Below are 238,924 nucleotides of genomic sequence, written 5' to 3'. Positions count from 1 at the left end.
CCTCACATGAGGGTCAAAATACCAGTATTAAGTGCTATATTTAATGTTTAACATTACATGAATCGCGCTGTATTATCAACTAGTTACAGGATCTAATTTACTTTGCACATCCGGACAGTAACCGGGACTATAATCGTGTGAGTTTGTTGTGTGTCTCGAATAGTGTCTTCTGTACACATGTTGTAGGTTGTTGTTGTTGTTGTTGTTTAATTAGCACGTTTAATTTTTACACAATCATTTTTTACTTTTCACTTTATGCTTAGCGGGATTTGGGACACTTTTGGATATTCCTCTGGCTGTTGAACGATTTATGTATGCATGTGTGTAGATCATAGGTATATGTACGGATTTATTATTCGATGAAAACGTAAAGTTGATAAAATTAAAATGAGAAGAAGCGCGGAAGAATGAGTGCAGCAAGTAAATGATATATTCCTTCCTATTACGATTACGATCCTAGCGAATGAATGGTGGTTGCATCGGTGTACGCACTTTGCGATCCAGCGCACAAAGCAGCGAAGCCTCCACAACGTCGTCAGCTTATAACTTAGGGTTCTGAGGGGGACAATGGTTGTTTGGGATGTTTTGCTTGGTAAATGGTCTCGGGGGGGCCGTGGGTGGGGGTTCGAAATCGTATCTAACTCTAAAACTGAATCTTGATGCGAGCAGAGCGCCACGTCAGTTGGGAGAGGGATGCGTTGCGGCTGCCTGTTTGTCCGCCGGCGACTGGGTAGGATTGGCCGTCTTTCTCGCCGGTCCGAGTGCGGCAGCCAGACGCTGGCTTCCGCTATTGCTGCAGCTGCGTCCCCTGTAGCCGCCCGGTATCATGAGGCCTCCTATGCTGCCGCCGCTTCCGCTTCCACTCCCACTCCCGCTCCCAGTTCCAGGCCCACTGCCGCCGCTCCCCCCACCGCTGGCGACCGGTGTCCGAGCGGACGCCGGCGCCGTCGTCGTCGTCGTCGTCATCAGGGTGGTGGTGCTGGTGGTACTGTTGCTGGTAGTGGGTCTGCCGCGCCGATTCTATTGCTACCGGCGATTGATCAGCCCGTTGGGGGGCGCCTGCTGGCTGGCCGTATGCATCAGCTCCAGCTCGACGAGGAGTGGGAAGTGATCAGAGGGTATGTGCGGATGGGGGCAGCCCACCACCTTGTTTTCGCGCAGCCAGTCGTTGGAGACGGGTCCAAGCAGGCCCAGCGGCACCATGCCCGTCTTCGTATAGAAGATGTAGTCGATGATGCCCTTAAAGTCGAACGTGTAGTTGGTGTGCGGCATGATGTCCTCGCTGTAGGCGGAGGCCAGCTTGAACGAGTGCGTGAACTCGTTGGTGTCGTTCGAGAGCAACCGCTGCAGGCAGGACTTGTAGCCCATGTCCTTAAAGTCCAAGTGGTCCATGGAAACGCGGCCCTTGCCGAGGAACTCAACCACGCCCGAGTCAGGCAGCGAGTTGAAGTCGCCGCACAACAGCAGCTGGACGGCATTCGAGTCGTTCTTGTGCCCGGGCCGGAAGCTGTGGCTCGCCTCGTCGATGATCGTCTTCAGCTCATTGCTCAGCATCATCGTCTGGATGAGCTTGACGTCACAGAACTCGGGGTCCCAGTGAATATGCGCCGTGCATACGAGCAGCGGCTGCGAGATCTGCGTCACCTCGGACATCGGTTCCCAGGCGTTCTCCTTCACCTTCAGCAAGGCAGCCAGGCCTATGTTGTCCTTGGGCATCACGCGGTTCAGCATGTTGTCGGAGCCCTCGGCATTGGCCATCGCCAGCTGGTTAAACTCGATCAGGTGCTCTTTGATCAGCGTGAACCTGCATAGGAAGAAAACATCTGGTGTTAGTTCCACTTCTAATTTTCTAATTTATGTGTTCACTTACTTTGACGCCCTGAAGAATATCGCACAGCCGTCGACATACTTCCGCTCCACCTCAGACATGGTCTTGGCTCGCGACTTGGGCGAGAAAATGCCCTCATATCCATCGTTCTTGAGCTCCGGCAGGAAAAAGTGATAGAACTGTTCCGTCTCGATCTCCTGCAGACTAATGATGTCCGCCGCGTAGTGGCGAATCTCGTCGATGATGGACTTTTTCCGATACTCCCAGCACAGCGCCCACGATGGACAGTATCCGTACATCTGTCGCGTCGCGTACTTGTCGCAGAGTACATTATAGCACATAACCGTAAAAATGCCTGAAGAGGAACAAAAATGAGTTTAATATCTGTCGTTTTTCATTGGGAAAACGATATATTTTTAAGGGCTACTGTCGATAATATTCGATTTTCCATAGCTCCTTCATTTTTTATATTTTTTCTTATTTGCATACTTTGGTTTTCATTACTCAAAGTATTAAAAAAAAAATAAAAGAATATGATTATTAATTATATAGATCTTTTAAATTAACATATTTCCAATTACACGGATCAATTGTTTCGGTTACTGAATGTTTAATTAAACAACAAAGAAAAACTAACTTCGGGCAGCCGAATTTTGTATAACCTTCTAGTTTGCCATAGAATCATGACATCGAATCATATCTAAGTCAGAAATGTATTAATTTAAATTAGGAAAACTTTTATATATAAGTTTTTAATAGGCCAATAAATCAGCATACTGATGCTGATCAAAAACATACATGATTTATGGGGTCGAAAAATCTAAAGAAATAAAATCTTTTTATACAATTTTTTTCGAATTTTATTTTATCAAATGTTAAAGAGATAAAATATCCAGAAAGACTCGCCCGTTTATGCTGATCAAAAAAAAAAATATATATTGCCCTGCATGGGTATACAGAATAATTAAATCATTAAAATTTATATTAAAAAATAACTAAAACTCCCTGCAATCGATTATTAAGAACGATTATTTCGATTTTGTAAATAATGATAGAAAACATTATTACTGAAAAAGGTCTTTAATATTAATATTCACAAACTAAAGCTCTCGCATATGTAAATACATATGTCTGCCAATCACTTATCGATGGAAGTAAAATGGGATTAGCTTGTCAAGCCAACTGGGGCACAAGTACAAATGGCTAATAGAAAATTCTTGTTGCTGACCGCTCGGTGGAGCCATTAAGAGTCTTAATTACAACTTACAGGCTGGTCGCGTTTTGTTGGGCTTGGCCAGTGGCAGCCAGGGCCTCTGGGGCGGTGGATTGACGGTAACTGCAAAGAGAAAAGAAGTCACGGTTAGCATTAGTCGAGTGGAGGCGAGAGATTATGAAATTATCACTTGGAACACACAAAGTCACATACACACGCACACACATACACATACTGAGAGTCGGGTATAATCTCCTATAGCCCAGTGACACACTGCGATGGCTCCATCCATCCATCCACGTTCTCCCACAACCACTTTTACCCCCGATTCACCCGTACTACTCCCCTCAAAGTTTGCAAGCGGTGAAAGTGACATGCACAAGCAATCAAATCGCTTCCGCCTTTGGCTTGCCCCACCGCGATAGCACCACCAGGCGGTCAGGTGCTGCTCCGGCTTTTGCATTTGCCAAAGACCAGTGCAGTCCAGCAGCGATTGCGGTTATGTGGGTACAAGCACAGATAGCATTTAAATGTAAGTTAAATTGGGCATTACAAAAAAATGTAAGCCAGAATCTTCTGCTATGGAAGCGCTTACTCGCATATGTACCTTTCATGCACCCCAGTACCTGTAAGAGTACCTTACCATCACTTGTGGCGAGATAACCACTTACGGGCACACGGACTCCTCCAATTGGCAACGGGCCCGGGTGCGCAGACAGAGCTGCGGTTGACTTGAGACGTCTGGGAGTAGAACGTGCGACACTGCTGCTGGCCCGAAAGCGACGAATTGGGCAGGAACTGCGGGTGCAAGTGCATGTACGGACTTGGGAGCAGGGACGGCAGCAAGTTCGAGCGATAATGCTGGTACGGATGGGGGTGTGGGTGCTGGTGCTGGTGGAAGATCTTCCGAGCCACCCCCCCGCCGTTCATCGGATTGGCAGCCGTTGTGTTGGTAGCTTTCCAGCCTGCTTACAACAACATATTTCCGCAGAGAGGCGACTTGGCGCCACAGCGTGAATTTGAATTTTCCACTCTTTCCGCTCTTTTTGGCGACTTCTACGGGACGAGACGAAGCTCTCTCCCAGCTGTGCTTGCTCTCTTGTCACTCTCTCTTCTAGCCCTCACCCTCTCTTCTGGCTCTCTCCGCTCACAACGCAGCGCTCTCCGCGGGTCTTCTGCTGATTTGTTTTGTTTTGCCTCGCAGACTTGTTGATTGTTTTTGCATTTCTTTTTCCCTCTGGTAATTTTGTGCAAACGGACGGATGGGCACCGTCGTCGGCTAAAAACTTTCACTTTTTAATAAATTTTGTGATTTTTGTTCATAATTTTGTTGTTGCTGTCGTTGATGTTGCTGCTTTTGCTGTCTGCGCCTTGTTTTGTTTTCGGTTGTTGCTGTTTTGTTTCGTTTTTATTTGGATTTTTTTTTTTTGCTGACAGCCTTTTTAATGACTACATTAACACAGCTTTGATTGCATTTTAATTGTACAATTCGTTTTTAGGACCCACTCCGACTATTACCACTCTCTCGTTGCTCTTTAATTATGCAAAATGGTTATTTAATTGGCACGAGTGCAACAAAAATCGCATAGACGCAACAGAAACTGAGTCACCGCAACATGCAAAGCAACAGTAAAAGGATGGAAAGAAGATCAACGTAACGTGTATGTGTGTGTGGGTGAGTGTAGGTAATAACTAAAGTGCGAGAATTACAAAACAGACAAAAAGACTTCGACAACGAACTCAATGCCAACTATTGTGGGCAAATAGCACCCTACCCCCACCTCATTTATAAGTCGCGGGGGTTGGCGATGGAGGAGATATGTCAGTGCTACACTAACAAACAAAAAATAGCAAATTAAACAATCATAGAATCGTTTTAATTTTAATGGTATATGTACATCTCTTCTGCAATATCGCTGTGAAACCAGAAAAATAATCGATTTTAATCAAATTTTGCCTACAAAAATATCGACAAAAACGTGTATATTCTGCCAGTTAAAATTCCTATTTAAGTTTTAACATTTTAGAATATTACTAGTTTTATTTTATTTAAAATTGTATTTATTTATTTTAATAATAAATAAAATTGGCAAGCTTTCTGTGGGTTTAGTTGCCCACTGTTAAAGTGTAGGTTAAAGGTGTTCGGGGCGCAGTTAAAAGAGGTAATGGTGAATTATGAAACTTTTACCCAATTGAGTACGCCCACGCATCCACTCCAAACTCCCATCCGTTGAGTGGGCTGCCGCCTGGTAAATAATTTCACCGAATTTGTGAGTGATTACCCCATTGGACAGGTGTGTAACAAAAGACGACACACACATCAAACACTTTGGGAAAACAAAGCGATCAACGAAATTTTAAAACAAATTTGTTCAGCCAGCGAAGCGTGCCACACTTTCGAGTGTACCGAAGGAGGTGGCAAGAAGATATGGATTGTGGAGTTTGTGGTTAGTTCACAGGGAAGTTGAATGGAAAGTTGACTACTAAAAAATAGCCAAATTTAAGTTAAATTATAAGAATAATAGAAGAAAGGATAGAAAACCTATTTTAAAAATATATACCAGAATCAGCAAACTTATTTCTTATGGCATTAATAGGGTTTCTTTGAGTATAGTATTTGATTGTATAATTTTGACACCTAAATAAATAGAAATAGAATAGAAAGAAAAGGGCTTCTTGTAATAACTCAAGGTCTAGCCGGCTGCAGGTCTACTTTTAGCTAGGCTAAATATTTTGTTTAATTTGTCTTAAAGCATCTAAAGATTTCTCTAAATATGTATATTTTTTTAATCTCCCGATCCTTGCCTCAATTCTACTCTACTCTCAACATCAATCATCTGTAAATATCCACCAGCACACAATCAAGATTATTTATGGCCTAATGGATGCATATTAATTATGTTTACTCTCTCTTGACACGGTTAAGTCAAAGTTGTACCATTGTGGATGATGGTTCAATATTCCCGATGTCACGCCATGTCGTGCCTATGTGCCTCCCACTACCCAGATGATGGCCAGATTATAGCCCCTTCCCCTTTCTCTTGAATTTCGGTTCACGTCCCTCCTCGGGGGCACCACTAGAAACCCCTTTCTATCCAAAAGATTTCATGGTCGCTGCTTGCTAGATGTTGCATTTGAAAACAAAAAGAAACGAAATGAAATACAATAGCGATAGCAAAAAGAAGAAACAAAAAATATATATAAAAAAAAAAGAAAAAAACAACTCGCAGAGACACAAGACAACAAACAAAAGTTCGAAAGGCAAAAACCCAAGTGAGCGTATCGAAAAAGAAAGTGAAATTCAAATTGAAATTTGGTGCGATTAAAAACGCCAAGAGGCCAGGCCAATGCAGAGGGGGCCTGTTTGGTGTGAGCGTGTGTGTCGGTGTTGGTGTTGGCCAACAATTTCGTATGCACAACACGCCTGAAGATCGAGGAGTGCAGAGTGGAGTGGAGGCTTGCTCCGAATAGAAAACAAAAGTCAACTCGCCACTTGCCACACTTCTTCGAGCACAGCAATTAGATAACTTGTTTCATTTGCACCAGTTTTTTCCTACCAACAGCAACAACAACAACGATTGATTGCCAATGTTCAATGGCGTTCAGCTGCAATCGCAAGTTGCAAGTTGCAGGTTGCTGTTTTCTGTTTTCTGGCCGCGTTGACTGGTATTGCCTGTCAGTCCACTTTGGTCGCCATTGCCATCGTCGTCACCGTCGATGCGATGCCTCCACTTAAGACAATCTGGCATTAAAATCATAATAATGAAAGACAATTTAAGGTGCACTTCAGGCGCTACACACACACACATCCCAAATAAAACCAATCCGAGACAGATGCGGCCAAAGTATTAGAACAAAAAAATTATATGAAACAACTAAAAATTATACTAATTTAAAAATTTAGTTATTTCTAATAATAAAATCCAACGAAATTCGTCTGGCAACATTTTTCTTGTAAATTTTGCCACGTTAGATTTCAGTTTTCATATTATGTAAGGAACAATGGGTAACCAAAGGTTTTTGTACTTGGGAGAGCCTATGCAACATCTATTTGTTGCCAGTACCAATAAGTGTTGCTCAACATTTTTCCAGGAACATTAATCTAGAAACAGCCATAGTAGAATTATACAAGGTAGTCCAGTCTGGTCCCAAATGTTTGAATTTTAGGGCTTATTTTGACAGCTCATGTTTATTCATTGAGATAAACTCAATGGGTTGAGTAGATTGTGTGCAAAATTTTATTCCTGTCAATCTGAGCTAATAAAAAAATAAAATAAAATGTCTTACTGCAATTTTTGTGGCACAAACGTTAAAGCCAAATTGATAAGAACACCTAAATGTGAATTTCGGCGAAAAACGTGTACAATCTTATAAACATAGTGTGTTTAACACACATACTATTGACATTTCACTCATACTTTGAGACTATACCCGTCTCACGCACACTTTGATGAGTCGAACTAGGGCTTATTTTTTCCGACTGGACTACCTTGTATAATTCTACTATGGAAACAGCATGTTTCCAGCAACATTTATGCACTACGCCAAGTTTTAATACAATAATTAGGCATAGTGCGGTTTTTTTGTTAAAAAGAAATAATAATAATAATAATTACATTTAAGAATTATTCAATTAAAATAACGTTTTAGTTGCAACTTTTTTAAGAAATCTTTTCTTTCAATTAATTTTAATTAATATCCTTATTCTAACAATTAATTTCAGTTTTGCTTTCTTTTCACTTTTACTATGTTGTTTTTATCTTTTCGGTACTTTCTTGGCAAAGGGAAATCACCTTAAAATCTCTAGAGTTTTACCCGAAACTGTGGGATCCATGTATATGCATATGGATATATGGATGTGTCTGCGTATGGGAAACCAGTTGGACAGCATTTGCCGATGCATTTCTTGCAGTGGCTCCACACACCGATATCGCTGCTGATCGTGAGCGCCATATATATTCAAAAGACTCCAATTGTGCTGCGTCACATGGAAAATCAATTGAAAATGTGCGCGCACAGTGATTATGCACAGGCGAGCGAATGACGAGTGGCAACAGCCGAGGCAGCTCCGGCATCGATGGAGCACCAAACATCCCAGCGCCACCGGTACATACCATCGACAGTCGAAGTTGGAGTTGGAGTTGCAGACAGTGGCGTGGGCTTTTCTTTCCACGGAGTTATATACATACATATGTATGTAGTATTAACACGCAGAAAAAACTTAACTAATTCTTAAAACTATAGACCAGAAATCCAGTGATATTTATTTAATCCTTTGGTTTTTAAGAAAATTTGTTGAATTAGTTAAAGACGTCACTAAATTATCGTTAATTTTTTGGCAGCGAAAGATTAATAGTATCTGGGAGCATTATATTCATCTGTCGTTGCCTTAATTCTTCTATTAAATCTCCTGATTTTTTTTTTCTTAAACACAGTTTGATTGGCAATAGAATTTTGTTAAAATCAAGATACAAGATACTGCTCACTTTATTTTTTCCGGGTGCAGGCTACCAGTCAGGCAGGCAGGCATTGGCAGCATCTTCGTTGGAGGCGGCAGGGGCAAGCTCACGCGATCGGCCAACAATGCCGCACGCTGCTTGGTTACGTTTATTTTTCTTTCGCTGATCCACTTTTAAATCTTTGCGCGCACTCGCGTCCGTCGCAGTGGGTACTTTCTCTCTCCCGCAGATGGAAAGCGGCGACGAGACAACTGCCTACTGCCTTCTGCCTGCCGCCTGCTGACATTGACGCAGCCTGTAATGGGCCATCCATCCAAGTAACCAACCAAGGGGCGACCAGCCAAGCCCCAGCCCGAAAGAAATTATCCCTCCAGGTAGGCCAAGCTCCATACTCGCACAAAGGGAATCAAAAAGCGATGGCATGAATGAGTAATTTTACTCTCTAAACTTTAGAGTCTAAAGTTAGTTCTTAAGATTAAAATAAATAAATAAAGTCAAACTAAGTTTGAACGCATTAAAACACTTCTTAATGTCTTCTAAATCAGCATAACTAACATTATGAAATTGAAAAAATTATTTGACAAATTAAATAGCTAAAAGTGAAATTTTGTAAATATTTATATGTTTAATCATAATATTCCCTAAATTTTAAGCAGCTAAAAAAAGGCCCAAAAATGTTTTCTCTTGAGTTTCGTTTTTATCAATTGGACATATTCGGTTATAACTGTGCGCTGTTTTTTTCTTTTAACGATCACTTTTGGCGAATTTGGAATTATTCAAGTTTCACTTTTTGAGGAACTAATAAATTATACATTTTAAACTTTTTACCTATGTAGCGCATTCATTTTTTGAGCTGCATTTTTTGAATAGTTTTCAACCTTTTTTAAATTAAGAACTTGGAAGCAGGAAATACTTTTTTCCCCAGTGCAGTTCCCTGGCCATAAAACTTTCTAACCATTTGCACTTCCTTTTACGCAACAACAACCTTGATAAGCTCCAGTCAGCCCCAAAAATACAGAAAGAGAAAAAAAAAAAACGAAAAATGAATCAAAAACGAAAACGAAAAGAAAACAGGCTGTAAGTGCACTTCCGCATTTAAAACAATAATAAAGGCGAGACGAGACGAAAACATTTCCGATTTCTGTTGCATATTTATAAGAAATATGGGCCAATTATGCGAATTACTCCACAAAAGGCACACACAAAAAAAACCAACGAATCAGCCAAGCAACAAGCAACGAAAATAAAAACGGAAAAAGCTGTGCCATGACAAAGCACAAAATAATACGAGTATAAAGCCAAAAAAAAAAAAGTTCACATTTCGTAACCGAAATAACAGTTAACATTCACAAAGGCGGACAAACGAGGTGGAGCTCCAAATCGTCAGCTGTTTTTGTTGCTGTTGCCCTCACTATTATCATTTTTGGCACTAATATCATCATCATCATCGCGTCGGCCGCTTCTTCACTCCCAATTGCAGTTATAAATACCGGTTTTGCTATATAAATAAACCATTTCAGTTTTTTTTTTTTTTTTTAATATTTTTTGGCCGTTTGTGGCCGTTTTGTCATCCTCAGCGATACTTAAATGGAGGCGAAAGTCGGGTATATTGGGCCAAAAGGGATCTACTTTGAAAATGAATCCCCAAACCAGTAGACTTTATTACAGTTAAAATTGCACGAGTGTACACAGTAATAATTTATTGTTTTTGTCAAGTTTTTAATTGATCTCAATATCCAAAAAAAACGAATATAAATTTAATAATCTATCAGTTCTTTATATATTAATAAACAAGACAAATTGCAGATATGTTATATAGTCTATAATATATTGTCATTAATAAAAGGACAATGATAGAGAGAAAAAAGTCTTAAGAACAAAAGTGGCTTTGGTTTGGAGCTGTATTGCAATAGAATTCCAAATGAGTTCTAGCTGAAAATAGGTTGAATCTAGAGTGAGGCTAGCAATAGAATAATGACATAGATCGTGTAAGGAACAGTATATCAATATTATTGATCTTCTTTGACAAGATCGTAGAAAGATATAACAAAATTTCGGATGACTAATATTTAATTTCAATTTAAACGGGACATCCTTTTGGTTCAAGTTCTCTTCTGTACATATTATTTACAAGGCGTCTATAAAGGTTTTACAACTTTTACAGGGTATCAGTATAGTCGTGAACTTTGAACCTTTTCACCGCACTTCCTCTTTCCACTCTTGAATTCGGCATGCTCCACTAAATCGGCAAACGTTGTGGGAATCAATGCGCCGCGATGCGTTCAAAATGCATTACAAAGCACAAAGTGTTGTCATAAAAATTAAATTAAGTAAAAGCCGAAAAATGAGAAGAGGGGCGACCAGAGGCGGGAAAGAGATCAACTGACTTAAGCCAATTAAACGATTAGGTAACAGCAGCAGCAGCATCGTCGTATGCAGCACACACACACAACAACAAAAAAACGTCGTCATCAGGCAGAAAAGCGGCAATAACAATAAAGCCCAGACGAGTCGAGTTATAAACCTACATAGAGCCACAAAATTTGTACAGACAACGGTGGGCACTCTGTGTGCTACGGAGTGGCCAACAGAAAAAAGCCAGAAACAGACAAAAAAAATTAATTCATGTTGTGCTCATTTCGTGAGCGGACAAAAAAAGGCAGAAGAATAAGCTACAACACTATGGTAAGGTCCAGTATATAACCTTAGAATTTAAATGCCCTTAAAAATGTATCGAATTTAATATTGTTTTTATATGATTTATTGGTCCGATGTGGGTTATTTCATTCAGATTTCAAACGGTCTAGGTCGATTTGGCTGTTGATGCTCATTAAAAATATACTTTAAAGGTTCGGAAATGACTCTTTTACTGCGTTGCAAACGTCTGAATAAGACCATAGAAGTGTATAATACAACAATTTCTAAGAGTTCTTATGAACAAAAAAATATATTGTGTGGAAAGTAGCCAATTTTCCTGTTACTGCACAGTGACTCTCACCATTAAATGCCCATCTACATCTTTTACAGATTCCTCATCATGAACAAGATATACTCCACTCTGATAGGGTATAATAGGTTACAACGACAGCACAAGCCGCTCACAAATGCCATAAGCGTTAACACGGCCAGCCACAGCCCTTTGGCTGCACTCCGTCCACTTGATTTATGGGTCCGAGTGATCAGCGATGGTGCAGCTTCTTTCTTTCCGAAGAAGTTTACGTCACAAGCGACATTAGGACCCCGCCTCCCGTCCAGCAAAAGATTTCGTCATTTGAGGCTGCAGCCACGCAATGCGAGATCTTGTGGATAGGTAAGATGGGACCAGCTCGAAGTTCTAATAACCGACTGACCACTCTCGTAACATGTGACCTAATCAAGTTTGATAATCTTCTAAAGGCATCGTAAAAAGCTAAATTGCGTTGCATATGTATATGCAGTTCTGTAGGCCTGACCTAACTAAGTTTTTGCATCAACTGAGCGTTAAATAACCAAAGCAAGTTATGACTGGCTTTCTAGAACTTGGCCAGTAAATCGTCAAGGTGTTTACTTAATAGAAACATCAAAATCATTGTTGTATTAAATAAATAATTTTGGGAAGGAATTAGACCGAAATCTCCAGCAAAAGAGAGGAAGAGAGGGGAACAAAAACTTTAATGAATTCTCCTTCTGTATCTTCTATCTTCACAGACAATCAAATTTACACATTGCTCAACATGAACTCCCATTTTCTGCCACTGAAGCTATTCAAAAAGCTGAGACGGAGGCCCTTCATCTCATGAATAGTGTGATACACTACAGCTAATGGCCCAGACAAGTAGCAACCCGGCGATTGTCTGTGAAAATCTAAATTCGAGTCAGCACGAGAATGGCTGAAAAGAAAATCAACAACACGAAAAATAAAGAGAAAAAAAAACCAAGTAAGACGACCCAGCGAACGAGTAGACGGCATTAAAAGTGGAAAATAAATGTAATAATGACATTTGTGGCCGTTAGGAAGTTGGATTCTTAACTGTTTGACATTTTGCGTAACCTTTTTCGTAGACATTTGGCCTTTATTCGGATTAACCGCTTTTTTTTGGGTCTGTGTACAGAGGAAGTTGAGATAGGAACTTGGGCAACGCAGACGGACGACGACGACGATGATGATGAACTACTGCCGGTGCTGGTGATGGCGCTGGTGTGTGTGGCCCACTGAACTGGCCAAGTTAATTGGAAAATGAAACTTTCAATTTCATGGCGAAATGCTAATTTCTAGCCAAAGAAAAGTCTACTGGAAAAGTAGCATGACCAATTCGTTAGGGACAAAAAAGGGGACACTAACCCAGCAAAGTTTTCTTACAATTTGTTGACACGTGAATACCCTTATATATATATATTCATACATATATATATATAAGGGTATTCACGTGTCAACAAATTGTAAGAAAACAACAACAAATTGTATTAAAAACGTATATAGTTTAGACATACTTGATACCAAATTAATTCTTAAGTGTTTCTTTTTAATAAGTCTTACGCAGATCGATTTGAAAACAAGAAGGAAAGCTTCAATCGACCGACTGTGAAATAGCCGGTACCTAAACTTTACGGGCTAGTGGTCTAAATAAGCTAAAATTTATGAAATACCTAAATTAAACACTGCTGAAGGCAGATGAAGGAACAAGGTTGCAAGGAACATGTTGCACAACAACCAAATAAAGACAATGTTGCCAGGATCTTGATGATTACAAAAGTTCAACATATACTGCAATTTTATACACAAAATAAATAAAATTATACAACAAATAATACAAATCTTAAGTAAACTTCAACTTGAACATTAATTTCCGCCGCAAAAACGCCACAAATAGAACGACAAATTTGGAATACCCGCAGCAGCGAGGGAAGGTGAGGAAAAACAATTAAATTTCAGACGCTAGAAGGAAAAGAGAGAAAAAAAAGGCTGGCATGTTGGAAGACGACGCTAAGAAAGATGGCCCGCTTCGTTGGCCAGCGGCAATATCTATGGTCTATGGCTGCAGCAACAACGAGGCAGCGAGAACAACAACGCGACGCATTTATTGACGTAGCCAAAACACATTAGCCACCGTTGTTGTTGCTCCCCGGTGGTGCTAGCTGTGATGGCTGATGGCGCAAACAGTGTTGCAAATGACCCAATTGTCCACTGACCCACTCAACGTCGAACGCTCCTCTCGTCCGCTGTCCGGGTCCGGAGTGGTCCGAGTTCGGACCTCCAGAGCTTTGCTGTTGTTGAGAAAGAAGAGCAGAGCAGAGCTGAAATCGAGCCGGAAAACTGGCGTCTTTAGAGAAGGCAACTTAACAAGCAGTTAGACCTCGCTCAGAACCCCAGCTCCGACTTGAACATCAAAATGAGGCCCTAAAATGGAGACATTAATTAGCCTAATGACGGGCACAAAATGCCCAGAAATTAATTTGCCGGTTACGGTTATGACAGCGGTTAATCTTTTTGCGAAAGCCGGCAAACCAGAAGCAACCACCAGAAGATTCATCCAGGTGAAAGGTGGTCAGCCAGCAGAGGTTCCCACTTGGCTTTTGCTATTTGAAATCTCGGTGCAGCAGCGATTTAAGAGCCCCGGCTAATGTTTGGAAAGTTCATTTTCGAGTAGTGCATTCAAAGGGATCGGAGGTATCCGGGGTATCCGAGGGGTTCAGTTCGGTTAGGTTCCGAGTGCTTTTGGGCCTACGTTCTGTTTGCTTTTCCGGCTCAAAGTCGGCTCAAACGTGCCTCATTAGAAGATGCGAGTTGTGGGCCTTTTCAACAATATACATATGTATACCCAGTGTGTGTATGGTTTTCATTTTGGGGCTATCAAAACAGCAATCAAGTTCTTTTTGTTTGACATTTTTGTTTACACTTTTTATTGAGTTCTCGTTCGGGCTTAATCAAAATAAATAAGTTGGCCATATTGTGTTTGGTGTGCATGTGTGTATGGTGTGTGTGGGTTACAAACGATGGGGGGAGCTTTATAGACTATATTTATTGTTATTTGTGCAAAAACGATATGCTTACACTATACGAGAGAGCACACAACAATACGATCTAGTGAAAATATATATTAATTAAATAAATTAACTTTGAGTGGTAATTTCTATCTGGGGAATAGTAACACAAACTGCCAGCCTGCCTGACTGCCGGAACCTGCTGCCAATAGAAAATCTGTGACATTTTCCACAGCAGCAATGGCAGAAAATGTTGATGCCAAGATGCTGAGACCAAGACTCTGAGCCACCACACGATACCAGCCAAGCCAAGCCAAGCCAGGCTGAGCCAGAGTCGAGCAGAGCGGAAAACTTCAAGCAATTTCTGTGCGCGCGTTGTTCGTGAGTTTCTTTTAATTAAAAAGAAAAGAGAAAAAAGGCGAAAACTTTTACTCGCCAACTCTCCAACACAACAGCTAAGCAGGTAACTAGGGCTGCTCTCGATTTTCAGATTTAGATTTTATGCTTGGCGATCATCTCAGTTGGAATTAATTGTGCACCAGATTTTGCTTCCCTCCTTTGGCTGTTTTAGGCGCAATGAGTATCATAATTCGAAAACATAACACGATAGATATAACCCCATGTATCAGAGTGAGAATGAATGCCTAACTCTTACTATTAACTGACGAATATTCTAGGGGAAAGATAGGAGTTTTTAGTTCTCTGCTGCAATGCGTTTCAGAATGACTTTATCTATATCCGATTATTCACTTTACTTCTGCCTCAACAAAGATTTAAAGGCTCGACTTGAGTTCAGTTCTGAAACGCATTGCACATAATAATTTCAATTTTGTAACAGACAATTTAAGACTCTAATAAAACCACCAGAGATCCTTTCTATGTGTTCCTAAGGTTATCTTAGACCCTAGCCAAACTTATCAGCTATAAAAGTTCACGTTGTAGCGCTTCGATTACGGACTAAGTAAAAAACCACACCGACTAAACCAGATAACGTTAAGGAGAACCCAAAAACTATATAAAAATACACACAACTAACATGTAGGAACGTTGCTTAAACTCGAAAGATACAAGCTAACACATGGACAAGCCAAGTCCCAAGACCCTTAGGTAGGTTTCTGTTTCTCCTGGCCCTATGGGAGGGATTACGTTAATGCACAAATAACAACGGCAATTAAATGTATGTGTAGGGTAGATAGAGATACATAGATATAGGCATAGGTATAGTTATAGGTTCGCATGGTTCGCATGTGATCTCCACACGATTTCTACAGTTTCTTCTTCTTTTTGCGCCACAAAATCTGCATAAGAGTCGCACCCTTCCCCGTAACCCCTATCTCCACTTATTCCTCCTCCGCATCCGTTGTGGTCTTTGGCAAAAAGAAAAAGAAAAGAAAAATGTGCCTTAAAAATACAGAAATACAAAACGCCGCCGGTGACGCGCGCAGTGAAAGTGAAAGTTGAAGTGGAAGTGGGATTCGTAGACGGAATCGGAGTCGGAGTGTGTATGTGGTATGTACAAGGTTTCCAGTCCTCAGTCCCCAGTCCCGGCCTGTCTTCATAAGTTTCCCATTTAGTTGGGATCGCTTCCATCCATCCGCCTGCTTGCCTGCCTGGGCCCATTTGGTCAACTCGTTGGCCTTTTGTTTTTCGCTTCGATGATCGTTGATCGCAGTTCGCTGTTCGGTGATCGTAGCGGCGACTGAGTTGATGATGATGATGTGATGATCTTCTCACATGTGCTTTGTACCCATTTAATGGGTTTTCTTCTTTCTTCATTCGCTTCGCTGGGATTATGCAACTTGGGCTCAGGTTTGGTTATTGCTTTTGGTAGAAACTCCCAAGTGCTTTCGGTAGACTCAAATTTTCCAATCAAAATCCGCCCACGCGCAGGGACTCGGCTCTTTTTCATTCTTCTTCGATTTTGATTTGATTTTCCATTGTCGTCGTCGTCACGAGATGGTGGAAAACGCTGGCTTCAGCTTACCCACCGTGCCCAGTATCAGCCTGGCGGGTGTGGCCCGGCTGTCTGGGCCCAGTTTGGCAGCTGCCACTTGGCTGTCATCGTGGCTGCCACCTCCGCTAGCATTTGGTTGCCTTCCTCCACGCCACACCAAGCCCAGGCAGTTGTTGCTGCCGGAGCTGCAGTTCTTGGTGCTGCTGGTATTGTTGTTGTTGTTGTTGAAATCCACCAGAAAATCCAAGGCTGTGGGCGTCACATCCGTCAGATTCAAACGCTCAAAGTTAAAGACGAGACCCGAATCGCAGTTGTGGCTGCCAGCGCTATCCAACCCGCTGTCGCTCGCTGCTCCCGATCCCGATCCAGATCCCAGCACCGCCTGATCGGCCGCATTGCAAGTCTCGATCAGCTTGCGTGATATCTCATTGAGACTCTCGTCCAGCAGGGTCTCCGCCTGGGCGGATATCGAGGAGGAGGAGGCGTTGCCCAGCTTCCCGCCTCTGAAGCAATTGCCAAACAGATCGTTGGCTATGTTGATCCCACTCAGGATGTCGCCGTACCCGGAGTCATCGCTCAGGCACTGCGAGGGCGTGGTTACCGCACTTGGGTGGCTCCGCTGGGATCCGATCACGCCCACTATATCCGCCCGACTGCTGTCCCCGGTGATGGGTGCAAACTCCTCCGTGGTCTCCTCCTGCAAGGCCAAAGACGTCGAGCTGGGCAAGCTCTGGCTGCAGATTGAGCTGTCGCTGTCCGAGCTATGCGTCGACGAGGTGGAGGAAGTGGAGGTGGAGGACTCCTTGCTGCTGCTGCCTCCCTGTTCGCTGGACGAGGCATCCGAAAGGGATCGCCGGAGCGGGTAGTCCCACAGAGAGCGAAGCGGATCGCAATCGCGACAGAAACAAACGCCATGCGTGTGATCGTGCTGCAGTATCCCGGACTGCAAGTGATAGGATCCTACTGCTCCTCCTCCCAACAAATAGGCCTCGCTCTGGTTGGTAATCTTGGGCTGCATATCCGACTCCATCTTGAGTAGCAATCCATTGCCCGGCTTGCGATCCTTCTTGCGTCGCTTTCGCGGCTTGATAATCCTCGGCAAACAGGTCTCCGATGGGTTGGTCTGATCCTGGCAGCTGGCAACACTATTTTGTGGCTTCTCTTGGCTACTGCTGCTGCTACTAAGCACCGGCGGTGCAGAGTTTTGGTAGCGCAGAACTCGGGATTTGTCCGCAAGCTTAAAGCTGGGACTGGCCATAGCCTGATAGGCACTCCAGTTGGGCGGCCCGGGATGCGGATGCGGGTGGTGCTGATGGTGGTGATGCTGCTGTTGCTGCTGCTGATGATGTTGCTTTCCATTCTGCTGAAGCAGGGGCATTCCCTGGGCGTGCACCGCCAGCTGGGACATGGAGGCTCCGCCCGGGGGCCACGCTTGCGGCGATTTGGGGGCAGATTTTCTCAACAGCCGCTGGCGCTGGGCAGGCGACAAGTGAGTGGAGGCATTCGAGATGAGCGGTATGCCGGCGCATTCGTTAATCCGCTGCTGGTTGACCACGCCGCCGTAGCCAACTGGTTGGGCTGCAGTGGCTGCCACAGGTGCTGCCGACCAGCTGGGTGGCGGATGACCATGGTGTAGTCTGTAGGCCGGAGGTTGCGAAAGAGTCGGCGTTGGTGCTGCTGGCTGGACTCCAGGCCAATGGCTCAGCGGATGATGCGGCTGCGGCGGTGGCGGCTGATGGTGGTGATGGTATCGGAGCGGAGCGTAGTTAGATGCTGGTTGTGGTGGAGGTGCAGTGTCTGGTGCCCTGTAAACGGACACATGCGATCTCATGCTCCGGCCGGTGGCTGCTGTTGTCTTAATCCCAAACTGAATCCTGTCGGCGGATCGAGTCGATTGCACATCACTTGGCCGCTTAAATCGGTTGGCTTTGTGGGCTTTGCAGGGCTCTGGGCTTTGGCTACTTGACTCAATGATGCATTTCGGTTGGCCAACAAGCGAGCGGCGGCGACTCCAGCGCAACGAAATGAAAAGCGAACGCCGAAGCGAAACTGGGACACGAGTTACGAAACAACACACTCTGCGGCACTCCGAGTACTCAGAGGTGGCGGCGCATGCGCGAACGGAATACGAGTTCGAGTCCGAATCCGAATCGAGGCGGAATCGAGAGCGACGGTCGCGAACGGGTTTCGTGACTTGGAAAGCGGCTGGAGAGCAGAACCGGAGCTAGTGCGTCCGCCTTGTAGCCAAGCGAGCGGCAGACTGAAGTCAGCTGCTGCTGCGATCGACAGCTTGGCCCGGCTAACAGTAAAAGCCGTTATGCTCTCTCACGAAAGCTAAGCCGGCTCTCTCTCACACTCAGTCTTTCGATCGTTCGCTCTCCGCGATGAGAAGCTTTGCATGTCGAGGTCGAGCCGTTCTTTCGACCGCCGCTGCCAATTGTTGTAATTGTAATTGTTGCATTCAATTAAATATTTTTAATTGTTGCCTCTGCACATTATGTTTTTTTGGCATTAATCGGCAGCCGTGAGTTTGAACTTTAATTATGTCTCTGCAGCGACTGGTTTTCAGACTGGATAAGCCTGGGAAACACCATTAACTTTTAATAATAGCCTAAAGACTGAATAACTACTAAGGCTGAAATCTGCATTAACGGGTTTTCTTAGGGTTTTGAAAACAAATCGAAGATATGTTCTAACAACATTTTTTAGAGTTGATAAGCAATTTAATACTTAAACATATACAAATCTTTTATGTTAATGTATAGTCGGCCACAACAAAATTAAACCTATACAAAATATCCTAATTGTAAGGTCTTGACCTTGTTTTGAAACCTATGTCTTAGCAGTTTTATTTATTTTTATCTCTTTAAGTTTTAAATTTAAATTTAATGATTTCTGTAGATTGATCATTTAAAATCGAACAAATGTACATCACGTAAAAAATTCAAGAAAACCGTGAAAATTCTTTATATTTTTATATATTTTATATTTTTTAAATGGCTATAAATTGTTTAACTATATCCTATACCCATCAGAACTTAGAATACAAATTGAATGAAATTCATAATATCTTGAGAAACTTAATTTCCCATTCCCATTTTTGTAAAAAAATGAAAAGCCTAATTTTAAACCTCAAAAAAAAACTAAATTTATCAGTTTCACCCCACGTATTTTGTGATTTTTCGGCCTACTGTGTTAGGATACGTCAAAGAAAATTTGTGCAATCCCGATAAAGTCCCAGTAAATCGAGGGACCCCAACCCGGAGCCCAATACCCATATCACAGTTAACGTTCCCGAGCGCAACCAACGTTAACTTTCTCTTTTCGGAAGCCTTTTTCGCGTGCTTTCCTTTTTACTCCACACTGGCGCACACACATACACACAGGAGATGCTTACGCACAAGCACAAACACACAGGAGGCAATATATATTGGCGGGGGGTGGTACTCACATGACAAGTTGTCCAGCATGTAAGTGAGCAGTTTTTGCGTGCCATTCGGCTCGTTGTAGATGTTCATGAACTCCTTTTGCAGCGGATTGCCCATGAGTCCCAGTATGACGAGGTGGAACAGCTTGCCGATCTCGTAAGGCAGCACGCGCAGAAAGTTGTTGTTCAGCAGCAGTTCCCTAAAAAGAAGACATCGATGGAGTGGGGGCGAGTGTGAAAAGCTTGAATATAATCGCAGTGGTCATTAGCGGGGTTACGTCTAGACAATTGGTAATTGAATATAAGGCGATGTTATGAAGTTCTAAAACGCATTAAACACGTATTTTATATGCTTTTAAACAAATCTCGACCAGACGTAACTACGTTACCGGCAATAGGCACCGAAAACTCACCGAAGCTGGATGAGTTCGCCAAGCTCGGCGGGAAGGCTCCTCAGCTTATTGCCGGACAGATCCAAGGTCCTTAGGCTGATGAGCATACCCACATCGGCGGGCAATCGTAACAGCTGGTTGTCGTTTAGATAAAGCGCGGTCAGGTGCTCGAACTCCCACAACGACGGACTAATGTTCCGTACGCAGCCTGCACAAAAGAAAAGGGGCATAAATTAATCAAGGATCTTGGCAATCGGTTTATGGTTAGAAGAAACTCACCAGTAATCTCCAGACCGCTCCAATTCGTCTTCTTTCCAGCGGCTATGTCCTCCTGCGACAGAAAGATCTGCTGTCTCCGATTGGCGCTGTCGTATTTGTCTTTGTTACGAGACATCTTATAGTGATTGCCTGTTCAGGATATAAAACAGTTATTATTAGTACAACTGTACATAGTGAGAGGGAGATAGATGATCGGACTAAAAGCTTGATTGTTTTAAGGAAGTTAGGGCTCATGTTAGGAGACGAAACCTCGCTTAGTCTTTAGCTTATATATGTAAGTATATAGTTAGGAGAATTGGAATCAAATCATAACCTTTCATAATAACCGCCTGATGATAAGCGTCTCTGCAAAATATTAATAAAGTGGTTTCAATTATTATTATTCATATTAGTAAACAAACGTGGATGGTTGGTTGGAGGTTTTTGGGGTTTTTTGGGTCAAAGGTCGTAAAACAAATCATAACTAACCCTTCAAATGGAATAAAGTGAACAGTTTGTTTTATGTGAAAATTCAAAACATACCAAAATTAAATCGCAAAATATTGTATTTATATTAAACGGAACATGTTTTATTACAAAATTAAGCTAGTAATTTTGAGAAATCCGTTAAAGGATCTTCCGGTTTTTAAAAATTTCTGCTTATAAGCCAAACTAAAAACTAGGAAAAGACATCTCAGGGCTCAGTTCTCTGATTCATATTTCAAAAATTAAACAACATAAAACAAACGAAATATAAATTTTGCCATTGAAGGGTTAGATGCAACCGAAAAGGACTTTTTGCAAGCGCGCGCAAAGTGCAAGCACACAACATACAAACACACACGCGAAAAAAGAAAACAGACGAAGCACACACACGCAGAGTCCGATACAGTTAGAAAAGGAGAGCGATTTGGCGAATGGCGTGGGCGGGCTAAAGAAGAAGAGCAGCAAATGCGTTGGCGGATATCGCATATTGGACAATATAGGGCATTCGGCCGGTCGCTGGGCAACACCTGGTATTACCTGGCTGAGCTTAACCCTGGGAGTCAGTTCCGATCAGCTCAGTTCACTTTTGGCAGGAAGTCACCGCACTCAGATTCAAATTAACTTGCCGCCTCTCCTCCTTCACGCGCTCTGTCTCTCTCTCTGCTATCTGCACGTAAATTACTCAATAATTTCGAGAAAATAAAGGTAATCCGCAATCGTTATTGACCAATGCGTTTTGTTGTAGTGAAGCCGACTGTCCGACACACTGCAAATTTTTGGGATTTTCTAACGCCGTTTTGTTTTCGGGGCCTTTTTGTTTTCTGTGTCTGTTTGTCGAAACAGAACGATTCTCCTGCTATTCCCCTACTCGTTTTGGGGCGCTCTTTCTTCTGCTGCGCCTCTCCGCTCCGCTTTCCATTTATTTATCGCGCGACTCGTTTTCATCGTTGTTTCTTGTTTTTGTATACATGGTGGGCCGCGGAGTTGCCACTCGGTTTATCAGTGGATGCGTATCACGGGTGCTGAGTAATTTACAGCCGAATTCGGTGCTATTTGGGAATCTCTGCTGTGGCTTGATTTTGAAATAAATTGCCAGGTATATCCGAATTCGACTGAATGTGCTTTTAGTCAAAACAAAACAAGCGCCCACCCACACACGTACGCCAATCGCACTCACACACATACACACACAAGCACGCACAGACGGTCACAGAGGAGCGGGGTTAAAATAAAAACACGTAGATTTCGTACTGTTTGCTTTGCTAGCCACTTTTTTTCGTCAACGCTCTTTCTGATGTTAACTATGCTTCAATCGCGATCTATTTGCTAAATTGTTTGATGGTTTTGCGAATTTGTGCTCCGCTGCTGCAGCTATGTGTAAACTCTCGTTCTCCGCTTTCCTTCGTTTTCCATTTCTCTTTTGTGCTTGTTCTGCTTACGCGAAATGCCAACTCGCTGACTATCGGCTATTAATCGCGAAATTTCGCTTTCAGGGCTGGCAAAATCGGCTGAAAAAATAGCAAAATAGCTGAAAAGCCGATAAATGCCACTTGTGCGACCTATCGATAATCACAGTTATCGGCAATTGGCTTGGCCGCGAAAAGGAAGAATATAACAATTAATATTATTTATTCTTATTAATTAGTGCCAGTGCTTTATGGAAATGGCCAGAACTGCTTTGTCGTTTCATCTTGTGAAGTACCTTAAAGAAGAGGAGCAGATGGTTTTGGCTAATACCGACGACTCGAATAGGGACGCTGTGATGACCATGTACAACAAAGCAGTAAGCGCCCTTTTTGGTTTTATTTTTTTTTTTGGAATTACTGATTTACTGATTTACTTACACACAGAAAATCACAGTGAACGACATGCAGCGCGAGTTCACTCCGGAGGAAAAGCGGATGCTGTGCGAGACCACCAAAGTACGGGTGAATATGCACAAAATGAACTTTGTGTGGGACGTCAAGCAGCGGTTCGACAAGAAGAAGCGCCTGGAGAACAAGTCCGAGAGCTTTGTGAACCGAATGTTCGTAAAGGCATATAAAAGAAGGATGTTCCCACTGTATACGGATCAGGAAATTGAGAGATACAAGGCAATCGCCGCCGCTCAAACCAAAAAAGACAATATTGTGCGGGTAAAGATCTGGCGCCGATCAAACGGCCTAGACGAGAGCAGTGAATCGTCTATAAACATCTCGAGTAGTAGCAGCTCGGATTCGGAATCCGAGAATATGCCTCTTCTTTTCATCGAGTCTGATCGAGCTACGTTGGAATCCCAATTACAGTCCCAGTCGGATGAGAGTATCATGGCCCAATTTCTCCCGCCAGGCGTCCAACCGCCTGCCAGCCTGCCTCCCATTTGCACCGAGTCTGGTCTAGTCTTTTTGGAATCCCAATCGCAGTCCCAGTCGGATGAGAGTACTATCGCCCAATTAATCCCGCCAGTCATCCAATCGCCAGACCGGAAACCCTTGTCAGACTTCGAAAGGGAGCAGTGTATGGGCATTGGCGACCAGGATGAAGTGGATAATTCAGATGTCAGAGCCGAGCCACCCACTGCCGTGGCAGAGAGGAATGTACATTCCCTCGATTGGATGGAATTGGCAAACGATATCAACTCTGAGAGCCTTTCAATGCGGACTATTCTGCCTTCACAAAACACGGAGCCAGAGCCCTTGACGGACTACGAATGCTTTGGTACCCAGGTGGTGGCCGCGTCTACCCAGGATTCGGAGTCATTCCTTTGAAGAATTAACTATTAAGTTACTATATTAAGTTTTCCTATATGTTGTGTAATAACTCATTATCCATTCATTTGAAGAAAATACTAAGAAGTTGTTATATTAAGATTGCCTATGTTAGAAGTAATAACTTTTTTATTATTTGTAAACTTGAAGTTGAAGCTGTTTGTTTATTGATCGTGCTTTCGTTATGTGCAGAAATGCTTTGGCACCCAGGTGGTGGCCGCTCTACCCAGGATTCGGTGGAGAGCCAGGCACTCCTTTGAAGAATTAACTATTAAGTTTTCGTCTATGGTATGTAATAACTCTTTATCTATTCGTTTAAAGAAAATACTAAGAAGTTACTATATTAAGTTTTCCTATGCTTTAAGTAAAAATGTATTTGTGAAATGAAAGTTTAAGTTTTTTGTTTATTGATCGTGCTTTCGTTATGTGAAGAAATATATAAAAAATTTAGTTAAAAACATGTCTTAAGGTAGAGAAAATGATAAAATTAATAATAATAAAACCTTAGGCTACAATACGTGGCTCAATTTTAGACTATGTACATCTACTAAAATCTAGGACGACACGACGATACGCAACCGGAACTGTACACGGAGTCAGAGTTACATTTAAAATGCTCGTTTTTACATAATACGCTATGTACATCTATACAGTTAGAAACTAGCTCTAAACATGGTCCCACGGGGCGACAACGTGGCCGGGCAGTGGCAGGATCGGTAGGGGTAGCGCTAGCGGTGGGTGCTATGGGAAGTGATCAAACAGGAACTGTTCCATGAACAGCGACTCCGAATGCTAGTTGGACGAGTTTTCGCCCGGCTCGCTAACAGCAATGGTCATCTTGGTCTCATCGCTGCTGTCAGCCTCGGGCTCCTCCCCGTCGTCCATCTCATCCTCGAGATCCTCGAGGTCTTCGTCCTCGTCCAGCTCTTCGTCTAGCTCCTCGTCGTCGTCCTCTTCGGTCATCTCATCATCCTCCTCATCTTCATCCTCATTGAAACTGTCGCCACCGCCGCCGCCACCGATGGTGCTGCCCTCCACAGCTGGCAGTTGAACGATTGTGGCACCGCCAGGCGTCACAGTTGAGCCCGCAACCGTGGCCGCCACGCTGGACGCTCCACTGCCCGTGGCGCCCGCTCCACCGCTGCCCGGAATCTCAATCGTCACAATGCCGCTCATCGTGCTGATGCTCTTCGCCGCATTGGAACTCTTTCCCTCCTGCTTGATGCTCAGCTCAATTAGCTCGACGCCGGTCCGGCTCTTAAAGTGCGTCTTGATGTGCTTAGACAGGTGGTCACTGCGCATGAACTTTTTGTTGCATTCGCGACACTGGAACCGCTTCTCGCCCGTGTGCGTCCGCCGATGGCGCTGCAGCTCATCGGAGCGGGTGAAGCGCTTGCCGCAGAACACCCAGGAGCAGACGAACGGCCGCTCCCCGGTGTGCCAACGAAGGTGGGCACGTAAGTGGGAGGTCTTGCCGTACACTTTCTGGCAGCCAGGGATGTGGCAAATGTGCTGGCGTTTCTTGTCCGAATGCTTCTCGCCGTCGGTGCAGTTGGGACAGGTGCAGGCCACTCGCTTCAGCCGGGGCTTTGGCTCGCCAGGGACCGCTGCTCCTCCGCTGCCAGCTGTGCCGCCACCACCACCACCACCTCCACCTCCAGTTGCCGCACTGATGTTTGGACCATTCAGATTCTGGACAGGCGTTGTTATTGTTGTGGTTGCACCACTGCTAGTGCTCCGTATGCTGGCTGCCCCGCCTCTGGCTGGCGTGGCAACAGTTACTACTTGTCCACCGGTCACCGGGGCAATCGAAATCTGTGAGCTGGGAGCGCTCACCAGGTTGGGTTTACTTCGCGTGGGCAACGCCACAGGAACGGGCGTCGGCGGGGCAGGTGCCGGCTGAGGCAGGGCTGTGATCTGAATGGAGGCTGGTATGCTCAAATTGGACAGGGTGTTGCCCTCCGCGTGAAGGAACTTGATCTGTTGCGGGGAGGAGGTGTTGTTGTTTGGCGTTGAGGCAGCCGACGGGCGATTGACACCGGCCGTGATGTTAGTGGTGGGTCCAAAGGTGTCCGGTGGCTCCTGCTTTATGCTGGTTATCATCTGCGTGGGACTCTGCGGCTCCTGCTTGGGCATCACCTGCCCCTGACTCTGTCCCTGGGCGTTCTGCACATGGCCTTGCACCTGCGCCTGAGCCTGGGCCATGGGTAGTTGAGTGAGCACCTGCTGGAAATTGGCCGGCAGATTAGGCGGCAGTTGATTGGCCTGAATAATCTGCACCTGACCTAATCCGGGGATATTCTGGATGGGCAGGGCCTGCAGATTGGGTAGCTGCATCTGCGCGGGTACGGTGGGTACGGGTGTCGGTGTCGTCGCCGGCTGTGCCGCCTGCCGGAGCTGGGCAGGAATCACAGTCAGTTGCTGGCCTTGGGCATTGGTGATGGTGATGGGCTGATTGGCAGGCAGCTGTCCCCCCGCTGACGCTTCATTGATAGCCTGCAGGAGTTGCTGGTGTTGCGCCTGGACTTGTTGTTGCTGTTGAGCCTGTTGCTGTTGCTGGGCCTGCTGCTGTTGCTGCTGCTGCTGTTGGACTTGTTGTTGTTGCTGCTGGTGGGGATTCTGGATATGTATGATATTGGCATTTGGCGGCAGCTGAGGATATGGCATGGCCAACTGCACTTGCTGGATTTGCCCGTTGGGAGTCACTATTTGGGCGATTTGGGCAAACTGCGGTATGATCTGCATCTGGGAGGCGGCGGGCATCTGCAGGGATTGTGCCTGCAGCAAGTTTTGCAGTCCTCCGCCCGCGGTCGCTGTGGCAGCAGCCTGAACGGGAACGTGAACCGTCTGGTAGATGGTCTGTCCGCCGGCGGCCTGGACGGGTATTTGCACCGCCACTGTTTGCTGCTGCTGGGGCACGGCCTGCGCTGGGAACTGCACGAGTTGCGGACGCAGCTGCAGCTGGCCATTCTCCAGCTTAATCGATTGCCCGCCACCGCCCAGCAGGTTGGAGATGTTTCCCAATAAACCGTTGGCCGCTGCCACCGACGTTGGGATTTGCAGATTGGTGCCCGGAATGGTAATGCTTCCAGGCAGCTGGCCAGCTGTCGCGCCATTAGCCCCCCCAGCTCCTGCTGCTCCTGCTCCAGAGGCTGTCGCTGCCGCCGCCGCTGCCTGGGTCTGCTGCTGCACTACCTGCTGTTGCTGCTGCTGGATGAGATTGGTGACGGGTATCTGAATATTCGTGCCCGGTATGCTGATCAGCTGCGTCTGCTCCTGCCCCAGGCCGTTTAGTTGCTGCAGCTGGATGCAGTTGGATGCAGCCGGATTGGCGGCTGCCATCTGGGGCGCGCGCAGGATCTGGCCGCTGGGTGTGATAAAGGCCTGCTGACCGTTGATATTCACCGCCTGCGCCGTGGCCAGCTGTGCGTTCAGGTTGGGTATGAAGATGGCCTCCTGGCCATCGATGTTCACCGTTTGCATGGGCATCGGCTGGACGATCTGGAACATATTCTGAGGCATTCCGGCCGCCTGAGTGCCACCGCCGGTGAACTGGTGCGGCATCTGATGGATGTTGATGATCTGCTGCATGGTGGGCGCTCCTCCTGGAACACCCGTCTGGGCTTGGGTGGCGACATTGGACACTGCACTCGAAGACGCCGCCGCTTTGCCGGTAATGTTCGTCGCCGCGGGCGTGGCTTGGGGGGCACTGGTTGTGGCCGCTCCGGAGGCACTCTTGTACTGCAGCATGGCAGCGCTTTTAATAGAGATTTCGGCAGTCACCAGTGCCTCGGGCAAAACATGTTCACTTTTTATATTTGGACCTCAGAGGCACAACGCTCCGCGGCGATTGGGCGGCATTCAAGGGGAAACCTTACTAGTTGGGACATATACACAGGAGCCCGGGAGGCGACGATAGCAGACAAACACAGAAGAATCACGAATTATTTAAACAATTCGCGCAGCGGCCGATTTAGGCGAGATTTTATTTAATTTTGTTTTGACAAACACAAACGCAGAAGAAGAAGTGAGAGCCAGGCAGGGTTGCAATGCGCAATTTATCGATAACATTGGACTATCGAGTCGCAGCGATAGCAATAACAAACAGAAGAAGAAGAAGAAAGAGTAGGAAGGGGAAGCAGTAAAACATACGCCAGAGAAGGATTCCATTTTCCTGGCAACAAGTTCTTCGGTTTTAAGAATCGCCGTCGCATCATGGAGGTCGACCAGATGCCCCTGGCCGACGTGGTCTTCGTTATCGAAGGCAGCGCGATCAACGGCGCCTACATCAACGAGCTGAAGACCAACTACATCCTGCCCACCTTGGAGCACTTCACCACTGGCTCCATTGACGAGCGCGAGTATTTGATTGCGGAGCGCTTTGCCACGCTATACGGAATCGTTGTGTACCGGACCGCCGCTAATTTGCTTGAGCCCGTCTGCTCCACCTACGGCCCCTTCCTGCAGCCCCAAAAGGTGATGGAGACGATCGACCGGCTGCCGCTGGTGGGCGGCGGCATGGAGTCGTGTGCCCACATGGCCGAGGGCTTTGCGGCCGCCCATGGCTGCTTCGATGACATCGGCGAGCGTCGCCAGATGCTGGACCAGACCAGCGTCCAGCGGCACTGCATCCTCATATGCAACAGTCCACCGTACCAAATGCCCACCACTGAGTCCTGGAAATATCCCGGCAAGTCCTGCGAGCAGCTAGCGGTGCTCTTTAACGAGCGCAAGATCAATCTATCCATCATTGCGCCGCGAAAGATGCCGGTGCTGTTCAAGCTCTTCATGAAGGCGGACGGCGATCAGCCGATAACCAGCAAGAACTACGCCAAGAATATCCGCCATTTGGTGCTGCTCAAAGGTTACAGCCTCAAGGAGCGAGCTCCCAGTCCCAATAGCATGGCGGCCCAAATGGCAGCCCCCAATGCTGCCCAGGCTGCCGTGCAGCAGCAACAACAACAGAATTCAGCGGGTCAGCAGCAGGCAGGTCCGGGCATTCCCATGGACACTGCGCCTGTCCAGCAACAACAGCAGCAGCAGCAGCAGGGCAATCCCCAGCAAGTGATGAACATGAACCCAATGCAACAGCAGTCGGGTCCCAATCCCCAGGCGGGATTGCTCAATCCCCAGCAGCAGCAACAGCTCATGCAGCAGCAGCAGCAGCAGCAACAACAGCAAAATCAGTTTGTACCCAATCAGATGCAGAACCCCAACTTCCAGCCGAACGTGGGACCAGGACAAAATCGATGGATGTATCCCAACCAGCCGGGACAGGCCCGACCGCCCTTTATGCAGGGCGCTGGCAATGTCGGCGGCGTCCAGGGTCAGAGCGGTGGCATGCAGCTTCAACAGCAACAGAATCCCAACTCGGCGCTAATCTCGCGTATAACTGCGCCGCCGCCCAACCAGACGGTCAGCTCACTGCAACAGCAACAACAAGCTCAGGCGCAGCAGCAGCAGCAGCAAAGGATGCAGATGCTGAACCAGCAGCAAATGCTCAATCATCAGCAGCTGCAGCAGCAACAACAACTGGCCCAGCAGCAACAGCAGCAAGGCAACCCCAATGCCGGCAACAACATGATGCCGGTGTCCAACGCGGTATCCAACATGCCCAATCCCCAACAGCAACAGCAGCAGCAGCAAGTGGGACAGCAGGCGAATGCCCAACAACAAGGCAATCCCCAGCAGCAACAGCAGGCGAATCCGCAGCAGGAGCAGGCCTCCCTGAGGGAAAAGATCTGGACGGGAGTGCTAGAATGGTCGGAGAAACCGAAAAGCGACCAGCAGAAGATACCTCACACCCTCCAGTGCACCGTGTGCACCAACATAAAGGACGGAGTGCCCGAGATCAAGGCGGAGAACTGGCCGCCCAAGCTGCTGATGCAGCTGATGCCCAAACACTTGGTGGGCAACATTGGAGGCCAGTTTCTAAAGGACTCCAAAATGGTAGTTTTCCGACCCACGCCTGGCGAAGCTCTAGACTCTCTGGCCAAGATGATGACCTCTGGGTACGCCGGCTGCGTCCACTTCTCCTCTATACCCAACTCGCCCGCTTGCGAGATCAAGGTGCTCATTCTTTTGTACACGCCCGATCGCCACGCATTCCTCGGCTTCATTCCCAACAATCAGGCGATGTTCGTGGAGCGTCTGCGCAAGGTTATTCAGCAGAAGCAGCACGGCAGCGTGCAGCAGCAGCAGCAACAGCAGCAGCAAATGCTCCAGCAGCCGGGCAAGTCCCCCATGGAGCTGCAGCAACAACAACAACAGCAGCAGCAACAACAGATGCAGCAGGACAATTCCCAGCAGCAGCAGCAGCAGCAGCACTACAACCAGTACCAGCTTAATATGCAGATGGGCGGAGGCCCCGGCGGTGGACCTGGTCCCGGTCCCGGCGGTATGCCCATGCAGCAGAATCAAATGCAAATGAACATGATGCAGCAGCAGCAGCAACGTATGCCCCTCGGCGTTGGCGTGGGCGTCGGGCCTGGCGGTGTCCCCAATCCGAATCTTCAGCAACAGCTGCAGCAGGTGGCTCCCAATGTGGCCGCCATGCAGCAGCAGCAGGCACAACAGCAGCAGCGAATGGTCCGACCCATGATGAGTAATAATAATCCGGGTCTGCGCCAGCTGCTGCAGCACCAAACCACGCCTGGCAACCAGTTTCGACCACAGATGGGCGGCCAGAATCCAAACCAAATGGGAGCGGGTGGTCCAATGGTCGGCAATCGCAACTTTGACGACGGCAGCTACGAGTTCATGTAGGCTCCCTGGATACTAGGATTACTCTACTCAAATATTTTGTACTGTATGAATCATGCAATTAAGGTTATTTCAGAAATATACATAAATCAGCTAATTTTAAGAACTAGAAAAGTTATATAATCCTTTCTATGCCAGGCATACATATATATTCCATTAGCAGATCTGGGAATCCATTAGCCAGCGGAAGACTTGAGAGCACCGGCACTCAGTTTGCGGTTTTTAATTTGGTAACGCGCCTTGTACCCCTCCTTGTCGGCGGTGTACATGGTAACGGTGTCCGTGTCGGTCTTCTCATCGTGGACCGAGTAGGAGCCCATCACCACAAGCTCCTGCTTATCAGTGCCTGGGTTCATGATCACCCCAATTTCCTCTCGCTTGCTTCCATTGGGCTCCTCGGAGCTAAAAATGGCTGCGAGCTTAACAAGGCAAATTCTAAATGAAACTAAATAAAACCTACCTGAAGCGGTAGCCCTCCTCGGTGGGGGCCTGATTATAGAACTCCGTTACGATTTTTGGATACAAGTCATCTAGGAGACCAGCCGAACAGTTGGCGGTAATAATGGCAACCAGGCCGATGAAAAACCACTGGAATGTGCGAAAACCTTATTTTAATTTATTAGAACTGTAAAATTGCGGTTCCATGCACTCACAAACTTAGCAGAAGCCATGTTGATGCACTACTGGAGAGCCTAAAATGAACTCCTTTATATAAAAAACAAACCGCCAAGATTTTTTGCACTATAGCATTGAAAACACGCCCAGTGGATGGGAGCTATTATCAACTTATTGGCCACAACCGGTCGGATGGCCCAAAAGTCGTTGTTTGCTTAATTCGGGAGCTCACTTCGATTGGGAGTCTCTAATTTGTTAGATAAAAGGCAGGAAGAAACCAGCAGGCATAGCTCACTTAAGGTATTTATCACTTCTACATATGTGAATCCATTAGGTCTTTATTCATATCTGGCTTGCAGGTAATTATAGGAGTTAGCCTTGACATTAGTTTTGGCACATCCAAAATACCCTAATGCAACGTTGGAGTTGAAAGTCGGTCTTAGTAGGTATACCCTTGCAGTCGGAATGCCTAACTAAATCCTTCCTATGACGCCTATTAGATATAGTCGACAAATTTTGATTTAATAATCTAATAAAAGTAATATTACGGTATAAAATCAAGATATATGTATGTAATGCCTTCAGCAAGGATATACAATTACATGAATTTAAATTCTGGCAATGTTAGAATATTAATACAAGTAATATTAACATCCTTTAGAAGCCAAAATTCTTCAGGATCCAAAAAATTATTATTTTTTTAATGTAATAATAAAATCATACTGTTAGTTCATTGATGCAATAAGTTTATATTTTATTTTATTACATTTTAAATAAAATGACAGCGCATAACATCTATATAAGACCATTTGAAGGACATTTTCTGTCCAAAATTTTTTGAAATTAAACTCCCTACCAGAAATTGGAATAACGCTATCAAAACTTTGGAGAAGTTTCTCCCCAACTTTCAATCCAGCAATAATTTAATTAAAATTTAATAAGGGAACCATATTCGTTTACCTCCAATGGAGGCATGTATTCTGCAAGCCCACTTATTTGGAATCCGATTACCGAAAACTTTTAGTTTATTTTTAGTAATAATGAAATCCAACTTATTAGGAACTGAAGAGTTTATTAGCTTTAGAAATTTCTCCCCAACTCTCAATCCAGCAATAATTTAATTAAAATTTAATAAGGGAACCATATTCGTTTACCTCCAATGGAGGCATGTATTCTGCAAGCCCACTTATTTGGAATCCGATTACTAAAAACGTTTAGTTTATTTTGAGTAATAATGAAATCCAACTTGTTAGGAACTGAAGAGTTTATTGATTCGATTAATAAATTAATTAAAAATTTCAATATTATAACAAAACAACATATAATTTTAAAAATACTCCTTGCCTACATTTAACTCCCATTAAACGATACCAGAAACTGCAACAACACATTCAAAACTTCGGAGAAGCTTCTCCCCAATTCTCCGGATTCAGTCCGAAATCATTACAGAGAAGAGATTTTATTTGATACAAACTATACAAGTTTCGAACTAGTACTAATCCTAAATGGACGATGTGGCGTAGTCGGCGGGGAATTTGAAGAGGTGCTTGCCGGTGGCCTGAACTGAGGGCAGCAGACCGGCATTGGGAATGATGTTCCAGGAGAGATAGAGCGACACGTTCCGGTTGTCCTTCAGGCCGTTGCCGTCGTCCCAGAAGTAGTACTTGGTGTTCAGGTTCTTAAAGTCCAGCACCGCGTTCTCGCCGCGCAGTATGATCTTGTCCCAGAGCACCACTTGGTTGAGCTGGTTGGCCGGCGTCTGGTACTCGGCGGTCAAATAGAGGAACAGCTGCTTAACGTTCCAGTTGAAGATGCCGGTGAGGTTCGTCTGCAGGTCGAAGGTGATGTAGCCGAGGTCGTGCTTCTCGCGGGAGGCTCCGTAGTCGGGGACATTCTTCACCAGCACCCGCACAGTGTTGATGTTGGCGTCGGTGCGGTAGTCCAGAAACACGGTGGACAGGAAGCAGCTGAAGGTGAGGCAGGCCAGGACACTGAGCGTGTACGCCACGGTGGCGTTTCCGCGGGTCAGAACCGTATGCATCGCTGGAATTTCTCGTTCTTGGTCGGCAAAGTTGACCACGTAGTAAATTTGTTAGTGGAAGAAAATCCTACGCCGGGTTGCCAGATGCAAATTTGGCTTTCCCCCTAAAATATCCCAAAAAGTTGAAGCCCTGATCGGCCCATACCGTTATCGATAGTTAGATTTAAAAAAATAACTCAATGTAATCGAATCTAGACAAGACTTGAACCATTTTATATTTTGAACAAATTAAATTTGAAATCTTTAATTCTAGTTGTAAGCAAAATATTAAAAAGTTAAATTATTTCGAAAAAGTCCCTAAACTAAACATTAATTCTGCGTACGAAATTAAAGACACAATGATGAATTTTAATGCGGTGTTCTAGGGCCTCTCTAAAGCAGAAAAATGGTTTGTGGACTTAATTTTAAAAAGAACCTAAAATGTGGTTAAAATATATATTGTAGCAGAGGTGGATCTATTTAAGGTTTATTTAAGGTTTTTGCAGCTATCGATAAGAGATGGAATTTTCACGCCAGATGGCAGCCGCCGAAGGAACCAGATCACTCTTTTGGCGTTGCTGGTTCAATTCAATATTCAGTCCATCTCATTACAGTTGATTTTTTAAAATTAAATTAAATAGTAGCCCAATTTTTGTCTAGTAACTCTGATTTTGTATACACCGATGTCTTTCTGGCTCATTTTAGTTCTGCCAGTTTAATCGGCCCCATTGCTACATTTGATTTTTAACCGCTAACGCAAATTTTCATCTGGGAACAATTTGGCTGTAATCGATAGTATCGTTTGGATTTTACATACCGATTCGGAATTCGACCCAATTGCTACATTTGACACGGTCTAGCCAACTTTCATCTGGTAACACTACAATTGGAATTTTAAGGTTTGGTAACACTCCAACATCCGGGAATAATATGGCGATCCGAAACTCTGACGATAACGATAGACAGAGAATTTAACTGCTGAAAAATTGATTAATTTGCTATAAATTCAACACGGTAATACGCGAAAGTATAGCCAAACTGTTGGCGAGCGTGTGCGGCACGCAGTGCAGTAGTTTTCAGGCCTGTGACGGCGGTCAATCGGTGGAAATCCGCTTCGAAATAGTGGCAAAAAATTTTCCCTCAGTCGCTCTGCTATTTTCCACCTTCGCTTGCGGGCGAGAATGAGACGGCAACAGCGGACCGACTGGCCGCGTCGGGGCATCGCGTGTGCGCAAGCGAGATGAGGCTATCGACCAAGCGACGGCATACGCCAAAGTCGAAAAGTGATTTTTTCTTCGTTCGTTCGGGCGAAGTCGAAACTGCTCGAATGGTTTTATAAATAAAGTACGGCAATTGCATATGTGCGAAAGTTATTAATCGAGCCGAGTGCAGCCATCGATCGGGCGTTTGGTGGTGTCGCCGCCTGCGATTATATAAATAGTGAAGCACGTTGCCTTGCCCCGTCTCCGAAGTCCTAATTGCGCATCGATTGCCTTGTCTCCGCAAATAAAAGACGAGGGGCGAAATAAAAGCGAAAATAAAAGTGATTTTCCTCCCGCTATCATTGAGCGTGTGTGCATCTTCAGTTGTTTTGTTTCGCACCTGAACAATTTTCTGTGTAAAAATGTGAATCAGTCGGTAGTGGGCATGCTGGGCAAGGGAATGGGAAGGGAGAATTAAATGCGAACGAACGAGTGTGCAATGGTAAAGTGAAAGAATGCTCGGCGTTGCCACTCCGCTGTTTCAGTTCGTGCATGTGTGTGTATGTGAGAGTGTGAGGTGCCTTTACTTACGTGTGTTTGTGCGTCTCCGACCATCGCCTATATACGCGTATATATATCTTGCATATATATAATCCAAGTCCTAACAATATCAAAAATCAATACAAACTTAGCTAGACCAAGTACCGTTACTTTTCCGCTTATTTGTTGACGTGTTTTTTTTTTATGTTTAGAAATTAAGGAAAATCACTTTAATAAAACAAGTTTTCATTGAAGTGATTATCCTTTAACGTATATCTTTTACTCATAAAATGCTGTTTTTCACACGCTTTCCGAAACTTAATCAATAAAAGGACGCGCAAATTCAGAGTAAAATATACGAGAAACACAATCTCCGACGAGAGAGAGTAAAATGAATAATGATGCGAAATCCCATAATTGCGATGACTTGAATAATCAGGGTTCCACGGCTTATATTAACAAAGCAACATCTAAATCAACAACCAACAACAATACAACAAAAGCAGCAACAACAAGCACTGGCAAGAACAATACCAATAGCACCAATAACAACAACAATCAAAAAACCAACAACAGACAGTTTAATCACAACTTACCTCGAATTGCCGCCGCCGCCAGGCATCCGTTAGCCGCCGCTATCCTTAAGGCCACCAGTGGCCAACGGAAGTTCGTGCCAGCGGCCAAGAATGAGCCACTGAAGCAGGGAGCAGCAGCAGCCACTACAACCAGCAGCAGCAGCTCTAGCTCCAGCTCGAACGCGAGCTTGGCAGCTCCTCTCAGCGGCAGATTGAAAGTTAACAGTAACAGCCACCACCCAGCCACTGCCAAGATGTCCGGTACCAGCAGCCAGGCGGCGGCCACGCCCACGCCGCCAACGGCCACCTCAACCACCACAACCACAACGAACGCCAGCGGCGTCTGCAGCGGCACGCCCACAAGCAGCAGCAGCAGCCCCAGCGGCGCAAGCGGGAGTGGGACCATCAGCGGAACCACGGTCATTGCCAATCCTGCATCGGTGTCCACCACTGCCGCCGGCAGCGCTGCCAAGTTCCGGGCTGCCGTCGCCTCGGCGCCCAGCTCAGGAACGCCCGCGCCTCCACCCGCTACCGCACCTGCTCCTGCACCGGCGCCGAGCTCTAGCAACGCCATTGCTGCCGCAACCACTGTCGCCTCCGTCTCGTCCTCCTCGAAGAAGACACGGGCAGCTGTGGCCGCCCTTAAGCGGCAGGTGGCCATGCAGCAGCAGCAACCCGCTGCGTCTGGAGCCGGCAATACACCCAACTTGACCAGCAAGGATTCGGCGCATTTAAAATTCGCCGCAACCACTTTGCTGATGGGCGCCGCCGCCGCTGCCGTCGATAGCAACGCTGGCGCTGCTACTGGTGGAGCGGGAGCTGTCGGTGGAGCCCGCGGCATGTCCCTCAATCCCGCCGTGGATGTGGCCAATGCGGCGGCTGTGCTCAAGCAAAAGCTTAAGGACGCCGCCGCAGCCGCATCGGCGTCCGCCTCCAATCGATCCGCCTCGTCGTCCATGTCGTCCAACGCCTCCTCGCTGTCGTCATCAGTGGGCATCGTGAATGCCATTTCGTCGGCGCTGCAGAACATCATCACGCCGGACACGGACACCGATACGGAGTTCTATCCCCAGCCTGTCACCACCGACTTGTCAGAGTCGGAGGAGGAGTCTGTCTCAGAGGTGAGTGTTCTGCACCCAGGCTCCAATATCCAAGCACTCCCCATTCTTATACGTAGACTTGACGAATATCTTTTTGGTCCTCGTATAGATTTCAGCAGGTTGCATCTTCATTAGAGTCGAACAAGTTGTCTCAAAATGTGTTTATTTTGTTAAATAACTGCCCCAGCTTCTCGTCTAAAAAGAAAACTTCTTTTTCTACGCCTTTTGGTCTTCGGTTGAGTTAGCTATGCTTCTTCGATGTATGAATATTGATCGTGATGAATCTGATTTTTGTATATACTCTTTGTACTTTTTTTTTTGAAATATGTATCTAGCTATTCCAATTAAACAAGTTGGAATATATGTACATATATTTTAAATGTATTGTTTTCTATTTAAGTATCTACATTCAGTATTTTATTGTTTTTCAAAACCATAACTAATTAAAAAGGTTTGAAGCTTATTTAAACTGATTGTATAGGTTAGTTACTCGAAATCTAGAAAGAACTAGAAAAATGTGTCCACTAGGAAAAAGTTTCTGGTACAAACAGATCAATCCCTTTCCGACTGTCTTCTAGGTCAAAAGTCAGGTTTAATAGAAATGTCCCCCAATTAAGTAAAATTATCATTAAAAGAAAAGGTAACTGAATCACACAGCCCACAATAAAACGCATGATAAGGTTTCATCAAAATATACGCGTTTTGTTATCAGCTGCCGCCGCAATACACTGTATTCTAGCTAAATCCACGCCTGCCGATGCACAGATTCAGGTTCCAGGTTCCCATTATATCAGGTGTGCTGGCATTTTTAAGGCAGGGAAATACCTCGGAACCGAATTGATCGTTAAACATATTGTGTGTTATTGCAGCGAGATACTTTCATCTCTATGTTGCTCTCTCCGGTTCGCTCTTGTGCTGTCTTTTGCGCGTGTTTTTAGAAGTGTATGTGAGTGAGGCCCTTTGCTCCTTCGGTGTATTGGTGAATGATTTATCAGCTGTTTGCTTGTTGGGTGCTGTGACTATGTGTGAGAGTACTTTTTTCTTTGTCTAGCACACGCCTACATGCGCAAAACAGAAATGAGAAATGCGAATAATAAAAAGCTTTTATGCTAGTCAATGTCCAATTAAAAGCAAAGGTCATTGCTTCGTCACAGGCTTACCATTATAGACGAAATTATTGTAATTGACCCAACCTCAACCCTGCTACTCTTTTGTTTAGTTGGAATTACCTGCAATATGTACATATGTACATACATATATGTGCTTGTACATATGTATGTAATCCGTTTCGGGTGCGTTCGCGAATTCTCTTTTGGGCAGCGTGACAAAGATGTCCGTTCGCTGTCTGGCAACTCTGGTCGCAGCCGCTATTGCTGCTTCTTTCTAGCTGCTATCTTTTGTTGTTGCTGCAGCAGCAGTAAAACTACGTATGCGAAGCGAATAAAGAGAACCAGCAGAAATAACAATAATATAAATAAGCGTCGAAATAAAGCAAGTTGAGTGTAACGAACTTTTGCCAATTTTCGACAGGAGACACAATTTGCAGATTATTTTGCAGTGGCGTGCAAACATTTTACGGTTGATTTTCTTTCTTTTTTTTTTTTACAAATTTACCCACACACACATACTTGCACAGCAATGCCAACGAGAACAAACGAACGGGCTGCTGTTGTTGAACTCGTTCATGATGAATTTTTGTTGTATTTTCTCCTCTGTTTCTGTTCTTTGATTTTTCTTTTTTTCGGTTCCGTTGCTGCTCACTGCTTATCTGCTTGGTTATGTTCTTTTATGTTATGTTCATTCATCAAAGGTTAAGCGACAGCACTTGGCCTCGTGGTGGAAATGTATTTCGGCAATTTTTCTTTTTGCATCTTTATTTTTGGTTCAATAATTTAAGGCGTGGGCGTAAGCACACGCATACGCACAGATGCACACATGCAGACCTGGCCGCTCTCCCCCTTTTGGGCAGTTTGTGTGTGGTGCCGTATTTAAATCGATGTACGAGCTGCACTGACGTTCTGACTCATAAGTCTTTTAAATAAATATGTATTAAAAAAAAAAAACAAAAAGTCAAAATTGTTGCAAAGAAAATTCTGGGTAAGGGAAAACATTTACATAGATGCTCATTCGACACAGACGAAGAAAAACCATCCCAGAAAACCAGTAGGTCGATCGCTCAGTGAAAATTCCCCATGTAATTATTTGTTTGCTAGTTTTCGGTCTCCTCCACGTCCACTCTTCACCTGTTATCGATAACTATAATTTTTGGCCTGTCTTCGCTTGTGGATTATCTGGCAACTCTGCCGCATTGCCATTTTAATTTCAATTTGTCATTTTTACCGTATAATTTATTTTTATTTTTTGTGGCCGCCGGTCGTGCTCGTCGGCCATTTGTTGTCACATTTGTTACTGTTGTTTTATTTACCCAAAATACGATATCATTTTAAAATTTTGGTTTTTGAAAACGTGCAAAGAGTCACTTAAACCAGGCAATGATAACCATCACCTGGCAATTAGTCCGTACACTTTTACTGAGATTGACCAAAGCACTGACCAGGAGTTCCCGTTGCCGCATGGACCTTTTGCAGCTGTTCTTCGTCGATGTAAATCCTTGCATAGTCCCGGAACAGCTTTCTCTTAACTTTGAAATCTTCTCAATTTTGTCTGCTCTTGCGTTAATTTTTATGATTTATGTATGTTTCTTTCGTTTCTCTTTATTTGTAGATCCTATTGGCATTCTTGTGTTTAAGGCCAGATCTCCTGGTAAGTTTCAGTTTCGCGTTATAACCCCCGCTCCCCATACCCCACATCGCCAGAAAAACGAGCCCACATTTACCGAAGCCAATAATCAAAAGACCCTAAAGCTTCTGTCCAAACTAATAACTCGCAACAATGATTGATCGGTTTTTAACCCAACTACTACTCCGCTTCCTCCTCGCCCACTTACATCCCAAGAGACACACATAATCACACCACTTTGTTGCTGGCCTTAGACAACAAGAATGTGCTCTACTGATCAACTATATAGCTTTTCTAATTTGTAACTTCCAGCTTTTATTTGTAGAACAACAAATGTTAATACTCACACCCCCGTTCGTCCGTAGAAATACATAATTTTAGCCAAGATAAGTCTAACAAACAAAAATGTACACCTCTTTCTTGCAGGATGATATTCCCGAGTCAGATCCCGATAGCTGCCCGCACGAGGGCGAGGTGCGCGAGGATGAGGATGAGACGGAGGAGGAGTCTGAGGACTCGGACGAGTCTGATGGCGATGACGAAGAGGACGAGGAGGAGATAGGTGAGTTGCTTGTGTTTGTGCTGTTATTTAACTCTTATTTAACCCCTTTTCTGTTTGTCTTTCTCCAGATGTGCTGCAGGACAACGATGCGGACGATGAGGAGATTGACGACGAGGACGAGGAGGAAGATGCGCCCTTTTTGTTAGACGCCAACAACAAGCGATCGAGTAATCTCACCGCCCTGCTGGAGGCCGCGGCCAATGAGAAGGCACCCGTCCTGCGTCACGCCACCCATGCCATTGATGAGACCAAGCAGGCGCTGACCAAGATGCGTTGTGCCAGCAGCCCGCGCGACAAGAAGTGAGTCTTTCACTCGAGCTTCTAAATTCCAGTTTTTCCAGAGCTTACCCATCGTCTATTATTTTTAGCAGCAGTGGCTTCTCCCGATCCCTGGTGGCCGCCTGCACGGATAACGACGTCAATACGGTGAAGCGGCTGCTCTGCAAGGGCAATGTTAACCTTAATGATGCCGCTGCTTCCACGGACGATGGCGAATCTCTGCTCTCGATGGCCTGCTCGGCGGGCTACTACGAGCTGGCTCAGGTATGTTTCATTCAACCGGAAATCCACATTCTGTAAGGTTTATCTGGGAGGAAAAGCTTTCAGCTTTATATTCAATTTCTTTATTCATATTTTGTGCCAAATTAAAAAATTTCTCATTACTTCAAATAGAATACGTTATACTAAAGGAAAAAAAACTTGCATCTTCAAGTTGAAGCTTTTTTTTTAGTGTAAAAATAAACACGAATTTTTAAGATTCTTGGCACGTGAAATTTTTGTATGAACAGCTGAGCGCAATGGTTGCCAGCCTTTGCGGACGCCTCTCCATCGTATCGAAAGGTGCGTTTTTTCGCCGGTGTGGCAACGCCACCACCTCCGCACTCCCTTCTGGCGTCGGCTTATCGATAAATACCACCGTGGTAGCAGCCGCAGAGAGAAAGATCAAGAAAACTAGACAACAATTTAGATAAATTTCTCATTTGCAACTCCCCCACACACACAGATAGGAGTTACTTAAACACGAATCACTCGTTATTCACCCACACAGGTTCTGCTGGCCATGTCTGCCGCCCAGGTGGAGGACAAGGGGCAAAAGGACTCTACGCCGCTTATGGAGGCAGCCTCCGCGGGGCATTTGGACATTGTGAAGCTGTTGCTGAGCCACCATGCCGATGTAAATGCTCATTGCGCCACCGGTAATACCCCGCTCATGTTCGCCTGTGCCGGCGGTCAGGTAGATGTGGTCAAGGTTTTACTCAAGCACGGCGCCAACGTTGAGGAGCAGAACGAAAACGGACACACGCCCCTGATGGAGGCCGCCTCCGCCGGCCATGTTGAAGTGGCAAAGGTAAGTAAATTTGTATTATTGAGGGAACCGATAAAGATTAAAAAAAAAAAAATGATTATAATCCGAGATTTGAGAATGCTGCTGGCTCTAACCCGCGACCTGAATCGAGTTACGGATTGGTCTGGACAAGATGCCAGCGCTCTGTGATTTAGTTTGATCTTATCTGATTCCGTGCATCGCATTTCCAAGTTTACCATGTCATTTCTGTACTAATTTGGTAATTACATTCTTTGCTTTTTTTTTATTAGGTGCTGCTGGAACATGGAGCCGGCATCAACACCCACTCGAACGAGTTTAAGGAGAGCGCCCTTACTCTGGCCTGCTACAAGGGTCACCTGGACATGGTCCGATTCCTGCTACAGGCTGGTGCCGATCAGGAGCACAAGACCGACGAAATGCATACCGCCCTAATGGAAGCCTCAATGGATGGTCACGTTGAGGTGGCGCGGCTGCTGCTGGACTCGGGTGCCCAGGTGAATATGCCGACGGACTCGTTCGAGTCACCGCTAACGCTAGCCGCCTGCGGTGGGCACGTCGAATTGGCCACCCTGCTGATTGAACGCGGCGCCAATATTGAGGAGGTGAACGATGAAGGCTACACTCCGCTAATGGAGGCTGCGCGCGAGGGCCACGAGGAGATGGTGGCGCTGCTGCTTAGGAAGGGGGCGAACATCAATGCTACCACGGAGGAAACGCAGGAGACGGCCCTCACGTTGGCCTGCTGCGGCGGGTTTAGTGAAGTGGCTGCCTTTCTAATCAAGGAAGGCGCCAATCTGGAACTGGGCGCCTCCACGCCTCTCATGGAGGCCTCACAGGAGGGACACACTGACCTGGTACGCTTCCTGCTCAAGAACAAGGCCAATGTTCATGCCGAGACGCAGACAGGAGATACGGCCCTGACGCATGCCTGCGAAAACGGCCATACGGATGCGGCTGGCGTTCTCCTATCCTATGCAGCCGAGCTGGAGCATGAATCCGAAGGCGGACGAACGCCACTGATGAAGGCCTGTCGCGCCGGACACCTGTGCACCGTCAAGTTCCTCATTCAGAAGGGCGCCAACGTCAATAAGCAGACGACCAGTAATGACCACACTGCCCTGTCGCTAGCCTGCGCCGGTGGTCATCAGTCTGTGGTAGAACTGCTACTGAAGAACAACGCCGATCCGTTCCACAAGTTGAAGGACAACAGCACCATGCTAATCGAGGCCTCCAAAGGTGGGCATACGAGAGTCGTTGAGCTCCTATTCAGCTATCCCAACATTTCGCAAACGGCTGATATGGCAGCGGCTGCGAATGCCAACCAACAAGCGGCCGCTGCCGCCGCAGCTGCAGCCGCCGCCGCTGCCGCAGCTGGGTCCAATCAGATGCGCCTGCAGCAACAGAAGATCCTCCAGCAGCAGCTGCAACATCAGTTGCAGCAGCTCAACGCTCCCCCTGGATTGCATGAGCTATCTGAGGCGGCGCGAGCCTCTAACCAGCAACTGTTCCACCAGCAGCAGTTCAGCAGTACCGGCAATGTATCCACGAACATCGTGGCCCTGGGCACTGGGGACTTTTTGGACGCCGGCGAGCTGCAGTTGACGGCAACATCGTCGGGTATGGGCGGTGCCGGAGCAGGTGCCAGCACCACCGGGAGTGAAGCTGGCATGGAGGAGTACGGAGAAGTGGGAGGCATTGATCTGACCACCCTGGGCGCCCAGCAGCAGGAGGGTCTTATTGCCAAGTCGCGACTATTCCACCTGCAGCCGGGCTTTGAGCAGCAACAGCAGCAGCAGCAGCCACCGCTGGTGCCGTGCAAGCACTTTGACCTGGACATGGAGCACATCAACTCTTTGCAGCCGCCGCAGAAGGCACCGCCAGCTCCGCCAGTGCTCTTCCACACAGTTTGCCAACAGCCTGTAATGCAACAGCAGCAGCAGCCACTGCCTCAAGGTCAGGCCAAGCTGAAGGGCATCCTGCCGAATAGGAATCGTGTGTTGAAGTCTGGCGACGTGGTGGAGTTCATCGACTGCCCGCTCGATCAGCAACAGCACACTGAGCAGGTGCGTTCACAGCCACTGGGTGAGGATGGAAAATCTCCCCAGTTCGCCTGCGCTGGAGAGGATCCACGGCTGCAGCGACGTCGCGGCTTTATGCCTGAGGTAAAGAAGGGCGAACTGCCGCCGGATGCCACCACGAGCAGCAGTGGCATAGACCCCAACGAGCCAGCCTTGAAAGGTAAGCCCAAATCCCCTGTTTTGGGTATCAGTTTAGTTTATGTCCGATTATTATATTCCAGTAGAAGCCGAAGCCACAGCGCTGGACAATAGCCAGGTAAGTTAGCCTTGCATTTTCAACCAGAAGATACATTTTCATGACCCACTTTACATGTTTGCAGCGAACCTGTGGCGGAGCCGTCATTACACACTCCTCGGAAGTTCTTCAGAGCACAGCCATTAGCGACAGGCCCAAGGTCAAGGCCACCAACAAGAGCAATCGCAAGCAGGCAGCCGCAGCAGCAGCAGCGGCGGCAGCGGCAGCAGCAGCTGCAGCCCAGCATGCCCATCAGGTGTTACCGAATCTGCAGCAGAACCAGATGGTCTCCATTTACAACAACTTCGTGAGTAGATTCCAACTACCAAGTGACACACGCGACATATCTTCTCCTTATTTCACACAGCAAATGCAGCAGACACATTTGCAATTGCAACAACATCTGCAATTGCATCATCAACGTGTGGCTTTGGACAATGCAGCAGCCGCCGCGGCGGCAGCAGCAGCAGCATCAGCGACTTCTTCGTCTAATGTCGTGGCCTACTCCAATTCACCGGCCTCGCCCCTCGCTTCTCCCACAGGCAGCGGCAATTTCGCTGACCAACAGCAGCAGGAATCCTTGGATGTGGCCCTGCAGCGCAAGACGGCCATGGAGGATTTCCGCGGCATGCTAGAGACTGCGGTTAATGGGTCGCGAGGAGGCAGGAAGGACCCAACCATGAAGCCAAAGTTGAACTTTTTCGATGACGGTTGGCATATGGTTGGAGTGCATAATTTCTTTGGCGATCAGCCCAAGTCGCCCACAGAGACGCCGCCGGAAATGGAGGAGACCACCATGTCGCCAACTGAAAGCGATGATCATCGCCTAGGCACGGAGCCACGGGCCGAGATGAAAAATCTAGCTACGCTCTGTTCCGCGGCAGCAGCGGCCGCTGCTGTGGCAGCAGCCAATAAGGATGCGGATGAGATAAGCACAGATATTGAGAGCGATGAGGACATTGAAGGGGCTGGTGCCGATGGGGCAGAGGGTGATGAGAATACTTTGCCGCCCGAACCCATTGCTTTGGCTGCGGCTCTCCGTGAGGATGGCATCATTCTGGAAGAGGAAGAAGACGACGACGATGACGAAGAAGACGAGGAGGAGGAGGATGACGAGCAGGATACCAACAGCGGAGATAACATCGATAAGCTTACCTATGACGAAGATGATGCTGATGTGGACAATGAGGGAGAGGTGGATTACATTGATGAAGATGAAGGCGCTGCCGAGGGAGAGGAGGATGAGGACGATGATGAGGATGATGAGTTCTTTTTGGATGTGCCCGTCAATGATCAGGGTGCCGCCAATAATAACAACAACAATAATAACAACTCAAAGAACAGCTCTAGCAGCAGTTCACTGCCTACCAAGCAGCGCAAGATGGCCACACGATTGGAGAACTTGATCCTTACCTCGCAGACCTTGTGCGACTTCCCGCCCGACCTCACCAACTCGGAGCTGGTCCACGTTTTGCCCCAGATAAGCAATCTCAAGGCGGCGGCCACAAGCAATGCGGCTTTGAACAGCGTTCTCCAGCAACAGCTGGCAGCTGCCACAGCAGCAGCAGCGCATGCCAAGGCAGCTGCGGTTGTTCACCAGAAGCAGCAGCTCCAGCATCAAGTGGACGGTAGTGATCAGCAGCAGCAATGCGGTAGGTTTTGCAGAGAGATTACTAAGCTTTTCATACCAAATACTCTACTCTTTTATTGCAGTTGAGGATGATGGCAGCGCTGGACCCAGCGAGCTATATCCCGGCTTGGAGCACTTTGCCAACGATGGCGAAATGGAGGACATATTCCAGGTGCTTATAATATTTATATACATTTTTTTTTTTAAATAAATTGTAACTTCAAAAATGCTTTTCAAAAGGAGCTGGCAAGCAGCCTTAACTACCCCGAGCTGGCCGAGTTTAGCCTTAACCAGATGTGCAAGGGTAGGTTTGCCGGCAGCTGGGCAGCGGCGGCGCAATCATCATCGGCCAAGTGGCCCGGCCAGGAGCAGTTGGTAGGTGTGGTCAGATCGCCAGGAGAAGTGCCGCCAGATGCACAGCAGCAACAGGCGAATCTCGTCCTGCTGGACTATCCCATGCGGCAAAACATCCCACTTGACCAGCGACTCCTCGAGGCGGATGAAATGCACCTGCAGGTGGGTTCTGTCATTACCAATATATTGAATTATTCTATACTTACGTCTTGGCATATTTTAGCAACATCAACAGGCTCCGCTTTCGTTACTGCCCTTCACCACCACCACGGACGATCAGCAGCAGCAGCAGCTGCAGCTGCATCATCCAGCGGCCGATTTCCACCAGCAACAGCTCGCCTTGGAGAACGATCCAGAGCTGAAGCAGCAGATGCAACAGTACTCCAATGCGCGAATCATTAAGGCTGTGGCTGCACACCAACACCAGCAGCAGCAGCCGCCTGCCACCAACTTTGTGTACAACGTGGAAAGCGGCGACAAGAATGCGCCGCCAGTCCAGTTGCTTTTCCAGCTGCCGCCCAACATGTCCCAGCAACAACAGGCCTTGGGAGAGCCTCTCACTGAGCAACAGCAGCAGCAGCAAATTTTGCACGCCGAGCAGGCCCACCTTTTCCAGCATCATCGAACCGCCGGTGGCCAGCGTGCGCCCACCCAGAACGAGTTGGAGCAGGTGGCCCAGGAGCTGCTGCTTCAGCGTAGTAGCGGACAGGCTTCGGCCGGAGCGCAATTGCCTCTTAAGCAAAAGCACTTTAACCTGCAGGAACAGCTGCTGCTACATCCGCCGCCGCTCATGCAGGCGCCCACCTGTGTCCAGCATCAGGTAAGATTTTTGAAGCTGCCTGCCTTTACCCTGTTTATGTCATGTGCAATCTTTGTTCTTATTCCACCAGGTGGCCACACAGACGCATCCTGCCTCCGTGGTTGTGCCGCAGCCCGCAGCAGTGGGACAGTATACCCAGTTCGCCCTGCAGCCTCCACAGCAGCAGCAACAGCAGCTGCAGCAGCAGCCGCAGGGACAGCAGCAGAACGAGCTCTCGATTTGGCCAATGGGCACGCCCACACCCACGCCCAGCAGTGGAGTGAGTGCCACCACCAAATCAATGCCTGGCGGCATTGCCAAAAAGGCAATTGACAAGCAGTCGCGCAAGGATCGCCGATGCTCTGGATTCCGGCAAACACCAGCCGGCAGTCAAGGTAAGGATAAGGACCCTGATGAAGAGGCACCTTTAAAATATATATATATATACTCTGCCCCTCACAGTGAATACGAATCAGCATCAACAGCCCCAGGTGGCAGCAACGGCCCAGCAGCAGGCGCAACTGCAGAACCAGCTGACCGTGGCCACCCCCGCCTGCGTGGACAAGACGATTGAGATCGATTCCGAGACCGAGTCGAACCACGACACAGCCTTAACACTGGCCTGTGCCGGCGGGCACGAGGAGCTCGTTGAGCTGCTCATCAGTCGGGGAGCGAATATCGAGCACCGGGACAAGAAGGGATTCACACCGCTGATACTGGCGGCCACAGCTGGACATGACAAGGTCGTGGACATTCTGCTCAAGCACAGTGCCGAGCTGGAGGCCCAATCCGAGCGCACCAAGGACACGCCACTGTCGTTGGCCTGCTCAGGCGGCCGCTACGAGGTGGTCGAGCTCCTGCTCAGCGTCGGTGCCAACAAGGAGCACCGCAATGTGTCAGACTATACACCATTGAGTTTGGCGGCCAGTGGCGGCTATGTGAACATCATCAAGCTGCTGTTAAGCCATGGAGCTGAGATCAATTCCCGAACGGGCAGCAAGCTGGGCATCTCTCCCCTCATGCTAGCCGCCATGAATGGCCATACGCCGGCGGTGAAGTTGCTTCTGGATCAGGGGTCCGACATCAACGCTCAAATCGAGACGAATCGCAACACTGCGCTCACTTTGGCCTGCTTCCAGGGCAGGCATGAGGTCGTTAGTCTGCTCCTCGACCGGCGGGCCAATGTCGAGCACCGAGCAAAGACTGGCCTCACACCGCTAATGGAGGCCGCCTCCGGCGGATACATCGAGGTGGGTCGCGTCCTGCTGGACAAGGGGGCGGATGTGAATGCCGCTCCAGTGCCCACATCCAGGGACACGGCGCTGACCATTGCCGCCGACAAGGGCCACCAGAAGTTTGTGGAGCTCCTGCTGTCGCGGGGGGCCAGTGTAGAGGTAAAAAATAAGAAGGGTAACTCGCCGCTCTGGCTGGCCGCCCACGGGGGCCACCTGAGTGTCGTAGAACTCTTGTACGACCACAATGCTGACATTGACTCGCAGGACAATCGGCGCGTCTCCTGCCTGATGGCCGCCTTCCGCAAGGGTCACACCAAGATTGTCAAGTGGATGGTTCAGTATGTGTCCCAGTTCCCCTCCGACCAGGAGATGATCCGCTTCATTGGCACCATCAGTGACAAGGAGTTAATTGACAAGTGCTACGATTGCATGAAGATTCTGCGCAGCGCCAAGGAGGCACAGGCCGTCAAGGCCAACAAGAATGCATCCATTCTGCTTGAAGAGCTGGATCTGGAGCGGACACGCGAGGAGAGCCGCAAGGCGGCCGCTGCCAGACGTCGTGAGCGGAAGAAGAAGAAGAAGATGGAAAAGAAAGAGGAGAAGCGACGCCAGCAGCAGGGCAGCGGTCACAGTGGAGCCGATGGAGATGACCAGCAGGGCGATGATGACGATGCCAGTGACAAGGACGATGATTCCGATAAGGACGACGAGGACGAGGAGGTTGGTCCGCCGGCGGAGGGTGACTCTGGCATCGATCAGGGATCTTGCTCCAGCGGAGACACTAAGGGAGCTGCCCGCTTGAGTGCTGCTCAAACTCTGGAATCCTCCGCCAACTCTGGCCAGGGAAAGAAGAGCAAGAAGCAGCAGCAGAAGAATAAGGCGGTGGCAGCTGTGGAACCAGCCTCTATACCCACTCCTCCGGTCGTCTCACCCGCTTCAACCACCACCACCAACGTCACCAAGGGCATCTCTGTGAAGAAGCAACCAACCGCGGCTGTCGAAAGTGTCGTCAAGGCGTCGTCGCCTCCCACACAAACGGTGGCGCTGGCCTCGGGTCCCTTAAAGCGCCAACTGGAGGTCAAGAAGGAAGAGACGTCCTCAGTGAAAAAGAAGGAGGAGAAGACCACCAGTTCGACCAGCAGCAACAAGCGCGAGAAGGAGAACCAAGCGCCCAAAGAGGTGGCCTTGCCGGCAGCCAAACCGACTCAACCCAGTAACTCCAGCAAACTGCAGAGTAGCGATTCTGCCAGTAACATAGGCAGTGCCACCGCCACAACTATCACCACCCGCAAGGAAGTGGCCAAACCAGCAGTGGCGCAATCCATCAGCAGCAGCAACAACGTCAGCCTGAATCCGGCTAAACGCAGCGAAGTTGATGGATGGAAGGAGGTGGTGCGTAAGAGCAGCACCCAGCAGACCACTGCGGCGGTGGGAGGTGGATCCAGTGGTGCTCCAGTGCCTGCCACAGCCAGTGTCAGTTCGGCAACCAGCCTGCAGCAGCACCATCATCCGCATCACCACCATCACCTGGCCAACAACAACAGCGCCGGCAACAGCTCCAACTCGAGCGGAGGCACTGGTGCTTCGTCAGCGTCTTCCTCGGCACCCGAGATGACGTGCAAGAAGGTTCAGGTGCCGGTGAACGCCATCTCCCGTGTGATTGGACGCGGTGGAAGCAACATTAACGCCATTCGAGCCACCACCGGTGCCCACATTGAGGTGGAGAAGCAGGGCAAGAACCAGTCTGAGCGATGCATCACGATCAAGGGTTTGACCGATGCCACCAAGCAGGCTCATATGCTCATACTGGCGCTCATCAAGGATCCGGATGTGGACATACTGCAGATGCTGCCCAGGATTAACAGCAGCATCAAGCAGACCGCCAATGCCAGCAACGCAGCAAGTGCCCCCATGGCCGTTGGCACCTGGGATAATCGTACCGCTGCTGGCGTAAACGTAAACAACTTCTCATCGGCGGCATCCACCACCTCCACATCGTCCAGTTCGTCGGCCAGTTCCACGACAGCGGCAGCAGCCTACAGCAATGCGCACAAACAGCAGCAGCAGCAGCAGCCCCTGCACGCACAGCCTGCGAAGGGTTCCAGTGGACGTAGCTCGGGTTCTGGCAAGTCCAATGGCAGCAGCTCCAAGTCGTCGGGTTCGGCGTCGTCGGCGAGTGCCTCATCAGGTTCCTCCCGCGGACAGAATGGCCGTGGCGGTTATCTCAGCCAGCAGCAGCAGCAGTCTGGACGAAATGCTGGTGGCCCCACCTCCTCGAATGGCGTGTCCAAGGGAAGCAGCAAGGGCTCTGAGGGCTCGTCCAAATCCGGAACGACAGCCCAGAAGATTACCAACTCGGCTCAAGTAAAGTCCTCGACAGGGACTACCGGAGGAGTACAGAACTTTGCCAAGGCTGCAGCGGTCACGGCCACATCTTCGCCCAAAAAGGCTGAGGGTGCTGGAGGAGCTGCCGCTGCTATAATTACCTCGGCTGGCGGACGGAGCAGCGGCGTGGTGGCTCCCTTCGGCAGAGGCAAACCAGTCTCTGCTGGGCCTGGCCAAGGAGGCGCCTCAACAGCGGTAGCTGGTCACGTTGCCCAACTGGGCAGCGGTGGCAATAACATATTGGCTGGACCAATTGGCACCTTCAATGCGGCGGATGTGGCCGCCGTGAATGCAGCCGCTGCCGCGGCATCAGTGACAACTAATAGCAACGTGAAGCCTATTGCTCCGCCCAGCAAGCGAGTGGGATCACCCACCCAAGCACAGCAGCAGCAGCAGCAACAGGCACAACAGCAGCAGCAGACTCAACAGCAGCTGCAACAGCAACAGTTACAGCACCAACAACAGCAGTCGCAGCAGCAGCCAATACAGCAGCAGCAACAGGCACACCAACAACAGCAGCAAGCACAGACTCAGCAGAATCTGGTGATCAACACGAATATTCTCAACGACTTGATGGCGGCCAGTGCAGCCAACACTGCCAGCGATAGCTTCAGTGCCCAGTTGGCGGCCAAGCTGTCGAGCGCCTATTCCCTGTTCAGTGACTACCAGCAATCGCAGTGGGGCAAGCTCGGAGATCCAGGCGTTGGAGGCGGAGGTGCTGGACCTGTTGGCGATATTCTGCCGCAGGCGGATGCCTCTAAGGCACCAGGATACAATCGCAACATCCTTAGTTCGCCCGTGGGCAGTTCCAAGGCTTCGTCGAATCACTCCACCTCGCCACCCGTGGGCAATGTGATCCAGCAACAGCAACAACAGCAGCAGCAGCAGCAACTGCAGCAGCAACCGCCATCCAGCCAACAGAGTGTCCAGCAGGCCCTGAATATTATAACCAGTAGTGGCGGTGGAGCGCCTGCACCGCCGGCCAGATCACCATTGGTGGCAAACAACGAGGTGAATGCCTCAGGAGTTGCCCCCCAGGCCTCTATCAACGGTACCCAGAGTGGTCTGGGAGAGACTGCCCCCGCCCACTCACCGGGTGTTATTAAGCCGCCAACGGCCACGGCACCCATTCAGAGGCATGTTCCAATGCCGATGTCCGCCTCGGAGGCAGGAGGACCACCAACATACGGAGCGATCGGTTCCAATCCGGCCAGCGGAGGTAATGTGGCTGCCGCCGCAGCAGCAGCAGCCGCCGCCGCCATGATCGATCGCCAGCAGCAGAATCTACAGCGTCTGATCTATGACAAGGTAGGCGCCTCCCAGCAGCAGCAACAGCAGCAACAGCCGCAACCGCAGCTCAACTATCCCATGGATCCGTCGTCCTCGCCGTACATTGTCGATGGCAACAACATGCTTCGCTTGAATCCGCGCGCCTCGGTCTTTGCCCAGGGCAACAAGCAGCCGCCACCACCGCAGGGTGGAGCGCCGCCATCGAATATGTTTGGAGGCGGCGGCGGCAACCAGGGGCGACAGCCACCGGGTGCTGGTGCTAGGCAGCCAGGAGGTGCAGGCAGCGGGCAGCGCTGGTATGGAGGTGCATTGGAATATCCCTCGTACTCGGGCAGGGATATGCTGCATCTGGAGAACGGAGCTGGCGGAATGGCGGGCCTGGGCTCACCATCTGCCATGTCGCCCAACCATGACGACATCCGCAAGATGCCGCGCCCCATTGGCACGGAACGTGCTGCCTCCTGGAAGTTCAACAACTTCAACGTGGCCGCCTCGGCCCTGAGCATGGACGACGCACTGTCGACCGTCCTGCCACCATGGGCTCACGAGCCGAAGGCCCAGCCGCCAGGTTTGCAACAGCAGCCACCGCCTCCACCGCAGTCGCAGCAGCAGCCGCTCAACTGGCTGAAACAGCAGCAGCAGCAGTACAGGCCCTACAACAACGGGCCATATCCGCAGCAGCAGCAGCATGAGCAAATGAATGTGAGTTCCCAATATCTTTCAACTCTCTAGGAGATGGCTTCTTATTGTGTCCTTACCTTACAGATGCCCATGGACTACCACAACATGCAGGCGCCGCCAAATATGAGCCAACAGCAGCAGCAGCAGCACGTTAACCTGATGCCCTCGTACGGCTTTCAGCATTTCGTGGGAGCCCCTGGCGCAGCTGATATCTCTGCACACATGCCGGACAAGATGGAGGTGTGGGATCACCACGACAAACACGTAAGGCTAACGGGATTGTTTCCTTAAATCACGAGAAATAATAATAATATATTCCCTAGATGCCTTGGACCAACTACACCACCAATTGGTCCAACTGATGTCCGCCCAGCGACATTCTAAGCGAAGACCTCTTCTAGGCCTGCCATTCGAACAACAACTGAATCGAGCAGACCAGAGGGGTCTTCCGAGTTACCAGCCACAGTACCCAGCAACAGTAACAGCAGCAGCAGCAGCAGCAGCAGCAGCAGCAGCAGCAGTAGTACTAACTTGGTTTGAACCATGTAAAAAGGGAAAGATTGTTGAATTCTTTCGTTTTCAATTCGAACTCTCACTCTCGGCTTCTTCCTCACTTCCCACTTGCCACTCTTCCAAATTAAACCTGCCAATGCCATTGAGTCCTAACGAGGATAATCCATTCATCTTCGTTTGGTGCTTGGGTTGGATCCACAGGTGCCTGCCCCCCATCCCCCCAATACCAGAACAGAACAGAGAAAAGCAAACGGAAAATGCGAAAAGCGCAACTAAAAAAAATGTTCGCAATATATATTATTTATTTTTAAAATGTATTGAATAATTTTTGAAGCAAGAGCGTAAAGTGAAGTTATTGTTTAAAGTTTCTGTTTGGTGTGTGTGTGTGATGCACGATCCACACACACGCACACTTCTACACTCCCACAAAACACACAAATACATTTACTTTTAAGTTTAAAGTCAGTCTTATGAATGAAACATTAAAGTGAAATGTTTAGCGCCAGCTAAGAAGGTACACACAGAGAAACATTTAATTCAAAAACAATTATCCATAATTACATCTATATGCATATATATTTAATAACATTAATAAAATGGCAAGCAAATGAATGTCCAAATTGTACATCTTAGGCGCACACTTTTCTATCCCCTTATCACTTCACGAAAAGCAGGAAGCCGGAGACTAGAAAATATGACCAGAAATTACTTAATTATCATTACTTCGAGTGCGAATGCGAATGATACAAACCAGACAAGAACGAAACGAAGGAAAGCCCGGAAAGGATCGACATGGGAGGAGGAGGAGCCGCCGAGCCAAAGGCGGTCATCCTCATCCTCCTCTTGCCCCAAGTCCCAAAAACGTAGCTAGTAGAAATTGAAATTGCTTAAATATCGAAATCAACTGATATACCAACCAAAAACAACAACAGATTAGACATTTTAATATTCCATTTACGAGAACTAAACGAGATATGAAGATGACGACGGCGGCAGGCGGCGCTTGTTGGCCGTCTCTTTGACGCTTTTCCGACACTGCTCATAGACGTACATACATAAATATATATATATATACCTACATATATACCTAGCGAATAGCATATAAAAAAACATACACAAATTTTTATTTCGTCGAAGCTAAACTAAACGAAACAAAACTTAACGAAGATATGTAAAGACACACTCTATGCACACTGCTGCTTGCCTCCGATCGACCTATTATCGATTAGTCAGGGCTAAGGCAATTGCTTTGTAAAATTCTAGAGAAAAAACAAATCCGATGATGCTTGAGAATATGCATAATGCTTGGAGGAAAGTTATAGACACACACACAAGCCACGCAAGATCCCTATCTACACACCCACAAGATATCCTTGAACGATAATGATAACGATAAAAGTGGAAATACGAAATAATATAAAATTAAGTGAGCATGAAACTACGTTTTTTTTTTCTATTTTTCAATGTTTTAGCTGCAAGCAAATAATATAATGAGAATGGAGTTGTTTCGTTTAAGTTATGTATGTCATGCAAGCAAATTACGGAAAGATATAAACCACAAAAAAAAAAAACAAGGAAACACACACAAGCCCCCCCTACAGGATCTTTATTATTCTCGAAAATACAAAACACAACACAACACAACCGTTTTTGTTGACAAACGAAAAGATGAAATAGCTGAAAAGGAGCTGAGGCGAGGACACAACACAGCCGTTATATAAGATGATGCATCCATCATCCTTGATTGAGACATGAAAGCAAAGGCAGAAGCAACAGCAAACGCAAACGCAGAAGCAGAAGCATACTGAATAAATGTAGAATTTTTTTCAAGCGAAAGAAATTGAGAATTCACACACATAGATTTATTAATTTAAATATTTAATATAAAATATATACTTCAAATATGAAAAGTATGAAAACACAACAGCAAAAAAAAGAAAAAGAATGCAAAGAAAAATAAAAAACTACATATATTAAATACACACACATACTATATGAGTATACTACGGATTATTATTACTCTTATAATTATTATTATTGTATTGAAGGAAAAATATAAAAGAGAACATTAAACAGCATAAAATAAAAAATAAAAAAACATCCTTTTTGTGTTTATGGAGGGTTCAAACTAGTTTTTATTTACTATAAGTAATAATAACAAGAAAGGATACTAACTTCGGGAAGCCGAAATTTGTATACCCTTTCATTTTGCCATAGGATCAAATTTGAAAAAAATAAATATATATTTATTTCTTTTGTCTAGAAATACTCGCCTGTTGATGCTGATCGAGAATAACTATCGGCAAGGTCTGCTCCACTGACTAAAATCATAATACCCTTTAAGAAGAGGGTCTATTCGAATTCTTTAAATGGATATTTATCCCTTATATTTCTATAATTTTGGGAGATTACGCTTAAATATTTCTCTTACACATCGGCTATATCTTATCATTTTGGGTGACTTTATTCAATTTTTTTATGCAAATGGTTTTTAGCTTTTTTAAAGTTTTTTAACTTTTGTTCACATAGAAGAAAAATGACAGAAGTTTAGACTTTGTAAGCTCTGTTTTTCTTAATTTTTTTTTAATTAAAAAATTTGTTTAGAAAAATCATTCCTAGCTCTATAAAACATGTTTAGGGATACTAAATAATAAATTACACAATTCTACAATTAAAATATTTAAAATTTTAAATTGGACAAAATGTAACCTATTTAGCTGTATAGATATTTTCCCAGATTTTTATACCCTTGCAGGGTATTATAATTTCAGTCAGAAGTTTGCAACGCAGTGAAGGAGACCTTTCCGACCCTATAAAGTACATATATTCTTGATCAGCATCAACAGCCGAGTCGATCTAGCCATGTCCGTCTGTCCATCTGTCCGTTTCTACGCAAACTGAATGAAACTTTGCATATAGTCTTCTATATACTCTTACTGCTATATATGTCGGAACGGGCCGGATCGGACGACTATATCATATAGCTGCCATACAAATGTTCGATAAATTTTTAGAAAAAAAATTATATCTTGGCTGTTTTTCAATGTTTTTACATCATTTTTTAGATATAGCCATTTTATATTATTCCAGAATTTTGGTAAAAATTTTATGAAAATCGGACGACTATATCATATAGCTGTCATAGGAACGATCGGGAAATCAGATTTTATAATACAAAATAATATTTTTCTAAGTCAAGGAATCATTTCCGACCCCATAAACCATATATATTCTTGATCAGCATTAACATGCGAATCTTTCTAGACATGTCCGGAAGAAATCGATTTTTTGCCATTTTTGCGAAATTTTATAAGGGGTTACATCATTAAAATTTGCAAAAATGGCCAAAAATGTTGATTTCTTAAAATTTTAAATTTGGTATGCAGTTTTTTTAAATTAATAAAAACTAACACAAAACTGCTTTCCGAATCGAAATTAATGCATTTTTGGCTTAGTTATGATATATTTTAATTGTTACCTGCAAGGGTATACAAACTTTGGCTGGCCAAAGTTAGCTTTCTTTCTTGTTTTTTTTTTAATTTTTTTTTAGTTTCCAGTTTATATTAGCCTAAAACAAATTGTCTTTATAGTTTACATAGATTTGTGATAATTTATTTGTGAACTCTTGAAAAATGTTGAACATTTCTTTGATCGATTTTTTATCTCAGACAAAGGGCTCGATTGTGAACTCCACCACCGAACAGGGCGTGGTCAGCTCAAAGGCCTGCAGCACGGTGGGATGCAGGACGCCAATCTTGCCGATGGCCACGTTGTCGTACATCACATTGGCGCAGCGACCGGGGAAATAGCTGGGATCTGCAAGGATAATAGAATAACCAAATGCACGTGCTACCGATAAACCCCTCGTTTTTGAACTCACCCTCAGCTGCCTGGAGGTAATAGCCCTTGGTCACGCTGCCCGTTTTCCAGGGCACCGATAGCAACTGCATCACGCGATCTAGGAGTCCATGGACCACCTCGAAGCCAGCCGTCTTGTTGCAGTTCACCGCACATACTCGTCGCTCATTGCGGGCCCCAACTTCTGTGCTCTCATCCGCTATTACCACATCGCTGATCTCGAAGAGCTTCAGCGGCAGCGGCATCTTGCGATTGGCCACTATGGTCTTGAGAAGGCCAGGCAACAGGGTTGTGCGCACCACCTGGAACTCCAGCGTCTTGGGATTGCCAATGTGCACGGCCGGAATGGCCTCGATGGGCTTGTTTAGCTTGCGAGCAATGTCATCGCGGGAGCAGAGCGTGAAGGTGAGGGCCTCCGTGAATCCAGCCTGGGCCACCTGTTCACGCAACTGTTCCGTGAGCTTGTTAAGGGGGAACTGCTTGGCTATCTGCATGAAGGCCGGCAAGGACTTCTTTATGTTATTGTAGCCGTAGGCAATGGCCACATCCTCGTAGATGTCACAGGCGTGGATGACATCGTGCCGCGTGGGCGGAATTTTAACCACTAGCGAGTCGCCGCCATCAACCCTGGCCTCCAAGTACATGCGGGTCAACATATCGGCCAGCTTGGCCGCTGGCTCCTCGATACCGATGTAGGCATTGGCACGCTTCACCGAGATCCGTTCCTCACGCACCGCCAACTCGGGATAGGAAACAACGCTACCATCCGGCTGCACCACATCGCACGGCTCCACGGTGAACTTCTGGGCGCAGTGCTCGGAGAACAGGCACACAATGGTGTCCAGCACCACCTTGGCCTTGGTCAGATCCGTGGCCGTGCACTCGATGAACACATTCTTGGTCTGCAGCGAGATCTTGGAGTGGTCGCCGTTGATGATCGGCGGCAGAGAGAGCACCACTCGGTTGGCATCGTAGATCACCGGATACACCGGCGAGTCTCGAATGATGGGCAAGTATTGCTTCAGCTGGGCGTGAGTGGAATAGAAGTCCATCAGCTGGCTGCCGTTCATCTCCTGCTTCTGGTTGAGCGGCACGAACTTGATCTGCTCCGGCGCCAAAGCCTCGTAGCTGAAGGGACCCTGGATGGTGTCGAGATCGTGGGTGCCAATGGCCACCAGCGTGCGCTTGCGGGCAATGTTCTGGTGCAGCTTGTCCTGCAGATCGATGAAGCTGTTGTACGAAGCCTTAGTGAAGGTGACATTCCGAAGCACGGCGGCCACCGCGTGCGGCCGGATCTTTGCCGTCGAAGGGTCAATCTTCAGCACCTGACGCTTAGCTGGCTCCACGAACTCAAACTTGGGTGGCTTGAGCCTGAAATTGTTGAAAACTTTATGTCATGTCCACAAGTGAGAATACCATTGGTCACTCACTTGCCCTGGAACACCAGCAGACCCGTGACCAGGCCCTCCAGACACAGCAGATCGTATCTGTTGGCCGGGATGTCTATTCGGTAGATGATCTCCTCGCTGGCATCCGCTGTCGCCGCCACATCACCCTGCTCCTTGGTCAGCATCTGCTTCTCCGTGGTCTGCAAGGACAAATCAAAAGGCATCAGAGCACGGTCTTGGTCAGATCAATGGCGTATCCTACCACTTCATCCAGCTCCAGGCCAAAGGCAAAGCACAGATCCTGGAACTCGTCATCGGCTGATGCAAAGGGGTAAACATTAGTCTCATCCGCTCGGCGACAACGTGATTACACGTGGACTCCTCAAACTCACTGTAGCTCTTTCCCAGGGCCTCGAAGAGCAGGTCACGTTTTACCCCAATGGTAGGCATGCTGGCACGGTAACTGATAAGTCCCAAGAATTGTAGAAACACGGATTTATTTATTTATTTAATTCTTGGGCTTTGGGTTGCCGCAAAGTTTTTGCTCGGAAAGTAAAGTGTGGCCGGCTTACTGCCCTATTGGCAGCTGGTCACACTTAATGGTTTAAAAATAGCCACAAAACTACCGCATATCGAAGAAAACTGTTCTAGCAGTGCGAAAAAGAAAAAGAAAAGTCCAAAAACACCCTTTTCTAGCTTTGTCCGGTGTTTTCCAGAATGAAAAGTTGAAAAGTACAAAATTTCATGGCGTTGCCATATTACTGAAAATAAACACTTTTGGTATTTTGTCAGTAGGTATATGTTATCGATAACTTATCGGTCACACTACCCGGCAAAAAAATAGCGCGAACATTTTGTACGTCGGAGAAAACTGAAGTGAAATTAATGAAAATATGAGCGCGCGTAAGCACAGAGGTTCTGAAAATATGGAAAACCTGTGTCCCGTGACCCGGTAAGTGCACTCCCCACTGGTATGGCCTCCGTTTATCCTCGAAATGCACGAATTGCAATTGCGCCCGTGACGTCCCACATATGTATGTATGTGTACTTGGAGTGAAGTAAACGAGGTCAAGAAAGTGACTACTAATTAAAATTGCTGGCCCGGGTGCTTGACCCCAGGGCTAGACATGCACTTTTTAATCAATCCCCCCTCCCTTCCGCCCCGTCGCCGTGTCACAGAAAACGCTCAACAAGTAAAAACGGCACTGCTGCTGCTTCGGGCGCTCTGGTTTCCGCCACGAAATCGTCCAACTACGAGCACCCATCATCGCCATCGGCACTCACCTATGAGGCCCTCGAGGAGATGGGCATCGGCATGCTGGACTCTGAGGAGAGCAGCTCGTCCGCCCTTTCGGCCATTGCGCTGGCCATTAGCGCCAGTGCCACCAGCGATGACAACTCCTCCGAGATGACCCCGATGAGCACAAATGTGCCGCCCATGGCACACCAGATGCAGCAACAGCAACGCCGGAGTCTCAACTCAACGGCCGACACCACGCTGGACAGCAGCGTGAGCGGCAACACTACCGTCGTCGAGGACGCCCAGCAGCGGCTGCTGCGCCAGTCGGCCGAGAAGCTGCAGGCGTTGGCGCAGGCCAAGCGCACGGCACTGGGCTCGGAAGGCGGCAGCAGCAACTCGAACTCGCCCGCCAAACGCTTCCGAAACCCCCTTAGCGCCGTGACATGCAATAACCAGAGTGAGTCGCAGTCTCCGCTCAATTTCCAGCCCTCCACCAGCAGGCTGGCTCAGGTGCGGCAGGCAAACAAAGCAGCTGCGGCATCATCGCCACTGCCGCCAACCCGCCGACTTGGGTCCGCGGCAGAAAGCTTCTTTGTGTTTCGCACGCCGTCTATGAGTGCCCACATCAACAGCGGAATCAACTATTTTGACCGGCTGTCGGATGAGATTCTTTTGGGTATATTCAAGTGGCTACCAAAGAAGACCCTGCTGCGGATGGCCACTGTAAGCAAGCGCTTCAACCGCTGCTCCCGTGACGAAACCTTGTGGACACGACTGGATCTTGGCCTGCGCACGTTTCGGCCGGGGGCTCTCGAGCAAATAATGCGTCGGGGTGTTCAGGTGTTGCGTCTGGCCCAGACAACGGTAAGTAGATAAGCCAGCTATAAGTATTTTTTTTTAATGTTTCTTCTCATTCAGGTGCAGGAGCCCGCATTCACACCATCGGCAGCTGCCTTCAAGTCTCGCTTGCAATATCTTGACCTGAGCATGGCTGCCATAAGCAAAAGTTCACTGCGCACGCTATTCTCCCAGTGCCGCCAGCTGAAGAAGGTAAGCCTCGAGAGCACAGAGCTTGATGACGACATCTGTGCAGAGATGGCCAAGAATAAATCCCTGGAGGCGGTCAATATGACCATGGCCAGCGGCCTCACTGCCAACAGTGTGCGGCTGATGATGGAGTCTCTAACGAATCTGAGCAGCTTGAACATATCGTGGACGGACCTCAGTGCCGATGCTGTGACTGCATTGGTCACGAACATATCCCCCAATGTCATTCGCCTGAACATTGCCGGTTGCCGGCGGGTCCTCTTTGACTCTCGTGAGTGTTGCTGGTCCCAAGCTCTTGTGATGAGGCTTATATCTCCTTCTATTTATCTTTCCCAGATGTGGCTACCTTACAGAGACGATGCCCCCAGCTGCTGGAGCTTGATTTATCGGACTGCAATAGCCTCACCCCAGAGGTCATTCCGGCCATAATGAAGTTCAAAATGCTCGAGTATTTGTCCGTTTCTCGTTGTTATCTTATTCCCGCTACTAGATTTATGTGAGTCGACTAACCACCAGCCTGGGAAAGATTTCTAACTTGATAATTTACTTGCAGCGAGCTGAAGGGAATGCCCTCGCTCACCTATTTGGACATATTCGGAATGCTGTCGGATGCTGCCATGGAGGTCCTTGAAAAGCAAATGCCCAAAATGGGGATCAACAAGTTCATACACAGTTCGGTTTCCCGGCCGACTGTGGGGACGCGTCGCACCTCCATCTGGGGCCTGCGCACGCGTGACTAAATCGTAATCCTTCCAATCCACCCCGCTGCCTACCGACACGCAATTGGTTTCGCTGCGCATGCCGCCAACACCGCCTAACACAGCTTTTTATTCTCAAATATCAACAACAACACAAATTGTCACATTTTGCTGTTCTGTTTCATGTTGGGTCACTCATCTGGCTCGCTGAGCGGGGCCACCGGGGTCTCCCACTCCCATTCCTCCCAGGCAACGCAGTTCTTGAGACTCTCCATGAATCCCGTATCGCTGGGGCACCTCACTTCGACGCCAGCCTTGTTGAGTGCCTCGCACTTCCAGTACGCAGTGGGGTCCCAGTCGTTGCGGAAAACTCCAATTTCAAGTTCCGCCTCGGTCTTGCAGCCCGGCCGACCGTTGCCGCTGTAGGCTTGGGCCAGTCCGCAGGAAACCACGAGAAGTGCGCAAAGGGCGAGCTGTAGTTTCATTTTGTTATTTTTTTAATGATGGCCACTGGGGACCTTGCATGTCTTTTATAGGCGCTGCAACGGCACGCTAAAGTGCATTCATTACCAGAAAATGCTTTTATAAGTTGGGCATCAAAGCAAACACACTCGAAACAGCTTGGAATAGATAAGGTTTTTTCCCTTTAAAAAAAAAAATTGTATCTATGAGTCAGTTTTCCATTTATCAAAATCTTTATGCTTAACTTTTTATTCTTAAAAAAATAAAATATATATATATACACAAAATGAACAAGTGTTTTTAATGTTCTGAACACTTACAATGTTTTCTTGTTTATGATTTTAACCCCATTCTTCCACATCTAAAAGAAAGGGTAAGAACATACCGACTTTACTTAATTTTTCAATTCAATTTTCATAAAATTAAAACCAAAATTCTTAAATAAATAAAAATGGCCAAATCTCAAAGAAGATGAATGTAAATTGATAATCTATGAAGTTATAATTTTTTTTCTAAACATTTTGCCAACGTTTCTATGACAGCTATATGATATAGCCTGGCTATATCGACTTGGCTGTTGATGCTGATCAAGAATATATATACTTTATAGCGTCAAAAATGACTTCTTCATTGCCATGCAAGCTTCTGAATAAAATTATTACGCCCTGCAAGGGTATAACAAAATATAACCTGCTGTGGATAAAATGCATACTTAAATTAAATAAATAAATAAAATGTTAAATAATAAATTATTAAAAAACATCGAAACCCCGAAAACATCGATACTTTACAACTATCGATATATTTTAGAAATATGACCAGCTCTAATGAAAAGGCGTTTGGGATTTTAGGCAACATCCGAAGGCGTTTTTGTTATTTCACGTTATCCACACGTAATTTCGGAATTTTGCTGCAGAAAAAACCAAATTGATAATTGATTTCTCGCTTAAAGCGCTCGTCGAAGCTAGTGGAAAACATCCACAGCTTTAACATGGACGAAGACACGGTCCCCAAGCAGCCAACGGACAGGCGTGTAGCCGACCTGGCTGCGGGTCCACCCGGCGTCGATGAGAAAAACGGAAACGAAAAGAGCGAGGACAAGGGTGCTGCGGCGGGTAAGCGCGGCAAATCGAGCTCCCGACGACGGTCCACATCGCGTCGCCGCTCAACATCCCGCGGTCGACCTGATTCCCGCAATGCCGCATCGCCGCCAGCCACGCGGCGGAGGCGCTCCGTATCGCGCTCACCATCTCCACCGCGCCGCGGCCGCTACGACTCGCCGGACTATGGCCGGTATCCACCGCGCCGCCGCTTCGACCGCGATCGACGTCGATCCCCTGACCGCCGGCGTTCTCCGCCACGTCGCGGCAGACGCTACGGACGCTCCCGCTCTCGCAGTATATCCCCGCTCCGGCGAGGTGGACGCGGGATAAGTCCCGCTGGTCGTTGGTCGCCCAAAAAGAAACCAGCTTCGCCACCCTTGCCCCCGCAACAGGGTGGACTGCCCCAGCAAATGGCTCCTGGCTACGGCGTTATGGCTCCACAAATGTACGCCACCGGACCCTACGGAGCTCCGCCCGATGTCTACGGGCACCAGTATGGAATGCCGCCGAACGCGTTTCCGGGCCAAGGATACGGCATGCCAGGACCGCCACCTGGACAGAATAATTTCAGCACTGGATACGGACCTCCTCCCACCGGAGCATGGGGCGTGAATGGTAAGTGGGGAGTGTGGAACTCCAGAGAAAAGTATCTAAGGAGTCTGCTTACATTTCAGAGTACGGCCAACAGGTGTGGTTGCCACAGACTCTGGCCGGAGTGCAGCCCTCGATCTCGGTCCCGGTGCCCGAGGCTCTAGCCCCACAGCAGCACCAGCCGCTCGATACGGCGCCTCCGGCAAAGCAGCTTGAGGAGGAGCAGAAGTCCTCAGCGCTGGATGGCGCAGGTTTGCCGGGACAGGACGGTAAGTGTGGAAATGAAATACAATGCGGTCATTACGAAAATTCACATGCAAACCTCTCACATTATGTTTTATTACTGTTGTCATGATTACACACACTTGTCCTTGTAACTTAAAAGCGCGCAGAAAAGAAATACTGAGAGCTCCCGATTGTAAAGTATATCTAAGAATATATATGTATATAGCCAAGAACTCATGCCGGCTGTCCCGAGCGAGGGTTTAAAAAAAACGAAAAAACGAAAAAAATGTCATTCCGTTCAGATTAGAAAGCGCATTTTAGCCGTTCTTGTGTAGCTGTAGTCGAACGTGGACGCCCCCAACAAGCACTCTTCAGCCCCCAACGAGGACAGGCCGAGCAAGCAAACAAGCAAGGCGGTCAGATCCGAACCCATCCGGCGACTGCATCCATGTGTGTGACTACTACTAGCCGGTGAAATGCACTCGAAAGCGCATTTGTAAATGAAATTTGAACTTGTATTTCTTAATGAGAATGCCTACTGATCGGAGTCCTTTTTTCTATCCCCCCCCATCTATATGACAACCGAACGGCAGCCGTGGCCCAGGAAGCGGAGAAGCAGAAGGATGAGCTGAAGAAGCAGCGCACCAACTATGTGAAGAAGGTGACGATACTCAAGAAGGAGATGCAGGTGCTTAAGGATCAGCGCGAGGACTTGGCTTCCGGCGAGGCCCCACCGTCGCCAACAACTAAGAATTTCATCGAGGAAAACGATCGTCTGCAGGTAAGAGATGAGTACTCTATTCTCAAAATCGGGATTATTAATTATCTCATTTTTTCTTCAGGTGCAAATTAAGAGGAAGCTGGACACCATCGAGAATGTCATAGACATGCTTAACGGCCTCATTGGCTACGAGGATAATGACGATGATCCGCCCAAGCCCAAGCCCAATCTGAAGGCTGCACAAGATCCGCAGAGTAGCCGTTCCCACACCACCACTGACAGTTCCGCGGACAGCTCAGAATCCAGCTCACCGTCTGGCAGTTCGTCGGAATCGTCCTCGGAAGACGAGGATGACGATGAGGAGGAGAACGGTGACAAAGACGGCACACCCACAAATCGGCTGAAGAACCGGGCCATCAAGTCGATGAAGTCAAAGCAGCGACACGGCGAAACGAAGTCGTCATCATCAACAGGTTTGACGCAAAACTACAATTTTCAGTTTTTCGATCCTGAACACCATTGGTGCGAGAGCTGCAGCGTTTTCCCGAAATCTGCGCGCGACTATTTGAAGCACTTGCACAGCGAGGAGCATATGAACCGTGAGACAATCGAGACACCCTGGCATGTGGGCATCGACCACGATCCCTTTCCCGTATACGAGAATGCACCGCTTAAGCGGGTCCCCGTGCGAGGCATGCATTTCCTGGTGCCGGCCAATGCCTGGTACTGCAAGCTCTGCAGCGTCTGGATTGGCGACCTGCACTGTGCCTCGGCCCATCTCAAGTCCAGGCTGCACTCAAATAAATACGAGGTAAGATAAGTGATTTTTTAAGTTTTTTAATGGAGTTTGTAGATTTTTTTAATATATATAAAAATATTTTTTTGCCTTAACCTTACAATAGATAATTTGCTTTTTAATTCCCAACTGGTATGTTGCATTGATCAAATACAGATATTACGAGAACAAGAAACTTGCCCAAGATATCTAAACAAAAATAATTAAAGTCTTTTCTCCTGTCTTTTTTTTATGAAATTTGTTGACATACATTTTGATGTTTTTTTGATATTAAAACACAGGCTTTGCATTTCATGTAGCCCTGAAATTAATGCCTTAATCGATTGACATTCAGAGTGAAAAAATATACTTAAACTTTAAATTCTGGCTGTCTTTCAAGAATGGGCACTCAAGGAACACTTGAACGCAAGGTCTGTATGGTGAATAAAGGCGTGTTTCAAGCGAATTTTTTGCGATTCCTTTTTCTCTTATTTAAAGAAATTGAAATAAATGAAAACAAATTTAAAGTAAATTAAAGAACAAATTGAAATTGGCACTAGGACTTCTGCGGCAAGCAACAGAACTCGACCAAATATATACCTAGAGCGACAAAAATTCATGTAATCCTAGTGATTTAAAAATATTAATTACAAGGAACGTTATGGGATTAGCTTGCTGCAAAAGCACTCCCTTCAAATTGCTATAAATTCGAAAATAGTCTGATTTTGCATATGTTTAACCGCTTAAAACATTGACTAAAGATAAATTACTAGTTACCTTATTAAACTAAATAGCATATAATAACACAAAATTGTTTAAATTTTGTGTTATACTTTGTACTGAAAAATATTTAGAGGTATAGAAGAATCTCCCGAGTGGCTTCTAAATTTTTAAAAATTTGTATTCTAAAATATTTATCAAAATTTAAATTAAAAGCTCCAAATTTTGACAAAAAAAGGTATGTTAAATAAAAATATAATAAAATTAAAAAAAAAGGGTTTTAACTGAGCTGTATCTTTTGAGATAAATATGATTGCAACTCCCAGCTTTTTAAGCTGCTTACTTTTCTTTTTGAATGATCGTCGAAAAGGGGCTTACCAAAACGAAGTAACGGCCAATGAGTGTGTTCTTTTGGAAGAAAAACACGGTCTCGTAGGTTACAAAAACAAAATGTACAAATCGTGGCATACCAAAACATACTGTACACTGTGCGAAGAGCTTTTGCGTTTTGTCTTACTTAGATTTACCTAACTTAAACTATTATATTCTTAGTTTGGAAATACTAAAAAATTATATTTTTTTCCTACAGCTATTCATTAATCAGAATCCCAACTACGAGGCCGAACGGCAGGCAAATCGTGAGCGGGCCATGATACAGCAAAGGGGGAACGATGACGCCAAGAATAAGAAGAGCAGGAAGGACGACGAGAAGGGTTCCAAGAAACGCAAGAAGAAAAGGTAACTATTTTTACTATAACTTAACTTCGATGTTTCGATTCGGTTTTGAAACAATCAGTGTAAATAATCTATTTTTTTCCTGTAAAAACCAGTCGATCATGGAACTTTGATTTTTTTTCGTTTTTTTTTTTATTATGAAAATATGTTTTTGTTGTTCTTTTTTTATGTTATTTAACCTTTATTTTTATTTATTTAATTCATATACATTTTTTTTGTTTCTTCTTATTAATCTTATGAAATTTAAAAATAAATAATTGTAAATCGATAAAAGATCGAAAAAAAATCGATGCATTGAGAATCGATTTTTCCCCATTTCTAGTGTCCCTTTATATTTTCCATTCCTTATTTTTCCTTCTTCTCCCACAGTGGTGATAAGAAGAAAAAGAAGCGCAAGCACGGGAAAAAGAGCAAGCGAAGCACCAACGATGCCAACAGTTCATCATCGAACTCCGACAGCTCGTCGTCGGAGGAGGAGAAGACGCAGCAACCAAAGAAAGGTCGCACCGAGGAAACGTCGAGTGGCCCAGCCGAGAAGCAGGCACCCAGCGCCCCCTCCATACGTGTGAGCATGCGAAAGCAGGAAGGCCCATTGACAACATCCTTAAAGCAGGATGTGCCCTTGCAGTCGCTAGCACCGCCGCCGCCTCCGATCATCAAGGATTCCATAAATGCTGCAGGCCGTGGTAAATGGTCATCGGCCTCCGGCGAGGAACAAAGGGAGGACCAAAAGAAACGGGACGAGGCCATGATACAGCAGTGGAACACTGTCCAGCCGGTAATAAGCGATAGCGAGAAGAAACTGCTGGAGCAGCTCAAGGGCCGGCTGAAGAGCAAAGGTCCGCGCGATGCCGAGGACAATAAATTGGCGATGCCGCATTCAGCCTTTGCGGCTGATGAAAAGTCAAAACGCGGAGGCAGTCGTCGTTCCCGCAGTCCCAAGCGGCGTAGCCGCTCGCGTAGCAATAGTCGCGGTCGCTTTGACCGAGATCGGCGGGATCGGGATCGAGATCGGGACAACAGAGATCGCGGTCGGGATCGGGAGCGAGATCGCGACCGGGACAGGCGTCGCTCTCGCAGTCGTTCCCGCAGCCGCGGTCGCAGGCGCTTCTCTCGTTCACCCCTAAGGAGCAGCCGGCGAAGTCGTTCCCGTGAAAGCCGCCGTCGAAGAAGCCGCAGCCACTCTGAGGATCGCGTGGAGCGTCCAGTGATTAAGCATTCCGAGTTCCGGCCACGTACAGTGCCCGAACGCAAGCCGGAAGTGAAGCGGGACAAGAAGGATGCCGAAAGCAAACAGAAGGCGGCGGCGAAGGCGAGTGCGAGCACCAATGCCGCCGCTGGAGGCAAGAAGCTCCCTTTCATTGGAAAGATGCCAGTATTCAAGAAGCAGCCGGTGACGGCTTCTAGCTACGATGCTGCTACTGCTGCTGCGTACACCAACGGCGCTTTGGGTGTTCCTCCGCCGCCACCACCACCTTTGGGTGATCAGCTAGCTGTTAGGCAACCGGCACCAACTGCAGCCCAGATCCAGATGGCTATGATGGAAGATGCCTTCGGCAATGCTCCTCCCTTCCATCCCGATGCTGGCATGATGGTGGACTATGATGAGCTAATGCCGGATCCTGTCCAATTCGCCCACTTGATGACTACCTGCCCGCCTCCACCACCGCCGGGAGAAGGATCCGAGGGCGAAGGCCGTGACCCGGAAGATGGCGAAGAACGCGAGGACAACGAGGGTGATGAGAAGGACGTTCTGCCTCCGGGCATAGACGAAGCTGAATCTGATCTGGTGCCGCAGCCTCTGGATGCTGCGGAACAACCGCGGGACGGGGAACTGCCCAAGGACTTGGCCGCAGCCCTTGACATCATATTCCCCAGCGAGGGAGCGGCGCAGGAGGAAGCGGAAGAGCCGCAAAGTGTGCCTCAGACAATCACCACCATCGTCGAGGACGAGCCAGTGCTCAGTGAACACAATCTTCAAGACTTGGCCAAGCAGGGTATTCACCTGGTCACCATAGACGAGGCAGCAGAAGCCTCAAAAACAATATCCACTGAGAACACAGAGGAGACACAGAAATTGAACGGAGCCAAGTCGTCCGTAGCAGCTACGAACCTCAAGCAGATGGTAGAAGCGGAGGACATACCGATGCCATGCTCGCCCGTACCGGCGGTGGTCGTCGAGGAGGCAACCAGCAAGCCCATTGCTCTTAAGGAAGCGGATGTCTCAGATATACCAGAGCCACCGGCATCACCTTCCGGCAGCGAGAAGCTGCGTCGCCAGGCGGAGCTGGACGAGTTGGCCATGCTGGGCATTGACAGCAATGACATGGCGGCACAATGTATGTAGTCTCCCTAATCTTCAAATATTACATTTATATTTCATTTTATTGTATTCCCCAGTTGTAGATGCGTTGTAAGATTTGGATTGACGGGACGCTGTTGAATTGATCCCATCATCGATTGACACATCGGGTTGGCCAATAAGGAACGAAACAGTTTTAGTTTTTAATTTCGACACCTACGTATGAGTGTTTATGTGACGGAATGTTTTAAATAAATGCGCATATATGTATGTAATATATGTATGAAGGATACTAGAAAATTGATCTTTAAATTAAAATATTGGTTGCTAACTTTTAGAAAAAGGGTCATTATAGAAGCTTTATGCATTTTTGGCTTAGTATGAATGATTTTTGATTCGATAACTCATTTAAATTTCGGCTTTTCAAAGTTAGTTTCCTTTCTGGTTACTATAAATTTCTGTCCTGAACTTTAAGAATGATGTTCCAAGAAATATAATCTTGTCTGTACAGTAAAGTCCAATGTACCTAACATTGGGAGCATATGAAAAGGATTTTAGAAACAAGAGTATTACGTAAGTTGAAGAATACTGAAACGACAGGGATTTGAGCTATGTTACCCACCTACAAGAGCTCTAGAACATGTAAATAATGCAGCTTACTAGAAAAGAAAAACTTTGAATGAATGCAAAATTAAATAGTTACAAATGTATTTTACTTGTTTAATCAAATGGCACTTAACAAATATATATGGTTTACAAACTATACAATCTAAGACAATTCATTTTCATTTAATATCGTCTCTTTATATGCTAACTTTTGATTTTTGTTCATTTCAATAGGTACACGTTAGTTTAAATACTCTCAGAAGTCATCTCTTTGCCAATCGTTCTACTCTTGTACTCTTGTTGATATATCATTAATTCGTTATTATTATTATTATTTTTTAGATATTTAGTAACAACAAAAGTGTAGGCAATATAAATAGAGTAATAAAGTATTCGGTTTTGTGCGAGTCAGTGATGAACACACCCACACACACGAAAAAAGAATGAACCCGCAGTTTTGGATGTAAAAATTTAGAGTTTTGGCTTGGTAGAAGCATGTTCTAGCTAATTAAGTTATTGAACTTATGCGCAGGTTAATGAGTTATAAATAATTTTGAAACAAAAGGTGTAAAAGTGTCGTCGCTCCGGCTGCTGCTATAACTGAGTGACGCGCACCGTCGGCCGTCGCTTCTTCGAATTGGTGGCTGATAGCTAAAACTATAAGTCTGTAAACGGTCCTCCATCTGCCACGGTGAATTTCGTTGCCAGGACTGACGAGGCAGTTGGAGCTGGAGCTGTACTAGACACGTTAGGTTTCAAGCCGGACGATTGGCTGGCCACCACCTGGGCGCTTAGGTCTTTAACCAATTTTTCAAGGCTACAGTATGGTCAGTGCGGAGGAGAAACCGTCGAAAGAGAAGAACAAAAATGCAGAGAATACGTAAGTGATTTGAGATTAGTCACCGGATTATAATTAATGAATGTGTTAGCTTGAGTGAGATTGCCAGGCATGCGATGAGCGTAAGTGGTGCTTGGTTAGTTTGAGAATTTATAGAACAGAGCATAGACTACACCCACGCAATTATACGCTGATTTGCCTCCTTACGTGCGGCGGCCGCTTCGCTGAGCTCCCGCTTGAGCTGAGCGTGCTCCTTCTTGCGCGGCAACAGTGGCGGCGGCAGCCCCGGGTTAACCTGCTCCGAAATCAGCGCAAAAGTGGGCGGACTTCGGACCGATTGCTGTGGTTGTTGCGGGGGCGTTGATGCGGGCAAGTGCAGGCCATTGCTGCGGGACTCATTGCTTGAGCTGGACAACCGCTTGCTGGCCACCGTTGGCACTTCACTGTCCAGCTCTGCGTGTTCCAGTTGCTCCTCCTCCTCCGCCTCCACCTCGTCATCCTCCTCCAGCGAGTGTGTGGCTTGAGTCGGCGTCTGATGCATAGTTCCGTAGTGCAGGTTAAAGGACTGCGCCCGCCGTGGCCCCTGCACTCCCCCGCCATTCGGGAAGGGCTTGCGCGAACCGCGCGCCCTATCGTTTTCATAGATAATGTCGCGATACGATGAGGCTTGCCGCTGGTTATAGCAACCGGCCAGGGCCTGGCGCAGGTACTTGTTCTCAGCCTCCAGATGTGACAGCCGCTTGTTGGTCTCCTTCCTCTCCAGCCGCAGCTGCATCACGTGGGACTAGCGGGCGAGAACAATGTATTAATTGGTAAACATGACCAGTCTCACTCACCTTCAGATCATCAATATCTCTTAGGATGCGGACATTGCCCTCGTTTAAGGTCCACTGCCGCTCATCAACCATTGACTTGACGCTGGGCGTAGAAAGGATATTAGTATTTCAAGGGCTACTTGCAGAGTCCCACTCCTTACCGACTTAGCATGGCATCTTCGCGTACGCGCGCCGCCTCCTTGACCTCCCGCACCACGTCGGTCATCATGCCGGGTGTGTAGGCACCTGCAAGAAATTGGATTGATTGGAAGTGGAACGCCAAGCTGAAGTAGATTGGAGGTGGAGGTGCCGTGTTCAAGTTTTGTACCTGAATGGAAGGTGGGCGCCGGGCTGTGCGTCCCGCCCAATCCGCCGCCAAACACCATGGGCTGACTTTGTGTGCTTAATCCGCTCAAGCTATCTCTACGGTGCCGCATGCCGCCCAGGCCAGGCCCCGTCCAAACCTGGCTGCTGGCAGCTGCTGCTGCTGCTGGGTGCTTTAAAGCTTCGATATCGACTGTGATTGTAGTGTTTACGAGTGTGCAATATAGAATACATAGAAAGAAGGCCAAGAGTGGACAACAAAGAGACTAAATTAATTGGTAATAGCAATAAACACAAATAAATACGGGAGGAATAGAGAAAGCCATTCATAGCTAAGATACATCTAAGGGAGAGAAGTATTTACAGCAGGGACCGTAATCATCACAAGTTATATTATAGAAATCAAAGGGTAATGTTTATGTCTAGATTTTGTTATATTATTTTTAAAGATGATCATTAGATAAGGGCACAAACAAATATTTAATTTACTAACTATTTTTGATAAAAAAAATGTAAATTTTTCCAAATAATATTTCATATTCTTGTATTATAAAATTTTTGTAAACAAAAATAATTTTCATATTAATTATTTTATTTCTTTTACTCAAATCTAATGATTACCTTTGATGATAATAGAAAAAAAATCATAAATTTAAACGATTTTTATATTTTAAAAATAAAAATAATCATTATTTACGATCCCTGATTTACAGATTGAAGACAAACCTTTTGTTTCATGCAAATTCCTACAGATCTTTGAATTTGTGTCGTGCAATATGTTTATTTGCTCCATTAATGCCGCAAAGAACTTGTTCTGCTGTGACAGATCGCAGCCACTGCCGCCGCTGGCATTGCCATTCCGGCAGTCCGGCGTGTTCTGTCCACTCAACTTGGAATCGTTGGAGTCCGAGGGGTTCAGCAGGCAGGGATCGCTGAACCGAAAACTGCAATTACAGAACGGTAAAGGCGACTATTACAGGCTTACATCCTCTGGCTTACCCTCGGCTAAAATTAGGATTGCTTCCGCTGCCATCTAAAACGTCCGTGGAATTGGGCTCATGCTCGGACCCAGTACCTCCGGCCCCGGCTCCCATCATGTTGACCAAGGGTGGCAGGCTGGCGAACTCCTGGCCACCGTCGCCGCCGCCATAGCCCATGCCCATGCCGTAGCCGTTGAGGCCTTGGGGTGGAAAGAGCATCGGATATCGGTGGCTCAGCGAGCGCGAGTGCTGTTCGAAGAGGAGGTGGGAGGTCAGATTGCTGGGCAAGGCTCACGAAATACGCTTGCCCTAATGGCTCCTACTCACGCGCTGTATCCCCAGGCTGAAGGGCGTGCCCGTGCCCATTCCATATGACTGTGAACGATTGGGAACTTGCTGCTGTTGCTGCTGCAGCTGCTGCTGTTGCTGCTGTAGTTGTTGCTGCTGCATTTGCTGCTGCTGACTCACAAACATTTGCTTGTGAGCGCTGGCTGTGGGCGGTATAAAGTCCAAGAACTCCGAGGATGACGACAATTGGGCATTGGTGGCGTCGCGTAAACAGTTCTCCAGCCAGGCATCCAAATGATCCTTGGAGTAGCTCAAGCCGGATCGGTTAATTTTGTTCACAGCTGCTGGGGTTTCCGCTGTGGCTGTTCCGCTGCGTGACTTGAGTTTCTTGCGTTTGGTGGCATCCAAAGCTGAAAGAAAAGGGAAATGAGAATGTTAGGATTTCGCGATTATGAAAGCCCGTAAATAGCTGATAGCTCAATCCAATAATCAATTGGACTTACACCTCTCCATTTCTAGCTTGATCGAACTGGAGCCTGGCATTGCAAAAACGCAAGTGACTCACGTTGAGCCATCGGAACGTATTGAATTCAAGCCGAGTCAAGTCGACTCGAGACTTTGCCAAGTTATTTCAGCCCACAAATATGTCGCGGGAGCCGCGGTCTCAAAACGAGTTTCTGCGGCTCGGCTGGCTCGTTCGCATTGGTTACTCAGTTGTCGGATTTGTTTTGGTTTCTGCTAAGTAAATATTTGGCTTTGGGCGAAAAACGGCTGTGTCTATGCGACGATTTCCATTTCCCGACAAATAAGTTTACCCAAAACTATTTGAAGTTTGTAAGGGAAATCGGAGAAAGAGTTTGTTTCAAGTGGAAGCCTCCGCTCTCTCTCTATACACTATTTACACTGAGGACTCTGAAGCGGACTCTTTAGGCCTCGGTGGCATTTCATGTTTCCCCCAGGGACGCTTGGTTAAAATTAGCACAGATCGAAGGAAGGACGGCGGTGGTGGTTGCTCTTGGAGGAGTGGCCTGGCTTCGCTTCGATTCATATTATCAGCAGGGATGCCAGGGGCTGGCTATAAATAGCACAACTTCGAATTATAAACGGAAGTCGATCATGGTGGTTGATGTGCTGTGGTCAAGGGCTCTTCGAATGCCCTGGATATCTTATTGGGGTTTTCCCTTTCAGCAGTTTTTTCTTATTTTTTACTGAACTTAAACTGGTATGGTGTATGGGTAATTCTCTGCTGTCGAACGCGAAAAGTATACTCATTCAAATTGAAAAACAAAACATGTGGCATGACTTTATTTTAATTTAAAAAATGTTTAACTTTTAGCTCTTAGACTCTAATCGATTTCGGGCAATTGTTCGTTTTCAAGATAATTACAAAAATGTATGGCATTTGCACGCCACCGTACAGAAATAACGTTTTCAAAAAACAAGTTAAGGCATAGAAATATTTTAAAGCAATCAATTTTAATGTATATTGCATAGATTGATCTTAGTAATGTATCTGGATTAAAAACATTAAGCCGTTTTTTTTTTTGTTAATTATATTTTAATCCTTGCCGCACGCGTGGTTCCTATTTCACCAGATCCCATATACATATTTAAATAAAATAAATAAACATTCTAATCATTCTTCATAAAAATAGAAAATGATTCATATGAGGGTTTAGCTATAGTTTGTAAAGTAAGTACAATATATCTGGGTTCAAGGTTGTATCTTGGTTTCAAGGTTTTAAGTCGGACATTTAAGTAAATGATCATTGTGTTAATTGACAATTGACGTTATTTTACGAAAATTAACATTAACAATAGCGGAATACTAACAAGGAAGTCGAATAATACCGATATACTAACTATATTTACGCCACTCTTACGTCTATAAGCCATTGAGTACATTGTTCCAAATTTAAATTACGTTCACATCACCTAAGTATCGAATTTCAATGCCAGATCGCGTGTATAGATTTCATAACAACCGAAAAAGCGCAATTACATCAATCACTGACCGTGAACACAGGCCTATTTAGAAAAAAGAGTCTCCCGTTTAGTCAAAAAAAGTGATTGGAAAACCTAAATTCCATCATAGAACTAAAACGTTTTGCCAATTTTCAAAAAGGGTTGGGTTTTTAATAGAATTGAATTATGTAAACAAAGAAAAATCCCCTGAAAACATATCTATGCGAATCCTCAAGGTACATATGTACATATATGTATGTTAGGGAAGTCTATCTCTTCAGATATAAATAGTCACCATTTCAATGTGAAAGCGGAAGCAAAAGTGGCATTAATATAAGATAATCAGAGATGATTTACTGTGCGGTCAACTCTATTTATAAACCGTTCCATGCTCAACGTAGAGCTTAGCCATTCATCAAAGAAATGGATCATATCCGCCTCGCCCCGGACCATCAATCAAGAGATCAATCTGTTAAGAGGAGTCCCACATAAACAAGGTGTTTGCTTGGGCGTCACATCGCGTGTCGAACAGTGGCACGTGTGGCAGTGTCGGCGGTGTCGAATTAGCATCGTTTAAGCTCTTTCCACTCCACTTCCTGGCTACGCCAAGGATTCTTACCTCTTTGTGTGCTGGTCGCGCCCACGACGCTGGCGACATTCTTTTGGACGACGACGTTGCCTGGCATCAAGTTTGTGCTGTTGTTAGCAACTGCCATCTCTTCGCCAGTGGATTCCAAGCCTTCGCCGGTACTTCCCCCATTTGGATTCATCTCCATTTGACTTGTGGTCGTCATTTCTTCACGCAAAACGCTCACGTCGCTTCTGTAATGGCAACAAGACAAAGAACTTATTATTTAACGTCGTTTTTCCGTTCCTACGATCCAACCGGCAGTCTACCGTGAAGCACACAAAAAGCACACACAAATGCCAGGGAAGCCGGGGAAGATGTTTGAACTGCACCTTCTTGTGCAGTCAGGGGAGTGAACGAAGAAAGACTGGGCGCTGGGCAGGGAATTGGCTCTGCTGGGAGCAGGCAGCAGAAACATCGAGTTACATGTGCAAAGCCGGAAAACACCTGTCCGTTTTCTCTCCTCTGCAAGCCCTGCCCCTGCTGCGGTGGTGGCAGACCCGCCGCCACTCTCCCGTAGCCGTGGCACTGCACAGCCATTCTTTTCATTTTATTGACGAAAAGTAAACAATCGGTTTATAGACAAATGCCTTTACCCAAGCAAACATTATGTTTTGCATGGGTAAATATATATATGTTATTTTACATATGTTTAGTTTAGTCTGTGCCTGGTCAAGGAGTGCAAGGGGTTCCATAGGGAATCAAAAGTGTGAGCGGTAACTAGGGGCTGCCTGACTGTGCAAAGGAATTGCCAGGACTGACGTGGACTAAAAGTCAGAAGAGTTGAGCTCCTTAAGTGGGAGATTTTTCAAGTTTTGTGTTCAAAAACTTGTTATAAGTGAGCAATTATTAATGAAGTGAGCAATTATTAAGTGAGCAATTATTAATTATTGTCCCAGAATAGCTAGCTTTAATTTTGAGCAGTGTGAAGGTCGTTACGTACAGTTGTTGCCCCGTAAATACATTTTCCCTCTAGGTTTCTCATTCATTAATTCTTTGGGAAAGTTTGAAACATTTGCATGTAATCAAGAGAGTCGTAAGAAAAGTTGAATGCCTGTTTTGTTTTTAATGTTTTGGACCCCATTTACGACAGTGTAATTGCCACTCATATACACTCACACATATGTATATCAATCTCTGGGTTTTATGATACGAAAACACCACGAGCGTGCGTCTTTCAAGAAAATTAACAGAGCGCTGCTACAGTTTAACGCTTCGCTTGCAGCAATTATGCAGGAACAAAGTGCTGGCCACAGTGGCAAGTACATATGCATCGCATTATCTCGTTGTTCTCGGCATAGTTTTTGCTTTTCCCAGTCGGTCCGATCGAATTCACCCAACAGAGAAATAATAAGAAAAAAAGAAGCAGTTCCCAAGGAAAGCTAAGCGCCGCTTGGTCTTTGCTACGCTTGTTACTTGCAGACCTAGAGATACGAGATTCGAGATGATTGTGGGCCGATTACCAAGCCCACTCGAATCAAAAGATACTCTTTTCAATTAATTTAAGCTTTTGTTTGTATTTTTAATTACTCGAAGCAGTTCCAGCTGTTTCATTATATCTTTAAACGCACTTGGCAGACGAAGAGAGCTACCAGTGAGCGGGGAAATGCAAATCAGCAACAGCTTGTTTGGCAATTAACTTCAACTAGTTTCGCATAGATATAAAACAACAAACATCCGTACATAAGATAACCCTACAACCATGGTCATAGCTGTAGGAAATTTGCTCTTCATTTTGTTAATTTTAAACTTTACTTATGTCATTTTGTATATAAATTTAAATGTTTCAGTTTTTCAAAAAGAAAAACTTCATGAGAGTTCATTTTCCTGATGGATGCAAGCTCTACACTTTGCTTGGATATATTTAAATTCGTCCCTAAATTTGTACTTAAGAATTTTAGGTGCAATATATGTTATTATAAAAGAAAGTATACAAAAAAGTGAGGGTTTTTAATATTAAAATAAAAATTAACATTTCACATCAAAAAATTTTCGAATAGAACAAGTATTGTGTATCAAATTATAATCTTTTAAAATATAAAGTTCATATTATTTTAACTTTTCCTGAAAGAAAGTCCAGTCATTGTGGTGTTCTTATACTCTTGACCACATCTGTCTCATGGCAGGCGTATATTTATAGCGGCAAACACCAACGAGCGCCACAGTTACAGGTGCCATAGCCGGGCCTTGGCACTTCGTCGAGTTGAAAGTGAATTGAATTTCTGCCTTTGCCCGGCGCTTGACGAGGCGAAAGGCAAAACATCATTAACGTGAAATGGAAATGTATGCCGACAACAACAACAGCAGAAGCGATGCCAGTATCTGGCGTTTAATTCAATTTCTGATAGAGGGAAAAATGCCTGATATCATTCCCACGATAAGCACGAATGCCGGTGGGAGTATATAGCTTGAGAAATCTACAAGTGGAATTTTATAAATATTTCATTATAAATGAAACAATTTAAACAATTTTCTCCCTGTTTATTTCCAGAACTTGGTGCAAACTTGACCCCTTTCAAGAATGACACAAGCCCAAAAACAAGTCAAAAAGTCAAGGCTGTCGCTGGCAACCAAAGGAGCCTAAGGAAATGAATGACATAAAAAATGTGTTCAGAGTAAACATGAATGCATCTGTGTATAAATAAACTCACTGTAAGCAGTAAAGCTATTCAACAATCTAATCTCGCCCACGCAACTAGAGCCCGCGTAAAATTACTACCTCAAGATACGCTTTACCGTCCGCGTCCGTGACTCCGCTCCCAGTTGAGAGCAGAATGAGAACGACCGCGGCATTGACATCAGTGCAGAGTTTCACTGCCGACTGCTGCTTAGTGCCCCTGAAATCTTGCCAGCAAGGTGAGACCGCCGAGCCCGTCAAAAAAAAAAAAGAAAACAAACTGAGACGCTCACTGCTGGCAATCCATTTTTGGCCCAAGTTCTTGGCTCTTGATGCGCATGCCGCACAGATGAGGGGCATTCACAGAATGGGTTACTTGCTAGGTGGGAAAATTGATGAACACTAAGAGAAATTAGATCTTTTTTGAGAGGATATCAGACATAAAAACGTGCTCTTAATAACATTATACTATGTACGATAAGCGAAATATGAGATATGTTTCTTATATAGAAAATCTATAAGATCTTTTTCTGTGGAAATCTAACAAATATTTTTAAATCTCTTATATAACCACGATATAAATTTGTATTTGATATTTGAAACTCCAAATAAAAAGATACAATATACATTATTATATACTCAAAAAAGTTTAATAAAAACAATTTAAAATTAAAATTAACTATATAAAGTTTTCGAAACTCGGACTACATTATTGAGCAATACATTTTGCAGAGAAATTTGAGAAATTTTCAAGGTATTCTTTAGTTATAATGGTTCCTGACAATTTATGTATAAATTTTCCAGATAAAGATCATTCAGGAGGATTTTGATCACGTTTAGATATTATATAATTCTTCGAAACTAAACAAGAATGTGGCTATTAAATAACCATTGGTAGTTTGATACAATATTCATTGGATCCATCAGGATCAATGGATTTCCAAGATAATAAAAGGAAGGAAACTAGGTATTTATTTAAGATTCTTTCTTTGAAATGAAATGCTGGTCAAGGGATATACTTTTTTAACAACATTTTGATCATTCAAAAGATATAACTTTTTGATAATATAATTCCATAGGAACAGTCCAAAATAAAGTGTTTTTTTTTTAGTAAAACAAGAACCAATAAAATAGATATTAGATATTTCTTTCGGTGCGACAGCTAATGAAGTTTGAGCGTGCAAACTGCCTGTGGTTGGGAGGGAGGGTCGCGCGGTAGGAGCCTAGGCAGTCGCAGTCGGTTCACCCAAAATGTAGCATCCGCTAACCGGTTTTACTTCACTCTCGAAACCCCAGAGACGGCCTGTGTATTGACCTTTTCCATTCAACAAATTCAAATGACACCAATAAAAACAAAGCAGCAAAGACGGAGACGAAGACGAAGACGAGGATGGCAATGGCGATGGAGACGCCATGCCCGGCGGAGTCACCGGACGCGATCAATGACTAAGTGCACGCGCGGAGGAGCGAGTCGATTGGCTTGGTTTGTTGACCCGGGCCGGAGAGCACTCCATGTACCAGCTGTGCGAGATGGGTGCGGAGACTACACCCTCTCTCCCCCGCCGCCTGGCCGGTCACATGCTCCGTTTGGTCAGGCAATGGCAACGGCAACGGCACGGGTGTGGGAAACACGCCTATCGAGTTTCCCAAACCCAGTGCTGTGTCTGGGGAGCGAAAATGAAAAGCGAAATGGTTGCAGATGACGTCGTCGAATCGGCTTTGCCGTCTTGCAGCGGCTTCCCAAGGTTTCCCCCGAGTCACACTGAGCTGAGTTTCCACCGTTAATTACCGGAGTTGCTGTTGCTGCAGCCCGAATTCCGTAGCCGCTTGGAGCGGCCCACTAAGCACTGTTTACGCGGGTTCGATGCTAATTAGCTGCTGCTCGTAACTGCCCGTAGCTCCAAAAGCATCTCAAATCCGCGCACACACACACTCACACACACTCGCGCACAGATAGGCACTCACACCAGCGCACTGGCAGTGGCATTGGCGATTTCAAATTCTTTTGCGTCACGCTCGGCTATTGAATTGTATCGAGTTTTTGGGGGGTGAAGGTGGGGGCGGGGCGGGGCGTTGGCGGTTTGTTGTTGTTGTTGTTGCGGTTTCGCATTCGCGTCAAATGGCCCGCGTTTTAGCAATTGCTAACTTTGCAGTTTGAACAGTAACCGACAGAAACCGCGAGCGTATTTTCACACACAACCTTTCACTTTGACGAACGAACATCAGCTGTTTCTAAATGCGAAATGCCACTATCGATACAATATATCGATAATTATAGAAAATGCGATATATCGCGGTACATTTTGCACCGTTATTTTGCATTCGATATATTGTACTTGTATCGTACCGGATATCAACATTTTTCAACACTAGGGAAAAATAGGCCTTTTTTGAATGAAAAATTTGGCAAAATATTTTATATGAACATTTATTTAAATAAAGGAATATTAAAAAAATATATGTATATATTTATATTAATTTATCGACGAGTAGAATATACTTTATGAAGTATAATAAATAATAAATATATATAAAAATTAATTTGTTTAACCTATACATATAATTATATTAAAAGAAACTTTTATTTTCTAAAAAGCTTTAAGACGAATACAATATTAATATAATTTATTATTTATCGTATTATTTTAATAATACTCGTTTTTTTTTTGGCCATCCTAATATGCACTCTAAATACCAAATACTTTCTCCATGTACTATTAAAATGAGTTTAATATTTCCATCAATTTTGGCTGGACAAAATAATAGGTGTATAGATACCACTGGGCCCGGGGTGGAGGAGGATCCTTCTTGAGATACACCACCGGCCGAAAAAATAAGTTTGTGCGTATGATGTTTGTTTCAAGTCCTATAAAATTTGTTCAAAAAACTTAATGAAAAAACCCACTTAATTTTTAGTTTTCGTACTTATTCCAGATAATAAGAATAACTTTCAAAAGAATTTTACATTCATATTTATCCAAAAAGCATGATTATTTGTGCCTATTTATTCTAGCATTATTTGCCGCATTTATTCTACCAAGAAGCCTGTGGCAAGATAGTACTAGACACTGAGACCAAGTTTTTTCAGCAAACCTTCCAAATTTTTAAATATATTGGTTTCAATTCGACGTTTTAAGTTTCCCCATATTCATAATTTTCTCTTGTTTTTAGTAATACTTCTATTCTATATCGTATGTATATATGTATTTGTGCGCGTCACGTCTTTATAAGATTAATATTATTTTGAAAATAATATTGCTTTTCCAGTGTGTCCTTAAAAATATTTACAACTTGCTTTTGAGTAACTTAATGTTTAACTTCAAGAAGTAATAGAATATTATACTCAATAAATATGGAATAACAAAATTAAAGTAGTTTTCTTTTTGAGCAACTTTTAAGTTATTTTCTGAAAGGAAAATAAATATTATAAGCTTTTCGGGTAAGATTTAAGTAGTATTCTGAAAATAAAATAAATATTATAAGCAACAGTTGTTACTGCAATGCATCTGTCAGAGCGGAGCTTTCCCGAGCGCTTTATGTACACACCATATTGGGGGGTTGGAGGGATTAAGCTCGCCAGTGCTCGGGAGTCGAGGCAGTTTTCCCCATCGACTGTACGGGCAGCTGCTCTGATCGCAGTGGAAATCTATAAATCCCGTGTCCAATCCTAGTTTTTATTTATTAGCAGCCCGCTGTCCGCTCCAGACGGGAGTTACCACACGCAGTTAACCGAACACAACGCCGCGAAACCGCAGGAGTGACTTTAAAAGGCTTAATTATTTTATTTATGATTTTGTTGCGGAACTTTTTCGGTGATAATCTTAATCTTAATCAAGACTTAGAAAGTCTTTGAAAATCAAATTCGGATTCTGGAGAGGACCAGGCAGCGTTATAAATTAAAAGGCAGTTACTCATTGGCTGCGACTCGGAGCCATTCATTGTCCTGCGAAAAATCGATTTCGGTTATCCTGCGCCATTGTGCTGTCATATCCCGAGCTTTTGCTTTCGCTTTCGTTTTGGCTGTCGCTTTTGCTTTCACACTGAAGTGAAAACAAAAACGATTGGCGCCTGCTCCTGGCGCAATGAGGTCCTTGTAGAAGAGCGCTGGACAAGCCACGATTTCTCGCATGAGCCAAGATGATTGTTACGTCCACGTCTGGCCTGGATAGCACTCCCACATTGGGTACGCCTCCCCCTTACCTCACCCCCTATCTGTATTTCACTTTTTTTTACCTGTTCCTGTTCCTTTGGTAGGCACCGTTGAGGTGACCACACTTTTGGGCGCCTTCTTCGGCGTTCTGGTGCTGCTGCTCCTGCTGTTCCTGTACATCAGTCGCAAGTGCTGTTTCCACTACCGCCATGCCATCAACTGTTGCGACGAGCGTCACTTGGCTGCCAAGTGCGTGCAAAAGATCAGTGAGTATATATCCCATTTCTGACCGGGACCTGGACTAACCTTAGATGCAACTTTGCAGCGCGCAAGCGGCGCTACGAGAACACCAGCTCTGATTCCGAGGAGGACATCCTCCGCCGGCTGCGCTGGCACCAGCAGCATCAGCTGGGCGGCGGGGAGAAATCCGGCGGGAGCTATGGCATGGGGCTCAGCCAGGCGAATCCGCTGACGGGTCACAGTTTCAATTACCATCAGGCCGGCGCTGACCTGCAGCGTGTGACCGTGACCCGTGACCCGCTGGCCATCGCCGAGAGGGGCAAGGTCGGCATCCCCTCGTCGCACAGCGAGTGCAGCTCGAATGACTCCATGGAGGCATCGGTTGACAGTCACACGGGCATCTTGACAACGGGCGACAGCAAGGGTGAGCATGACCAGCGTCGCGGTAGATGGGGTAACCAAATTAATGGCGACATCTTGACAGCTTCTTACCCGTTGGCCACTTCGTTCCGGAATCCGTATGCGGAGCATCGGGCCAAGACCCAGGCACTCAGGTATCAGCACAGGGTCGAGGTGGTGCGGCCACCCAAGTTTGACAAGGAGCGGGATAATGTGGTGGTGGTGCCGCCTTTGGCTGGCAGTAACATCAATAATAACAACAACAACTCGAATGCCACCAACAACAATAATACCAACAACAGCACCAACAGCAACAACAACAGCAATAACAACAACAACAACAACGATGACGTAAGTTCTAAACAAACTGGGAATCCCCCATTAGGGATTATTAGTCAATTAGAATCAGAGGGGTGGAGTCATTATATCCTTTGGAGGAACAAAGGAGATCAATTCTACACTATAGCTAGTAAATTAATCACTCACTAACCTCATTATAGTTACTAAATTTGTAAATGATTATTATTAAATCGGTTTTGATTGCTTAATATTTGTACGTACCATATGGGTTCTGAATAATTAATAGCTGTTTCAGAATGCAGGAAACATTTTTGAGTCCCCCACTCGCTCATTATTTAAGTGTTAAGGGGGTCTTCTCATTGGGCAACTTTTTTTTCGATTTTTTTTTTTTTGCATTTAATTATAGCTTGGGATGGTGTGTATATGTCCCCAAAAGGATTTTTAGAAATTCGAAATACTTTAGAAGATACAGCCTTTTTTGTGAAGCAAGATCTATGCAAAATGAGCTTTTTTCAAACTTCAAACGCGTTTATCTCGAAACCACGTTTTTCGAACTGGCGGCCATGATATCTCCAGTTCAACTGAACCGATTTTCATGAAACAAAGTGGAATCGCCGCAGAATTGTCACCATTTTCGGCTGACGGAACAGATTTTTTTTTAAATTTTTTTTTCTATTTTTTTTTTACACTAAACTAAAAAAAAAACGACCGAAATCAAATTTTTTTTTTTTGAATGGCCGCCATTTTGTTTTAAAAATTTAAAAAAAAAATCTGTTCCGTCAGCCGAAAATGACATCTATTCTGATTATAACCCCGTTTTTATTTTTCATTTCGGACGCTCTGGAGACCCTGAATCGTGGCCGCCAGGACGACACCTTTTTTTTCGACCACCAAGTTTGAAGTCTCATTACTCTTTGAACAACCCTCGTATCGAGGCAAGAACAACTTTTTTAGTTACTTTGAACATTTTTGAATACAATAAATAAAAAAAGTTTTCAATTATTCTTTGCGTTTTCAAATAAGAATTTTTTTAAAAAGGGTCCAAAAAACGGCTTTTGAATGAGAAGACCCCCTTAAATATAAAATAATAAGGGGATGTCCATTTGTTTACCTTTTTGTGGTATTATTAAGATGTATGGTTTATTTAAAAATTTTAATTGACTAGAAAATAATACATTTGGGCTACAGATTTCTCTTTCCATTGGAAATATATATATTTTTTTTTTTACTTATAATATATTTTAAAATATAATTTAAAATTGATATTAAATTTACACTAGGATCTGTGAACAGCTTAAGGAAGACCTTAGATCTTAATAAATAAAATCCTTGCAGTATCACATAACTTACCATCAATGAAAGGGTATTCTACCGGCTTATCCAATAAAATCGTCTTTAGGTTACCTGTAAAATTAGTAAAGAATATATTATATATTTTTTTTAATTTTTTTTTAAATTCTTTCGAACTTATATTAGAAAAACTTACATATACTAGAACTTATTAGAGACGTAAAAAGATTGACATTATAAGGAAATGCTTACATTTTAATATAGTTTTCTTTTTAAGTACGCCCAAGGTCTTGGGCATCTATTTTAATATTTTTTTAAATTAGTTAATATCGAATCCAAAAATAGTTCTCTATTAAGCTTTACCTCTGAGACCTAACCCATATATTTTCACTTCTCCCAGGAACCCCTTTTCGACACCAGTGACCTGCGATCCATCCGATCGGACGACATTCTAGTGGTCGGCGGCGATTCGAAGGCGGCGTCTGCCCCGCGTGGCCCCATCGAGCTGGAGCTATCGTTGCTGTACGATGCACCAATGCGGAAGATGACGGTGCACGTGATGCAGGCGAGGAGTCTGCCGCCGCTGGCCAGCGGACAGCCGACGCACACACAGGTGCGCATGCTGATGCTGCCGAACAAGAAGCAGAAGCACAAGACCAAGATCCGCAGCGGCGAGAACCCGCAGTACATGGAGAGTTTCCTGCTGCATCGCGTCAACCCGGAGGATGTGAACAACATGGGCCTGCGCGTCCGCCTGTACGGATGCGAGCGTCTGCGCAAGGAGCGGCTGATTGGCGAGGCCTATGTGAGCTTCGCCACCGTGGACCTGGAGCTGGAGACGAACCTGTGGCTGCCGCTGGAGCCGCGCAACAACTCCTCTGTGCTGGGCTCAACCAGTGACCTGTTGAGCCTTGCCCGATCAGAGAGCGCCGGCTCCACATCGTCCATGCAGCACGGCGGCGTCTCGGAGCTGCTGCTCGGCCTTAGCTACAACGGCGTGACCGGGCGTCTAAGTGTGGAGATCATCAAGGGCAGCCAGTTCCGCAGCTTGTCGCTGAACAAGGCGCCGGACACGTATGTGAAGATGGTGATGGTCAGCAGCATCGGGCAGGAGATCTCCCGGGCCAAGACCTCCGTGCGACGAGGCCAGCCCAATCCTCTGTTTAAGGAGACGTTCGCCTTTCAGGTGGCGCTTTTCCAACTCAACGACGTCACGCTGATGATATCTGTGTACGCCAAGCGGCACATGAAGAAGAACGAGATGGTCGGTTGGTTCAGCCTCGGGTTGAACTCATCCGGATCCGCGGAGGTTGCCCACTGGGCGGACGTGTGCGAGATGCCCAAGGGCGAGATGCTCGCCCGCTGGCACGTGCTGGTGGACTCCTGATTCGAGCAGCTGGGCCAGTCCTCGGGACGCAGCAGCAAGGCCCTCCGCAAGCTGGGCCTAGCTGCGTTCAAGGACCGGTCCGGCGAGAAAACGGCATCAAAGGAGTCGCATCCGGACGACGACGAAGGCGGCGATCAATTCCCTGCAGACAATGCGGTTGCAGTCGATATTGAGCCGGGCCTGGAGCTCGACTTTGTCTAGATCAGCATGTCTGGACTCTGTCTGGAGCGATCAGTGTTTGTGATTTGTTTTTACGAGGGGCGACGTACGCGACGCACCCGAACCAGGGTGAGACCGACCGGCTCAGCTCGGTCGGATCATCCGCTCGATCTGGGCCAAACTGGGCCACAAAAAATATTTGTAATTTGGAAACCATTTGGCACACGTCTCCTCAAGAGAGAGACGTGGAAAAAAAAGAAGAAAAACTCAAAAACAGAACCTAGAATATCGAAATTTTATACGCAATGGCACTTTGAGGTGCATCCAAGTACTTAACTTATTACTCGAAATTTGAAATTTATGATTGTTTGTGATAAAAGGAATATACTATATATGAATAACCGGCGGACGGTGAGTGGAATTTTTGTAATTAAAAACCTTTCTGCATTCTTATCTTCAAATATTAAGCCCAAAAAATGTCTTTTAAGACTAGCACTTTTTTAATACCAACAAAATATGAAAAGCAAAGAGAATATTGAAGATAAATAGGAACAATTGTAGTTGATACAAACATATAGACATCTCATACCTGCAAACTAACATAACTAACTACCTTGTGATTTGTGAGCAAGAGCCATCGCATCATGACCCTACATGAGCATGTTCCAGAGCAGGGGGAGAAGATACAAACATAAATATCGGTACCTTAGAATTCAAACGCACAAAGATCTATTGTACAAGCGAAGGGCAGTTGAGGAGCAGCTACAGAAGATGCTACAGTTGATGAAGAAACAATTGGATTCCCTCAGAGAGTAGGGAGGCAGAGATTTTACTAGAGCCCAGTTGGGCCGGCAGGTTTTGGAGTTGGCTTGGAGAGACGCTAGAGAGTCGCCAGGAACGGTGTTTATGCATACATAAGTATAACTTATACACGAGAAATGAAAAGCTTTAATAAATATCGGAACTAATTTATTTTTTAATTCAAGTTAAATCAAAGAACCCAAAAACTACGCATATTAAGCCACACTGCAGTGCTCATCGTCGTGCAGCAAGGAACTTAGTATTCATTTTTACGTACAACATATGGATGTGTACTATTTTGTATTGCATAGTATTTATATCTTTTAACAAATCTGTATGTTTTGAGTGTCGAATATTGTGTGTGTTTGTTCGTTCGTTGTTACAACAAATGCGATGATGATATATAAGCCTAAATCTACTTACAAACCCACTTTGGATGGAGCGACTGCTGGGTGACTAATCCACTAATCGAGGGCACTAAACGAGACAGTATTACACAGTTCCAGAACTTAAGCGGGAGTCCCAAAGTGCGGACTAAATGTCAAGTATTTCAGACTCTCTCCTCCTCCCTCCATACAAATTGAAAGCGAACAAAGTGATTATTTTTTGTGAAACAGATTACATATTTCTACTCTTCAATTTAAAAAACAATTCAATTGTCATTGTTGATTATCAAAATATTAATTTTAATATTACATAATAATTGCCACTTAAAGAATAAACCAATATTATATAAAACAAACGACCTTTACAGCCTATCACTACGTCCTTAATCTTAGCAGTGGGAGACTCTACTCTGCTCTATTTTCTACGTTTCCGCCTCACCTTCCTGGCGTTCCCTGAGTAGTTGTCCTCGTCGTCACTGTCCGTGGCTGGCTCCTGGGCGTCCTTGGAGCTGGTACTTGGACCGGATTGAGCATCCCACTCTTTACGCAGCTCACTCAGCATGCCTGGGGTGAGGAGACCCTGGGCGAGCAGCCGCTCGGTGAGCCGACCCCGCGATGAGCTGGGCAGGCGTGGCTCCTTGACATGGGTGATGGTGCGGCGCATTGGGTAGCTCGGCACATCCCCGCCCTCCTGGCTGGCCTCGGTGTTCTTGAGCAGGCGAGTTATTTGGAAGACGCCCTGCTGTATGATCTCGTCCAGTTCCTTCTGAGCCTCGCGCACATGCGCCGCCTCGGGAAAGAGATCCATAAACCGGTAGCTGCAAGGAAGTAATATTTTTACATTTTGATATAACAAAGTTAACAAAACTTTAGATATATTATACCTCAACCATAGATACAGATCCATCACATCAAATACGGCCTCCAGGTGCACCAAATCTAAAATGGTCTTGGGCAGCTTGAACGGCCAGCCACAGTTCCTCTTGACAAAGTCAAAAGTGATGGGTTCGTTACGGCTGTACTGCCGGGCTATTTTCAGAAACATGGAGCACACGAAAGGCATCTTGCGGTTAATGGGGGCGCAGCAGAAGACGTAGCGTGCGCGCAGTGGCAGCGGCACATGCTGTATCATCTCGGCCAGGAACTTGAAGTCCTCGATGTTGCACATAAAGTACAGCGAGTCGTCCACCGTGCAGAGGTTCACGAATATGTCCATCAGGTTGCTCAGCGACGAGTTGGGCAGGTGATAAGCGTACAGCTCTATCTGATCGGCTGTGGGATGCAGGCCGGCCTGCTTCAGCGGCTCTGGGGTCTGGGCCAGAATACGCTGCAGAGTTTGCAAGTCCTCGGACTTGAAGGTGGTCACATAACCGTGCTCCCACTGGGTGCGGAAGCGGCCTGCTCTGCCTGCTATCTGAAGGGCCGACGACACGGAAATGGTGTCGATTTCACGCTCTCCCCGCTCATTCATCGTGGGCTTGACCAGGGAATAGAATATGATACGCCGAATGCTCCTGCAAAAGAAATTGGAGTTGAAGCAGACTGAGCTATGGATTAATTATTGTTTCTCTTACAGATTTAGGCCCATGCCAATGGCGTCTGTGGCTACCATCACCTTGCAGCTATTGGCGGGATCATTGAACTTGGCAGCCTGGGCGAGCTTGGTGCCAGGAGGCAGGCCTCCGTATATAACGGCTACCTCCTTGCCCCTGAAAGAATCGATCGTGAAATGGCTTTCGAATGACTTGGTTTCCTCGACTCACCTGGCCTCGATTTCCCTGGAGACCGTGTATATATCATGCTTGCTAAAGCACACAATGCAGTCGCCGGGTACCACGTTGTCCAACGACCCCAGAGCCGAGCTTTCCACCGTTAGCTCGGTTAGACGATCGTAGCGCCGCACTTCTACTGTCTCTCCGGTAGTTTCGCATATCTTCTCCAGCAGCTCCAGGGAGCCGGCCTCTCCGCAAACATGCACTTCCTCTGCGATAAGACCTAGGAATGCCCGAGTCCAGGCCCAGCCCCGCTGCGGGTCACGGATCTGCTGTATCTCATCAATAACAGCCACCTCATCTGTAAGAAGGAATAATGTTGAACATCTCCTAAGACAGACAGGATGCCAGGACTTACAAGGCGTGTTGACCGATGTCATTTCCACGGTGCATGCCACATGGTTGGCGGGCGAGCCTTCGCCGATGCCGAACTTGCGCTCCTCGCCAGTGACCAAGTCGCAGGGAGTGCCCCGTTCGTTGGCCTTGTTGTACACCTCGGTGGCCAGCAGCTTGAGGGGCCCGCAGTAGACACCAGAACTAGCCGTCAGGTATCGCTCCATGGCGTGATAGGTCTTGCCGGAATTGGTGGGTCCCGCATGGAAGACGATCTTGCGGGTGATGGCCCGGGCGTTGGTATACCAGTTGGCGGGTTGGCGCAGATCCGAGATCTTCTTCAGATCATCCATGCAGTCCAGGTGGGGAAACACGGTCTTTGCGTGGCGCAGGAAGTAGGGGAAAATGTCATCAATGTGCCCCGCTCCCTGGGTAATATCGCTAAAGACTATGTGCAGGTCCACGGGTAGGTTGTCCGCCTCGATGCAGTAGCGTCGAAACGAGCCAAAGGCCTGCTGCTGGAGATAGGCTTTGAGAAGAGATAACAGAGTCCAGGTGAGAGACAAAGTGGAGGGCAAAACAAGGAAATCACTTACCGTCAAGTCCGTTTTCGCTGCACAGCGACTTGATTTCTCGGCGCTGCGTGAACTTGTTAAGGATCTTCAGCAGCTCAGACTTCTCCAGCTTGCCTACCAGCTCGGAGCCCACGTCCTCGGCGTCGGCATTGGCCTGCACCTGTACCGGCTTGAACAGAGCGGACACGTTCACGTTCGCCTCCTGCTTTTTCCGGGAGAGCAGCATTGCCGCCCGGTGGAGCTGTCGCACGTCTGTCACGGTCCCCAGGCACGGCCGCCGGCCCAGTAGGCTGATGCAGCGCCTACAGTTCTGCATGGCTCCTCGAGCTACGGAGAAACCAACGCGGTTTTAATTCACCAAATATGCGAAAATAAACTATTTGAATCCCACGTTTTCGCTCTGATATAACACATTGCACAGCTGAGGCATTTCACTGAGCGGCGTTGCCAGATAACGCAATTTCGGAGGGTTACAGTAACGTCCTAAATATAGAGCCCACTGTATATATTTTGAATTTTTTCTTTTCTTTAAAAAATATATATTTTTTTTATACTTTATTTTCATTAAAAAATATATATTTTCTTAAATTATTATTTTTTTGTAATTCCCAATATCGTTCTAAATATAGAACCAACTGTATTTTTTTTTTATTTTTTCTTTTCTTAAAAAAATACAAACTCTTCAGAACCCTTAATAAAAACCACAATTTTATGCTATAATACTCCTTTTTATTGAGATTTTTAAAATCGTTTTTGATATTTTTTTTTTGTTTGTTTTTATCTTTATATCACACGTAACGTAAGTAATGTAGTAGATCTTTTAATGCTGTCTTAAGTTACTAAATCTAAGCTGATTGCAAAAAATATTATTAATCTTTGTCTACATGTGCCGAATTTTGGAATTTTAAACGTTAACAAAATCGGGTTAATGGAGGCCTTTGTGCATTCCAAACGAATAAGTTTATTTTCGCTTAAAATTAGAGACTAACAAGTTATTGCAGAATTGGTGTTTCCTTTCGTTAAGTTTGTAATTAATACTAAATGTACATCTTTTTGCATGCTCTTTGTTTTGTATAGGGAGACGTTGAACATTAGTATCTCAATTCGGTTTGGTAGTCTAAATTATAATTGTAAATTACGAGTATTGCGAGAGTCAGAAGGGGGTATGGTGTTAGTCAACTAGCGCTTCTTGTTACTTAGGCGTAGAACGTACAACGAGTTAACAATGGTGCAAAATTATTTAAAATACAAAAAAAGGAAAAGGAAAAGCACTATTCCAAGGAAGGTCAACTTAAAACGAGTGTAGACAGTGGGGCGGGACGACGCTAAATTAAATACGATTTAAATTACAATTAAAGTCTTTGAATACAATTTCAATTTAACATTCTGTTCGTTTCTCGCTTTTCTAACACAATCTCGAGTCTTGTTTGTTGCTTTAGCTGGAAAATTGGCTTAGTTTAGTTGCAGTTATAGTTTATAGTTCGATAGAAATCGCATGTAAAAAGTCATTTGTTTTCGTTTTGTACGTTAATACCAAAGTATTCTTTCACTAGCTTCAGCAAGCGCCTGCGTCTGCATTTGTTTCGGTAACATTTTGCGTTTGGTTTTGGAATTTCAGGGGCTCCGGCTCCGCGTTCCTCGGCATACAATTGGTGTTTTAACTCTAATTACGATGTACTGGTTGATGTACGTGGCATAGTTGTTAATTGTTATTTGTCTGTTCTTAGTTTGTATTATTTTTTTTTTGTTGGTTTCCCTCGTTTAAACTTTTTGTTTTTTTTTTTTTTGTATATATTTCCGTTTGATATTTTGTCGTTTTTATAATGGTTTTTTGTAAAATACGATTCGTTTGCATTTCGGCCAGCACTTGAGTTGAGTTTTTATCCAGCTTTTTCTTTTCGTATCTAGAAATTAGATAACCGTGTATTGTGTCTCAACTTGGTCAGGATATTTCAATCTCAATCTCATTAGTGGAACTTGATTTCTTCAGTTTTTCTTAGGATTTTCGCGTATGAGGTCCACGTGTTATGGGGCGGGATGGTTTGTGATTCTGTGGCAGGCGGGCAGGGGATGAGAATGAGCTGGCTTTATGAGGCAGGGAACTCCATAATATGACTTCGTGGAATAAACTCATCGGCCATGGGGTTCAGAACAGACTTTTCCACATTACACTGACTTTTGGGCAGTGCGGAAAGAGCTGTGTTCTGTTCTTCCGTTCTGTGGGAGAAGCGGTACGCGATTAGTAATGTTTTTGAATTATAAGTAACGGCCAGGTGGTGGCCCAAAACTCACTTGGCCTTCTCCCATTCGTTGATCTGTTCTTCCAGCTCATCCTCGATCATGGCCTCGAAACACTCCTGCATGATCTCCTCCTCTTCCAGCCGCTGCAGCTCCTAAAAACATACGAATTTATTTAATCGAGCGCATTTACTTGGAAAAAGAGTTTATACAAAATTCTTACATTCTTGTCAAACTCCTCCTCGTTCTCCATCCACATGTATTCCGAGAAATCTGGCTCATCGTCGAAATCTGACAGCGACTCGTCGTCGTCCACCACGTAGATGATTTGATCCGTCCAGTCCACAGATGGCACTTTTAACAACATTTCTGCAAGGAGTATATCCTTATTTAAGTTATTTTTTTCAATATATTACAAAATCACAATCAAGTTTAATTTATCCAAGTCAAACTGTATCTGAGTTTTATGATTATGTATATATTCTACCGGCGACCAGTTGCGTTGTTTTTCTAAAGAACCGGTTTGCCGACAATTGCCTGAGATAAACAAAACAGAAATCGCACCACTACAGGTGAGTGTTTTTTACACTAATACCTATTTGTTTTTATAAATACGCGAACATTTTCTCTTTTCTTTTTGCGCAACACATTTTTTTTTGTGTTTGTTTATACGAACGATGTCTATTTTTTGCGTTGTGGCCGCGGAACACAAAAATTTAAAAACAAAATGACTCAGCTCGAAATTGCAAAAGAGCGAAAAGAGACCCGAATAATTGGTACCGCCGGGGCATCTATACATATGGATTTCGACTCAGGTCAGTGCGAACTTGTGCCGATTGGCGGCTAAGTATATACAGTATCAGTTCATTACTCGTATCAAAAAAGCACTCGTTAAACAATTAACGGCGTCTAGAGGTGCTGTTATCAACCGAAACAAGCAGAACGGGCAAACGTGTGAAATAACACAAAACTCGAAAGAGGGAATTTATGCAAAACGCAATAAGCCAGCTAGCGGTGGCGATGATCGTCATCGGTCAACAGAAAGAGTGGGTTCACGGGCGTAACTATTAACTTGGCCGGATCTGTGTTGGCGTCTACTTGGCGCATAGTAGATTTTATATTTTTACAAATTTATATATCTTTTATCTATTCTATAGATTATTTATTTTGTTACTTTTTTGTCAGACTAATTTTAGAACTTAAAAGGGCCAATTAAATGCGACTAATATTCTGGCGGTCACTGTGTCGGCGCTTGTTTACTGTTTTATTTAGCGTTTGTGCGTGGGTGTGTGTGTTTGGGTGCATTTGGCTTTGTTGCTCAATACTTTGTTTTCTCCAACTATATGCAGTTATCAATTATTGGAATTGTTGTTCCCCTCGCCTTGTTTATCAAATTATTTATAGAAATCAGCTGGCTTTAACGAACGACAACAAAACACTGACAAACAGAACTTCAGCTGGCAACCCTGGCAGCCCTTCGCTGGTGTACGTGCCAGCACTCACACACACACACACACAGGCCTGAGCTGCCATATTTTAATCGAAATTGCGAAAATTAAAATGTATTTACACGGCCCGACCAAATTCATGCAAGCATTAACTAAATATGCATAAAACACAAAGGAGGTAAACACAAACGCAGGCAGCACACGCACACACACACAGAAATTGTTTATGCAAGTGCGCTGGTGTTGGTGCGGTTGATTGAATGAACCTCCCTCAACCCAAAAACAAGAAAAAAAAAAGCGACGGCAATGATAATAAACACAACACGTATTGCTCAAGGTAACAAGTGTTTAAAGTTTAAACATTAATATTCTCGCGGTTCAAGTACCTAAAGCCTGGCCTACACACACACACACTAAATACATACGCAATGGGATGCTATAGCTTCATGGAAGATATGTATGTTTCCGACACTTATCGATTTGTCAAGAAGCAATTTTAATTAGACGGCAGCACTAAAGAGTTGTTGTGCTCGTGCTTTTGCGGAAGCGCCAAAAGGCAAACGAATAACCAGGAAGCTGCTTCTGATTTCCGCCTTTCCTTCCTCTTCCTCTGCCCCCGGGTTCCTTCGCCGATCGAACGTCTATATCTCCTGCGATCGAATTTTACTCACTGCCAATATCGTCGAGAGAAGTTTGTCCGATTTCCAGTTAGTATTTTGAAGCGACTTGTTGTTGATGCCTATTTGCTTATTGGTGGTGATGATTTTCTGTGTTGCTTTTCGTTGCTAATGGTAGTTTTTGTCTTGCACTGAGAATTTTAACGTCATAAAAATGTGAAAACACAGGCCAATTTAGTGCATTCGGGGAGAAACCACACGGAGAATTTGGATTTATCTATTGCGAAAGTTATTCGAGAGTCCTATGTGCTAAGCGGATACTGTGAACGTCAAGCAAACGAATTGAAATGATTTATAAAGCAAGTGGAGGTGCCTAAAAAATCTCAAAAAGCTTAAATTTCTTCCTAAAATATCCATGGGCACCCGCTAAATTAAAAAAAATCAAACACCTGGGCACACTAAAACGCTGAAAACTTGGCTAATATGTGTTTCATAGTCTATTTAAGCTTAATAAATTTGAGAATAAAAATAAAAAAATAAAAATAAACGCAATAGAAAAGAAATTTGAAATTATTGAATGCCATCGAAGCAACATTCGTCGGTCATAAGCTTAGAGTATGGCATTGCTGGTAATCGGTAAAACATACTTTAGCGAAGACTGCAACCATTTTTATTTTTAAACAAATTAAATTAAAACTTTTTTTTAGTTCTTGGCTTAATATTATAATAATATATGCTTTGTAAAGGCTCCAAAACACTCGGACTAAACAATTTTTTCCTCTTAAATTCCCTCTAGTACCCTTAAGAAACCTCTAAGACCCTTGTTATTATCCTTTCTTGTGTGGACAATTTTTTATTAATAAAAGATTTTATTTTAATACCCGAAATTGACACAAACTAGCTTAAAGTAAAAAAAAGTTGTTATATGTATGAAGAAATTTATAATTTTATTTAATTTTTTTTTAACTTAAACAGTGGACATTTTATAAAGACAGTACTATTTATTTTTTAAAACATTTGCTGTTGGCTGTTATCAATTCTTCTGAAGAATATAATTATTTTTTAGCATTTAAATATTTAAATTACAATAACCGTGACACGATATATCTAATTTCACATGCACATCTCTAGTCGATAGGTATCGATTAGAACACGCATTTCGGCGGGCTTTTTAAACTCACACACGATAAAACAATTTATAAATATGCGGCAAAGGGCTAACTGATATTTTCTTTGGCAGACGCAGATCTCTCATGCGTATCGCCGTTGCGTGGATCCCAGGGCTGCAGTCTGGTACTGCTACATAGTCCAAACACAAGCATAGCCAGCGTGTTGAATGCTATGAGAGTCATCAGCACCACATTCCACTCCTCCTTGCTGCCCTAAAGTTTTTTAAAAAACAGTGAAATTGTATAACAAAATAGTTAATTATTTAGTCTTACGGTGTGCACCAGGGCGGCGACGAGATATGGAGCCAGAAATCCGGTCAGATGAGCCAGAGCATTGGCCAATCCGGAAAGTAAACCCGCGAAGGAGGGGGCAAAGTAGAGCAGTGTGGGCCAATAGCCACTGAATCCCATGTCCGTGGACGCCATCAGGAGTATAAACATGAGCAGGACCAGCGTCTTGTTTCCGCAATCAGCCAGGATAATAATACCCAGAAATAAAGTCGTTAGGATGCTGCCTGGTTAGAAATAAAAAATAAGAAATATATTATAAATTTACTCTAGTTGGAAATGCATTTCGACGCGCTCTATAATAACTAAACTTATTCATTAAGGTCAGACAAGTTTTACTCATTAGTCACGATTGAAAAAAAGAAACAAATCTGTCAAGTACATTATTCAAAGCTTGGGTATCTTACAGATTCCGTATAGTGTCCGTCGCATGCAGCTCTGATCCGGGCCGAAGCGTCGCTCCAAGTAGCTGCCTCCCAGAATGCACACCACCTTCGAGCACAGCCCGCCCAGATATGGGGCCGCGGATAGGAAGCCCACCTCTTTCAGGTCGTACTCCATGGCTTCGCTCATGAATCGGGGCATTAGCAGCGAGAGCACCAGAAAGGTGTAGCAGTGGAACACGTGGGTCAAAACGAAAGCGTATGCCGGCAGAGCGCTCAGCAGGCTCTTCCAGGGAACACTCACCACCTGACATAAGAACATTAATTTGTAATTAAAAGACAGCCAAATTATTCAACTTACCTGCGGTGCATGAGGCTCTGGAGGACTCTTTCCCTGTCTGAGGTAGGCCACCTCCTCATTCGAAATGCGGGGATGCTGATCCAAGGTATCATAGATGAGCCAGTTGCAGGCAATGCCGAAGAGAAGAGCCACTGAACCCACCACAAAGAAGGACAGTTCCCATCCAAAGTTGCTGAGATAGCCGGCCACCGGGAATACTACCATGGCTCCCACCAACATGCCGCTGTAGGCGAACGACAGCAGCGCCGTCCGCTCCGTGGGATGGGCCCAGGTGACGAACAGCTTGTATAGCGACGGATTGCCGCAGCCCTGCCATTACTTGAATGAGGAGAAATGTATACGAATTCGCTGGAAACTAGAACATACCGCCAGCAGGCCGCACACCACCAGATCGATCACAGCCGCCTCGAAGCTGTAATGGGCCATTACGGGAAGGAGGATGTAAGCTACCGCCTGGCAGATTAGGGATACCATCAATAGCGTCTTGCTGCTGCATCGGTCTGCCAGGTAACCGGATAGCAGAATGGAAACCACATAGCCATAGTAGTATACTCCGGGAAATGCCAGCTCCTGGTTGCGAGACCATGGTAAGTCGCCAGTCTGTAAGAGATCCTCTACATGGATCGCGCTGTTAAACCCAATCCGAGAGCCACTGCACCGGCTGGAAGTTGTGACATTGCTCGCCGCCTGCAGAGCCTGTTGCAGAGCATCCTCCGGCCGGGACTTGACCATCCTCAAGATGATCAGGCCGAGCATGTTGCGTATGGCGGCGTGCAGGCTGGTGGCTATGAAAGCACACACGGCATAGGTGAGCCGGACGGATCCCAGGAGGCTATAAGTGGTGGACACACTCGACTGCGAGAGGCGGGGCAAGGTCCACGACCTGCTGCGGGTCATGTTGCACAGGTTTTACTAATATTTACAAACATGCAAATACACTGAGCACAGGTGATGGGACAGAAAACTGGAGGTAAGCCCAAAGCGACTGATTGGTAATACGACGTCTGGGCAACTGCCAGTCTGGCCGATCGCTTTGGAGATGTAAAAAAAAACACAAGCGCGAAATTATGTGCAATTTGTCACGATTTGTCGACTAGATTAATGTGGCGCGGTTTCGCCGAAATATGGAACATGGAATTTATCTGCCAACTGTAAACGAGACACATGTAATTGGCAAAGGCGGCGATAAGAGATCGAAGCTCGGAAAGCTTAATCACCACCAGCATCGTTAGTTTTCGTTTTTCTTTGTTATTCCCCGCCAGTTACCAGAGAGCTTTAAAGTAGTTGATTAGTTTTAATGGAGAGATGGGTCATTAATAGAAATATTTAAATTAGGATAGAAAAGGGGTGCCCCAAGGTGGCTTAAAAAATAATTGAAATAAAGCTTTATTATAAAAAAAAAACTGTGAATAATTATACGTGATTTTAAATCTATTTCTGAAATACAAATATGTGTCATTCGCATAATATGTTGTAATTACCTTAGTTAATATTTATAAATGTCATGTTTTAAGGTTCTCCTGGAACAGTGAGTCACCTAAAATTCTTAATCCTATGGTCCATCTAAGGGAAACCCCCACAGATTGCACACCTTGACTGGCAAACACACGTAAAAAAGGGAAATTGAAGAAAATAAAGGGGAAAAAGGCAAACAGAGTGAAAGCAATCCATGGAAAAAACGTTGTAAACAATGAATGGTATGTCGTACATACAAACAAGCATATATGTATGTACATACAAGGCACGTCGGAAAGCGTTTTTCACGTTCTGATTTGTGCAATCAGACGGGTGGAGAATAGGAGGGGGTGATGAGAGGAGTCCGGTCAAAGTGCACGCTTTGGCCAAGTCCACTCCTGACAGCCAATTGGCTTTCGCATGGCCCGTGTCAGTGGCAGTTGTGCCTCACATATGGACATGGATTGGCAACACGCCGCACATGACCAAATGGATGCACTGAAAATATAATAATTCTTCAATTATTACGGCAATATTTTATATACTTTGGGGTAAATTTATATACCAAAGGGAATAATAAATATGATTCTATGGCAAGTGGTGTTCATAAAGTAAGGCAAGTGGTGTTCATAAAGTAAGAAAGGAATTACAAACAGCAAAAAATTATTAAATTAAATTATTATTAAATGTTTAAATTGAAATAAAATAAATATATGTATTATATTATATTTTAAACCCCCAGGTTTGGGTTTTAGACATAGGGCCTTCATCAGTGCCACTTTTGCTGACCAACCTTAACATTCAGCGTGGTTACCAAAAGTTTTTAAGTAGACCGCTGCTTAGGGGCTCCTTGTGGGCTTTGAACGTGTCTATAATTTGTTTTCCAAAGTGTTTTTTGGCTTTGTGAATATTAAAAACTTGTCATGTTACAAACTACAATTGTATAATATTTTGAACGTTTTATAATAAAAATTTCTTATATCGCATGCAGTAATTCTATTTATTTTTCTGGAATTTCTAAAAGTGATTACGTTAGACCCATTAAAAGGTATGGCTTAATTACCAACATATTTGAGATGTTCACACGAACCTCTTAACTGAATCAAATAAGTGGCAGTGTAAAGCACTTAACCTTAAGGAAAATAATAAGTACTATTTAGACCATCTTTACAATGTGTAGTTTCATGAAAATAAATAATTATGTAATAATTAGATTCAGAAGTTAAAAAAATAAACCCACTAAAAGACTTCCCCAACTGATACATTTTTTAAGGCGTTTATTTAAGGATTAGCAAATATTACCCCCCATATCCTCTGATATATTCGATATAATTTTTTTCTCCGTATTCCCAAATGCATTTGCAGACAAATGCACTTTGCTTATCTGGCTGAACGCATCGCTTATACTACTCATGGCACCGTGTGTTCTATTTTTCGCTTCGCCTGCACTATGTTTCGATTAAAATTGTGAATTTTTTATGAGCCGCGCATGTTAGTTTTAGTTGTTTTTGTGATGTTCAGTTGTTAGCTCATTTGGCATGCATATGGGGGAGGCATTTTGGGGTAGCAGGGTATACGCCAGGCACTGGGACGCCGACTTTTTGATTGATTTTTTATTTATAAGCCGCATATGTCGTCCCATTCGAGCGACTAAACTTCCCGTGCTCGTGCCCCACTTCCCATTTCTTTGGGATTTTCCTTCTTAGGTTTGTTGTGCTCCCTAACCCCACCCCCTATTTGCTGTGAGCGCATATGTCGTCCATCGACTCTCGAGGGCAATGCATTGTTTGCATTTGCATAGCCAACATGTTACCTTTTACTGTACCGCTGAACGTTGTCCTGGTCGCGTGTCCTGCTGGCCAGCAAAACACTTTGTTTTCGGTCTAAAAATAGCCATGTCGGCCGCCAGGGAGCGGAGGTTTTTCTGGGGCAAATCCAGCAAATTTCCACACTCGCCTGGCCGTAAAAACGACTGTTGTGTACAACGTCCATGACTGCATGCTTCGCCTAAAACTGAAAATGACTAAATTTAACACCAAACAAGGAGTAAACGCTTTTCATGTCTGCAACTACAGCCAGGATTGGCTATAGAGAAAGCAAGAACTTCTTGTCTTGAACGTTGAGCTTCCTAAAAATTGATTTCTTTTATAAATATATTTGTTTGTTTCAGTAACTACGAAAATCTTTTGCTTTAATTGACTTTCTTGACTCTGCTGTCTCGCTTAATAGGTTAGAAGACTTTCGCAAGCACGGAGTGCTGATATAGGCAACTGAATAAAGTCAATTAGAGGACTCTTAATAATAGATGATTGGCACAATAGTCTCTGAGTGGCGATTTGTGGTTTTCCGTATGCCGTTCTACGGCCAAGACTCTGCTCTCGGAGGGAGGTCCTTTGATGGCCCCATTTGCCATCTGTCGCTGTAACTGGCCACAAACTGGCCACGAACGTCAGCACGTGAATACCATAAGAGATGGGCGCCATATGACCATAACTGCTTGACTTAATATTCCACATTTGTTTCCAGCTGTGCCATTGCCGCACACTCAAGTGGTACTTGTTCTAGGGAAAACAATAACTTTTAATTTATAGTCACTTAAGGCCTATTTTGATTTCTATTTATAATCGGGATCACATAAAATAGCAACAAAGTAAATAATAGTTTAGCATAATAGTGTAAATCATTTTATTTTCTGCCTCAAGTTTAAATTCCTCAGTAGTTTGCTCAGACAAGCCCTTTACCTTTTGATAATCTTAAAACTTCAACACATGCAATATACCAAGGAAAACTTGAGGTAATAAAAACGTACTATTCACCGGATATGCCCCTGATATTATGCTATATATCCATCCAACAGGAAGTAACACACACACACTCTATCAAACACACCTGACTTTTTCCTCTCTCTCGCGCTTTTTCTAGGCTTTCTCTCTCTGCAGTTTATTTTTCGGTTACTGTATTTTTTTGTGGTTAACCATTTCCTACGAATCCTTTATATTCCCACCTGGTCGCCGCAGAGCGAGAGAGATAGAGAGCAAACAAAGTGGTGTCCGAAACTGGAGGTGGGTTCAATTCCAATGCGGCCACTTGACCCAAATTTTCTCATTCCTGCCTCGCTTTCTGGCAGGGATTTATTACGGCTTATGTAAAGTTGTAGTCTGCTCTTTGGTGGGAAACCCAAGTTTTTTCTTTTTGTAATAAAGACGTGGCAAAGGGCTTAAAAGTAATTTTCCATAATTTATTTTCGCCCGTGGTTTTTTTGTGTTTCTGACTAACTTTTAAGTATGTGTGTTTTTTATATTATTAATTTTTTTTGGCTGGGAGAATTTTATGAGCCATCTAATAGTGCATAGTTTCATGACACACTCACCTGCCCCCGCACACACACGCACACCATCGAAAGCTCGCGACAGTTGAAGGGCGGAAAATTGTTGCTCCGCCAGCAGGTGAGAATACAGTTACAGTTACACTTACAATTAGGAGCCCGAAGACGTGAATCGAGCACGAAACGCTCTCTCTGAACTTGGTTCTGCACGTAAAAAAATTAAAAAGACTTTTAAGCTTGATTTAAAGTTGCGAAAGTTACTTTTCTCAAGTTCCTTTTGAATTTATATAATTAGTTAGATAACTTTCTTTACCTGTGCAGTTGAAAAAATTCATTGTTAAAGATTTTCTCATTACGTTTAAAATATTCATTAATGTATAATTCTTTTTTTTTATTATTTATACCATAGATCTTGTTTTTTCCATTCCTTTTGTGGCTTCTTATGTGTCCACGTTATAATTCCCAAGTTGCTTTTCGTAGCCGGCAACTCAGAATGCTAAAAAATTTCAAGGTTCAACAATTTATACATATATACATATGTATGAACTTATAAATTTTAAAAGGCTTTTTAAGAATATATATTTTGTTCATTTAAAAGGATCTCAGGACCTGAATTGTTCAAGATTTTCTTTTTACGCTTAATTTGTTAATTAATTGGTAATCCTTTTTTAATAATTTATACCATAGATCCGGTCTTGTCCATTCCTTTTATGGATTCTTACGTGGCCACATTATAACTCCCAAGATGCATTTAGAAAATTCCTTTTCCTGTTACATTTTGTTCGGTGTACTGGCCGTCTTGGTCCTGCTCTCCTGCCGCTCTCCTAGTCGCATTCGCTCTCTCGCTTTGCGGGTTAGTTAGCTCTCGCCGAGAGCCGTAAACATGCGAAGCTAACGGCGAAGCCATTAGTAGCGGCTTGAAGCTTGCTACGAAAGGATCAACTGGATAATCGTGGGTGGCAATGTTGCCATCGGGCCAGAGTCCCGTTTTAGCAAAGTGCGCGTAAAAGGATACGTTTTAGTGAGCGCTCGAGTTATTAACAAATCGTGCGAGCTATTAACAAACCGCAAAACGAGTGCAGTGTGCTAATTGCTGTTAACTGGCTTGAAATCCCTGAAAAAAATCCAAGACAAACGTAAAGGATATTAAGCGTGAAGTTAACCACTTTGTTTATTACATAATTATGCATATTGTGGTGTTTTTTCTTGCTGTTGTTGTTGAAAACTTTAATGAGTATCGATTGTGTCAGATGTAAAGAATAAAAACGTGTTTCCCATAGACGACATCGACGGGTCACGGAGGTCATAACGTTCGACGGGCCGCCAAAGCTTAACGTATTTCAATCCATTATATGCATAACCACACCAAAATCACCAGCACACTTACACGGGCACACGGGCATTAATAGGGCGTCATTTATTACATATCGAATGTGGAACTCATTCCCATTTCCCATTTCGATTCGTATTCCCATTCCGAGTTTCGAGTTCCGAGCCCATTCCCCACTCCCTAAACCGCCACCGAATCCATTCCCAGCTAACTAACGAGCCCCAATCGCATGTGTTCTTGAAATCCACTAATTTATTTTATTATTAGTATTATTTGTGGACTCTATTGTTGCATGCATTAGCTGATTAAAGATGGATTCAAGATGTTAACCGATGAAAATTTCAAATTATTCAAACGCCCTCGTTACCAGTGATCCAATTGATTAATGAGTGATAAACAAAACACCAAACATAGTGCAGAAGATAGTGAGTGTGTGCTACTTGCAAAGTTCCTGAATATTTGATACCTGGGACACAGAAACATCGCCTCTCTCTCTCTCTATTTCTTGGATGTTATAGAATAACGGAAGCCTTAAAGCTAAATGTGAGTAGACAAAAAAACAAAAAAAAGGAAATCCCGCGACACTGTGCGTCCTTGCACTTGTACTACTAACGAAATAACTTTAAGGCGACACACAAATCCATATCAAAGTATATATATAAAGTTGTATTATATACAATATAGATGGGGTGGACGGGCTATAATTTCTCTTGCACCTGTCGCTGCTCTTTTCACTTCATCGCGTGCGTGGCAAAGCATTTTTATAGCCACAAAATGTCCTTTTACGTTATGTCTCCGAAAAAAATGTGAAGGGAAAACCACAACATCGGCGGGAAAATTAAAACGAATGCGGCCAACAAGCCAACTAAAAGCCAACTCGAAGTCCCATTCATTAGGATATGGATTTCTTAATCAACTTTAAATCTTTCTCTGAAGATCCTGTGTTCTATAACTTGTATATCGCCCTTTGCTTTCAAGGAGACGATACATGCTTAGTTTTTCCCTAGATGTCACTTACTTGAGGTCTCCAATTAACCCCTTTTACTTCGATTGCTTTTCACTTATAAATAATTTCAAGGTCGCCTATTGCGACACTTGAACACTCGACGTTGTTGTTACTCTATTTTTAACACATAATTCATATTGAATTATAAATACAACACGTTAGTAATTTACAAACCCACGTTAGCAATGAGAGCAGGAGGAAAGGAAGCGCACGACGACGAGTCCTTCGAAAAATTGGAGACACGAGTTGTGAACTACGAACGCCCACGGAAAAGTTAGCAATCTCTGGCATTGACACATTGCATCTAACGATGAGTTCATTAAGAAATAACTTTTGACTTATGAATATATTGGTTGAGTAATCTTATCTATGGATGGTGTTATCACGGAGTAATCAAATCAAATTGTTGTGGGTTTTTCTATTTCTATATATATAGTGTTTACAATAATATTTATAGTTAAGAAATTGGATTAAATGGTTAATATTAAAGGCATCCTTGGCATTTTCATTCAGAAAAAAATGTTTTTGTTTAAACTTCTGCAACAAATACATTTGTGTTGAAAGCATGAAATGTACCATGTTTCTGGCAACATTTGTCTTAATTTATCAACATTTTCTTCTGCTTTCCGGCATGTTTAATATAAATTTTCATAAGTAATTAAAATTTTCATAAATTCGAGCATGACTCAACAAAGTGGATTACCCATATCTATCGTTTTATTATTGTAATCCACAATGTTTCTACTTTCCCTTGCAGTTTTAATCACATAGAGTCGATTGATCCATTCCATCCATCTATTGAATCGCAGATCTCAAAAACTACAAGATCCAGAGCTATCAAATATTGAGAAAATATTCTTATCTGTTGCATGCAGATCAGGTTTGTTTCAAAGTTTGGCAACGCGCCCATTAATCAATGAAAACTATAGCATATACTATGTATTATTTTCTTTAAAAAAGTAAACTTACTTAATGTATTAAGTGAGTTGAAGTACTCTGAAATATGGATTCACCCACGAGATCCGTTAGTTATAATACTTAAATATTAACTTATATGTGTTTATATCCGTCCCACGTCGCTGGCACTCCTTCAAAGGTCTGCCACTGTGACCAGCGTAACTTCAGATCATGTATCATGGTCCTGCATTCCGTGAGGTTAAGCCTGAGTAATAAGGACATTCGTTTGGTGTCCATATCCATCATAAGTCGACAGTTCCTTTGATTTCCTACCTCTTAAATTTAAAGCAAAACTTCTCTTGATATCTAATATACTCTAATGGACCTGATTGTCATTAGTGAAGGTTTAACCCATTACAAGCTTTAATTGCCCTTAATTTTGACGCTGGGTAAATACTGAATTGATTAAGTGATTCATTGATTAATTATTTTATTTTGTGACAATGTAGGTGGAGGTAGCCTAATCGTTGAAATAAAAATGCTGCCTCAGTGTTATCAGCTAAACTCTTTTAAAAGGGACTTGAAGGGGTTAACATTTTACTACACCAGCCATTATTAGATCGCCGAACAGGTGTGCCCGGCCAGGTGTCGGCTGCTGATAAGCTGGCACTTAGTATTCGCAGCTGATATTGTGTTGGGTGATCGGCGGCGAAGGCGATAGGCCAACCAAACGGATAATCACTGTAGCCCTGGCAACCGATTGCGATTCGCGATTCCGGTGACAAAGTGAAACTCCGCATCGCGATAACCGAAATGGGGATTATCTGGAAAAACCACCGTCCGGCACTCCACTTGCCACCGGTTAATCATAGGTGTACGGGTGTATTTTTACGGCCGACCGACCCGCAGATAAGATTAACCGGAATCGAACACTCCAAATAGTCCGGTCTCCGCTCAGCATGGTCAGTTAGTTGCCTTTGCCAGTTGTTCGGGAAACCTTCTCTGTTCGCGACAATGTCCAACTTCCAGTGGCTTTTCGTCCTCGGCGTCCTGTGCTGCGCGGTTCTCAGTCCTCAAGGTAAAGACAGGGACAGGGAATAGAAAGAGCGAAAAAGCGAATAAACCGAAAAAAAACGCCAGAGTTGCGGCTGAATGGCATTCCGAAATGTTGCAGGCAATTTCCGGTAATTGAATTAAAGCCGCGATTAATTTGGTGTGAGGCCTTCGAAAGGGCAGGCCAAATTGGTTGACAAATATCGTGGGCGGACGGCAGTCATAACATTAAAGAACAGCCGTAGTAATTAATGCAAACGCAATCAAGGTCAAGTACTTTGCCCTATTGACCCCTCCACCACCACCACCACCCAGCACACACCATGGCCCACCTTTCATTGTCCACCGTCCAGTTCCCAAGGTCCTTTGCGGTTTGAGAAATTGTTTTGCCGGCCACGGAAAATGGAAATTAAAGTGGCAAAGCGTCGAGCGAATTCCAGTTCTCCTTCTTTTCTGCGCTATAGTTATAGTTTTTCGCCCTTTTGTTGTTGTTTTTCTGTTTTTTATTTTGTTTTCTTGCTTGCGGATGCGTTGATACTCTTTTGCATGGAAATTTTTTCAGTTTTTACGTTTGCCGCAACCTCATCCGGAAGTCGTTGGCGTATACGTAATAAATTGCGGCCCCGACACGTTGCGTGTCAGGAGAAGCTTTGCCGACGAGACGCAGGGAATTCGGTTACAGCTCTCGGGGTTGTTTCTATAAATTTAATAATCAGCTGGACAGGTGTATAAGTGGGCGTGGCCCCGCCAAGATTGACGAGGCTGCTCAATCAATTGTGAGTTGATTGGGCTTGTGATTGAACGAGTATCGCAAATAGGCTGCACAAGAGAAAACGGATATTATTTCTATTAAAAATATAAATTTTTTCATCTACAAATGTAATGTTAGGCATAGACTCTAGCTATGGGTAATAGGGTCGTACCAATTGTTACCTAAAATTCCTCTAAAAAAGAGGGTTTTTTGGCCGTATATCTAGAAATTTGCTTTAAAAATGAGTTATAGGCAAGTCGTCCCAGACTTTTTCAAATCAAGGGCGCTTTTCCTTGAACGTAAAAATATTTTCCCTATTTTAAAGCTAAATTTTTCTTACATATACATACAAAGATTTTCTTAGTTTTAGGGATATTTGACCCTTAGAAATAGACAATTTCTTTTCTAATTTCAAGGTAAATTTTTCTAAATTTAATACAAAAATTTAGTTAATTTGAACTCAAGTAACCATTTATTAGCACATATTTAATAGAGCATATTTTATAAAAACACAAATTAAGGTAACCGTCTTATTATGTCAGAGATGTTAGAACCAGTTGGGAATTATTCGTGCAACCATGTAAAATTTGTAGGACAAATTAGCAATTGTTTTTATGATAAAATTACCTGCAAAACGAAAGCAATTAAGAGATAAAGTAAACGAAGCCAATCTGAATAAAACATCCTAAATTTGAGAAAAATAGAAAAATTAACCAAACAAATTTTGTATTTATGGTGGCTTGCTTTCATTTTGTGGGGTCTTGCCTTAAATTCATTAAAACTTTTTCTTAATTGTAAAAAAATGCTCTTAGTTTTAGGCCAATATTTTTAGGACGACTTTTCTTTAATTTATAATAATATATTTAAAACATTTTTTTATATACAAAACAGAAAGATATATTTTTGGCAAAAAAAAGTATAAATATTTCCATCTTCTCTAAGACACGTACATTTTTAATGATTTTAGAATTACGTGAATATTCGTCTATAATGATCTCATTAAGGTTGCAATAATTTTGGGTTGGAACTCAGGTTCAAAAACTCTGTTTAAAAATTAACAACACAATTTGAAAATAAAATTGCTCAAACCTACTAAAACGATGTTATTATAAACAGAAATAATTTTTAAATATAGGTTTTTATAAAGTAAATGTAAACCCAAATATACATAAAGAAATTCGCGGGTTCAAGCTTCATTTTGATACTGAAAATGCAATATACTGTAAAGTGGTTTTGTAAAAATAACCGGTTGTAGGTTGCAGCCAAAACCCATTATAGGTGACTAAAATTGTGCAAGGCAGAAAAGTTGAGAACGCCATTTGCCGAGGATGAGAACTGGATACGGCCCTGAATAATTGAGTGGACCGGAATGGGTCTGAGAGCGGGCCCGAAACTGGGTCGTCTGGACACAGGCATGAGGCGTTCATATTTAAATGGGCAACTTCGGGTCTTACTTAGCACTAGCTAACACTAGTTTCCGCCGTTTTTTGACCCGACAACCCCACTATTGAACATTGCAGGAGACGGCGGCGTGTCGGCTGTATTTTGGCCATGTGAAAGCGAGGAGGACTGCACAGCTGACGGCTCGAGCTGCGACTTGGCCAGCGGGCAGTGCGAGTGCTCCACATTCGACGCGGTGCTCGCGGAGAACTTCACGCAATGCCTGGCGACGGCGCTCGTTGGTGACCGGTGCGACGATAGCGTCCAGTGCAATCTTATGCCAACGGGGGCCAGTTGTAAAGCCGGGGTCTGCGATTGCGCCGATGGCCAAACCTATCTGCGTGGCAAGTGCCGCCCTCTAAACGGACTCGGCGAGTCCTGCGACACGGTGAGTCCTGCTGAACCCCACACTCTTCCACCCAACTATTGCTAATCCTGCTGCCCTGCAGGACTTGGACTGCTACTTTGCCTACGATCGTTCGTCTGTGAGCTGTCAGCAAAACGTGTGCCGCTGTGCAAATGGCTATTATAATAGATATGGAAACATATGTCGTCGCAAATCAATGGGTGAGTACGGTCCAGGAGTATTGATTGACCACGAATTTATTTATTTTATTTGCAGAAGAAAACGATGCCTGCGTCGTCAATGAGGACTGTGATGCACTGGGCGCCGGTGCCGAGTGCGTTGGCTTAGTATGCACCTATGTGGACGAGATTACGACTACTCCCGGCACCGGGCCCGGCGGCGAGGACACCACCGAGGAACCGGGCGAAGACGGGGACTCGACCACAGCGGAGGCTATCACCGAGACACCGGAACCGGAGACGACCACCTTCAGGAGCCGGCGACAGCTAACCAAGGCCTTTGTGCACGCTCCCCCGCCCACGCACCACGATGTTGCTGCCCAGGTGTCCTTCGCGGCTCTCACCAATGGCACCGACACCGAGCCGCTCATCTCGCCGCGCTCCCACGAGATCGCCGTGCAGACGAGCATCGAGAAGTACGAGATGCGCGATCTGCGCAGCGTGAGGAATGTGGCCACCGCCACCGCATCCACCAGCACCAGCAGCCGGCACACCTCCAGCCGCAACCAGAGCCACAGCCAAAGCCACAGCCTGAGCCGCAACCAACGGCGCCGCCGCCTGCCCTCCCTCTTCCGCTTCGATGACGAGGACATCAAGACCTATTCCACACTGGGATCTAGTCGCGACGATGACGACGCCGATGAGAAGAAGTGTGAGTGGTCTCAGAGGATATTATGAAGCCAGGAATAATTTAATTTTATTTTTACTTCCCCCTTTAGACGGCAGCAGTTGCACGGACAATGGCAAGACCTGTTCGGGCCTGCCGCACTCCATCTGCTCCAAGAACATCTGCCTGTGTCGTCAGGGCTACTATGCCCGCAATGGAAAGTGTTTTGCGGGTAAGTCATAGATACATCAACTTGGTCAGAGTACCTAACCAGCTCCTACTTGTTCACAGAGCTGGGAGAGATTGCGGAGAGCACGAACGAGTGCGAGTACGAGTTCGATGAGCTGTCCAAGACTTGCGTTTGCCAAAAGAACTACTTCTACGAGCGGGATCTGAGGAACTGCCGGAAACGTAAGACAGTCTTAGCCTAGAGACCGAGGAAACTATCTTAACACCTCTTTTCTCCTTTACTTCCCATTGACAGCCATTCAGTACCACCTGTCGTGCACCTCAAACAGCCAATGCAGCCCCTTTGGTGCCTCCTACTGCCACCCGGAGATCCCTAGACGCTGCACCTGCGAGGAGTACGCCTTGTACGATGCCATCAAGCAGCTCTGCGAGTACAAGCAGGGTCTGGGCGCCGAGTGTGAGTCCAGCGATGCCTGCCCCGTGGATAATTCCGTCTGCTCCAATCGCCTGTGCGTCTGCGCAGACCACTACTTCGAGAAGGACGAGACCTGTGTGCGGGGCATCGGTGCCGACTGCTCGGAGGAGGATGATTGCATAGCCGAGAACACAACCTGCGCAGCCGAGGACAATGAGGCGGAGGCGGAGGAGGAGGAGCAGTCGCGCACATGCCAGTGCCGGAAGGGTTATGTGCATTTCAAGGATCAGTGCCTCAAGGAAGGTTGGTAGTCATACAAAATATATGTTCATAGCAGATTGTTTACTCCTTTTGGTTTTTATCCTTTCAGCTGAGGAGCTGGATGACGAGTGCGTGGAGGATGAGCAGTGCAAGCCACTCCTGGCTAGCTGCAACTCGGAGGGCAAGTGCGGATGCACAGATGAGCAGCACGAAAAGAACGGCATCTGTGAGACGAAGCGAGGTAAGAAAACCCCCTTAAATCTTAATACAGCCTCCTATTATACCTTTATTTTGCCCCGCAGAGCTCGGTGAATCCTGCACCAAGGCCACGGAGTGCTACATCGAGAAGGATCCCGAGAATGTGGAGTGCCGCAACTCAGTCTGCCAATGCAAGGTCGGCTACCAGACTAGCTCCAATCAGAAGCAGTGCATGATGCCCAGCAAGAAAAGTAAGGCCTTACAAATTAACTTGAAGCATTCTTAATTTAAATATATTCTTAATCCCTCATCAGATTCTTCCGGTAGACCCAGTGCTCTCAAAATCATCACCTTCATGCTGATCGGCTCCGCTTTCCTGATCACCAGTGCGGCCATTAAGCAGGCCTACTACTAACCAATTGAAACCGGCGAGGAGAGGATAAGGATCGAGGTGACCCCCTCGACTGGACCGACTGGACGTGGCCAGTATTAGCCAAGTTAGCGGCATGGACCTGGGTCCATGCGCAACGTGAATAGATATCAATTAGTCCATAAGCTGATATTTAAGATTCGAAGCAATAAACGGAGCCTCTGGTTGGACTCTCGCTTAACTAATAATACGGCTAAAAGTAATTACAAATTAGCTGTAAGTTTCAAGTTAAACTGCTTGTTGATTAGGCTAAGCAAACAAACAGTTTTTAACGAAAGAGTGTAATATATATACATTATAATAAAATAAGGCCAACGGACAGTTGTATTAAATCGAGTTGAACTGGTTTACATTCTTTTACAGTAACTTCTTCAAGGATTACAAAGTGTCCCAACATTTATTGAATTTTTTTTTAATATTAAGGAATACTAGCAGGCTTTGATTCATATTTCTTTGGGGAAAGCCATTACTTTTTATTGTTTCGCATCAGTTGGTACACGTATTTCTGTATAAAAAATCTTAGAATTCAATACCTAAAAAATTAATTGTGTAAGAAATGTATTCCATTGATAAAAGCCAGAGCCACAGTGAGAATACTTTTATCTCAGTCAAATTAACAAAAGCCGGAAAGAAATTATGTCGGCCAAAGGTATGAATATAACCAAAAATCTGTTAACCAAGATCTTAAGATCTCGAGCTTCAGAAATTTTTCATTCGGAATAATTTGTAGTAAAAACCCGAGTTAATTGCTTGAATTCATTTTGCAAAATTTTTTCTGATAAAACTCCCTATACCCTCAGTCTTTAAATTCAAGCAAGGCGAATTTAAGATACTCCCGCCTGAGGCGAAAACTTCGGAAACCCAAGCGTTCCTGCCCGCGAAAATGCAAGTCCGAAATAGACTCTGATTGTCGAAGATCCCGTACCCAGCGAAAGCGAAGAAGCTCATTGAGCATAAAAAGTTTCCAAGCTAAGGATTTAGTCAGGAGAATAGGGGTAAGTTATCCAAAATTTACAGGAATTGATATGAATTTACATCAGGCTCAGAATGATGAGCAACCTTATTGATAAATAACTCGGAATGTCTGAAAAAATGGTTTCTAAGTACAATTAGGTTTTCAATGGTCCTGTTCTGCGAGTCAGCGAATTTTTGTGCCAGAAAACTGCTGCCATAATTTAATTAATTAAAGTTGAGTTTAAAGTTGGAAAGAACTTATATTTTACATTATAGATTAATTGCCAGATATTATAAACATATTTTTGGCCACAATATGTTGGTTTTTATTGCTTGATTTTAAGAATCTACATGTATCTTAATTATCATTTTTTGTTGATCAACATGGAAAACAAGAAAAAATCTGAATAAAATCAACTATGCAAAACAAAATTCGACAAACAATAAGTTTCTTCATATATTTTTGCATCTACTATTATAGGATCTATAAATTGCATGGTATTTTGCAGTCGTTTACAAATTTTGCATTTCTTTAGTTGCCTAATCAGAGTTTGGTGCTCGAATTATCAATTATCAAAAGAAATATAGACGAAATCGGCTGATTTTTGTTGGTCTTTGCGAGCCGAAAGTTAATGAGTTCGCCCACCTTTGTTTTCGTTGATTATTTGCTTATATATATATATATATATTTTTTTTTGGTTTACTCTTTAAATGGGTTATCAGTAGATTAAAGGCATTTGCAATGTATAACATAGCGATTTAGGTACAGTGAAAAAAATGCGCATAAAACAAAATCGCCTTAAAAATAAGAAAATTTGTCTGGAATAATAAAAAAGAAGTTTCCATGAATTTACGGCAAGGTACCAACAAATTTGGGCAAGTCACCATAAATACAATATTTCAAGAATAATTTTCTATTGTCCCCACATTTTTAAGGGTAAAATGCTATTGGTGAGCGATCCTAGTTGCCTATGAAGTCTTTCAAAGGTCCCCTAGCCAGATCATAGTCGCCTTTGAATTAGTGTCTTAAGCATTTGTTCGATTCATAATACCACTGGCTCTCTTTCAAATCGGAGCTATTAAAGTCAGTGTTTGTGTTTCTCGGAGAAATTCGAAAGAATATCTGAGTCAAGTCGGTCTATTTTTGAGACAACTAATCAATTGTATTTCGGGAAAAATTTTAAGTCTCAAAATGTCGCACATTACCCCAGCCCATGCCAGGGACTCCCTTGTTCTGTCCATGTAAGTTTAAGCCGTGTACCTCAAGTAGTTGCAAGCACTGAATATTTCGTTCTTGGTTCGCATTCAGCACCAAATCCGCCGAGTCGGATAGCACCAAGATCGCCCTATGCGCCTCGCTAGACTTGACCACCTGTCGTGCCGAAAATTCCCAGCTGAAAGAGAAGCTGACCGAGTCCGAGGCCACGATCCAGAGACTGAAGCGGCTGGTTACCAAGATCGCCGAGAAGCAGGTCGTCATCGTTGGCGAATTGGTGGAGCTGCGCAGGAAGTGTCGCGCTGCTTCGGTAATGCAGCCCGAGACACTGGACACATCGACATCGACCGTTGAAGATGGTATGCTGGAGTGGGATGACTATATGCCAGAGTGGGATTTGTTTCAGTTTTCACGTGCCGTGTCTCCGCTGGCCAGTTCCGCTTCGGCCGCATCCGAGCTGGATCTCCTTGAGGAGGACTCTGAACTACATCCCAATCCTATTCCACCATGGCGCCGCAATGAGGGCGAGGAGGAGATGGAGGATGAAGACGAGGGTGGTGGGTGGGTGGGTGATGATGAGGATGATGACGATGATGAGCCCTTGTCGCAGATCTCGCAGATCTCGCAGCAGTTCATGGAAGCCAACTGGGATGTCGATCGTGACGCCTAATTCCAAGAGCAGTTTTACACACAAGTACTCTTTCGTCGTTCCAATACAAAAACAGAGTTTTTAGAAGCAGCAACTATTAATGTCGTGTTTAGTTTGTTTTTGACGTGATCAGCTTTTTCAAGGGATTATCTTAAAGGGATATCTTGGCATAATTCAGGAAATTGAAGGATTAGGACAAGCTTAAATCAGAAGTAATTTAATGAATACCTTTGGGGGAATTAAGATTTCTTAGAAATAAAAATAAGTTCTTAAATCTACGAACTTGTTTAGTTTTAAAGTCAATCAACCCAACTACAAGTCGGGTTCAGTTCAATGGCGATCCTGCAGCTGCACCCAGAAATCAGGCGGCGAGATAATCAGTCCGTTGAGGTTCTGGGACAGGTCGGGAAGCTTATCGCCAGGTGCCAGCACAAAGTCAAAGTGCTGGCACATGGTTGCCGTCATCAGGAAGAGCATGTTCCGGGCGAAGGTCTCGCCGGCGCAGAGCCGCTTTCCAGCTCCGAATGGCAGCGAGACATCCAGCTTCAGGCTAAGCTTGCCCTCCGCATCCAGGAATCGCTCGGGTCGGAACTGCTCCGGATCCGACCAAACGCGAGCATCCGAATGGAAAGCATAAAGACTGGGCACGACAATGGTGTCCTAGGGGAATATCTCGAAATGTAAAGGTTCTCCTTATAAAAAAAGCAGAGTACGTACCTTGGGAATCCGGTAACCCAGCAGCTCTGTGTCTTCAAGCGCCTTGTGTGGCACATCGGAGGGCACCAGAGTCTCGATGCGCAGGCCCTCGCGTACGGTGGCCTCTGTAAAGGGCAGGTTCTTTCGATCCTCCAGAGTGGGCAGGCGTCCGCAACCCACCACCTCGTCTATCTCACGCTGCATCCGCTGCAGCACCTTCGGATACAGCATGAGATATTGGACAAGCAGCGAAAGCTGCACTCCGACGGCGGTAAAGGCAGGAAAGGAGAAGTCCACCAGGCCCATGATAAACTGTTCCCGATTGAAACCGTACCCTGGAGAGCGGCGCATCTCGGCAATATACACGTCCATGAAATGACGCTCCACACCTTCCTCGTAGGTATCCAGAGCTCGGTCCACAAAGTCTGCAAAGAACTTGTGGACAAACACATTGGACTCATTGAGCACCCGGTAGCCACTCCACTCGGGCCAGATGTGCCGTATCCAGGGCATGATGCTTATCATCCGTCCGTAGTCGTCTGCGTTCCGTTGGAACTGCATGCCCACCTGGCAGAGCTCCACCAGGCGAGCCATCTCCTCCCGACTCTGGCACTCATTATACACGATATGGAAGTGGCAGTTCGCCGAAAAGGGATTGAAGAGCAGGGGCAGAAGCACCCGGTAGCCTCCGGGCTTGACCATCTGGAGCTCGTGTCGGTGCTTTGGCCCGTTGCGGATTAGGTCGAGCATATCGGTCAGCTGCTCCTGGATGACCAGCTCCAGTTGCTCGAAGCGTCGACCGAATCCAAAGTCACGGAGGTAGCGCAGGATAAAGCGGCGCTGCTCCTTCCACAAAGGTCCTTCCTGGAAGAATATGCCTAAGTGGAAATATAAATATTAAATATTTATTTAAAAGTAAATAGTTTTTATTATCGGTCAAAAGAAAGCTGCTTACTGCCAGCCTTATCTCATCTTAAACATTAATTATTTTTAGACAAATGAAAGCGAAACTTATGACACAATTCTTATCTGTGGACTCTTGATTTATAGTCACTTTAACGCTCTGGTTTGTTTTTCGTGGATTACATATTATTTACTAAATACCTTGATGTGAATTATGCATGAAAATAAATATTAGTGGGTAGTACTTGCATTGTGATGATCGAATATTAGCATGGGAAATGGGAATACATGTTTCAGTAGACAGAACTGATTGAGATATTAAAAAAAGCTAAAGGATAAAACCTTATTATATAAGCATTAATTATATTTTATATATCCTTTCAATCTTTTACGGTTTCTTTTCTCCCCATCAAACAAAACCTTATCACAAGCACAGTGCTTGAAGCCGATTTAATTGATTCTTCAGACGCAGTAGCCTAAATGAAAGTGTGCCTTGTTGTCTTATCAAGTGATAATGAGTGTTTTGTTCGCCACAATTAATTTGCGATTGACCCCATTATTAGCCACGAAGCTTTAAATGGACAGGCACTTTGATCTCACCTCGTATGTCGTCGCCGGGATCACGCATGGCGGCCACAAAGATGCCCGGGCGTCCGTCAAATGCCTTGTTGTTGAGGACCTCGCGTACTCCCTCGGCACTGTGGACGACGGCCACCTGGAAGGTTCCTACGTGCAGCCCGATTATATCGGACTTGTACCACCGACTGAGGGTCAGAGCTGCCTTGTGCAGGTACTTGAAGTTGATCATCAACATGAAGAGGTAGCTCCCGAATAGGGGTATCCGCGGCGGACCTGTGAATAATCCAATTAGGTCCTGCAGATCCTCGAGGGGTGACGAGACGATGACGAACCCGGTGGAAAGCCGTTGGGTCGATACCAGGCATAGCGATATGCCAGGCAGAGGAACGCCGCAGTGCAGAGCGCCAGGAGAAGTTCCGTGATCATTTTGAAGTCCGTCCACCGACTGTTTGCTTCTCCGCCGTGCAGCTGCGTTTTTGTAGCGGTCTCTGTGCGATGATAAGTCACTCACACTTTCGCCGGACAATAGCAATTAAACAACGCCAATCTATATGGATCGGTGGTTATACTTGAATCGCATCGGTTAGCCGGTCGGCCGATCGGTCGGTCGGACGGTCTACTAACTGAGGCACTTTGTCTCGCATTTCGTTTTTTTTTCTTGTTGAGATTTCATTGACAGTCGCGGTCAAAACCCAAAATCCAAGAAATATGTTATGACTGGTCCCTTTTTTATTTTCACTTTTTAGAATTTATTTTTTCAATTTATTTAAAGCTAAAATTAGTTTTAAACTAAGAGTTAACCCAAAGCTTAGAGTCATAGCATATAGAAACATGAATTGTTCTCCTGTTTATTTTCTTTATTATTATTAAATATTAATATTACTCCAGAAATCTTTTTTGAAAACAAGGTAAATATTCTAGTTATTTATCCACAGCTGTTAATTACCTGTAAGTATTCAAGTTCTTGTTTTGCAAGTGTTATTATTTTTTATCATTTAAAAATCAATCAATCAACTGGAGTCAATATATCAAAAATAAAATTTTTTTTAATTGTCAGTAGGTTTACAAAATATTAAAAATATTTATTTTTAATGTCCATCAGTGTACGGATAAAAAAAATAAGTTTTTGATCTCAAAATACAAACGCTTAAATTATGTGTCGTCTATATGAAAACTCGTTTTGTATGAGCCAACGACGATATCTCCAAATTTTACATAGTGGAGACTTTGGAGATATCTCCAATTCTGTGAAGAAAGAGTTCAAATCTATGAATCAAAAATTTTAAAAGTAAACTCAGCGTTTTGTTGATTAGTTACAGTTTAATACAGTTTTAATAGTTCCTTATTTTTAATAGTGGTTATACATATTAGAGCTATTATTCTGACCTCAACTATTTAAATTTGATGTACAGTTCCGATGGCAGCGTAAGGGGCTGATAGTACAGGCCGGAAGTTAGACTTGATTTGGTGGCGAGGTGAGATCGATCTCTATTATGGGAATGCACTTGGCGTCGTCCTTGCGCGGTGTGGTAGATGACCTCGACTCGGTGGTCGAGAAATCCGCTGCCAACGAGACGAGCTGTCGCCACTTCTCAACGTCAACATTTGCATTCTGAAGCGTTTGGAACAGGGACTCAAATCCCTCGGTATCTGTGGCCCCCAGATCGAATGGTATCCACTGATCGCAATTAGTGCCCGTGCGTGCAACGACACCTTGCACACGTGCCGGCAAAGCTTCTTGCTTTAAATATATGCCCGTTGTCTCTTTCAGCGTGTGAATGCTATAAAAATATAAACAAAGGAGAACATGTGTCGTTAATTAAGTCATATATAGAACATACATAATGGGGGAAAGTGTATCATCATAATTGGGGCTTTAGATAATTATTGTGCACATTTGGAACAGGGTAATATAGGTTTGTTTCTTAAGGTAACATTTATAGAGGTTTTTGTAGAACAATTGGAAATTTAGGAACAAAATGGAACAAGTTTCATAGTTCTCAAGCATGAGAAACCCCATTATCCTCTCTTGGATGCAAATAAACTCGGTATAAGCTTACCAATCCATGAGCTCGTTGCTGATCTGCCTTTTCTGCGACCTCTGCTGCTTCAGCTGTTCGCTCATGGACAGGTTCCGCTGTCTGGTGTCCTCCAGCTCCTCGGCCAGCAGCTTCTCGAACGCGACTCGCTCCTCCATCTCGTGGCGACGCTGCCGAAGTACCTTTTGCACCTTGCAGTCTCGCTGCTGCTCCATGCAAGCCTCTTTGATCGCCACTAATTAAATTAATTCATTAATAAAATGCGACAAGCTATGTAGGTTATTCCAACTCACTGAAGTTGTCTTGGATTTTGGAGACTTCCTTGGTCAATCTTCTCTCCCGGAGCTCCATGCTGTTTTGTTTGTCGTACATACGCTGTAATCGGTTGTGGTAGTTTAATAGCACCACATTAATATCCTTTTGGGTCATAGTTTAGCTGAGTTTTTGTGGTTTTTCGGGTTTAATTTAAAAATTCACCGCCTTAGTTTTCCAGGCATTTGTTTGTTTGTTTCCAACTAGCGATGACACTTCCAGTTAGTGGTGCTGCCAGATCGTCAGGAATAGGTGTTGGCATCGATAGTATATCTAGATCAGCGTTGCCAGACTTTCCATCCGGGACGGGTCGCGTTGCCAATTTAGCTTTTTCCCCGCTAAATCAGGCGGTTTTCAAAAGCAAAATGCGGAATAAATTGTAAACTAGCGGCTAGCTCGAATAATAGCTTTTTTACAAGCAATTTAATCTTATTTTCAGATTGTTTCTAGATTTTTTCAAAGCTAGAGTTACTTTTTATGCCTTGAAGTATTGGCAACACTGTTTGCTAGTTCTTTGAGCTTTTGAAATCCGCCAGATTTAGCGGGAAAATAGCTATACTGACAACACTGGGAGCCGGCAACCAAAAAATTTTGCAAGTCAAATCAGCAAAAAAAAACGCATTTATAGCAGAAATTAAAGAAGTACTGTTCAAAATCACCTAATGCGCTTGCTGTTAGGCGCCCCGGCATTACGACACCTTCTCGCTCGCACCTATAGCAGCAGCCGCTTTGGAAAGGTGAGACAAGTAGACAAATGTGCAAAGTTGCGAATTTAGGTTTTCCTCCTATTTTCCAAATGAATAAAAAAGGAACAAAGAGTCTAAAAATAGAGCCAACATTTGCATAATTCTTTACTGTATAGCTATCGTTCGTGTCGTTTGTTCCATAAAATGCGTGCAATCTTTGAAAATCCAAGAAATACCCCCCTCTCCTCCCCCGCAAATCGGTCAACGACCCACTTGTTGTTCTTGGTTCGCGAAATTCAAGGTCATGCCGTCGCGGCGTTTATTTATTGCCCCAAAATTGTTGCTATTTTGTTGCTGCAATATAACGGGAATGGCATACAATAACTAGCTTTGATTTACCATCTTTCAGTGGAATTCATTGGAAGCTCACGAGTCTTGTAAAAAAATAAAGTAAATAAACTTGTTTACTAGTGGAAGCATTCCGTTTTCTACACTAAAAAGAAAATTATAATAATAATTTTTAAAAAGAAAGCAATTATAGGAGGAACTAAATTAACGATTTCAACATAAATACATAAACTGTATGTTTAGTTAATTAAAAATTGAATTTTAATAATACAAATGATTAGTGAATAAGTCTGCTGATATTTATGGAAAGCCTTCTCTCTAGTATGTTTCTCTGTTCTTAGAACCCCAATTATTATTGTTCTTTACCTATGATAACAAATTTGAGCTATTTCAATAATAACTATATATATGTTTGTTTAAGTGTCTACCCCATTATAATTAAGCATACAGTTTACAAAATAAATACATATTTTTGTATGTACCACACCCAAACATTTCATTATCACCACGCTCTGTGCTCTCGTGATTTATGGAATGAGTGAGTGCATCAATTGTAGTGCAAAGTCGTCGACTGATAAGCAACTGGGCCACAACACATGGCAGGGTAAACCCGAGATTAGCATTGATAAGATATAAATACTGTAGGGGACAGTGGCTTATCGCTGAGATTTGGCTTAACTTGGCATTCCGCGCTAGATCTTTGCTCATTCGACTCTGACTTCTCTTCCAGATGGCCACGGACCTGAAGTTTAACGCCTCCTTGGGATCCACTGATCCCCAGGTGCATCCCGTGCTGATCATTGGCCAGCTGCGCCACCTCAATCTGTTGAAATTCAATGACTTGGCCAACAAGCTCAACCAGCGGGTGACCGAGGAAACATTCTTGAATGCCGTCGCCAGCCTTCATCCGGCGCCCACGGATAAGGTTTCGCTTTACCTGGACTTGGCCACCTTGGCCGCCCTGCCGTTGAAGGCTTCCCGGCATAATACGGATTCCCGGGCTCACGCTGTAACCCGGCTGGTGAAGAATCACGTGCTGAATGTTTCCGAAGAAAGCGTAGTCCTTGTTTGCGAACGCGAGAATCTGTTCGCCAGCGCTTGTGCTGTTGTCCGTGCCTTTCCCCTGTACTCTCGCAAGACTGGCAATGGACAGACAACTGGCGGCGGGGATGGAAGCAATGATACCAGCAGGAATATCGTGAACGTTGAGTTCATCCTGATCAACAAAGAGGGCGGCGTGGAGACTGAACCTCTGACCCAAGACGAAATTGAGTGCCTCAATGTGACGGCCCAGGGCATCCGCACGACCGCACGTATCGTTGATATGCCCTGCAACGAAATGAATGTCGATCATTTTGTCCAGGCTGTCGAGGAGCTCGGCTGCGAGTTGGGCATAAAGCCTCAAGTGATACGCGGCGAAGAGCTGCGCGAGCGCGGCTTTGGTGGCATTTACGGCGTGGGCAAGGCTGCGGCTGTGCCGCCGGCCCTCGTTGTGCTTTCTCACCTGCCCAAGCGTGCCCAGGAAACCATAGCTCTTGTCGGCAAGGGCATTGTCTATGATACTGGCGGCCTGAGCATCAAGAGCAAGACTGGCATGCCCGGAATGAAACGCGATTGCGGAGGAGCGGCAGCTATACTGGGTGCCTTTTACGCAGCCGTTAAGTGTGGTTTCAAGGAAAACCTTCATGCCGTCTTCTGTCTGGCGGAGAACTCCGTGGGTCCCAATGCAACTAGGTGTGTATGGATTGTATCTGACTTCTCTAAACATTATTATAAAGATTAATCTTATTCTATTCGCAGACCCGATGACATCCACACCTTGTATTCAGGTCGCACGGTGGAGATTAACAATACTGACGCCGAGGGCCGCCTCGTCCTGGCCGATGGCGTTGCTTTCGCCAGTAGGGACCTTAAGGCCAATATAATCCTCGACATGGCCACGCTTACGGGCGCCCAGGTGAGTTGAATTTTTTGCTTTTAGTAAATATCATCTCAATGAACTCGTAACGCCCAGTCTGTTGATTCTTATTTACTTTTCAATATTATAATATCCCTAAATCATAAACCTGTTGCTTCAGACTTTTATAGGAACTTACTCTACCTTTTAAATACACCCTTGGAGCTTTTTTTCCCAAAAATCCGCAATCTTTTTACCATTTCATATTCGCAATCCCTTAAAACCGCTTGAAGGTTAATCTTTGTGCAGATTGAATGCACATTTCCGCCACTAATGCAGTTCCAAATTTATTTTCCCTGCGTCCAAGGTAATTTCGGTTTCGAAATCTTTACACTTTTCCCAAGCAGGGTTGAGGGTTGTGGCCAGGTGGGCTGGGTGGCCTTGGATGTATGTACTTGGCTATGCGAGCTGGCTTGTTATGCGAGAATTTATGCCACGCTTTATAAAAGTCACGAGGTTAATTGGAAAAATAAATTGCAAATTTGGTTTTTCGCCGGCAACTTGGAGGAATAGCTGTAGTAGCGGCAGGATTGGTAGACCAACAACGGCAAAGGATTCGTCGTCGCTTTGTGGTCGTCGCTGGGTTGTTGCAGTGGGTCGAGGGTGGCACTACTGCTGCAAAGGAGAGAGACAGAGCCAGCGAGAGTGGCTGCTGCGATGGCGCACAATTACCATAAATCTTGACTGCAATTTGCTTAAAATATGATGCCAATTTACGTTATTTGTGGTTCGATGGGAAATAAATCGAAACTGGTCAGGGGCCTCTGTTACAGCAACCTTCTCTCGCTCCTCGAAATTTGCATTGTTCGGTCGGGAATTCCTTGGACGCGCCAAGCCCCGGCCAAAGCCTAAAAACGGGCCACACTTCCTTCCCTTCACACTTATACACATTTTGTACGGTTTTCAACATTTTGTTGCCATTTTGTTTAGAATTCCGTTTTTGGCGCTTGTTGTGCTTAATTTCATTACACCCAGACCCACACAGACATACATACACACACCTAGACGGGAGATGCAATAATATTAATTGCCAACATTGGCGCAACTGCCACTGCCACTGCAACAGGAGCAGCAGCAGCAGCAACAAAAAGCAGGCAGCCAACACTTTTTCGCCTTTACATTTTATGTTCCTCTGCTTGTTACACCTTTTGTGCTGTTGTTTTCAGCTGTGTGTGGCAGCCACTGTTACACTTGAAATAAATAATTGCAGTTAAAATTGGATAATTAGTAAAGTGTCTATCAAGAGGAATAGGGGTTGTAGATTCAGGATGCAACCAATTCCTCATTCCATTTTTTTTTTATAAAAAGTTTCTTAGGTTAAGTGACTTTGACTCGTTTTTATCCAAGTGCATTTGCCGCTGGTGCTGGTCTTGTTGCTCCAGTTACTACGTTTTGTTGCTGCCGCTGATGGTGCTACCTTCATTTGTCCAGCTGCAGTGTAACACGCGCCACGTAGTCCTTGCCGCCGCCTGTTGTTTGGTTGTTGCTTGTGCTAAATAACCTTGCACCTTTTTATTGCCGGTCGCGTCGGAAGCTCGCAATTTTCGTGGAGCCTCCGCTGCTCAACACCTTTCCCCCACACAATCCACACTGCCCCCTCAAACATTGTTAGTTGCTGTTCAGTTTTATTGCTGGCATTTTGTTGATTGTTGCTTGTTTTCTATCAAACCCTCCCCGGAGGGTGCGAGGCACCACCGTTCTTAAATATATATCTCCCGGGCCCGGGGCCATTGAATATTTCATTTGCGATTTCTCACATCCCACTATCTTTTACTTTTTTTTCGTTTGTTGTTTTCAGGGAATCGCTACTGGAAAGTATCATGGAGCAATATTGTCCAACTCCGAGTCGTGGGAGGCAAAGTCTGTGCAGGCTGGACGCAAATCCGGTGATTTGTTGGCACCGATCCCTTACTGCCCCGAGCTGCATTTTTCGGAGTTTGCATCGGCCATTGCTGATATGAAAAACTCGGTCGCAGTAAGTACTCTCTTTCACCAATAAAGCAAAGTAGTAAAATAGTGGTGATCCATTACATAAACATCAACGCACTTGCAAAAAAATATGAAATGAACAGGGCACTGGAATTTTGTTAATTTTAATTTAATGCCTTGTGGGGGTATGCTTTTACGAAATGTGAAAAATATTCAATTAAATGTGGATACAGTTTATTATTTGTTTTATGAGTTTGCTAAAAATTCACATGCCTTTACACTTAGAAACAGTTCTAGACTAGTTTCACTTCCCACACTTTATATAAATAATGAACTACGAATGTATTTATAAGAGGGGGTTTTAGTCTATCTAATTGACTAACATTTTATATTTTAACATCAAAATCGAATCGAGAACCGAAATATACTTTTGCGAAAGTTTTTAGTGCGTTGAATTCGAATCCTTCTTCAAAAATATTTATATTTCAGGTTTTTTTTTTTTAGATATCCCAAGCTAAAAGTGCAAAGAACACGGTTTACATTTGAGGTAGTGCAATTTCAATACGTTTATTTTTACAAAACGATCGTTGCAATAGTGTTCCTGCGCTTGAAAATCAGTTTTTAAAATTAAAAAAAATATTTATTGGTCCCTGAGATATCCAGCGTGATTTATATAACGCTTATAATGATTATTTTAGAACCATTTAGAACCATTTAGTTTAGTCTTGGGAGCGGAACCGATAGACCATAAGGGTTAGGCCGAATATAAGAATATCTTTATAGTTTAAAATTCCAAGTGAAAATATTTTTGTAATTTCTGTAGCAGCTATCCATCAGGAGTTGTAATTATGAGCAAATCCAAAAGTAGTTGTCTGACATGAAAGACACCATGAAAAAATCAGGACTTTCGCAGTTAGTTTAAAAGTTGTATGTCTATCAATTTCGAACAATTTCGGTTAAATCGAACTATCTGCGTCTGCCATCTCATCCTCGTCACTTGCTCTGCTCTTTGGAGCTGCTTTCGTTTGGCATTTCCTAGATTAACAGAGGTTTTCCCGAAATCAATTCCCAAGTAGCTTAATTTATGCATTATCGAAGACACCCGAGCGGAACTTTTTTCGGGCTCCCGCAGAGATACTATATGAAGAGAGGAAAGACACCGACCGACCGGATGACTTTGAGAAAGTTTTAATCAAGTTTCAGTGTAACTTTATTCATTTGTTTTCAATTCATTTTCGTTTTCTTCCCACATTTGCCAGCTTTTTTCTTTTTGGCTTCTTTTGCACTCTAGAGAAAATTTTACACACATTTTTAATTAACTTTATCGCTTGCACTCAATGTTGTTCTTTTGTCTTACTTACACTCGACCGCACCGTTGCGGAAAAATGATGAACGTCATGTTTGGTTTAAAGATTGATTAGTATTACTCTGATTTATGCCACACACACACCACACACACACCTTGCCCTCCGACCCATGTAGCACTCGCATGTATCAAAAACTTTGGCGTTCAATCTACGCCAGCAGCCACTTTTGCAGCCATTAGAAAGGCCAGAGGATTGGGATGCGGATGGGGTGGGGGCCCGGCGAGCCATAAACCCATCTTTGGGCGCTGGCCATCGGAGCGAGGTGCGTCGGTGCCTGGGGCTACCTCTCGGTTCCAGTTCCAGTTCCTGCCACAACAGCCAACCAAATCGAGTTACCTTATTGTACGTCGCAAGCGCTTCGGATCAATGGTCATTCATCATTGTCACGCCGTGGGCGCAGGGCGAGAGGTTACCAGGAATTGCTGGTGGTGGATCGCTGGATGGGCAAGTCTGGGTCTGGCTGTGCGTAGAGATGCAGGGCAGGCAGGTCAAGTGGCGTGGCAATTTTGGCTACCTGCCAATCGTCAGCCGCCCACCCGGCCCCTTTCGATAACTACACAAAGGGAAATTTATGGGTATTTTATAAATTTAAAAACTTAAATAGTTTTAGAAATTGTTTAATATTTATATTTTTAAAATATTTAAGGTTGAACATCTAAAAGAACCTTATAATTCTTCTGTAAGAAATATTTTAATTACAATTATTGTTGCCTCAATACAACCTTAAGAAGAAAATATAAATATTATAATTAAGACACTAGTAAACAGTCTTAAGAGAGTGAAGCCTGCCTTTGCTATTATAGAAAGCGAGTAGTTTCATCATAAAAATTAGTAATAATTTTGCTAGTGTACTTTTTGCTAGCTGCCTGCATTTTGTTTGTTTGATTTTTCGTCAGTTCCTCACTCTCTATTCGTAAAAAAAAGTGGAATCAAGTCAAAATATCACACCAGTGCAGGTTGCCCGTGCCACAAACATCACTCCCCTCTTAACCCCTTCATGCCCCTGCTGCAGTTGATGTGACAGCGCCGCGCACTTTGTCAATGGTGTCTGTGATAAAGTGTTTTAAATTCCAAATGCATTCAACGTTAAATGCGAAAAAGGTGAAATACCTGCCCACCCATCACACCCATCGCCCATCAGCGTCGCATTTTTTGTGGCCCTTTCTGGGGCCTGGCTTTGAGGCAAATTCCCACGCGCTGCGTTTAAATTACATGAGCAAGCGGTTGGGTTTTCTCTTTTTTTTTTGGCACCCGGTTGCCTCGCTTTTTTCTTGGTGCCTTTCGGTGGGTCTTTTCCCCTAGTTTGCCACTAAATGGAGGGATTATGAGTGTTGTTAGCGGTCGCCAGGGCTCTTTGTTGGCCGCTGGCTTTGGCTTTCGTTCTGCGGCTCTTCATTCAGCTCATTTTGGCACGAATCCGTGCAGCTGGTGATGGCCAGGTGACGTTCTCCCCCATCCATCCATCTATCCATTTGGCCACCAAAATAAGCGATTCCCATTTGTTAGACCGCCGCTTTTGAGTTGTGATCCCCCAGCGTGCGGTGCTATTTGCCATGTCCTCGCTTTCGATTACACGCTGCGAGTTTGCGAATCAAGCGAAGCCATTAAAGCCGATAATTAGCAATGTTGCTTTTGGGCTTCAAATGCAGAAAATCAAAGGTTACTAGGGTTAGTGCTTTTGAATTGCCATTTAGATAAGAGTCTGTTGGTGGTTGGGATTTTTTATAGTCTACAAAGAGAATTCCGGTTTAAAAACTCGAAAATATAGTTTAAAAATGCAACAAAAACGTAGTATTTCCTAAATTCTCCCTCTTCATACCCAATCTTTTTAGTCTGTAAAAGTAATGTTAAAATGGAAAAATAAAAATATCGAATGACGGCATGATAGGAATGTGTTCAGCATCAAGTGCCGAAGCAACTGCTCATTAAATTACAATATTCTGGGAATTACTTGCCGCTTTGCCTTTAACCTTTAGGCCGTTGGCTTTTTAAAAGCGACGAAGTAAAATTCCCTCTTCCAAGCCACTAAGCAGGGGGAGGCAAACAAAAAAGTGAAGAAAGTAAAAAATAATATTATCCCAAATTTCGGCAACTTTATGACCGCGAGACTGACTGTGTCCGACCTAGAAACCACCACCAGAAATCCGCCCATTGATTCATTCAACCGTCCCTGGCCAGTCCTTCTGTCTGTGGCTTTCGTGTCTATTTAGCATCGGGTGGGGGGCGGCGAGGAGGCGGTGTACTGTGTCATAAGTAAAACATAAGCAACACGGCGGCGGGACAATAAAATTTGCTTAAACATTTCCAATTGTTTCTCAATTTTCCCGGCGACGCCGCCAAGGAATCTAAGTCGAAAGTTACTCGTCGTTTTATGACTGTGAAATTTTCCCATTGTTGGTAATTGATTTTTATGCTAAATCGTAAAAAGGCCGCCGAGGAGGGAGCATGAATTTTAGATAAACCCATTCCTCCTCCGTCCGCAGTGTCTCGGCAACGTGTTGCAGCCAGCCAGCACACGCGGCGTATGCGTAATTGTTTTTTGTTTCGGCTCCAAAAACGCGGGTTCATTTTTATTGGGCGTCGACATTTTAAATTCAATTGCACGGCGACTTTTTACGCGGTTTAATGAATTAAATTGAACTTTTTATGTGGCAAAAGTTTTTTACGGCACGACCTCCAGGCGCCGGAAATTTTGCTTTTGCCTTTGTGCTCGTCTTGTTGTTATTGTTGTTGCGGTCATGCTTAGTCGTCGGGGTTAAGTTTTTTGATTAAAGCCAAGCCACAGCAGTTTATAAATAATGCCCAAGCTCAGTGGTTTAAATGCAGATTTCACCAGGGAGCGAGAGAGGGATGCAGAGAGACTTGGGTTCTCGGTTAAAAGAGCGGGCGGCGGAGTCACGTAATTTGCGAAATGATTCCCCATTTCCGTTGCCTACTTGAAGGGGCGGCTCTGGCCATGGCAATGGTGACTTTGTTAACACAAATCTTTCCGCTTGTTATGTCCCGGTTTCCGTTCATCTTTTGGCGCCGTCAGTGATGCTTCAATATATCAATTTAAAAATAATAAAAATATGCCGGAAAACGAGACGAACAACTAAAATTATAAAGGTTTCGGATATGTGAAAGACACCCTTGAAATTTTTAATAAAAATTCAAAAATTAAATATTTTTAATTATATTATAAATATATATTCAAATGAATTTAATTTATCTTCAAAAATCAAGTGAAAATAAGCTGAGTAAGCCCACTCACTACATAGCGTTCTCTTTGAATGCTCTCTAATATTTTGCTTTTCCTTTGCTGGCGCCACTCTTTTGGTTATATCTTTATAGTATACATTTTTTTTGCGCGCTTTGCCCCGGCGGGCATAAAGTTTTTTAAGCGCTCTTCTGGCTGTGACACTGCGAAAATTGAATAAAAATTGCAGTTGCCTTCAGCGAAACGATTCAATGACTGCAGCAGCAGCATCGATGGCAAATCCTTTCCCGGGCTCGTTTCGCTTATTGAATGAATGCGTAATTGATACTCGCAACCAGTTGATGGCTCTGGGGCGGGAATCAGTCACCAATGTAATCGGGAGTTACATAGTATATGCGTTTATCACAGATTGAATTTCACTAACCGCAGCTTAAACGTAAGACAATGACGCCGGCTGGCTAATTTCAAGTTAATCGCAAATGAATCGCATCATCGCCGATTGCTGATGATGTTGCACGCGAAAGCGGATGAGGAGGCGGATGCGGATAAGGATAGTGTTGGTCTGGGCAAACGACGGGGACTATGTGACGTGGGGTGGTTTTCGCACGGTCACGTTCCAAACCGCAATTAGTCGGCGGCGACCCATTGTCAAACTCGGGGGGAGATTTGGACTAGGACTAAGTGGAGCGTGGGCCCGATGAAGGTTATGTAGCTTCGTTATTTACAAAAGGCCGAGGGAGGGATATACGCACACATCATAGGAACATACACACAATCAGTGCCGGGGCCCCTAATGCAATCAATGTTAATGACATTATGTTGACAAATGCTGGCCATTATTGATGAAAGCCCGTTTCAATTCCATGCGATTCAATTCGATTCGATTCGATCCTATTCGTCGCCCGTCCAACATTGGGTTGAGCATGTGCGTGAGGGCTCTGATCAGACTCGGCAATGTTAAACATTTAATTAGCGCCACAGTTACAACGAGACCTTGTGGACTTTTCATTTTTAGATTCCGATTCTGGGGAAAACTTACAGAATTTATTGATGTAGGTTTGACTTGTTTTGTTAACATTAAAGCTTACTATTTTTTAAAGAATATCTTAAAATTATATAGTAATTTGTATTGGTACAAAGCGGTAAAATTTTTAATATGAAAAGCTCTCGACGCATCTATATTAATATATCTTACAAATCAAATTCAAAGAGCCTGTTCCTGGTTAAGGAACTTTATTCATATGTTCATATACGCCATAACGGGCTTGTTGGCACCGACAGCCGCAAGTTTCATAACAAAAGCGGGTTATTAGCTGCAAAACCGCCGAAAGCACTAGCTGTGCAGTGTTAGGACATGAAATGGAGTTTCACCAGCAGCCACAGGAACCAGCACAGGAACATTGGTTACACATGGAAAATATTTTAAGTTATTTAAAGCATATTATCTACATATTTCCTAAAGTCTAAATCAATTGTAGATCCTGATTTCAGTGTCTAAAAAGTTATTAATATTTAACAAATATTAAATTTTTAGAACATTAGTTAAACATCATCAGAGAATAAATCTGTTTTTGCTCTGTGTGCTGTAGGAGCAGCGGTCTTCAGTTTTCATTCTTCAAGTCTGATGCTCGGCTGTGTGCTTCAATGGACTTTTGACTTCCGCCGCTGGAAGGACGATGTTTGCACGTCTCCTGACAGCATGTGTGTGTGTGTGTGTGTGTCCATGTCTGCGTGATTTTCATCTTGAGAGGGAACCTAGCGCGTTGTCATGTAATTTTCACTGCTCGTCGTCCCGTCCGCTCGCTCGTGTGCTATGTCCGCTGTATTCCGCAGCCCCTGCTGGTGAAGTCTGCCAGTTAACTCCATTTTTTGGCCAACTGTCAGCAGAGTGTGTGCGTCGGGTTCCTCCTTTATTTGGCGAGTGTGTGTGTGTGGAAAGTGTACTTTATGTTTGGCATTTAAGCGCTGCAATCTCCGCCCAAGTTAGTAGAGCGACTGCTTCCGTTACGCAGCTGCCAGTGCATGGCATATAATTTAGGCATTAGCACACCCAGACTTGCCACTTCCGAGGTGCACTACGAAACGACTTGGTCAATCAGGGAGTCAGTGGGAAATTTTATAAAATGTACTCAATTGAAAGCCCCTTTTCTCCCTTTAAAACTAAATTTAATGATTTAAAATATTTATTCAGAAGATTTTTGCATTTTACTAGATGATGCCAAAGTCTACTTATATTGTTCGTAATTTGTATTTTGTATTATTATGAATACTAAAACTCGGTTAGCCCCAACCTTTGCACTAAGAAAATTGATTAAAAAACATATGACAAGTTTTCTTTTTAACTTTATTATCTATTGTTTATGCCATTATGACAAAACATCAATTTTAAATATCGAAAAATATCGAATTTAACGCTAAAATTCTATCGATTTATCCTGCATATATCGCAAAGTTGAAATGCTGATTTAAATATCGACTTTCGTGTCTAACATACAGTATAAATATATATTTATATATATATATTTTACATCTCTATTACAAGCTAAACCAATAAATTTTATTCAGTTGGGTACCGGGTATTTAAGCAGAATACATTTTAATTATATATTTATTTGTTTCCTTAATACTATTACATTTCACTATAGCTTTTTCATTATTTTTATTTAAAAATATAAAACGAACAAAGCTACAATGGCTTCTTTTCAAACTGCCCTCGTGTATGTTCATCTATCTCTATAAATATATTTTCTTGTTGCGCTGCACCGCAGGACGCTTTTTTAATAAAGCGACGCCAAGTTTTGCTTGTTGCATGCTCCATACACAACATACCCCCCACTACCACAACCACACACACACACACACACACACACAAACACTTAAGATAGGGATGTTCCCATAAAGGAATACCCACATCCGAGGGAATATGTCACCATGTCTAACTGAGATTTCCCTTCCGCTTGCAGGATCGACAAAACGCGCAGTCCTCCTGCGCCGGCCTTTTCATTGCCGCCCATCTTGGATTCGACTACCCAGGGGTTTGGGTGCACGTAGACATGGCCACGCCCGTCCATTGCGTAAGTGATTCGGTTCGGACTTGAAATCCGCTGTAGTTGTTTTATTTGAATTTAATGTGATTTTTGCTTTTGCTCTCTTTCAGGGTGAACGTGCCACCGGCTATGGCGTGGCCCTGCTTCTGACGCTGTTCGGAGCTCACAGCGAGTCGAAGCTGTTGCAGAGTATCGCACCGGCCGAGGAGGAGCCGCCTTCCAAGCGTCTGTGCCGCGATTAGCTCGCAATCAGCTCTGCCGCTACCAAGTGCTTTTAGGCCTAAAAAACCCTATTTTTATAAAATTAAATACAAGAAAAGTCACGAAGTCATGAATGGAATTGTCTTTGCAGTATATTTTTACATTAATAACTGGATTAAATCTACGCCCGCTTAAATTTATGGGGTTTCGGTGCTAATATAATTTTCAGTTGGAGTAGTTAACACACCTCCTCCTCCCTCGTGTCCATGTGTCCGCTGTGCCGTTGTCTTTTATTTCATCCTTTGGCTGTTCAATTAAGCGACACTCTGGCTTCCACTGGTGCTGCTATTGCCGCTGCACAAGTTGCTGCCGCTGCTACTGTAGATGTTGCTGCTGCTCCTGATGCCGTTGCCTGGCGCCCGACGTCTAAGTGGATTCATCAACCATTGCCATCAGCACCGTTGTCCTCATCATCGTCAGCGTGATCATCACCAGAGCTGGCATTCTCTTTGCCGCCAGTGCAATAGTGTCGGCGGTGGCGGGCATCCCTTTTCATTCCAAGCCACTCCTCCTCCTCCTTTGGTTTCCCCTCCACTCCCACCGACAATACAAATTAAATTGCAACATCATTGTGCCACGTCGTCACCGTCAGCGACGCTGCAGCAATCGCATCGCTGCCGTCTTTGTTGCCTACTTTTGTGTGAGCTCCAGAGCTTCACGCTTCACCATGGGAAAAATGGTTTTATTTATTATTTTTAAATTATTACAAAACAAATGATAATATTGATTATTGAATTATCACTTAGTGGAGCTTTAATAAGGAATGGAAAAAGAAAATGAAGTGTTTTAAAGGGAGATACATGAGCAAAGCTAATTTAAATGTATTAAAAATATTATTAAAATATTATTTCAATTTACTTTGTTTTCATATTGTTCCCTAATTTTTTTTTGGGAATTATCTTTTCTCTTTATTCTGAATTTCTTTAAAAATAAAATCAAAGAAAAGACAACACCTTTTTGCCAAATTTTCTCGCTTTTCCCACCGTGCTCTCGGGTGTTTGTCAGCTGTCAGGTTGCGGGGGTGGCGCCACGCCCCCTGTCTACGCCCACGACTAATGCCAATGCCGTGCACTTTTATTTTCTGAATTACAGCCACCCGCGCGTCTTCTCCATTTTTATTTGCTTTGTTATTCCATTTGCTTTTCGGGAAGTCGGGTGCCCTTTTATTGTTTAATTAGCTTGAAATGCGTTTATTTTCATTTGTAAGTGCTGTAAACAACACGCCAGGTGAGTGTGCCAGTGTGTGTGCAGGTGATTTGTTAATCCCTGGAATGTGGCGCGAGTAATTTTGCAAAGTCCCCTTCCCGCGGGCATCATTCATCCGCCCCGTGTTACTTTAGCCAACGATTGCACTTGCAATTGAATGGTGGCTCAAGCTGGAGATGTTGTTAACATTCCGGAGTGGGTTTCAAGTGGGTTTGCTTTCGGTTCGATGGGGACTATCTCCAGAGGGGATCAGGTGAAGTGGTCTGTGAAGAAAAACTGCAATATTAAAGGGTATAATATGGGCATTTTATCAGGGACCTTTTTCTCTTTTGTACTGAAAAATACTTGGAACATTTATTTGGAAGCTAACTGCGAGTTTAAAGAAGGAATTTAAAAACTGATAAGGTTTTTGATTTCTTGAGGAATTTTCATAAGAAAAAACGGGGAATATATTTGGTAAATATTAGTAAACTTTAAAGCTAACAACACACACATATTTTCGAAATTATTTATTCGTTTAAAATTAATTCCATAAATTATCACTCGTATAATTTGTAACGTAGTATCCTAAGTTTTCGCTGTACACCTAGCTTGATTAAATTTACCATTGCTACATTATTTACACAATATAAGCCACAAATATTTTATAGCCCCAAAATGATTTGCATAATTCAATTACTAAACATAAACTGCTGCCAGCTTAGCAGGTGAGATTATTTGCGCTTTGCACACAAGCCGAATTATAGCAGCTTTTTATTTAAAGCAACAACCAAAACTAAATGGCATTTGACAGACCTTTAATCGCATAAAATTTATGGTTTTACTTTAATGAATTTCGACATTTAGTTGAACCAGATTTGAGGGAATTGGTTCTGGATGTGGCTTTTAATTTTCAAAGAAACATTCAGTTAAAAATTATTATTGAACTTTAAATCACATTTGCAAAAACAATACCTTAATAATAGGTAATTTTGCTTCAATACCATTGAGTATTTAACAGCTTTAAGAATGTATTGAAATTTGAATTGGCCCTGAAATTGGATTGTTGACTGTTTACATATCACTCATGCGCCGCGTTGGCGGCAAAGCGATCGACCTCGACCCCATTGAGAGATTGAACCCTAAACGGCTTACCCCAGCGGGGCTCAAGGCAAGTGGTCGATGGTCGATGGTCGATGGCTGGTGCAGTAGACTCCAAAACACCAGCTAAAGTCCCTGGACAGTGGCCATAAATATCTTCACACTGCGACTTGGACAACACCAGAGTTTTATGCACACAGAAAAAAAATCTAGAATACATTTCAACTTGATTAATTTTAAGAACAATCATAAAGGATATAGATTTCCCTTTAATTTTTATGACTGCTCTTGTTGTAATTGTAAATTTAATTTTTTTATAGAATTTTTCTTACAGTGCCTTATCGTCCATTGTGTCCACTTTGCTGCGTCCATCGTTGGCATGCCTCTGCAGGAGCAGTTGACTTTTGCCGCATTGGACCAAGTCCCCAGGAGCATTCGCCCCGGGTTTTTTATGCTCACAACTCAATTTGAAGCCAACAGGCCGTGCGGCCGGAGTGCGTGCCCGGCCGAAGGATGCCGAGAAAGCTGCTAGTGGAGAAACAAAAGCAATATTAGAATTTGTTGCCGGGCCGTGCGGCTTTTGTGGCACTTCTCATTGTTTTTTTCCCCCAGCATCCCAGCTCCAGCTCCTGCCGGACGACAGCTTAACCCCAGCACAGCATTTAAGCTGCGCAAGTTTCAAAACAAATCCCGTCCCGATCCATAATTCTCTCCTGCACCTAAAGTGACAGAGATCTCGGATTACTGTGCCGTCTTGCCATCTTAATGCTTAATTTTAATGCCCTGCCCCTGAATTATGCACAGGCGCCAGAAAGCCACAGAGATTTGTGCAATTCCCACGGCTCGATATGAAAAATAGATAATAATTTCCGGGCGAAAGAAATCACAGATAAATAATACAAAACGATGAGAGACACATAACAAATTGTCAATTTATAAAGTAAAACTTTTGGCCGTCTAATGGATGCCAAAAGTTTAATAAATAATAAATTAACCGAAGGCCCGAGAAACAAAAAGCCGAAATGAACTGATGAAAAAGGCGGATAATTTCCTCCGAGGAGCAATAGCTGTCATAAAGAACAAACAAAAAATATATATGTATATCTGAGGCGGCCGGAAAACGTGAAAAGGCGTCAGAGAAACCGCAGAGCAGGTGGCAGCGGGAGACGACGGATTTTCCTTCGACTTTTTGGGGGTTGGCGGCCACAGGGCAATAGCTTAAAATTAGCTATAAGCAAAATTACTGTAAAATGGTTTAAATGAGTGTAAAGGCAGAATATAATAAGCCTGAAAGAAGCGCATAATAAAAAGGCCAGCGCCGAGTGGTCCGCGAAACAAAGACCAGGCTGGGGGGTAGCCCCAGCATCCATCCCAGCCTCCCGGGGGGCGGGCTGTTAAATGAAGAATAAAGCAGCCAATACAAATACGAACGACCGTCATACAGTTGTGGCAATATAAACATAAACACTTGCATCTGCATATATAATTTATTTATATTTTACACATTTATTTTGGTTCAAATCTCTACAAGAAATATTCTAAATTGTTTTTTATAATTGGTTATATGTTGTTTTAATTGTTTCAAAATCAATGTCTATTGTTTAAGAATTACAGGTTGATTTCTTAAAGCATTTCGTTTACATTTGTGATTTTATATATTTTTACAAACTAAGAAACTTCATTTATACTGGCATGTTCTTTGTTTATTCTCAAACTGGCCCTATTATTACCACGACAACTGTACAACCGGTGCTTTGGAGTCTGATGGCAAGCATATTTTATGAGTTTTATTGTGGCTGCTGCTTTCTTGTCTCCTGGCGCTTCTGATAATAAAACTTGGTCGCTGGCAGGCAGTGCAGCCCGCTGGGATCGTAATCGAGCCTGTTACATTGGTCCTGGGTGCCTGTCAAAGGCTGTGTGGGTAAAGAGTGTGCGAAGGCAGCTTGATTTCAACTTAAAAACAGCGAAAACATGTCTCTACGAATTTTAAACCATTAAATTATGTAAATATATGGCGAAAGGTACATTTATCACTTTGTGAAAATTAAAAGAAAAGTCACCACGAGGATTAACAAAGATATTAAACAAAGTTAGTTGATAGAATTACCCTTACCTGTATATGCAAAAAATAAAAAAAAACAAGAAAGGAAGCTAACTTCGGCACGCCGAAGTTTGTATACCCTTGCAGATATTATTTCATTGCATTTTACCTATACTTATTATGTTGAGAGTTTGACAGTTACAGTTTTACATTCCCAGTTTTACATTTTCCCTACACCTACCGATCGGTTTATATGGCAGCTATATGATATAGTTGTCCGATTTTCATAAAATTTATACCAAAATTCTGAACTAATAAAATAAGCTTATATCCCAGAGTAGAAAAAAATAGTTTGAAAAACAACGAAGTTATAATTTTTTTTCTATTAATTTCCTGATCGTTCCTATGGCAGCTATATGATATAGTCGTCCGATTTTCATAAAATTTTTACCAAAATTCAGAAATAATATAAAATGGTCATATGTCAAAAATAGTGCACATATGTTGAAAAACAGCCAAGTTATAATTTTTTTTCTAAAAATTTATCGAACATTTGTATGGCAGCTATATGATATAGTCGTCCGATCCGGCCCGTTCCGACATATATAGCAGTGAGAGCATATAGAAGACTATATGCAAAGTTTCATTCAGATAGCTTTAAAACTGAGGGACTAGTTTGCGTAGAAACAGACAGACGGACAGACAGACAGACAGACAGACAGACAGACGGACAGACGGACAGACGGACAGACGGACATGGCTAGATCGACTCGGCTGTTGATGCTGATCAAGAATATATATACTTTATAGGGTCGGAAACGTCTCCTTCACTGCGTTGCAAACTTCTGACTGAAATTATAATACCCTGCAAGGGTATAAAAACAAGGGGAAAGCTATTGCATATAATTTGTATAAAATTCTTTTTTGAAACCCTACTGAAAATATATCCAATTGAAGAGCAGCAATATAGAGAATAAGCTAGGATGTTGCACCCCAAGCGACTTTGACAATGTTCACCGACAATACACCGACAATGTGTAGTGACATTATTTGCAGCTCGAGTCCTCCTCCCTGGTAAATTCGAGATAATCTCGTACACTTATGCTGCTTAATACGCTTTTTGCTCACACATTTTTTGCAGCCAGGTTTGGGCGATAAGGCGCTCCAAGGCTTCGAAAAAATAAGATTGACAACAGCATGAGCATATTCAAATTGCTTTCGGGGAGCTAATAAAAAGCTTGTAATCAAGGGGTAGCCAGTGGACGGGGGGCAGGGCGCTGGCAGCAAACTTTTAGCTTCAGTCAAGTCACAAACTTGGACATGTTGGGCAAAAATAAAATAAAATAAAATAGTAAAGAGCAGGAATAAAAAAACGAGGAGAAATATGCCGCTAGGATATGCATGAGCAGCAGCTTATGCACAGCATAGCTCATGAGTTTTGCATGGGGCTGTGCAGTTGATAGTTTGTTGCAGGACGAGAGATGGAAAAGTATCTGGAAAAGGAGCCTCAGTGGGAGCAGAAGCAGGAATGAAAGCAGGAGCTGAAGTTGAGGAGGATCCTTGCTTGCACTTATCCGAGTGCACAAAGTAACTAAGCAAAACACTCGTTGCAGCCAACTTAAGGCTAATTTAAGTGACTGAATCTGTATCCATCCGAGTGGGCTGGCTGGTGTGAGTGAGTGGCAGCGTGTGCAGAGTGCGTATCTCTCGCTCGCCCATCCCATTCCATCCCATCCAGGGCTCTCCAGGGAGTAGCTGCGACTTTTACCTGGTCCAAAGTGTCCCGGGTTAAGCTGCTCGCCTGCCTTTTCCGTTCAGCTTGCCATCATCAATGAAAATGCTCGTAAATTATGCAAGCCTAGGAAAATAAGCTGCACTCAAGTGCGTTTCCTTCATCCGTTGCACCGCCTTCGCTTCATCCTGTGTTCCATTGCGAGCACTTCTCTTTTCTTCGCCGGCACTTTGCAACGGCTCGAGAACGGGGCGTATGCGTGATATTATGTTTAATTACGTAACAACCATGCAATGCAGCGTCTGTAGCATGAAATCTTTTACTGAATTAATATATATACTCCTTAGTTTTTGAGAGCACAAAATCAATTTTCCTGGAGTTAATTACTCATTGATTTGATTTGACAATACATTCATATCAGCACAACGTTTATTCCAAATCAATTATATATTACAGTGTTGTGCCAATAATAGAACACATTACTTACCGCAAGAGTTTCCCTTGGGAAATAACCAATTTTAATAATCTGCAAAGAAAGAACTGCGGTCTGGTCAACTTCCCACCGAGTATAAAGACTGTTCCACCTGCGACTTGCTGGCAAAAGTGCAAGCTATTCCAAAACAACATGAGTTTCGTCCTGTTCATCAAGAAGGTGATAGGTTACAATACCGTATCTGTCCAGAGTATACCCGATGATGAAGGACTTCTTAAGGCTGCCTGTGATATTCTACCATACCATTGGTCTAGATCCTTACTATCCTGTTCCACGCATACTTCGCCTTTCACATGACTAACCTGGTCTTTGTCCTGGCCATGGAGATCATGTTCGTGGTTCTGTCGTTACTGTATAAAGAAAACTTCGTGGAGTCCTGCGCGGTGATATCGTACATCGGATTCGTGATTGGGGGACTCTTCAAGATCTTCTCAGTCCTCTTTAAGAAGCAGCTGATGACGAGCTTGGTAAACTTGGCAACTGGAGGCATTCTTTCCGCCACCCCGGGAGCAGGAGCAGTATAAGGTTTCCTATTACTCTAAGGCTTAAGTAGAAATTGTAGCTTATAAAAACTGTAGTGGTAGTATAACCACTCTAGATTTATTATTAGCTTAAAAGTCGTTGTTATAATTTCTTGTATCTTCAACTTGTATCTGTTTTTATTTTAATATGTGGCCACGTAGTTTAGGGATTGCAATTATGACGAATAATTAAGATATTTAGGCGGCTATATGCGTTCGGATAGTAAATTATATCTTGCTTTTATTTAGTATTTCTAGCTGCGTTAAATACAAAATGACGGTAAACTTTTTAATTGGCCTCACGGAGTTTATGGACCTTTAATGAGATCAGCAGCGAGTTGCATAAAGCCCACGACGTAAAGTGATTAACGTGGGAAAATACGCAGTAACAAGCAGCAAAGACCCAGGGAAATAAAGGACGATGGAACATAAACTAAGGCGACTTTAAGCGTTACTGGAATCTGAACCTCTAGACAAAAAAATGACTGCAAGCCGAATTCAAAGCGGAAAAGAGTCGCAGAAGTAAAAGGAAAAGTTGCACAAGGTGAAGCCCTCAAAAGGCAGACACACTCACACGCAGAAAGTAGGCGTTACACGGTCGAAAAACTTGAGCCACGTTGAACTTTGGCCTACGGAGCTTGGCCGCGTTTACCTTGGCCGTAAACTTGTCCCGGCGCCTTGCTGGCAATTAGTGCTTGCTGTTGCAGTGCTCCTGTGTCGGTGCTGGCCAGTGTTGGTAACTATCTGGGTGTGTTATGTCCTTGGTACCTCGGCAACAGTTTTTAATATTTATTTTCAGGATTAACTTAGCATGGATCTAAAGGAAAAATTAAATCAAAAGGACACAGGCCTCTTAAATTATATTAATAATTTTTTTTAAATTTATATAATGTATACTTTATGTCCTTACCAATTAATGTATCAATTAGAAGGAATAAAAATGTACCTAAGATTTGGTTTTAAGTTCACCAAACCGTATTTACTGTGTCCTGTCGAAAAAAGTATTTGTACCATCACTATGGTGGTCTTGTGGGTGAATCTGTATGTGTGGGCGTGGCCATTTAATTCATTTCCAGGAGCAGGAACGACCGGAAGCAGCGAACACTGTCGCTTTTGCACACAATTTCTCATTCAGTTCAGAAGTTTCGCGCGCTCACAAGTTTGTAATTCTTGGCCTGTTAACAAAGTTCATAAATACTTGAGAAACTTTGGGCCGGGCTTGGGCGCTTACCCCAGGGCCAGGCCAAAGGATAAGCGAGGAACTGATTTCGCAGCCTCGTAATTGGTATTGTACTTGATTCATGTTCGTAGGTGGGAACAGGTGCCACTGCAGTTCATTATCATTTGATTGACGGGACTTGGAATTTCCTTGCGGTTTTCCAAGGGAGTCGTTACATTCCGCCGTTGCCACCGTTCCGCTTTATGGCCAGCTAACTACCAATTTTAATGGCTGGCAACTATTTGGTAAGTGCCGGCCATAAAATCGATTCGAACATATTGAATACTTAGCCAGCTCTATCTAGATATATGTAGATGTATGTATGTATTTCCCGGTGTCCGCAGAATCCCTTACCCCCTTCGCCGTCAAAAGCACCGCAATTGCAATTGAAAAGCGAGAAGGAAATGCTGTGGAAAGCGGTGGGAAAGCAAGCCGCCGTTTGCCAATATCAATGAGATCTCCGGAACCCCGGACTCAATTCGCTTTGTTGCTCACTCTCTGCCATACCTTCTACCCTCCGGGGCGAACATTTGAAATTTTAATTATAAAATATTGCCAGCTAAAGTTCTCAGGTCTGTAACGCTAGACACTGTGCCGATGTGTGGGAGGATGTGTGCCATCAAAGGCAGTGAATGCCAGTTACAGTGGATGCAGTGATAGGAGGAAAAGTTGACCTTTTGGGTTGTATATATAAAAACAAATTCGATATTGCCTTTAAAATAATATTAAAAAATATTGCATTTAACTTTAAGATGCCTATATTATCGATAAAAATGTCTAAATCAAGCGAAAGTGGTTTTGGAAATCGAATTAATATAGAATAGAATATCTATTTATCAAACAGATATCCCAACGTTCATACATATATTTAGCTAGGTCTTAGTATCAAAAATTGTTACAATATTGGTTTATAGATATTTTCTGCCACTGCTTAGATGCTTACTTCTTATCAAAAGCAGAAGTTATATTTTATATTTAAACCGAAAAAAGTATTGTGCAGAGTGTACGCTGAGTTTTAAATATAGAAATAAGAAATATTGACAACTTATTATATTGAACTTGATATAATTGATATATTATCGATAATGAATCTGTATTAAATTATTTAAATAAATTCTAATATATAAAATATACTATATACACCTATACAGCTTTTCGGATAACCCCTGTATATTTCCAAAAATGGTTAAACAAAGTCTTTGCTTTTTATTGGAATAAAATCAAAATATAAAACAAACTACAAATTTATCGCTCATTTATCGCATATAGATACAGTATCGATATTTTAATATTGTAGCTGATTAACAATATAATAAAAATCATAATTTATTTAAAAACTTTTTCTTCTTTTGGTTGTATTTGTATTTTTAAAGAAATTAATTCAACTAAATCACTTGTAAGCTTACACAATGGCATTTCAAAGGTAATCCAGAAGTATATCCTGACAAGTGTAGATGTGGGATTCCTGTAGATAGTTTGCTCCTGTATCCACGGTACTAGGGACTTCCCAACCCACTCGTAATCACGTTACACACACGGCGTCCGTGCGTCCTGTACCTGTCAGAAGTTCGAGCTGCAAGCATTCCGTCGATGGTTCGTTATCTGGCATTTGGCACTGGGCTAGATCAATGCCGGAGCAGGTGAGTGGCGCAGGTGATGCAGTGGCTCTGGGTGGCAGTGGCAGGAGTTGCACTACTTCAAAAAGTAATTGTTTGCGATTCGGAGAGTGCGGTGTGTGTGTGGCGTGCGGCGTGTGGCAGGAGCCCGGGATGGCGAGACTCTTGAGACATTTGAGTGGCCAAATGGACGGGAATCGGGGGCATAACGATGACAGCAAACGAGCTGCAGTTAAAGCTGCCGTCCTGTCCAGGCCGCCTTGGGCCCCGAAACTCTGTGGAGCTCTCTCCTCTATCTCTAGCATTCTCCATCATTGTCTCTGTCTCTCTGCCGAGGACTCTCGCCCTGTCTCTGGCAGTGACTTTCGTTTTAGCAACGAGTTTATTTGCAGTCGAAATATGTCCCCAGACGGCAACAATAGCAATTAGTTCATTGTCAATAGTTTGCTCGTTGAAAATTTCAGGACTAGAAAAGGCAAGGACATCATCGAAGGGCGAAGGACGGCAACCAACGGAGGGCTGTGGAGGCGGCAAAATTTAACTAAATTGTAATCGGAATATGCGCATGCAAATGGCATTAGCCTGAAATGCAAATTACTTTACGGCATGCCAGTTGGAAATTCAGCCGGAGGATGCCAAGGACAACTGCCATGATGACGATGATGATGATGATGATGATGGTGGCAGTGGGAGATTGGGTTGGAACTGGAACTGGGATGGGAAATAGGATGCACTCAAATTGCAAGCGCTTAAGTGAAGTAAGCTAATTAATTTTGCATTGTGTTCTGACCCCCATGGAAGTACGTAGCGCGCCATCCAATTGGGCCATCGGATTGCGAATCCTTTGTGCCGAGGATGTTTACTTTTCATTAATTGAGTTGTGCAAAAGTCGTCCATAATTCCACTGCCTCCGTCGAGCCGCGCCTGCTGGCCATTAAACCTTTTGCCATTTCCCAGCATTTTCCCATGGCGCCGTTCCGAAGTCCTTCCCGCCCCCCGCTCCGCCTCCGAATCCCCTCTTCTACCGTTAACGATGTCGTTGAGTGTCTTGGCGGCAATTGTGCAAACTTTATATTATCATCGCTACTGACATGGCCAAAGAGCATTTATCCGGGGCTGGATGAAAATCCCTTTATTTCCGCAGTAATTTTATGTATTCCCGCTGGGGATATGCAGGGCGGTTAACTCACTTTCCCGGCCATCGATATGTGATTCGGTTGGTTTTCGTCCGGCGCATCCTTTGATATTAAGATTCCCATGCTGATGCCGCTGGCTTAATGCACAATTATCCACTGAAAACTTGTTAATATTGCATATTGTCTCTTTGGTTAGCCAAAGATATGCTTATAATCGAACGATTGCAGCAGCAAGAATGTTATTGTTTTGCCAGGCAATTTCAATTCCTAGCTCGTGTTTTCCTTAATCACAACGTGTAATTAAGCTAATTAAGTTGCTACGGATTGTATTCGATGTAGCTAAGAGAGTCTATTATTATTGTATGTCTTTTGCTTGTTGTTTTACCATCACTTAATTGTTTTAGTTGAGTAATTGCATTTAAATATTAATGCTACCTTAATAGGGTTCTTTTTAAAACAACATTAATGGTAAGTCGGAGGATTTTGATGTTTAAGAATAATAAATATTTTGAGAGGTCTTAAAAAATAAATCTTTTATGTCAAGTCAAACTGAAATAGTAGGGATTAGTTTGTAGTTTATATTTTGAGCTATAATATTGCTAATTATATTTTAAGACAATTTAATAATGAATTAAATAATTACCTATATTATTTAATGGCAATTTTAAGGGCTTATTAAAAACTTGTGCTTTTAAATAGAGTCTTTGCTGGGATGGAATGACTAGTATTACCTGAAGGGTTACTATGTAAATTCTGAATTAATTCCTTTCTGAACGACATATGCCATAGAGAGTTTCCGCTTCATTACTTCGGCGAACAATTTATGGAGAAAAGAGTGGAGTAGAGCAAAGCTTCTTACATCCCCGCGGGGATGATGTTTTTTGCCATTAGATTGGCAAACTAGCAAAAATGCAGGAATGGAAGAAATAAGCGAATTGGTTTGCTACGGCATTTGTGTAGCCAAGCATTAAGGAGCTCGCTTGCATATGTGGGCGTGGCGAGGGGGGTGGGAACTTTCCTCAGCGTAGTGGGTGGCAGTGCTGCTGACGAGGTCGCGCCCAAGACGACAAATTGAGCGAATGGATGACAATTTCGATTTGCGTTGTAAAAACTGCAGTAAACTGCAAAAAAACATCAAGGCAATAAGGGGAAAAGCGGAATGGGAAATGTCAAAGCGTACACTTGGCGAAAAAAGCTGGCTAGATTCCGGGGGTTAGACAACAAAAAACAAGAAAAAAAAGGGAGCCAGAGATGGCCATTCTCGCATGTGCATAAACATTCGCTTGTTATATGTTTAACTTTTTCGTGGGGCAGAGGCAGAAAAAACATTTTTATAGAGTTTTTGTTTTCATTTTATTTGCCATGTTTGTTTATTTTTATTTGTCGTCGTTGTTGGTCGTTGTTTTTCCCCGATTTTTCCCCCAATTTTCCCTGCTGGTGTTTCACTATCTCCTCAGCTATTTTTCTTATATTTTGTAAATTTTTTGTTTGCCCTTCTTGTTTCGCCTGCACATTATGCTGTTCTTGTCTTGCCTTGCCGTTGCCGTTGCCGTTGCCGTTGTCCTGGCCATATCCTTCGATATCCTTTCCGTTTTTGTTGTGCGGCGCAACGAGCAAATGAAAAATAAGCTTTGAAAACATTTTGTGCCATTTAAAGAACAACATTTTGTTATTGTCGTCCCCTTGTTTGTCTTATATTACAAGTTCTGGTCACCCGAAATGCCGGACATTCGTGTTTTTGTTGCCCTCAGTCCAATTTGATTTTTATTCGTTTTTTTTCTGTTTTGTTTTTATTTTATTTATTTTTTTTTTGTGTTTGTTTGTGGTGTTTTGCTGGCTCGTGTTGTGTCATAGATGAAATGAGTTTTCTCGGCATTTTCCAGTTGATGTGCTTAATGGTGTTTGCTTTTACAACTTTCTATTTGCCAGTCGCTCCTTGGCCGCATCCTTATGCTAATCTCAGTGTCACTCACACACGGATGCGGTTAAAATAATAGTAATAGTAATGGTAGTGTGTGTTTTTATAAATGTTTTATTTTTTTGTGCTAGTATCAGGAGTTGTTTCTTGTGTTAAAGAGGATTATTTAAACAGATTTTCATGGTGTTCTACGAAAAGAAATAAAACTAGTTGGAAAGCTAGTGTCCAGAGTGGAAAATTAAATTTAACTTTGAGGAAAATGCACCTTAAAATGTTGCTGACTAATTCAGCCAAGCATTGTTGATGGAAATATATTGAACATCACATATTTGTTGCACATGGCTAAATCGATTCGCCTGGTCATGCAAAACAATCTACTTACTTATTATTTTAAAATAAAATGAATTCAATTGCGTTAAATTAATTAACTTTTATAACTTTATAAAGAAAACTTTTTGTTAATATAAAATCTGGAAATTTTTTTAAAGAGAAAACCATTTCAGTTCCCTGTTGCCTTAGTTCTATGTTAAGCACTGTACTTAAGTTCATATATATATTTTCTATTCCCTTAATACTTTCCATTTCAACCATTATTTTGACCACATCTGTGCACCTATAGTAAAATGTATATGGACTGCAAATGAAAGGATCCTTCCAATGATGAGGAGAGAGCTCTGAAAAATTATCCGAAAGGGAAAAAACCAAAGGAGCAGTCATTTACTCAGCTTCTCCTGCTGCTGAGTTGCTTTTAGTGTAATTAAAAATGCAGTCTACAAATCTCTTACCACTTTCTCCGACTTCTTCCTTTCTGTGTTTTCCATTCGCTGCTTACTTTCTTATGCATTTTCCCATTTCCCCCCACTGTGGTTTGTTGTTGTTCTTGTTGTTGTTGTTGTTAGGTGGAACCTTTTGGCCGCCACCATCCGCTGGGTTTATCTGAAAGGACTTTAAGACGACGCCCTGAACATGATTTAATTCAACGCGGTCTCGCAATTAAACGCAGGGCGTGGGTAGTGAGTGCAACACTAATTGCATTTTTTTCACGCCATTTTCAGTTGATAAAGGGATTTGCGCTGTGCAACTGACTGTGCTGGGAAGCAGTGGGGGAGGGGAAAGAACGGGAGTGGCACAAACTTAATTAAGCCCCAATGCCAACTGCCTACGGGTGGGTGAGTGGGTGTCTTGGCGTCTTTAATAAACGCAGTCGAGAAGCCAACTTGGCCGCAGGTAATGAAATCCCGATGACAATTTTTAGTTGCCGCCACGAAAACATTTCAATTGCGGTTGCCAGGCGTCGACGGAAGTCCGACGTTGTGTCCGATGGCCGGCAATGGCCGGGATCCGCCAGGACAACAGCTGAGCGCAAAGCGGATAAAGTCAATTCAAGGTTTCTGTAGGATTTTTTCACTGGGGAAAAATATATATACTTTACAATTCAGACCAGCCTTGAGATATGCTGAATAACATCTAGGTATTATTTAAAATAATGCAAAAGCATTATAAATTTTAAAAAATTAACAAATAAAACTGAAAACTAAAACCATTTAATACTTTTCATATTTATTTCAAGTGCTTTTCACATTACATTTAGCTGGCAAAGGTTGGTGTTGATTTTTTAGGACTACACTTTTTGTTTTTTGCACCTTTTCTTTTTCCCCATTTTTTTCCCTGACACTCCCCTGGGGAAAAAGCCCGCTGCTGCACTTAATCACTTTGGCTGAGTTAGGAATCGGGAATATTTAGATAGATTTCGTGCATCCCGCCACAAGGACACACCAGGCTTCATTAGCTGCACTCGCGCTGGCTAAAGAAATGTGCTGCCAAAGCAGATTGCGTGCAATCTCAGCATCCGAGTGCCTCAGTATCTCAGCATCTCAGCGTCTCGGCATCTTTCCTTCTCGTCCTGCCGGGCCCAATTGCTGCAAAAAGGAAACTCTCGTGTGTGTGTGTGTCTGTGCGGGTCTTAAATAAATAATGGCCGTATGTCTTGCACTTTGATGCAGGGCATATCGACTCTCGATGGATGTTATTTTGCTACTCGTTTTTCTTAAGTTCGCTTAATTTTCATGTTGGCCCTGGAATTTTCAGCGGGCTTTCCCCCGCTGCGCTCTATTTACCCCTCTTCGTTGTGTTTTAATAAATGCATTAGAAACAATAAATGTGCAAAGCTCGCAAAGTGGAGCAAGCCAGACAAGAAGCCAGCCAGGATGTGCCAATATGCTTCGCTGGCCATCGCGGGACAGCCTTTCCCCTTGCTCCGTCCACCGTCACGGTCATTGCAAATTAATGGCCTTCAAAGTGGTTAAGCAGCAGGAGATGCAGTTCGCTGGACGCTCGTCGTTTGCTGGCCGCCAGCAGCTCATCGGGTCCACAAAGGAGACCCGGGCGCATTTTATGAGTTTCCACGGTGAAATAAGAAATTTTGCACAAAATAATATTACCCGAAAAGCAGCAAAGAGAGGAAGCGGGAAAGAGAGAGAGTAAAGTGGGAGAGAGGAAAGGGGGAATATGGATGCTGCTGCTCCTGCTGCTGCTGCCTTTTTCCGTGTTGCCATTAAGTGCAAAAGGATTTTCATTCTTATGCGCATCCTGTGCATAATACAGCAGCCTCTGCACACGCAAAACTCATTGTGTGTGTGTGTGTGTCCACCAGCTGTGTTTGTCTGCGAGTGCACCGAGGAAAAATACCTTGTATAAGTATTTTTAAAGTATAGGTTTTAATTATCTTATATAAAATTACCATTTTGTATATATATTTTTTCGGGTATTTCTAAAGTGGAACAAATTCCAAAGCGTATAAAGAGCTCCATCAGCATGGGTGTACTTACCGCTTTCGCTGCATTAGAATTCCCAACGGGTTCTAGCTAAAAACGTAGAAATCACGTCGAATTTTGAAGTTCATCAACAATGCTAAACTGAATAAGTCCCTGGCCATATCAGAAAAAGTTGAATTTTTAAGACTTTGATCTAAATTATGTCGGATAGACTCAAAGTCCAAAAAATGTTTAAAGCACTTTTGGATCTTCAATAAGGATACAGCTAGATTATTCCTCACTAAGCTCAATATATATTTTTAAGTTTTCCATACTTATTTTACAATTCAAAAAGGTTCTTAATAGCTTTGGTGTCATGTTAAGTCCTTCATTTAGAAACAAAAAATATCCTTTCGCGTTTTATCTAACCGGTTTTTCGATTACTGACCTATCCCAAAGGATATTGGATAACAATCGAGCTTAATTTCTTTCTCTGCTCTTACGCCCGGCATCGCTCGTGCTCTGTGCGTGTGTTTGGTGTGGTGTGTGTGAGCTAGCAAGGATATGCCAATTTATTGCACACACGAGTGCATTAGAGTGCCAGAGTCCTTTGCCATTCCCTCTGTGTGCGGCCCTCCTCCTCCTCTGTCACCCAGCCGTATAGCCGTCCCTTTCGCTGGCCCAAATGTGGGCCAAAGTTTTTGTGTTCATTTGGCGATTGCGGCTGCTGCATGTCTGGCAGAAATTACTTAATCCTTGCGGTTTTCTGGAGCAGCAAGTGCATTCTGTGACCATTTCCCTCAATCCGACGTCCGTTTGTCCGCCCCTCCCCTCTCGCTGCTGTCTGCGTTACTGTTACTTGCCCATTAAAGCAATCGTAATTGGCATTTGTTGTTATTTAAGCCAGCTGGCAAAATCATTTAATTTGCTCTGCCTTTAAAGCTCGGCTGTCCGCAGTGTTGGGGAACCCCTCTTTCGGAGTCGGAGTCTTTCCTCGACCCTACGCGCTTTACACTTTGCCTCTCCCCGCATTTTCTGCTGCCGTCTTAGCGCCTTTAAATATTTGCCTGGGCCATTGCCAGGATTGTGCTCCTGCTGCTGGCGTCGCTTTATTGCCCCCTGAGATGAGCGGCATCCTTTCTTCCGTCGGCGTCTTCGTCCCTTTTACACAGGAAGAAAAATGAGATATTTTGTGTATATCAGGGTAAAGGACACTCTAGATCGAGTTCCTAGTGTGCTAAAGTATTGTATTGAAATTGATAGTATTTTTTAATTAAGGAAATATAGCATCTTTCTTACTGTTTCCTATCAAAGTCATAAGAAATTAAAACAGAACTAAATTTGCAAAATATGCTTTTATTTTTCTGTGCACGAGTGCAGTGGTTCTTGGTTCTTGGGACTCGGATGCAGGATGCTGAAGGACCGTCCGTCCACGACGCAGATTACAAATAAATTATCGCTTAATAGTCTTTTTATCCAGCATGCTTTTGTTGCTGTAGCTACCGTTCTTGGCCCGGGCCACTTTGATCCCTCATTTTTATATCGGAGAGCATGGAGACCCTGTTCCCGCTGGGATGTTTTAATACGAAAAGGTACCTTAAGCCATAAATATACTCCTGATAAATGAAATCTTAAGGATTCAGTAAAAGGAGCATAAGGAATGCCCTTGAAAATATCATTTAATTGATTGAAACATCACTTTCAAGCAGGAGGTTTCTTTTTTATTTTATTTGTAAAGTTTTAAAGATAGTTCATTTCTTGGGTGTTAAAGTCAGAAAAAGCACGGATTTCCATAGCTCCTTGTCCGCTAGAACAATCTCTGTTGGCCAGAGCCAATCATAGCTGCCAGACAGTGGATGATGATGGGGTAAGCCGACACGGACACAAAGACAAACAGACAGAGGGGCTCTATCCGAAAGGGATACGGATATGGACAGAGGGTGCTACGCCTCGTTGATCACTGCACGTCGATGCTGGGCATTATAGACGTAAAAACAGGGAACAGTCAGCTTGCAGGGGTTGGAGTTTTTAATAAATCAACGAAAATTAAAACTGAAAAAAATAAATAAAAATAACTTTAAGAGGGAAAAAGAACGAAGGAGTTCCTATGTGTATACTTTTTAATTAAGCCACAAGCAACACATGAAAAATCAAGAAAAAAAAACTAATATAAATACTAAGCATAAAAATTAAAATAATTGCCTGGTATTTTCTATAAATATAGTTAAAGTCAAGTAATAAATATATAGTTAATTATGATGATATTTAAATTATTCAATTTAAAAATAATTTTTTGTTTACTATTTTTTTTAAGACACAAAGATAATTATATTTCAAATAAATTACAATTGAATGGAATTGTGACTTGTTAAATTCTATATTTACGTCACATCAATTAGGCTTTTGAGCTCAATGTACTCTCCATTAAAAGCCCAGGGGCCCAACTTTGTTGGACAGTGTCGGCACTTGGCAACCAGGCCCTCTGATGCTGAGAGCTGGCGCTTTCAGTGCCACAAACTTGCGTATGCAAGGGGGGTATTGCAATCGAATTCATTGAATTCGATTTAAAAGCGAAATGGAAACGAGACGAACGTTTCGTTTTGCGGGTTGGGAGGGGCCGAATGCCTCTGTGGGCGTGGTACACATATCTGCCGTGGCCAAAGGCATGCGAGGCATGGGTCTCAAAAAAACACATACATACAACAAAAATAAGTGAAACAATAAAGCGCAATGCGAACCAGAAAAAGGGAGCCCAACAGCATATTTAACGGCACTTTTGCGGTTGTCTGATAGCATGCAGGGGCGTTGCAGAGTTGGGGGGCGTGGCCCATGGACCCGAAAGAAATCAGAATATGCGATGCCATTCGTGTTCGGTTGCTTGTTTATTGATGATGATTTCATTGTGTTCTTATAATTGCATTACACACTTAAAGGCTATTTACAGGACTCGCTCGCTGCCCTAGACTATACTTAATTCCATATATATATATTATCAGTGACATTTAATTATCGTACAATTATACATATACATTTTACATAGATTCTTTTGTAAATTCTCACGTGCATTTCAGTTGCTTAGAGCTATAAAAATGGTTTAACAAACGCAATCAAAACCGGAAACAACAGAGAGTTCATTTATGCTGCGGCCGCCATTTTGCAGCGCGCCGACTTCCGTGCGCCATATTGGAATGTCAGCGGTGTGAAGAGTCGCACTGCGGTCATCGCGGCAGCCATCGTCAACGCCATCGTCGTGGGCAGATGCTGCACTTGTGCCCTTTGGCTGCCAACTGCCAGGGGAGAGAGGAAGAGCAGAGGTCACACTTTTATTAATTTGCGTTAAAAATTGTCCAAATACGCGACCACGAACGGACTGTCAGTCGGCATGGAAACGTATTTATTTTTAATTAGCGGCCGGCGACATTGCGGTCAAGTGCATTAAGGGCAGAAGTAGTGGTGGGAAAGTGGGGAAGTGCAACACTTTGGTAGCTACAAGTTTTAAATTTGCATAGATTTAATGAGCCGCAACGTGAACGGGTTTCTTTAACATTTTAGTAATAATGATTAATTAAATACATTTTAAAAACATTATTTTTGAAAATAAAAAACTTGTATATGTCTACTAAAATTTCAGTTTTTTGTGACTTTTAAATTTAATTCCTTAAGAAGACCAATTTTAAGCTTATATTATTGACCCACCTGATCGTGAGTTGGTCAGCTTCTGGTTCTTCAGGTCGATGTCATCCCGGAAAACCTGGGCAAACATGGTTGCCTCGCGCTGCAGATGCGGATATCGATCTACTTCCGCCACGCAGCGCAGCTCCAGGCCTAGCCTGTTTGGGAAGAAGGATCTCTTTTGCTGATTTATTTTCTGAAGCTGCAATTGATGGAAGCGCGGATCGTTGGCATAAAAGTTCAGCTGGGAGACAATGCGACGCATGTTATATTCGTGGGCGGCAATCGTGGTCTCAATGCTAGGCAGCAGGTCAACCAAGGAAACCTGCAAGATATTAGAGTAAATTAAAGCTTGTATATAAATAATGGAGTAATTGTATCCACCTTTATCCCATTGATGTACCAGGTGATTCTGGTAAACAGACTGGAGAAGTCGGTGCTGCAGTTAACTTGCACAAAGTCATCGAAGTGATACATCGAGTGGAAGCTGCTGATAAGTGGATTGTTCTGGGGAAGAGCTGAAATTACAAAGTTGTATTTACTTTTTAAATATAAATTTATTTATAAAAGCTACTGTGAAAATTGTGCCCTAGTCTTCTCCCAGTTACTGAAGAGATTTAAGAGTAACTATCCAAAACAAAGCTACGAGCAAGTACTTGCTTTTGCATTATAAATACAAATCGCAAAAAAAAACAGATTTTTCTCGGAGAGACAGATGACTCTTGCCCCGGCTGAGTGCATCCCAGTTTCGTCCTTAGCTAATTTTAAACGCACATTACACATGCAAATGGCGCACCTTTTTCGCCAATGTTTATGCTCCTGCTCCCGCATCTTTTGTTTGTGTTACTCTGCCAGCCTCCCCGAACCCCCTCAAGTTCTCTATTTGCTTTTGATCAATTTTTAAAAATATTTTAACAACAGTAGGAACAGCAGAGCCAGAGGCATGACTACGGCTGCCCCGCATCTACAAGATATTTATTTTATATCAGCGGAAAAATAGATGATCATAAAACACATGCAGAGAAACATCCTGTGGGGCAAAAGTAAAAGCGAAAATAAGAGAACGAAGGCAACAAACACGCACATGCTGGGAAAGCGGAGCAACACAGACACTGGCGCTGGCAGTGGCGGAGCTTTTCATTTTAGCGATATCCTTTTTAAGCATAAAGTGCTGCCGTAAATCACAGAGCCGCACACACTCACACCCACGAAAAGGAGCGGCAGGAAGGGTGCCGCAGCTATAGCTGTAGCTGTATCTGTTTCTCAGTTTATGTGGGTGTGTGTGTGTGTACGGATGCGAATCACATGCATCTCTTGGCTACATTTTATGAACGCGCACTGTTCCTCTCGCGAGCACATCCTGAATGCCTGGCTGGCTGCCTGGCTGCCTGCCTCGAACAGCTTATCCTGTGCGTTTGCAACACCACCCACCGCCTCCTGGCCCCCAGCCACTTTGCCAGCTCGTCATATATGCAAACGGCTCTGCATGCTCCTTGCAGTTTTCTTCCCCCCGTTGTTTACTATTAAAATATCACGGAAATTACACATTTTACTCTGTTTATGCTGTGCAGCGGCAAAGGCAACACGCTGGGAATAGCGCGAACGCAGTAAAGGTAACGAGGAGTGTGTAGTGGAGGCACAGCGAGAAAATCGTAAGCTACTTGGTTTTGTATGAACCTAAATGAGATCATTTTTCTCTAGAAATTGCCTATATACAAATAAAAAAACAACAATACAATAGAGTTTTCTATTTGGGATTTTAAGACTGAAGAAAATATCTATCTTTAATTTTGTTCAGTGCCTTTCGGCATTTGCATTACTCAGAGATAATTTTAAAGCACGTGCATGTTGTGGGCGCTCGTCTTACGTGCTGGCCCCACTCTCGTTAATTTAAGACTAACAATTGCAATTGCATTTCATTTCTCAAGCACTCCCCTTACCAGGAGGAGCATCTCCATCTCTATGGATCCCCTTGGAACTCACCCTCAACGCTCATGTTGGCATCGCGTGCAGTTAGCTGGAAGTGGGGCGCATCGCCGGACACCTCGCACCTGTAGACGCCCGACGACTTGACGCCCAATAAATTGAGCTCCACGCGACAGGAGGACTCGTTGCACTCGTTTCCGTCATCGATCAGCTGCACGCCCTCCACGGCAAAGGGTATATATGTGGGCGGGGTGAGGGGCGAGTACCTGCGGGGTAAGAGGTGATACAACAAATAAAAACATAAGATAATATTCATACTGTTTTGTGGTAATAAATGCCTAATATATTGTAAGATTGTTTGCAGGCTTTCCTTCTCAAAATACATTATCGATACATTGCAGCTTTGAAACAAAATAAACCTTTCCTATTTGCACTTTAAAAAACATCCCAAAAGGCGGGTAAAAAATAGCCTCACTTCACAGTGACGGTGCAGATGAGCTGGCAAAGTGGCCGCAAATTGCAAAGGACTCCCAGCCCTCGTCCTTTGGAAAGCCAACTGATAATCTGCAGATGTGTGTCGTAGGCTTGGGTTAAAAGCTTTCAAAGCCATCAACGCAAACTGGCCAGGAAATGGAGGAATCGTTTCTCTTTTTCGCCACTCGCAGACAAGTGGCTTACATGCACTCAACCTTAACTGATTGCCGATGTGGGTTCGACGTGTGGAGAAATGGGGTTGAGTGGGGCAGAAGCCGGGAAAATCAACAGAGAAAGGGGGTAAAGTGGCTAAGAGCCGAGGGCAGCCCCTTTAATTTGTTTTGTATTGTGGATTGATGCTCATTAATCCCACAAATGCCTAAAAAAAACATGTAAAAAGCGGAATCCACAACAAAAAGTGTTCGAGTGGAAAACTTGTCCGGCACACGCACCCGAACACCCATACTCACACAGATGTCAAGTGGCTTTTCCCCTCTCCGCACTCTCCGAAAACCCCATAAATAAAATCCTGGCTAAAGCAGAAAAATCGTTGCCTACTTCTGTGCGCTGCTGTAGTGTTGATAAGTCGCCTTCGAGCGCTACTTGTTAATAGCCATGATAGAGAAGGGGGCGGGTCTGGGCCCGATTTCGCATTATTTGCGGCTTAGGCGGTAACTGCGGCAGCAAATCAACAAATTTGATAAGCAATATAAACGGCAACCGCCGCCGTCCGATGCTCGTTACAAGGGGATTTGTTTGGGACAGAATAATGCCAGAGCATCTCCCAGTGCTTGGGTTCTGTTTGTCCTTCCACACAAAGAATAAATAAAGAGAAGAAAAACTGGCAACTAGAATACACGTTAAGTTTATTTTACCAAGGTTGCTGTAGCGACATGGCTTTATTATTTAATAAAATTTAAAATATATAATAAATATACTTTAAGGTTCAAGTATGTAATTGGCTTGCCGTTTGTGTTGCAACTTAAAAATCCTTGAAAATTGGCAATTAGTTGCCGAGAAACTCAAAGGGAAGAAAAATATTGCCAGCCATTTGCGAACTTCTGGCGCTCTTTCTGCTCTTCTGTATCTGTGTGCTTGCCTTAATTTGCATTCGGCTGGCAAGTGCAAGTGGAATTGCAATTGCAATTTGCCTCCAGTTGACTTTTACGTGCTGCTGTCTAATTAAAACTTTCGCTCGCCCCATGAGACCGGCTAACTGTCTCGTTTCTCACTGAGTTTCTCAGTGAGTTTCCCCTTTTTCTCGCAGCTTTTCTCCGTGCGGCAGTTCATATATTCGCATGTCCCTGCTCAGTTTTAATTAAGCAAAACGCGAGGCAGCCACTCGAGATTTTTCATTACACAAACACACACACACACATCATCCTAGCTGGAAAGTCCTAACAATAATGGAGTGTCATCCCAGCCACTTGTTGGGGTCAAATGGTCTTTTAATCATCATATTTGGTACGGCCTGCCGAAATATGTGCTCTTTTGGGCAATTAATTCGTTGCTTGTCCCGCTGCAAACGATGTGTGCATAAATAATAAATGCCGCTTAACAGAGTCGGCTCTTGTGTGTGTGCGGGCTGGTTGTAGGGCTCGAAGCTTTGGTCAAACATTTAAATTAATTTGCCAACACAAATTAATTTATTTAATAATTAATTGAGCAAGAAAGTCGGCCGACACAGAACATATTTGTGTGCGAGTGCGTGTGTGTGCACTCCGGGCTCAGAGGAGGTCAGGGGTCAGCAGCAGGGGCCCGTGGCCCAGATTTCCGTGCATCTGACAGCTGCGTGTTGAAATAAATATCATAAATTATGGTCAGCGACAGTGGGCTAAGAGCCTCAGAGCTATCAGGTCTCCGTGTGGGACGATGAAACAGTACATATTTTGCACTAATTTCATAAATAATTGGCAGCTAATAAACTGTATTTAGCATTAACTGGATTAGTTTTTAATTATTCGATAATTGTTAAGAGGATAATGAGGTAATTTATCAAAATTTAACAGAGCTTCTTTGCATTTTTCATTCTTTATTCAAGGTTTTAAAAATACCAATGATATGTGATAATATAAAATATATCTTTATTTATTTTCTTCTTTTATATATCGTTTAAAAGTTAATAAATTTTGATTCTGTTCAGGTTTTCGTTTAATATATAACCATAACGCATAGTGTGTAACACATAACACCCAACCCCTAGTATATATATAATATTTATGTATACATAATCCATCTGATGCGGCAATATTCGTACTTACCTAAAAAACTCCTTTCCGTTTTTGTACCACTTAACCGAATTTAACGTGTGACCACTTATGTCATAGCTGCAGGATAATGTCACGTTATCACGAAAATCAACAATTTGTGGCACATTGATGTCAGTCACACGTAGACACTGAATGCGCCGCACAACTGGCAATGTCGGTGCCGGGGATTTTCCGAGGGGAGAGAGAAAAACAGAACAGAGGGGAGAGAGAAGGTTAGTCCCATGCAGCCAGATGAAAAGCGTCAGATAAAATGATGAGAAATGCCATAAAAATGCTGAACCAAAAACAGTAAATACGAAAAACTGGCAACGAAATAAAAATGTTTTGCATTTCGCCTGTCGCCTGCCTTAAATTGAGGCATTAAACCAGTTCCCCAGAATCCCGATTTCATGTCAGAGATTGTGCGTAATAAAAAATTATCATTTGAATATAGGAGAGGGGACAGACTGTCTCCTTCGAATAAGGGCAAAAACTTCTCGATGTTCATTGGACAGATCAATATTTTCTCAATTGAGTAAAATAAGGATTGGCTTTTTTCTGTGTGGTAAATTAAAGCTGGTTTTATGAGTCGTAAAATATTTAAAGCTTAAAGTAATGACGGGTTTTCTTTAAAGTAGAATTGCCTGGAAAGATCTTCTTAATCATTTTTCCCCATCTTAAATTCATGTAATACTACCATTTTATTTTTTAGAAAGTGATTAAAAGCTGGCATTTCCTATTATTTTAACTAAAATTGTATCTTTTCCCAGGAATAATTGACATGTTTCATCACTCATTCGCCCTTGTTGCAAATTGAGAAACACTCGTAATCGCTGCTGCTGTGAATTTTAAACTTGTCAAAAGCAAAACGAAAACGAAACGTATTAAAGCATTGCAGGAGGAGGATGAAGGACAAGGACTGACTGACGCACAACTCCTAATTGAATGAACTTGTAGAAATGCTTGGCACTAAAACTCAAACAGGATCTCCTCGAGTGCTGGGAAAAACAACAAACTAAGGGCTGCCACCGACAATGCAGGCGCAACTGCAACCAAACCGCGTGCTGGTTTTTACAATTTGCAGAACGCTTTTAAGTGCAAACAGGCAGGGCGCAAAAAAAGGGAAAATGCCGGAAAAAATGGTTAATATCATTAGCTGGAACGGTGCTTTGTTGTTGCTTGTCCCGGAGCTGCCGCTGCCTTGCTGTTTCTTCTTACACCACGCTAAATGCCGAAGTTGCCGCTGCGAATTTCCATAATCTTGGCCCAGTTGAAGTTGCAATGGCAACTAAGGCTCACAGCCGCACGATAAGCAAAGCAATCCGGGACTCGTCGTCAACTGGATGCCAACTTGTGCATAATTTTCGCAAATCGCATTAGGTAACAGCAGCAGTAACAGGAGCAACTGCAGCAGGAATACCAGCAACAGGGGCGAACAACACCAGCAACAGTTGCAGATGCAACACTCGCGAATTTAATTTGTCGCAGTTTACAGTTGAAATAACTTGCAAGGATGTCAAAAGTTGGCATTGCCAAAGGCTCCGACTAGCAGGGTATTTATTTTCGGTTTGCCAGGACGACTGCAACATCTGGGAAATCGTGGAAAACTTGTTTAAACTTTCAATAGACAAACAACGAAGAAACAGACAAAAGTGCCTGCCTGATTCTGGTTGTGATTCCGATTCTCTGATTCGGATTCTCGTCTCCTGACATGAGTCCTTTGAAGCATGTCAAAGCAGCAGCAGCAGCAGCAGCAGCAAGAGCAACAACAAGGATAACAACAAAAACAACGACAATGGCAAACACATTCGCAAATGGCAGCGGCAACCGCAGCTTAATGACAGCCGTAGAGGAAAAGTAAATGGAAAACTTCACCTGCGCGACTCAAAGACAGGACACAACTGTTTGCGGCTGTGTTTGTGTGTGTTGCTCGTGTATGTAAATAATAAAAATAAGTACATCAAACACAGACAAACGAAACTTTTTTGCACGGCAATCAACGCACTTGAGTGAACTTGGCTGCCTAACAACCAGAACCAAGCCCAGGAGCAGGACCAAAGCCAGAGTCTTGGCTGGGAAGATTCCGAGTCAGAGGCTCAGAACTCAGACTGAGGATGAAATCAAGGAGGAGCAGTCAAAGCATCGCATCAGTTCGTTGTTGTTGCTGTGCACTCTGAGAAGATTTAGGAAATAATAAACAGAAATCAATATAGAATTTAATAAAAATAAAAAATGTAAAGATATTAAATTGTAAATTGAAATTTTATTCGATTTAACTACTTCCTATTTAAATAAAATATAATAATAACTTTAGGATTGATCGTGCTTTCCCTAGCTTAAAATATTTGTATGCATTTTTTGGAAATGCATAAATAGAATAGGTTATCAGTGTGTGGGTGTATCTTGCACATATTTTCTCCCAGTGCACTTTCCCCGCCTCCGGCCAGGCCCCCTTGCCTGTCTGGCGCAGCTGTTAGCTTGCGGCCATGAAGCTCCGCAAACAAAGAAGACATCTCAGGCGGCTCTAATGAAAGTCAAGGGCCAAAAGCAGTTCAATAAGCTCTTCTGCTTGGAAGGCTCCCCGAGAAGGTGGCTTTAATGGGCGACCCCGGGATCCGGATCCGCATTCGAATAGTTCGAAGAAATATACAGAATGTATTTTGGCTATTTTCCTATTTTCCCGGCTGCCTTGAAATCCGCTTTAAGCATTTTGCCGCCGACGACGAACGATAAACGCTCGAACAGACAAATCTGCAGTAAACCGAGGGTAAAGTAAGCAGCCCAAGGAGCAGGAAAGGCGGGAAAGTGGCGGGAAATCCGAGAGAAAATCGAGGGGCCAAGCGTCTATAATTTGCATACAAATGCGGGGCCAACAACGACAAGTGCTAGATTGGGTTTCGGGTTCCAGTTCCCAGTTCCCAGTTCCCAGACTTTGAATCGAGGGGGGAGTTTGTTTTAGTTTGGCTCAGGGCTGGGCTGCGGCAAACAAACACAAATAAAGATGCTAATCTCAGCAAAGCGCAGTAGCTACAGAAAAACAAAAACACAAAAATAGAAAGCTCGAGCTGCTAAACGAGCAACACGAGCGGGGGCAACTTGGCCACAAAAAGCTTGGCCAACTAACATGCACTTGAAGAGAAAAGGTCAGAAGAGTGCTGGGAATTATCTAACATTTAATAAGTGGAAACGAAAACTACCTAACATATAGTTATTTTAATAAACTAAAATTTAAATATATTTTTATGGGGTATATCTTCTATTAGAAATATATTTAGATATTTATTAAAATTAAACTAATTAGTCTGCACACTTTAAATCTCTTTAATTATCCTTTGTAAGTACATCTCCCCCTCATAGTGCCCTATTTCTTTGAGTGTGGTCAACTCTGCTGTCGAGATTCTTCAGCTGATGCTGATTCCGAATGCGTGGCTCTGTTGTTTTTTGGCTTCTGTTTTTCTAGATTCGTTCAAATCCCATTTGGTATGCAGCTGCAAACGCGTGAAAGTTTAAACTTGATTTGAGAGACTCCTACGACTGCGATTCCGGCTCCAAAATCCAGCCTCATCTTCAAGTTCGAATGCAGGCGAAAGATTTGGCAAGCGGCTTTGTCAGACTTTTGGCCACATGACATGCGAAACTCCCGACCCGATTTTCCGGGGGAAGGCAGAGAAGTGTAATTTTTGTGTGCAAACATGGCAAAGACATCTCATCGTTTACTCAGCCTTCGGGCATAAATGTGGAAGGATAACTGGGGGCTTGAGGGGGGGGGGGGGGGGGGGGGGGGGGGAAACGCACACTTACTAAAATTGAAGACACTTATAAAATCGGCAATTTGTTTAAATAAACTTTATGGCACTTGGGGCCAGAGAGGCAAAGTTGTCTCCGCCGTTGTAGCCAAATATTTATTTTCGCAGCAGCCAGAGCGCCACTGTTTGCAGTGAATTTTAAGAGCGTCTATAAATTTTAGAAAAGTGCAAATAAAATATAGCGACTGAGGGACTTCCTTCTTGCCACAGTTCTTACTCCGCAATTCGGTGCTGGTAAATCCTTTAAGGCGTACTCCGGGTTGAAATTGTCGCATTTATGTTTGGTTTATGCAAATGTCCTGCCTTGGCATTTGTCAATGTCTGTGTCTATGTCCTTGTCCTTGTCAGTTTTTTGGGGTTCCTCAAACAATGCATGAACTCGTTAAAGCAAAAAAGGGAATGGGAAAGGGAACGGGATCCCTGTGCAGAGTTTTGTTTGACATTCTTTTTGGGTAATGAATATGCTTTAGCATATGGCAAATTTGAATAATAAATTGTAATAAATTGAACAAAAAAATGTTAAATTGGGATTCAATGGAAATGCTATTTTAAGAAAGTGAATGAAATATTATATGTTTTAGTTTAACTCTTTGTTGAAAATGAAATTATGTTTTAAAAATAACAGAAACAATGGAATTTTCTTTTAGGAAAGTTTGGCAAATTAAAGATTGCAATAATCTATCAAATAATTTTAATTTTTAATACTTATTAACCTTATCCCTTAGCTAAAGAAATAACTATTTATAAACTCTTCCCTAGATGCAAATTAAGTAGGGATCTAACCTTGGTAAAGAATTGCTGGGACAGAATTCTATATGAATTGTCCCAGCAATAGTGAAAGCAACAAAAAGGACACTCAACTTATCTGTCCCAGACACATTAAAGCTAATTGAAATTATTATTTTTATATACCGATGTCAAGTTCTGGTCGTTTCGGCTCTTTTTGCCTTTCATTGGGCGGGTCATAATTAAAAGTGTATTTAAAAAACAATTTCGGCGGCATAAAATTAACATAAATTGATGTGGTCGAGGCCGGGTCAGGACATTCTATTGGGTCGAAAGGCGAAAGGCGGCGACACCCAAACAAACACATTTATTGCTATGCTAATTTCGTGTTCGGGTCAAAACAGAGGCCAAATGCACAAAGGCGCTGAGCGGAAGCGGAAATGCCTAAATGACTATGCCATAGTGTTGTCTGTGTACGTTTGTGCCTGTGTGTGTGTGTGTGTGAACCACAAAGTTGGCGACTTTGTCGTTAAAAAAAGGTTTGCAGCAGCGGCTTGCCAAAGGATTAAAAGCAAAAGGCAATAAAATGAAAAGTTTGAAATATTTTCATTATTATACATAGAACCCAGACAGACCAGCCGGACAAGGACGAGGACTTTAACCTTAACTTACCCAAAAGCATGTGCACGCCCAGCTGCAGCAGCCAGCGACCTAGGTCCATTGTGGGCAGTCCGTCGCCTTTAAAGCCCCCAGCCGATTCCGCCGATCCAGCTCCCTGGCCACATGGAACAATATATCCCAATGGCGGCGAGCACCAGAAGTGAGATGGGAAACTTTGCTCTTTTTGGCCAAACTCAATGGCCGGCCATATTTTCTATTAGTCCAAACTTTCAGAGGGAAAACTTTTTCCGCTCTACGCGCCGCCTCTTATGATTACATCGTCGGGTTCGCCGGGCATCTATCTACATGGATATAGATATAGTTTCGATATCGATAAATGCCATTGACAGGTCAGCGGGCCAATGAGCTAGAAAAATAAATTGAGAATCCCTGTTACCAAAAAGGAAATCGTTGGCATGGCTCTTTTTTGTTTTAAGGTTATTAAATTTGAAAACTTTTTTGGCGTCAAAGTCCAAAAAACATTCATCGCCTCCGTTCTAGTTTGTACACTTGGAAAGAGAGCTTTTATTTTTATTATAAATTTACATTGATTAAGGGACTTATTATTATTGATATTATTATTTATTTGATAATTATTTGTAACCATGATTTACTAAAAATTATATTAAATATTAATCTAAAAATACAAAAATATATTTCTCAGCAGAAAAGCTTTTTGTCGTGTATTATTTTCATATAATTTTAATTTATATATACTGGTTTTTGTTATCCCCAAATTTCTCCCCGTGCATCGCTTTGGGTCTTTCTCCCCCGTCCGCACGTGTCTGACTTTTGTAAAGTTTCGGTTTGGCTTTTTTATTAAACTTTCCTTTCTGACTTTTTTTCGCTTCCATTCTGTTTGGCTACTGCATTTGTTTATTGTCATTGTCAGCGTTATTTAAACGTTGACAGTTTCAAAAATTCACCAAGGTCCAGAAAAAAAAAAAATTATTAGAAAAAAATCACCAAATTTTACAGACAACTTTGTCTGCCACAAAAGCCAAAAAATTCCCATTGCTGGCGGGATCTCAAGGGCTGAGCTCGAGCCTGGGAAGCAGACGGACGTACGGGCAGCATCGTGGCCTGACCTCGGCAGGACGCTTCAGGCACAAAGTCCTTTAATGCTCTAATCAAATTGTGGCTTCTTTTTTGTGGGCTTCCCCTCGTTAATGTTGTTGTTACTGCTGCTGATGCTGTCGTCATTGTTTTGGTTTCATTGACGCGTTTATTAAAATTACCGCGGCAAAGTTTTCGCTGCGGAACGGCGTTTTTTTTTTACTTTTAAAAAAAAAAAGGACAGACTGAGACAGGCAGGCAGGCAGGGTAAGAGAAGCTGGTCTGCTTGCTACTAAAAATATTCGTTACATTCAGAGGAGTTTGAATGAACAAATTACAATTGTGATTGGACAGGACAGGAAGCAAGGAATGGCTAAAGGAAGGAAGTAGCAAGAAGCAAAGTGAATAGCTTAAATATTTGATTATAATGGCTAAAATTAAATTGATGTGTTTATAAATAAATGATGTGGATATTCAAGGAGAGCAAATAAAGCTTGAGGGGATGTGGGATAAAGATCAGGAGATAATTACCATTAACTAAGATTGAATTATTCTCATTTCTTAACAATCTCTTTTAACCTTAAAGCTTATATTTAATATTGAGTCTCACAAGGTAAAGACTGCTTATCAATTAAAACAGCATGTAGGTTTACTTATTTTTTAATTAAATGAAAACCATTCACAAAAATATCTTTTCTTTGAATAATGGAATCTATTTTTGGTTGTTTTATTTTGACCATAGCGCTTTATCTTTTGTTTTGGTTGAGTAAGCAAACGAAATCGTTGCCAACTAGCATTGTTTCGAGCCGTAGACAAGTTTGAATACTTGCTAATTGAATTGTTTCGATGCAATTTAAATTGTTGATTGACATGATCTCACAGAGCCATCGATGTCAGCTTGTAAGCATACAGGGAGCCAATAAAAATATTTGGATAGAAATATGATTGGCAATTCCCGGAGCAGGAAATGCCATTTAACATGTGCATGACATGGAATATGGAATTGAATCAAAGGCAAAGGCAAATGCACAAAATTCTTTTCACAGTTGTGAAACAATGGAAATTCCGTAGAGCAGTCCTCGCTTATGCAATTAGACATGGGCCTTTGTGTTGAAGCCATTTCCCGAGGCAATGTCCTTACAATTATATGGAAAATATATGTTTAAATTGATGTCGATTGGCTCTCCACTGGCTCCAGTTCGATTAGCCTTTGCAGTTGCAATTGCAATTGCCTTTCGACTAGTTTGGCATATCAATTTGCTCTCAATTTGTTGTGCATTAACATGGCGTATACGCAACATGTTTCCCATCGACAGAGACAATGTCAAGCACTCAAACTCACACACACACACACAGATTCCCCTAAATGAAGCTCACACACACACACACTCGCCAGAGATAGTGACTTAAACAGCTCTGCTCGGAGCTGAGTTAATTACTTAATGGCAATGTAATGTAAACACATACATAATTAACAAACATTTCATTGACTGGCTTAAATGACACACGTACACACACACACATGTAGAGTCTCTCTTGCACACACTCTGGCTGTCTAAAATCTACACACGAGCCTTGAAATATTTATGGTTTCCTGCCAATGCATTTGGCACTAGTTTTACCTCGATTTGCATATGGGCTTAATTCCAGTGCGGTCGGTGTGGGTGTGCGTTAATTTTGAGATATTTTTTCAAGGCTTTAACATTCTTGAATATTTTTTACTAATGTTTCGCGCTTCGGTTTCTGCTTTTCTTTTGTTGGCAAAACTTCACCGTACCGCTTCGCTCGGTAACTCGTCTCCCTTCGTACCGCTCCGCACCAGAGTTGCCGTGAAACTGACTCCGGCATTTGGAGTCTGGGCCTCGGCACTCGGGATTCCTTCACGGAACCGGAGCAACTCTTTGATGCCGTGGTCGATGGGTCCTTCGGCGGCGCAGCTTCGTGGTCTGTACTCTGAATTTTTCCTCGGAAAAGCCGCTGTTTTGAAGAGAAAATACCAACCGGAGATGTAGCACTGAAGAGAGTGTTTGTCTTTGGGCGCGGCGTCTCTCTTGGATGCTCTCTTGTCTCCCATAAATCATGGGATGCTGCTCCTGTTACTTTGTAGCTTTGTGGTTGCTGTTAAGGTATTTTTCTGTTAAAACAACAGAGTGGAGACTTTTTTCAGGGCACTAACATAATGTTTTAGTCCTGGCAAGAATAACAGAAAATGTTAGGCAATGCTATGTTAGAAACGTGGAACTATTAAAAAGAAATTCTGGTAAAGTTTTATTATTATAAACAAATACAAGAAACTTAAAAGTAAACAGTTTAGCCTGCTAAAAATGTCATAAACTTAAAATGTGGTTTACATAGATAATTTTAATATGAAATAAAATGTAAATCTCATAAGTAACACTTATTAAAAGAAAACCACAATTACTGTGGGCCAGTTCTTTAGTAAATTCTTTAAAAATCTAGTTCTGGTTTAAAACGCTTACTGAAACCCCAACCTTTCTCAGCTAAATCGCTCGCTTAAGTCCACAGTTTGGCTGCTTAGTGTGGCATTAACTCTCTGCGGCCTTGTGCAGCGGAGTAGACAATTGAAAACTACATTTGCCAGCCAGGCCAAATCCTATTAGCCACATGCCAGTCTTTGTCGCTGATGGCCGCATTTTGGCCAGCGGACATGGCGGAATGGCGGAATGCATCCCACCAGGAGCCAGGAGCCTGCATCTAGCGGCTTAAGCCGCAGCTGCAATTGCTGTTTCTCTGCTCGAAAAGAAATGGAATTTCGCCGGCAAGCCGCTTAGTTTCTTATCGATTTCATTTGTTGTGTTTCCAAAAAGGCAGTTAAAGAGGGACAGAGTGGCGAAGTCTGCAGTTATCAGTCACTCGCAGCAGCTGCAGCTGCTGTTCCTGCTGCTCCTGGCAAGGCCAAATCGGAGGTTATCTTTGGTGCCTGCCTCAGCTGCTGCCATCAGCTTCTGTCACTGACAGTCGGGCTGATGTTAATGTTGGCTTGTGGTTTATTGTGCTTCTGTTATATTGATGGGGAAAAAACAACACACACAAAACTAACAGATGAACAATAAAATGCTTAAGCTTAAATTTTAAATTTAAATATAAATATTTTAAATAATTTTCTTTTTAAGAAATTGTATTTAAATTTTAATGGGATTTTAAAAATATATTTAAAAAATCCCATACAGTCTATAATGCACTCGAATTGCTCTTAATGGCTGCTGGTTAAATGGTTAAATGAAATTGTGTTAAAAATAAAATCAACTCAAATCAATTCAAATGCATTTTCCACTCTGCTCGGCTGGCAATAATTAATTTTTGTAAATTGACATCACTGGACGGCCACTGGGAGAGCTTGTTAAAAATCAATAAAGCTTATGGGCTTAATGAGCTCAATGAGGGCTGCCTAGGTGGAGTGCCGCGCCCCTCCTCCACCAGCCGCACTATCAAGCCCTGTTCGTTCGCATTAAGCTGATTTAATATTCAAGTATTTATCGAATATATGGCGCGTACTTTTGCCACCAACTTACATTGCCATAAACTGAAAATATTCGAGCATATTTATTTAATTTCAGGCATTATTGTCGCCCGTTGTCCACAGGGATTTGTGCTAGGTCACGAGGAGAGCTCGTAAACTTTCACGGAATGTGACCCGTCAATCCGCTTATGCCTTTCGTTCTTTGGGAATTCAAAATAACCTAGAGGAAGAGTGTGTTATCTGGGAGTCAGTGTCATGGGTCATGGTAATAAAGTCGTAGAATTTCTAAAAATGTTTTAGGTCTTGGACAATTATTCTGTCTCTAATAAAAGCTTGCTTAATCTATTAATTAAAATTAGTATTACTGATCAGGCAGGGTTTATTACAATATATTAAAAAAAACTGTTATTTAAAATATCAATAATGTAAAAGTTATACTATTATAAAGTTCTTACCCACCTCAGGATGTGTTTTCCCTGCGGAGACCCTCGAATGCAGCGCACTTAAATGCCTGAAAAATTGATTAAAATGTGGGCCGAGAAGTATGCCGATGCAATGGGAAATGTATGACCGCAGCGATTTCCCCTCGGCCAAAGGCCATTCTCATATATTCCCGTTGTTGTCGCCGGCGACGCTCTTGCGGTAAAGTTTTTTGTGTTTTTATTTTATTTTTCGGCAATAGCTGCATATCCGTAGATGGCACGTGAGTTTTCCGTACCCGGCGCATGACCAAGGGACTAATGGCCCTCTCAGCACACACACACACACACATGCACACTTGTCACGTGTTTAGACTACAACAAATATGCTAAAAATGTTATGCCAAAAGCCATGCCAGCCCAGGCGATGGGAGATGGGAGATGCTGGTGAACAAGGGAGCAGGGCATTTGGATTTTGCATTTTACAGGGCCCGAAGGCAGCGCAGCTGCTAAACTTGGCGCCGTTTGTTGCCATTTGCGAAAATGCGCGCGAGTATTTTAAAAATGCATTCCCAACGGCGTTGCATCCCTGCCACCCAGCCATCACGTTCTGGCCACGTTAAGCAAGCTATGGCAGGGCAGCACACACAGCTGATGGCCATGTGATACGGGGACATAAGGTGCCAGGGGTTTACAATAAAATATCAAAAGTTGTTGAACCGAAAAGTAGTACCTGAAGGTAGTAAAAACAATTCTTAATTGTAATAAAATGTAAGTGAATAAAAGCTTATTCTTAATAAATTCATGTTTCTAAGGACAAGAAATATATGAAATATACAGAAAATATAGAAATATTTACGTGAATATATAAATAAATTGTTCTCCCAGTTTCTTAAAATGGTTTAAAACGTTTTTATTGGCTTTAAAGAGCATTACTCATACGCAGTGTTGACTTCCATAAACTCTGTTTTAATGTGGCAGCCAAAAATAAATGTAATATAAAGCAAATACCCTTCTTCTGGGTCACTTAATTCCGTGTCATGCAAGCACAACTGCTTGGTTGGGTCTGACATAAGGGCCTGTGGTGTCATCCCAGCTCCCGGAGGGTTAATGGAGTTGCAGCCGACGTGTCGTGTAGGTGGCCGAGGACTGGCCTGTCTCCATCCTAGAGTTCCAGGAGCTTCCCTCTAGTCTTTTCCCCCAAATAAACTCCAAACATGATCAGGCGAAATTTACATTGGACCAAAGTTTTGGCGGATCTGCGGTGAGGGTGGCTAAAACTTCTTGGCTCTTGATTTTTCATGAACTGCCATCGTCTGGCATTCGGCGGGGGATGATGGCTCATTATGTAGATGAGAGGGGCAGGCGGAGTTGGTTTCCTTTTTTTTGAGGGGTTTCAGCCACTTGGCAAGACGCTCGCCGCATTCCTAGGCAAATACTCGTAAATAAGCAGCCACTGCGGCAACAATAATGCGACTATTGTCGCTGCGCCCAAAAGTATGCAGCGAAATTCGGAAGGAGAAAGGCGACCGGCGAGCAAGGAGCCGCGGCAAGTTTATTAAAAATCTGAGTTTTTCCCGCCTCACACCCACGCCCCCTGGTGTATTATTATTGTTTTCGTTTTGGTCTTTCTTGTGCCTGTTTTATTTCATTCCTTCTCTTTCATTTTTGTTGCAATTTTTTTTGTTTTGTTATGTTTTCGTCGTCGGTTTGCTTTTCTACTCTACGGAAGGGTATTACAATAATTTTGGTTATAGTTACAAGGGCAAACTTAAGCATAAAAATATTTTTATATATATTCAAATTGGGAAAATCACAAATTAAGGGCGAGAGGTTAAACGAAGATCAAAAGCAGCGAGTGGCAGCGATAACAACGTGCAAAGACAACGAGATGAGAAGAAGCGAGAGCTTAGGTAACGGGTGAGCTTATTGGTTTTTATTAAAAATCCCCATATATTTTTAAAACATCATTAAGACAATATTTCACACTTTTAAGCACTTTAAAATAACTTTACTGGGAATTTTACAAAAATAAAAACCAAAAAAGAGCATTACGAAAGTCGATCTTGGACTAAACATTTGTTTTTTTTTTGTCCTTTTTTACGCCGCACCACTTGGCCAGGGCAGTGCTACATGCACTTGAGTTTCATTTGCTTGTTCGCCAGAATGCCCCCCCTTGGCCCCTTAACCAATGTCAGAGAGTGCATTAAAAATTGTAGTGGCCCGAAAAGTTTTATGTACATTGCCAGAAAGAGAGGGGCAGTGAGCCAAAAAGAAAAACCACAACAAAATGAAGTCGAAATGTTGCCGGGCCGGTTGTTGTTTCTGTTCCTTGGTCTTGTTTCGTTCGTGTTCTGGGCCATTATTATTGCCCAGATGTTGTTGCTGGCGCGGTACAGTTCACTTTGTTAAATTATGTGCAGCATTTGCGGCTACACTTCCCACGCGCGGCATATCGACTGGACCCCCCAGTGACCTTTGCCCCTCCCGTGCCCAGCCCTTTCCTTGCGCCCTGTGCATTTCTCCAGAGTATTTCGCTGGCGGCGAATAAAATTAATTATTATTCGCATAAAAAGTCGGCCTCTGGGGTGAGTTATGAATATAATTTATAATGATTACCATTTATGCATATTCAGTAATGGAAAACGTCGCTTATTGCGATTACCCCCATCCGATGGGATATTTAGGCATAAAGAGAATGACTCTTTGAAATGTATTTCAGTTCTTTGAGAAGATAATATAAACACAAGACAATAACAATTTGTACGTTCGGTTTGCCGTCAAAAATGTAATTTTATAACAACAAAAATTAGTATAACTTTTTGCTTCACCCAGAAAACCATTCAAAGTTGCTCAACCCATCTGATCCGGTGAGCGAGACTAGCACCTAAGCGCGATGGGCAAGCGGCGCCGCGGCAAGGTGAGTGTAGGAGTAGCTGCATGGAGGAACTCACCTTCGAATACGCCGGCCAATACCTCCGGCAAGCCTTTCGTCAAACTATCCCCCAAGGCTGTGCCGAAGCCAAGCACCAAGATCACTTCAAAAGTCCCAACAAAGCCCTCATTAAAACCCATTTCGAAATCCATTTTGAAACCCTCTTCGAGACCTTCCATGGGTCTGTCCTCGAAACCTACCAACAAGAGCTCCGGACGAAACTCCGGCAGGAGTTCCTATCGCAATGCCAAAGATTTCGGCGAAGCAGCTTCCATACAGTCAGCTATGGGGCAGGGTCCAGGACCTGGTAGGGATTCGAGTCAGGGCCGGGAGGATAAGGTGGAGGGCGTAGAGTCCATTGCCAGCATGAAAAGCATTGGGCCGCATCGCCACAGTGGCGTTTTCCTGTACCGAAATAGCGTCGATGCCATCCAATTGCTTACCCGCAACACGAGCTCCAGCTCGGATGACTACGGCGAGCAGCGGATCATGGCGGACTTTAGGGGCAAGCGCTGCGAGTTCCGGTCCTGGTCGCCGTTTCAGTCAAAGCTTGCCGCCGGAATCATGAGCGGTGTGAACGATCTGCACCTGCATAGTGGTGCCAAGGTGCTCTATTTGGGGGCAGGCTTCGGGCACTCGGTGACTCACGTCTCGGATATTGTCGGTGAAACGGGTATGGTGTATGCCGTGGAGCAGGGCATTTGGTCAGGACGCCAGCTGATGGCTCTGGCCAGTCATAGGCCCAATATCGTGCCCATTATCGAGGATGCCACAATGCCGTACAAGTACTGCCGCCAGGTTCCCGCCGGCATCGACGTAATTTTCTGCGAGTTGCCGCAGGCGGACCAAGTGCGTTCCTTGATGCTGAATGCCCGCCACTTCCTGGCGCCCGGAGGACACTTTGTGGCCTTCCTGCACGGACCGAGTATCGATAGCAAAGTGTGCCTCATGGATGCCATTGAAGCCGAGAGCGAACGCCTGATGCTCCAGCAGCTGGAGCCCATGGAAATGGTGATCCTGGATCCCTTTAAGCCCGGTTACGCTATGGTCATAGGTGTGTCCACGCGTCAGAATTTATGTTCCTAGCTGGTTCGATGTACGGCAATGGCTATTTTAAATTTATATTCGTTCTTAATTTGTATTATTAAATGTTTTCGTGTTATTAATCAAATTTGTGTTTATTTTTTATTGAAAAAAATATATATATTTTAGTTTCTGTTTAGGAGAACTTTTATATTAGCATTGATGTCCATTTAATATGACTTGTGAGCTCAGTGCATTAATTGTTTAACGTTCATGTTTATTCAATAACTAATAATAATAAATTAATTAATAATTCCACCGAACAACAACACCGAACCAAATTGAATTAATAACAAATTATTAATGGCTCAGTGGAAGCATATCATTATATAATTAAACAATTTATTGCAACTGCAATGCTTATGCAGACACAAAAATCAGCTTATATATCAGGACATACTGGGTAATACAGAAAATTAATAAATATATAAATTAAATACAACTATTATATGCAGATATGTAGTTCCTTACAAAATGGATGTAGCATATTTTATTAAATTTCAGTTACTTTAAAATGCCCAAGTACGTTAATTGTGTTACGAAGTCCGCATCATAATTAAGGCGTTAATACGCACTTATCCCCCGGGGTATCCCAGTGACAGCATTTCCTAAGACCTTCCCCCAAAAACCTTTTAAATTACCTCACCAATATACAGATAATGAATGTGCTGGGCCTCGCTAATAATCTTATTCAACATTCATCAAATGTCACGCATTCAGCCCGCATTTAATTAGAGGGAACAGTTTTAATTTAATTAGGGATTACAACTAATAAAACTTTTTCATTTCGCTGACTCGGCTGGATTCGCACACTTCTCCGAGCACAAACACCATTTGTTCAAACAAATGCATGGCAAAATCTTAATTAACCTCAGGGTGCAGAGCATAAACCCAGGGCACACACACGAGCATACACTTGGAGATAAATATACCAATTGTATCTATAATATATATCTGTCAAAATACGGTCACTGGCCACTGGGTTAAGGGAGTCTTACTATAATAAAATACACTTTTTAGGCTCAAAATAGATATTTATTAAATTTTATGTATTATATTTTATTAATCTTTAATATTAAGAATTTGTCAAGATTTTAAACAATTCATTCAGTTTTTGTTTTTCTTTTGACTAAGGAAAGATACTAATTACATTTTAGATATTTTATTTTGATTCAAAAATAAACTTCTTTATATAAAGGAAGCCAGACAATTATTTTTTTAATGGACAAAGTTCATTCCTTTTTTTTTTTGAGTGTCCTTTTTATACGTATACAGGATGTATGTATGCGTCTGGGGCGATGTCTATTACGCGAGGGTTTCAAATGAAAGAAGGCAAGCTGAGCAAATAAAACTATGTATGTGCGCACACATATTCATTTTGTATGTTGCGCACTTTATTCCATCTATCTCAAAGACAAAACCAGTCAGTTAACCGGCGAGCACACACACAGATACTCTGGCACCCCAGTCGTCGGCAGGACTCTTCCCCCTCTCCAGTCTATTCACACACATCCTGCTCCTTCCTAACACATCCTCCGAGTCGCCGCACTCATCCGCATGTGAAGCGAAAATTTCGCTGCTCGGGAATTACATTAAGCGTTGGGCATAATAAATTATTCCGTATGATATGATTCTGGTACATGATAAGCGTTTGTAATTTTAACTGTCAGTTAAATGAGTAAATGGCACAGAGTGCCGAGCTGGCGATACGCGGGACTGATCCGGAGGGGCAGCGGGGTGGAGTGCTCCATAGGACTACGAGCTTCGCATGGCAACGATTTAGAATACTTCATATTTATCTTTTGTTGGAAACTTGAACATTTGTGTGCGTAAATAAAAGTTGAGCGTCAATATTTGCCAACCTATACACACACCCACACACACGCACACTCACATACGTACCAAGCTCGCACATGTGTAATTACAAGCCTGGGCGGCTGGGGGCGGGGCGACAAGTACGTGACTATAATCATCGCGATTTTGCCACTGCCGCCGCCGCCGTTTCATAATCCGCAACAGCGCCACGCCCTCCTCTATCCGACTGACCCAAAACTCCTACTCCTCTCCCCCACCACCCACTCCCAACCTGGTTCGCCGTCCCTCCGCTATTTGCTTTGAAATTAAAAAAGTTTCGCACTGAGCTCTGTTAGATTTTTCGCCTCTGCCACTGCCACTGCCACTGCCTCTGCGCCTCTGCCTTGATTTACATGTTAAATAATTTCGTGCTGCTCTGTCTGAATTTCTCCCGCTTCACATTTTCATCACACATAGAAAAAAATCGGGGTTTTGGGAAAACTTTCTTTTCGTTACAATTATTGAACGCGATGAAGTTTAAGAATTGTTAGCAACATTCGAGGACGCTACTTTAATTTTACTATTCTGTTTTGAATATTTATAATTACTGTAACTTAATAAAAACTTAATAAACATAATATTTTCATTAAATATAGTGTTATTCAAAGCTCTTAATATAGTTATATAGTTTTTATAACACATACATAACTTTTCTTTTAAAGATTATGTTCTCTTGGTTTGATTATTTTCAGCAATCTATAAATAATATATAAATATTAATAACTTATAAATAAATAATAATCTATTAAACCTTAAAAAGTATCATCTAATTTGATCTCAAATTCTAAAAAAACAGTTGCTTAATTTTAATTTCTCAAAAGAGACACCAAAAAATATATTTTAAAATGCTTATTGTTCATTTTTTAGTTGTTTTTTTTTTTACGTTACATAGCTAAAAAGTTCAGTACATTTGCAATGTTTCAAAATAAGCTCCTCATAATTTTTTTTGATTAGATCGTATTAAGACTTTGAAATATTTTATATATATATATATTCTTCACAATATTTTTACATAATTTTATTGCTTTTGAGATCAAATTTGTACACAACATGATATAATTTTTCCCAGTTTCTTACTCTCGTTTGAGCGCTGTCACAGTGCAAAACTGTTCAAAAACGCATAGCACAAAAGTCAAAGCGGGACAGCAGACAGATGGGCCAGAAAGAGGGATATAGCGAGGGGAGATTGTAAATATGTGCGTTGCCAATGGTGAATTTCCCAAATCAACGGTTCATTAAATCACAAATGTTATAGAGGGATAAATTGCTGGACATCCGAAAGTGTGCCTGCCCAAAAAAATTAAATTATTTTTACTTAGATCTAGAATTTTACATACTTTAACATTGAACATTAGTTAAATAAAGTTATTAACCGTATCTAAAGTTCCAAAGTTACTAGAGGCAAAATAATAAAAAGAAAGAAAGTAAAAACTAACAAAAGATGGATACAGAATATATATACTTTTATATATTAAAAACATATTCTTTAAATCGTATAAAATAGTCTTGGATTTTGGATTTTAAATACCCAACACAAAAGAAATTATTAATATATGTATATGCTGAACAAAAAAAAATGTATACATACATTTATAGTTTTACAGTTAAAGATTTACAGCTTAAAATTTAATCAGCGTAGAAACGGACAGATGGACATGGCTAGATCAACTCGGCTGTTGATGTTGATCAAGAAAATGTACACCTTACAGAATCGGTAATGTCTCCTTTACTGCATTGCAAACTTATGACTATTACTCTGCTAGGGTATAAAAATATTAAAAATATTTAAAAATCCAAAGGTGTAAATATAGTATATATATATATTTAATATACAAAACCTTGCCTATGTATATATTGAATATATACCTACCCTTACGTTTTCTATCGTATTAAAGTCCAATAAATGAAACCTGAAACCAATTAATGGGCTAGCTACTGGCACCAGTAAATAAAAACTCGGCAGTCTATAAATTGCTATTGATGCTCTATGCCCCCGAGACGTCCACGTTAGTTGGAATTTATTTTAAAATTTATTGGAATACAGACACGAATCTGCCATTAGAGTCGCAGTTCTTGTTTTGGCAGCTTATTTTCCAACTAATTAATCCACTTACATGGCGGCTGGCTCCTGGGCACGGATAATGCTGCCTGCCACCAGCAATAGCAATCATCAGTAACGTAAAACTCGCAATGCGCCACACGCAATAAGCAACAATGAATCTGAAAATCTGCATTTGAGCTTTTGCCGAAACAAAAAATATATAGTATATGGAAAGTGGAACAAAGTGAAGCAGGGGGGAAGCAGCGGTAAATCGGGCGTGGAAATATTGTGGCCCAAAGTCAGGGAAATGCAATGCACAAAGCGCTGTCGAGGATTTTTGCCGCTGAAAGCAAATCGCTGAAACGCTTTGGCGTTTTGGGGGCGCGGCAATGCAAAACAACTTAAAATGTCATATGAAATTTGTAGCGTTGCTGATTGCGCGTGTTAAACAGTCAAAGCGGGGAATTGGGAATGCCAGAAGGACTCGTCTCTCGCTCTGAAGCCGGCACATCCTTACACACCGGCACACAGGCAGCGCGTAAATCCAGTCACGCCCCAAAAAAAAAAAAAAAAAAAGGGAGGGCGTGGCGTGGCGACACTAAAAACAAAAAGCAAACCAGCAGCCGCAAGCGAAACGTGCAAAAATAAAAGGCGAATGCGAGAAATCACAAATTCCGGCGAAATCTTTAAATCCCACGGATTTATGCATTTTTACGTTGCATTTACTGGCGTTTCTTTTTCTTTTTCCACCAGCCATTGCATGTGGGCTGCCACTGATCTTCTTGGTGTTCCCCGTTTTCCCGCACTTGTGCCATACTTTTTTCGTCCCCCGAATGTGGGAATGCGGGCCAGGACCCGGACCAGGGTATTTCCGGGCAGCTGGGGAGGAGGCAGGCGGAGGAGTGGGAGGAGCCCGGTGCCGTTTATGTGATTTCTATAGTTTGCCAACAGCGCCTCAAGGTGTCACTGCACTGTGAGCCTCCATCTGTCTCCACCCCCGAAGCAGGATGATTCGCTTCTGGAGTGGACCGTATTCAAAACTATTATGGTAAGTGACTAATGGAATAAAAAATATATTAAACATAAATTGTACAACATAAAAAACAATCAATTTATGGGCTGTTTTAGTAAGGAAAGATAGATATTAGATAATTTAGTCAGTTGCTTGATTAAAAAATTTAAAAAAATATATCACTTAAGCTAAGACTATCGTTATTTTAATGAAATCTAATTTAAAAAACTGTGTACTATTTAAATACATATATTTTTATTTATTTCCAGTTTCACTTTAAAATATAAACAAAAAATAAACAAGGTTTACTGTCCTCAAAAAATTATAAAGAAAAAACATACTTCTATATTATAAAAAACAACTGCTTATTTAGTTATATTTCTTACAGTTTTTATGCTTAGTTTTAAATAATTATTCCCCACTTTAATTATTTTTTGTTTTAATGTTTACCTCTTTCCAAGCCTTTAAGGACCAGCCCAATGTACCTGAACAGCCATCGATGACGTTACAGCGCTGCGTTTTGCCCCCGCGGCTGCCGGGAATTGCTGCTGCAGTCTGTCTGATTCCCGCTATCAGGACGACGACAGCAGCACCAGCAGCAGCAGCAGCACCAGCATTTTCCACCCCTCCCTTGGTTTTCCCGAGAGCCAACACTTAACGCCACCGAAAAAAATGCACACACAATCGATTGGCGCTGCTTCCAATGGCGCCCACAATCACCGGCAGATGCAGCAGCCGGACCGAGAGCAGCAGCCGGAGATGGGGCAGGAATCAGAATCGGAATCGGGACCAGAATCAGAAGCTATAACAGTGAGGTATTCCGTGCTGTAGTTGCCGTCGCTGCAAACTATCTGGCGCTTTTGTTTTACGATTCCTTTTGCTCCCGATGATCGTCGTCGCCGCCTCGTTCCCCTTCCTGCCACATCCCTCATGGCCATGGGCATAATCGTGTTACTGTTTGCTGCATTGGATGTTTGTTTGTCTTCTTCGGTGCTGTGTCCCCTTCCGCCTCATTCCCGTCCTTCCCTCACTATCTGGCTGTCCTTTGACCCCAGACGACCTTCCTCCCCACTGCCACCGCTGCTGCAATCTCTGTGTAATATTTTATTTTCAATTCGCATTTAGTGCAGCCGTGGCAGCATCCAGGGGAGCGGGAAAAAATTGTATCTGACAATTGGCAATTGGCCTATCCGACCGTTTGATAGTGTCCCAGTAGCAGCACCAGCACCCAGCCCAGACTCGTTTCAATCACACTGCAAAAATAATTTCAAAGTTAAAGGGATTCATTTCCACTTAAACTGTAAGTATTTATATTCAGCTCTGTGCTTAAATATTTATTCCGAATTAGATCAGTTTATAATCTATTTTGGTTCTAGTGGTTTTTCCCAGTGCATGGCCAACTTTTAGGGCTTGCCAATAAATCCATTTGGGAGGCGTGGTGGGCGTGCCCAGCGGCAGTTTATGCTGAATCACGAATTACATTAGACAAGGCCGGGCTTTGCCACAGTGCCGTCTAGTGCTCTCGCACTGCCACAGTGCCTGCCAATTGGATTATCACATTTGTCCCGGCTCTCCACTTGCCACTCGATTCGGTGGGATTCCTCCGCTGACAGTTTTCATTAAAATTTCTCATCCAGCTGCCAACTGCCGGCAGACGGCGTTTGGCATGCTTCAAACGGCTCCATCAATGCCATCAGTGTCACATATTCCGCTCCTGGTGGCCAGCGGAAAATCGAAAGTTGCCAGTGCAGTGATAAATGTCACATGAGCTCCTAGTCCTAGCCTCAAACTCGTACTGATTCCCATTTGGTCCTCTTTTAGACGGTGTGAAATGCTTTTTAAGCACTCACATGGCTACCGCCGCACTCGAGCAAGCGTTGTGAATGGATCAGGCAAATATATACATATATATATGTAAGTATGGGAAATATGGCGGAATGGGGGACCTGATGTGCGGGCCACATTACGAGCAAACAAAAATTTTGTGCTGTCAACTAAATGTCAGAAAAATGGTTCGGCAGCGAGTCCTGCCTAGGAGCATCCCGCTGCATCTTTGCACTGAGATAATAACTTTCGACTAAAAAAGTTGTAAATTGTTAAAGAGCAGTAAAAATAAGCAAAATTCTATAAGAAATATTTAAATTATTTAATAAATTTTTATATACAATAAAAAATATTAATATTTAAATATTTTTCTTATATTATTTCTATATATTTAAAATCATTTTTCGCTCAGTTCATCAGCCAGCTTGACACTGTTCCTGGCACGCACGCACTTGATCAATCATGCGACGCCATCGATGTAGCCAAGCAGCAGGACGAGGACGATTTCGATGAGCAGCAGGATGTGGGACTACAACGAGGATGTAGATGGCGCTGACAAGTGCGCTGCGTGGTATTTGCATTGATGACAACTCCACGTCCCCAAACGATTATGGAGCACCTACCCAATCCACGACTTTGTCCTGCGAATCGTTTTGAAATGTGGGCAATGCTTCGATCTCCGACGCCGCTCCATCTTTATTCCCAGAGCCTCACCTTGCCAGTTCCATGCTCGGGACATGCTCGTATTAATAAACCGCTCCGCCAGACATCGATAACAAATCGAGGGCCATTCATCTTGGCGCCACCGAAATCGGGCGACATTAACCGCCAGATGACTGGCGGCGGTGGCGGTGGCGGTGACGGTGGCCGAAATAATAGCGAGAAATTATGTGTATAAAGCAAATATTGGAAAGCGACAAGCAAATCCAAATAAATGTTAGAGCTTTTAACTGGGATTATCGGCGCGTTATTTATGCATCATCATTTGTCTTGAGCTCAATCCGCGGCGCGGCAAGTGTCTGACCGCAGCATCTGTTCTCTTTGCAGTCCCCGGAAAGTGGTTTATTTTGAAATTCCATAATCCCAGATAGCTCCCAGATCGAGTGTTTCCAGGAGGCCAGTTCTTTTAATGGGTCTTACAGCCATAATTAATAATGTAAGTGATAAATTTAACTTGGTTTTGTGGCTTAAATAATGTATATATTGGAAAGTTTTAAACCGTTTTCGATATAATACCACAAATTAAACCATAAGAGTCCCTCTTTGAGCCTTGAAATACCTTAGCTACCATTAAATTCAAAGGTCAAGGGATCCCTCACAGCTGCGTTGGCTATAATTTAAAATTAATTCACTTGGGTCCTGTGCTCCTTAGTAATGTGAATGCCCTATGTGCTTAATTGAAAGTGGATTAGCGTCTTTTTTTTTATGCTCGAGCACGTTTTTCCGCTGGGTGTGTGGATTTTTGTTACCCGCAAATACATTGAAAATTAATTAAGCCACACGATGAAACCTTGTTAACAAGATGCTTAAAAAACAAATGCTTTTCCTGGAAAAACAACTGTCAAACTCCAACCAGCTTTTCCATATTGCGGTTACCTAAGATTACGCATACGCAGTGTGGCGCGTGTGAAAAATACTTTTCGGAAAAGTTTCGTTTCAGCCGGGGCAAAAAAGAAATTGTTAAGCCTGCCACCGTGCCCTTTTCCTACTCGTACTTTAATGGGTTTCGCAAAAGGCCCCTTTTTTCATTAAGGTAAAGGCCAAAGCTAGGATCTGGAGGCTCCGCAGCCTTCTTTTCAGCACAACTTTATCAGACACCCAATTAAAAGGGCTTTATAACAATTAGAGCTAATAACACGCTTCAATTGTGCCAGGAACGCCCTAGGGCAGCAGAAGCACCAGCAGCCACACCCACAATCCGCAATCCCCACAGTCCTTGGCCCCTTTATATTGGGCATTTCCCTTATTTTTCGTAGGGATTTTTATTTTTTTTGGAATTGTGGCGGCAATTAAAAGGCAAGACCACAGCAATTAGCAAATTGACAACCGGATTTGTTTATGCATTTAGCGGGCTTATGCCCGTTGCTGCCACTTAAATAATTGAAATTATTATGGCCATTGTTGAGGCCTCTGTTGCGGCCCGGAATCAGTAAGCCAAGTCGAAGCCCAACTCAAACAGAGAGTCCGAAACAAATCTCTGGAATTTGATAAATTAGTTGTAGAACTAAAAAAGTTTTCCCCCATTTCGTCGAGCATTGCATTGGCTTGCATTCTGTGAGCGGCTTATCCCCGTCTGCTGGCTGATGGCTGCACAGAAAGTTTTTTGCTAAATGCAAAATCCAATTTTTCGAATGAAAAGTCAAACAGGAATTTAACTTTTGATCCGTTTTTGGCTCGGCTGGCAATCAGCAGTGCGCCGAGAAAATCCTAGGCGGCAGCAAAGCCCTCCCATTTCTCTGTTTTCCATTCTGCCAGTTTCCCGCTAAACAGCTAATAAATTTCCCGACCCTCAGATCAATATGTATAATCTACGAATCGTTGGCAATTTCAATTCGAAGCCCATTCTCCACATTTAATTTGCAATCATGAGAGTTTTTGTTAATTTTAATTTGATTATGCCATATTACGCATCCGCCAGCTAAGCCCACCATTTGCATTCCCATTCCGATTTCGGGGCTGTCAGTTTTGATGGCTTGGCGAAAAATCATTATCATTAGGAGCACATAAAAATAATATTTGCCGATTTGTGTTTGCATTTTATGCAAGCGGCCGTCGTCCGGCCATTGTTTTCGTTGTCGTGTGCTATTTGCTTTCGGTGGAAGCTGGCAAAATATTCGAAATTCAAATCTAATTAACATTTGGCGCAAAAATGTTTATAATGGCATCGGGACCGGGAGGGGATTTGAATTTTAATGAGCTTCGATTGGCATTAATTGTCGGCGGCCTAATGACAGAAGCCGCCGCGAAAGCCATGCGGATTATTTACACAGCGTGTAATTTAATAAAAATCATCGTCCCTGGATCGTGGCAATTATTTTGTGCATTTCGTGCGTGGCAATGCGAGAAGTTCGATTTAAATCGAGTTTGATTATTGACAAAGCCGATGTAGCTGCCGTATCGCTTTCGGCCCCTAAGTGACAATGCAACAATGCAACAAGCGAAGCAGCGAGAGCGCAACAATGCCCTCGACTATACACACACACACATCAGATACATCACGCATACGCCCCATAGTCCCCCCCACACACACAGATGCAGATGGAGATGGAAACTGAGGAGCATATGGATGTGCCGTTGCGAACACATGCTCAATTGAATTGAAATTGAATTTGCAATTCTATGCGCTGCAGCTAACGCCATTTTCTTTGCCGTGCGGGAAGCCCCAGCACAGTTGCCCCCTCTTTCCCTCACCCTACATCCTTGGCACTCTCTCTTCTTTTTTTTTTTGTAGTGTTTTATTTTATTTACCCTAGGGATCAAGGTCCCTTGGCATGGTTATGAACTTGGTCTTGGTCTGATAGAAAGTTATGTTCTCCTTTTATTTATCTCTTCCAGTTGCAGCAAAAGGTAAATGCAAGACTATGAAAAAAGGTGTTCAGAACGACGTTTTAAAATTTTAATTAACTGAGATTCAGCTTTGTTGTTGAATACCTTGTGTGACTGAATACTGTTTTTATTATATAAATATTTATCAAATAATTAAGTCACAAGGTAACTTCAAGAACATTCGAAAACCATTTTATATTATTTAAAAATAATATTAGAACATGGGGAACACCTCTCGTACAAACTAATATTTTCAGATATTTCATTCCAAGACAAACCTCAAACTTTTCCAGTCAAAACTCAAAGGATAACAACCTGTTTTGAGGCCAGGTTCGGCTTCATATCAATCTTAAATCCGACTTGGTTAGGGCATCTATAGATTCCGGGTTTATTGTCACAATTTGTAGCCCGCTTTTTTGCCAGTTTCTCTTGCCGGGCACTTGGCAGCTTTCTGCCTCGCCTCTGTGCCATTCGATTTGCCTTTGGTCCTGGGCTCTGCCTGCCACTTTTTCACCCTCCTCCAGCCATGCTCCTCCATCTACCATACTCCGAACCTCCTGGCATTTGTCCTCATGCGTATTTGTGTGTTTGCTTTCGCTTTTTGCCGTATTTGCATTTCGTTATTGAGACTGAGACAAAGCGGCGCAAAGAAAAGAAAAAGTGCCGGGGATCCTGCTTCATCCTGCTGCATTCAATCATCAATGAGATTTTGCATTTTACACTTTTCACTCTGGTTACGCTTTTGCCGCTGATTCCCTTTGCCATTTGTTGCAGCCCTTTGTTTGGTTTTGCCAGCTGGAGTTCTGCCTCTGCATCTCTGGATTCTGTTCCTGCTCGTGCTCCTGCTCGTTTGAGTCCTTCAGCCAGCCTGAGTGCCTCTTGAGCTGCTCTCCGCCGGTCCGCAAAATTGTTGCCCACACTTGGGACCTTAGAATCCTCTATACGGGCACGCTTTTGATTGATAAGACCCGGGCCAGTGTCTCTGATTTATTGATTGGTTGTCAAAGCTATTGCCAGGCAAAAGGATCCGATTCCAATGCCGCTGGTCAGAGTAATTAAAATGTAAATGTGACAAGAATCTTGTCAAGCTGCAGGAAAGCGACCGTTTACCTGCATACAAAAGCAGGCTCACATGCGATTTGTGTAATTGCAGAGAGGGGAAAACTGATATATTTGATTTCATTTTCCAAAATTTCATAATTTTCCGCAAAGTGCAAGCATACCAAAAAAGTTACAGAGACAAAGAAAAAGAACGAGTAAACCAACGAGTAAGAGGGTCGAAAAGGAAGATTTAGTCGAAGAGAAAAGACGAGTTGAATTTGAGCCTTTGAGGATCGATCATATTTTTTATCAAGTATGAATCTCTGAATTTAAAAGGGACTTTTTTTGCCGTGCTCGTGGCGGTTACATTACTGCTCCCCACTCGACATTCGGCACTCGGCTAAATGATTTGTATGTCAGACTGTGGACCGAATGGAGGGCACATGCTCGGCATGCCAAGCGCCACAAAGTATGCCGCACTTTTGCGCCGCTTTGTTTGACTATTGAGGTAAGTGTGTTGCTTTCTTCTCGCCGTTATGGCTGTGCTTTTGGCAAATGCAAATGGCATTTTGCAAGGACAAGTAGACCGACCGAGTGGCAAAGACATCAGAGAACTGAGAGCTGAGACCTGGGAACAAGACCAAATTGCATGTAGCAAGGAAACTTTTCCTCATTACGCAAGCGAAAGAAAAACAACGTGCCCGAGTTTCCTCATTTTCCCTTCGGCCAAGTGCCGTATTAAAAATTTAAAATGCCACCGGAATTCCGAATGGCGGTACGAGCAGGAGGGATTACCACTCATTCCCGGAACAGGTGGACTCGCCTATAGATTCCCAAAGATCGTAGGAAACCATCAAAGAGCCGGTCTCCATTTCCGTATGCAAATTATCTAGCTGAGTGACATCCACTACGGGGGGACCAAGGCCGAACGAAAGGCAACCCCCCAAAAGGCCGCCCATTTCCTCCGTTCTCCTTTTGCAGCTCCTCCATCGCCTATTCCCGCTTCTTTTCCCCTGGCAAATTTTTGCGCAAATTCGCAAAGACTCCGGCACGAAGTTTTTTACGTGCACCGTCATAGTTTGTCAGCTACTTTCGTTGGCGGTTTATGCAGCTGCATAAATGTTACTTCTACTTACGTAAATTACAAAATAAAGTTATTACGAAAAGTAATTTAAGTTAAAAATTTTCGTGTGCCGTTCGCAAATGTGCAGCCAACTGGCAACGAGGTAAAATCAGTTAACAAGTTCCGCGCTCCGCTCAGCGGGCTTAATTGCAACTTAAAGCCGTTGCAAATTCGTTTAAGTAAAAGTTGTATTGGTGAAAAAAGTGAAACAGGAGCGGGTAAATCAATTTGCATTAAGCATTCAAAGGCAGCACAAAAATGCAGAGCGAGGCAGGTAAAGAAATTTCAGACAGCAAAAAGGTAAACGCTGCAAATATTTAAAATAGTATTTTAACTGCTGAATAAACAGCCAGGGAAAAGTAAACAATGACCAGATATGGATTATTTTTTAACTAACTTAGATTATGCTTTATGGGTTAATAAATATAACTCTAGTATTTTTCAAGTGCATTCCGCAAAAAGCAGGAGCAGAAACACTCATAAAGAATGCAAACTGAGGTTAAACCCGTAGCGCAAACTTTTAGTTTGCTTTGATTGAGTGAGCGTGGCCAAAGAGGAGTGGCGAAGGGCCATATCCAGGCCACCCGACCACCTGGCCACGCTTAATCAATGGACCGATAGACACACGGCCACAAAAACAGGAACAGGAACAACACGATCGCCCGCCTGCAATCGCAATCATGGACACATTCAGTTGCCCGACAACAGGACGACAAAGCAACAAAACCGTAAGCAATTGCCAGTCGCATAATGTCCTCCTCCTGGCCGCCGTTGCTGTTGTTGTTGTGAAAATCAAGTTGAAAGTTCCTGGCAACTTGAGGTGCAAGTGTCGTGTTTTTGTCAACGGGCCAACAGCAGCAATTTCCGTTTCCTGTTCGCCGCTGATGGAAAAACGAGCCAACGAGTCAACGAGTATAAAAGTTTAGATTACAAATTCACATACGTAACTGCAGCCGTACACTGGTCAGCAGTTGATTTACCGCTCTGTTACTGTTGTTGTCCCAGCACTGAGAGAAAAAAGGGGAAATGGAAAATAGACTCAAAATGCAGACTTTATTTTGAGGTTATAATACGATTTATTTGTTTCTTTTACATTTGTGGCATAAATCGAATTAATTAGAAGAAGAACCCAAGCATCTTGCCGCCCAGGTGCTTCCTTCTGGCCTCCTCGTGATCCATAATGCCACCCGAGGTGGTGAGCACAATGTAGCCAAATTGACGCGACGGCAGCAATGCGTTGGTCCACTTCTCGATGTCGTTGATGGGCACATCAAATCTCGGCGAGATCACGCCGCACTTGTTGAGACGTCCGGTAAGGTTGACCACGATCTTTCCTGGGCGGTGGTCATCCACGATCTCGAACTCGCCAATGTAGCCATGTCGCATCATCACGACCAGAAAACGGATAATCACCTTGGAGCAGGGACGCAGCAGGACCTGGCGTTTGCCGCGTTTCTCGGCATTGGAGATGCACTTCAGGGCGTCGGCCAACACGTTCATGAGCACCATAATAGAGGCTGTTTTTCAAGAAAAGTTTTAGAAGAAGTCAACACGTAAAGTCCTTCGTAGAAAATTCGTAGATAAAAGAAATAATCAGACCAGAGCCACACAAAAATAAAATCAAAATGCTTTAGGGGCAAATTTCACAAGGCCTTCTTGTGGAATTTAGCATTTTTGAAAAAAATAAGCTAAATTTTTGAAAAACATTTTACTAGAACTCGTTCTTGCCTGGAATTTTATTTTTCAAACTTGTTAGAAATCAATATATTTACCCAATTTTAATGATCTTTAAGATGTGTCCTAAAAAAAGAGAACTTTTTTATAAATTACATTTTTTGTTACAGAAAAAATCTTCTTGAAATGGAAACTTTTAGTTAAATAGCTCTTTTCCTGCTTACAATTTTTGTACAATTTTAAAATCATCTCCTTATGTGAATTTATTTGCTGTGTAAATGTTGGCTCTGGGTTTTGCTTTGCCTTTTCCCTGATTCGTTTGCCGTGTTTTCTTTTTTGGCCAGGCTCGTGTTGGCTTGGCTTGGTTTTCGTAGCCGGGCGCATGTTTTGTGGTCAACTCGGGGCAATGGCAATGCAATTGGGGCTGCCTTGGCTTCTGTTGCTTCTGCTCCTGCTCCATCTCCTGCTCGTGCCTCTGGTGCTGGTGGTGTGCTTTTTGCCATTGCCACTCATGCGTGCCACGTGCTATGCTTTGATGTGGGTTTCCATTCCACTCCACTCCTCCAGTGCGCCGCAGCCGGCTCCTAAATAAACTTGGAATAATAAGAGGGGCAAAAAGAATTGCCACACACAAGCCGGCCTCAAATGTTACTTCTGCATTTGGGCAAATTGGACTCGGCGAAAGCCACACGGAGACACGAAACTTTGTAAATATTTTATGCATAAACACATACCACCTGGAAATGGCTTTCGACACAGCATCAAATAATATTTACCTGGCCAAAACACAGACAAACACACACACACACACACACACACAAACTGCTCGTTCGGTTCATTAGGCCCAAAGAGCAAGTTGGGCCACAAAAGCAGCAGATCAACCCCGGATTGCGGCAGCTCAGTGAATTTACCAGCGATTGGTCATTTCTGGAAGACAGACCCAGCCGCATTTGTTTCTGGAATTCTGAATTCTCGAAGGCGATACGGATCAGGATCAGCTGTCGGAAGGCGGGAGAGGACCATAAATAAGGCAGCCTAATCAACACGGCCATTGGCAGCATTATTGTCACGTATTACTTTACATTTGGCCACGTTTGGCATGCTTCAAGCTCTTGCTGTTCCCCCATTCATTTCGCTTTTCCGCTTTTCCTCCATTGCCGCCATTGTCCTTTGCACTGGCAAGTGCATCCATAAATTGTGAGCTCTGTTCGGGCATCCTTTTTATTTATTTACTCCATGTAAGTGGAGTTCACTTTGCAATGCAATGCGCTGAGTGCAGGCTTCTCGCTGTCGCCGTTGCTGCCGGTTCCGACTCTTTCTGCGATGTATTTTGGCATCATCATCGTCTTCATCATGATGCATTCTCCGCTTCGCTTCGTTGGTGTTCCTCCGGACCTGGACCTAGATCCGGATCCGGATCGATATATATCGTTGCACCTGACTGTCGCGAGATTGTGCTGGAATTTGTTTAGCCACGGAATTCTAGTTAAATTCAATAAGCCATCATGCCGCACTGAACTGGAATTGCTTTTGTTTTATTTATTTATTCAGAGCTACAGCAGTTTTACTACATGTCTTTATATTCACAGAAAATTTTACAAAATTTACAAACTAATGTTCTAAATTCCTGATACCTTTGAAGGCTTAATAAAGTGGTTCCTTCACCCTCACAGAAATTATAAAATTTTAAGCAATAAAAGCCAACTCGAGGGTCCTTCAAAGTCACATTCCTTGGCGTTGGTGCCTGCCTTATGCTAATTTGTGCCTGTAGCTTAATCATGCGTGTTTACACGCAAGTACGAGTGCCAAACTCAAACACCCAAGAACAACAGTCAAGTAAAGGAATTGCACGGACTGAAGGGTGAAAAGTGGGGGAGGCTAAAGGTATGCCCCGCCTCCCGCCTTATTGTTATTTGCATACCCGGGGACGTGGCGGGGCACCCGTTCCAGTCGGTTAATCAACGAGCGCCTGCCTAAAGTCAAACATTTAACTAAATTTAGTTTGTTGGGCAACAATTTTTGCATAAATAATTACAAATGCAAGAGGCTTAGCCGGCCAAGAAGCCAAACACTTCTTTTTGGAATTTGAAAGGCAATTCAGCTTCTTTAAATTGTGAATATTTTTAAAAATATGTTTAATATTTGTCACCTACATATTCCCACAAGTATTTTGATTATTCTTGTATTCATCCAGGAATATAAAAAATTATACTTCAAAACCAGATTCGACAGACGAGGGTATAAAAAAATCCGGAAGCCGGAATATTCTCAACATTCAACATGGTCTTGTTTCTCTAGAGTTTCTCCGACACTCCTGTGTTTCGGGATCCTTTGTTTGTTTACTTTTTGTTTCATGTTTCACTGGCTCTTACTTGTCCTGACTTTCCTGCCGACTGCTGCTATGCAAATGCGCCCACTTTTCTAGCCATTAGCCTTGTGTTTTTAAGGAGTCGAACTGGCATGCCATCTCCAGATTTGTTAATTAATCTCAGCAAATACGGGCAGAGACGACAACGCCGGCAACGTTTCAGTATATCTCTGTGTGTTGTTCAAATAATATATGCGAGAATACAAAAGTTTCGTTTGCTCCGAAATCTTCAAGAGTTTTCATAACGCTGAAAAGTTTTTTGCCCCCTCCTCAGCCTCGACCGCAACTCACGTAAAATATGGCCGAGATGAACGTGGAAATAGTGGAAAAACTGCGGCCTGTTTTATTTATACCCATACACTTGGCTTCCCAGTCGTCGACTATAAAGTCGAATCCCTGCCATGTCCTTTGGCACTCGTCAGCTGTGCAGACTTTGTCTCATTTTTTATTTAAGCTGGGAGGAACTTTGCTGTACACAAAAGTTTCTTTCTTCTTCTCCCGTTTGACGTAAGAAATCGGACATATATAGCAACCGGGTAAATAGGGTATCTTCTAATCGAAACATATGAATAATTTTAATGCCTGCGTAGCAACGGATTTTTGGAGTAGAATTTAGCATATAGTAGTAATAAAAAGTTAAAATGGTCTCGACAGGAGCGCGAGGTATGCTTTTCACCTAGAAGCACTTGCGGTGGACGATGGCAGGGCCAGACTCGTCATACTCCTGCTTCGAAATCCACATTTGCTGGAAGGTGGCCAGCGAGGCCAGAATAGAGCCACCAATCCACACAGAGTACTTGCGTTCCGGCGGTGCAGCAATCTTGATCTTCATGGTAGACGGGGCCAGGGCGGTGATCTCCTTCTGCATGCGATCCGCAATGCCCGGGTACATCGTGCTGCCGCCAGAGAGCACTACGTTGGCATACAGATCCTTGCGTATGTCCACATCGCACTTCATTATCGAGTTATATGTCGTTTCGTGTATGCCTTGGGCCTCCATGCCCAAGAACGAAGGCTGGAAGAGGGTCTCGGGACAGCGGAATCTCTCATTTGCAATGGTTATTACTTGTCCATCGGGCAGCTCGAAAGAGCTATCCAGAGAAGAGCTGGAAGCTGCGGTGGCCATCTCCTGCTCAAAGTCCAAGGCCACATAGCATAGTTTCTCTTTCATATCGCGCACAATTTCACGTTCGGCGGTGGTGGTGAAGGCATAGCCGCGCTCGGTCAAGATCTTCATCAGATAGTCGGTCAGATCCCGGCCAGCCAGATCCATACGCAGGATGGCATGCGGCAGGGCGTAGCCCTCATAGATGGGTACGGTGTGTGTGACACCGTCGCCAGAGTCCAGAACGATGCCGGTGGTACGACCCGAGGCGTACAGCGAGAGAACCGCCTGAATGGACACGTACATGGCCGGGGCATTGAAGGTCTCGAACATTATCTGGGTCATCTTCTCGCGATTGGCCTTGGGGTTGATCGGAGCCTCAGTGAGCAGAATAGGGTGCTCCTCGGGCGAGATGCGCAGCTCATTGTAGAATGTGTGGTGCCAGATCTTCTCCATGTCGTCCCAGTTGGTGATGATGCCGTGCTCGATGGGATACTTTAGTGTGAGGATGCCACGCTTGCTCTGGGCCTCGTCGCCCACATACGAGTCCTTTTGCCCCATGCCCACCATCACGCCCTGGTGACGGGGACGACCCACAATCGACGGGTAAACGGCACGGGGCGCATCATCGCCGGCAAAGCCGGCCTTGCACATTCCGGATCCATTATCCACGACCAGGGCGGTAGCTTCTTCGTCATACATTTCTGGGATTTGTTCACTTTCTAGAAAAATATTCACTTATAACGAATACTGTTTCTACTAGTTTACTGGAGGGGAAGCTCTACAATGGCTTACTACGGATGGAGATTGCTTTGAAGTTATTCTCGAGGCGTCTAGATGTGCAGAAACCTAGATGTTTTGAGAATGAAATATATTGATCAAATATAAATACAGCTCAATGATAGTACAAGTGTACTAGAGAACCCAAACTGATTCGTAACATAATATTAAAAACTAACAAATAAACTGTTTATAAATGTATAAGGTTGTGTTTTAAATGAACCCCTTAACGTTTCTATTTAAACAAAAAAAAAAAAAAGCTTGAAATGGGGTCTTTGTCTCGCTGCAGTTTGATGGGACGACTTCAAGGGCCGACTGCAGCCAGAATGCGGAATCCTAGAATGCAGAATGTCCCGACAATGTAGAACACCATCCATCAAATGTCAATTGTATGCCAACTGCCAACAAATCAAGCTGTCATGGGGGCAATGGCAAAAGGCAGTCGACGAGCCAGTGGAGCGTTCAACCAAAGCAAAGTATTTCTGGAGCTGCTGCGCTCCATATTTAAAATTATGCCCGTGAAGTAGTCACTTCGACACACGGGAAAAAATGAGCAGAGTTGCGGTTGTTTTAATAATAGAAAAAATAGTTAATTAGTTACAAAAGTTTTTTAAATTAAATATATATATTTATTCACAAAATGTTACATTGATTTAATTTATTTTAATACATTTTACATGTCGTTTTGTCACTTAATTATTACTGATGTTAGTGAGGGGGAAGTCTGAAGTTTGATTTTTTTCCTGGTGTGGCTCTGAGGCAGCTGTGGTCCTCTATATATTTCTCCATTCAGCCATCCATCTATCCATCCATCCAGCGTCTCGTTGCAGCTGTCAGCGCTCTATTTTGCAGTTCATCATCATTGTCATTGACATTTTCGAGTGGCTACAATGGCTGAACATAGGGAAACGCGGCGACGGGGCGCACTGATTTGCATTGCTTTCGATTTATTTGTGCCTGAAAGATTTATGCGGCGAGGGAGTCATCCTGGCAGACCGCCATACACCCTACATGCCATTGCTACTACATCGAGCTCAGCTCTGGAATGTGAGAGTATATGGCCGTGCAGTAGGCAATCACTTGGCGAATGTCGTCCGAGGGAAAAATGGGGCCCAGGAACTCGAGCAAGTGCGGCTGATGCATCACGACGCTTTTGTACTCCTCAAATGTGATGACACCGTCTTGGTCTTCATCAAATTTGAGAATTAAAAACTCGACCATGTCCTGAATAGGGCAGGATAAGAAAAAGAACTTAGGTCAGAGGCTTCAGGGTAGCTTACCAGTCGCATCTCGAGTACCTCGTCATCGTCCCCGGGAAAGAATTTCTCCACGGCATTGGAAATAATCTCGCGATTAATACCCAAGTCAAATTTGTCATAGACCTGTGACAACGAAAAATAAATTACAAAATAAACGGATAGTAAATTTGGTTTAAAGAAAACAAATCACCAATCCATTACCATGTATGCAAACTCCATCTTGCGCTCTATGTCGCGGGTCATTATGATGGTCATGAACTGGATAAACTCCATGGGCTTCACATACTTCCTGTCGCCCGTGATCAAGGTCACGATGCGGTCCACCGCATCCATGTCATACAGCTGCTGGAACCCAATAACAATCTTTCCAAACTGAGTGTTGGTTATCTGTCGCGAGGTGGGGCCATTCTGCAGGCTGTACTTGTAGTAGATCAGCAGGAGGCAGGACACCTCTGGCTCGGTAAAGGGCACCTGACGCGCGATCTGTGGAACCAATGCGCCGTACAGCGCTTGGAATCGCAGGTTGTGGCGATCGTTCATTGTAAAGTCCAACTTCATTTTGGTGGCTGTTAAAGTGGCAAATTCACAGACAAAGGATATTAATGTGTGTCAAAGAAATAAAAATAAACGCAACAATTAACCACTAGGATTATAACAATAACATAACTTTAACAAAACAAAAGAAACAATGAAAGGGAAGGCAATCGAACAGGTTACTTATTACATAAACATTTAATGATGATCCTAACTTTATCAACTTACAATTTTTAAAATTAGATTACCAAAACGTAATTGCTTTTTAAACCTTGAAACTGGTATTGACGTAGGGCCAATTTAAAGAAATATTTGTCCTTGATGTTTTTTTTTTTGTTTTCCTCAAGCCAAGCCAAGTCTAAGTGGAACTCCTGCTAATAATAGAACCCCTAGGAGGAGGAGACGTTGCCTTGGATCTCGTCGAATTTAAATTTCGACTGCAGGAAATTGATGCCATTACGCTCTTGTCTGGCATTTTAGTGCAGTCACCGGAAGTGGCTTGGGGCGTCGATTTATTTAAGGAAAAAATCAAAGAGCGGAAAAGTGAAAGTGGGGCGCACCACGGGAGGACACTTGGCCGGGCAGACGCATACATCAAACTGGCAGACAGACGACGGCGGCCCACAACATGCATATCAGTCAATTTATCTCCAATTGTGTGTGAGGGTAAAAAAAATTACGCAATTTATACAGGGGCCCGTGTCGGTCTGTATGGGGATGCGTGGGACCCATTGAACTCTGCCCGGGAAATCTACATATTGATAAATGACCCCAGCAGCCAGCGAGGCATAAAAATCGATGGACGAGCGCCACTTGACATTTAAAGCGCCCGGGACGAATTTATGCGAATTTATATTGCCTTTGATTTCGCCCGACATTGATTTCATACAATCAGATGCCGATAATTGCTGGCCCCGAAAACTGGGTTACATTACTGGCCCCGGTAAGGATTTAACAAACTTAACTTTAAGCAAACTTTATTATGCACCGGCGACAGATGCAACTGCAAGTGCCACTGCGTCGTGTTGTCGCGGAAAAACTTCATCAAAATGCAGGCGGGGAAAATGCAGTGGCGGAAAAGGCAGTCGGGGCAAGAGTGCAGCTGGGAAAACCCGAGAGCCACGACAGCAACGGCAGCAAAGTGTAAAATAATTACTCGGCTTTTTCTGAATTACTTGCCCGCTTTTTGACGCACTGTTTCAAGTAATTAATTGAATAAGCGCCTTGGCCCGCAATTGTATTAAATTGCCCGCTGCATTCCCACTGATTGACTTTCTGTCTCTGCGCCAATAATTATTCAAATTGGCATCGCACGCGGCTCCTGCTGAGAGTGCCGTGCAATACAATTTAAGGCTCGCTACCAGTCGAACTCACTTATATTTGTCACCGCGCTTACTGGAAAAAACGGGACATAGGACATTTTGTGAAATCGTTTATCATTTTAATATTTAAATACAAAACACAAGAACAAACAGGGAAGTGAGGATTTTTTAATTTCATTTTTGCTTATGCATAAGATGTTTGCTTAAACTTGGATAATCATAAATATATTCATAACATTTAAGGACTTTAAAACGCTGCTTAATATCTTTAAATATAGTGGCCACTATGAAAATAGTTTAACATATAGCTGAGTACATTTTATTTAGATCGTTCTAGAATTTTTTGTCCTTCGAGCCGGATTAAGCCAGTATGGCAAATATTTGACATTTAAAATGATTTCAGTATACGTTTTTTTTCAGTACCTCTGTGCAAAATCATATTAAATCGTTAAGAAATATCTTTGCCGAGCCAAGTAAAATAAGAAAAAATTCTGTTCAACTTTAAAAAGTAATTACATCTTGGCCCTGTAAGTCGCATTGTTGGCAATGCAAAATGATTGCACGGAAGCAGCATTTGTAATATTTTTTGTGGCATTGACTTCTGGGCGAAAATGCTCTGGATATTTGTGTTTTTAAGTGGCTGGCTTGCCTAACCGGTTTCCCCGACCGTAAAACATCTGGGAAAACTTGCAAAGTAGTTGCCAACTTTTATTGCCTGGCCAGCGTGCTTGTCGACATCGTCCTTAGGAGAACTCTTGCTCTTGGCAAAATGAAGGTTCACTCGTATTCTATTTTTTTTTGTTTTTACATCAAAAATACATGACTTGTTGGGAATTTCTGGCAAACATGGCTTTTGCATCTCATAATTGCTCTGGCTCATCGAAAGTTGACTTGCAACATAAAAAAAGAGGGATGGAAATTGAGAGAAAAATCAGAGTCTGGCAGCGCTTCGTGAGTAATTGTCTGCTGCCACATAGCTGGAAAATAATTTTCAGGCAAACGGATAAGCCGCACGGCAGCACACACGGAATTATAACATTTAATTTTTAATTATGAGTGTTATTAACATGCCTGAAACTTTTCGCTTGCCGCAGACACACGGCAGCCGAGGCAACTATGAAACAAATGAGAGTATAAAAAACCGCAGGGCGAGCAGAGAGATAGTGGCAACAGCAAGGGGCAGGGCGTGCATTCATACATATATGGCACGTGAATATAATTATTTTGCATTTAAATAGGGCCACGCCACATGCCGGACTCGGTCCTTGAATGCCGTTTGCCACCTAATTATCTTGACTAATTGTAAGGCCACAAAGGGCACAGCAGCTGCCTCAATAATATCACACTTTAGTCAACCGAAGGACATCTGGCATAATGGAGTCCGCACTGCTTTAAGCCGATTAAGTTCGAGATCTCCGAAAGGTAAACTCAACAAACAAAAGAATATTTGTACAGGGAAGAAACAGAAAGGAACATGTGGAGTGAGAGACTTAAATAAATATGTTTTTGTTACCATAAGTTAGGTAAAAAAAAAATGTATTGCTCGATTATCTGGTGATTAGCCAAACTTCCAAGGGATATAGTTTAACATTTCGCATTAAATGGGCTTCATCACATCGTTGTGGAATAAATTCATGAATTATTTTACATTCCCGGCCAACAAAAACGATAAATACAACCGTTGTCCGTTTGTTTGTGCTTATGTAGAATTAAAAAATACAATGCGATCCTGTTGGCCGCTGATTTATGGCCAGAGTTGAGCTCGGGTCGTGTCACTTACAAGTCGAGCAGCAACAGCAGCAGCAGCAGCAGCTGTTGGCCTGTGTTGCTGCGGGAATGCGATTTTTGTTCTGGAACTGCAGCCCTATCTGCAGCTGTATCTGCGGTCACATTGGCTTTGTTTCCGGGTCGGGCGTTCATTATTCATCAATAGTTTTTTCGGGGCCAGACCGTTTTAATGTAAAGTGCGCGGGCTTTTTGTGCATGTTTATTTAAGCGCTTGTACTGCAGGTGTTGATGCAATATTAATGGCATTTTAAATGCCACAAATGCCGGCTTGCGTAGAAAGTCTTTTTGATATTTTTCACCAATTAATTTGCCATTTAATTTTTAATTATATTATTGCCGACAGCGAGTGGCTTTTGTAACGCGAACATTGCACATTTCATATGCAAGTTTTGCGCCAAATTTATTGTAATTTGCTTAAGAGCTCGATCCGGCCGCCGAGTGTATGGCAAAAATGCAATTTGCTTGTTATGTGCATTTTTAATGGCGCGTAAATAAATTGCTGCCCCGTCGTATTAAGCCCGATGCAGCAAACCCAATTAACAACGGGACCAAATAGCCCGTCGATGAGTCGGATCGGGCTGACTTTAAGCGGCTAACAGCATTTGCCAGGAAATTTACGGCAAACTATCCGCCGATTCTCTGGTGCCTCGTTAACCCAGCCCTCCTACCACCGGCCACGGGGGCGTATGCGCAATGTGGCTGCTGTGCATACGGCCAAGACCCAATCATCGTTGCGGGAAGCTAATTCCGCCCTGGTGTGACGTTTGTCTAGCAATCATCATTACAGGCATTAAGATGCCCAAAGGCCCAATTTCTTTGCAGTTAATTTGTTGAGAAATCCCAAAAAGAAAATTGGTGACCTGACGAATAAACATTTAGGCGTTTACAAATATTTTTAAAACTATTATCTACACTTGCAATGATTAATTTATTGAGGAAAGTAAAGAGTTTTTATAGCTAAAGTAAAAAGATTTAAGCAAGAAAGACAGCATTTTTGAGCTTGCCTTAGGTTAGGAGAGGGTTCTGCCTTAGTTTGAGAGGTTTTCCCACCACAACCCTGGGGATAAGCCAGTCTTATCCTTCAGTTAGTTTGCTGCTGGGGCTTAACCCATTCAAGAGAGGGGTTATCCCAATATCCCTCCCCCGAAATGCAAACCCCCTTTAGTGGCTTATTCAATTTACTGCACTGCTATCCAGAGCTCTCAGCTCCCTGGTCCTTTTTGTCTTGTAATTTACTTGGTCTAATTAGATGCAACGACTGTCGCCGACAACTAAGGACACACCCACCCAGCCGCGCTTACTGCAGACTTCATTTGCATAAATTTGGAATGCAACTTGTGAAGGCCGTCACTCTGTGTCCGACATGTTGGGTTCAAATTTGTCGCCGCTCACGACAAACGCAGGAGGAGGAGGAGGAAGAGGAGGGTCAGCTTTTCGGGGGTATATACATATATATATTATATTAATTTAAATGTTAATTCGTTTATCGCGTTTTGTCAAGCCCTCGTAATTGCCAATCAGCTGGCAGGGTCACGCCCCCTTTTGCAGCTGCCACCGCACAGTTATGGCCAGAAAGTCAATTTGTCTTTATTAAGCTGCAGGTCGGCGACTCAACGCTGCTGGCCAGTAATGCAAATGTCGTGTCTTCTGGCCCCATAAAAGTGCAGCCAACAGATCTGCGGGATTCGGATACAGATACGCTCGCAGATCTCAGATACAGATACAGATACAGATACGGATGATACGGCACGGCGTTAATAATAAGCAACATTCACAAACAACAAAAGGCAATTTTAATGAAATAACCATGTGCGTGGCAGCAGGACTGCGCATCCTGGTCCTGGTCCTGGTCGAGCTCACTAAGAGCGTTGTGCGTATACCAGATGGAATCATTAAAGGAAATGAGTTTTTTCCCCATCGGGTTATGACAAAAAATGCGTTAAAATAAATTATTTTAATGTAGTTCTCATGTCAGTCCTGTGTGTTTGAGGCCCTGCCGCAGTCAGTCGCCCCACCGCCGCTTCCACCTTTGTGCGAGTGCGCGCTTTTAAAATATTCATGTAATCACAAAAGTACACATGTAATAAAAAAAAAGAGGCAAAAAGAAGTGTATGAGCACACTCGAAATGGGCCCGAGATGTGTGTGTGTGGTGTGCCAATGTTTGCCCAGCCTACGGAGACTGAAGGTAAGAGCTCACACTGGGAGAAACTCAGAAGAAAGAAGCAGGAACTTTTGAAACTTATAAGCAGCATTTAGCCCCTTTGGGAGACTCAATTTCTGTCAGTGCGCAGTTAGTCTTACTGGTAATAAGCCCAGCGACTCGGAAATATGGGCCAGGGCTAGCGCCTTTGACAGGTGCAGCCACAAAGCCTGACCAGAGTTCAGTTCAATTTGTCTCGGCTCCCGGCTGCCGCTATAGCCCAACCCAGACCAGTATTGGATTTATCGGGGCCGAGGGCCTGGCCTGTTGTCGCCTGCAATTTGTGCAGCTGCTTGGCCCCGAAACTAATTGATTTCGATTCTGGCCCGGCCTACGCAGGACGCAGTTTACAGGATGTTGGCCGCTCACCTGCTGACCGAATGGCAGTCGCCACCGCACACATATCATGGGGGGTCCTTCATCTAAATTGAACTTAACGGTTTTGGGGGCTAAAGTTGTTCTGGATGCGCTGAGAAATGCCGAAATTAAGCTGTAAATGAATTGTGCATTTATAGAAGAGACAATCCCATAATTCACAGTAAAATATTTTAAAGGTTAATTTAATTTTCATGAATTTAAATGTATGCTTAAATTTACTCAAATCCAGCTTAAAGTTCAACTTTAAAATCTGTTTAACCAAATCACTCAGCCGATGATAATACATGAGATTTCTTCAATGGAAACCGGTCTGAGCTGAGCTTTTGCAGGGGGTCAGTCGCTCAGTCACTGGCTCTTTGAAGGGCAACGTGGCGTATGATTTATAAATAGAGTTCCGCCCACACATCGCTTGCACCCCCCAAAACACATTAACGAATTAGTGAAATGGTTTTTTGTGCGGATTCTGCCATGCATTTGACATTCGTGGCGCAGCATCAAAACTGAACTGAAAAATTAGCCTCGCGTTCCGGGGCAGCGACTCGTGTGTGGCCGGCGACGAGGTCAAAAACAACTGACCCCGCACAGACGTGGCCGCAATTATTGAAAGCATTTTGGGTTTTGTGGCCAGCTGCAGCTGCAATCGAATTGCCACGCCCCCTGCTCGCCACAGCGAACTCGGTTAGATAGCCATTATGTGTTTAACATGTTTTAATGAACCCAAACTAACGCACGAGCTGGCTAAAGGGATATTCAAACGTTTGTGTAGGTTTTGTGAACATCACTGATTGACTATTACTAATTGGATGAGTAAGCGAAAAATTGCCTTTAAAGGTAATCAATACAAAATTAAAATATAATAGAAAAAAAATCAGTTTTATTTACTTAAATGATTTTCCAATTAAAATTTGCAGAATTATATTAAAGCAATGCCGATGTGCGTTTAGAGTTAGTCAAAGTTAGTAGTCAACTAGAATGGCTTATTATTAAATTATATTAAATTATGTCAAGATTATTAAACACATTAATACTATGGATGTAGAGTAATTTCTACACAATGCATCCAACATAATGTGCTTAATGGCATATCAAAAATTGTAATTTGAAAAATAATCTCAAAAAATTAAAAATATTATCAATTTTATTACTTATTTACCTTCTCCTTGGTTAAATCATTCCTGTTCTCGGGTAATTAATGTCGAATATTTGACCAGCACTCGACTGATACTGCCATTTGCCAATAGTTAGCATATTTACTTCTCTCCTAAAGATATCAACACATTTATTGAAATTATATACTCAATACGGGCATTTATGCAATTGAGCAATTAACCTTTTAATTCTCACATTTGGCAGTTGTCAAATGCCATATGCAAATCCTTCGCCCAGCAGATTTGACAAGTGCAATCAATAGTCAAATGAAATTGAATTAAACTCCAGCTTGATTACTGACAAATTTACATTTGACTTTTGACAAATTAAATTCTATTGTGCACAATTTTTAGCACCCGATTGGCAGGGCAAATAAATTAAGGTCCTGTATGACGGATGTCCTCAACAAATAAGGTTTGGGGGCATCCATCAATGTTTGCCGAGCACTGCATGTATCTTGATATGGAAAAACTTTGACATCGCTTGGCCTGCTTGGCTTGATTTAAAATTCAATTAAATGCAATTTAATTTATGAGTTCGCCGGGCAAATGCAAAAAGCTTCAATTAATAATCTGTTTACAAATTATTTGTGAATTAATTCGCGCTTGCACACATTACGCATGTAATATAATTAAATGCCATTGCCTGACAAATCAAAGTGTATTATGCCAAAACAGTGCAAAAATTTGTACAATGTCAATGTTAATTAAAACGGATAACGGGTATTTCCCTGTGCGATTTTTCTACAAACTTTTTTGCTTCTGCTGTGGAAGTACACCTGCCTCTTTATGGAAATCCTTTAAGAACAGGACCCGAGAGTTAGCTGGGAACTAAGCGCCTTACATACTCCATCCCCAGACAAGTTGGCCTTGCTTGTTTATTTTACACAGGAGTATTTTTAGTCCTTCTGCTGCTGCTGCTGCTTGGCTCGTAAATATATTTACTCTCGCTTTTTGCAGTTACAGAAACTTGGCCGCCGCCACCGCCGCGCCGCCTTTCGCTGCAGCCACAAATCTTGGCCGAAACTGAAACAATGGCCCGAACAAAGGGCCAGCGGAATGACATCGACAACAACTTAAATGACAGTTTATAGCTCCCACGTTGAACACGTTTTAGGTTCTCTTCCACAGGCTACAGGCGGACAATGGTTATTAAGCGGCAACGGGAATAGCAGCAATAATGCACAGAAAGAAACATTTCTGAAAATATTTATTACTGTAGTATAACAAATTTGTTTAAAGAACTCACCAGCAAAATAAAACTTTATAAACTACAAGTCTTAATATAATATTTAATATTATTTATTATTTCAAATGTTAACCCCATGTTAACCTTTAAGCATATTATTTTTGTTTGCCTGTATGAACGGCATAGAGCAAGCCCAAAACGGCAATGAGCGGATTTGTTGGCACAAACAGCCGAGGCAATTTATTTTCCAAGCCAAAAGCGTAAAATGAACAGCCAGAGCGCGGCTGCGGGAGGTAGTTGGTAGCAAATCAACGCCGGCGAAATGCCTTTGCTCCTTGTTGTTTTTCAAACCTGTGTGTATGTGTGTGTGTATGTGCGGGTGTGATTGTGTTGGTTTTGGCATCCACTGTGTCAATTTGATGTATCGATGCGTGTGGTCACCTCACTACCCGCACCTCGACCGCCTCACCCTGCCGCTTCAGTGGCAATTGTCCATTTCATTTGCAGTTGATTAGGCATTGCTCACGATATTCATCATACGCCGTGTGGACGTAAAAACAGGGTCAGTACACGCAAACAAAAGAAATGTTAAAAGTGGAGAAACAATTTATGGGAAAGACCATGGAAATGAAAATATAAATAATTCTCCTTAAAAGATTATATATTTTTTATTTCTTTTCTAGCTAAGGACTTGGGTCAGTTTATCCTACTGCCCATCGTCTGGGCATCTTGTTTTTCTAGTACAAAGCTCGGCTTAGGGGACAGTATAAGTGCGCATACAAAACCAAATTATTGTACAGCCAGCCTGCCGGGGAAGGACAAACATGTTCGTGTGGAGAAATGCGGCACCCAAGGGGATCAATGGCGTTAAATAACTTGAAAATTGAGTCCCGTCTCGTTCCATCCCAGACCGAGAATAATGGCAAGTGAAAATATTTAGACAGGACCGGAGAACCGGCCGATTAGTTTGCGACGGGCCACAAGGAGGACATCAATTATAATCCAAATGAGCCGCACACACACGCACACTGAAATTGCCCGGGTTCCGAGTAATCCGCCTTGGCAATAAAATCAAACGAACTTCCACCCGCTGGAGGAGGTCCTGGCTCTCTGGCTTAGCTCTTCAATCGCTTAATCGTTTCGTTATTTATACATCTAATTTGATCTGTAATCGATGGCGCACCGCCCACAACTGCGAAGGGGAGTGTTCCGTGCCCCCAGACACAGTGTACTCCCATATATCCAATGTCCTTGATGCTCCCTTCTCGGCATTCAGTCCGATATGCATGACACTTGTAAGCGAGCGTTTTGTAATCGAATCCTTGTTAGGCCCAGTATCAATATGTCGACGCAAAGCCTGCTACATAAAATGACAAAAATTATTGAACAGCGATTACAAATGCCACAACAATTGTGGGGGCTTACTCTCTGGCAACATGGATTTAATTGTTTGGCAATTTTGGGTTTATTGTTTGCTGTATTTTTTCAATTTATTGACATTTAAACGGAGAGAGGAAGGAAATCAAGAGGAAAAAGGTCAATAAGGTCCTGGCATGAAAATTTTACATTTTATTTAAGTACTTCTAAAAAATAACTATTGTAGGATATGGTTTAATCTCTAAGTTTACTTGAGCATAATCTTGGAATAATTACAAGACGAGCTCATAAATCTGTAATTTTATGCATCGATTTTAGAGACATTCCTAGCTGATGCTCACAGAATTTTTACCACCCCGCTTCATTTGATTTCAGTCGCCTGTCCTTGCTCCAAATGCCTTGCCCGCAAATTCCCAGAGCTTTTTCCCCTTTCCCGATTTTCCACAGCCCAGCACGCATTTAGCACAACTTCATTTATCTTTTGCATTTTCCTTTAGCATTTAATTAAAAAGACAAGTTCCATTGTTGGCGGTGGCGGCAGTCAGCCTGCCTTTTATCCTAGCCTGCTCCAGACATCCTGTTGGCTGCTAATGTGTGTCCCAGTCTATTTGCACATATAATACACTGAGAGGAAAAATCTTATTGTAAACTTTAGGACAGAAATATGTTCAACTTAAAATAGGGCTGGGTTTTTATTGATACTTGTAATGCTCAGATAACTATTTAAAATTTCCTATTTAGGGGTTTTTAAAATCTATTGTTCTCTGTGCATATATGGCATCCTTTGTGGCAGAACAACACATCTACAAGGACATATTTGCGGTTTCTGCGCCAACATTGTCGCCCCCTGCGACTGTCACTGTCACATATGCTCGCCCTACCCTTGTGTGTCCTGTTGTCTGCCATGTGTCTCCCTCATCTCTGCCCGCCCAGCCTCCTCCACCGCTATCCCTTATCTCGGGGACTTCCGCCCACTCACCTGCCCATTAAAAGCATAATCATGTAGCCGTGATAAATGCCTAAATGCCGGGCCACAGCTAGTAGCTGCCGCCGATCAATTAAAGCTGCTGAAAACCCAGCAGGCTGAGAACAGAAAAATGTGGTTGACTTTAGAGACACTGAAGAATATACTTTAAAGTAAAGATCAATACATTTGTGTAATATTTGAAATTGTAATATATTAGGCTATATTATAATTTTTATTAGGAAAAAGTTTAATTGAAATACAAAAATAAAGCCAAAATTAAATTATAATAGAAATAGAGGAGTAAACTTTGTTATAAGTAAGTAGTTTCAATAGTCTTTTGTCTTTTGTTATATAAATCCCTCTTTAAGTACTAAAACAGGTCGGAAGTAACCACTTTTCTGGTACGAGAAAATAAAGCTAAAAAATAATGTGAGCCCCTCTGCTTACAAAAAGGCACAAAAGAGTGCAAAAAGACATGAGCCTATGTTAAATTCATAATGCGACGTTGGTGGCAAAAAACAGCAATTAAAGCACTCACCCACACTGGCATAAAAAACGAGGGACCCGGTGGGAGGATTTGAAGTGCCCTCGACGCACACACAGGGCCACAAAAGGCAAAAGCTTATTAACATTTCCACAAATCTGCGTCTGCGTGAGTGTGAGAGTGCGAAATTAAATGACAACATATTTGACACTGATTCTTGTCACATGACAGTGTGCAGCGTGTCATGAAAATTTATCAGCGGGCCTAAATGCCCCCGATTTCCCGCCCAGCTCCCAGCTCCCTTGGCAGCTGCCGCCAGCCGCTGGCAATTCGCGCATGTAATTTTTTGTAAGAGCAAAAAAAAAAGAAAGTTTACTTCACTTCATTTCAATAAAATTACAGCGAGTTTCGCTATTCCTTTTGCCTTGCCCTCCCACCGGATTTTCCCCGATTTCCCCCACCGTATGTGTATCTGTCACCTGGCAAATGCTGAAAAATTGTCTTACATCCATTTGCTGCGGCTTTGGGATTACGGGGCGGATTCTTTTATCATTTTGCGGCATGTCTTTAATTATAATTGTAATTCGCAGGGAATTCACTTTCAACTTGATTTAATTATTCCCTGAATTACATTAGCATGCATTAGATGCAGGAAATTCCTGGGCTGGAAATCAATTTGAAAAATGAATAACTTAAAGTTTAATATCCAGCTTACAATGAATCGAATTTGCTGTCAAGTTAAATTTAATTTCAGGTAACAAAGTAGCAGAGTAAATACATAAATGCTCCTATTTCTATATAGCATATGTACACTGTGGTTAAATAATCATTAAAATGTACGACTAGAACTTAGGTTCAGCACTGAAGATAATGTTTAAGGGACTAAAAAGTATATAATGTAAATATACCGAAGTAAAATGTGGTTAAATTAAAGATTAAACTCCTATTGGTAGAGAATTAAAGTAGTTTTACTATGATTAAAATTGTAAAATCAATTTAAATATCATTCGGATTTTCTCCTTCACCGCAGCTGGTCACATCTTCGAAAAGTCCTTATTAAATAAAATAAAAATAAACGAAAATATATAAGATAATTTATTTAAAGAAAACTATTTTGACTTCAGAACATTGTTTATAAATCCGTGCCAAATAAGTGCTGAAATAACATCTGCAAGTCCACCAAACTTTGCGACACAATCAGCCAGAAAATCGAGTGACACAGCAAATTTTTAACTCAAAAAGCAACAACAAGCCGGGGTGCACCCTGGTAAGTCAAAATGATACCACCAGACAAAAATAAATTATTTTCGAGAAATACAAACTCAGACGAACAAAAATATATTATAATTAAACGAAAAGACAACTTATCTCTGGAAAACGCAAATCCATTTATAATAAAAAAATCGATTGATTATGTTTGTGGAAGTGAGGTTGAAAAATGTAAACTCACCAGAGCCGGGACACTTTTGATAAAAACTAAAAACTCTAAACAAGCAGAAAAACTACTAAAAATTAATAAAATCGGGATAATAGATGTGGAAGCAAATGAACACAAGAGCCTCAACGAGACAAAGGGAGTAATTTATTGTAATTTACTCCGAAATATCCCAGAAGATGAAATTTTGGCAGAGCTGAAATCCCAAAAGGTCAAGGAAGTTTACAAATGGACAAAATTGGTCGATCAAAAACGAGTCCCAACAGGTCTGTTAACATTAACTTTTGCATCCACTAATCTCCCCGAAAAGGTTATGATTGGCTATGAAATAGTATTTACTCGCCCATACATTCCACGCCCAATGCAATGCAAAAAATGTCTGCGTTTCAACCACCTCCAAACATTTTGCAAACAAGATAGCCCCACATGCAAAAACTGTTCAGAAACCACACACACAAATGACAATAACGACTGCATACAGGAACCAAAATGTATTAACTGCAAAAACAATCATACTTCCATAGATAAAAAATGCCCAGTCTTTATTAAAGAACAAGAACTTGTAGCCATAAAAATCACCGAAAAAGTTGATCACAAAACCGCCCGTTCCATATATTATGCACGCCACAATCCCAACCAAGTAACGTCATATTCACAGACTCTGAAAAACACAACACCATTAGAAATCCCTACTAAACCAACAACAATAACCGAAACACATGAGAATAAAGGAAATGCTAGGATCACAAACTCTTCAGAAGAAATATTAAAAGATTCTGACAAAAAAATGGAAAATACAACTATGCCAGCAAACCGGACGCTCGTAACTTATGACATCAATGATGAAGCAATGGATACACTTTTCGATCTCGACTTGGAAGTCCCCACAACATCAGCCAGAGACCGTACACTTAGAAGCCAAACCAAAGAAAAATCCGCCCTATCCAAAACATTTAAAGCCAAAGATCAAAAATCCACCTCGTATAACCCATATACTATAAAACAAGCACAAAAAAATCTTTAATTCATTAATGTCTTTAAAAATATTGCAATGGAACATTAAGGGTTACACAAATAATTACAACCAACTACTACTACTCATCAAAAAACACTCCCCACATATTATATCACTTCAAGAAACACATATACAACAGCTTTACAGTTTACCAATCCCTATTAATTATAACATACTGACAAACATTGCATCCAACAGATTTGGAGGAGTAGCCCTACTAATTCATAAATCAATTCAGCATACGCAGTGCAACATTAATGAAGATGTAGAAGCAATAGCAGCCGAAATAAAATCCAAACAAAAATTTAAATTATATGCCATTTATATCTCACCCAGCAAAGCTTTTTCACGCAATAACTTAAACAACGTTATAAACACTAACAATGAATTAGTAATGGTAACAGGCGACTTTAATAGTTGGCACCAAAATTGGGGATCCCCGCAACCGAACTCAAGAGGAAAAACAATAGCTAAATTTATCGAACAATCGCAACTTACCCTCTTAAACGATAAATCACCAACTCACTTTACTACGCACAATACCTTCACCCACGTTGATCTTACCTTCTGCTCTCCTTCACTGACTCCACTCACCACCTGGAACACAATCGATGATCTTTACGGAAGCGACCACTTTCCAATCCTAATCAACCTCTTTCCCAAAAACACCACCAGCAATCCAAGCAATCCCTATTTTAAAATTAAACAAGCCGACTGGGAGAATTTTCAGAAATACACTCACAACTTTAACGAGTTATACCCCTGCTCAAACAACATCAACAAAGAAGCTGCACTAATCAACAAAATTCTAATACAAAGCGCACATCATACAATACCCCAAACACCGCCAAACATCCTCTTACCCCGAGTTCCCTGGTGGAACAAAAAACTATCAGACCTACACCAAGAAAAGAAAGAAAAATGGAGAGCACTAAAAAGACAAATAACACAGCAAACTATAATAGAATATCGGAGAGCCAATGCGCGTCTTAAAAGAGAAATTAAAACAAGGAAAACAGAAGCAACTACAACATTTACATCAACTATACAGACAAAGACACCAACAACTAAAATTTGGAGTAACATAAGACGATTTTGCGGACTGAACCCAGCAAAGCAAATTCACTGCATCACAACCACCACTGAGACTACTACGGATAAAAACAAAATAGCCAACCTGTTCGCACGACATTGGTCTGACCTTTCAAAGGACACAAACTTCGACCATAAATTCATAACACAAAAATATACACCTATAACTCTAAACCACTCCCCATCAATATCAGCAATAGAAATAGAAAAGAACATAACTAAAATGGAATTTAACATGGCACTACAATCCCTGAAGGGTTCAACACCAGGAATTAACAGGATCTCATACCCTATGATCAGAAATTGCTCTCTAACAACGCAAGATAGAATAATAGCCCAATTCAACCAAATATACAACAACTACATTCCGCAATCATACAAAATCAGCCTTACCATACCCGTACTAAAACCCAACAAAGAAAAAATAGACATAAACTCCTACAGACCCATCTCTCTAAACTGCTGCATAGGAAAACTCCTGGACAAGATAATCTCACAGCGACTATGGTGGTTCCTTACGAATAATAGATTATTACATCCAAATCAATTCGGATTTAAAAAAGGAAAGTCTACTTCAGATAGTCTACTGTACGTTGACCACCTTATCACCAAAGCATTGAATTCAAAAAAACATATCTCGCTAGTCTCTCTCGACTTTGCCAGAGCATTCGACCGGGTTGGAGTACACTCAATAATAGACCAACTAATTAAATGGAAATGCGGACCTAAAATAATAAATTACATTAAAAACTTCATGGCGAACAGAAAATTAGCAACCCGAGTAGGATCACAAACCTCTACAATACACCCTTTAGAAAATGGAATACCCCAAGGTTCACCTATCTCTGTCGTCCTATTCATAATAGCATTCAACAAATTAAGTAACATTATTTCTCTACATAAAGAGATAAACTTCAGTGCTTACGCGGATGACTTCTTTCTAATAATAAACCTAGATAAACGCAAAAATATAAATTATGACCTAAACGCACTCTTCACTGAAATAAAAACCTGGGGCGAGTACTCTGGTGCATCTCTCTCACCAACAAAATGCCAACATCTGCACATTTGCAGAAAACATAACTGCATTTGCACGATTACCTGTAACAACGCCAACATAACAAACTCCTCATCACTCAAGTTACTTGGTCTCTGGATAAACAACAAATACAAATGGAACACCCACATCAATGCCCTCATCCCAGCACTTTCTAGCAAACTAAACATTATAAAATGCCTGGCTAGCCCACGATTTAATTGCAACACACACACATTGCTCAACGTCACAAAATCAATACTCATATCAAAAATCGACTACGGTCTACACATATATGGACAAGCACCGAAAACCACTCTTAACAAATTAAAAACTTCATTCAACGCAGCAATCCGACTAGCTCTGGGAGCATTCCGCACGACACCCATCCACAACTTACTATACGAAGCCAACATATCAACAATAGAACAAAAACGTGACCATTTAACAGCAAAACTCTTCAAATCTCTAATACAAGCTAAAGATACTCCTATCGCCAAATATATAAAACCAAACACCAGACGAAAAAAATGGATTTCAACAATACAAAACGCAATTACAAAATGCCAAACTAACAGAATACCATACCAGCCGATAACGATTCGCAAACTAAAACCTGCCTGGCAACTACCCAGCAAATCAATCAATACATCAATTCACACTTACAACAAAGCCAACACCCCTCCTGAAACATACCAAAAAATCTTCAATGAAACAAAAACATATTATCCAAATCACACGTTTATCTACACCGACGGATCTCAGCAAAACTCGATTACAACATATGCAATCACCACAGAAACCGAAACCCTAGCCTACGGAAGCCTACCACCCTACTCATCAATACAAACAGCCGAAATCTTAGGAATCCTCGAAGCAGCTAAAATAATATTAAAAAAAAGAGGCAAATTTGTAATATGCTCTGACTCACTAGGAGCAATCGAAGCCATCAAAAACCCACTCAACAACAACGCATATCCAGCACTCATCCGATCGATTATTTCATCCCACTACCCGAAAATCAAAATCCTTTGGACTCCAGGACACAGAAACATAAAAGGAAATGAAATGGCTGACAAAACAGCCAAATCAACATTAAGAATGCCACTTATATTCACACCCAACCATAGCCCAAAAGACATAAACAAATTCCTAAAACACCAACTAAACCAACAAACACAAAGCCTACTCATCAAGTGCAATACCTGGTACCAAAACAACAATACCAACAACTCACACACATCGATCTACTCCAAGATAGCACAAGAAGAAGTCACTCGTCTCGACCAAATAAAGTTTACCCGATTACGATTGGGCCATACAAACCTAACACACAAACATCACCTAGATACAACAACACAACGAAACTGCCCACTTTGCCATACATACACTCCAGTCACTATAGAACACATCCTAAACCTTTGCCCTACAATAGCCCAAATGAAACAAAATATCCTTAAAAACACAAACGCCACACACTATTTAAGTAACCCCTCCACAGAAAACATCAAAATAATAACCAAATTTCTTAAAGAAACAACATTATATCACAATATTTAACATACACTTCTACACAAATTGTAAATATTGTAAATAATACACCATAGCCCCATATATAGTCGATGGCCCTGGCAGCTCGCACTATATATCTACATGTTAGTCTTAGTTTTATAAACTATTCTAACGTTCAATAAAAAAAAAAAAAAAAAAAAAAAAAATAAATAATTTAAATATCTTCCAGTGCAAGTCAAAGCCAAAGACCAATCCCTGTAAAATTTGGGGATAACAACTTGTGTGTTTGTGTGGCCGGGTGTGTGCGGAAAGGCGACACCTTAAAACATTTTCGTGTGATTTTGAAAAGATGTCAACAGAATTTATGCAAATGATATGTTAACGCTACTTATATGGAAATTAGTATAAGGAGTCAGAATGCGCCAAAGGCAGCCTCGAAAGTCAGAGCTGGCAAATGCCGGCGACGAAGGCGGAGCCCAAGAAGGCGAAAGCTGCGGGGGGAAATTGCGGAGGGAAAGCGGGCGGAAAAGTGTCGAGTGGCAAGGAGCAGACATGGCGGCGAAGCCAGCAACACTTTTTGCACTTTTAGTCGAAAGTTTTGATTTCGTGTTACATGTGTCAGAATTTTAATGATGCTGATAAAAGTTGCCCTCGGATCCCACCCACGCACACCCGAAATTGCTTATTATGTGCCTTAGTGTGTGTGCAAGAGGGTGCCCAAGATGGTGAGCTCGTGTGCAAGTCAGCGCCAAGGTGTTGTTATCCCTTGAGCGTCCCTGGCCGTGGTGAACTATTTAATTATAAGCCCACTAAGCCGAAACTAAAATTGTAAGCTCCTTTGAGTTTCGGGCCTAAAGAGAATCCAATTTGAGGAAACGGGGTGGCTAACACTTTTCCCCCTGCCAACTAATCCCATTTTCCACCAGCCAGATAAGGCAATAAGCATAACGAGAGTTCTCGGGCTTTGTTCCTGTTTGGTTCCTTGGGCTTTGCATGCAAATCGCCAACTTCATGACGCAAATAAAACGCGAAATTTTAGAGTGAATAAACAAGGAATAATGATCAGGATAATTACACTCAGGCCAGGACGATTTTCAAACAGTATAGTGCCATAATTTAGCATTTAATTTCGGCGTGCCGGAGCGTGCACTATTCCATTGCACAGAGAGGAAAAGTAAAGAGTATATTTGTAAAATAAAATAAATTTAAATTAAAATTGAAACTTCAGAAGTAAACTACTACTTATTTGGTCTTAAAATAACCCAGATATAAATTAATTTTATTTTCAAAATGTATCCAACGTTTTCCCTTTGAGTGTAACGTCGGGAACAAGGATCGGCCAAAGGACTTTTCCAGCTGGTAGCGACGTCACCAGCTCCGGCAGCTCAAACACTCGCCAAAGGGCCAACTGAACAAAGCCACTTGAGGTGCGCTCGAGCACTTTAACGGCTTCATGTCAACACACACCTGCCCTCAGCCACACACACCACGAGCGCAGGTGGGCCAGTGTGCCTGTGTGTGGGTGGATGAGTGCGTTTAGGGCTGTTTTAACACCTTGCGACGCGGGCAGGTGAAGAGGGGAATGGAAATGGAAACGGGCCGCCGCTTAGCGTTGCTGTTTAAAATGTTAATGAGCTTTTGGGTGGCTCAGGTGGATTGGGGTGGCTTGGGGTGGCTTGGGGCGGCTCTGGCGGTTGGATGGCAAAGTGACGGGGTGGCCTTTCCTCTCTCTCGGCCGGATGTGGTGCCGGCAGCTTCCGGTTAGCTGAGTCTTAAGCGCCCGCTACGTGAGTGGTGTGCAAATAGTTTCAATTGCGGCTTCTGCACCGTTTGTTTTATTTATTTTTATTAAAACATAAAGACCTCGACGGCAAAGAATGACATTGACTCTGCCCACCTGGCGTTAAATTGCTTGGCAGGCGGCATTCATTAAAAACAAGATGTTTGGGCAAACAAAGCGCCACCGACGGCACCCCACTTGCACTTTTTTTTTATCATCTGTAATTTCTCTCTCTGTCTAACCGAGACAATGGCAATGGCAGTGACAATGGCCAAGAACACGGAATAAAACACAATAGACAAAAGCTACTGCTCAATAGTCGAAAAAGTTGAAGGGAATTCGCGATAAGGACACAACTCTACCCGTGGAGAAATTTTGCAACAAACTGTGGGAGAACTCAGGGAAAACTAATGAGAGCGACAAGTGAAAGACAATGGCGGGCGAACAAAGGCGATGGGAGCTCTTAAAGCCTTAAAGAGCACTTGCTCGGATCACGCATACGCACCGTGCACCCGACTGCTCGATGCTCGCTAGCAACATAAATAAATTTCAATGCTTCGCAAATGATAATAAATGTAAAATAAACGCAAAATTCTACGACCAGTAGCAGTGGCACTGCCACAGCACTAGAAGCCAGCAGCATACCGAAATTAAGAACAAAGTTTTGCACAAGAAGTCAAAACAATAACAAGGACAAACATTTTGTGTGCCCTGGCCAAGCGAGGGAAGCTTTAATAGATTGGGCAGTCTTTGTTTAGAATGTGTAAATAATAAAATAATAGAATATTCTTGTGTAACTTAACATAAACTATTTTAAGTTAAACGGTATTTATTTGTTATTTAATAGGTTCGGTCTCGGCTTTTTTACTCGTCTTCTGTACTCGTTTCTCTTCTTTTAAGGTCGTTTTTTAATCTCGTTGCTCGTTACTCGTCGCCGTTCTCAGGATTTTCTATTTACCTTCTCGTCATTACTCATTGTTTTTACTCGTCGTGTTTACTCGCCATTCTGCTGGATCTCAGTATGTAATCAGCTGAAAGCCAAACTAAATATATATCAAATTATTCATTTTTAATTTCCTTATAATTATAAGCCTTAAACGAAACTAAAAATATATCAAAACGCTCCAGAGAACTTGCCAAGTCAAATTTAGCGAGAAATCTAAAATTTTCTGCATTTAGAAATACATTTACCTGTAGTTAAACGGTGGCCATCATTTTAATTTTGTGAAACAACTAAAACATTGAGCCAAGCCAAGTCAAACAATCGAATGGAGAATTGGAAACAAGTGGAAGAGAATATGGTATTGAACGAAAACTTTTCGAATCAACCCACTTGAAGGAGCAGTGGCTGCGCTTTGTGCTTTTTGCACATGATTTTTACCATTGCCAGTTGTGATAATGTTTATTTTATCGGCCACGACACATTCTGCTGCACTTTTGGCAGCACTTAGCACAGAGACCAGACCGGGGTCAGGACAACAGAGAATGAAGAGCAGTTTTTCGTGCAGTTTGTCCATTAAAAGTTAATATCACTTTGCGAAAGTCCTCCTCTGCCCCTGCCGTCTTCGAGCTGAACTTTAACTGGAACGGAGGCCGAGAATGCAACTGTGACTTTCAGTTTCAGTTTCGGTTGCTGTCTCGGTTTGCTTTTGGGTTCGAGAGTTCGAGTTTTGGGTCCGTAACTTTCTGCCAGCGACAATCAACGATTTTCATAGTCAGTTGCACATGTAAAGCCAACAGACACTTGCCGAGGCCCACTCTGTCTGCTAATTTATCGCCGAGTACAGTGTGCACCTCCTAACACTCACTCTGCAGCCTCGGGACATCCATTTTCCATTTACGACCATACCGGCTGACATTTATAGCGTTATTCCAGCGTCGCCTTATAATTCTCATAATCTTAATGCGTCGGCCAAAAAGTATGGTACACGCAACGAAAAATTTAGTTAAGATTTTAGGAAAATAAAAAATAAGAAATGAAAAAAGTTGACTTTGTTTAAATGGGTAAATACAAACATGCGACTCAACTTAAGTTAAGATTTAGTAAAGTCTTTGAGGCATTTTCCTCAGTGCCCTTCTTGGCCAGCAACCTCTGCCGTTGTCCAGTGAAAGGCAGATGCCTGAATGTGAAGCTCACCGTTCGCCAAGTGAATGATGATAAAGCGCTTAATGCCTTTATTGCGAACGATTGTGCCGTAGGAAATCCGTTATAATCCACAGCAAGTGACAGTAAACGAGTTGGCCAAAAGCGGAGGCTCAGAACCAAGAGGGACAATTGCCGAATGGGAAACTATCTCGTTGTCTTAAGCCCCAGAAGGCCCCCGAAGACCCAGGACAAAACAGAGGCCTGCCTTAAAGTAGGCCTATGTCTTCCATTTAGAGGGGTAAAAACTTACACGTAAGCCAAGGGACTCTTATATTTTGCAGCAACATTTTAACATTTAATTAACGAACACAAACACACTTTAAATTGCTTTAAGATGGAATCTGTCTCCGGTTGTTTGTCAGTCACTCTGGGGCACGTTTCTCCATTTGGCTTAGCACGTTTTAGCCACAGTCACCGGGCCACTAGGCTATTTTCCCGCAACCCGGATTCCGAGTCTGTTTTTCCGATTGCCGACAGGTCCATGACTTTATTAGTTCACGCATAATGACAAAAATGGGTCGGCACGTAATGCGTGTGCGCTGCTTATTTTGCCTTTGCTGCAAGGTTTTTTATGCCCCTCGGTCATAAAACGGGTGCCGAACTCAAAGGAACGCTCAGACAGACGTCCTTGTTTTAAGACCTAGTCAAAATTTCTTTTTAAGTTATCATAGCGAAATTTTCAGTTTTTCTTTAATTTTTAACGGTCCTACAATTTTCTTGATGATTTGGAAGAGCTTCGTTTGGATTAGACACAAATTTACTAATTATTCCTTATTATTTATAAAATTGGGAAGACTTAAAGAAGCTTTTTATGGTACTTTAATTAATTAAAACTGTTGTTGTTGCTTTGAAATTAATTTAAGTTGTATTTTTTATTAAAACCTTTTCATTTTTCCTTTAAAAAGTTAACCCTTCTTTGGCCATAGGTTCATTCCCCTGGCTCCTGTTTTATGGACTGTCTATAGCCCTGCGATTGGCACTCCCTTCGCCGGTTGAAATGCACTGCCTGGGGTTCAGGTCCTGTCACTCTGCGGAACGGTTCCATTTTTTATGCTTTATAATGTGATATCATGATTTATTGCACATTAAAGTTGCAGCCACTCCCACAGAGTGCTTTCCCACTGCCCTGTCACCCTTTTCACCCTACCCCCCAGTCCTCATTTTCCCATTTTCCCGCACTCCTTCCCCCCCTTTCGATGAACACGGACAATGCAATGGATATGATATTGCCACTGCCATCGTCCTTTTGTTGGAATCAATGTGATGCGTTGCGTGGCATACATCAAAGTGCTGAAAGGGGGAGCAGGGAAACGGGCTGGAAGGAGAAAGGCGGTAAAGGAGGGGCCAGGGGAGATCCTCGGCTTACCCACTGAGATGTTGTTTACGTATGCGTGACGCATCATGCGGCCGCTAAGCTGCAAATCTCTTTAAGATGATACTTTGCAACATTTACAAATGTTTTACTGCCCCCCAATGTGCGTGTGTGTGTATGTGCGCGTGTGACGTGTCCTGTCTGCGCCAGTATGTGTGTGTGTGTGTGTGTGCTGGTGTGCCTGCGTAGCTGCGTCTGTGATTAGCATTCCAGGCATATCTTACATTTATGTTGGATGTTTCCGTTGCAGCAGATACATACGCACGGCTCTGTGCGAGGACTTACGGGAAAGGACCCCGAAGGGGGTGCCGTACAGGGAGTCGTGTAATGTTACGGTTACGGCTCGTTATGCCCTTTTGCCAACATTAAGCTGTTACTGCTCCTGGTGTGGGATTCACTGCGAAAAATATATAGATATTTTAAATGAATAGAAGTTAAATAGTTTATTGTCTTCTTTAAGCAGAGATAACTTAGCTTTCAGCTTTTTATTTTCATATTTAGATAATCCCAAATTTGATTTCCATTTTTCTCTGTTTATTTTCAAAGAAATGCTTTCTCTCAGTGCTCTTCGGGTTCTGGGAGTCTGTTGCTTTTGTAGCTGATGTATTCCTCAGACACAGATACATATGAATACATGTAGCCTCGCCAGTGTCAGTCCATTTATATTTGATTTTGATGTTTATGCTGGCTGATGGCTCACTGCAGTCACTCCAACTCCGGCTCTAGCTCCAGCTTCAGCTCTGCTCCCATCCATTGCTCTTTCCCTTTCCAGCCCCCATTTCAAGTCATGTAAATAATTTCAAAATGTTTGCACTCCTTGTGTGGTTAACCCATTATGTGCGGTCGAATCCTGATTTGCAGTCACTCCTCGGCTGGAGAGATGGGGGCAAATGTTCGTCACTTCAGTGAATCAAATTTAGTGCAGCAGGATTCACAAAGGATAACTGTCTTAGACAGCCCCGCACCTCCCAGGGGCTTCTGACAATCATTTGTTGGTATCTCGTTTCTTGGCCCGTGCCTCGTATATTACTCCCTGGCTCCTGGCTGCTGGCTCCCCTCTCCGCCGGAGCAGTCTGCCATTATATATGGCCCCGGCCACGCCCCACTCTGCACACTTTTTCGCACGCCCCAGCCGCCTGCGGCTTTTAACTTTTGCGCTTTCTTGTTGCGTCCAAGAGCTGTGAAAATGAGATAATGTGTATGTGTGTCACATTTTTCGCCAAAGCCCCCTGTCCTCTAGCCCTCGCCCCTTCTTCGCTATTGTTTTTTGCCAGAGACTTGAAATATGTTACCTTCACGTTGAGCTCATAAACTAACACCCACACCTTGACACGTGCACTTTTTGTAGCCAAACAACACACGCACACACACTGGCGCGTGGCACCCGCACACACACCGATACATATAGGTGTCATTAAAATTGCAGTAAGAGGATGGCTCGACTTGGCTTTAGCTTTTGGCTTCGGCTTTAGCCAGGACTTGGCAAGGACGAATCTCTTCCTGCTGGATATTCTCCGTTCTGGCACAAGGTGCTACGTTGTCCTGTGGTATCTGTTGGCTATTCCCTAACCGAGGGATCATCAACGGTGTTATTTGGAAAGACTGGTAAATAAAATATTTAATGGAAGAATAGTTTAAAAACCAATTTTATAATTGAATTGGGAATTTAAAACTGGAATATGTTTTATAAGTAGTTGTTCCTTAATGATGCCTTTAAAAAAATAATAATAAGTTGTCATTCTAAGAAGAAAAATATAAATTTAGAATTAATTAAAAGTTGCAAAGGCTTTCTTGTTTGAATAATTCATTATTTCTGAGGTCTCTCGGAGTCTTAATAAGTACATAATTAATAACAAATATTAAAAATAAAATTTGTAAAGACACAACAAAAGAATCTGAGGAACTCTGTTGTTTGTTTTTTTATTTAATGAAAAGAAACCTCAAAAAAGAAATCTTTTCACATAATTCAAATCACCTTTTCCTTAGATTTTCCCAAATTGTAACTTAATCTATTTAATAAATTTAAACAATAGTAGTAACTAGCTTTATATTATTAATCCCTTTAATTGAAATCTAATATCAATGACTTCTTAGGGCAATGTGACTTCGTCGCATATCGAACACCTTGGCTTTTCTTTTCCTGCTGGCTTTGCAGACCCACTTTTTACTTTTCGCACTTGCACTCGCAGCCAAATAGACGTTTATTTCGCAGAGGATGCCGGTGGGTGGGATTGTATAATGCTACATACGGACATACACATGTATATCCTTATATTTGTGCGGGCGACTTTGCTTTTGTTTGCTCGGATTGCCTGGCAGGATGGCAGTTGGTTTCATAAACGCGCTTCCCGCTCGCCACTTGATTTATTTGTCAGCTAAAAACGTGCTTAATCATATTAGAGTGCATTTGTGAGATTAAGTGTGAAGCCCCGGCAAACGGGAGCGAGGACTTTCGAAATGGCAAGCATTTATATGGTGCTCATGCCGAGGAGCGGCTTAAAGCGTTTTTGATCTCATAATGTGCCCGGAATGTTTGCGCTCCTTATTATCACCATTGGAGGAATATAAGTAGATGGAATCTGTTGAGTCTCCTCAACCATTTGCAACTGATAATTGAGCAACATCCGAACACTGAGACCACTTAATCTCTAATGAAGGCTGCAAAACAAAACTAATTATGCCTAATATGTCATAAAATGGTCGATGAACACTTGCTCATTAACCCGGTACCAGGGAGAGTCCCTCCAGGAGCAGGAACAGACCAGGACTGGCCAGTGCAACTGGAGTTCCAAGAGAAATCGGGCTCCTGTCGCCGCTGTGTCTGCGCTTGTCGGTCATCAGCGTCATGGTCTATGACTGACTGCGCCCCCGCCTCACGATAATACACTGGGAATATAATGAAATACAGAGATAATATTGAAAGCTACTTATTAAGTCATAATTGCACAGACAAACATCTAGTGAGTCTCACGTCTTGCTTTTTCTTTAAAAATACATATGATTCTTAGAGTATTTAAAGGGTCTATAGTATTCATTATATTTTTTTTTCAGTGTACAGGCTACGTGGTATGAAGAAAGGTAGGAGGGGCGCAGCGTGAATGGTTCCGCCGAGACTAAGCCTGTCAACGTCCAGAACAGAACCAGGCTTGACCACACCACCCCAGATCACATCCACGCCCACCAATGTGACAGGAACGTAATGCACAAAGTGGCAGTAGTGGTGTGGGTGGTAGTGGGTGCGGTACAGGAGGTGATTGGGGGCTGAGGGGGCAACGGCAACTCCTTTCGTCTCGTGTTCTTCTTGTACGCCTGTGGCATGTGTGAATTTTTCATTAAAATTCAAGTGACATCAAAAGGGTTGACTGAGGCACATACACACTCACACCTGCACACTCCCAAACACTCACACACCCCGAAACGTTAGTGTGTGGGTGTCGATAGTGACAACTGTGACGACATACTTGCCGCTTGTTCCCTGTCAACCACACTCCGCAGAGTCCCAGATAAAGCCCGGTTCCAGTATTCAAGAATGAAGAAATTGGAGTTTAATTTATAAAGAAATAATTATAAATAAATAGTATAAAATCAGAGACTTTAATGATTTTAATGAAAATGACTTATTCAGAGCAAAGTTTTTAGGGGAGGAAATGCAAACCAGAACTTGCTTTCGTCACTCAGCCCGCGTGATAGCCAATAATTGCCCAGGCCCTTTAAAATTGAAATTAATGCTGGAAAGCGGCAGGGGATTCCAATGAGGAGATGACATATAGCCTTCGGCTCGAGGACCATTAAGCACGGAGATCCCGAAACCCAGATCCCAGATCCCGGATGCCGCTCGGCGCTCATCTATTAATAAGCGTAATTTATGGCCGGCAATTTATAAGACACAAATGGAGCGCGGGCAGGCGAAAATAATTAAATTTAAATATTAAACAGCTCACGCGTATTTGTCAAAAAATGCTCGGGAAATCCGCACGCACGAGGAGGCCATAATTCACCTAAGAACCGCTCACCGCAAAACTGCGAGAAAAGTGGCAAAGGGAAGGATTCCATATCCTCGATTCACCCAACCCCAAACCCAACCGAAAGATAGATGCTAGGGCTGGCTGCTTTGTCATGTTTTTGTTTTGCCACTCGGCGGAGAGATGTGCTCACCGACATATTTAGCATTCAAGTTTTTGATGAAGTGTCGGCGGAACAAAAACAGAACTCCCCCAAGGAAACTAAAACGTGAATAAATGTGTGCTGCCAGCGAAGGTTGACATCGAAGAGTGTTCTTCTTTGTGAGTTTGGGATGAAGTTATATTTAGGCAAGGAGTTTCTGCACTGAAAGAAATTGCAGCTAATACGTAATCTGTAAAAGAGAAATTATTGAGTTAGTTTTACAAATATATTTCAAACGTTCCTCTCTGTTTTCAGCCGAGTGTTTATTCAAAGACCTCCCATTTTCCTAGAGACTTATGAATATGCAGAGCAAAGGTCAGGGGTGTTTGGTGTTTTCCCTTCGGCTTTTGTTCCTTATCGACAACAAAAAACGTGGCATCTCTATAGACACCAAATCCAGGCAGACACTCAAGGCCAAACGGCAGATGTAAGGAGGGAAATTAAAGGGAGAAGGATTCGGAGGGGGTGCGGGCAGAAAATAGACTTTTGGTTTTTCGTCTTTGTGCCAAATTGTTTATGCAAATTTTGAATAAATAAACAAGATTGTTAATTTAGTTAAATATTTCATTTTTGTGCCGTTTTCATCAGCACGTTCGCAGGACCTTCCTGCCGGAGAGACCGGAGGGAGCTGCTCCATCATCTGGATCTGTATCTGTATCTGCATCCGTATTTGTATCTGTATCTGCAGCTGTATCTGTAGCCGTGGCCGCTCCTGCCACCGTGTACGTGTGTAGGTGCTGCCATGAATTTTGATGTCGACTCTCATTAGGCGACGAGGATGTTTTCGGGACTCGAGTGCAAAGGATTGCCAGGATCCGGCTGGGATGTCGATGCCTGCTCACTTTTTTGCACCCTGGCTTTCGGTTTTTGGCCTCGTTGTTTTTGTTTCTCTGGGCCTCCCCCACTCCCACTGCTGTCCTTATGCCAGGAGGAGCAATAAAATATTGTTGTATTTGCTGTTTGCATATAGCCAGGCCCTTCTGTATCCTGTATCCTGTTGTGCTGTATTGTGTTGCTTTGTGTTTGTGTTTCTGCACTTGTACAAACACATGTTAATTGGCCGTAATTGTAAGTTTTGCCAACGCAACAACAGAAATGCACAATGTAAGCAAGTTTTTAAAGCAGAAACAACAAGATGGGCCGGCCAGAAATTATCATAAAACTTTTGCCAAATGTTTGCCGTAGTAATAAAAATTTAAATATACCCTGGACCCAGGGTTCCTGCCGGTCCTTTAGCACACTCCCACCTCCACCTCTTCCCTTCTGCTCCTCCTGTCCAGGCTGAGGGTCACAATATTTATGGCGACGCGCGCCACATGACGTTGAACTATGCGTATGACTAACCGACACAGCAAGAGAGTAAGAGAGAGTCCTGGCCGGAGGGTCCTGGGGCTGAAGCTGCCCCAGCCCATCCATATCCACCTCCTTCAGCCGTCATTTTAATAAACTTCATATGTCGCATGTCGCCATTTTTTCTTCCTTTTTTTTTCCACGTTGCTCACTTGGTGGTTCGCACTTTCTTTGCGGCTCGCCGAAAGGGTATTTGGAATTTATTATGCGTCTTGTAACCTCTGGAACATGATTTAATTGTTTTTATATAAAAAGGCTCCCTGAAGGGTTTGTTAATTTTACATTTAAATTTAGCTTTAATAAGGATACTCATTGAAGAGTTGAGTACTATGAAGATATGTATATTTGCTACTTTAAGACTTTAAAATAAAACATTATAATTCGAGGTTTTTACATAGAGTATGCAGTCTTCAGTTGGATTGTTCCAAACATTCCTTTTTTTTCTTGCCCCTGCTACATTCAGTCTTGCGGCTTTATTAGTCCGTGATTTATGTAGTCAAAGATAGCAGAGAGCCGGTCCAGAGTCCTGCTTCTGCTGCCGCTCCTGCTCTGGCTCCTTGGACTCCATGTGGAGGTCGTGGCTGGGAAATTTATATATGCGCCGCAAGAAGTCGGGCGTGGACAAATGAATGACATGGCACCGCTTGGCTGCTGGCTCGATGCCGCTTTTTAGGCAGTTAAACTCGAACTAATCGCCACGCCGGCATCTTGCCGTTGGCCAATCTGCTATGCAGCTTTATGGCTTCCATAGCCATCCATTCCATTTGCGGGGCGAATTTGCCGAATTATGAACTCGCCCCGACTCGATATTGACTGCACAGACTATGTATAGTCCCTGTCCCTAGGCCGATCCCCCGTTGGCATTGGAGTCACGTATTTGACGCAACGTTTGCGCCTTTAATTCGTTGCGCTAACTCGCGGAACGGACACGTCCATGTAATTATTTACGGGTAGCGCCGAAATGTGTATAAAATATTGTATAATAACACATCACTGGCAATGCATATGTGTTATTTATGGCCATTACGATGGCAACATATTTATTTATGTTTTTACATGCACATCTTTATGGCCTGTCAGGGCAGATGTATGAATATGTTATTAGCTGGGGATTTGCGGCATGGAAATCCAGGGGGAGAACGAAGGCTTGCCATTTTATTTAGAACAAATAATACGAATTTAAGGGAAATTTCGCTGAATCTATTCCAAGGTGGACTGATCTAATGTCCTTATTAAATTTCTGCTACTCTGTGCCGTTTTCAACTTAATTATAGCAGCTGTAATTTGATTTTCCAAACGTTTTCCCTTACAGACTACCAAGAGTTTTCCCCATTATCAGAGTGCCAGACTAGCGGCTTGCCGAATTGTTGCATATTTTTGGCATTTCATTGAAATTGAAATGCTACCGGAGCTATGACTCGTCGGCGGTTAACCAATATTTATACTCAATTAATAGACTCGGCCGCAAAACTCATATGTGCCGCGCTGCGGTCGGTTGGCAGCAACCGATCAAAATAATGCCTATGGAAATGCATACAAATGCCTCGTTGCCGCATTGAAAATCATCGCAGACTGCAGTCTGTAGAAAGCCCTCAGCCGGAGTTGGGAAAATAGGCGGGTGGGTAGCCGGAAAAGCGGCGGCGGTAGCAGTGTAAACACGGCAAGCCGAGGGAAAATATTTTCAATTTCCATTACAAAAGTATGAGCGGAGGGGATGCTGGCTGTTGCTGCTGCTGCTGCTGCCAGGGGACTGCACTGTGTTCTCCGTCAGTATTATGAAAATTAAATTTTTCATTTCAGTGCATCGGCAGCCGGCTGCCAATGAATGAGTCTGAAAAGATTGCAGCCCAGAGGGAAGAGGTGTATGGGTGTACACTGGCCTAACCACATTCATGCCACTTGATTTGTTATTTTGTTCAGAAATATACCAACTATGGTTTGCCTATACTGTGAATTTTAAAAGGAAAATTATAATATATGTGTATCTGTGGGGTGTGCAAGCCGAAGTCTTTAAGGGAACATATTCTCAGTAGGGACTTTCTCTTCCAAAAATTCGATGTCATAATCAGTAAGTTACATTTTCTAATTTATACATTCATTTATTCCTTATTCAACGTAAAATATAATTGTTTTTAGTTCAATAAGGCAAATTGGTGATGGAAAATCTTTCCTTAGTGGGTAAATAAACCCATTTTTTTAAAGAACAATTAAGAACTTTAGTTATAGAATATTTGTATATATTAAAACGTAAAAATAATTCTTGACAAAACTTTTGTTAGCTAGTGTTTTCGGTCCGATTGCTTAGCCAGAGACCCAAATTGGTAGATACATTCCATAGCCCCATCGATGGTCTGGGTTTGAAAGGGCTGGATCGTCAAGAAGATTATGGCCTAGCTATCTGGAAATGGAAATGTAATTTATCATGCGAATAAGTTTCACTTTGCTGGCTTACTCGAATGTTAGCATTTGGTTCTTGAAAAATATTCGAAATGTGAAAATACATATAAAAAGATGGTTAGGCTCTTTACTTGAACCCCCAAAGAAAGCCCAGCTTAGTTTTGATCAATTGGTTTTGTGGCAAATGATGGAAATACCAGGAATCTGTAGGAAATATGAAGGAATTCAATTAAATTATTGGTTTTCGGTAAGATTGAAATGAATATGGCCGTCAGCCATAAGGGAGTAATTAATACTTTTGACTCCTTGTACTGTGCATTTCCCATTCCTTAATAGTTAGCTTTTAAAAACTACTCATTCTGCATCGGATTGCGTTGGTCTGAAGCGGATTGAATTATCTCCAGAATCGAATTATTCCACTAATGAGGCGCTCTCCAGGCTCAGTACTCTGTAATCAGGACCTGCAGCCTTGCTAATTGCTCGAAGGCTTTCCATATCCGATTTACGCATACAAATGGCTGCGTAAGCGTCACTTTAAGGAATTGGATTTTCATTCCGCAACGGAATGGAAACTGCGTGTAGTGGCGGCCACGCCCCCTGACCTCCTGGGGAGGCAAAAACGAAACTTTTACGGTCCACCATAAGCTGCGCACTTTATCCGCTCGCAATGTTTATTAATGAAACTGTTTGTGATTTGCATTTTAATTTATGCAGAAATACAGAAATATACTTAATATGTGCAGGAGCAGGGCTCAAATTGAAATTCAAAGGCAGCCAGCAATTTTTAATGTTCGCCGCTCTGGTATTTTACGACTCTGGCGATGGCGGCGATGTCTGCTAAACTGAATTGATACTTAACAAGGCAAATGCGCGTGTAATTAGCATTCAGTGGAGCAGTGTCCTACAAGGACATTTGTGCCAGCGAGACTAACAAAGTCGGCAAAGTTGGCTTCAACTGGACTAACGCACTTTTACAGTCAGGACAGAAAATAGTCAATTATTATGTATTTAAACACTTTGATTAACATACAGCCCAAGTGAATCGTTTCTCCAACGTCCTATATAACTAAATGGCTCCTTCGGAGCTATGGTAACCGGTTTGGCACCGACACCTTTGTACGATCTTGGCTCAGCAATCAATATATTTTCCGGACCCGAATTGCGGGCATCAGCCAGTGTCCTTGGGGGTGAAGCGTTTCTCTCACGTCCTATATAACTGAACGGCTCCTTGGGAGCTGTGGTTACCGGCTTAGTCCTGAATCTTTTGTACGATCTGGGGCTACCATTCGGAGCGGGTCTCCCTCCCGAGTTACGGGCAACAGAGAGCGTCTTTAGGCGCGCCTCAGGCGATTTTAGGGGGGCTTGCAGGACCCTATGCAGAGTTAGCCTGGCGTGGCCCTTGCCATTGTACTTTTCTTCTATTTGAATGTTGTGGGCCCAGACCGTAAGGTGGACGTCGACGTCCGAGTTGGCCGGAAAGTTGCTCAGCTGCACAGCGACCACGCGCTGCACACCCGTCATCGTGCCGGTGGTGTCGAAAAAAGGGCCCGGATAGTACAGGACTGTGGGTTGCGGCCCATTACCCTTCGTCATACAGCTGAGCCAGATTCTGGGAGCGCCGCCGTGCTTGCGTATGACGTCCCTTAGCTCGGGAGGCGCCCCTTTGGGCAGTTCCTCGGGGGTGTCGATGGTGTTCGGCTCAAAACCGATCACCTTGTTCAGCTTGACAAAGATGCACGGCTTTCCCTCTCTGTAGCCCCACAGCTCGTCTGCATTGAAATCGCTGAAGTAATCCATGGCGTTGTCCCTCAGACCATTCAGGAACTCCTCGATCTTATCCGCAATTGGGTAGATTGTCGTGGGCTCATTGGGAAAAAACTTCAAGGTGCTTTCGTTATGTGGCACCAGCGACACGCCCGGCGCTTTCTTAAGCCAGACCGGATGGTCCTTCGGGATGATTGCGTACTTAAAGATGGCTAACCAGAAAATAACTATCAAAGCTATGAGGATGTAGAGGGTCAAATAGAACAGGGTGATACGCGTCCAGCCCCAGAGGGTGCGACCGAACAGCCTTTTCTCGTCCAGGTCAAACACCCGCTTTGACCAGGGCAGGTCCTTCTTGTGGCGGCGCATTTGCTCTCGGCGGAACTGCTTCGTCAGTTTGTACGTCCCCGCGGGGACCATCAATTCCTCGGGCATCGTAGTAACAGATATATTATATTTAAAAATATGAACGAACTCTGAACTATATACTATGAAATTTATCGTAGACAAGACTTGGAGATAACAGAGACTTTGAAGTTAAAATCGAATGTACTCAGTTTAGAAAGGCTTACATTTTATCTGGCAAAACGGGAAGAGCCAACCAATGTCTGGGGAGATAGTACTTGCTAAATCCTCTGAAATCCGTGCCCCCACAGACGTTAAATCCAAATCCAGCCCAGGCAGCGGCTGTTAACAATGCTTGTGTATTATTTATTTGCCTTTATGCCCCCGGAGCGGACTGGGGGCCCTTTGTCTAATGCGGGGGAAGCCTATTCACCCATCCTCTTTCTCTGCGATCCCCGATGAATCGGGATGTCAGTCGGCAGCAAAGTCACTCACAGGATGCGTCTGAGCGTGAACTCTTCTCGCTCGAGTGCATCGCTTGGTTTGAAATGAAGTTGCAGCGACTCTCGCCCGGCGCAGCTGCATTTCTATTGTTATTGTTAATAATTTGCCCCCTTTGTTTGCGGAAATTACAATTTTGTCAAGCCTGGGGAGGAGGAAGATTTTCTTTGGATTTTGCCTATGACTGGAAGTTAATTAGCTTTCCGGTGCAATCCGAGGACCCATTGTTCGCGGCTCAAAATCACTTCAATTGACAGGACTTTGATTATAAAGTTCATGTGTCCAGCAGTTGCCCAGTTTGACTTAACACTTGCCTTTCACATTGCCAACCTAAAGACATCTGAAACAGAATTTACTTAGATTTTCATTTATGCAAACTCAATTCACACCTCAAGTCCACGGAGTCAGTGGGTTTGCATTAATTAAGCTTTATTCAAATGGCAGATTGCAGTTATATTGAATGAATGGCATCCAATTGTAGTATCGGATTAATTGGCTCAACTTTGCCAGCTATTTAATTGGTGCGGCAGAAGCTTATTTTAGCCAAGCTTCGGTGTTTCTGCTTTTCAACAATGACCAGCAATGTATTTACAGACACTTGAAAAACTATAATAAGTAAAGGAAAAAATATATAATATAATTTGTTTAAAATTTATTTATATCTATATTTTAATCATCAGTCACAAGAATAAAGGTTTATTTACTTTGTATTGTTTCTATCGAATACATAACATTAATTTTGCAAGTACTTAAAATGTTATTAAGTAAATATTTAGAAAGCTGAAAATCAGTTTGAAATGTTTTTAGATCTCTCGATTTTCACTGTAACTTTATCCACAAAGATCTTACATTGCGTTTCCAAAACCATTTAGTGCCGTTTAATTTCGGGTTTCCAAATTCTAGTTAAGGGCCTTTTTTGAGTGTGCCCCGGAATGCCACAGAAACATTTTTCAACTCGCCCGGCTGCAGCTGCATTTTGCAACTTTCTGACCAACCAACTAATTGTCAAGTGGAGAGTCGATGCCCCTGGCCTGCCACATAAGTCACCATCCGGCCCACCGAGGAAAGCGAAGGACCCGCCACCCCAAAATTCCGCCCAGAAGGGGGGAAATGCAGTTGGATGCCGTGTGGTTGCATTTGTTGACTGATTTCCAAAATGCCGTGCAACGCACAAGAGGGAAGGGGGATGAAGACTGGCTTTGGATTCGCCCAGTTTCGGATAGTTTTGGGTTGTTGGGGCGACCTAGTGGGCGGTCTGGTGGCACACAGCTGACAATAGGAATTGGCCAGGGACATTGACTGACGGAGCGAGCGAGGCATTTGGCAATAGCAATACCAGTTGGCCAAAGTGCCCGACTCAGTGTCCCATATATATAACACGCAGAGAAACTATTACAAAGTAAAGGGTTTTAAAAAAAATCAATCGAAAATTTAGTTGAAATAATTTTTATTTAAGAACTTAAGCTAGATGTCGTTTAAAAAAGTCATAACAATGTAAGATGGATATATTTCTCTAGTTTAATACATATTTAAGATATTTTTTTCATTTTTTTCCAACAGTGCAGCTAACATATACCGTATCCCATATCCTGTCTCCTGAGCCTGCTGCACTGCGTTTTCCCTTTGACAATATGCTCAACATGATGCTCCAAAAACTGTAAACTATGCGCCAGCATACACACACACTCTGGCAGGCACGTGGGAATTGTTGTTTAGCGTGTGTGCCAAGGCGAGTGTATGGGTGTATGTATCTGTGTGAGAGAGTGTGTGAGCGAGCTGCAAAAATAACGTTGACAACTTTTATGTGGCGCAAGGGATGGAGGGGCAGTCCGGCGGTTCGGTGGTTCAGTGGCGCTGCGGGGGCGATGAATGCGGCTGTGGTTATTTATGGCAATTAAAGGACTAATGATGTCCCAGCGCAGCTAGCCGGTACATGATGCTGCCAAAGCTGTTCCTGTTCCTGTCCCCCACCCTACGTGTAACCATCCGAGGTCCTGACAACGGCCGAAAAGTTTTTGCGGCCGCCAGAAGGCAACTGAAAATATACCCTTTCTGGAGATACTAATTTCAGAACTAGAATGTTGTATTAATAGTTAACAAATAATTAATAAATATTAAAATCAGTAAATAAAATCTATTTTTTTCGCTTTTCTAATTTATCTTTACAAGTAAGTGCCTTTAAAATACATTACCTTCCACAAAATGTAGAAATTAAAGCTAACCATAATGACGTTTTATTTACCTAAATGCAGTATTTCAGTATAAGTATTCCATTATATGAAATAAATTTAACAAAATTATCTTTTACATTTTATTTTGGCAAAACTCTTCTCGGTTTTTTGTCTAATTTTTTATTTCTGTCATTTTTACTTTGTTGTTATTCCACTTTTCGCCGGTTTTACTAGATAAATTTGACAACAATTTGCGTGGCCGACGAGAAAGTTGCTTAAAATTCAATTAATTTGTGTGTGTTGTGCAATGAAAAATGTGGCGAGCAGCAACTTTCTGTGCGTGCCAGACGCGACGTCATCCCACGGACGCTTCAAAAGTTGCCTCTTGGTCCCTGTCACATCGGCCAAGGATAATGAAGGATGGGGGTCGTCAGGCTGAGCTGGGGACTTTTACTGTTTTCGGGCTAATTTGGCCCGGCTTCTGCCGCTGCATTTGCAGATAACCAAGGCGACCGAAGGAAAGTTTTGTGACCGATGAATGAGTGCCGAGAACACAGTCCACAGTCAAGTGGGGGACAAGAGAAATTCCATTTGTGTGGCCAGTAATTAGATTCCAATTTCGGCTGGCCAAAAGCGAACGTTCACTAATTATGCCTGCAGTTTCTTAAGGATGGATAATGGGACGGATGGCCGATGTGGTTAAGAATAATATAATTCATATGAAAAGTGACTGTTATATGTACCATACTCCATCTTCTAACCCCTTAATACTTATTTTACATTTACAAAGATTTTTTAGAAATGAAGTAATTTTATTTTAAGAAAAAATTTAACTCAATATTTGTTTAAGTTTGCAAAATAAGCTTTTATCTCTGTCGTATTACATAGCATTGTGGCACGGTGCGTAGAGGTCGCTATGGAGACTCGATGCTTTTGTCGGTCGCAGATCAATTAAATAAATAGAACTTCCACTGAGCCCAGAGACCAAAATACTTGGTTGTAAGTTATGGCCTGAGCTGATTAAATTATCAATCCGCTTGGGGTTGGCCAAGTGGCAAATCATCTGCCCAGTCATCGCAACATTAACAATAACTCGGCTATGTTCTGATGGAAAACACTGCGAAATAATAATCCATAAAAAACCTTAAAAAAAGGACAATAAATAATATTATAAAAAAAAATGTTAGAATTCATAACTAGTACTTAACTTTTTCCACCTAATTGCAAATATGAGAACAACCATTTTCATTCAGAAATTTTAAAAATTGTCCCTTATTTTTTCCCCCAGTGAAGGATTGCAAGGGATTGGGAGTATATGTATTGCTGGGTGCATCTCATGACTGCACGCCCGAATGCTCATTTTAAATTGACTTCAAACGCTGCTGCGTGACGAGCTGCATGGACACGGAGCCCGCAAAATCCCCGACAGGATGCAGGAGCCACCGGGCCACCCAGACCCAGGACCAACGACTGCAGGCACGCACGCATTCTGATGCCATGACGAACGTGGCGAACGTGGCCCCAAACCTGGCCAAGAGAGCTGGCCAGCAATATGGTTAACGACGGACGCGATGCCCGGGCCTTTAATTGTGCCACATCATTTATGGGCGTGGGGCCAGACTGAGAAGTGGATTTGGATGGAGTTCAGTGAATGGACTGCACCCGGCCATGCCACAGCGATTTGTTGTGATTATGGGATGTGGTGCACTTGTGGAAAAGGTCTTAATTGTTCGAAGATAATACAAAATTAAGAGTGAAAATATAGTAACTAGACTTGAAATGTTAATTAATAACTACAACATTATTTAGTGTCCCTCTTTAAATGTTACTTGTATTCAAACAGTTTCAATAAGTTGGTTCAAATTAGCCAACTTAAGTAACTCTTCTTTCAGTGCTTAAGTTTGGTTTTTATATATATATATACACAAGTTAATTGAATTCAATAAAATATGGGAAATTAAACGAGAAATTACAGGATCTGCAGGCACTTCGAAAAACGAAAAGGAACGTAAAAATATAAATGGCGGCATCAACCCTACGCGAAACGAGCAACGAAACAAGACGAAGTGAAAGGTTAAAGGATGCGGCAGGATGTGGATAAAGGGGTGGCGGGAGTAAAAAAAAAAATAATAAAAAGAACAGGATGAGGGAAAGGTGACGGGTACTTTGTAAAAGTGTGCAAGAAATGGCAAACTTTTTGATGCTTCAAAAAACTCATTAAAAAGGATTTGACACGTGAAGTGCGAAAACTTTCTATTTTTATATTATTTCCCTTTTACATTTTTATGGCAACGTGTGAGGAATTCGCTCAGCCTCCTCCCCCTCTCCACCACCACTTCAGCTGGGTGTGTGTGTGCGTTTGATGTGTGTTGATTGCCAGTGCCCATCAAACTGCGAGTGTGTGAGTGTTGTCGTTGCTCGTTAGAATTTGCGGATTGAATTTCAATGGCGATTGATGACGCCAAATGTGTATGTGTGTGCTATAAGTATGTGTACACTTTAAAAAATAATTTAACATATATAATCCAGTAATTGGAATTTATATTTGTAATAGATATAATTAATTTTATTGGTATTTTTTAGAAAAGAAAACCTTAAATGGTTTCGTGGGCCGTGCCAACCAATTTGATAATATCCGACATATATTTACTTTTTCCTCTCAGTGTATGTGGTTGTGTGGTTGTTTTTCTTCTGGTATTAGCCGGCACAGCTTGTGGGGGCCAAAAGCAACTTTGGCAGGAACTCAGACACCGAAAACGCGACTCCGATCCGAGTTCCTGGCTCATTTTATGATAATGTTCAAACCTGGCGTTAATGAGCTCTTAAGCTTAAATAAGAAACGTGATTTAGTTACTAAGTAAACTAGGAAATACCTCTAGCGGAGAGAGAGAGAGAGGAGCGAGGGAAACGGAGCGTGTGCTAGAGAAAATCTTGGCTTAATTTGAAAAGTTTGACATCGCAGCCACACACTACACACACCCCATCACACCTCGTCCAATAAAAAAGAAGCACAGACACACACCTGCACAGCTTACCAGGTGTAATAAGCACACAACTATCAAATCGTGGGCTGCTCTTGGCATTCGCATTGGAACTTTTTGCATACTACTATATGCGAGGTAACCCAATTAATTGGCTGCTGTTGCGGCTGCCGAGAAAATGAAAAAAGTTTCCCCAAATCGTGTGAATCGAAAGACCATAATCGGATCTGATCGGTCAACGCAGTGCTCATAATTTCCCAGCCCAGCTCAAACTAATCAAAACTCAGACGGAATCAGGACCAGACTTGGGTCCAGACGACTTGACAGTTCGGCAGAGACAAAGTTCAAATTGACAAAAAACGGGAGAGATACGTTGACTTTATTATACACTTTAAGGGGTTAACAATTATATAATTTAAACCGAGCTCTTAAATAAATAGTAAGCTTTTTTTATTTGTATTTTTTGTTCACACTGACTTAACCAAGTGAGGCAATATTCCAATCCAAATAAAGTCCAAACTTTAAGAGTGATCATTGTTTAGATTATATATCTAATATAATACAAGATATATAAAACATATTAGGTGAAAAAACCATAATATTTTTAAAATATTCCAGCTCGTGCCACACCTGAAATCATAAACCTCCTTTCCAGCTTAGAGTATGCCAACCCTTTTCATGAATAACTCAATTCAACAGACTTCGGCTTATGAAATTTATGTAAATCTGCTGGAAATTGAAATATGCAGATGCTCATTTCAAAAATTAGGACAAAGCCAACGACGTTTGGGCAACAAAAATGTATTAAAATGTATTTCGCATTTTATTAAATTTGCCAGCATGATAAATTCTTTGGTGTCTCGGCTGTGTCAAGTTCGGTTCAAGACGGACCCAAACTTAAATTAAGTAATAAGTTTTATGCGCCTTGACCTCAAGGGTTCACACCGCACAGACACCGACACACATACGGAGCACACAAGGATACAACAAGGAATTTGTATTGACACACTCCTGGCAGACTTTTGCCTTTTGTGGTCCAAAGGTCGGGAGCGTGTGAAAAGCATCCGAGCAGATTTTCTTATTAAAATTATACAGATATCTGGGCCTTCGGCGGGTGGGGGACATTTAGGGTTAATTTCGGCACCAGTCCCAGACCGACACCAGGCACAAAAGTTAATGTGATTAATGTTTACTTAATGAAATGAAGTTATCAAGTTGATTTTATCAATTTACACACAGGCGTCGCCGCAGACAAAGACCCCCAAATTCTCGAGGGCCTGTCAAAACTGGCGCCGGTGTGATGAAGGTGCTGCCTGGGATTAGGTGAGACTCGATTTCGCTTTTGATGAAAAAGTCAAGAGGAAGAAAGAGAGCACTATGGGATGCACTGAGCAAAAGGGGGATCTGGAATGCCAGTGATTAAATCACACATTTAATTACAATCTTATATTTTTGAACTGTTTCCTTTAAATAAATAAACAATAATAATATTTAATTAAAATAACAAATCAAGAGCCCGAAGACCAGATTTCTCAGAGTGCAGATTGGGACTGAGTTCAGCCAGAGGTTGCCTTGGCTGAAAGGCATATTAGTTAAATGTGGTTGACAAGCCCGGCAAATATTTGCTACAGTCTAGGAGAGATTCCGGTTTTGGATGAAGGAGCGTCGGAAATGTTGCAATCATTGGCATGGCAAAGGGAATTTCGTGGAAACAAGTTCAATTAAATCGCAGTCGCTTGCTCTGGCGTCTTTCGTTAATCAATGCGTTTAACGTTTTCAATCAAGCAGCTGGCAAAAAGGCAAATTCAGTCGAATGATTGAGGCGGCAGAGGGACACATGCGAGGGGGCGGTGTATAAAGCCAGTCAGTCAGTGAGACAGCTCAAATTCAGTTAAGCATTTCACTTATTTGCATATAAATTGATTAAAAAGAAAATACACGCCAGACACTCGCACACAGTCGCCGAGTTTTGAGTGTGTCAACATGGCGAAATGGCAGAAAGTACGAAAGGACGAAAGGGTCTTGCTTCTCTCGTCTGTCCATCTCGCTCCCTCGCTCGTTCTCTCACTGTCTCGGTTCGCCCTCATCCTCAGCTTTTCCTCTTTGGCAATTTCTGACACTTCAAATGAGTATGATTGTTTTCCTTTTGATCAGCGAATTGTGAAGTGATTCACTGATTGAGTTCAGGCTGAGTTGATGCGTTGACAACATCACTGCACACACACACACACACTCCGCCCACACACACATATACCCTTGGACGGGCAGTCAGTCAACTGGGAAAAGTGGGGAAAAGGTGAAAAACTTTCAGGTCACTTCCTCTGGTCACTCTCTGAAAGTCCAAAGGCAAGGTATTCAAAGCTGAGCAAAGAAACAAGTGGATCCAGGAATTGCTTAATTTCCATAAATGAATTCCACTATTGATAGGCCTTTATACCTATTATATTTCAGGACTAAAAGGATATATTATTGCATTACCATTACTGACATAAACACTTGATGTTCATATTTAATACTCATTTTGGCCGCTCTAATTAACAAATATCTTAGATTCCGTTGAGTTGATGTGAGTCACCATCCTGCCCCATTTATTTACAAAACGCCTTGTCCCGTGTGTTGTGGTTCTGCCCGGGCTGTTGCCTAGTTCCATTTACGGCTATGCGCGGCTTATATTATTTCGGTGGTGGCAGCATGGGACACCGCGTGGTCGGCTGAAGTTAGTTGGGTTTCCATTCGGTAGGCGGCATGTTCTTAAAGGCCATTCGCACGAAGGGCTGGAGCCTCAAGGTTGATATAAATTAATCAATTATCAAACAATAACAGTGACTTAAAATACACAGACAGAGCGTTGCCACAAAAGTGTGCATTTCAGTGCATATTACGCATACGCAGTGTTGGCCGCCGGCAGTGATTCATGGCTGATTATTTTGCCCACGTTAGACAAACACACACGGTTCGGTATGAAAATATTTCGCTGCCGCTGTTTGTGTGGCATATTTTTGTTAACGACTGAATGGCATGGCAGTGCACTCAGGGCGTATGCATATTGTATGAGACACATACGACCCGTGTTACACGTGTGCGGCAACAAGAACATCTCCAAATGCAACAAAAGTCAGGACAATTTTGCAAATTACACGTTGTCCGCGCAAGTAAATAGACCTTGACACAACAAAAGCCACAAAGGACAATCAAAACAAACGACAACATTAATAAGTGAACAAATAATCGATACGGAGGGGGTTGAATCTCCACTATATAAGGTCGCAGTAACTATACTTAACTGCAGGCGGCATAGATAAAAATACAGTCATAATAAGTATTATTTATTTATATATTTATGTTATATATTTACAAGTTAAACCTACCTTATCGATTTTTGTAAATTGAGTAAACCATAGACTATAGCTTCCCTTCCTCCGTCAAAGATTTACACCAAGCAAACAAAACTATATCTGGACTTGGCTTTTAGAAATTGTGTTTCTATTTGGCAATTAAAAATATGTAAAGTAAACTGGTGGGTTACATCTTTGATTGGCCTGTGAAATTGAGGATAAATATTTAATGCTTACAAGTAATTAGTCTGCTCAAGTTTTCTAGGAACAAGTGCATAAATCTTCCATTTAATAATTCAAACTTCAAAAGGAAACAAATCATCATGTATGACACATTGGCCTTTATTCCCGCCCGTAATCTCTTTGGAATAAAATTTATCAAAGTCATCGTTTGTTTAACTTTGACCTTTCCCTCTCGTTCGCTTCCAGTGGCAATAAAATCAAACCATATAAATTTTCAACCACCGGACACTTTGAATGGCATACTTTTAGGTGATTCCATTTCTTTTTTATCTAGATCAATTTTAGAGGCAACATCCGATTCGTTTTTATTATTTTTGTGTCGGCTTGTGTTTGTCGCAGGTAAACATTTCGCCGCAGAGCGAGAGCCACGAAATTGGTGTGTGGGAATAGTCACACTTTAATTGAAATAAAATGTTTTGAAAGCCAAAAGGGGCTGAGGTTAGGGTTGTCAAGTTGGCTATTTTATGGGGATAATATTTTTGTCTTTAGTCTTTAGAAGAAATAAATTTTTGTTTAAAAATAAATATAGAATATGTTACTCTCTGTTCAAACTCACTTCCTTTAGCTCTATTTTTAACTCTTTTTTTAATATTTATTTAAAAATAATTAATTAGTTTTCCTAGCTTAAAAGCAAGCATCACTGGCCGAGAGAGACCGAGTGAGTGAGTTACTATTAGGCGGATGAGTCAGGTGTATGAGCGGGCTACTGGCTTTTCTGTCTGTGGCGCACTGTCTGCTCTACATGACCGTAAATGCTTTTTAGTAACTAGTTTTTTCCCCGTCAAAGCTCATATTTCAGTTCCACTCGCTCCCTCTCTCTCTCACTGTATCTCTCGCTGCGGCGCCCTGTCTCTCCCCACGCGAACTCGGCTGTTTATTCATTGCCGCCGCTTTATTTTTCGCTTTCAGTTTGCATTTCAAAGCCGGCAAAGTAACAAGTATCTTGCAGTTATCCATTCAGTGGGGTGACTATAAAAAGAGAAAACTCCATCAAATTTCAGACAAAAATAGGAGAAGGTCTATTCAAAAGAAGAAAAAAAAAAAGATACGAAAATGGACGTAAGTTGCGTTGGTTTTGACTTATTTTTTCCTACTCGCATTTGTTGTTTGTGGGGGGCAAACTTTTGGCTGGCGACCTTCACCTTGAGCTCCAATTAGACAAATTGCGAGGAGGGCTTTCACAGAAATGAAAAAACCCACCAGCCACCCACAGCTAAAGTACCTTTCTCTGGCTACCTGCTGCCGAAATCAACTTAATTGAAAGCATCCAGCTTTAAGTTTGTGACGAAACGCTTGGAGAGCATCTGGAGAAATATCAGCTGAGGCAAAACGAATGATTCACTGCCTTTTGAGTACATTTTTTTGTTTATACTCTTTGGGTTTCCACTAAGGCTTTAATTACTGGCTCCATAAATGGATATTATTGTTAGTCACTTTAATGTGGGTCTGCTTCCAGTTGCAGTACTTGGAATAGCCACAAGATATTTTGGGAAAATAATCCACATTGCTGACGTTGATTCACTGGGTTTTATATGTACATTTATATAATATGCCCCTAGCGGCCAAGAGTAAAACCACAAAAATAAGATAATAAAGTACAGCAATATCTTTGCTAGTAAAAGCCTTACATAAACGCATTACTTTAGTATTTTAATTAACTAAAATTAAATTAAATTACAAAAAAACCTTGATTAATAAGTAATTTTCTGTTTAACTTTCAAAGAAATATTTGCCAAATTGTTCATTTAATAGAATATACTAGCTGGAAAAAGACAAAATTTGTTTAGAAACATTTTCACTATCTAAAAATATTCTCTAATAATTTAAAAAAATTCTCAAAAGTGCATTTTTTCACTTGTATTTTTAATTACAATCACTCATTAAATCTTACTTTATTTATTTCTTAGTTATTTATTTTCTGCAAGAAAATCAATTCAATGTCACAAGTGCTTCAGTTTACGGTAATCTTCTTCAATCGATAATAACTTTTCAAAGGGACATACTAGAATCAATAAAAGCCTTGAAAAAAAATAACTTTACAATTTTGTCAGACATGCACTTGAAAGAAAAAAGTCTTAATTATAATAAATATAAATATTGGTTATTGCTCTCAGAACAATTGGACAAATAACTTTCTGAGAAAAATTTGTTTGCCTTAGATTGACGAGTCACAAAATAGTTAAACGTTTCATACAAAAATGCCAGAGATGTTCTCATTTAATAGATTTTCCAAGTGTAATAAATATGCAGTAAATACTTCTTGAAAAGAAAATCCACACTTATATAGTTTTCATACGTTTAACCAACAGTCCCCCAACAACGACCTGTACACCCTCGAGGCAAACCTGGTGAGCAAGTCGCTCCGGGAACTGACAGATGGCGCCGACAAGGATCCCATCACCAAGCTGCGACTGCTATGCTTTAGCCGCGGAGCAACAGGCATTCTGGGCCTGGGCAGGTATGATTGGCTTATTGACTTTTAACGACACCGACTGGGATGAATTATGCAGGAGTAACAGTTTAATTGTGGATTATTCATTGCAGAGCCTTTCGCGCGATGGACGACGACGGCAGCAAGGCGCTCAACGAGGAGGAGTTCACCACCGGGATCAAGGACACCGGCCTGGACGTCACGGGGGAGGAGATCAAGCAGATGTTTGGCACGTGAGTGACAGATTTGAAAATTTGGGTCAAAAGGCGAAATTGAACCTTATTTCACACCTAATTTAGATTCGATGAGGATGGCAGCGGTTCCATCAATATGACTGAGTTCCTGCTCAAGCTGCGCGTGAGTATAATTAGTCGATAAATTGTTATTAAATTGTTTAAAATAACAATATCCTAATACGTATTTAAAAACCAAACTTATTAATCCATTTAATACAGCCTCCGATGCCACAATGCCGCCTGACCATCATCGATCAGGCCTTTGACAAAATGGATCGTGACGATGATGGCGTTATAACAATTGAGGATCTTAAGAACGTGTACTCGGTGAAGGAGCACCCAAAGTACCAGAGCGGTGAGAAGAGCGAGGACGAGATCCTTACCGACTTCCTGCACAACTTTGAGGGTGGCCGTGGCAACCTTGATGGCAAGGTAGATTCTCCATTAAGACTCTTTATTTGTTTGCTTTTTAAACAAAGATTCTTTAACTGCAGATTACTCGAGAGGAGTTTGTCAACTATTACGCCACCATCAGTGCCTCCATTGACAACGACATGTATTTCGACCTGATGATGCGCCGGGCCTATGCAATGTGAAAATATATCTCTGGAGACACCAAAACACAAGCACTCTCAATCACTTTTATAGCATTTAGTCCAACTCATGCTCTATTTATACACTGCTCAGCAAATAAATAAAAAGCTCTTGTTGCAATTAGATAAATCTCGGGGTGAACTCGGCCTGGGCATCGTTCCAATTGCTAAGAAATTAAGTATCTCGCCTCATAATTCGAATTTGAGATACTTGACGGAGATTTCGGATTGAATGGACCGAAGGAGCTTCAGGATTTAGGATTCGTTAGCTGGGTTGGGCATGTGAAGTGTTTGTCAAATATGCAGAATAACAAGTAACAAGTTTTCTCTAAACATTTGTTCTTAGTTGACATGCATTTAAAGACTGACTGGGTGCAGAGCGAGAAATTCCATGTATAATATTTATTTTAAATTTTAAAATACTTTGCAGAACGGAAAATATAAGTTTTCAAGAGAAAATTACTTAGATTTTGAGCATAAAATATTTATGAAATTTAAGAAATCTCCTTGACTTACCATCAATGTTTTGAATCACCGACTTGTTGCAGTGCCTATGAATGGGTATGTGCGGGTGGGCGTGGCCTATACTCAAGGCGGAGCGCCGAAGACGGCAATCACAGCCACAGCAGCAGCAAACTGGGAAGGGACTCTAGCCCCAAAATGCTTGCCAGACTCGGCAAATTGTTTGGAATTGTCAGCAGCAGCGAACTGATGTCATTTATATGGGTGTGAGGCAGTGGGGGAGTGAGCGAGTGCCGACTGGTTGGCATTTATCACACAGCCAGGACCGGCAGCCTAAATGTATGCTTTAAATTATGTAGACACCAGCTGAGTTTGTCGCCGCATGCAGCTGTGTGCGTCCGTGTGTGTCGCTGCCTGTGTATTTGTTTGTGCGTGGCAAGTTTGTGCACTGATTGCAAGCAACTCATACAAAATTTTAATTGCCAATGTGGAAATTACGCACTGAGACAAAGGACGGGCTACTGCCAGGCTGCCACACCAAAACGAATGAGTAAAATCCCGAGAAATCAGACAGTTCTAACAACAAACACGTGCACTGGGGAAAGTAAATGGAATAAGTTAAAATAAGCAGAAATATTACTTTATACTCTTGAAATATCTTTAATAAAGAAATGTAGAGGTAATACTGTATACCCTAGCCTTTATTTTTTAAACCAATCCAAAAGGCAATACATTTTTGCTGACGAATATTAAAAATTTATAGTTCAGTGCAATCAGGCAATCATGCTGTACCATCTCCGGGTGTTCTCTGTGTGTAAATCACACACTCACAACTTTATCGTATCATTTCATTAAATTTTATTTACAGCCTGGCAACTGTCGTTGGTTCGCTCCTCGTTTCTGGCAAGTTTGTGGCCAACGTCAACTGAGAATTTGTGGCACTTTTCAGTTGCCGGAAAGTTCCAGACGAAGCCCCAAATGGCACGGCTAATCAAAAAATTTGCAATTGCCATTTGTGTTTCGACTCGTTGGCAGGTTCGAACATCTTCACCCAAAAACCCATGTCACCAGCTTGCACCGAGTGCATGCCAATTTCAATTAATTGGCAATCGAGAGACATGATAATTGCGATTCGATGACATTTTAGCATTCACACTTGACTACTCATTGCCAGAGCGGATTTTGAGTTTCTAATGAGACATTAAGTTGGAAAAATGCACACTAAGGCGGAAAGAGATTTGTTAATGCTAACACATTTTCTTGGCATTAAAAAACACTTGCAAATTCCCGTTCAGATTGCTCTACGAAGTCGCAAATTTAAAATAAAGATGGTATAAAATTCGGATTGACATGAAATTGACACAGACATTTTTCAAGCCTCCAAAGCGAAGGGACGGCAACGACTAATGCATTATTTAAATCTAGTTAACACTTGGCCATTTGCCGTTGATTGAAAAGGACGACGAAGAGTGCCAGGCGGCGGGCGAAGGCAAAGGTGAAAGGACAGCGCTGGCCGGCAAAGGAGCGGAGCGGACCGGACAAATGGAGGAGCAGCACATAAAAATAATAATAATAAAAGGGCAGCCGCAGGCGAATGGTCCTTGGGACATCATTGAAGGAGTATTGAATACATTTCATTGCATGCGGAATACGGAATGGCGAGAGTCCGGAATGGAGAATGAGGGTGAACGGAGAACGGTGCACAGAGAACCAAGTACGGGAAATGGAGAACGGCGAAGGGATAATGGAGAACCAGTCTGGGCAGTGGGAGGCGAAATGGTAAATGGCGAGAATGTATCCTCCTGCGGTAGGCATCGAAGTGACGAAACTGCAAAATATTTCAGTCACGTTTTAAATGTAAAAATCTGAATCACGTGCTCGAAATGCGCGCATTCACAATATGCACAAGCTACGGGTGTACAAGCAACAAATAAAAGAGCAAGGCGACACGAGGAAAAAATTTTGATACCACAAACCAAATCTTCATAAAGTTATTCAAGACTATAGAGTTTACAAGGTAATATGTACAAATAATATTTTTTAAAAAGTCTATGGTACCACAATATCTTCTTCTTAGTTATTAGTAGCCAGTTTAAAGACATTTATAAATACTTTTTTATAATATTTGTAGGCAAATTATTTCAATTATTTAAATAATTTTAAATGTACTTTATTGTTATTCCACTAAGAGTTTCATTTTCTTATTATTTTCTCTTATCTAAAAACGCTATTCTTTGGATTCTATCCATAAAACATATATAACTACATTTGTAATATAAGTATTAGTAATATAGTTGCCATAAAATGTTATTTATTTGGAATATAGTAAAGCTTTTGAACGTGTAACCAGACACACACGAAAATCCCAGAGTCCCGGGCACTTGGCCAACTGCAATTCGGAACGAAGCCAGAGCCCAAAATGCGGCAAAAGCCCTTAACAGGTACTTGTTGAATCGATGATTTAATGTCGCCATCGGCGGGATTGCACCGATATTGCGATGAACTGGCGTGGTTGCATCTAATGATGTTATTGTTGCCGTCACTGTGGCAGTCGCATCATTTGTGGCCAACGAAATTGCATAATGTATGCAAAAAGCTTAACTAACTGTGCGCATCGCTGATTGAAATATTGAAATCAAGTGGCGTTCACAGCTGGCCAATGCATATGTGGGCACGGATGTGTTTACCTGTGGACAGCACACAATTCGCAGCAATTTCCGTTTCCTTTTCACGCGGCTCGGATGATTTTCACACCGTTCTCGCTTGATTGACTGAAACATTCCTCGCTCATCACCAGATTTGAATACCCTTTGAAAGGATATTGATAACGAGGTTAAAGGGTTTGAAAAAATCCCTAAATATTGATAGAAAAACTGGCGAATTTGTATTTTAATTATATAAATTAAGTTTTTATTTTAATAGAAGAGTTGTTTGTATTTAGAACCAAATAATCGATATATAGATATTCCCCCATAATTTATTGTAAGTCCTTCGTTAGAGTGTTGACAATTTCTGTCATTTTCAACACAACCTTTTCACATCCTCCTTGATATGTTGTTAATATTTTTTGTTGCTTCTGATGGGAGGTGGCATTTTGCAGCATGTTAACCCAGGTTTTTATTATTTTTTTTTATTAAATGCGCCCTTGTTAAGCTTTTTGGTGAGTGGCAGAGTGGGGACTGTCATGTAACGCTCGTTAAATTGGAGGCTATTGATACTCGCGAAGAGCTCTTGGGAATATTTAACTTAATTCGCAAATGATTGATTGTTTCACGAATGTTTGTGGAATGCATGGAATTAACTGGCTTCATTTTTTGTGATTAATAAAAAATTAATAATAACTTTGTGCTTGCGGCAATTGAAACTCAAGGGTGTATTGATGGCAAATGTTTTCAATTTATTGAATATCAAGTGGCTGAGAGTTCACTAAAAGGAATGCAAGTTTGATTAGTAATTTAAGTTAATAACCGAATTACGTTTTTCTATGTACATATAGCAAGTTGTAACGATTTGTTTGTGCAATTAAATCAAAGGAAAAGTGAAGTATATCCTAAGTACTAATTATTCTCTCTAATCTCTCTAATCCTTCCTACAAACCTTATTTTAAATATGTTTAAATCCATCTACTAGTCAAATTTAGATTTCCTGGGGCAAAGTTAATCTTCACTTACCCAGGTTATTCGACAACTAGCAATCGTCAGACCTTAATTTCAGCCAGGGGCCGGCATTAGCTCTTCGTGAATTTGGTTTGGCATAGTTGCTGGCATTTATGGTCCGGCGGCAGAAATGAACATGCAAATGACCGTTTTATTACGGACATTTTATTATTTCGCCAAAATGTGCCATTAAATACATCAGGTTGCGTTCGCTATTCGGATATGCGTAAGTCCCGTTGCGGCCTTGTGAATAGCCATTTATATGCCAAAAAATATACATTTTTCGAACATGACAGCCGCCGCAAAAAATCAATTTGTAAATGTTTTTAGAGTGCAAGAGCGAGGCGGCAGCGGCGGGAAAACTTTGACATTCCGCACAACTTTGGCAGCTGTTGTTGCTGTCGTGACCGTTGCCGTTGCAGTTGTTGTGGAAATTGCTGTTGCATATTTTCCGATATCGCTGGAAAATGAATCGAAAGGCGAGGCGGCGCACGGAAGAGCTGCCAAGCGACCCCATTGGCAGCTGCGATGTCCGTTTTGTAATTAGCGCTCGAACCGACGACTCCGCGGGGAGTTTCCTGACCTCAATTACTTTGTCACCATTTCAATTTGCAATTTCAGCCATTAACTAGTTACACTCAATGCAATTAAACTTGCACTTTTCCAGGTAAGAAAAGTGCCGCGACCCGTCTGCTCCTCAAAACGATGTCAGCGTTTTCCGGTCTACAGGAGTGAAAGTTCCCAGTCCCTGGGATACAGTGTATCCTCGGGATAGTGAACACTATAGTGCATTGTTTTTCTACTTTCCTTATGATTTTTATGTGTGCACTGTATCGGGCGGAGACTCTGTAAACACCCGTCCCAACGTTCAGATACAGATACAGATACAGGAATAAAGATACATGGATAGAAGCCCCTTCGACGTCCGGCTGCATGTGCGTTCCAATGGAATAATTTGAAATTGGAAAAAAAGGGATTCTCCTCTTTTTACCATCTTCTCGTTGAGTTAATTGCAAATTGGATGAAATTGTAATTTTACACTTCATTTGATTCAATTCATGGCTGATTGACAATTTAGTTTTTCATTAAGGTAACGGTATAAAAATGCATATAAACACAGAGAGAAAAATTACCTATTTACCAAGGTATTCTTAATATTCTAAAATGATTTCTTAATTAATTTATTAAAATATGAAAGTAAATATTTATGAAATAATAATAAATAAAATGTTTAAAATCCATTTTTAAATCGTGAAACCTTACTCATCTATAAAGAAAAGTAATTAGAAACAAATATAAATAAATAAATATAAATGAAATCTAACAATAATAATTTGTATATATTCAGTTTACCTTTTTTCGCTGAGTGCCGCCCACAGAAGCCAAGAAGATGGTTTCCCAGGATGTTCTACGAAATTGCGGCCAAATATGACGGCGCCTTGATTGCCGGCATCTTAGATAACTTAAGAACGAAAAGTGTGTCAATGGAGTCGGGGGGAAATGAAAGTGGCCCACAAATCCCGGAACGTTACTTTCGATGGGATGGAAGACTGTCTTGGACAGTTCACCTTTAGAACAAGCTGCCAAAAGATAAGCTTTGAATATGCAAATATTTATCAATTTATTTAATAAAATTCCTCGAATTTCCAACACATCTGAGGTCAAACCAAAAATTGGCCAATATTGAACCGCAAAAGTGACCCAAGCGAAAATTCTATAGGAAGAAAGCTGAAAATGCCTTGAATGCCAAATATCCTTCAGCTGCAATTTTGGTTTGTATTTATTTTCAAATTCAAGTAGATGGTTAAGCTGTTTAAAAATATTAATACGTTCAATATAACAAATAGTTTGTTAGGATTAGGAACAAACCTTTAAAATAAATGCTTGTTCTTAAGTAATTTTCGTAATTCTTTAGGGAGTAATTCTAGGGATACCCCTGGTTATCTTATTAATTATGAATAGCCGCCCACAACAAGTTTTGGAGTCTGCTTCTCCGGCGAACACACGGCTGGCATTA

The 238,924-nt window shown here is 43.1% G+C and overlaps 29 protein-coding genes and 1 long non-coding RNA gene across 58 annotated transcripts; 12 read left to right on the top strand and 18 right to left on the bottom strand.

Moving 5' to 3' along the window:
• Positions 1-323: 323 nt before the first annotated feature.
• twin (CCR4-NOT transcription complex subunit 6-like twin) lies at positions 324-22,371 on the bottom strand. 4 transcript variants are annotated; one of them, XM_070287130.1, is made up of 8 exons: positions 22,230-22,371; positions 20,827-20,858; positions 20,514-20,642; positions 20,256-20,442; positions 19,867-20,042; positions 3,096-3,164; positions 1,871-2,183; positions 324-1,804 (listed from the first exon to the last, which is right to left on the bottom strand). In XM_070287130.1, the coding sequence occupies exons 2-8, from the start codon at positions 20,831-20,833 to the stop codon at positions 1,027-1,029; spliced, it is 1,659 nt and encodes a 552-aa protein (XP_070143231.1). In that variant the 5' UTR covers positions 20,834-20,858; positions 22,230-22,371; the 3' UTR covers positions 324-1,026. The 4 variants fall into 4 exon arrangements, with proteins under 4 accessions (XP_070143231.1, XP_017036288.1, XP_070143232.1 ...); XM_017180799.3 differs by lacking the exon at positions 22,230-22,371 and adding an exon at positions 21,516-21,645; XM_070287131.1 differs by lacking the exons at positions 20,827-20,858; positions 22,230-22,371 and adding an exon at positions 21,516-21,645.
• LOC138928884 (uncharacterized) lies at positions 10,789-12,832 on the top strand. The gene is made up of 3 exons (XR_011445293.1): positions 10,789-11,185; positions 11,528-11,810; positions 12,188-12,832. It is a non-coding gene; the product is annotated as an uncharacterized lncRNA (long non-coding RNA).
• Positions 13,981-18,685, bottom strand: LOC108084549 (uncharacterized). Its single transcript, XM_017180797.3, has one exon. The coding sequence runs from the start codon at positions 18,244-18,246 to the stop codon at positions 16,411-16,413; it is 1,836 nt and encodes a 611-aa protein (XP_017036286.1). The 5' UTR covers positions 18,247-18,685; the 3' UTR covers positions 13,981-16,410.
• cav (caravaggio) lies at positions 20,120-24,262 on the top strand. 7 transcript variants are annotated; one of them, XM_070287137.1, is made up of 3 exons: positions 20,120-20,133; positions 22,624-22,761; positions 22,829-24,262. In XM_070287137.1, exons 2-3 carry the CDS (start codon positions 22,636-22,638, stop codon positions 23,723-23,725), a joined length of 1,023 nt encoding a protein of 340 aa, XP_070143238.1. In that variant the 5' UTR covers positions 20,120-20,133; positions 22,624-22,635; the 3' UTR covers positions 23,726-24,262. The 7 variants fall into 7 exon arrangements, with proteins under 7 accessions (XP_070143238.1, XP_070143236.1, XP_070143237.1 ...); XM_070287135.1 differs by lacking the exon at positions 20,120-20,133 and adding an exon at positions 21,948-22,074; XM_070287136.1 differs by lacking the exon at positions 20,120-20,133 and adding an exon at positions 22,124-22,136.
• Spps (Sp1-like factor for pairing sensitive-silencing) lies at positions 24,110-27,743 on the bottom strand. The gene has a single exon (XM_017180795.2). It carries the CDS (start codon positions 27,473-27,475, stop codon positions 24,518-24,520), a length of 2,958 nt encoding a protein of 985 aa, XP_017036284.1. The 5' UTR covers positions 27,476-27,743; the 3' UTR covers positions 24,110-24,517.
• Positions 27,744-27,792: 49 nt separating this feature from the next.
• On the top strand, positions 27,793-30,598 carry LOC108084615 (mediator of RNA polymerase II transcription subunit 25). Its single transcript, XM_017180900.3, has one exon. It carries the CDS (start codon positions 27,941-27,943, stop codon positions 30,488-30,490), a length of 2,550 nt encoding a protein of 849 aa, XP_017036389.1. The 5' UTR covers positions 27,793-27,940; the 3' UTR covers positions 30,491-30,598.
• Positions 30,523-31,437, bottom strand: LOC108084526 (larval cuticle protein 65Ab1-like). The gene is made up of 3 exons (XM_017180762.2): positions 31,141-31,437; positions 30,948-31,075; positions 30,523-30,889 (listed from the first exon to the last, which is right to left on the bottom strand). Exons 1-3 carry the CDS (start codon positions 31,156-31,158, stop codon positions 30,664-30,666), a joined length of 372 nt encoding a protein of 123 aa, XP_017036251.1. The 5' UTR covers positions 31,159-31,437; the 3' UTR covers positions 30,523-30,663.
• A 1,063-nt stretch (positions 31,438-32,500) lies between these two features.
• Positions 32,501-33,221, bottom strand: Spase22-23 (Signal peptidase complex subunit Spase22-23). Its single transcript, XM_017180767.3, has one exon. The coding sequence runs from the start codon at positions 33,141-33,143 to the stop codon at positions 32,604-32,606; it is 540 nt and encodes a 179-aa protein (XP_017036256.1). The 5' UTR covers positions 33,144-33,221; the 3' UTR covers positions 32,501-32,603.
• Positions 33,222-34,020: 799 nt separating this feature from the next.
• mask (multiple ankyrin repeats single KH domain) lies at positions 34,021-54,017 on the top strand. 9 transcript variants are annotated; one of them, XM_041776981.2, is made up of 19 exons: positions 34,022-34,136; positions 35,197-36,560; positions 39,264-39,302; positions 39,705-39,840; positions 39,909-40,140; positions 40,209-40,383; positions 40,889-41,188; positions 41,437-43,405; positions 43,467-43,501; positions 43,566-43,787; positions 43,848-45,132; positions 45,194-45,282; positions 45,351-45,626; positions 45,688-46,284; positions 46,355-46,658; positions 46,726-47,657; positions 47,763-51,875; positions 51,939-52,118; positions 52,178-54,017. In XM_041776981.2, exons 2-19 carry the CDS (start codon positions 35,256-35,258, stop codon positions 52,214-52,216), a joined length of 12,228 nt encoding a protein of 4,075 aa, XP_041632915.1. In that variant the 5' UTR covers positions 34,022-34,136; positions 35,197-35,255; the 3' UTR covers positions 52,217-54,017. The 9 variants fall into 9 exon arrangements, with proteins under 9 accessions (XP_041632907.1, XP_041632915.1, XP_017036272.1 ...); XM_017180783.3 differs by having other exon boundaries at positions 46,726-51,875; XM_041776973.2 differs by having other exon boundaries at positions 34,021-34,136; positions 43,566-45,132; positions 46,726-51,875.
• A 1,940-nt stretch (positions 54,018-55,957) lies between these two features.
• beta-PheRS (phenylalanine--tRNA ligase beta subunit) lies at positions 55,958-58,208 on the bottom strand. The gene is made up of 5 exons (XM_017180886.3): positions 58,006-58,208; positions 57,876-57,931; positions 57,656-57,813; positions 56,248-57,596; positions 55,958-56,183 (listed from the first exon to the last, which is right to left on the bottom strand). Exons 1-5 carry the CDS (start codon positions 58,061-58,063, stop codon positions 56,032-56,034), a joined length of 1,773 nt encoding a protein of 590 aa, XP_017036375.1. The 5' UTR covers positions 58,064-58,208; the 3' UTR covers positions 55,958-56,031.
• A 159-nt stretch (positions 58,209-58,367) lies between these two features.
• Skp2 (S-phase kinase-associated protein 2) lies at positions 58,368-60,762 on the top strand. The gene is made up of 5 exons (XM_017180888.3): positions 58,368-58,565; positions 58,793-59,717; positions 59,772-60,171; positions 60,237-60,396; positions 60,454-60,762. Exons 1-5 carry the CDS (start codon positions 58,507-58,509, stop codon positions 60,638-60,640), a joined length of 1,731 nt encoding a protein of 576 aa, XP_017036377.1. The 5' UTR covers positions 58,368-58,506; the 3' UTR covers positions 60,641-60,762.
• LOC108084606 (uncharacterized) lies at positions 60,684-61,083 on the bottom strand. The gene has a single exon (XM_017180889.3). It carries the CDS (start codon positions 61,081-61,083, stop codon positions 60,790-60,792), a length of 294 nt encoding a protein of 97 aa, XP_017036378.1. The 3' UTR covers positions 60,684-60,789.
• Positions 61,084-61,899: 816 nt separating this feature from the next.
• Positions 61,900-68,532, top strand: LOC108084574 (zinc finger matrin-type protein CG9776). 5 transcript variants are annotated; one of them, XM_070286604.1, is made up of 8 exons: positions 61,900-61,953; positions 62,013-62,778; positions 62,838-63,023; positions 63,573-63,760; positions 63,822-64,511; positions 65,785-65,933; positions 66,300-68,269; positions 68,331-68,532. In XM_070286604.1, exons 2-8 carry the CDS (start codon positions 62,052-62,054, stop codon positions 68,345-68,347), a joined length of 3,927 nt encoding a protein of 1,308 aa, XP_070142705.1. In that variant the 5' UTR covers positions 61,900-61,953; positions 62,013-62,051; the 3' UTR covers positions 68,348-68,532. The 5 variants fall into 5 exon arrangements, with proteins under 5 accessions (XP_070142705.1, XP_017036333.1, XP_070142706.1 ...); XM_017180844.3 differs by having other exon boundaries at positions 61,919-62,778; positions 68,337-68,532; XM_070286605.1 differs by lacking the exons at positions 61,900-61,953; positions 62,013-62,778; positions 62,838-63,023 and adding an exon at positions 63,242-63,429.
• Positions 68,533-68,928: 396 nt separating this feature from the next.
• Positions 68,929-79,508, bottom strand: LOC108084575 (uncharacterized). Of its 3 annotated transcripts, none has more exons than XM_017180846.2 (10): positions 79,083-79,508; positions 74,668-74,870; positions 72,123-72,493; positions 71,815-72,044; positions 71,542-71,759; positions 70,820-71,008; positions 70,653-70,737; positions 70,513-70,594; positions 69,856-70,460; positions 68,929-69,655 (listed from the first exon to the last, which is right to left on the bottom strand). In XM_017180846.2, exons 2-10 carry the CDS (start codon positions 74,840-74,842, stop codon positions 69,496-69,498), a joined length of 2,115 nt encoding a protein of 704 aa, XP_017036335.1. In that variant the 5' UTR covers positions 74,843-74,870; positions 79,083-79,508; the 3' UTR covers positions 68,929-69,495. The 3 variants fall into 3 exon arrangements, with proteins under 3 accessions (XP_017036335.1, XP_017036337.1, XP_017036338.1); XM_017180848.2 differs by having other exon boundaries at positions 69,884-70,460; XM_017180849.2 differs by lacking the exon at positions 70,820-71,008.
• A 1,385-nt stretch (positions 79,509-80,893) lies between these two features.
• Positions 80,894-86,604, top strand: Syt14 (Synaptotagmin 14). The gene is made up of 5 exons (XM_017180897.3): positions 80,894-81,476; positions 81,548-81,709; positions 81,769-82,107; positions 82,168-82,433; positions 84,073-86,604. Exons 1-5 carry the CDS (start codon positions 81,431-81,433, stop codon positions 85,057-85,059), a joined length of 1,800 nt encoding a protein of 599 aa, XP_017036386.1. The 5' UTR covers positions 80,894-81,430; the 3' UTR covers positions 85,060-86,604.
• On the bottom strand, positions 83,698-89,500 carry Suv3 (Suv3 helicase). Of its 2 annotated transcripts, XM_070286391.1 has the most exons (7): positions 89,107-89,500; positions 88,536-89,039; positions 88,169-88,478; positions 87,980-88,114; positions 87,290-87,919; positions 86,845-87,223; positions 83,698-83,786 (listed from the first exon to the last, which is right to left on the bottom strand). In XM_070286391.1, exons 1-7 carry the CDS (start codon positions 89,399-89,401, stop codon positions 83,778-83,780), a joined length of 2,262 nt encoding a protein of 753 aa, XP_070142492.1. In that variant the 5' UTR covers positions 89,402-89,500; the 3' UTR covers positions 83,698-83,777. The 2 variants fall into 2 exon arrangements, with proteins under 2 accessions (XP_070142492.1, XP_070142491.1); XM_070286390.1 differs by lacking the exon at positions 83,698-83,786 and having other exon boundaries at positions 86,689-87,223.
• Positions 89,501-89,792: 292 nt separating this feature from the next.
• Positions 89,793-93,730, bottom strand: Paip2 (polyA-binding protein interacting protein 2). Its single transcript, XM_017180914.3, has 4 exons — positions 93,443-93,730; positions 91,547-91,692; positions 91,378-91,478; positions 89,793-91,302 (listed from the first exon to the last, which is right to left on the bottom strand). Exons 2-4 carry the CDS (start codon positions 91,688-91,690, stop codon positions 91,173-91,175), a joined length of 375 nt encoding a protein of 124 aa, XP_017036403.1. The 5' UTR covers positions 91,691-91,692; positions 93,443-93,730; the 3' UTR covers positions 89,793-91,172.
• Positions 93,731-94,367: 637 nt separating this feature from the next.
• LOC108084630 (sialin) lies at positions 94,368-96,782 on the bottom strand. The gene is made up of 5 exons (XM_017180919.3): positions 95,956-96,782; positions 95,590-95,898; positions 95,253-95,535; positions 94,831-95,072; positions 94,368-94,770 (listed from the first exon to the last, which is right to left on the bottom strand). The coding sequence occupies exons 1-5, from the start codon at positions 96,484-96,486 to the stop codon at positions 94,606-94,608; spliced, it is 1,530 nt and encodes a 509-aa protein (XP_017036408.1). The 5' UTR covers positions 96,487-96,782; the 3' UTR covers positions 94,368-94,605.
• Positions 96,783-101,581: 4,799 nt separating this feature from the next.
• Positions 101,582-109,867, top strand: LOC108084587 (uncharacterized). Of its 2 annotated transcripts, XM_070287552.1 has the most exons (11): positions 101,582-101,704; positions 101,967-102,242; positions 106,927-107,234; positions 107,296-107,413; positions 107,469-108,083; positions 108,151-108,270; positions 108,330-108,449; positions 108,523-108,945; positions 109,013-109,144; positions 109,206-109,352; positions 109,416-109,867. In XM_070287552.1, the coding sequence occupies exons 3-11, from the start codon at positions 107,124-107,126 to the stop codon at positions 109,514-109,516; spliced, it is 1,887 nt and encodes a 628-aa protein (XP_070143653.1). In that variant the 5' UTR covers positions 101,582-101,704; positions 101,967-102,242; positions 106,927-107,123; the 3' UTR covers positions 109,517-109,867. The 2 variants fall into 2 exon arrangements, with proteins under 2 accessions (XP_070143653.1, XP_017036349.1); XM_017180860.3 differs by lacking the exons at positions 101,582-101,704; positions 101,967-102,242 and adding an exon at positions 104,553-104,680.
• Positions 109,868-110,000: 133 nt separating this feature from the next.
• On the top strand, positions 110,001-129,752 carry grsm (granny smith). Of its 2 annotated transcripts, XM_017180861.3 has the most exons (7): positions 110,001-110,180; positions 110,332-110,526; positions 118,644-119,647; positions 119,714-119,870; positions 121,669-121,845; positions 129,329-129,439; positions 129,523-129,752. In XM_017180861.3, the coding sequence occupies exons 1-7, from the start codon at positions 110,088-110,090 to the stop codon at positions 129,652-129,654; spliced, it is 1,869 nt and encodes a 622-aa protein (XP_017036350.1). In that variant the 5' UTR covers positions 110,001-110,087; the 3' UTR covers positions 129,655-129,752. The 2 variants fall into 2 exon arrangements, with proteins under 2 accessions (XP_017036350.1, XP_017036352.1); XM_017180863.3 differs by lacking the exons at positions 110,001-110,180; positions 110,332-110,526 and adding an exon at positions 117,457-117,616.
• On the top strand, positions 111,540-112,444 carry LOC108084591 (uncharacterized). The gene is made up of 2 exons (XM_017180866.3): positions 111,540-111,727; positions 111,795-112,444. Exons 1-2 carry the CDS (start codon positions 111,678-111,680, stop codon positions 112,369-112,371), a joined length of 627 nt encoding a protein of 208 aa, XP_017036355.1. The 5' UTR covers positions 111,540-111,677; the 3' UTR covers positions 112,372-112,444.
• Positions 112,429-114,978, bottom strand: Cyp304a1 (Probable cytochrome P450 304a1). Its single transcript, XM_017180864.2, has 4 exons — positions 114,861-114,978; positions 114,550-114,801; positions 113,068-113,924; positions 112,429-113,010 (listed from the first exon to the last, which is right to left on the bottom strand). Exons 1-4 carry the CDS (start codon positions 114,952-114,954, stop codon positions 112,681-112,683), a joined length of 1,533 nt encoding a protein of 510 aa, XP_017036353.1. The 5' UTR covers positions 114,955-114,978; the 3' UTR covers positions 112,429-112,680.
• On the bottom strand, positions 115,829-117,095 carry Spc25. Its single transcript, XM_017180865.3, has 3 exons — positions 116,861-117,095; positions 116,589-116,802; positions 115,829-116,309 (listed from the first exon to the last, which is right to left on the bottom strand). Exons 1-3 carry the CDS (start codon positions 116,994-116,996, stop codon positions 115,982-115,984), a joined length of 678 nt encoding a protein of 225 aa, XP_017036354.1. The 5' UTR covers positions 116,997-117,095; the 3' UTR covers positions 115,829-115,981.
• Positions 129,753-148,265: 18,513 nt separating the features above from the next.
• Positions 148,266-161,767, bottom strand: beat-Vb (beaten path Vb). Of its 2 annotated transcripts, XM_017180775.3 has the most exons (7): positions 161,580-161,767; positions 158,914-159,268; positions 153,722-153,875; positions 151,044-151,252; positions 149,445-149,578; positions 149,085-149,385; positions 148,266-148,675 (listed from the first exon to the last, which is right to left on the bottom strand). In XM_017180775.3, the coding sequence occupies exons 2-7, from the start codon at positions 158,960-158,962 to the stop codon at positions 148,524-148,526; spliced, it is 999 nt and encodes a 332-aa protein (XP_017036264.1). In that variant the 5' UTR covers positions 158,963-159,268; positions 161,580-161,767; the 3' UTR covers positions 148,266-148,523. The 2 variants fall into 2 exon arrangements, with proteins under 2 accessions (XP_017036264.1, XP_070143046.1); XM_070286945.1 differs by lacking the exons at positions 151,044-151,252; positions 153,722-153,875; positions 158,914-159,268; positions 161,580-161,767 and adding an exon at positions 150,605-150,666.
• Positions 161,768-166,588: 4,821 nt separating this feature from the next.
• Positions 166,589-167,963, top strand: LOC108084536 (uncharacterized). Its single transcript, XM_017180773.3, has one exon. It carries the CDS (start codon positions 166,754-166,756, stop codon positions 167,876-167,878), a length of 1,125 nt encoding a protein of 374 aa, XP_017036262.1. The 5' UTR covers positions 166,589-166,753; the 3' UTR covers positions 167,879-167,963.
• A 13,416-nt stretch (positions 167,964-181,379) lies between these two features.
• On the bottom strand, positions 181,380-181,938 carry LOC108084535 (small ribosomal subunit protein uS8A-like). Its single transcript, XM_017180771.3, has one exon. It carries the CDS (start codon positions 181,823-181,825, stop codon positions 181,433-181,435), a length of 393 nt encoding a protein of 130 aa, XP_017036260.1. The 5' UTR covers positions 181,826-181,938; the 3' UTR covers positions 181,380-181,432.
• A 2,961-nt stretch (positions 181,939-184,899) lies between these two features.
• LOC108084561 (actin, cytoplasmic A3a-like) lies at positions 184,900-186,264 on the bottom strand. The gene has a single exon (XM_041774515.2). The coding sequence runs from the start codon at positions 186,163-186,165 to the stop codon at positions 185,035-185,037; it is 1,131 nt and encodes a 376-aa protein (XP_041630449.1). The 5' UTR covers positions 186,166-186,264; the 3' UTR covers positions 184,900-185,034.
• Positions 186,265-186,886: 622 nt separating this feature from the next.
• On the bottom strand, positions 186,887-188,182 carry d-cup (davis-cup). Its single transcript, XM_017180776.3, has 3 exons — positions 187,704-188,182; positions 187,524-187,625; positions 186,887-187,467 (listed from the first exon to the last, which is right to left on the bottom strand). Exons 1-3 carry the CDS (start codon positions 188,058-188,060, stop codon positions 187,267-187,269), a joined length of 660 nt encoding a protein of 219 aa, XP_017036265.1. The 5' UTR covers positions 188,061-188,182; the 3' UTR covers positions 186,887-187,266.
• Positions 188,183-218,329: 30,147 nt separating this feature from the next.
• LOC108083919 (sodium/potassium-transporting ATPase subunit beta-1) lies at positions 218,330-220,509 on the bottom strand. Its single transcript, XM_017179914.3, has 2 exons — positions 219,220-220,509; positions 218,330-218,393 (listed from the first exon to the last, which is right to left on the bottom strand). The coding sequence occupies exons 1-2, from the start codon at positions 220,386-220,388 to the stop codon at positions 218,345-218,347; spliced, it is 1,218 nt and encodes a 405-aa protein (XP_017035403.2). The 5' UTR covers positions 220,389-220,509; the 3' UTR covers positions 218,330-218,344.
• Positions 220,510-230,430: 9,921 nt separating this feature from the next.
• On the top strand, positions 230,431-232,910 carry LOC108083921 (calcyphosin-like protein). 2 transcript variants are annotated; one of them, XM_017179917.3, is made up of 6 exons: positions 230,431-230,588; positions 231,839-231,987; positions 232,074-232,193; positions 232,260-232,317; positions 232,416-232,628; positions 232,691-232,910. In XM_017179917.3, exons 1-6 carry the CDS (start codon positions 230,583-230,585, stop codon positions 232,790-232,792), a joined length of 648 nt encoding a protein of 215 aa, XP_017035406.1. In that variant the 5' UTR covers positions 230,431-230,582; the 3' UTR covers positions 232,793-232,910. The 2 variants fall into 2 exon arrangements, with proteins under 2 accessions (XP_017035406.1, XP_017035405.1); XM_017179916.3 differs by lacking the exon at positions 230,431-230,588 and adding an exon at positions 231,661-231,778.
• Positions 232,911-238,924: the final 6,014 nt, after the last annotated feature.

Source organism: Drosophila kikkawai, chromosome 3R (assembly GCF_030179895.1).
Source record: "Drosophila kikkawai strain 14028-0561.14 chromosome 3R, DkikHiC1v2, whole genome shotgun sequence".
Taxonomy (NCBI): domain Eukaryota; kingdom Metazoa; phylum Arthropoda; class Insecta; order Diptera; family Drosophilidae; genus Drosophila; species Drosophila kikkawai.
The sequence above is the reverse complement of the archived record's forward strand: the minus strand, read 5'-3'. Positions and strand labels throughout refer to the sequence as shown.

Coding starts and splice junctions, on each gene's coding strand:
- Paip2 (XM_017180914.3), bottom strand. CDS start 91,690: ATGTTGTTAAAAGTGCCATCTGTGGACTGGACGGATCAAATCATCTAC. Junction 91,479..91,546: donor AGGAGGAGTTTGACAAGAAT/GTAAGAATTTTG, acceptor GTATGTTTTTAG/GAGCTGCAGCGGCTGGAAGA. Junction 91,303..91,377: donor AACGAATGGGAGAAGGCCAA/GTGAGTTTTGGG, acceptor CTTCTCCCACAG/AACGGAAGAACAGAACACAG.
- LOC108084615 (XM_017180900.3), top strand. CDS start 27,941: ATGGAGGTCGACCAGATGCCCCTGGCCGACGTGGTCTTCGTTATCGAA.
- LOC108084561 (XM_041774515.2), bottom strand. CDS start 186,165: ATGTATGACGAAGAAGCTACCGCCCTGGTCGTGGATAATGGATCCGGA.
- LOC108084574 (XM_070286604.1), top strand. CDS start 62,052: ATGGACGAAGACACGGTCCCCAAGCAGCCAACGGACAGGCGTGTAGCC. Junction 63,024..63,572: donor AGGTTTGCCGGGACAGGACG/GTAAGTGTGGAA, acceptor ACCGAACGGCAG/CCGTGGCCCAGGAAGCGGAG. Junction 65,934..66,299: donor AAGAAACGCAAGAAGAAAAG/GTAACTATTTTT, acceptor CTTCTCCCACAG/TGGTGATAAGAAGAAAAAGA.
- LOC108083921 (XM_017179916.3), top strand. CDS start 231,728: ATGCCAGAGATGTTCTCATTTAATAGATTTTCCAAGTGTAATAAATAT. Junction 232,194..232,259: donor ATCAAGCAGATGTTTGGCAC/GTGAGTGACAGA, acceptor CACCTAATTTAG/ATTCGATGAGGATGGCAGCG. Junction 232,629..232,690: donor GTGGCAACCTTGATGGCAAG/GTAGATTCTCCA, acceptor CTTTAACTGCAG/ATTACTCGAGAGGAGTTTGT.
- d-cup (XM_017180776.3), bottom strand. CDS start 188,060: ATGAAGTTGGACTTTACAATGAACGATCGCCACAACCTGCGATTCCAA. Junction 187,626..187,703: donor AGATGGAGTTTGCATACATG/GTAATGGATTGG, acceptor TCGTTGTCACAG/GTCTATGACAAATTTGACTT. Junction 187,468..187,523: donor AGGTACTCGAGATGCGACTG/GTAAGCTACCCT, acceptor TGCCCTATTCAG/GACATGGTCGAGTTTTTAAT.
- LOC108084575 (XM_017180846.2), bottom strand. CDS start 74,842: ATGACGACCACAAGTCAAATGGAGATGAATCCAAATGGGGGAAGTACC. Junction 72,494..74,667: donor CGCGACCAGCACACAAAGAG/GTAAGAATCCTT, acceptor CTTTTCTTTCAG/CTTTGGATGCCACCAAACGC. Junction 70,595..70,652: donor GAAGATGCCATGCTAAGTCG/GTAAGGAGTGGG, acceptor TTCTACGCCCAG/CGTCAAGTCAATGGTTGATG.
- beat-Vb (XM_017180775.3), bottom strand. CDS start 158,962: ATGGACCTAGGTCGCTGGCTGCTGCAGCTGGGCGTGCACATGCTTTTG. Junction 151,253..153,721: donor AACGGAAAGGAGTTTTTTAG/GTAAGTACGAAT, acceptor CTTACCCCGCAG/GTACTCGCCCCTCACCCCGC. Junction 149,386..149,444: donor GGTACATCAATGGGATAAAG/GTGGATACAATT, acceptor AATATCTTGCAG/GTTTCCTTGGTTGACCTGCT.
- LOC108083919 (XM_017179914.3), bottom strand. CDS start 220,388: ATGCCCGAGGAATTGATGGTCCCCGCGGGGACGTACAAACTGACGAAG. Junction 218,394..219,219: donor AGAAACGATTCACTTGGGCT/GTATGTTAATCA, acceptor TATTTCCTACAG/ATTCCTGGTATTTCCATCAT.
- Spps (XM_017180795.2), bottom strand. CDS start 27,475: ATGCTGCAGTACAAGAGTGCCTCCGGAGCGGCCACAACCAGTGCCCCC.
- Spc25 (XM_017180865.3), bottom strand. CDS start 116,996: ATGACCCAAAAGGATATTAATGTGGTGCTATTAAACTACCACAACCGA. Junction 116,803..116,860: donor CAAAATCCAAGACAACTTCA/GTGAGTTGGAAT, acceptor TAATTTAATTAG/TGGCGATCAAAGAGGCTTGC. Junction 116,310..116,588: donor AGCAACGAGCTCATGGATTG/GTAAGCTTATAC, acceptor ATATTTTTATAG/CATTCACACGCTGAAAGAGA.
- LOC108084630 (XM_017180919.3), bottom strand. CDS start 96,486: ATGACCCGCAGCAGGTCGTGGACCTTGCCCCGCCTCTCGCAGTCGAGT. Junction 95,899..95,955: donor TGGTGTGCGGCCTGCTGGCG/GTATGTTCTAGT, acceptor AAGTAATGGCAG/GGCTGCGGCAATCCGTCGCT. Junction 95,536..95,589: donor CAGAGCCTCATGCACCGCAG/GTAAGTTGAATA, acceptor TTCTTATGTCAG/GTGGTGAGTGTTCCCTGGAA.
- cav (XM_070287132.1), top strand. CDS start 22,317: ATGGTTTTGCGAATTTGTGCTCCGCTGCTGCAGCTATGT. Junction 22,356..22,623: donor CTCCGCTGCTGCAGCTATGT/GTAAACTCTCGT, acceptor CTTATTAATTAG/TGCCAGTGCTTTATGGAAAT. Junction 22,762..22,828: donor TGACCATGTACAACAAAGCA/GTAAGCGCCCTT, acceptor ACTTACACACAG/AAAATCACAGTGAACGACAT.
- LOC108084606 (XM_017180889.3), bottom strand. CDS start 61,083: ATGAAACTACAGCTCGCCCTTTGCGCACTTCTCGTGGTTTCCTGCGGA.
- LOC108084591 (XM_017180866.3), top strand. CDS start 111,678: ATGTCGCACATTACCCCAGCCCATGCCAGGGACTCCCTTGTTCTGTCC. Junction 111,728..111,794: donor GACTCCCTTGTTCTGTCCAT/GTAAGTTTAAGC, acceptor GTTCGCATTCAG/CACCAAATCCGCCGAGTCGG.
- LOC108084526 (XM_017180762.2), bottom strand. Junction 30,890..30,947: donor GAGGAGGGCTACCGCTTCAG/GTAGGTTTTATT, acceptor AGCCATTTTTAG/CTCCGAGGAGCCCAATGGAA.
- Syt14 (XM_017180897.3), top strand. CDS start 81,431: ATGATTGTTACGTCCACGTCTGGCCTGGATAGCACTCCCACATTGG. Junction 81,477..81,547: donor GGATAGCACTCCCACATTGG/GTACGCCTCCCC, acceptor TTCCTTTGGTAG/GCACCGTTGAGGTGACCACA. Junction 82,434..84,072: donor ACAACAACAACAACGATGAC/GTAAGTTCTAAA, acceptor CACTTCTCCCAG/GAACCCCTTTTCGACACCAG.
- grsm (XM_017180861.3), top strand. CDS start 110,088: ATGTATTCCATTGATAAAAGCCAGAGCCACAGTGAGAATACTTTTATC. Junction 110,181..110,331: donor AGAAATTATGTCGGCCAAAG/GTATGAATATAA, acceptor CTATACCCTCAG/TCTTTAAATTCAAGCAAGGC. Junction 129,440..129,522: donor TGGCCACGCCCGTCCATTGC/GTAAGTGATTCG, acceptor GCTCTCTTTCAG/GGTGAACGTGCCACCGGCTA.
- LOC108084549 (XM_017180797.3), bottom strand. CDS start 18,246: ATGAGATCGCATGTGTCCGTTTACAGGGCACCAGACACTGCACCTCCA.
- Suv3 (XM_070286390.1), bottom strand. CDS start 89,401: ATGCAGAACTGTAGGCGCTGCATCAGCCTACTGGGCCGGCGGCCGTGC. Junction 89,040..89,106: donor CAGCGAAAACGGACTTGACG/GTAAGTGATTTC, acceptor CTCTTCTCAAAG/CCTATCTCCAGCAGCAGGCC. Junction 88,115..88,168: donor TCCAGGGAAATCGAGGCCAG/GTGAGTCGAGGA, acceptor CGATTCTTTCAG/GGGCAAGGAGGTAGCCGTTA.
- mask (XM_041776973.2), top strand. CDS start 35,256: ATGAATAATGATGCGAAATCCCATAATTGCGATGACTTGAATAATCAG. Junction 40,141..40,208: donor AGCAGCCCGCGCGACAAGAA/GTGAGTCTTTCA, acceptor TATTATTTTTAG/CAGCAGTGGCTTCTCCCGAT. Junction 46,659..46,725: donor AACACCAGCCGGCAGTCAAG/GTAAGGATAAGG, acceptor TGCCCCTCACAG/TGAATACGAATCAGCATCAA.
- Spase22-23 (XM_017180767.3), bottom strand. CDS start 33,143: ATGCATACGGTTCTGACCCGCGGAAACGCCACCGTGGCGTACACGCTC.
- LOC108084536 (XM_017180773.3), top strand. CDS start 166,754: ATGGGCAAGCGGCGCCGCGGCAAGGTGAGTGTAGGAGTAGCTGCATGG.
- Cyp304a1 (XM_017180864.2), bottom strand. CDS start 114,954: ATGATCACGGAACTTCTCCTGGCGCTCTGCACTGCGGCGTTCCTCTGC. Junction 113,925..114,549: donor TCCCGGCGACGACATACGAG/GTGAGATCAAAG, acceptor ATTTCCACTTAG/GCATATTCTTCCAGGAAGGA. Junction 113,011..113,067: donor TGGGTTACCGGATTCCCAAG/GTACGTACTCTG, acceptor ATATTCCCCTAG/GACACCATTGTCGTGCCCAG.
- Skp2 (XM_017180888.3), top strand. CDS start 58,507: ATGAGCGCGCGTAAGCACAGAGGTTCTGAAAATATGGAAAACCTGTGT. Junction 58,566..58,792: donor AACCTGTGTCCCGTGACCCG/GTAAGTGCACTC, acceptor GCCGTGTCACAG/AAAACGCTCAACAAGTAAAA. Junction 60,397..60,453: donor ATTCCCGCTACTAGATTTAT/GTGAGTCGACTA, acceptor ATTTACTTGCAG/CGAGCTGAAGGGAATGCCCT.
- LOC108084535 (XM_017180771.3), bottom strand. CDS start 181,825: ATGGTGCTCATGAACGTGTTGGCCGACGCCCTGAAGTGCATCTCCAAT.
- twin (XM_070287130.1), bottom strand. Junction 20,443..20,513: donor GAGCGGTCTGGAGATTACTG/GTGAGTTTCTTC, acceptor TCTTTTGTGCAG/GCTGCGTACGGAACATTAGT. Junction 20,043..20,255: donor GGCGAACTCATCCAGCTTCG/GTGAGTTTTCGG, acceptor TCTTCTTTTTAG/GGAACTGCTGCTGAACAACA.
- beta-PheRS (XM_017180886.3), bottom strand. CDS start 58,063: ATGCCTACCATTGGGGTAAAACGTGACCTGCTCTTCGAGGCCCTGGGA. Junction 57,814..57,875: donor GCCTGGAGCTGGATGAAGTG/GTAGGATACGCC, acceptor TTGTCCTTGCAG/ACCACGGAGAAGCAGATGCT. Junction 56,184..56,247: donor TTACCTCCAGGCAGCTGAGG/GTGAGTTCAAAA, acceptor TTATCCTTGCAG/ATCCCAGCTATTTCCCCGGT.
- LOC108084587 (XM_017180860.3), top strand. CDS start 104,617: ATGTCCAACTTCCAGTGGCTTTTCGTCCTCGGCGTCCTGTGCTGCGCG. Junction 107,414..107,468: donor ATGTCGTCGCAAATCAATGG/GTGAGTACGGTC, acceptor TTTTATTTGCAG/AAGAAAACGATGCCTGCGTC. Junction 108,450..108,522: donor TCTGAGGAACTGCCGGAAAC/GTAAGACAGTCT, acceptor TCCCATTGACAG/CCATTCAGTACCACCTGTCG.